This window comes from Prorops nasuta, unplaced genomic scaffold (genome assembly GCF_024137725.1).
Source record: "Prorops nasuta isolate Cenicafe-Biocafe unplaced genomic scaffold, Cenicafe_Pnas_1.2 PNAS00025, whole genome shotgun sequence".
Classification (NCBI taxonomy): domain Eukaryota; kingdom Metazoa; phylum Arthropoda; class Insecta; order Hymenoptera; family Bethylidae; genus Prorops; species Prorops nasuta.
Window position 1 is genome coordinate 3,591,785 of NW_027116822.1, and position 244,698 is coordinate 3,836,482.

The window sequence follows — 244,698 nt, forward strand, 5'->3', positions numbered from 1 at the left end:
ATGAAATTCTTACAAAATTGTTGTCATATTGATTTTTTCCATTTGCAGCGACCAAAGGGTAAAGTGTCAAGGGCTTTCATAGCCTGTAAGTTTCATTGATTTTACTGGATAAAATTGAATAAACCATGAAATTAAGTAGATATGTAAGATTACTCCCGTTTCTTCCATTATTCCCGCAAAATCTTACAACAGTATTGGTACACGCGTTACAATTGTCCAATCTGCTCCTCTATATAAAAATGATGAAAATTCAAGACGAGACATTGAAAAGGATGGAGTGAACGAAAAACGACGGGGGTTTAAAAATAAATGGAACGTGATAAGAGGATCGAAAATGGATGAGGATGTACGGGGTTCAATGGCCAGAAATTCAGAAATCTAAAATTACAGGCGCGAGGCGATAAGTCGTGGGGCCATGTGGGTCTCGTTCTTTCTTTCTTTCTTTCTTTCTTACGTGTGTAGGATCGGAACGGAGAGAGGGGTAAGAAGCTCATCCTCAGACTCGGAGGCTTGAAAGCCTGCTGTTTCTCAAAAGTCACTATCTCATCGAGCGAGCTTCGCGTGCTTCAATGACAAGCGCAGAAGGAGAGGCCTCGGAGGTTCAAGTGCATATCTAATTCTGATTTTGCGTCTAGATTTTTTCTTCCATTTCATTGGAATCCGAGCACACTGTCGTTTGGTATGCTGCATGGATTTGTGTATTTTATAAAGGGTGAAGCGAATAGAGAGAGGCAAGTAAGAACTCGAGGGGGGAGTATAACTTGCTTAAAAGAGAGCCTGTGTGTGTGTGTGTGTGTGTGCGAGAGAGATTAATCCGACTCCTACACGAGGGACACGTGTAGCCTGCATTGAATAGCACTTTCTACTATCTAACCAAAGCTATTTTTACAGTGACTCTTCCTTTGAGCGTGGTTCCTTTCGGGCGTATAAACGACGGTAACGTTAAGCCGATCGACGATCCCCGAAAGAGGACTTTTTTGTGTCGCGCCTTCCAGAAGATCTCGGCTATTTCACGCGAGTCACGTTTGCCTCGGCGAGCAACCATCACCAACGTACGATCTTATACGTACAGACTCGAGTTTTTCCCAAATCTTTCTGAACCGCTCCTCGGTGGCGGCGGCGGCGGCGGCGGCGGCGGCGACTCCTATATATATATATATATATACAGTACATAATCCATTTACTGGAAATACAGGAAATAATGCGAGATTTTTTCAGGCAGAACGAGAACGATCTATTCGTGTGAAAAAAAAAAAAAAAGAAATGATAGAACCGAGGGGCATCGTGCCGATGTAGTTTTGGTTATATATAGGCAGGGGATCTAGGGAGGTGATCGAGAAAGGGGTAACTGCGCGCACCCCTCTTATAACCTACCTGCCTCAGTGTTTTCGTCTCTCGGGTTACTAAAGACGCGGAAATTCGGAAATCGCGCGCTGCGGCTTCCTGAATGGGAGCTATAGCTGCGAGAGCTAGATGAGATCCCGATGCAGCGAGCTGGGGATTCTCGCGCGGTGTGCCCAAGCCTCTCTTAACCCCTTTCCTTTTTTTCTCCTTCTCCATCTTTTTTATTCCTTCCTCCACAGCTGCCGCGCGCGAGCAACGGCTACAAATTCAACACAGATGCAACCTGGTGTATTGTCAACATGCTTCTCTCTCTCTCTCTCTCTCTCTCTCTCCAACTCGTTCTCCGTTTAATAGACCCATACGCTCTATTCGCATTTCTTTCTCCCTTTTCTATATATATATATATATATGTGTGTGTGTGTGTGTGTGTGTGTGAAGAAAAATCTTCCTTTTTGGAGAAGAAACGATATTATTACGAATCCTGTACGTATTTATGGCAATTATCGCAAGAATGATCACGATAATCGCTCTTTCCAAATTATTGAACGATAATAATGCAGCTGGCGGAGATAATATATAATGATAATAATACATGGAAATAAAATGGAACGCGGTAAAAAGAAAAAATGGAATAATAAGGATATGGTGTATATACGGGGGTACGCTAGAGAGAGCTCGAAAAATGGCCTCCAGCGTCCAAAAGAGGGAAACCCTTTGAATCCCTGGCTGCCTGTAGGGGCGCGTAACAAAAAGAAAACGAAAGAAAAAAACAAAATTGCGCAAGATGACATCTCACGGCTTTCATCGAGCTGCCAGTCTTTTCAACTACCTGCAGCTCCTACCAGCTGTGTTTTCTCAAGAGATTTCGGATTTCGAATTTCTGGACTTTCTTATTGCGCCATTTTTCTCGCTCCCCTCTATACGAACTAAAGAAATTTATGCTTAATTTTTATAAATAAATCCTACCATTTATCTCAACATAAATTCCACATATTTATTCGCAGTTCTTTGCTCGCAGTGTCCAGAAAATAAGAAATACCGGATGATCGGATCGAGTTTGACGGTAGATCGTGCGGATACGATACGTGCGTGTACATATATATATATATATATACGTGTTCTGTCACGGTGTCACCTTCTGCCTTTGTAACGGGCCCAGGGAAAAGGGATCGTAAGACTGCATGGTTATCCTGAATCTTGTCGAAAAAGATCTCTCGTCATTGTTGCCTCGGTAATATATTGTGTTTACTTGGAAAATCAGAACCGCGATCACGTCACAATCGGAAACGTCTACTTCCTGTGTAAAACATTGAAATTAAATTCAGCTGCTCGGATCATTTTTCTTCCACTCTCTTTCGTCCCCTTTGAGTTTATCAACAATGCCACTTTATCATTTTATATCGAGCTGCGAAATAAAATTTATTGCCAAATGAAAAATGCAAATTTATACTCACCATTTACTTTGTGATTTTACTGCAGAAAAGGAATTCGTGTATATGGGACATTTTGGTTGCACGGATGATTTAATGTAATTTATTCGGTGCAGACTGGAGAGGGGGGAGGGGGAAGTACATAAAATAAAATGGCAAAAAGCGACCTTTTCCCAGGACTCTCTCCTATATATATATATATATATATACGTATAGCATATACTACCTGAGAGCCAGGTTCGGTTAAATCCAGGATCTTGTCTCTCTATTTGAATAAGATTCACCCTGTTTATAATTTTCTACAAATTCTCCCCTCTCGCGTGACCCTTTCGCGAGACTCGGAAGGTATAATACGTAAAATCGTTTCCCAAGGGGCAAAGGTTCCCTTGGCAGCTCTCCGCCACGCCGCGCCGTCCCGGTACGATGTCTGTACCCCTTCGATGTCAGTTTTAAAAACGTCAAATTAGAATTTTGTACGGACCGGCTGGCACAAATTTTCATTTTCACCTGGACCTTTCTCTTTAAATCCATCCATCCATCCCCCTCTTTCGCCATTCCCCCTTTGCTTACCCCTTTAAGCCACAACCGCAGCCTTAATTTCATTCTTCGTCATTATTATTCCTAGAGTCGAGCAATTTATTTCACGAAACAACAATCATTTCGGAGAACACGTACACATATAAACTATAATACGTACATTATTATATATATTTGGTAAAGAAGGAAAACACCCTAGTTCGGCAATCATTAACAGGGGGGATGGATGGGAACGATCCGTCTTCTCGCGTAGGTACTTGAGCTTGAAAATACCGTTGGCCGAGTGTATTTCAGAATTTAGGAGAAGAGACGCAGTTTTGAGAAGCGCGTTATTGAGGATCGAAAAAACGTTGCTGAAAAAAGTTTATCGAGAATTGAGCAAAATGACAAATGGAACTTTCGATATCGATCGGGCGGCCCTGCGCTTGATGGATGATGATGGGCGATCGTCTGTGGAAAATTCGCGACGCGAATCAGCGATGGATAAAGCTGCTTCATATATATATATATGCCCCTTGTTCCATCAGCGTCTTTCGGTACCGAGAAAAGTGCAGGCTGTATGAGGCGCGTGAACACACGCGCTTCCGCTCTCCACGCGCCTTAATACGGAGACCCTGCACAATTATCATTCTTTCAACGCATTGCAGAAAAAAAACATTGCAGATACAGTTGCGCAATAAAGCGTCAGGTTCGTCAATTTGTAGCGGGCACGCTTCGATGAGCGAACACAAACGACGCTCGCTACGGTTGCGAAGCGATAATTTTCAATGAGGAGACACGCAACTCTTCTCGAAAATTGGAATCCGAGAAGTGGAATTAAACTCAAAGTCAAATATTGATTCTTTCGAAATTGCGCGCGCGTGTTTGTATTTTGTATGGGCGTAGGTTAGACCCGTCCGTCACGCAACAACGGCGCGTCTCCCGAGTTCGGTCGGTAAAAGCGACGAAGAAGAAGAAGAAGAAGAGTGAATGGGGGGGGGGGGGGGTGGGCCGCTTTTATTAAGCGATTACTCTCATTAGCGTGCACGCGATGCGTTTTGTAGCGGCGCTTACAAACCGATCTGCCGCTCGCGATCAACCTCCGAAAAAAAGCAAAAGAAACGCGCTAGCTATTGTATACAAGCGGTTCCAGTAGTTACGTAGAGCGCGCGCGCGCGCGAGAGAGAAAGAGAGAAGAGCGAAATCCGTTCACGCGGAAAGCGATGATCGCGATCGTCCCGCGAGTTTATATTGCGCGACCATTGAGATTGCACGGAGAAAAATGGAATTTCCAGTTGTGGCTAAACGGGAACGCGATGGTCGGGGGAGAGTGCGGACAATGGGACAAACCCTTGTCATATCCTTTGGGATCCGATGTCGACGGGAGAGAAAGCGACGTGACATAAAATTAATATTATCATCGATCCTGCCCGTAATTTGCATGAATTGAATAAGAAGATGAAGCGAACCGGTGGTGCGCGCGCGGTTCGCCGTGCATCGACGATACACAACACACAGTGCCGATAGACACGGTATGCCTGCACGAGCTGAAATTTGTCCTATGCGAAAGTACGACGACGGTATGGCAGGCCTCGAGGATATATATTTACATAAACGCGCGACTCGTGTGTGTGCGCGTATGTGTGCCAGTGCAAAAAGCTTCATACTTGGACGGTTATTTCGCTGCCAAAGCAACAAGAGGACGATGATAGACCCCCTTATAGCACACATAGTGTCGACAACGTTCCTGCTCTCAATTTGACACGCTGGAACGTTTTAGGAACATCATTTTTGACACTATGTACGCTATGCGGGATTTATTTTAGGATGGTGGATCAATTAAGGGGAAAGATTCTTTCTACTGTATACAGATGGAAGAGCAAGAATCGCGAGGAAAATATAGCTTGGAAAAAGGTCATCGATCGATCGAGCTGTAAACTGATTAGGCCGTTGGCTGCAGCAGCTATCGCAACTATCCCCTTTTTTGCATCGTCAATTTTCCCTCTTGTTTATTTTGCCTCCTCTCTCTCTCTCCTCCTCCGATCCCTCGGCGACATTTGTCCATTTGCTCGTCAGCCTTTGAATTCTTACCGACCCACGACTGTCATCGATCGGGCCAAACGATGAACCAGCCATTTGGAATTCGATCAGAAATACTTACGTTCGCATGTCTCCCTCTCTTGCTTGTATTCTTCCGCTCCCCCTCCCTCCCTAAATAATCGAGTACGTAAATTTGCTCGTCGCCCAAATCATCGAATAGATGGCTTCGGTCAACGTGAAATAATATTTCGTTGGACGTGCGACGCGATACCAGCGCATTACGTCCATGTGCCATATAGAACCGTTAAATATCTCTTTCGCGACTGACACACGTCATTACCAATCTGTATTGACTTCCACCAAAGACGTGAGTAGCGTAAGAAGCTTTACGACCCAAGTGGAATGCCTAACAGAGTTTACTATAGTGCTGTCGTAATGAATGGCAATCTAAAGATCAAGTTCTTCTGCTTCTTCTCTTTCCTCTGTCCTTTTACTTTTTTTTTTACTTTTACGCAGCATTTACCTAACTCGAACCACTCGACTAAGCCTTATCGAATAATCGTCAAACGATTCATGCGTGCGTATGTTGTACAATGTACGAGATGTACGTAAATATTTCAATCATACATTAAAATTTTCGATTGCTTATATTAATTTGCTGCTCGCGTTGCTGGCAGCGACATCTCTTCCCCGTATTCAAAAGATAGGTAGACTCTTCGAAAGAGGACTGTCGATATTACAGTAAGGGATGATAACAACAACCCGACAGATCGGTAATATGGATTGTCACACATTGTTATTATTAGAGCACATTGTAGAGATGGCAGTATGTGCGGTGTGGAAAAGAGAGAAGCACACTCTATCTATAGGCGCACAAGCGCGCACACGCGGATCCTTTCAGCATTATAGCAGAAGAAGCAGGTAGGTAGCGCGTGCGCTGTTCCCAAATCCATATTAAAATGGAGGATAAGAGTCAAGTCGTAGAGCAAGAGGCTAAGAATGATGATAATCACGAAAAGAATGGAAAATCCAAGAGGTATGTGAACAATTTGGATTCGTAATAATTAATGGTATTACGTACTCGCAAAATGTCCATTTAATACTCCAAGGTATAATTAATAAACTCATGACGAATAGCCGGTACCACAACCACGACACGTATATAGTAGACAGTTCTATTTAATATGTAATCAAATTCATTGATTGCAACAATCGTCGCCATGAAAATGCAAATCTCTTTTCCAGAGGATTCTGTTTCCTTTAAACTTTCATCATTATTCCGTCCCAATCCTTTGTCCAAATTAAAATTTCAACTTGTAAACAAAAACCCCCTGACTTATAGCTCCTCTCAATGGAGAAGTATACACCTAAATTTTTCTAAAGTTTTTGGTTTGTATTTTCTCGATAGCTCAAAAAAGAGAGACCGCAAGAAGAAAAATCAGGCTGCCCACAGTACTGTTGAGAGCTACAATAATTCCAGTACCACGGAAGAGAATGATATTCCTAGTGCATGCAATATCTCAATAAAAGATATACAAATGGCCATGGAAGTATTGAACATGCAGCAAAAACCTGCTAAAACGCAGGAAGAAGCCATGCAAAAATCTTATCAATTTTGGAGTACACAGCCTGTACCAAGGATGGGTAATGATATAAAAATATCATTTCCATTGTGATAAAATATCTTATTAATAATAATGAATTATTGCAGAGGAAAATTTTTCATGCAACGAACCTATAGAGCCAGATAAAACATCGGTGAGGGAGGAGCCCTACTCCTTACCTGCTGGCTTTCAATGGGATACTCTCAACTTGGACGATCCTTTAGTATTGGGCGAGCTTTATACCCTACTGTCAGAAAATTATGTCGAAGATGACGATGCAATGTTCAGATTTGATTATCCTCCCAACTTTCTACAATGGTAAATTAGTCTATGAATACCTATATCTATTCAAAATGGCATAGTGGATCAATTACAATTTTACAGGGCTTTACAACCTCCTGGCTGGTGCAAGGAATGGCACTGTGCTGTCAGAGTGTGCAAAAGTGGTCGTCTTGTAGGATTTATTTCTGCAATACCAGCTACCTTACGCATTTACAATCAGTATGTTCAATATATATATATATACATACATTTATAGTTTATTAATTGAATTTTGTCAATTTTCTTAGCTCTCAGAAGATGGTGGAGATTAATTTTCTTTGTGTACATAAAAAATTGAGATCAAAAAGAGTAGCGCCTGTTCTGATCAGAGAAATAACAAGGAGGGTTAATCTCCAAGGTATATTTCAAGCTGTGTATACTGCTGGTGTAGTTTTACCAAAGCCCATTGCAACGTGCAGGTAAGATTTTGTTTTTATTAAACTCAACTATATTGATTGGTCATGAAGCAAATCAATGTATGAATTACGTATAGATACTGGCATCGATCCCTCAATCCAAAGAAGCTTATTGAAATAAAATTTTCGCATTTGTCTCGTAACATGACAATGCAACGCACTTTAAAGCTGTACAAACTGCCTGATAACACAAAGGTGCCTGGCTTTAGAAAAATGGTGCCTACTGATGTGCCACAAGCTCACAAACTTTTAAGCAGTGTAAGTATACTTATATTTATGAGCTTCTTCATACGGCAATCGTAATATAATAAAGTCATTAATCTATTTAATAATAGTACTTGGAGCGATTTGATCTTGCACCAATGTTTTCCGTGGAGGAATTCGAACATTGGTTTATACCAAAGAATGGTATCATTAATAGCTTTGTAGTTGAGAATGATGGTAAAATCACCGATATGGTCAGCTATTACACATTACCGAGCTCTGTGATGCACCATCAAACGCACAAGACTCTCAGGGCTGCATATAGTTTTTATAATGTTTCAACGGTTACTCCGTGGCTCGAGCTTATGAACGATGCTTTAATATCCGCGCGCAATGTAAGTTGCACGATAAATTACGTGGTTCTTGCTGTATGTCTCTCTCTCTCTCTCTCTCTCTCTCTCTCTGTTAATTTTAATTTTGTCATTCCAGCTGGGCTTTGATGTTTTCAATGCGCTAGACTTGATGGACAACAAGGAATTCCTGACGGCGTTAAAATTCGGAATGGGTGACGGCAATCTTCAATACTACCTATATAACTGGCGCTGTCCTAGCATGACACCTGGTAAAATTGGTTTGGTTCTCCAGTAGTTCGTTAGTTAAAAACTTGGAATTATCTAGGCAGAATTATCTCGCGTATGCAAACATTGCAATGAAGCGCCGGGGGATGGCAAGAATTGCGATTGGTGGTATTGCTAAGAAAAGAAAAAGCCAATCATTTATTATTGATTTCACAACAACGACATGCTCTTTCGCAAACTGTCTGAGCGAATCTGACGATATTCGAAAGGTGTCACTCTTGCCTGCTCTGCACTTGGCGCTGCGTAAAGATTGCAATTTTAAACGATGCGTCTGTATATACATATATATCTATATGTACGTGACTCTAACTGTAGATAAAATATGATACTAAATACTGCGATAATGTAAGCAAACCAACGCAGGTATGTCCTGTTCAGATTCCAAATGCACTAATTTCTTTAACATTCTCAGCTGATCACGGTGCGAGGGCTGAGGTAAAAATAAAGTCAGGTTCGTTGAAAGAAATTTTGTCTTTTTCTTGGCTCCCTCACGACACACATTATCTATATGCAAATATATTATCATAGAGTATTTTTTTATTCATAATGAACCATCTGTTACACGATCAAATTTCAGCGGTAAAATTTATAAGTTTCTTTCATCGTTTGTACCACCGTGCAAAGGTAGTACTTAACAAGAAAATCAATAGAGTTTAATGCATCTCGAGGTCCTTTTTCCCCCACTGTCGCTCCTTTACGACACACGCTCGAGGTGCGCAAGGTTTCAACGATAAAGGGAGCCCAACGACCATGGAAAGATTAGCAAGCTGTTGATATTAGTCTTTGAGACATGAACTTGGAGCAGCCTTCGAATAGTTGACGATCTACACCTGTAATTACAATGAGGCAGGTGACATTGATTCATTGGCTTTCGCCTCTCCTTTATCAATATACTTGAACAAAAAATGATGGGTGAGAAAGCACGGTCACTCGTTTGATTGCAACCAGCAGAGACTACTCGCTCGCTGAGAAAAACTCTTCAAGAACACACGGTACCATTTTAATACTGGGAAACGAGCGGTGTAACAGCTGTTAATTTTTGGAAGAAGCAAAAATTCATTAACCGAGTGAATTAATTAGACGCTATTCGGTAAGAGTATTGGGTCTCGACGATCGTGATACTCTTTCAGCAAAGGAAAAAAGCGGAAACGTCCAAACGACAAACAATAGAGTCTGATAAGAATGTCGAGGACGTAGGTGGGGAACCCAACACGCACGACATGGAATAAATACAGGCTTGAAATTGAACAGAATTCAGTTATATGTTTCTAGTGCTAGCATTCTCTGGCAAACACGAGACTCGTACACACGCAAACCAACTCACCCTCTCGCTAGCTTCGTTTTTCACAATTAGCGACGGCAAGCCTGGCGCTACTTTTACCGATCGAGGATCCTTCGGGGTGGAATTTTTCTCAAAATCCTCCCCACCCCAACTCACCGCCGCGACAAATTCCAAGAGACATTGAAACTGTCGTGATTTATTGTACTAACGGGGGGTGCGAAAGGAAGCAAGAAATTCGCCTTTGACCAACCTGATATAACAATCACATTTATTTCGGGATCTCTTTCGCACGTTAGCCGGTGATAATTAAAGCTGCCTGTGAACATTTCGTTAACACAGTGGCACTCGCGCTCCGTCTCACGTCGATACCCCTAAACATTGACACAGCACACGTACACACGCGCGCCAGAGGTTCGGCGAGCAAGCAAGCGAACAAATAAAAAGACCACATTTCATTAATTTCTCAATAAGGTTGTAACAATTGCGCGCAACACGATGTTCAAAGTGTTATCTCTTCTGACCTTGTCGCTCTTGGGTAGCAATGCCAATAGGTTCTTCTTCGGGTACTTGACTTTAATTTTTTTCAACCATAGCCATTTATCGTTGTCCACTTTTAGGAAGAGTCCAACGAGAGCTTACATTAGCAGTAGTTTGGCATTCGGGAGGACACTCTTTAATCTAATCAGTAAGTTGTCAGCATCCGCGCGTGAATGACCCAAGATTCTCTGTTTAGTGGCACCTCGGTCGTCAATCATGTTCGCAAGAGTGAATTCGACATTTATTGGAACGTGCCAAGTTTCGTCTGCCACAAATACGGCATGCGTTTCCAGGAGGTATCGTCCAAATTTGGCATTAGGCAAAACACCAACGACAGCTTTCGAGGGGACCAAATAGCGATCCTTTACGATCCTGGATCATTCCCAGCGTTGCTACAGGATAAGAGTGGTATGAAACAAGAAAGAGCAAAATAGAATTATACATAAGAAACACGCATTATTCTCTGTGGCATTTATCATGTTAATTATTTTGGCAAGAAGCTATAATGTCGCGCTATTGTTCAGGTAAACTGGTGGTGAGGAATGGCGGTGTTCCTCAAGAGGGCAATCTTACCAGACACTTGGAGGTGTTCGCCGAACACTTGATTAGCCAAATCCCTGATGAGTCATTCCAAGGCCTCGGCGTGATTGACTTTGAGAGCTGGCGGCCAATCTTTCGTCAGAACTGGGCATCCCTTCAACCGTACAAAGATCTCTCCATGAGACTCGTGAGCAAAAGATATCCCACCTGGGACAAGAAGGCCGTCGAGCATCAGGCCGCAAAAGAATTTGAAAAATCAGGCAGGATTTTTATGGAGGAGACGTTAAAATTGGCTGTGAGCCTGAGACCCGCTGCCAAATGGACTTATTACGCTTATCCTTACTGCTTCAACGAAACCCCTAATCACAGAAGCTCCAGTTGCGAGCCTAAAGCGGTTGCGGAGAACGATAGGTAATTCCCTGTTCTCCCTGCTATTGTCATTAATCATGTTGTACGTTTGTCTGTCGATGATAAGAAATTACGAAATGTTCATTATCGGCCGGTACATGCATAGTGTTAGATTACAATATTTACGATAATTTGGGTCATTGCCAGGGTTAACGACGACGACGACGACGACGACGACTACAATGACGATGATGATGACGATGATATTCTTTAAGCGAAAATAAGCATGCTCGGGGATTCTTATCTCTTATCTCGATGTACTTTGAATGGCACAGAGTTAGAAAGGTTTCCTTGCAGGATGAAGTGGCTCTTCTCATTGGAGAACTTTCTGGCACCTTCCATATACATGCGATGGGAATTGACGCCTAGACAGAGATTAGGCTTATTCGAGGGAAGGATTAAAGAGGCCGAGAGAATTTCCAGAAGCACCAGTACCGCTCCAAAGATCATCCCTTACATTTGGTACATGTACCAAGATAAACAAAGCACCTTCGTCCTTCAGGTTAGCCAAATTACCTTTCATCTGTGCAGAAATCCATCAAACTAACTTTTATAATATTAATGCGATCAGTCGGATATGGAGACCTCGATGAAAAAAATTGCCGATCTCGGAGCCGATGGCTTCATCGTATGGGGCAGCTCGATGGACGTCAACACAAAGGAGAAATGTGAAAAATTGTATAATTATCTGCTAAAAGTCCTCGGACCAGCTGCCTCGAAGATCAAGCGAGAGGCGAGCCAAAGCTCTTACGCTTACACGAGCAATGGCGACTATATTGATGCAACTTTAAACGAAGAAACACACGACGCTATAGCAAATTCCACGCTGGTATTTAGCGAGGAGAGCGGCGGTTTATCCACGGATACCGCAAGTTTTTACTCCCTTCGACTCAACCGAGTTTAGCGTAGATCTATCGGATAGCTACTTGCGTAAGAAAATTGCTTGTATATTCTTGTAATAAAAAGACAAATGCACTGGAGAAGATTTATTATTGTTAAGAGAGATTCTCGAGGAGGAGGAAGAAGAGCAGCGTATATAGAGTCGGTGGTCGTAGAAGGAAGAAAGTATCCGTGCGAGAGACGCGAGATTTATTGTAGGGTCGCGGGTTGATTAAAGGAAGAGAACTGCGAGAAGGTAGGATGATTAGCGTCGAGCAGCAGGAGGAACAACACGGTGAGCAGTAACAGCAGCCATGCGGTTTGGCAAACCTCCTCTTCGTCACCTTTGGTCTACTCCGCCCAAGGAGGAAGAAGAAGAAGGAGAAGAAGAAGAAGAGGGCTCCCCGCTCCGTCTCCGACTCCGACTCCTTATGACGAACGCACTTCGGCACTAGCGCACGACATGTTTTACTGGTCCGAGGTGTAAAGCCTGGGGCGATGTTGCTTTTTACGGTGCACCAGGTAAGCCGTGAAAAATCCCCCTCGCTCACCACCAGCCATCCTGCTGCTAGTTCTCGCTCGCGTCGCGCAGCATCGCGTCGCGTCTCCCTCCATCGCACTCTTATCCTTCTCCGTGGCTCCTTCTCGCGCGCGTGACCAGGAGTGGGGCGTTTGCTGTACACACACACACACACCGATGCAATGAACACCAAGCGTGTATGGAAGGTACCAGTAAGAGCAACGGGAGAGAGAGAGAGAGAGAGAGTGAGTGAGGGGGGAGGGCAGGAGGGTTGGTAGAAGGAACGAAACGGGAACAGAGCGGAACCGAGTGTACCGAGTAGGAAGAGGTGGAGGAGGTGGTGGAGAAGAAGGAGTGGAGGTGGTAAAGCAAGAGGAGGAGGTGGAGGAATACGAGAGATCGGCAGCACAGTTTCGTGCACAGCTCAGCTCGGCGCTTGGCTCGGCTATACCACGTATCGGATCTCTGTACTTTGGCAGAAGGTGGTCTCGGATTTTTCTCAGCTGCACGTCGTGGGCCCCGCGGCCCAGCGGCTGCTAGCTACCGAAGTGAGAACGCGGACTCTTCAGTAAGCTCCTAGCTGTTAACGGGCCCTGCTCGATCTTTATCCCTCTCTCTCTTTTTCTTTCTCCCCCACCCCCCCCCCCCCACCCCCCTCCTACATCCCTCTCTCTTTCTCTCTTTTACACACACACACACACAGAAACACGTTAACCCACCCACGCACGAAGCACACTTACACGCAAGGCAAGGGACTTATCCAGTTCGCGCTCGCCATAAGGTGAGTTTAGCTTATGTTATCCTCCTGGTGTTGCTCTTTCCGTTTCTGCTCCTGCTGCTTTTCTCCGAATACCACTCGGTTGAAAGGTCCTCCTGCAATCTCTTATTTACATTCGTAGTGCGAGTTCTCTCGTGCAGGCTCCGCCCGCAACCATTGTGCGTTTGCTATATAAACAATGAGAAAAACAGTGTTTGTTGAAAGCTATACATGTCTCCAGCTGTGTGATTGGTGTTGAACTCTCTTGCGCCATCGTATCTCTCGCATAGAGGCTTTGCAGTGATAGAGAGAATCTGGTGGGAGTCGTCTCTAGGATTACCGTGCTAGAACTTTGTGCGCTGCGCATTTTATTCGACACGCAGCTACATAGTCCTTCTTTTTCTATACTTCTACTCTGTCTCTCTCTCTCTTGTTGTTGTTGTTTTTTTGTTTGGTTTACACGCCACTCGTGGACGTTTACGCGTAATAAGTGGTTCGGCCCATCGAAAACGTTTAGCCCGCTGTGATCCTAATGCTAGAACTGGAACCCTTTTATTCTCAAGTTAATGATAGCTCTCGTTGCGACCGTGAGAATCCAACAGCTTCCAGTATAAACTGTCATATACGGTAGCTATTCGCTCGTTCTCCATTGAATTTTATTTTAAGAGAGTTTTTCCATTTTCTGTGTATATATATATATATATATATATATATATATATATATACAATCGAGTACTTTTCCTACAGATCCGAGAGGGGCCTTACAGCCGCCGGCTATTTAATTACGTCATATATGTGGCGTGATCAATCGGTGTGCAGGAAGCAAGAGGAGGAGAGGCGAAAAATTTGAGCCGACGGAGCAGAAACCGGTACACACGCGCGCGCGAGCGACACTTGGCACGGAGCATTGGTGCGGGCTTCGTGAAACCAGCATCGTCATCTCTCTTAAACGCGAGACGAGAGCCGTTATATAGGGGCCGAAAAAACACCGGGAGTATCGATATCACGTTCACTCGACAAAAAGTGTCCAGCGCGAAAGTCGCTACTTTCACCGCAGATCCACAGGAGGATCGTTATCGCGCTTATCGAGCGAAATTCGCGGTTTTACAGCATCGAGTGGGGGAGGTGAGGAGCCACGAAGAAAAGAGGTCGTTTTAAAGAGGCGAGCATTAAAAACAACAATGTCATTACATTTTAACGACCTGTTCTTGGCTCTGGCTCCCTTTTAAGCCCGCTGCTTTACAGGTATGTGGTCCGCACGGGTGCCATCACACTGTTCGACTTAAAGGAGGGCACATGCGGTAGGGTCCGGTGTGCGTAGACGCCCTTCTTCTTACGTTTCTTGACGAGAGGTGGGCAGGGGGAGATGAGATGAGATGAGAATTCCCCTTCTTTCAAGACCCAATCCTATCCGGCCAGCACCATTGAGAGCACGAGGCACGGTGCAGCTCGCGAAGAATTAGTATGGGCGAAAGAACAAAAGCAGCAAAACGTGTGTAGTGTGTGGTGGTCTTCGAGGGGTTGGGTTGGGGGAGGGGGAGAAAAAAAAAGAGCCGAGATGGCGCCACACGTCCAACGTGTTTTCGGCCCATCCTCCAGTCTCTCTCTCTCTCTCTCTCTCTCTCTCTCTCTCTCTCTCTCTCCCTATAGCGCGCGCGCGCGCGCGCTCACACACACACGCCCATCTATACCATACCTTCTTACCGTTCCGTCCTCCGCAAGCCAGTACCCAGTACCTCTTTTATCTCCTCTTCACTCCTGTGCAACACCACCACGCACACTAGATACACACCCTCGTCTCGTCGATTTCGATCGTTCCTTTTGCTCCCTTTTCCTTCCTCCTCCTTCTGGATCTCTTCTTTTCTTGTCCCCACCCCCCCCCCCCCGCCCATTAGCCCGATACTCGCGAGACTCCACGTATGGGCTGCGATAGGGGTCAAAGGTTGAACAACGCTCGCGACAAGAGCCCAGCGAACGAATCGTCCAAATTGCTGAAGACTGGAATAGAAAGTTAGGCGATTTTTGTGAGATAAAAAGGGGAGAGCGTGGAAGGAGCCGAGATAATAAGATAAGGATCGAACGCTTCATTATTTCGGACAGAGTCGCCATATCGATTTCACTCTCCGGTCTTATGGTTTTGTTTTTTCCGCTAGCAGCTCAACATCTCGAGTGTCTCGTCGACCTTCGCGAGAGCATTCGGTATTTCGAATACTAATAATCGTAACTCCCAGTAGAAGGGAATAACTGCGTAGACGGCTCGAGACCAGCGCTACCAGCCATCGCGTCCCCCCACCCCCCCCCCCCCCCCCCCCCGCTCTCATATATATATATATATATATAAACATTACATTCGTCGCACATCCATCTCGACGGAATATCGCCTCGAATAAAGAAAACAACAACATCTTGAACGCAAATTCCATAAATCCGGTACAACTCTATACACGTATATACAAAAGAAAATGATCGCATACACATATTACACATATATATAATACGCATAGGAAAAGGTTGCGAAGGTGATCAGGTTGCCGCTACGCTCTTCAGGGCCGTATGATCGATCGGTACTGACGAAACTATTTTGCCAGGAATAATGTTCGCGGCGGAGGGACGCGAGCGAGTAACGGTGGTAGAGAATATTGAAAGCAGCGAATGAAAATTATTGCGATGAGGAGAGTTTGCGAAAAACAGGTTATACGGGGGAGAGACGTTATAAATTCTTGAAGAAGGTAAACGGCAAAGGTGGCAGGCCGCGGGTGATAGTCTCTCGGGGTGTCAAGATTGAGTATCGGGAGGTAGGAATGGAACGAATCGGGTTTGGGCTTGGGCCCTTTGTGCGGGCCCGCTCGACTCGAGCCGCGTCAAATTTGCTTGAAAATCAAATTAATCTCGTGGCTGGCTCTCGGGCGAGGCGAGGCCGTACCTGTTCGGTGCCCATACCTACCTGTGCTGCGTGCCCTGTACCACTCTCTTCGTAGTCGTAGCCGTAGTAGCGTGCGCGCGCGTTTACCACCGTTCCGTTCCATTTCATTCCGGTCCATCCGTCGGGTCCACGGCGGACCGTTTCGTTCGGTCCTTGCGAAACGGAAGGGAGCGCGAGCGGTCACCATCACCGATATGCCCGGAGGCGAGAAGAGGAGGTGGTTCGAGGTGGCGCAGCAACAAAGACCTCTCCACTTCTGCAGCTCGCTTTATTCCCTTCAGGGCCGTACTTCGATCGAGCGTCCTTCGCGATATACTATATATATATATATATATACACATAAGATACACAAACCTTTCAGATATTTTCTACTCGCTCGTTGAAATCTCCGCTCCGTTGGACACGCGAGAAACCCCTGTCCCTCGTACAGCTTTGTTCTCCAAGAAGCTTCGCGACAAAAAATTCTTGTCGGCCAGCGAGTGCGTCCGTTTTTACGATATATATCGCCGTCTTTCCTTTTTCTATCCACCTCATCCTCCCCCTCCCCTACTTTCCCTCTTTCTCTCTCACGCGTGCGCCAACGTTCCTCCCTAAACGAGATTCCCGGAACAAGCTGCAAGAAAGAGCGGATCGAGGGGATCCAGTGTGAGAATAAGGAAAGAGCCTGGGCAATGGAATTGAAACGCAGCGGAGGGGAACGAAAAGTCGTTCCTCTCCCTTGGAAATGCCGCGGACCAATTGTGTCTAGACGAGATTCCTCCTCTTGTCGAGACTCGAATTCTTCAAGGCCGAACACGATCCAGGAGAATCGTCGTCATCGAGCAATTCTTTACGTGGTACTGCATGCCTGCACCCTCCTGGCATTCCTAATTCTCATTACACGCGTATTCTCTCCTCCTTCTTCTTCTTCTTATACTTATTCTTTCATGGCTATATATATCTATATATATATATACGTGAAAATATTTCTTCCCTTCGTTTCTCTTATATTCACACGGTCATTGTATATATATATATAAATGCATGGTACAGAGTAGTAGTAGTAGAGTTATCTGAAAATCTGTGTGGCAATGATCGAAAACGGAGCAAAGAGCGAGGCGAGGGACTTACGGTAAGGACATGAGGCAGGGCTGGAGAGGAAAGGAGAGGAGAGGAGAGGAGTTAACGATCTATGAATGAACACGGTCCTCTCGAAAACCCGTTTGTCCGTTAGAGCCGGCGGCGTACCCCTTTTATTTTATATAAACTCCCAATGAGCACTCGTAAGATACCGTCTTGTTTGATGAGGCCGATTACGCAAGAATTTTAAGGACAAATCCTGCTACGATTGCGTCACGGGCCATTGCGCGTTCAATTTGTTGTTTACAGTTTGAATTTAAGGGGTCATTAAACTCACCCGATAATTTTATTTGTACTTGCAGAAATCATGCGGTCTTTGTGGAGGATAGTGGGGACGATGATCCTGCTGGTTCATTCCAGGACCACGTTCGCCCATCGGGAACACAAGGTATTTTTCATAATAATAATAATAATTCGTTCCTCGGTCGTTTTACAGTGTGGATAATATTTTTATTGTTTGCATATAGGTGCACAATATCGTCCTGTATCCTGACAAGCACAGTTGGTGCAAGACTACGCCTATAAAGCAGGTAGTTGCTTGGCCCCAATGCTCGTCGCAAGAGTTGGACAACAACGTGTGCGTCGGGGCTTGTTTCTCTTACATGGTACCCCACAGCGAACCTTCTGCTCCTGGAGATCTAATAAGACCCTATTGCGACTCTTGTCAACCACTCGACAGCGTTTGGCATACGGTAAACAATTTTTTCCCAGATGGAACTCCAAAGCCTCTTATATGTTTTACTTTATTCCATCCATCCAGCGAACGTAAAAATTCATTCGAAGCTTCTTTCGTATAAAACGCTTGAATTTTTTCATACTATTTTTCTCGGATGTAAAATAGTTTTATTCGATATATTATATATCTTACAGTCTTATAAAAATAATTAATGTTAATGTCCATGTTTTTTTTTTTTTTTTTTTTTTTTTTGGCCAATTAAACGAAATTATTAATTTACATATATACATGCAACTTGTTCTCCATTTCAGGTAACACTAGACTGCAAGGACGAAGAAAACAATCCAATAACGATGCAGAAGAAAGTACAAATAATCACCAACTGTTCCTGCAGTTCCTGCATGGAAACCTCCAGGATCAAACCAGACTACAATACCTTGCTCCAGTCACTGGCAGAGGAGAGCCTCGATAAAAACGTGAACGTCATCCACGAGACGCCGGACCTCCTGCTGAATCCCAATCTAAACTCGTCGAAGAATAGCAGTGGCGGTGGGGTCGAGGCCAACGAGAGATTCCTACAGTTGATGAAGCAGTTGAAAGGGTCGGAAAAATTGGACGAATCAGCAACTAAAGCGTTGCTGGGCAAATTCGTCGAGGACATTGATTTCGACACGGTGAGGGAGTTGCTGAAGAAGGAGGGTAACCATGGTGGGGAGAAGCACGAGAAACACGAGCAGCAGCAGCAACATCATCATCACGAGCTACAACAGCAACACACCGAGCTGCAACAGCAACAACAGCAGCAGCAACAGCAGCAGCACCATCATCATCATCATCATCACAAGGAACAGCAAGAGGCCCAGCAACAGCACAACGAACGGGAGAAGCAGGAGGACGAGGAGCAACCGGATGTATTACCTCAGCAACTGCACAGAGGACCCCATCACTCGATGGTCCTTGATGCTGGCGTTAAGGAAAAAATAGACGTGGAGCCGCACTATTTGCGTCCTGCTGTTGCTGGACAAGAAATCAGCTACATTTTGGACGACAAGAGCAAAAAGAAGGACTTTTGAGAGGAGACTCCCCTTCCGAGGATTCTAAATGACTGGGGTTGCTGCTATTTTTCTGATCGTTTTCCTACTGGAAAAAGCTCATCCGATTCTTCGAATAATTGAATCGGTTTGAGGAATGGTGGCTGATGACGCGGTTGAAAGAGAAAGATTTCCGTTACTTTCCTTATCTTTCTATCCATCTATCTAGATCTATTTTTCGAGACAGTCGCCAGAAGAACTCGAGCAATCTAAGAGAGAAATCTTTCGGCAAAATCGTGCACGAGTATAAATGATTACGCGCCAACGAAAATTTGATTTCTGACGTGTTTGAGAACCAGCAGTGGATATAATTATATATATGCAGTAATGGTTGCAGGGTGGTGGGGCTAGATGAGGAGGGAAAATAGGAGAGAAAAATTCTAATATATTTAATTAATATTATTCTATTCATATACTTATTTAATGATCTTACAAATCTCAAGTGTACTACTACTTTTTGTAACTCCCGTAACACCCTGTCAGTATACGTAAGTGTCGTTATGTTCAAATAGTGCAGAATAAAGGAAATAAAAATGCAACGAAATTGACGTGGTTTTAGACTTAATCTATTGTAATCCTATCTCAATTAGTAGCGGGTAAAAGTCATTTAATCAACTTATCTGGTAGTTATCATACGCAAGTAGGTCGCTTTTTCGACTAAAAAACAATTTTTCTCCGAGATAAGCAGTTAAATTAGGGTGTATCTCGTATTTTCTATTAATTTTCCTTTTTTTAATAAGCCCTCTCTCTCTCTCTCTCTCTCTCTCTCTCTCTCTCTCTCTCTTTATCATTCTGCACTGGTGATACGTATAAACTGTTGATAGTGACGGAACGACCAACTGTGGGAAAATTTTTGCCTCCAAGTTAATGAGACTTTAAGAAACAAAGCACGTACGAGTAGCCACTTTCACTGTTAAACCATATACGCGATGAGTACTTTTGACGTATTGTAATCCACGCTACGTCACACTGGCAGTAATCTGCCGAGTCTCTGGGGCTTCACCAGAGATACTGATAAAGAGGAAGAAGAGAGTCTTGGCCAATCAGAATGCGCGATTGACAAACTGCGATACCCCGAAACTACTCACGTGGCTCTCCCGGTCATAAATCGCGCCAATCAACCTCAATCAGTTTCACTCGAAACATCGAGTCGAAAAGCGCGCTATAATTTCGTACTTGTTTAATTATGTATGTGTAGAGTGCATCCTCTTCTCTCTCGCTCTCTCTCTCTCTCTCTCTCCAAAACTTACAAACAACTAACGATTAACAAATTATTGTGCAACAATGATCAATTTGTCAATCGAATATTTATCAGTGTAATTGTGGGTGAAAGTTTTCATGGTATTCGAACGAGAAAAAAGTGCTGGAGCTAAGAAAACGGAAGAAAATAGTAGTGATTCTTCTGCTTCTCCTTCTGCTTCTATGTTAATCCGTGCAAGAAGAGTTCCAGATCCCACACGGTTTAGGAAGAAAAATAACTATGGATATCCTGGACGGTAGGTTTTTTATAATACTATATCTGGTGACTTTATTGCTTTTGTTTTCACTATCTTATTCCTCTCCTTCTCCTATTTATAAAAAAAAGTACAAACTTTACTATTTCTGACATTTAAAAATACAAGCAAACGATAATACAAGTTGAAAGGTTTGAGATGATACAAAGGAGGTTTTTAATTCGTAGAAAGTGAAAATGCCTTCAGCACATGTAGCGAAATTAAGACGGCGGCGATGGTGCGACCGAACAAAAGCTGACCCTATGATGGGTCTCATGAACTGGCTAATGATCATAGTGCACAACCCCGTATTATTAAACACAGTGGAATGTGTGTGCACAATGAACAGAAGCTAACTCACTCGACTCGAGACGTTAAAGCTAATCAAACTCCTTTTAATCTGGTATATTCTACTCCTCGCTTTATCTTACCTTATCTATTTTGCTCAAACAACCAGTTCTGGCGACACAAATGAGACGTAAAATCATCTTATATCAGATAACGATCTATCCGTGTTCGATTTAAATGTTAAATCAATAATTAGAGTTGCATAAGAAATAAGCAAGTTCATTGATGGCAGCGTGCAAGAATTCAACGAGACGATCCATGACCCCGAATATGTAGAGATAAGTTAGTGCTGCTTTACGACGCGCATGCTTTACACGCTTTGCTAATATAAGTATACACGTATTGCTGGTAATAGTTTGCCAGAGAGGCTTTTCACTCAGCGACTAAGTTCACTCAGCCACTAGTTCACTCGTCGATTAAATAGCGGCCACCGGGCTAATCGACTAAACTCAACTAAACTAGACACAATTCAACCCACTGTCTATTCATTAAAGCAACCAGAAATTCCCCTCTTGACCCTGTAAACTCCTTTCGATCATAACTCCATTGGTTTCTGTGTAGAAAAATACTGCAAATATCTGTTTTTTATTCATGGCACTAGCCTAGTGGAAAAACAGATGGACGTAACTGGTCACTATCATTTTAAGATCGAATGATCGAATGGCTATCTTGAAAATAACAGCAAGGTCAAGTTTGATTTGTTTCGCAATCAGTCTATACTAAATTCAGACCCAACAGACTGTGCGAGTGATCTTGTCTCCGGGAAAGTGCCGCTCAAAATAACGCATTGCACGCGATACTTCTAAGCCTATAACCTATAAGCCTGCAGAAAATGGAAAGCCTTTGCGTCATTCGGGCAAAAATGATTCACGCGATTATTTTTAATCAAGCTTAAAAAGTGATGGTTCTGGAGAGATCCGTTTTTCATATTCAACGAAGAATGCGCAAATTTAAGAGTTTCGTAGATAAACACTCGGTTTATCTATATTGTTTCCTTATCACTCTGCTTCTTCCAAAAGTTTACACGGTGTAAGATTCTGGCGAAGATTGGTACGAGTGGAACGTGGCTGTTGCATATACATATAGAATATCATCTATATGTACATATTATATAGTAAGAAGTCGATTAAAGGGGCGCTCGTTCAATACTCGAGGATAACTTGGTTAGAAAAAGATAGAGAGGGAGCTAGTGAAGCTGAAAGGTATAGTTATAACGTGTATAACATGGCACATTCGATAAACAACAGTACGCTATCAGGTATTCGCGTCCCTTTAGTCAGATTTACTTATTCATTTGTATAAGGAATGCATAAGTTACCTTTTTAAATTACAATGTAAGCGATAAGAAACCGCAAAACATCATTTTACAGGGACATTTGGATCGACCAAGTGAGAGAGGTTAGGGAAGCTTCAACCCGCACGGAGTCGGCGAATGTATGACTCACAACACGAATGACGACCAGCACACGCGGACCGCGGTTCGTCATAGGTCAATTCTGGTAGGGAGATTCTATATCGCGCTCCCAGGCACGCTACTACGAAATCCGGCGCCAGACGCTAAATGCTCGCTCTAATTAAAGAATTCTCTAATTAATAACAGAAATAATACTCTGTAATATTAATCTACCAGCAATAAACATTTATCAGTCTCGTATCATTTTGTAATCAAGATCTTGATAATAGGTACATTTTCATGGAAAACTCGAACATTAATCTTTTTTCGTAATAGCCGAGTTTTGTTTGTGCTCGAAGATGAATAATTTACCAGAAACAGGTGTAAAGGAGAGTAAATAATGACTGACAATCGATGTGTCGTTAATAATTTCCTAGATTACGTAACTTAACGGATAGAAACAAAATTAAAGGATAATTAAAGAGAGAGGTGTATCGTCGATAACCTTACAGTACAAAAGACGATTAGATAAAGAACAATTGAGTTATCTGGTAAAATAAAAAGTATTATAATTTATGTTTCGTGAAGGAAAGAAAAGGCGAATTAGGCTAACAAATTTGCCTACGTTTCATATTCCATGACTTCATGAATAGGTGCGATTTTTAGCTTAGGAAGCAGAATGCTTCAGAAGTGGAGTTAGGGTGAAACTTTATAATGCATAGTTTGGAAGAGAATGGGGGGAATTTAGATTTTAAAAATTGCAAGGATTAGAAATAAGAGATTGAGGGAAACGGAAGTGACAGAACAGAAAGCAAAATATTAGGAGCGAGTGCCTAAATAGATACGTCCCTGCAACGACGACGGACTATCCTCCTATACCGTTTCGTCGTTGGTTCGCGCAAGTCTTCTGCTGCTTCTGGCGTCTGCTTTGCTGCTGGCTGGCTGCTCTGCTGCCTGTTGGCAAACCATTGACTCGATTCATTCGTTCGTTCGGTGAAGACAGCCTAGTCGGGAGTTTTGAGACACGCATCAAATCAACGCCAGTTTATTGCTTATGTAAAGTCGTGATTCGTTATTCTGTCAATCAGTGAAATTGGGAAGGAAACAGTTGTGAATTGTGTAGCAGACGAGTACGTGAAGAAAGAGATAGGAAAGGAAGGAAGGAAGTAAAGCGGAAGGAAGGAAGGAGGGAAGAAAAGTGGGGAACGTTTTTCCCGCCATCTTGAATCTTGAATTGGCAAAGAAGCAAAGCACGTTGCTACAGCTGTCGCGAGAAGCATTCGTTGGAAAATATTTGCCAGGATAATTGTCATTGTTGACGAAGGAAAGGTGAAGGGTTTGCGGTGCATTGTGGATCGAGTGAAGTGTTTTGTGGAAGTTTCAGATCGGTGGTTGTAGTCACGAGGCACTAGTGCCACAGATGCACGATAATACGCCGGGTAGAACGCCCTGTGCAAAGTGACCCTCGTCCCAAGGAGCAGCTTTTATTTTCCGTTTCCTAATTTTCACGAAAAAACTAAACTGCCGTGGCAGCATGAGCAAGATGCTAGGAATAAACTATCGCACAGTGTTCTCTGTACTTAGAAGTCCCGAGGACGGTGAAGCCTTTAAGCGATTCGTCTGAATATCCCAATATAAATCGTGCCAAACGTTCAAAGAATTCGCGAGGACATTTGTGCACGAGCGCACTTGGAAATAATTTTCGCTACGTTCTGGTGAATTTTTCTCACAATACGTCCTTCCTTTTCTCTCTCTATCTCTCTTCCTCTATTCCCCTCTCTCTTTCTTCCCCGTTGTTCCTTCCGTATCACTGAGAGACAGTGCTTACTCGCGTTCCCATTGGAATCGTGTTTCCAAAAAATGATGCGTCATCCTTAAAGTGCAAAAAAGTTAAGAAGGAAAAAGGAGACTGATCGAGACAGTGTGCGAACGCAAACAAATCGTGTGAAAAGAAAGAGGATAAAAGGAGGCGTACAATCGATACAGACTTACCGACCGAGCAGAGTGATCCACCGTCGATAAAATACCGTTAAACTAGAACTCTATAGAGGGTGATATTCAAAAATCGGATTCTCGCAAACAGTGTTACCGGGTTTCACAGGTTCCAAGAGACTTTCGCTGGATATTTGCTGCCGATCCCAGTCCAGACGGCGCAAACACCGAAACCTCATTACGACCCGTAATGTATTTAAGGTCGCACGAAAAGAAAGAAAAAGGGAGGTACGAGAAAACAAGAGAGACGGCAAGAGTTGGAGGAAGGTATACTCGAGATAGCGTTTCGTCGATTGGCCTCACAGGGGAGGCTGGAACGAAGAAATCGGTGGGAAAGGTTAGGGAGGCTGGTGGAGCGGTCACGGCAAGGTGCTTGACCGAGGTTGGTCGAAGGCTGATAGCCGGCCGATCGGCCAATAGTCGCTTGGATCGCGGAATGAGCGAGGGCGAACGTGCCCTGACGACGCCTCGCATCGGTTGGCGAAAACTCACCGATCCTGGTGACTGACACGAGTTCGCTGAACCGCCGATAGGCCCTAGGCGATAGCATCGGCGCCAACTCGAACTTTATTTCGCTCCTTGGCCCCCTTCGCCGCTCTGCCCGTTAAAATCTCACCTCCCCTCCTCCATCCGCCGGTCCCCCCCTTGCCGTCCCAATTCATATCCGAGTGGAAAACGTGCAGTTGATGACAGCCAAATGTGTGAGAGCACTCGTCACTCGCGTTCCATGCTCCTGTTGAAAAGGGACCCGAAAATGGCGGGCCACCGGTGTCGGTAGCAGACGGGGTCATTGGACCTTGCACCAAACAGACACCACGAAGAACGGTAACAAGGACGCCTGCTGAAAATTCCATGTACATCGTCGACCTTAGGCTCGCTGGGTCCAGGCGCTGCTCTCTCCCTCTCCCTCTCCCTCCCTCCCTCTCTCTCTCTCTCTCTCTCTCTCTCTCTCTCTCTCTCTTTGAAAATTCATAGCAAACCTGCGTGCGTACATGTATATGATATATAAATACATATATATACATACATAGGCATAGAGAGCCGTGTAATATGCACGCGTGAATTGGACGAGTGACAACCGTCCCCTCCCCCCACCCTCCCTTCCATTCCTTCATACCACGTTCACAACCCAATTTTATTTTCCCTCGTCTCGTTCTCTTCGCTGTGAGAATCTTCATCGACCGATTGGAGCGTCACAATGCCGCCCACTCCGAGCAAGCTGAACCTGAGCTTCGCCAGGAACGCGTATAACGCGTTCGGAAGTCGCGGTTCCGCTGCGACTACCGAGCATCAGCGGGAGCAAAAAACCGAGCTCCTGGAGGGTAAGAGCCTTTGACATTTATTGTCAACACGGAGATGGAAAAAGCGCGGGAATCTTTAAAAAATGCATGTTTCCTATTTATATATGTGTGTGCATGTAGAAAGATCGAAAGAGATTGTATAAACAATGTTAAGTGCGTTCCATTCCATTCCACTTCGATCGAGTCCTTCGGCCCAAACGAGTCTTATGAAACTTAGAGAAAGTGAGACAGCTGTTCCTACACCATATCCTATCACAGATTCGCGCTCGTTTACCTACAAACCGTCCAGTTCTGCAAAAATGGCTAACACTGATTGTACGATTTTAGGTAGCAGAGGAAATGGGCTCTTACACCTGAAGAATGGCGTCGATTACATCAATCCGGGCGAGGAGGATCAAATGGAAATTTATAGGTATGCTGCACTGTTTGTTTACCTACCTGCCTGACCAGTAGTTGGTATTACCTAACTGTAATACTACTCATAATTGAAAATCTTTGCTTTCTAGTTACAAGAGGAACAGGATTTACACCCTAATTACATGGACCATGATTGTTTTAACCGGTGGTCTCTTGCGTTTGTTTTTTCATTGGGTGCCTCGTCTGATGCTGAGAGCCACTCATTCCGAGTGTCCCATGGAAGAGGCTGACACGGTACTGCTCGTTGAAAGATTTCAGGGTAAACATACGATTTATCACGTGAAGAAACTGAAAACTTTAACTGCCCAGGATGTACTGTGAGTATCTCGTATAGTATAAGTCTGTATTTTGCAAGATGTGTAACGAGAGATGTTTAAACATTTTTAGTCTCAAGCCAATCGATGGGGGACTGGAAAGTGCCATCGACAACGAGGCTTGGATGGAGAACGGAAGTGGTATAATTATGGAGAAGGAAGAACTTCCGGCTCTATCGGTGCATTTGACCGGTGGCCAATTTAAGCGTGAGAAAATATTGCTTTTGTCATTGAATCATTATACGTATCTGTTTTAACGAGAGGAATTTTCTAGAGATGCGATCCATACTTATTTTTACCTGTAAGAAATTGACTTATGTTTGGGACGTGGAGAGATCTGAATTTTTGAAGCTGCGTGGCCTCGACACTGGTGTTTTAACATCTAGTTTACATCAGATGCAAGGTTTGAGTCCTCAGGAACAATACATGAGGTATATTGCGTTCTCCTGGTCTCATCGAATAGGAGCACAATTGCCATATGTCACATTGTTGTTTTTCAGACGTAGCGTATATGGGAACAATGAAATTGTTATACCAGTCAAAAGCATATTTGCACTGCTTTGTCTCGAAGTCTTAAACCCCTTCTACGTCTTCCAATTATTCAGTTTTGCTCTTTGGGTGGCCGACGACTACTATTATTATGCAATGGTCATTCTTGGCATGTCAAGCGTTGGAATCATAATGGCAGTTTTTCAAACGCGCAAAGTAAGAAGAAAACTCTTGCCATTGTTAAAGCTCGCTGCTAGGTCAACGAATATGCTTAATGTGCGTGTATGTATTTCCTTATGCAGAATCAACTTAATTTACGTTCAACGGTTTATTCGACGGACGTAGCCACTGTGATGAGGGATCGTTCGAGCGGAAAAACGTCGGCGGTACCAGCGGAACATTTGGTACCAGGTGATATTTTGGTAATTCCATCGCACGGATGTCTAATGCCTTGCGACGCGGTACTCCTAACTGGAAACTGCATCATCAACGAATCAATGTTAACTGGCGAATCAGTTCCCGTGACAAAGACGCCAATTCCATCGATGAACGAGATCGTTTATGATACTAAGGAACATGCCAGACATACTCTGTTCTGCGGCACTCGAATCATCCAAACGAGATATTTCGGATCAGAGAAGGTAAAGCTTCTCACAGCTTTTGTTGTTACTGAAGAAACGAGTTCCTGACATATCCCCTTTCTCAACAGGTACTGGCTGTTGTGGTAAGGACTGGATTCAATACAAGCAAAGGTGGCCTCGTTAGGTCCATCATGTATCCACCTCCGGTGGATTTCAAGTTCGAGCAGGATTCTTACAAGTTTGTTATACTATTGGCCTGTATTGCCAGTATTGGAGTAATTTATACGATCGTTACGAAATTACTGAGAGGGATTCCAGGCAGACACGTGGCTCTCGAGGCTCTTGATCTCATTACGATTGTGGTACCACCAGCGTTACCTGCCGCTATGACGGTTGGTCGATTGGTAGCGCAAAGAAGATTGGAGAAGAAAAAGATTTACTGCACAAGTCCTAGGACCATCAATGTTTCCGGTTCGATAGATTGCATTTGCTTCGACAAGACCGGTACCTTGACCGAGGATGGCCTCGACATGTGGGGTGTCGTCCCAGCTTCCGACAAGAAATTTCAGCTTCCGGTAAAAGACATCGCCGGCTTACCCCTTGGCGAGCTCTTGATCGGTATGGTCACCTGCCAAGGAATAACCATAATCGACAATCAATTGGTCGGTGACCCTCTGGATTTGAAAATGTTCGAATCTACCGGTTGGAGCTTAGAGGAACCGGATGTTTCCGATACTTCCAAATTTTCCATGCTTTTCCCTACTATCGTCAGACCACCCAAAAACTCCAAGCTCGTCCAGAGGACCATGATTACCAATGATTCATCCTTCTCGCCTAGCAGACAAAACTCCATGTCTTCCGATGTCCTAGACTCCATATCTCTGAACAATTTTAACGGCAACGGCGGACTGGCTGCAGATTCTACCGCCGATCTCGCAGAACAAGCTTTAGAGATAGGAATAGTCAGACAATTTCCATTTACGTCAAGCTTACAAAGGATGAGCGTCATCACGAGGACCCTGGGAGCTAATCATTATGATCTTTATTGCAAGGGCAGTCCGGAAATGATACTGAGTCTTTCAAAGCCTGAATCCAGTGAGTATTCCTACTAATCTTCACTATATACAAACTGTATATCTCGTCTTAACAGTTCACTGTCTTCCTGCAGTTCCCGCTGATTTCTCCGCGATTCTCCAGGAATATACATCCGAAGGTTATCGAGTAATAGCCTTGGCCCACAAGTCGTTGAATCGTCTTCCATACGCCAAGGTGCAACGAATCAATAGAGAGGCAGCTGAGCAAGACTTGAATTTCCTTGCCTTCGTTGTAATGGAGAATCGATTGAAACCGGAAACTACTCCCGTCATATCAGCCCTGAACGCAGCTTCCATTAAGACGGTAATGGTAACCGGAGACAACATGTTAACTGCGCTCTCCGTAGCCAGGGACTGTGATATAGTAAAACCGGGTACTCCGGTCATTGCTGTAGCAGCGATCACACAGCAAAATCAAATCAAGCCTCAGATTTACTTCACCAAAAGTAACAGTCAATCATCCCCATTATCACCAATCTCATCACCCATCTCTCCAATCGGTCATAACGATCTCAGCGAATTGACCGAGCTAAACAGCGTCGTTAGCCTGGAAACTATCGAGAGTGGCTCGTTTACCAATAATCGTCTCGAAAACGATGTCAATTATTTGTCTGACAAGTAAGTCCGTATATATTGAAATAAAAATTGGACGAAAACCTCTATATCACAATTTTTCAGGCTCCATCACTCAAGGAACAAATATGTGTTTGCTCTGACTGGAAAGACTTGGTCCCTGGTGAAACAATATTATCCCGAGTTAATACCGAGATTGACGACGCGTGGGGCGATTTTTGCTAGAATGTCACCAGATCAGAAGCAGCAGTTGGTTCAAGAATTACAATTGCTTGGTTATTACGTTGGTAAGTAAACTAAATACAAATTTAACAAACTTTCTTCCAAAGAATAAAAACATTAAAACTCAATTGCAGCTATGATCGGTGACGGAGCCAATGATTGCGGTGCCCTGAAAGCAGCTCATACTGGAATTTCATTGTCCGACACGGAATCATCCGTAGCATCACCATTTACCAGTAGGGAGACCAACATATCGTGTCTCTTGACTGTTATTCGCGAGGGACGTGCTGCTCTAGTGACCTCATTCGGCATATTTAAATACATGGCAGCCTACTCGCTGACGCAGTTCATCTCCGTAATGATCCTTTACAGTATCGAGTCGAATTTAACGGACATCGAGTTCCTGTACATCGACCTGTTCATCATATCGATATTTGCGTTCTTCTTTGGACGGACCGAGGCATACGACGGGCCACTGGTGAAAGCGGCACCGCTCAACAGTCTCATCAGCACTACGCCCGTACTAAGTTTGGTCACGCAGATCTTCATAGTAGCGATATTTCAGTACATTAGCTTCTGGCACTTGCAGCAGAATGAGTGGTTTGTCCCGTTCACCCCAACCGACGAAGACAGCGTCGGTTGCACAGAAAATTACACGATATTCATCATCAGCTCCATGCAGTACATCATTTTGGCTGTAGCATTCTCCAAAGGTCATCCGTATAGAAAATCTCTATTCACGAATTATGGACTGTTAACGTCTTTCGTCTTCATGAGCGTGTTCTCCGTTTATCTGGCAATTTGTCCATTCCAGTGGCTGGTCAATTGGTTCGAGCTGGTTATACCTGAAAACCTCTCCTTCCGGTTCATTCTGGTAGCATATGGAATAATCAATCTGATCATTTCTCTTCTTGTGGAGAATTTCCTGATTGATTATCTGGTCTTTGGCAAACTTCGCTACAAGTGGCACGATCTCGAGAAATCCAGACGCAAATTCCTCGCGATCGAGCGAGACATGGCCCGTGATCCCAAATGGCCGCCAATATCCCAGGAGCCGTTACCCGAAGCAGCGCCCGATATCCTCATCCGTCAGAACGTCACCGAGATCAAGATTGAAAAACGCATCCCGGAAGTGTGTCACTCGAGCCTCAATGTTAATAACGTCGCCCATGTAGCAACTAATTTCGTCAACGGAAGTTCTGTGACCAATAATTATGGTGATGGTAGCAGCGGAAACTGTCATAATAATAATAACAATAATAATAACTCCAAGCATCGATTTGGTTCCGCAAGGGAAGTGACCTTGAATCCGCGATCACTGTTCAACGATCGACGTAACACGGTATCGATGCATACGGTAGTTGCGTGCTTCGAGGATCGGGATTACGCAAGTAGACAGACGAAGATCGAATTGCTGACGAAAAGGAGGCACAATTCCGAATCCGAGAATGGTGACGTCTGTCGGAACGAGAAATCATTTAAATCTCACAATATCGATCCAATCGCAACTCTGCCCAGAAATCCGGCGACGACTCTTCTTCAGCATCAGAGACTGAGAGATCTGAAGGATGTGTTTGTTAACCGGAGCGAGGAAGGCCTATCCCCACCAAAACCTAACAGTGTACTCGAGCTCGACATACTGCCATCCTGAAACTTTGCGTTTTTCATGATTTCACGCTATTTAAGTACAATTATGACGAAAACAGGCCTGAGTCATGCTAATGGATCTCCTTTCCTTCACCGTAAAGAATCTTGCACGTCGTGCCGCGTGTATTAGCTTAGTGCATGGAGTTTTAGCGCGCGAATCGAAAATGATTTGCGACTGATGGTTCGACCATCGCAAATGCGATTGTTGTTCCTTTTCTTTTTATCAACGGCTGTTAATTGTCAGCCATGGGGTTCCTTTTGACCCCACTTTTTATTCTTAGTATTTGTGAGTGTCACGCGCCCATACCTCGCCTCACCAAAGTATTACCGTTCCCCCAATTGCTTCGTAGTCGAGAAAATAAATGATTTGCGATTGGAGAAGCAACGAAGAGATGAGCCGACAAAATGACTTTTACTGGATGAATCGACTTAGGTAAACAAAAAAATATAAGAATGAAAACTTCTCATCCCTCGATGGTAGTGAGCATTTTTTCTCGTGTTCACCCCGTGGTCCAGGCTTATTTCTTGTCTGCCTTGTATTATTTGTCATCTGCCCATCAGTTACCATAGCTTACTTTATAACGATAGGATCGATAAATTAAGAAATCACTCTTAAACGTTGTCATAAGTGTAATTCTAATTGTAAGCTCTCCGAAACAAGCTCCCTTCCTCCCAATACAATTATCCTTTTTGTTGTTTCTTAATCGAATCTTCTGATTATACATATTATATATATATATATATATATATATATATTGTACATGTTCGTGTCTTCTAGTCACGATTAATGGAGGCTGGAATTGATCATTGTATAGATAGTCACGAATCGTGTGTACCAAGGGTAAGCAGATCTGTCGATGATGACAATTGAGGAAGAATAATTATTATTGATAAATGTGTACTTATACGATACTTAATCATACACGTTGATCATGTTCAATCGCGATATTTCCGTTAAACAACGGCTGGCGAATAAAATATGTTTTTGATGCACATCTAGTCAATTTCTTAAAATGTTTACTCCCACCAATCTACTTTTCACAAAGGCTGGTATGAGAATGTTTATTAAGCGTGTAAATTCATATACAAACTCGCATCGCTTTTAATTTACACATATATTTGCATCGATATAGTCCATCGAGCTCGAAAAGACCTAGGAAGATGCAATTGACGTACCCCAGCAGAACTTTATCATAATGGTAACTATAAATATCATGGTAGAAAAATGTTAGTTCCTATCCGGATTTTAATATTTACAAAAAGCGACAGAGCCACGCAAAATGGCTGGCGTTACCGTTATCTTAGCTGAACGATAAATCACATCTCTTGTGAGTTATTCACAGACTCGTGACAGAGGACTCTTGATGCTGATATTTATAGTCGTAACATCGGTGATAATGGGCATAATGAGAATGACAATGATAATAATTATAACGAATAATAATGATTAAGTATAATAATATTAATATAATAATAATAAACAATAAAAAACAGACTCGACCATTAAAATCTTGGCGCAATTCAATTGCAGTGGCTCAAGTAGTATAACGCATTCTCTGTATGTACATGTATATCATGCAGAATTAAATAACACGCGTATATTCTAGTAGAATATTGCTGAACATTTGCGTGTACAAACGCAAATCTCGCTCGTTAGCACAAGTATGCAGTCTCTATTTCCTTGTAAGGTGAGGGAAACGCTACGAATTGATAACGTAGGTTATCCAATCGACCGTTTTGGCAACACGATGATAAATACCAGGTTGACCAGGCTGAGCGCAGGAATACCCAGCAGAGACAATTCCAATGAGATACCACCTGCCAGTTTTCTCTAGCATCAACGGGCCACCGCTATCTCCCTGCCAATAAAAATTCCTCGTTATCGCGTCTTCCTTAATAGAGAGCGCCTCCTCCCTACCTCCTCCATCTCACATTTCTTCCAAGACTCACCTGGCAAGAATCCTTGCCACCACCTCTATAACCGGCACACATCATTTCATCATAGATTACAACGTTTATGCCATTGGAACGATGCCATCGTTCGCAAACTCTGTTATCTATCACAGGAACGTCGACTGACTGTAACGTCTTGGGTCTTAATCTAGATCCTGCAATAGATAAGAAGGTTGAGGGAAACTCATTGATTCTTGACGTCCATGGCGAACCGAGAAATTTATTTACCAGCCTGCAAAGCTCCCCAACCAGCAGCCCAACCATACTGACCGAGAAAATCTTCGTTTTTCTCGGGTAGACAAATTGGAGCTATGTGCGGCATATAATGAACCGGTCGGTCCAATCTCAGCACTGCCACGTCGAATCTACAAAAACAAATGGATCGCTGCGATTACTCCGTTCGTTTGTCGAATTCTCCAGAGTTTACCTATCAGCCTGTGGTGTAAATTTGAAGTACGGGTGAACACGAATTTCCCTCACACCAAACGTATAGGCTGGCAAGGTTTCGGTTGCTGAATTCACCACGTAATCGCCCAAGGTCACTTGCACTTGCCTCGCCGATGCTCTAACGAGGAAAAGGGATGCCGTGAGTTTCACATTGTTTCGTAGGAAAGAAAAATACCGATGCACGGTATACTTACTTGGCCACGCAATGACCAGCAGTAACCACGTGAAATCTATTAACAAGGGTACCACCACAACGACTCGATCCAATCCGGATGTAAGCCTAAAACGAGAACTTTGCTTTTCAAAAGTACAAGGAGGAATTACAAAATAAACAAAGGTCGCTTATACCTGCCATGGAAAACTTCCAAAACCTGCGTCATCTCCACCAACGATTCGTCTTTGAGCGGTTTGCTTGGAAACTGATATGCCACAGCCTGAAATAAACAAGCTTTTCTTGTCTTTTTCTCTATATCAACTTTTTGCGTCGTTAGGCTTATTTAATTTATCCTCATCCTCGACCATTTTTCTCACAATCTCCTGATTTAATTTTGTTAACGACAAGTGGAAGATATAACAGAATACACAGCCAACTGTTACCACATTAGACTTGGAGTAATTCAGTACTTAATTATTTACACAATGTAGTGTGTCGCACGAGTATATCACACGTCAGGCAGGATGAATTCGTGTTAATCGATGGATCTGTTTTATTAACAGGTTTGGTTAGAATTTCTGGTAAGAGGTCAACATTAAATTGGATAGGTACTGTATGCATGCACACGTCACACGAAGCGTAGAAAACGTATACAAAGAAGAAAGTGTAAAGTGCTTTTCTAGCAAAGTTTCCGTGTTAGCAGAGCGCGAGGAGAAAAAAAGGAGGAGAGAGGGGTATATATATATATATATAGAGAGAGAGAGAGAGAGAGAGAGAGAGAGAGAGAGAAAGAAAGACAAGGGGGGGGGGGAGTAGAGAAAAGAGCGACGGATAATATAGAAGAGAGAGAAAAAATCATGCTTTGCGTGCAATTGGATGATGGTGCAGTTTTTTAAGGAAGGACTTACGATCGTCATTGGATGCATCCGTGTAAGAGTCCGGTGGAATCGACTCTGACTGATCTCTAGGCGCCTCGACCAGATTATAATCAGGGCTAGTTTTAGGATCTTTTCGTTGACAACAAGCGAACATTATGCCACCGCAGCTGCCGTCCAATAGGCCAGCCGACATCCAGCACATTAGAAAAAATTCACAGCTTCGTCCGTCAGCACACAATGTATCGTCACCTTTCCATAGTGGTCTTTTTTCTTGTCGCGCTTCTGCACAAAATAGGGAAACTTTTCGTCTCTCTCTCTCTCTCTCTCTCTCTCTGATACTGCATTTCTCACACAAGCATACGTCCACACACGCGAGAGTACTCTAATCAGGACTACAATTACGCTATAGAACTAGAGGAATCGATATAACGTCTCTTTGAGAGAAATAAAAAGAAGAAATACCAATAATGTATACAGGGACCGCCATATAAAGTGGAAGAGGACGAAAGACTCCTAAAAATGCGATATTCGAAAATCGACATGTGATTGATTGTTATTATAAACAGAGACAGAGATTCGCTTATTCGTCTCTCTCTCTCTCTCTCTCTCTCTCTCTCTCTCTCTCTCTCTCTCTCTCTCTCTCTCTCTCTGTAATCACATGCCGATTGTCCTCTATCGCATTTTTAGATGCTTTTCATTCTGATCCACTTTATCCAGCGGTCTCTGTTTATATAGATATATAAATATATAAGAAATTGTGTAAAAAAGAAACAGAAACCCCGATAAACAAAGAAACTAAAGGAAAACAGGATTCTCTGAAATTACTCCAAGCCGTGAAAATGTTTTTCGAATGTATAAAGAATCCACGAGAATGGCTTCTTGCGGAAAAAGAGGAGAAAAATCGAGTTGCGGAAGTGTGACGGTGTTTCGTGGTTTTTGTAAATAGCGATTGAAATAAAGGAGGCGAAAATATACCTGTCTCAAGACGAGGATAGTCGTCGAGGGTCTGCTTCCGGTGATCTGGAAGGTAAGAACGAGGTATTACGTAATTTTCAAGGTACGTCTAGTATATATATATATATATAGAAAAGCAAAAGGCTATAAAGAAAGACTCGCGTGTACGGTACCTCTAATCTCTTCTTCCAGTTCTGGTAACTGGTTGGATTGGAAAAATGAGGGTGGGGCACCGTTGGAAGCTGCATTGGCCGTTGGGAAAAAGTCATTGTCCCTGAAAATGAGCCTTGGAGTTCTGTGAGCCATGACGGGTCTCGAGTATTCCGTAACGGGACTCCTCCACAAGGATTTGTGCTGCCTCCATGAGGAGAATTGCGATTGTGGGACGAATCTCGGACTAGGATATATCGGCTGATTGCGCGCCAGAGCGAGACCAGCCGAATTATCGAAAATGTAGCCCGAGGAGCTCGGCGGAAATCTCACGTATCGCTTCGGCCGTTTTCTCAAAGATCCTCTCGTCAATTCTTCGCTATCATCCGTACGATTGATCCTATTAGTGACGTCAAATCTACGTTGCTGCTCGTTGCCGGTGCTGCTAGCTTCGACGATGACGAGTGAGAGGCCAAGGATCAAACCGATTAGAAAGCATTGGCGGCAGGCTTCCATTGGCTCCATCGCTAATCCTGCAACAATTCCCAGCACTCTCATCAGACTCTATTAAATATACATATACACTCTTTTAATGAATTCTCCGCTCGAACGATTATTAAAGGAAAGTGTGTGAGTTTGCGTATGCATGGGAGAGTGGCGAGTACTTCCCGGTAGTCGGCAAGAATTTCGAGATGAGTCGAAATCCAGTTTGAATCACGTAACTCCGGCGCGAGACGAGTGAAAGTAAAGAGGCTCCACAACCGGAAGTGCACGCTTTGACCAGACTTTCTGTCCAACATTTCTCAACTTCTTTCAGCTTCCAATAATCCTTTCCATAAGTCATCCAATGGTTTTCTTGCATTTTACGCGCGCGCGTTTAATCTGGCTTCTATTGTCTTTTTTTCTCTTCTATAATTGCATAATATTATTTACAGTTCTTTTGCAGCTGTTGGTATAGAGAGAGAATGTTATATATATTATTTCACAGCAGTTTTGAGACTCGAAGAATTGTTTGAATAAATTATCGATCGTTGTCATATTTTTCTTTTTATTCTTATATATATATATATATATATGTATATATAATTGCAGGATTCTGTAGAGTAGTTTTAAATGTGCTGATGGGTGGGAGGGAGAAGTGGACGGGCCTTGGAACGGCCTTGTCGAGGAGCCGGATTGGTCGGTAGCGCGATCCCGCGCGAATCGCTCGCTAAACGCTTCGATGTCTTAGTAGGTCATTGGCTCGCTGGCGCCTGCTCTATACTCTTCGTACGCGAGAGTGTGTGTGCGAGTACAGAGAGAACATGTGTGAAGCCACGTTAGAAGTGAAAGTTCGGGCGTACTGGTGTCTGTGCCCAAGTTCACGTTCACGCGCCTCGCCGAGTTACCTTACGATAAATTTCTTTTTGCCGTTTGATTTTCACTCGTATCGCCGTCCGAATTGCGCAAAATCCTCAGCAACGTTTCGTGCATTATTCCTGAAGACAAGGATAAAGAGGGAAAGGGGAGGGGGGATACTTGGACTTTTTTTTAGCGATTCATTAATTTTTCGGTCGTTGTAAATTGATATTCCACAAAATCAAATTTTATGCAAGTCAAAGGATGGGGGAGATTCGTGGATGAAGATTTAATGGAGGTAAAAAAGGCGAACAGCAAAAATTGCATCGATACCACCACTGTACCAAATCCATTGAATAGCTAGATACCAATTATCATCAGTTTTAAAGACAATTCTTCAACCTTTCGGTCCAGGAGTCATTAAATTTACTGATTTCACACTGCAGTCTTACAATTTTACTATACATTGTAAATATTACAGTGTGAAATCAGTAAATTTAACGACTTTGTAGCGTAGTGTCGAAAATTTGTCTTTAAAAATCGTAATAATTTTTTATCTAGCGATCGAGGGAAATTGGTGCAGTGTTAACTATGCAATTTTCACTATTAATTTTTTTCCATGAACGAAAGGATAGGAGGGGCAGAATCGTCGATTTTCCAATGGCTAATAATTCATGAATCAACTGATAGTATTTTATACGAAAGTGAAAGGTAAAAGCATAACATTAAATCTCCAGAAATTTCAATAAATGTAAATTTATCAATGATTAAAAATACGGAAAATCATCAATTTTCATGAAAGGCTCGCAAATAAAGGACCAGTGATTCGCAAGCGAGTTGGTAGGATTTATTAGAGAAACTCGATGATGAGGGAGGAGGGAAGGGGGGGGGGGGGGCGATGTGGAAAAAATTCATGATAAATTTCTTCTCTACCGCGTGATTTTCACCGGTGAAGACACATCGGAATAGCGCAAAATCATGGAGACCGTTTGGTTGGCGGCTGGCGAGGAGGGGGATGACGCTGGAAAAGGTGGAATTTTTTCGTGGTGGAAGGGAGGGGGGTAGGAGATGGAGAAAAGAAATTATGAAAGAGGATTCGATGCTTCGTGGACTTTCACCTTCCTGCGTCTAGCCGGTTCTAGCTCGATTCGGAGATACATGCTGTAAAGCGTAGAGCAGGCCGACGAAAGTAAAGAGTTTCTTCTCTGTTTCGCGCGCGAATATACACGCACACCGAAGCGATCGCACCTTCGTTTTCCAGCTGTTCGTGAAAGCTCGGCGCTCGAGAGTACGCGATATTTTTTTTTACCATCCCGTACCACGTTCTTTAATCCGAAATTCGAACGATCCTTGTATCATCACTTTCCCTATTCCTCTGTGTTCACTTTCCCCGAAATCTACGATGGATTCCCCTAAATCGTATCGAACGCGCTCCGCTACACGGATGACAAAAATCAGTGCCCGCGGAACTCTCGTTGACGCCAGAAGAAGATATAAAAAAAAGTGGGGAGGGGAGGAAGAGATAAAAAAAAGAGTCCAGTATGCTCGAATACGAAAACCGGTTCCTCAAAGAAATCTCCGAGGTACGGCTTCTGCTTTTTCTCGTGGCCTTGAAACAGCGTATTCTCTCCGCGGTCTAATTCACCGATAGCCTTTCATGACGAACACTTTCCATTGTGTAACGAATTTTTTTTGCACGCCACTCGGTACCGCTCCGTGCCGCATACTACGCCTATGCTTCGAGTCCATTAATTAACGCTGCTCTCGTGTGCATTTCTCCCCCCTCCCTCTTTTTTTCTCTTTTAATCTCTCTCTCCCTCTCTCTCTCTGTTTCTATTCCGTCCCTCTAATTTGAAAATCCTCTACCCCCTCTCGCCTCCTATGTATCTCTCCCGTTATAATAGAAGGAACGCCACCGGCAAAGATGGCGTCCCACTCGAAAGATCCGTCCAATTCGAGTTACGTAAAAGGGGAGTGGTGCTGGTGTTTAGGCAAGACGAGCAATGGTACCGAAGCGTGCATCCTTCTTCGCTACGTGTGCTCTTTCTTCACTTCCCAGTCCCCTGGAACGAGACAAATCAATCCTTGGATGCCCCCCTCGATTCCACGATAAAATTTATTCCCACACTTCTCTCTGCTAATTTTCAACTTGACGCCTTTATACGTGTATATATGTATACAAGAGAAAAGTGCCCGTGACACTTTGCTATGGGACGATTTCACTTTCCCTTGTTTCTTGCTGTACGCAACTTGACGAAAGATCTTTCTCATTTTTTGAAATAAATCGGCTCACCAGATGACTTAATTACGCTCCGCGGTCCCGTGTAAGATCGCTCGACTTCCAAGAAAGTAACTCGATTGGAAAGATAACCTTTCCTTAAGTGGAGTATCCATAAAAAGAGCCAACTGAAAAAAGTACGCGATGATAAAATATTTCCCGAGCTTACCAATCTTCGTAGAATGGAGAGCAACTATGAGCGTGACCGAACCGTCGCATTCCAGCAAACCGTAACCAGTCCTTTTTCTCCTTTGCTCTCCCTTCGTCCTATTTTTTACGTACGCGCGAGAGCGTAATTTTAATACAAGCGCCTGCTGTAAACACTCACCAATCATCGAGACGAATCTGACACTCCTGGATTTCAATTTAGCGATTCCTGGGAATCCCTAATTTTTTATTTTGTTATTCTTGTCAAACTTGCTCTCTTCGCCTGCCTCTGCGTCTTCTTCTTCCTCCTTGAACCGAGGTAGTTTTTATCACCATAACACAGTTACAACCACCGATTGACTCCTTTGGATTCTCTCACCCTTCGTTCACCCTTCGTTCACTCTTCCCCCTCTCTCCCCATCTTTCTTAAGCACTGAATGACATACACACTGTTTTGACAAAAACTGGAAAGAAGGATGAGAGAGAGAGAGAGAGAGAGAGAGAGAGAGTCGAGCACGTTCACCAGATTAAGCCTAAATAGAAGGATCACGAGATTGACAGTCGACGAATTTTACCAACACACTCCGAACTGACGAGAGTCCTCGTTCGTTGATTAAAACACGCGACATATTTTACATTATAGATTGGATCCTTCCTCTCGAGAAATTTAAGGGAGTACAGAGGACTGGGATGAAAGGGAGGAAGGTATTGGTAGGATCCTGGCGCTCGTCGATCAAGTAGAGCCTACTCTACTCGCTTGTGCAGCATGTCTTGTGCGTCTATCCACTCGGCACGAAGAGCCACGGGCGCCTGTTACTCCAAGACCAACGGACGATGGAGTACACGTCGGTTGGCTCTCACTTTCTCCGACGCCGAGTAGTTTCATTTTGGTGTACGTAAAACTCTCTCGAGTCGTGCTACTGCCTCCCCACCAGAGATACCCGGGGCACAACGCGAGAAACCAACACCTCATCGTATCTTCTCCTCCCACCCACGACATACCTACAAACGCACGGTCTACAAAATATCACACAAGACCATTCTTCACCCCTAACCTCTTACCTCGATTAAGCGTACGACACTCTTCTCTTATTCAGCTTTTCGATTCCAACATTATCTTTATAATAATCCTTTACAGCGATATTTCTGTGTGTTGACAAATATTTTTCTGTTGTTTTATCTGTTTCCTATAATAGATAAGAAGCAACAAAATTTCAGTCAAGTGTTACAGCAAAATTGTTTAAATGATTCTTTTACGTACCTCGATTATCAAATATTTTTGTTACTTTTAATGATATTTGCTATTATTGTCACTCATTATACCCACCCTCTCTCTCCTCCGCCTTTTTTAACCGGTAAGAATCATCCATTTTCGTCCAACCGCTATCGTAAAATCATTCCATCCTGTATTCACTCGTGTCTCTTCACTATAATGATTCACCGGTTATTGCATAACCTTCGTCAAACACTTTTGTTATTTTTAGTGAGTTTTGTTATCATTGTATATCTCGGTGTCTTCCCCGTAAACTGGTAAGCACTGTTGTCACACTTTTGGTCGTCATTGTTATTCGCCATGCTTGCCCTTGGTCTCCCTCTCCCTCGGCCGGTAAGAATCATGAATTTTCGTTCAAAAGCCACGGTAACCTGCATCGTCTCCCCGGTCTCCCTCCTCAATTATGATTCACCGCCTCCTGCGCAACCTCGTGGCGCCCTCATCAAATACTTTTGTCACTTTTAGTTAGTTTTGTCATCATTGTCACTCATTTCGGCGCGCCCCCTCGCGCTCCTTCCTCGTAATATCCTGTATTTTGTAATCTTCACCGTCTTCACGTCAATTCGGTTTCGACAAACGCCCCGTACCCTTTCCACACTTATTTATTCGCCTGTCATTAATTATAACTATATCCTGAAGCATTAATTAAGTATACAGAGAAAAAGGCTTCGAACTCATTTCCACGAATCTGATTTAAACTTGTATCAGTTGTATTCCAAATATTGTTCCTCGATGGTTACCAGCGATTCGTATACTATAAACAATTAAGAAAGAGCATTATCGCGGGAAAGGAAAGCGCTAACTTCACGGTCGTTTTAGTTGGACGCACGCACATTCGTACAGGCATAAGTGTGACTCGTGGAAAAAGAGCATGAAGAAGCACAAAAGACTTTCTTAAATACTTCGTCGTTACTTCAAAAATCCCAATGTCCAATTTTGCCCTTTTGTACAGTGTGTGACAGAAAGAGAGAGAGAGAGAGACGAGAAAGAAATCTCTGTATCGTTTGTTCGAAATTGCAAAAGATCCATCCGTGAGTAAAATGTATTCACCAAGGCGGAAATGATTATTTAAGAAAATCATCGGGTGAAAGTTAATGCGCAAGAGACCAAGACAGATTTTGGCAAGCGCGTGAAATATTAAGGAGAGGTTATGTCCGTAAAGACTAGTGGTGGAGGTCACCACTTTTACGAGTGAATTGCAATGGAAGAAAAATTCTATCGCTTGTTAACTAAAATTGTATAAGTATAGGCGCATGTATGGCAGTGGAAGTGAAAAGAGAGGCGCCTGTAGCGTCACGCACAATCCGTGACAGTATTACAAGGAAGGATCGATGAAGAAAGTAAAAGTTTATGTTTGTGGGGGGAAGTGATAGCGAATGGATTTAGGTGACATTATTTGGCTTTGGAAGAAGCGAAAGCGCGTAGTAGCGTGAATAGCAGTTACACACTTGGTACATTTAACGCAAGCCTCATTTCCGGTCAAGAAGGACAATGTGGAAATTTTAAGTAGAAATCGAGGAGGATTCGCGACACAGTCCAAAGAAATCTTATTGAAATAATGCAACAATGACGTATTGCAGTTTAGTGCCAGGAAACTACTGTTTAAGATGGAAAGTGCAGTCCGTCTCTCTCAAACAAACATTTCTCTTGTATTTACCACTCGGTAAAACTGACATCGAGCAAAGAGAAAAAAACTAGGATGATGCATACACGTTGGTACTGTTTCTGTTAACTACACCTGGCAGCTGGAAAATCCTGTTTCAGTGAGTATTATGATAGGCACAGTCGCGTGATCGCGAGACTGTTTCTCAATCACACTGATTATTTATTATTAACATTATTTTACTATTATTTAATGGAAATTTGAATCAACACTTGCAGAAAGTTTTGGCGACCAAAAGTAGAAACGATTGCATCATTGAAAGCTGAGCGAAGACCGGGAAGAGGCAATTAGGAATTGTTACATGGTTCGAAGCGTTCAAGCTTTGTATACAAAAGAGCGCGATGTTTGCATATATATGTATATACACTCGTGAATCGCATAACCAACATTGTAACTGAAGCCGGTGCAATCCCCTCTTATTATATACTTATACACGATTATATTCTCTAGTGAATCACAGTTGTCAAAGCGAACGAGAAAAGACAGGGAAAGGGTCGTATGTTTATATATATGTGTATATATTCACCTATGACGTCACGTCATCCAGAAAATAAGAGAAAATTAAAATTTGAAAGAACGAGGTACATTGTACGTATGGTAGAGTTTTTCGAGCTATTGTAAAAATATCCTGGATGCGATTGTGTTACTTAGATATACGGCACTGCATGGGTGAGCTGGCATGAGCTAGAGTTTGAGTGGGGGCCGTGGTCCCGTGTATCATATATGCGTGTATCCGTCACCAAATGTGTGTGTGCGTCTCTCTCTTTATCTCTTGTCTGTCAGTTTACTTTCTCAAGAACGCACGCAACGACAGGCAACTGGCTCCTCTTACTTTCTCTCGAGTCTCGACACTCGTGACTCGGCAGCATTGGCAGAGCTAGTGAGCGAAGCAGGCGAGGCTGTCGGTGGTAATCTGGATTCTGGTACTCTCTGATTTGGTAGTGGGTACTAGATAATCTAGTACTGGCATTTCGTAGCGTTGCCGGCGCAAAAGTAGGCCCCAAATACGATCAAGTACGGTTTTACGCAGAACAACTAGCCTTTATCGAACGCTTACGCCACGCGATCCTTTACCAATCGATACTAGTACGTGCTATCTCTGCTCTAGCGCAAACTAAGGGTTTGTTTTCTATTGCCACGCTGCGAGTCGAATCAAGGCAAATATATCTTTCTTCTCGTTTCAACTTATTGCACTGGTGCAACACAGTGAAGCAATGGAAAACAAATCCTAAAAGTGTTCCTCTTTTTACTTTATTACTTGAATGAAAGAAAAACAACAATCCACTCGCGTTCCAATAATTGGCCCGTTTCGGCTCGATTGTCATCAGTCTCGACTCTTCGAATTTTCATTAGCGAAAGCGAACGAAACGCGATTATATTTATAATTAACCGTAATCATTATAGAAGCGCATCTCAAAACCAGGTAAAGTCTATTAATTCCGAAACACTTGTTAAACGTCGTCCTCTTTCTCCGTGTAACTCGCCTATCCAATTACAGTTTCAGCCTTATATATACTCCCACGTCGTTAATCCCTTTTTATGCCGAAAAGCTTTTGATCGGCCGGATCGAATTTACCGGCCAATTTATTTATAATAATTAGTCCGATAATTAGGCGAGGTGTTATAAAACAGAATAATTAAGCAGATATCGAAGATTTTAGAGGTTATAGCCCACGTCATGGTTGATTGTCACGCAGCTATGTATAATACACGAAAGAGCGCGCTATATACGGTGGCGATGAGCTACAGTACTACATTGGGTAAACGTTACTTTTTTATTTCTTTTCCGGAAACGCTGAATTTTTTCTCCAACTTCCAACAATAATCGTACAAATTCAATAATAATTATCTTAAATACTAACGTTAATCATTGATCAATCGCTTTATTCTTGTAGTCTTTATTATTCTCTACACAGATAGAAGAAAACCACCAATTTTTGTACAGTTATTGAACAATTTGTTCCTTCAGAATGCATTGCAATTTTATGCATGATAAGTTGCGTTTGTGTGCATGCGTACAGAAGGGATAACGCAAATTATCGATAAATCATTCATCTTCTTGCAGGGATTCTTTCGGTCCGCCAAAAACGATGAGGTTATAAATGGTGTTTTGGTTGATGGTGGTAGGGGTAAACTCAATCGAGTTCCCGATCGAGCAGTTCGGCCTCGGGATAAAATTGTTGTTCCTCCAAACGTCTCAGGTATTGCAAAAGTGCGTCTAAATGATTCATGCCATCAGATTTTAACATTCTCTTTCCGTAGCGACTTCCCAGGAAAAAGCGATCAGCCCTTGGAGTGATTTCCAGCAGCCGTGATGAATCCTTCGCACTCGTTTCTCCAATTTCCGATCTACCGTATCTGCTATCTGTGAGAAAGGCTAAAATCATATTCATGTGTTATTAAGTCGCACAAATTTTCATATGAATACAGGAAAATTCCGATTTAGTCCACCATAACCTCTTATCGTAATAATTAGAGGAGAAGCAGCCAACTTCATACACCGTTACCTTCTAATGAGCTAATACAACGAATGGCTCGATAAAAACTCAAGACCAAATCAATGCTCGCCGCAATACGGTCTAAGCCTAGCATAATACCGTAGTAACAACTCTATTAACAAAACTCTTCAATTTATTCAAACCATCTTCTCCTTTTATACCGGGTGGTCGTTTAGCTATGACTAAACCTATAAATTTGTATATTTTTAATAATTATAAGAATAAGTTTCCTACACTATTTGTGAATGCAGTCCTTGTCTTAGAAGCATTTAAGGATTAAAAATTGCTTAACTCCAGGCTTTATATCGATTTGACGAGCATTGTGCTGTAGCCAAATGTTATCCAAATTTATATATCAACCATATGGTGTATTATATGTACAGCGTATAAAATGCACAAGAAAGTATAAGACTCCTGCATTTGGATCGTCACTGCTGCATATCTTTGTCATTCAGATATACATAAAAAACATATGTATATTACGGTAAAGAGAGCGCGTAGGATTTAAAGGTAAATCACGCACTGTGTTAATCATACAGAAGCACATCACCCACGTAGGAAAAGATCGAGTGACAGGAACCGGAAACGGGATAATTGGGAATACGACCATTTCACCGCGTCTGGACCGCATGATTTCGTGATTAGAGAGGGACGAAAACCTACCGAGAGATAGAGAGGAAGAAGTGGAGGGAGAGGGTTTAGCAAAAGAGAGCAAACCGAAAGAGAATTGATGGAACAAAAGGTGAATAAGTCGAATAAATGTCAAAATACACTTTTTATATCACCGTTTTCCAGCGTTCGGCACGCCATTTATTTATAACGTTCCTTCGTTAAGTATAAATTTAGTTTTAACAACTCGACAAACCGGAGTCGACTTTCACGCCAAACAGTTCATAGGCCAATTTGATGTTTTACGATAAACGACTGTAGTAAGAGCAGCATTCACCGGATATATTATAATCATGTAATTGTGTTTTCAGTATCGTTTCTTCTACTGAAGAATGGGGGGGGGGGGGGGGGGGGAGAGAGAGAGAGAGAGAGAGAGAGAGAGGGAAGGAGGTCAAAGGATGGTATTTTACGTATTAAACAATTTACGACTCACAAGCACGTGGTTCCTGCCTCTTTCCGTAACGTCCATGGAGGTAAAAACCTTGCTGGGATGCAACTAAGGTGACGGTAAGACAACCGATGTACCACCACGTCAAAAATCTACTCATGCCAATACTCGTTAATCCGTTTTTATTGTAGGCTGACGTCATCCCTTAAGAACAATTGTGAGAACCGTAAGAGACCTGAGGGCGATTTGCAAATGGGGAGCGAAAGGTCGATAGGCTGAAATAATATGGATGATGTAAATATGGCGAAATGGGATGAAGAATGAGCGTTCCAGTTGATAGTACCAAAAGTAGTAACGATGAAGCAACACGTAGAAGCAACTGTGCTGTACCCTGACCCGCAAAAGGTTTATATAGCCCTCCCAACCACCCACGAAGTCACACTGCACCCCAAGCTACCATCCAATGGGCTCCCTCTCCTTCTCTCTCCCTCTCTCACCCTTTTCATCCCTTTCTCCGTCCATTGTGCCCAATCAACGTCAACCCCTCAATTTTTACCCTGAACGATATGACGACTGAAACGAGATTATCGCACTGCATCCTGTTATCGTATTTACGAGCCACGTTGCTTCGTGGTCAAATTTATCATAGTAATTATTCAGCTTCGATCCTTTTCTCTCTATTTTTCTCTATTCTTTATCATCTAAGAACTCGGATTCTCCAGAATAGGAGCTAGATTTTTTTTATTGCCAATTGGTTCAACCCTGCGATTAAACGCATCCTCATTCTCTGCGGTTGCTTTACGACCAAACGAGAAAATTACTGATCGTCTTTGGCACGAATAGCCCAGCTCGTTATAACCGTTCTAATATTTTCGCTTTGTTTATTCATATTTTCTCAGTGACGCTCTTAACTCCATTGCTAACCGTCAATGAAATCTATAAAAATCACCATTTTTTTATGGGACCTCTCTCTGGAACACCAGCTTTTCTAGAGACACTTAAGAGACTTGAGCTGCTCGTAAAGGGAAGGAGAAACACCAAAGGAATATACCGAAGATCTAAGAAAAATTCATTTCCGAAATAATCAGGTTTAGAGCACATACGGGATTAAAGTTGTTTTTCTAATTTCGTAAGGATTGATGCAAAATCCTGCTGCATTATTACTCGAACTAACCAGTTGCACTGGATAATAGAGAAGTAAGAAGAATATATCATTTGAAGTAATTCCTGCAATAAGATTGTAAATCTAATTATTTCGAGTCACCAGTGCCGTGTGCGATCTTGACGCAGAGAAGGTGAATTGGTGGAAAAATCTTGTTTTGTTCAAAGGCTCGATTCAAGTAGGAACAAAGGAAAGTGGAAAGGAGGATATGAGTTTGATATGAATATTTATGAGGAAATTGAAAAGCATTTGTAATAAATTAATAAAACAAGAGAAAATAGATGCGTAAAGAAAAATAAAGGAGTCCTTGCTAACTGGATCCTTTGAGGAGAAAGGGAGAGAGGATTGAGGGAGGGAACGAGAGAATTACAAAAATAAAAATTGAAATAGGATCTATTGCAGGGAATGGGGATTTGGAAAAACTAGTGAAAAGCCCGGTTTGATGAATGAGAAAAGTCTGAGATCGGGACAGTTTCGTTAATTTGCGACTGTCTCGTATGATTACGGGTACTTTTCCTAAAGTTAACCGGACAGCGACGATCTTATCAAGAGCTTTCACGTATAAAGTGTGCCTAGATATTTAGGGTACGATACCTACTTGGATGACGCAAGACTTTTTATACCTATTGCAGACAATAGACAATATGATATTTCATACTTCTTGGAATAATATCAAATTACTATATTTAATTGCAATTGTTATCACTTTATCAGATATCCTATCTAACGATAAAACATGGACGTTCAAATTGACATATGTTCGGAAAATTAATATATTTTATTGAATACTCATTTTCAATGAAACGTACGAGACAAAGCATTCAGTTTATTCTCCCACGCTATAGGAACTAATATATGAAATAAGAGGGGATATTTTCTAAAATTTTGAAATTAACTTTTGCTTTTCCTTGCACGCAGGAATGCAGAGTCGATTCTTGTTAGCCGATTTAACATGCATGTCTTTTTTCTCCACTTTCTCTAAACATCTATATATCGGATTTCCCCGATTTGCTACAATTCGAGACTGCAAGGGCATTCGCGTGACTGCTATGTCACTCTATTAGTAGCGCTGTTGTTGTAAAAGTTCCCCAATCAAATTTTCAATTACACTGCGTATGCGTGTATACTGCATACATTATGTGTCCATCATTTTATTCTTTTTTTCTATACGCTAGTAAAGTACTAATACAAAAACAGTGTGAAATGAGAATGTGTAGTAATGCATATGCATACTAACAGCGTTATCTATCGGTAACATTTAGCATTTTTGGGAGTACGTTTTCCTATACATATATTGCAATACAATCTCCCTACATTATGATTGTATTAGCACTTTACTAGCGTATACCTCGCTTGCTTTTTCCATTCCTCTTGCTCTACCGCTTCTGTTCTTTTTTTTTTTTTTTTTTTGAGGGGGGTAGGTTATTCATTATCCTTCAATGCGTGGTGAAATAAATTTAAGCTTTCGCAGATTAGACCACTGAAATGTATAATTAAAGAAAAAGCGTTAGCGGAAATAAGCATTGAATCTCTCTCTAGGGAGCAGATGGGAATGGGGTAGGCGCGCTTAGGAATTCCCATAATCAAAACATTACTTTTCCTACGCACGTTTCGTTAATTAAATTGCAACAGATCGACGCAATAAAAAGAAGCGAAGAAAGCCTTTAATTATGTCAAATTTGTGAATTATTAAAAAAGAACGAGGAAAAAAGAGGATAAACAGGCAATGGAAGACTCAATCTGTGCTTGCTAGGCATGTGTATTACAATATGTATGTATATAGCTTCTTTTGAATAATGCAAAGTGCTGATAAAGCTTGGGCGAAACTAAGAATTTTATAGTTTTAGCAAAGTTTTCAAGTCAGTGTGATAGGGGAGGGAGGTTAGATGAAATTAAAGAGTTGGTTATAAGGGTAAGAGAGAAGGACTTAACTTTGCAAGTGGCTTTTTTTAGTTAAATATCACCTCAGCAAAAATCAGCATTTCAGTATTCTTGCGTGTTGGAATACCTTATTGCCTCCTGTGTGTGTGGGAAATAATTATATAGTAGTAGTCTGGCCCTGTATGTGACTTTTTTTCTTCCCTTTTTTCTTTCGTCTTATTATTGTTTACTTAATTTTTTTGATTACCATATTATCACTCGTTCTTGGTCATTACTTTTATTATTTCCATTTGAAAATTTATAGGCACTCTCGGTTTCAGCCGTTATGCATGTGTTTTATGCGAAAGTTGCGTACACACAACACTTGGGATGAGTACACCATCGTTTAGCCAAACTGTAAACCATAAACACTCGCACTGACAAAACTTGCCATGTTATCATCTGACGATAAAACAGGTATTACATATGAGAGAATTTCCCTCCTCTCTCCGTACACCCCGGTCGTCATCTGCAGTTTTCGTTCATTTCACTCATTTTCATTCATTAATTACCTCGTGGTGTTTTTGAACATATGTTCGAATGATCAACCAATGATCAATAACAAAAATACTATAAGAAGAGAAGAGAGAAATTGGATCGGATTATACTGCCCACGGCCTAACCCAACCCGAGATTGAAGCCAGTCCAGTCTGGTTCAGTGACCAGTCCCGACTCCCGGACCGCTCACTACGACACATCTCTGATTTCCAATAATATTTATTGGTTAGTCTTTTACGGATAATAACGAATTAGAAAAAAATAACTTTTTCGAACAAGAAAATCCCCCCGGATGTTCCCGTAAGGTTAATAAAAGAGGTCAGTGTACGGGGAAAAGAGAACAAATGGCAACTCTATTCATAAGCAGCTTTAAAATACCGTGTAAGGGACATGTGAGTATAAAACTTATATATATAAGGAGCAAATATTAAACACAAAAGTTTCATTGGGAGGCTTTGTGCAAAGAACTATCTTTATTTGATAAGATATTTATTTTTAATATTCTGCTCCTTTTAATTGTACGAAGACTTTATTAATAGTTTAGTTATCATGTAACTTAATGGTAAATTAACAGTTTCGTTAACTACTGTAATCTATTTCTTTGTAGCAAGTTTAGTACTAACAGAATTTTTTTTTAGGCTGCAAAATTGTTTTGTACAAAATCTAAAGAACCCAAGATACCTGTTAATTTGTTAAAGGATACATATTCTAGTAATCATCAACCGAATGGTGCCATCTATGATAAGAAACCATTTAAAATGCGTTTAGAAGCTGGCAAAGTATATCCATGGTGTTTATGTGGCCAAAGCAAGAATCAACCATTATGCGATAAGACTCATCAAAATATTTTCTTAAAAATCAAACTGAGACCTATACTATTTCAAGTTGACGAAACCAAAGAGTACTGGATTTGTAACTGTAAACAGACTTCAAATAGGCCTTTTTGTGATGGAACACATAAAAGATCAGACATACAAACCAAGAAATAGAATACTGTTATTCTTTTTACTCATCTAAGAAATATTTGTATAATAATTCTTTAAATATTTGTAAAATATAAATAATTCATAATACTAAACTAGTACAATTTTTATGATGTAACATATCTGTTTCCCATTAGAAAAACTTGATAGAAAATAGAGAAAGGTAGGGTGCAAATGACTATATATTCAATCAAAATATACACTTTTTTAACATAAACTTATTGTTTAATTTCCTTTTTATTTTTAAAAAATTTATTTGGAAATACAAAATTTTTTTTGTATAATTTTTCTAAAAAATCAGGGCCAGTGTTTGTGAACAGAATTGAATGATAATATATCAGAATATACTTCATTTAATCTTATATTTATCAGATATGCTTTTATTTATGGTGTTTCTCTTTTTTTATATCGGTTTTTATAAACGTTAGAGAAAACGTGAAGTAAACTGAAGAACCGTGGGAAACTACGTGTGTGGATCATGTGGCAGTGCGGTAAGGGTGGATCGGGTAGGTGGCAAGCAGTGATAAGGTAAGAAAAGGAGGTGAGGTAAGGTTTCTAAACCCAACCCAAACGACCCAAAGGCCAAACCCCCAAAACTCCGCTGCCGACAGTGCTGACTGCATCAGACTGCATTACCATCATTGAAACGGCAATACGGCAACCTGTTGCATTTATTGTATATTCTTGTCTTCAAATAAAGAAATATATGCGGTATTCTATCATGAAAACAGCGTAAGTCTTATTTGTGGTATTCTCTGCTCATATATCTTGGATAAAGTATCGTTTAAAATTAAATCAGACAGAAAATATTTTTAGTGGCGGTCTGATACTATTATAGTTTTATATTTCCTTACAAAATTCTTACAGGCGCTCTACTCCGCAAATCTGTCCGAAAGAACAAGCCTTCGGCTCGAGGCATAATGTCACACCTAAAGATCCTGTTCAAGTATATTGTCGCTTAAGGCCAATGTCACATCCAGATGATATATCATGTATTACAATCGAGTCGAGCAACGCAATGATTGTGATACCACCAGAATCAGCAATCAATCTTCGTAATGGAAACCAAAGGACTCTATTGGCATCTTTTGATCATTTGTTTGGTACAGATGCGACTCAGATACAAGTCTTTGATGTTGTAGCTTTGCCTCTGATTCAGAATCTTCTCAAAGGAAAAAACAGTTTATTATTTACGTATGGTGTAACAGCTAGTGGAAAAACATATACGATGACTGGAGATTTGCAAAACCAAGGAATCATGCCACGTTGTCTAAATGTTATTTTCAATAGTATCTTGCAATATCAGGCAAAGCGATATGTATTTAAACCAGATAAAATGAATGGATTTGATATACAGAATGAAGAGGATGCTTTGCTTGATAGAAAAAAAGATTTACGCTGGGGTACTTCTAAATGTAAGGGAAAAAATATTAACAGAGAATATGATAAAACTGAAAGCGATACTGCTACTTCTTCTGTCTCCAGCAGTAGTCACAGTGATGCATTAATTTTAACAGTTGACCAAGATAATGCCTATGCTGTATTTATAACTTATGTAGAAGTTTATAATAATAGTGTGTATGATTTGCTAGAGGAGACTGAGATAAGACCCAAGTAAGTTGTTTTAAACAGTAAAAGAATTCATTTATATAAGACTCTTCTGCATATTATCTGTTTTAATTTTTTTAGAACTATGCAAAGTAAAATTATTCGAGAAGATAGTAATAAAAATATGTACATTCATGCTGTAACAGAAGTAGAAGTAAAAAGTTCTAAAGAGGCATTACAGATTTTCAATTATGGTCAACAAAGGAGAAGAGTTGCACATACTGCCCTCAATGCTGAATCTAGTAGATCACACAGTGTATTTACAATAAGACTAGTCCAGGCCCCTTTGGATTCTTCTGGCGAGAAAATAGTTCAAGACAAACGTGTTATTGTTATAAGTCAAATATCTTTGGTAGACCTTGCTGGAAGCGAGAGAACGAATCGTTCCAAAAATACAGGCCAAAGATTACGCGAAGCGGGGAATATTAATAACTCGTTAATGACATTACGAAAATGTCTGGAAATTTTACATGAAAATCAGACACAATCGACCAATAAGTTAGTTCCTTATCGTGATTCGAAATTAACTCATCTATTTAAAAACTATTTCGATGGAGAAGGTCAAGTTAGAATGATCGTGTGCGTTAATCCTAGGGCGGATGATTACGATGAAACCATTGTAAGTTTAGGATACATAATATTTATAGAATAATCATGAAGCAAATCATTTTTAAAACAGTTTTTTTTTTTAGCAAGTGATTAAATTTGCTGAAATCACTCAAGAAGTAAAAGTTTTGCGGCCGGTCGCTAGAAGATTAGATTTAGGATATACTCCTGGCAGAAGACAAGCTAATAATGTAAGAGAATTAAAATATTGATAAAGCTACATAGTATTAAGAAAGTTATGAATTTTATATTTAAACTATGTTTTTGCCATTGACATTTGTAGAATTTTAGAGAAGCTCAAAACAGACTAGAAAAGAATGGCTACGCCGAAGCGATGGATTTAGAATTGGATCTAAACTTGGTATATAGGTAATGTATTGGTATTACACGGTGAGTGGTGTAACGTGTTCGGTACGTTACTCCACTCACTATTTATCGCATGCTAGGCACGTGACTCCACACGCTGTATATTTGTACAGACTTTATATTATCATAAAAAAGTGGGCATACCTATCATTGATTTTCCTTTTAGTCTGGGAGGACCTTTTCCAAGTCTAGAAGTTAAAAGTGCACATGATGAGCAAACAATTACAACTTTAATGCGTTTCTTGGAACAACGAATAATCAAACAAAAATCACTCAGTGCTGATCTACAGAAAAAACGTATTACTCATTTTTTCTTCAAATAATTTATTTTATTAATTAATTTTGGCTACTACTTCTTTCATCTTTTATCACAACTAAATTTAACAAATTTTAGAATCTGAGCTACGAAATATGTTAGTTGTATTGGAAAGAGATAATATTTCCTTGAAAATAGAGAACGCTACTTTAAAAGTTTCTAGCGAAGAACAAAAGAGAAAGGTGATCTTTTTAGGACCTTTATCAGCTTGTCATTATATTTGTTTTCGCATTCTTTCATTTTATAATTAATTGTTTTTCTTTTTTTCTTTCTGTGTATAGATTAATACTCTACAAACACATGTATGCAAAGCGGAAACTCAAGTCGACATTCTAATACAGAAACTAAACGCGGCAAACGATGCAATCAGATTTTTACAGCAAGAAGTATATATTAAATAGATAAAACATGAATTCTTATATGAATATCTTAATATTTTTATTTTTTTTTAAGGTAAAAAATAAAGATGTAGTTTTAAATCAGAAGATGATGGAGAAAGAAAGGACTAAAATAAAGTATAATAATAAAATTCAGGCCAAAACCGAAAAAATGAACAAAGAATTGGAGGATAAATTAAAGCAGCAAAGAGAGAATCTCGAGGTATTTATTAATATACTTTAACGTAAATTAAAAGCTTTTTAATTTCATATAAATGTCTAGGCCAAAATGAAGAACAAAGAAGAAAAATTGAATTTGGTAAAACAAATAATATCAAGCGACGATCCTGTAGTTGTAAATGAAAATCAAGCTCCTGTGGTTGATGGAAAATTAAGTCCCTCATCAAACAATTTGCAACAAACCGAAAGTGAAACTGTGAATGACTTGGTAAGTAGTATAATGTATATGTTTATCTTATAAAGGTTTTAATTCTCGATTAATGGTTAATAAATTTTATTAATGAAAAGGTTAGCATACCTATTGTAAATCCAAGATATAGAAGATCAAAAAGTGCAGACATATGGTTGGACCATCGTCCTCAACATCTAGTTCCGTTAGGGACAATTTTTCAGCCGCACATGTCGTCAAGAAAAAGTGTTAACCAGCTTCTTGATCCTAAAGATATTACAGACAGAACTTCGAGATATTGTCTTGTATCCCAACAAGATGTTAATGGAGAACTGGAAACTAAACTTTACAAGGTTTTTATATATTTTTTAAAACTGTCAAATTTATCTAATTTTATTCTATTTGGCATTTAATTCTAGGGAGAAATTTTACCAACTAGTAGTGGAGGCGCTCAGGTAGTATTTAACGATATGGAGTGTTTAAAACAAACTTCGCCAATTCCAAAAAGAAAACATAGTGGACAAACACCACAAAAAGAAAGGCAACCCTCACCAGAGACTTCTGGTCTTTCTAAAAAACTTCGCCTTTAAGACGAACTATTTTTTGTTTATATTGTTTCACAATAATTTATAGATTTTACTGTGACGAAATTCTATTATACATTCTTTAGTTTTTCTATATATTTTATTGAATTACCTTCGTTTTTTTTCAGCTATAAGCACCAAAGATTATTATATGCTTTGTAGAAATCATACAAATTTATTATTTAGTTATTCAACGATACTGATATATGAATATTTAATTTTAATGTTAAAGCTTTCTAAGCGCTGTATGAATAGTTTATAATCATTTAGGAAGAAATAATTAAATGGTGCACATAAAAGGTTTTGTTTCTTTTCACTAATCATTTTATTTACGCTTGTGCGTCCACTTATTCGCAAAACTTTAGTTAGTACAACAACTTTGTGAACAATGCAGACGTTTAAATAATAGGAGCCTGGTTATTTTGTCAGACACAAAAATCGAATATATATATATATATTATGATACATCATTTCTATACAATGCTGCTTTGAAGCAAAAAGATAAGTATTCAAGTGACATAGTATGAAAAAGGTTCAAGTTATCAAAGACTTCTAATGATTGACAAATTATGCATCACAATTTGAGACGATTCATTTGCAGCCAAAGAAAGTCACACAGTTACATTGCTTGTCTTCCTGTTATTTTTTGCCTTTTTTAAAGACTGTAAGCATATAATATGAATTATAACGATTAATGAGCATATTATAAGTAAAAAATTGAAGCAAATGAAGACAAATTAAACTGCAATCTCTCTCTTTCTTCACAATATCTTCATATTGTAGAAAAAACAATCGTACAAAGTATTGAGACTAGATGAATACCTTAATTAGTAAAGAAGTTAGTCATTATTATATTGTAACAAGGGCTTTAACAAACTATAAAAAGTAAATCATTAGATTATTTGAAGATAGCTTCTTCCATACATATTGTGTATCTTCCTTCATCTTTATAAAATTCTTCAGTAAAAACCCACTCTAAATGTTGTCACATTTTTTTTTTCTTTTTGTTTTAATTTTTTATTGATTTGTTTATATTATCACGTGAAAAAAGTTTAATCAGATATAGTAAAACCAGCATATGAAAAGCTGTTCACGGGGTTTTTGCCTTGTGCTTTTAATTAGTGCTTTACAGTTCTTATGCAACATTACATAGGCTGAGAGGGAGAGAGAAAGAGAGAGAAATGAAATATTGTCGATTATTTTTGCATCTTAATGCGACTTGGACGGTCGGTGTTGAAAGGATGAAATCAGCGACCGCAATAAATAGATTATCGTGCGTATTTACGTGGATTGATATTTCGTAGTTATGTAGTTCTCGCAGGCAAAGAGAAAGGTGAAATTGTTACACTTCTATCATTTTTCCCTTTTCTTTATACATGAATGCTATATCACTTCTATTGGGCATAAAGACACCAATTTACGGGCATTTGTCGTACTGCAGAAAAACCGTCAACTCAAAATGGATCAATATTGAGATAACGAACTTTCAATTTTAATAAGTTTTCAGTTTTACTCTAAGTAAGCAGAGCTCTCGGTATCAAGTGGCTCCCTTTCAAAATTACATTTAACACTGATATAACTTGAAGCGGCTATGCTAATTACTTTTGCTATATCTAATTATTATTGATAATATTAGGATATTTAATCAAACTAATAAACATTTCGACTTTAGTTTAACGTTATTTACTTATGCACAGTAAACTTTAACCCAAACAGTTTTAATATACACAAATGCATCTAGTTCTATTACTATTCTCAATTTATAACATTTACATACAAGTATTTTCAGCTCTTATTGCGCAAGAATCGAAGTGTTTTTAGATTTCTAGTAAATCTCAACACGCGCACGTAAACAATACACGCGTACATTTTGCAAAGCATATAAAGTCAGTAAAGGAACACATCTTTTGACGTAAAAGATTGAGAAAAGGGAAATAATGTTTTTAGCTCATCGGATGAGATTTTAAAGCAATTAGCAAAATTTGATTAAGATAAGAGAAAAAAAGAATAGAGAAAGTAACAGCCATACAGATGAAAATTAAGATTTTAAATCTAAACGTTGCTTGTATAACTATACGCAGCAGCGATTAATCGACTTTCGGCGTGCTTAAACATTTGTGAACGATGAACTTACTCTATAGCTTTACTCATGAATTCTATGAATCGCTTGCCATACTGTTCTGGATCACAGGTTGATATGCCATCCACATTGGCACCATACTTCACCGTCTTCGCTGCCTTTGCTGCTTGTTTACGGACCCCATAATGAGTCAGAACATCTATTATTGCTAAAAAATAAATTTCTCGAGTAGGCGCACCTAAAAAAAAGTAATATAAGTTTAGTGAAATGCTCTTGCAATATAAAATAATTTTTATTTGCAGTGTTTTACCATCTTTACTGGGAATAGCGTAAATATCCAATTCAGGAATAATGGTGTCTTCATACTGGAGACTGGCTTCACGAATTAATGCTGCATGCGGAGACTCTGGTGGCGTGGCCATTCCAGTTACACCGCTCCATTCCCACAAACGACTAAAAAATGAATAATCGTGAAGCGAATAAAAGCGTACAGCTATTTTCAAAAAATTACTACGCGGAGAAAAATACTCACTCTCCGACCGGACCTCTTGATTCCAATCCACTTCCTGACTCACTATCTTCCTCGTCGTCGTGATTATCTTCGTTTTCCGCTCGTTCAGCTCGCTCTCGGTTTTCTTGTTCAGCTCGTGCACAATCGTGGAGACCCAATAATAATGAATAATCCATCAGATGTAGTCGTGTGAGAAACTGCAAATAATTATTTAACAATTAAACTAATATTTCCCCTTTTTTCACAGAAAAGCAAACGATGCCCTCAACGACAGGGTAAAAAAAACAAACTAACATCAACGTCGGCAGTTAAAGTCTCTATTAGCTTGGATTTTGCTTCCTCGCCGATATAAATTTTCATGCCCTCCTTGACAAAATCATTATCTTTATATGTGGGAAGATCCTTTTCTCTTTCCTTATCGGAAGCTTCACGATCTACTGTTGATCCTTTTAGGTCAAATTTTTTGTGCGTTGTCAAATGGTTGGAGAAAACATTTCTGATCGCAACGACGTAATGTTCAACACCATCGACTGTTAATCGATACATTCCCAAATATTGAGGTAGCAACGTTTTCCCATGACGTTCGACGATATACTGTAATGACAAGTTCATTTAAAACCACTAATCACTCAAATGCATAATAATTTCATTGTTCAAAAGAAATATAAGATTGAACAGACAAACAGCTCATTCTCAAAAATTTTTTCTTAATAAATCCGCATTATGTAGAATATTATCCTTACGGGATGATAATGCTTCAGGAAAGAGTGCATTCTCTCCACTTCCTCACTTGTAAGGGTTTTAATAATAAACAATTTATCATACGACTGATAGAATTTGGCTCCACTTTTACCTGAAGAATCATCCAATGTTGGCTGAGATCTGAAAAGAAAATGAAGTATTAATGAAAAAAAAAATCAATTATTTAGTGCAAATAACAATCTTAAAAGTGGTCATTGTTATTATTGTTATTATTATTGCTTTAATCACTTGATTATTTAAACGAGGTGCTGGTTTCCTTTCACTTTGAATTCAAGAAAAAATTCAATTAAGCATATAGTAAATAATAGAAAAAATGAAAAGCTATAACCAAATTGGCAACAATAAAATGGAATACAAACAGCAATCACAACAGCAGGGAAAGTAAAAGGTAAACAAAACAGAGTTAGTGCATAATTTAGGATAGATTTTAAATAAACCCGTTAAATATTGCTTATCAATTTAGTTGCTCGCTCGTATATTCTCTTCGCTCCCTGCACTCTTTCATTCTTTCTCTCTCTCTCTCACACCCCCCCCCCCTTTTTTTAAATGTCAGTGTTAGCCACAAAATGATGAGCAAAAGAACCAAAACAGGATATCAAATCTGGCTAACCTCAGGCGTTTTGGCTTAAAACTGTAGGTGCGCAATGGTTTATTTAGAAGAGGAGCTGGAAGGATTTGTTGGCGAAATTGCGCAAGAGCAGTACTAGGGGACGAAAATGCCGAAGAAGAGGGAGATGGAGGTGGAGCTAAAGGATGAAGTAGTGGAGAAGTTGTAGAAGAAACAGTTATTGAAGGAACAGTGGCAGATCGCTGAACCATTTGACGAGTCCTTCCGTAAGCAGCCGCCAGACCCGGCTGCCGCCGTTTTGCTCGCGAAGGATTAAATGCCCGACATCTAATAGCAAAATTTTCGCATTATTTCTAATCTTATAAGAAACTCTTCCAAATTTTTGCTTCAGCTTAAATTATATTATTTTCTAAAGACAATATATTAACTGAAATTTGTTGAAACTTCTATAATCGGAGGATCTAATCAAAAACACTGTTTATACAAAAAAACTATTTTGACATTTTTTCTTAGAATGGGAAATATTTGGATTAATTGCAATTAACAAAAATATGTGTCTACTTGTGATTCCTTTGATAATGTATCTTTACAATAAGTTTAATCCAAATAAATGCTTTTATAAAATGTGTGCTGGCTACAAATAATGAAAAAAATTAATCTACTAATGCATTCTCCTGGAATAAACTAAGATTTTGTACAATATTTAGTTTAAGATAGAATCTTAATTCAATATATATGCAAAAATTCAAAATTCTTACCTTGTCATTGACTCCTTATAATCCAAATCATCTATACCAAATCTTTCCCGCAGGTTTCGAAAGACTAATGGACAGTATTCCTTAATTTTGAAATGGGAAGGCATATTTTCCCTGTAAAAGATAATAAATAATTAAAATTACTTCATACTGGGCAGGCATTCACCTATTACTATTATTAAAGGCCAAATTGTCAAAGAGACCTTCATTGATTCTATTATTAAAGCAGTAGCTCACCTACCAATCTAACATTTAAAGGTATATTTAGATTAAGCTAAGTCTTCAAATTGTTTTAAGCTTATATTAATGAATTCTTAAAATTTATCTTTATACCAACTTGTTAAAAAGATGATTATCCACTTTTAGCTTGCTATACGCTCTGAAATCATCTGGCAATAGCATTACTGGTATGTTAACATGACTTAGTTCATTTATCTGGAAAATGAAAGAAATATATAAGTCCCATTGTAACAAAAGTATATAAACATAATAAATTATGAAGAATCTACAAGGGTTGACAATGAGAAAACAAAACAATACTAGTGCTATATTAAAACATAAAAATTAAAATGATTCAGCTATGTTAAACTGTTAAAGATAATGCATATAATAAAATGATAACTTTATGGTAATATAAGATAAATAAGATTAGTCAGATTAGTCAGGTAAAAAGTAATGGCATTGGAGAAGTAATATTATATTTTAGTAATACATCAGTATGTTATTATGGCTATTCTAGCTAATTAATACAGATTTGTTACTCACTGTATGATTGACGCCCCACATAAAAACACTCAAAAGAGGCTCATTTGCACGAAACAGTTTGACTTTTTGATGTTTGACACGGAAGTGTTTTTTTTTAAGCTTACTGAGCCCACTGGAAACTAAGGGTGCACTGGACATTTTTATTAGACTTTTCTTCTCTTTTTGTTTGTTGAAGATAATTTTATTCAATAGTTTGTATCGGTCATCCCCTTTTAGATCAACAGGCAGTATTTATATCTTCATGCCTGTAAATTTGTTTACGTTAATATTGTACGAACGACGCAATAAAATCTTTGCAAAGATAGTTGAAAATACGGCAGAAAATATAAGTATTGTAAGAACTATGAAAAGATGGGAATATTGTGGTCAGATTGGCGAAAACTTAAAGCTATGCTGTATAAGTTCCCGAACAACAAGAAAAAATTTGGCGCAATCAACCGAGCGCTCGACCAACTGACAGAAAAGGCGTAAGCTTTGTAATATCTGGCCCACCAACCTGATCTGATAAGTTATTAGCACTATAGTTACATGAATCTCTCTCTCTCTCTCTCTCTCCCCTTTATATCTTCTGCTGCACTCACTGCAACTGACTGCAACTCACTGCTGTTTTGATCCTGTTCTTTCCTATCCTGTTTTGTACTCGATGAATTTATGTAGTTTTACGTATTATTCGTGTTCGATTGCGCTACTACTCTTTACTTTTGATTCAAGATTCAATACCAAAACTTCAATTGATTGAATGGATGATAAGTATAAGTGGATGGTCAAAATCGCGGAATGCTTCCAAATCTCAAATGTTTCTCACTGTAATCAGTTTTCGGCTCTGCTATAACTCTACCTATCGTATTTTCCTCTCACTGTCTCATCGTTTAATCATTCGCACAATCTTGTTATCATTATATACACGTTTAAAACGTCAATGTGTCGTTTTCTGATTACGTCCCTTCCTTTATTTATTTAGCCTTTTCACTTTTCACACCTTTTAACACTCAATTCAATAAGAATCCTTGTCTATTTATACAAATATTATACTTCGTGCCTGCCTCGTTCTTCGAGATTACATTGGTAGTTTCGCTCTTATCCGCCAGGAGTCGCCACATGTTTAGAGAGAAAATTCTCTCTTCGTGGTACCCATCTTCCCCTGACTGAATTCCCTCATACGTTTTTTTCGTGCAGAAGGAGAAGGAGCCGGGCCACCATGGGCACCATGCTCCGCGGCCCAAGGCCCAAGTGGCCCACAAGTGGCCCAACCTAACCCGAGATTCAAGCCTGAACTGAACTCTGAAGCGCTGAAGGCGCTGAAGCCAGTCCCGTCCCGGCCCGGACAGTCCCGGACAGCTCACCACGCACATCTCCGATTTGCAATAATATTTATTGATCAGTCTTTTACGGGTAATAAATAACGAATTAGAAAAAAATAACTTTTTCGAACGATTTGATAACTCCAGATAAATTTAAAAATCCCCCCGAACGTTTCCGTAAGGTTAATAAAAGAGGTCAGTATTCGGGAAAAAAAGGACAGCTATGGCAACCCTACGTGAACGAGAAAGGGAGCGGGAAAGGGAGCGGGAAAGGGAACGTGAAAGAGAACGTGAAAGAGAACGTGAAAGGGACAGGGAGCAACGTCGTGATGGTCGTGATCGCCGGCGCTCAAGAAGTCGATCAAAAGATCGGAAAAAAGAAAGAAAGCGTTCTAGGTCTAGAGAACGTTTTCGTGAGAGAGATAGATCGCGTGAAAAAGAACGCGAAAGGTCCAGAGAGCGACGTGATACAAAAGACAAATTGAAAGATGAGAAGAAATCTAAGACCAATCCTGTGCCTTCTGTTGAGGAAGAAGGGAAGGAAGAGATGACAGTTGAACTGAAGAAGGAAGATGACGAGACTGAAGAAAAACCACAGGTTTCTGTAAAGAAGGAGCCTTTGAGCTTGGAGGAGCTTCTTAGTAAAAAGAAAGCTGAGGAAGAAGCTAGAGCAAAACCAAAATTTCTAACTAAGGAGGAGCGTGCAGCATTGGCACTTCAAAGACGTCAGCAAGAGGTTGATGCTATGAAAAAGAATCAGGAAGAACGTAAAACACTTTCGCATGGCGAAGGTACTAGCAAAGACAGAGAATGGGTCGATAGAGACAGGTATGTTCAACTTTAATTAACAAAATCTAAATCTTGCAAATTATCCTGCTAACAGTTCTTATTTGAATTTTTATAGACGCAGAGAAGCTCAACGATCTAGGGAGGAAGAAATTAAAGATAAAGATAAAGAGAAAGAGGTAGAAGCTATTAAAGAACGTTATTTGGGACTAATAAAGAAAAAACGTCGTGTTAGACGACTTAATGACAGAAAGTTTGTTTTTGACTGGGACACTTCTGAGGATACTTCTGTTGATTACAATAATATTTATAAGGAACGTCATCAAGTTCAATTTTTTGGTAGAGGTAATTTGGCAGGAATTGATATTAAGGCTCAAAAACGTGATCAAAGTAAATTCTATGGTGAGCTTTTGGAAAAACGACGCACAGAAGCTGAGAAAGAACAAGAAAAGTAAATAATCAACAGTCTTTTAAAATACTTATTATCAACTTCTAACTGTATAACTTACCAAAACCTTTTTTTTAGAATGCGATTGAAAAAAGTAAAACGAAAGGAAGAAAAGCAAAAATGGGACGATCGTCATTGGTCTGAAAAAGCATTAAATGAAATGACTGAAAGAGATTGGCGAATCTTTAGAGAAGATTACAATATTACTATAAAAGGAGGTAGAATTCCTGATCCAATTCGTTCTTGGAAAGAGTCTGGTTTTCCTAAAGAAATTCTTGATATCATTGATAAAGTTGGTTACAAGGATCTTACTCCTATACAACGTCAAGCAATTCCTATAGGATTACAAAACAGGGATATAATAGGAGTTGCTGAAACTGGATCTGGTAAAACTTTAGCTTTCCTGATACCGTTGCTTTTGTGGATCACAAGTTTACCGAAAATTGAAAGGATTGATGAAGCTGACCAGGGACCTTATAGTATAATTTTAGCACCGACTCGGTACATACTCAATTTAAGTTATAATTTTAATAGATTAATAATTATTTTCCAAAGCAAATAAAAATTAAATAATGGTATATAATTAAATTTTTACAGTGAATTAGCACAGCAAATTGAGGAAGAAACAAATAAATTTGGTCAACCTTTAGGTATCAGAACAGTGGTCGTTGTGGGTGGTCTTTCCCGTGAAGAGCAGGGATTTAGACTAAGGATGGGTTGTGAGGTATTTAATTGTGATAAGCTGCACATATGAAAAGATTTTTATATTTTTTTATTTCAGATCGTTATTGCTACACCCGGTAGATTAATAGATGTATTAGAAAACAGATATTTGGTCCTAAACCAATGTACTTATATTGTACTTGATGAAGCCGACAGAATGATAGATATGGGATTCGAACCAGGTAAACTTTTAACTGCCACTGAGATTGATCTAAAGTATTAGATGGACCAGAAAGTAATGTCGTTTTGGTATTGTCAATATTATGTAAAAAAAGGCATTGCTCTCCAGTCCATGTAATGTAAAAAATAATAATTGTTTTCTGTAATAAAATTTTAGATGTACAAAAGATCTTGGAGTACATGCCGGTGACAAATTTAAAACCAGATAACGAAGATGCCGAGAATGAAGAAAAATTACTAGCAAATTATAATACAAAGAAAAAATATAGACAAACTGTCATGTTCACAGCTACTATGCCACCGGCAGTCGAAAGACTGGCTAGGACTTATTTGAGAAGGCCAGCTGTAGTTTATATTGGTAGCGTTGGTAAACCGACTGAAAGAACGGAACAAATTGTTCATATTATGGGAGAGGCCGATAAGCGTAAGAAACTTATGGAAATTCTCAGTAGAGGGGTTGAACCTCCAGTTATCATCTTCGTCAATCAAAAGAAGGGTGCTGATGTACTTGCCAGGGGTCTGGAAAAACTTGGGGTAATGCATAATATATTTAAAGAAGATTTTTGTATTATAAATTCCTTTTTATCATTTACTATCGTTACAAACTATTGTCTAATCGTGAATTGAATTTTAATTTCAGTATAATGCTTGTACTTTGCATGGAGGTAAAGGCCAAGAACAAAGAGAATACGCTCTTGCATCGCTTAAAAGTGGTAGTAAAGATATTCTTGTGGCCACGGACGTCGCTGGCCGTGGTATAGATATCAAGGATGTCTCTATGGTTATTAATTACGATATGGCGAAAACAATTGAAGGTTGGAAATGTCTTTTATACACTCAATTTATATTTCAACAATAACAATAAATGTTTCGTAAATTACTAGTTTAATACTGGTCAGTAAATTTCAATAATAATTCAAATTGGTTTTCAGATTATACACATCGTATAGGTAGAACGGGTCGTGCAGGAAAAGCTGGTCTAGCCATTTCATTCTGCACGAAGGATGATAGTCATCTATTTTACGATCTCAAACAAACAATTCTCGCAAGTCCTATTTCCACGTGTCCTCCAGAACTTCTTAATCATCCTGATGCTCAACACAAACCTGGCACTGTAGTTACTAAGAAACGACGAGAAGAAAAAATATTCGCGTAAAGGTACTCACCACACCTTAACTTCGTTTAACTGGAATTATATTTTTAAACGATATATTACAGCGGAGATATAACAATATTACTGTAAATAATAATTTTATGCTCCAACAATTCTAATTGATACCGTTATCTTGCAGATATCACAGTTCAGTAAAATAATAAATTAAATTAAGAAAATTGTTCGTTTTTTTATTTAAAAATATCACAACTTTGATAAATTACCTATATTAATATTATGCAGTAATCAAGGTGAGGGGGCTGGTGGTGGGGTATAGTCTCCATCCACTTCACATTCCTTTTTCCAATCATTCGGAATTATTGGCTTTAAAAGTTTGATGAATTTATCCAGTGGGCAAACTCTACGACAACCTGGTATCGTAAGAGGATACGGCGCGTGCTCGGTACTATTACGCAAGAAAACCTGAAAATATTTAGTCGATAATAGTAAAATATTAATCTTGTTCAATACTTCAACAGAAAATTATGTACACAATTTTAACATTTTCTGTCACTCCTTACCTGAACATTATATCCATTTTCGTCTTCGTGAAGCTCTAACATGGCCATAATATTATAAATTGGCATTTGGCACTGCCAAATATTTAATATATCCAATAATGTTACCATTGTACTATCATGTCCGACGTACATGAACATTTTTCTCTGAGCAGGCTCTAAAGTTCCATCCCTTTGAGCTAACATATCAGTAACGATTTTCTTTAGAAAGGGTCCACCTTTTAATCTTTTCAGGAGATCGTCGTAAACATTAAGCCTCAGACTATACAAAGTTAATGGCTCCAATTTTTCGGGGTAATAATCATCAGTCCATGAAGGTAAAGCTAAATTCATTGTTTTCTGCAAGAAAAGTTAATTAGTTGCGGAAACAATTATTATGCAAACATAGACTAAAGTCATTTATGGTTGATAATTTACCTCTGCTGTTAACGTTGCGTAAAGCGAACTAACGTCGTCAGGATTAGCAATTTTCATGCCAGTCAAAGCTGTAAGCTCATCGTATAGTTCCTGATTGTCATTTTGCACTTGTTTGACTTCCGGTAATTCTAAAATCCCATCTCGTAGCATTGCGTACTTGGGGCAAGTGTCCCAGACCAGCATTAACTGTATAGCAATAGTATTGATAATTACAACGAGAATAATAATTTTTGCTGCATTATTTATTCAGCTGCAGCTATTAACATTTATATTTGTTATAGAGTACCGTATCTTCGTCTTGGGGTTGATAATACAGAGAAACTGGCTGCCAAGGAAAGTTGGCCTTAAACGATTGCTCCTCGCTTGGTTTCCACAATCCAGCAGCCTCTAATAAAGCTGACATTTTCGTTCTGTCCACAGCGGTGCACTGTAGCCAAAATTTCTCTGGACTGTATTCGGAGCCCAAAAAATGTCCATACCGTTGCCTGAGAAACACTCCTTGATCGAATTGGTTGTTTCTGCCTTGCTATAAAATTGAAAAATTGCAACATTGTTTATAGAGATCTTCTATGAACGTGAAAAGTGATATAAAAATTTAGTTAAACCATATCGCATACATTTGTAAGCTGACCCCAACCATAAGGCTCCATAGTGTAGTTAATATACGGGTCGTTGGGATAAGTGTCTTGTGGTGCTCGTTCTCCATGTCTCATCACCTGAAAACAACTTTTCTCTTTAATCTTTGTACTAAGGTCTATCGAAGGTAAATTTCTTATTGCACTCTATTACATTACTAAACTCCAATAGAGTAAAATTATTAATTTGACAATTATTCTTCCTTGAAGAATTTTCTCATATGCAAATGAATTCTCTAACTTTAATATATTTCGTCGATAAGATATGTGTGATAAGAGATAATCGCACCGTTAAACTAAATCCTGAGCGAGTAGTGAAAGTTGAAAACAATTTTAAGAATTTTTTACTCACCACTGTTACTTGTCTCAATGTGCTTTCAATTTTGTCAGGTACATATTGATCCTCGGCTTCCAAATTAAATGGTAAAATTGGAGAACCTGTAAAAATATACAAAGATTAATTTATAATTGTATAAATTTTAATAAAATCGTGTTGGTATATAATCGAAGGACGATATCGAAGTGTGCACGTGAAACGAATAAGGGGAAGGCCAACTTTGAATAAAATCATTACGAAAAATGTTTGAACGTGTTTTGCAATAGTATGAGCTCTTAAACTACTGTAATAACAAGGCTGAATATATAAATGCCAAATTGCTTCATAAATTTTGCTTCTTGAGCTTCAGAGATTAGGAGTTAACAACTCCATTGATAAGAACGTAATTAACCATTTTTCACAAACGTTTAAACTTTTCACACTGATAAAGAGAAGCTCTTATTAATTAGTAATACAAACTCTATTGCGTATATTATTTTGGACCGCGTTAACGTTTTGTAATCTTAAAATAAGTGTATTGATTAATTTTTAATTATAATGCAGAAAACGATAGATAACATTGCATCAGAATGCTTCGGTATGTGTAAGAAAATTGTTTGGATATCATTTAGAGAACATTGTTTAACGTGTAATAATAACAATAATAAACCCTAAGGAATGCGAGAATTTTTACAATAATTTATTAACGTTACCAAATACATGTGTAGCGAGGAGTAGAAAGACGGATAAACCAGTTGGTAGCAGTTTGAGAATCATTTTGTAAAAGAAACTGAAAGGATGGTATTCAGTGACGACCTGGACTTTTTTGTAAAGAACCAAACGCTACCGAGTCCGGTCGGACACTGAATTGTTTAGGCCATGTGCGAGTAGATTAGTAGATTCTTCATTTGCCCCCACCAGACTTTGTATAGATCAAAAAATTCTATCTACATCAGATTCAAATCACTCATGAAGACGTTATCGAATGAAATTCTTCTTTCAACAATTGAGAAGAACGTATAATTTCACATTCGTTACATACTATATCGTAACAATGCAATTTACATTAGAGAATAAACTGAAAGCTGGACAAAAAAATGTCTGTCGTACGGGTTCAGTAGAGTCATTAAATCAACAAGTGATTACAAGAGGAATCTAATGCAGATACTTGACAAATTCTTAAAGAATTCTCAACATCTCGCAATTGTGCAAATTTAGATTGATCTTAAATAATTATAAAGAAGTAGATAATCAATGTCTCGGTAATAGTGGCTGTTATGAGATATTATGCAATTATCGGTTGCATCAGTCTATATAACAATAATAACAATAATAATACTATAAAATATACAAGGTCATTGGAGTCTCTCTGTCAAGTTAAAAATCCTTTATTCAGAGAGTTCAAGTTCAAGAGAGAACTGATAGAATCGTATAAATTATTATGTACGTACGTTTAAACTAATAAAGGTATAATTATAAATGATTGTTCCTGCGAATGAACCGGGTTTTTACAGACGTCACAATCCGCTCTTTCCTTGATTGATGGTAATATTGCAAGTGACATTTTTTCCTGGTGCTAATATTTTCCTTCTGATAAATAAAGAGGTCACGAATCGGAAAAAGTGACCGGATGATATGGAAACCTGAGGTAGTTGATGGCTTAGTGCGATCTTTAAGTGTTACGTTAGTGGTTCTTAACTGATGTACAAAAAGCTCGTTTGTCAGTCGGCCAGTAGCGTACCTGAAAGAACACAAATACAAATCACAAACTGACAAAATGATTATACTATTTTTAACTGTTGAATGAAGACCATGAAAAAACATTTGGAGTAATGCTCCAAAATAATTCGAGAAGCCTCTTCTACAACCGATGAGAAAACTGCACATTTAAAATTTGTATCGTTTCTATATCGGACAGACATTATTATGATCATATCGATTGAATTCGTTATCAAATTGGTCTATATATATATATATATATATATACATGGAAGCGAGCAGTTTTCTCAATGAGTCCCCTCGTCACAAATAATTATTTTAAAATGCGATATCAAGCAAAATGAGTTAATTGATTTAAAAAGCGCGATTGACAAATAAACACACTATATAACATAGTTGCATAAAAGAGTTTCGAAGAATGAGTATGGGGAAAAAAGAGAGTTGAACAATGCGCATTATCAATTGTTTTTCCTCATAAAATTGCTAAGGTAACGAAATTTGTTTCAAGCTTTCCGCGAAGCCCTCGACGCTGCAAGTCGATCGTCATACTTTGTACGTCTTTGTTTTATGCTTCCGCGCCTTCCGCCAGTTTCCTGCAGCATTGTAACTCGTCGCGGTGCTTCTTCCGCGTCTGGCAGGTCGCCGAGGACACCCCGGAACCTATGCAAATAGTCCGAGTCGGAGGGAAGATCGTTCAATCGGAAAAGCGTGGAAAATCAAGCAGCCGTGGAGCAGCTAAGCGAGCCAGGCCAAACGGCGCTTTCCAAGCCCCGAAAGTACCGTCGAAAGAAGACCAAAAATAACGATAAACAACCAAACCCCAAGGTCTGCTGATCATTGCAATAATTATTATTTATTTGGTTAAACGGTGGATAGCTTAATCCCGTTCGACTTCTAAATTCAATTCTCCAAATTAAAAATCAATTCAGCCCAAGAAGATGACCAACAATTATGGTGGTGGAGAGACTCGCAAGGAGCTGCAAAAGTGCCTGACTCAGCCTCAAATTAATTCTTTAACAACGAGCACTGTCCCAGTGATTCCGAATCAGAATCCACCTACGGCGCCAATGAGGCCACGTTCCCTTTATACAGCTCACAGCTTTCACGCTCAAACGGATGATGGATATCAAGTACCGTCACATTTTTTGCCCATTCAAAATTTAGTACAGAAAAACTTACCATTTCTTAATTTGTCCAGTATCATCTTAATTGCCTCATTAGTCTGGCTTTTGATAACTCGTACACCACGTAGTATCTCGTTATTCAAGCGTTTCAGTGAATATTCCAAGTATTACGAGACACCTCCGGCAGATCAGTGGTGCAGTTTGAATAATAATGCTGGATATGCCAATTCAAATGCGGTTTGGCGTCAGCCTAGGAATCCCAAAACCATTGCTGCCCCTTATTATTCCATGGATGAAACTTGTTACGGCGAGAACTGGCGCGAGCATGACGCAGAAACTGGAGCAGGGGGTGCAGTGGCTACTCCCCATGGTACAATTTCCTTGAGACTCCATAACAGAATCAGAGTTGACATGACCATAGATCGAGCTGTTCGAGTCATTAATTTCAAGGTATCCCCAGAAACTGATATCTTCCTCTTAACATCATCGTTATCATCATCGTCGTACTTTCCTTAACTTCCAACTATCTCAATGATATCCAACACTTTATCCTTTATTGGAAGTCGTCTCTCTTCAATCTCAATTGTTCGTCAAATCTAAATTAATGACCTTTACTAGTTTATACAGAAGCACTGGTTTTTGCTTCTTGGCGCTTGAAAAATCCAGAATTATCACATTTGCGTCACTCCGGATTATAATTATTGATGATTGCGACAATTTTAGATCTTGCTTAATAGGATCGTCGTTTGTACGATAAAAGTCTTTGTTACATCGTGAAACTTTTAAAATAATACAGCGCTACAGAAGTTTTGCAGATAAGATTTTGTAAAATTCATTAATTATACGACGCTTGTCGTTGAATGAATTACGTAAAATATTAATTTTCCTCTCTTCTTGTTCTCCATTGACTTCTTTGATTTTAGAACAATATCGTATTGTCGTTAAGTGGCTCAGGATCTTCCGCTGCTTTGCTGCATCCTAACGGAAGGATTTATCAATACGGATCGCGAGTAGAAATTTTAGCCCACGATACTCATGGAAATAATAAGTTGGTTCATTCCCTATAAAGAAAAAAATATATATCTTTTATCTAAACTTTTCTTCCAGATACGCTAAAATGTGGTATAAGGGTGTAAGTTTTACTTCTGAGCAGTGTGCGCTTGTTTATTTGGTAGATACCGCTGGCACTAGGACCACTACCGATTCGTTTTCAGACATGAGCCAAGTGAGTTAGAGGTTATATTACTATCGATCAAATTGACAAAATGTAGAAATCAAGATTAAAGTGTCGTCATATTTTACAGGACTTTTCCCTGAGTGTTTTTTATTCAGGCTCTAGGCACGGCCCAGCTTGCTCGCAAGAAGCAAACGCAGCCTTGGCCGAAGCACATTATTGGCTGACGGACGAGGGTGTGGAAAATTGGATTATTAATAACGTTAGAATTTCACAAACACCAGATGGACTTGTCAGGTAAATAAGTTATGTTTTGTTTATCTAGCTTTTGTATCTAAAATAGTAAGTTTTATTTTATTAATTCTTCCACAGAATCGCTAGAAACAGCAATAAGTACCAATTACGTACTTCCCCTGGAAATGGTACTGCATCACTGACTACCCCCTTTTTACACTGTACCGCATCATTGGGTCAAACATCGCATCTTTTCGTTCGTCGTGGAGAAAGACGTATGCATTACGATGGAACCAGTTTTATTGTGCGAAATGCTGGACACAGTGCAGGATTTGATGACAACAATCAACTTAAAGTTTATTAAGAATTTTCAAAAACTGCAGGACACTTTTTTTTATTTATTTAAGCAGTCTTAATCACTTATCAGCGATTATTCTGCAATGTAATATGTTACATTATGGTTTATTACAATATATTAGGTTTGGATAGTTTAAACCATATTGCAGTTAGTCGTTTAGGTTTTTATAAATGTAGAATGGAATTTTTTAGATAACTGAGTATTGTTGTTGCTGACCGTTATTGTCGAGTTAGGACAAAGGATCTAAGGTATCAGTGGAAGCTAAAATTTAAGTATTGTGAGGTTATGAACAGATTTTCTATGAGGGTCGTCGTAGGAGGACACTGCCAAAGGACATGATCGAGATCTTGTGAATCGTGACCGCATTCACATTGTGCGTCGTTTACCATTTTTATGCGGGCGAGAGATGAGCGAAGGTTATAGTGGTCGCGCGCGATAGATATTAGCATTCAGCAAGAATAACAGCTAACGAAGCTATTACTGAAATACTCAATATGATTAGTCAATCAGGTAGCGGTTTTTTTTAAATGAACCAATCATATTGTGTATTTTGGTAGCAGTTGTGCTTCTGCTAAGTATTACTTGAAATTTGAAAGCACATTCTCGCGCGAGAACCACTTGTAGAGCCAAGCTTAGATTCCTTATTACGGTGATAATGAAATTTGTTCACACCCTCTTAAGGACTGATGCTTCTACTTGTAATTAAGTTAATTATGGTATATTATATGCCACGTAGAATATAGCATAATAAACGTAATTACGAATAAAAGTCTCAAATCTAAGGTGACACTGATAATATGAATTTCGTGGTAATGGATTTAGCGATTTTTCTACCTTGTTTTTAAAACCATTGCATGAAATTTTAAATACACTATTGTTTTTTTCAAAGTGTTGTCATGAACTTCATAGTGATTCGTAGATTTGAATTTTTCATGGTATATTCTCCACCACTTTTTCAGATGACAAGAGTAAACAGGTCTTACCTCCAAAGATTTTAGAGTTGAATTTGATGTCTGTGGAGTTGAGAATTTTTTTCTAGATTATTATTATATATTATCTAAAGTGTACACTTCTATTGCATCATAAATATTAGTTGGCTCCTTCTGGTTTTGACATTGCAGGCTACTGTAATAATGTATAAGGTTATTGGAAATTCATCAATGATTACTTTTTTAAAAATGCTACGTGGACCAGTTTTTCCATTTATAACTAAAATAGCAACGATTGAAAGGATAGTTTATTGAAGATAGAAAGATTTATACCATTCAGATCATGCTTTTACCAACAACTTTGCTAAGATCATTTGTAGATAAGCCAGCATTGTAATATATGCCTCGTTGCCATGATATAGAGTTCCAGATGCTTTACAGGACACTTGATTTTAATAAATTGAATGTACTTGAGTGATCTTTTGGGATACCAAAACAAACAAAAAGTCTAAGGTGTTTTAAGAAACATTATTTGCTAAAAATATCCAATTGACAAAATTGCCAAAATATAAAAATCAATTAAGTATAAAAACTTAACTAAATTTTCCTTATCATATATTTAATAACGTAATTAATGTACATTATTCTTTTGTGTGTTATTCCAGCTAGTCTAATGAATCAGAATCTGCCTTTAAATTTAATGGGCAAACATCATCTTCATCTGATGATTCGCTATCAAAATCAGTTGTAACATTTAATTTTTGATGTATCACGTTTGAATACCTAGTCATTAATTAAAATATTAGAATCCGAATAAGCAAGATTTCATTTGATTTTTTTAAATTATTAAAAACTCACCTTTCAGATCTTTTAGGTTCTGATGTGTTTACAGCTGCCTTCTCTTGAATTGATTTTGTTAACTCCTCTACTTTGGAATTAAGTGACTCAAAAACTGATGCATTATAAAGATTAGGAGTAGATACTCCTGATTGATCAGTTAGATCTTTTTTGTATTTCTCATATACTCTACTCAAATTATTTATAGTTGAAAACATATTATCAGGCTCTGATAAGCTCTTTATAAGTGCTGTTACAGACTGGTAATTGAGATAATGTTGCTTTTTCTTTCTATATGGCTTTTCTAAACCATGCTAAAAACAGAGAAATTTAAGAATTTTCCTTTAAAATGATAATACTTATAAAATATAAAACATACTTCCTTGTCAAATAAACAAAAGTGAAATGCACCATCAGCAATTAATTTAGAAAGTACATAACTAGCATCAACATGTTCTCCCAATCTGATATCTTGATGGAATTCTGTAATGATTTGCCATTCATCACAGTTTACTCGTATTTTGAACGTATCTATTGGCATTTTATAGTAGAATCCATATAAAATATATAACGCACATATACGTTGTTTGAAGTGGGTTGTTGACAAAACATATTGTTTGCAAATATGTAAACCTTCTTCACAAAATGCTTGCAAATCAGAAAGTGATCGGCACCAGCTAATTTTTAACAAAAATGATATTATTGTAATAATATAACCTCTTAAATGTATTTAAAGATAAAGAATTAAAATTGATTGAAGAAAAAGCATTTATATCTTACGTGAAAACTAACGAAAATTGCTTTTCTTTCCATAATTTCACAAACGTTTCAAACCTAATATCCTCGGTCAATTCAAATTGTTTGATTAATTCTTCACAGTCTTGTTTGAAACCAATAAGCGCCGCCATGATGGACTGTGCAGACGTGCAGTGTGCACCGTGTGCACTACTGTAGGTTTGTTTTTTTGCCCTGCACTGCTGCACTAGTTCAATGAGTTAGAGTGAGAAAACAATATGTTTGTCTTATTTCAATTAATTGCACTAGTTCAATAGTGCAGCGAAGAAAAACAGACCTTGTATTCAGTGGGATTTTTGAACATTGTATCAGTAAATAAGTAGATGATTGTATAAAAAAATGAGTTCATTGATATTTTCCATAATCTGGATATTTTCCAAATATTAATATCTCATTCACTTCTTGACACTTTGATTAGAAAAATTATGCAAATTCAAGACCACGTGTTACAGTATAAACTTTTTATTTAATTTTACATTATATACAAACAGCTCTTTTATTCCTTGCCTATCAATTTATTAGTTTCAGGATGCTCTAATTTTTGGTTGTTTTGTGCTGGTGATTCTTCTAAATAATAAGATGGTTTAGGTTTGATTTGTGGTGGTGGTGGTATAAATCCACCAACAACAAACCTACCTTCTTCGCATAATAAATTAAATGTTCCGATAGCCTTTTGAACAGGCATAATCTCCGAAGGATAGCCAAATTTCCTGAGTATATCCCGAATACCATTAACAACTGGCCAATCGTATTGTTTATCTAAACCAATTATCACAATTTCTGGTCTTGGATTAAGAACTGCCAAAAGCTCAAGACTAGGTTCAGTTATCTCCAACGCTGTATGGACATTCCAAGCTAATAGAGTTTCAGGAAACACTATCATAGATCCAACGACTTTCATTTGATTATTAAAATAAAATACTGGCTATAAAATGGAAAATAATTATATCATTAGTGCAATTGAAAGATCAAATTATAAAAATCTAGTTGTTTAAAAAAATAAAAAAAAAAGAAGAGAAAGTACTAAATAACAATATTATTATAATTACTGAATAGAACTTACTGTGCGTATGCCTTCTATTAAAAATTTGTTTGTACTAGTATTTAACATTGTAACAGTCATAGAATTTGGACCTTCATAAGAACCAAAATCATATCTGTATGAAGTAGTATTCAGACATCTAAAATTAAGAATATAAACATTAAATTAAACTAATTTATCATAAGTGGAATATATCATAGCTTGACAATTTTTGGCTAAATAATGAAATTATTTGTGTGACATGTGAAAATATACCTATTAAAGAGTAGCTTCTTTGCACAATGCAATGTATTGAATAAACCTCTGGTAAACATCATTTTGATGTGTTAAAAAGCATAAATTATTTCGAGTTTTAAATTAAATTACACATGTTTAGACATAAGAAATGGAACATCATTATCTACTTTTTTCTGTACTTGCCGTCGAGACACTACCGTGTCTCTTGATACGTTCCATCGGTGGTGTTGTATTGTATTAGCAGCTTGCAGCATTACCTGTACTACCGACCGATATAAGTCTCCTCAATCTTCTTTACAATCGTAACTCAAGGGGTAACGTAGATTCATAAAGAAATTTTATCGACAGTTTAGGGGTTGTTGAATGTTTTTTCTTTTTATAATAATGTTTAATGAACAAAAAAAAAATCACTGATCATAAAAAAGTAAATTAAACTCAGTGAAAATTTGGCTAGTTTTCTTAGACTACATCATTCATTGGATCCAATAAAAATTGAAGATTTGTTAAATGTTTCACCATAAACTCTATTTTTTAAATTTCTTTACACTAAAATATATAATACGATATTATTATATATATATATATATATATATATATAATAATAATACTATATGCTATACATATATTTATATGAATTTAAGTAGAAATAGGATGATTCATTTAACTTGAGACTTGTAAATATATGGAAAAAATAAACATTTTAAAAAACAATATTTCTCTAAAATGTTTTTTTTTTATAAATTTGGTAGTCTAAAAACAAATGAATTACCCTTATATATACATATTGTAATAAATACAAATTCGATTAAATAATCTAACGAATTTATAACTATTAATAATAAGTTCTGAAAGAAAGTCATGGTTTAACACAGATATAGCACGTCATTTTTATTTAACGGCAATATCGCCAAGTAAACTCTGTATAATAAATACTCGTAAGTTATTTGTACAAATATAAATTATTATCGATATATAGGAAACTATTTAATAATTCTATTGACTGCGTATTTTAACAGGTAAAAAAACTCCGATTTTGTGCAAGCTGATATTAAAAATTGACAATTTTCAGTTTTAATATATCATTTCTTCCATTACCAACTTGCAGAGTCGTGTTATAAGATCACACATTATTTTGCAACAAGTTATGTTATTTTTGATATTAACATCCATATTCTAACTTTGATTTTCTTTTGGTTTGAAGGAACTTTAATTTTTTCTTTAAAAATAAAAAAATGAATGAGTGGAATAGACACAAAATGTAATAAGAATATTACGTTTACACATTTACAGAACTTTTAATTACATTTTTGTAAGATGTTATAGAAAGAGAATAAATTTGGAAAATGTGAAAAAATGATCTTTTGTAATACGTTATATTTGTAAAATTGGCTCTCAATTTTCATTTCCCACTGTATATAAAACTAATTTGAAAATCTTTAGCTACAAAACGACGACTTGCATTATTCAGGATTAAATACAAATAGATCAGACCATTTTAAAATTACATTAGGTCGTGAGAAGAAATAAATGATGGTTTTTTTGCTAGTCTAATTTTTTACTTAAAGCACCATTTATTTCTTTATAACTAAATAATATAGATATGTAAGTGCAATAATTTTTTATCACGCGTATTTCATAAATTATATCTATCCCCTTCAAAACTTCTTCCAAGATTATTTCAGCTAATTTTCAAATCGCGTTCACATGATCGCATGGTTTTGTCGTCTATTTTTGTTAAATTAGCACACCAATCGGCAAATTTTTAATAGTAAAATTTAAGATCTTTTTTTGCACTGAACCTGCAGGATAGTTCCTTTTTTAATAGGACATAAGACACTGTTATGTAACTGCATGAGAGCTGCAGCGTACGTTCACAATCTTTTTAATTACTTTAAAAAAACATATTTGCACCTACACGCCTTATAAGTTTTTATTTCACGAAAAGCCTGCAACTCGGACTGTGAATTGTCCATTTGTGTGTGTGTCCGAAAGATTCTGTAGAAAAAGATTTGTCGTCGTTCCATCAATAATAAGAAAGAAAATTCGAATAAAAAGCAAATATGAATGAAATATTAGAAAAAAAATTAAGTCTCGATATTGAATTAAAAGTTGAATTATTTTTCGCAAAAATTAAAGTTTTAATAAAAAATCTAATAGAATCTATATACGTCAATATAAAAGTATCTCTTAAAGAGAAAGATATATTATATAGGATTAAATCGGAGAATAGCAGTATGGAGAATGAAAAATTCCGAGAATAGTTATAAAGTTTGAGAGAGAGAGAGAAAAGAGTTTGACAAAAACTCTATTTCGGCTTCAGTCTAATTATCATTCCAATGGCTATTAAAACGCCGATGATAACAAGAGCCCTCTGTAGAGTTGCCTGCTGCAGTGATCATTGGACAAGTTTTCCAGTTCGATCGAAATTTCCATTCGTATAGATTAGCGATTGATCGTTTTCTGGACCTCCATTAATTTCCAAGTTAAGCAACCTGCTCGTACTTTGCTTTATTGATATTGCTGGCCAAACAACAGGCCAGAAACACTCCGACCAATGGAAAGAAAGCTACACCCACTGCAGTTCCTGCCACCATTCCAATGTTTCTGCAGATGAAGTCGAAAATGCGGTTGTAGCAACCCTGCAGAGAATACCCAGTCAGTAACACAATGAATACTGCACTATATATGAAATCTCGCGAAAAATAATAGAAACCTCGGTATAAATCTCGCTTGGATCCGAAGTGTCGCACTCCATTTCAGGTTTGATGCAGCAGGAAGCTGGGATTTCCTTCGGTGGTATCATGCCGAGCCAATCCTGATAGCCTCTGTTTCCACAGCAGTGCAACTGAACGAGTTCAACGTATATTATAAACAAACTATAGAAGAGAATTTCCAAAAAACTGCAGCAAAGTTATTCCATTATTTCTACCGTCGATTGCATAGTGTCGATGTGGGCACTCTTCGAAGTATCGTCGCCATAAGCCGAGAGACTGTCATTGAGGGCTTGATCGAATCCTTCGTTCAAGGACGCGCGATAGGCATAAACCGAAGCACCAGCAGCCAATTCCAGCAAAGCCACCACTGCTAGGAAAGCTCCATACTGTGTTCATTCGTCAAGATTTATTATATATATATATATATATATGGTTTTTAATCGAGTGATTGGAAGTTGTTGTATTCTTTCAGATCTTTAGGAGACCTTAGGATCTCTCAGGAGAATGATAAGTAATTAATATAGATAAAGGAGAGTAAAAAATCGAGTCAAATTTTTAAATCTCTTTGAAGAAGATATCAATATACTCGCCAGATACAGCAGAGCAGGATGACCTCTGGCTGTGCAGCAGCAAGCAAGAGTCGCTGTGATCGCGAGAATCCCTCCTAAACAAGATATAGCCAGTAGGACTGATCCGATTCCTTCAATTCCAACATCTGCGTAGTCTTGAAGTTGAATTTTCATCCATATGCCAATGCACAGCATTATCATTCCAGACGCCTGTAGAAGAACGTCACACACGAGTTGTCAATACTTTTGCTTTCTTCCTTTTATTAAAAGTCTTTTACACAAGGTAGAATATTATATTGTTTTTAAGGTAAGTAAAGTTTCAATGGGCTCCTCCCCCCCCCCCCCTCCCGTCCTCTATTCCCCCAGAATGATCAATTTGTCATGTGAGTTTGCCAATTTTTTGGATAATTTTTATACCAAATGCAGAGAAAAGTTGGTAATCTTATATCGATCATTTTGTTTATTTCCAGAAACAAAAATAACATGACTTTTTCTCACATAATTAATTATTTGATACTTCAGTTCTAATTCTTCGATTATAAATCAGGATCTTATTTATTTCACATTTAAAAGATGTCTGACTGATATACAAGTCTAAATCTACTGTAGAATCCAGTTTAATATTCTGGAAATTGTAAAAGCTTGTTATAGGCACGAAAATCAAATGTTTCGACGCGTGGGGAGGGGGGAGGGGGGGGGGGTGCAACAGTTGGCTGAACCTTATTGCTTCCAACAACATCGTAAGTACAAAATGATATCTTCTTGTGGAGACTAACTTGCACACAAGTATTTGTCTCAATAAAATTTAATTACTTACCAAGAAACGTTAGTCAATACTATATGCAAAGCTAATATAGTGTAGTAAAAAATTTCTAATCAAGTAAATAGAAAATTATAATGCAAACAATTACAAAGAACCATTTCGTTGTGCCATTATTTTAAATCAGATATAAATGATTACTATTGCATATATATATATATAGTTATTATCTTCGCGTCTAGTTTTCAATGGTATATAAAAAAAGTTCTGGATTAATAAAAGTGAATGATCACTGCGATGAAGCAAAATTTTACAACCGATATGAGGCAAAAAAGGAAATTACCAATTTTACTCACCCAAAAAACAAAATTGAAGAGCATAAGTAAAGTTTTCATGCAGGCCATCGTGGCCACAGTCTCCAGACGTTTTCCCATTTTTCACGATTCACTGATAAGCAGCGATTATTGAAAATTGTTTTGTTTTTTAATGAGAAAAAAGTAGCTTTTGTCGCTGAAAGGAACAATTTTCACTGGTTGGGCAAGTGGAGCACACTTGGCGAGTAAGACAAGACTCGTTGGCTCAGTTCAGCACAGTTAGCTTGTGGCCGATCGATCCGTGTGCACTGTATATGTATACTAACGTGTTTGCGGTGCATGCGCTTTAAAGTAATACCAATTCACGACGAACGTCAAAAAGTTACCGAGTGTTTAGCCCCATCAGGTTTAATATTTATTTAATCGCAAAAAGTTAATTATGACTTTTCTAATATGAATTTTATTTTTCATTTAATCCCTTTTTTATTAACAATTTTCAAATTTAGTTTAGTTTTCCAATTTTAAAAATCGCTTACGAAGCTTTTAAGCCCCAAACCACTAGACCTACTTTTCAAGCGATTGCCATTCTTATGAAAAGTGTTGTCCAGACGTTTTAAAAATATAATATAGTAATATTATATTTATTAATATCGTATGTTTTCTTTATTAAAAGTATTAAAGTTTCATAACATGTTGCAAATTTAGTTCCTGCGCATTCAATGCCTCGAGGGACTTTAAAAATTGATGACGTAACTTGTTCGATCAAATTACTCACACGAGAAACCAGAGTATTTTCTTTCATCTTCCTGATTCTCGTTAAAAGGGATATGTCGATGAATATTGGTGGGTGAAAAAGAATAATTCGATATTTCACATAGAATGATTTCCTTCTTTAATCGTCATTGAAATACCGATATACCTTTTCGAGTTATAAGAATACAATAAATATTGGAATAAAATAATAACTTTTATTGAACAAATCACAAAGTACACAAGTGCAACAAAATCTACTTTATTGATAAATAATATTTTAGATACTGAAGCATATACATTATAATTGTGTGATCGAATAAATTTTCGTGCTTTTGGACTTTACATAAATAAGTAGGTTAATTATATATATATATATATATAGTGTATTTACAATGAGGATGATGATAACACGTGTACTGCAGTTGAGGAAGTCGTGGTTAGATTACATTTCTATCATCCATAACGAGATTATTTTGCTGGTTGGGCTCTGATAATGGCCAATCCTATTGCAGCAATTCCCCAGATCTTGCAGGATCCACCTATTTCTATCGATTTTCATTAACTATTTACATGCATGTAATTTCCTCCTATTCAATTATTAAAAGATACAATGCTAAAACGATAGAAAATATCCTCGATAACTAAGATTGTTTAAAAATCAAATTAAACAATCCAATTTAACTACTTCCAGTTGACACGACGAACCTGCTACGAACGTCCTCCTGACGATCTACCTGCACGAATATATATAATAATTGAATCCCTGAAATTGCTTCTAAAAAGTTGATTGATTAAATTAAATTAAAATATTTATAAAACGTAATCATTCTATTCTATGTAGCAATATATTTTTAGAATCGTGTACACGTTGTTCCGGGGTGTTCTCCTTCCTACTATAATTTAACAAAACATTCGACAAAATAATATTCTTTTCTTCAACAGACAGTGTTTCCCTCTTCTCACATTTTTTCCATCTTTTACCTCTCAAATTCAATGCAATCGTGTTACCATTTCCATTACGATTATCATTATTCTCCGTGCTACAACATGCAGTACTGATAGTTGTAGACTCCAAAGCCTCGTTATTATTATTATTCTCAATATCAGGCGACGAAGAATCGTGTAGTTGGAGAAAGTTAAGGCTCGAATCGTCGGCATTTGGAAGAGTCAGTCTATCCTGTCCCAAGTGCAGCTTAGAAAGGTCAATGACCGGCCAAGTATGACCTGTCTCACTAATATCTCCCGAGTCAACTTTCTTAGTCTCGGAGTCTCCGTGATCAGCGTAGACCCTCGACTCCAGATTCGCCACGTCGTTGTCCTTGCGAGATATCTTCAGATAATTGTCGTTGACAAATTCAGTGATGGAATCAATGTCCCACTCGACGAGCTCTTCACTGCTGATGGAGACTCTTTCGTTGTCCTCCTCCTCGAGGCTCTTATTGTTCTTGATGTCTCCGATGGTCTTGAAGTAGATGCTGTGGTCGTAGCTGTAACTTTCCAAACAGGAGCTGTCAAGGTTATTGTTCGATTGATAGCTAAACGTACCACAACAGTTCAACTTGGTTTCCTCCCCTCGAGATTTTCTACGATGGGTCCTACGTAAGGCGTGAAAACGTGGGTTCCAGGAGGGCTCCTCGATGACCAGTTTATTCGACGAAATGCTCCAGCTATGACCTTGAGACTCCTGCATCGTCATTCGACCCCTCGACAACCTCTGGGACCTCAACCTGTTGTATCCACGTGCATAGGCAGCCCATCTTTCGATCCTTTGAAAAACGTACTCCGTCTCCTCGCTCCACCATTCCGAGAGTCCTTTGTGAAACGTCGTTGCTGATCCTTCCACATCGGTCACAGACATTTTCACCACAATTTTTAAACTCGACCGTGTCACAGAATTCAATCTTGAGTGAAGGGGAAGACCCTCACAGCTCTTTCCCTAATTTTTCAACAGAATTTTGCACCAAACTATATTATTATATTTATCCTAACTGTGTCATGGTGCTATACCTAATGCCTATCGATGCTTTTTGAGATACTGACTAAATGCTGCTTTTTGTAGGTAGGATCACGATTTATAGGATTGGAGATGGAAGCACTGCAAATACACGGAAGCCATGCAATGCATTAACGTAATCTCTGACCGTGACCCTTTCGACGGATGTCCTTTTAAATGAGAGGTGTGCTGCAGCAATTGCGTAATATCTTTTTAATAAATTATATAATTAGAAAAATACACCTAACTATATAGTGACAATTTTGTTGTAATTTATTATACTGTGTACATTAGGGTGGCCATTAAAAAAAGAAAAAATTTTTTTCCGGTGCTTTTATTTTCTTAGGAATTATGAAAAAATAGAAATCCAATTTTTTAAGATTTTTTTGAAGCCGTTAAATGGTGCCAATATCGTTTTTAAAGTTAAAAATCCGATGTTCTTCCACTTTTTCCATGTTAGATGTAAACCAAAATTTCAATAAGCTTTTAATTTGTCAAAAATTATGAGAAAAAGAGATCCTCGAATTTATAGAATTTTTTGAAGCCGTTAAATTGTGCTAATATCGTTTTTAAAATTAAAAATTTAGATTTATTGAAAACGATTTAACGAAATTATAAATTAATATTGTGCTTTGAAAAGTCCTTTAGTTAAATTACAAGAAAATGTAATAAAAAAAACATTAATCCGGCACAATATTAATTTATAATTTTGTTAAATCGTTTTCAATAAATCTAAAATTTTAATTTTAAAAACGATATCGGCACCATTTAACGGCTTCAAAAAAAAAAAATCTAAAAAAATTTGATTCCTCTTTTTTCATCATTTTTGACAAAATAAAAGCACCGGAAAAAAATTTCTTTTTTTATGGCCACCCTATAGTGTACATATATGGCGCAGAAGAAATTTTAAATCCTCCAAAAGTATTCTTCATTGATTTATTCGAATAACTTGATTTTATGTGAATCTAAATGTGTTTTCGCACATTCATAAGTATCTTCCATTCTCTTATCGTTTTCTTTATTCAAAGTCTTCTCCTCGTTATTTGTGCAAGGAGATGGCTGTTCGGAGCATCGATATTTATTTGTGTGATTTGAGCATTCTTCGTTCTTTTCTAGAGAGCAAGGTTGACAGATGATGGGATTTTGTATTTTTGTGTGATCCAATAAAGTGACCGTTTCTTCAGGATATTTGAAGGGATTTTCATTGGTCAAACTGTGAATGCTGGTACGTTGCTGCTTCAATGCAGCGATTCTGTGATGATTTTCTAAATTGTCGTCGAGGAAAGTGTTGAAACCATCGCGTCTTTCCAAACTTTCTGGATCGTAACCAAGGCTTCTTCTGTTCAGCATCCATGGTTCTGGAACGGGAGGCAGTGGCGGTGGTTTCTCCTTCAGTGGAAAGTGCAGTTTATAGTCAGACTCTGTTGTTGTTTTGTATTCTGTCGGTTTCTCAAGCTGCACAATCAGATCTTGCAATTTTATATCGTCATCCAAGGATTTGTCGTCACTGAAACAAGTTTTTTTCTTTCTTAAACTTTAACAGATATATATATATTTGTTTATATATTATTGCGTCGAGCCAATCGCATTGGTCCGCCACGGAAAAGGGATTGACATATACTTTTAAAGTCCGCCGTGACCTTAATCGTTAATAAAGGATAATAAGCTCGTAAGAAGCATAAACGCTCGATTATGCGAAATTGCACTTGTCACAATATTTCATTGTTACAAAAGTTAAAATAATTATCAACATTTTTGTACAAGAAATATTATTCTTACTCCACGATTGCAAATGAATTGACGTTAATGAGGTTTCTACGAGGATAAGCTGGCTTGTATTGGTCCTTCAGATTAATTTGGTGAAGCATCGCTTGAGTCTCTGTGAGCCACGTGTTATTATCCGGTCCAAATCTTCGATAGTGAGCTCTGTGTAAATTTCCCTCAGGAGGTTGAAATTTCACCTGATCCCTCGGTTCTTGCATGTCGTGCAACTGCCTTAAAATGCAAACGTTCCAGTACACAATAATTCATTAATTATATAACAAATGTGAAGAGTGAGAAAAAATTGATTCCACACAGAAGCTTCCTCATATTTTCACTGTACTTTGCTCTCTATGCAAGAACCAAACCCAAAGCGTTACTAAGGGAAACAAAATATAGGGTGGTGGATTTAGGTACACACACCCTTGCTTTGAATTTTCTCAGACCTGTGAAAAGTGCTGGGCGTATAATCTTCTTCATGATAACTACCTTGTATTATTTCAATTATCTCTCTTAATTATAATCTATTGCTTGAAACAATTGATCGGAGGAGAATTCAAATTTTGCTCTAATTTAATATATTATTTTAATTATTGCTTACTCACCAATTGTGTACTTTAACTCTGTGATTATATTTTGCAGCAACATTGAACACGATGGGTTCCAATTCTTTTTCATCTTCGTCATATGGAAATACTGGCTATTAATATTTTATCAATTATTAAACAATTAATTCTGTTTTTACAAATAAATAATTTGTTCGGAACTTACATTTACTTTCCCTTTTGTCATTTTGTATGTTTCGAAAATTCAATTTATTTATTTGTCCTCCTTTTTGAAAGGTTAAAAGGCTTGTTGTCGAATGGCTGAATGGCAGAATGAATGTTGCGTTAATCGATATATCTCAATCACTTTTTCAAATGTTATTATGTACGTACGTAAGATTTTGATTAGCTGGATCGGGTTGTAAAGTGAAGTTGTTAGCTTACTGTAAGGGTGTAGCGATCGAGGTAAACCGCTATATGGGTTATTGGTGATTTGAAAAAAGAAATATTTCATGCAAATGTGAAATATGCCAGATACCTACGAAGAATTTTCAGAGAAATTTTTATTTTCAAAAAGGGGAAGATGGATGGAGGACGAGGATGAAGATGAAAACTCAAGTTGCGATACAGAAAGTTCTCTTCTTCCTGAAGAGCTACTTTCTGAAAAGAGAAGAAGTTATACAGTGAAGAACGAATTTGTCTATTTGCTCTATAATAATATACTTCCACATTTCTTCTGCGAGTAATGAAAAAAAGAAAGGATTAAAATTTAACGAGACGTAATAATTTAGATAATTGAAAGAATTTTTTATTGATTAAATTGAAGGTGGAAGGGAGAAATTGTTTTGAAGGCACCATTTCCCAAGCAAGACTCGTTGATCAGTTGCGGGGATTCTGGAGAAAATGAAGAGGAGAAGGAAAAAAGTACAAATACTAATGTCGACAAATCTGAAATTGAAAAGAACAGAAGAGTAATTGATATTCCATGGAAATTGTCATTGAAGGATGAATTAGTTACAATAAAGTTTATCAATGGTAACCAGTATTGCGGTCGAGTAAGTAGAAAAATGATGGAGGGTGATGGTACATATAAATGGGAGAATGGCTCGAGATACAAGGTATGCTTGATGCGATCAACATTTTATCCTTTTTTTTTTTTTTTTTATCCAATTATTCAATAAAAATTATCGTTTCAGGGAGAATTTCAGGAGAATCAAATTCATGGGAAAGGTTTTCTTGAGTGGAAGGACCAGAGCTACTACGAGGGTGAGTTTTTTAAGGGATTTCGTCATGGAAGAGGAACGATGGTTATCAGAGATTACAAAATTCTTTATATTGGTCAATGGCACATGGGTCACAAGCATGGTAAAGGGTAAACAGTGAAGAAATTATAGTTTTAAAAATTTATAGGATAATAAGATTGAAGTAACAGGCAATGTTAAAATGTCCTTTTTATTGTCAGATATTGTCGTTATCCTAACGAGGATTCGTACGATGGAGAATGGTTAATGGGTCAAAGACATGGATTTGGTGCAAGGATTTACAAAAGTGGCGCTCGTTATGTTGGCCATTGGGAAAATGGTCTTCGACATGGTATTGGTACCATGGCTTGGCCCAATGGGGATGTTTATCGTGGTGAATGGGACTCTGGAAGATTAAATGGGTTTCTTAACATTCTTATGCATTTTTATATAGTTATCGTATTTGTAGAAAAATGAATAATTTCGTAATTCTAATAAAATATAATTTTTATTAGTTATGGCGAATACATTTGGAATGGCTTTTTTAATAAGACACTTTGCTGGCCTCGACAAGCTTCTTATATCGGTAACTGGAAGCATGGAATGCGACATGGAAAAGGTTAAAGATTCACATTGTAAAAAATAAAAGCTTGAAATGACTCATAGAGCACTGTTATTTAGGTGCATTAAACTTTAGCTCTTTAGGAGGAGCAAAATACGTGGGAAATTGGAAATGTGATAAAAAGCATGGCTATGGAATGATAATTGGTTTGTTGTTAAAAAAAAGATTTTTTTAAAATAAGCAGTGTATTCTTGGTTAATTGAAAATCGAATTAAAACCTCAGGTAACAATGGTGAAGTAATTGAGAGTGATAATTTATTTCACAACGATAATTTACGAAAGTTTTGTCATATCGAAGAGCTCAGCTTAAAAGAAGAAAATATTGTAGAGTGTAGTAAAGAATTTTCTGATACTGTGCTAAGTCCTTCCACGTAAATATACGATTTATTTATTTTTAAACTTTAAATTGGTTTCTTCCAACTCTTTATACCTTGAAATTATGATGAATATTTAAAACAATATAGGGAATCCGCAAGCTCTATTGAAAGATCAGAAATAACTGCTGAACTTACTATGGCAAAGCCAGAGCAATTTCCTTTATTGTGGTATAACATTTATCGTTTGCTAAATCCTGAGCTCATTAAAAAGCCTCTCGTTACTTCGAGTCCATCTGGCAAATGCAATTTTTGCGACGAAAATGCATCGTGCAATTGCCTACTGTTAAATTCTAATGGTGACACAGGTTTGCATCGATTACGATCCGTTTTCAATTTTAAATAAAAACATGATAATTATAATCATTGATTACGTCTAATTATAAAGCATTATAAGCTAGACGTTTGAAAATGTTACAACACAGGAGCAGAGGTCAAAATGGATAATCCAGAGAATAAATTTGATATGGATGAACGTTTGTCTTATTCGTCCTTCAAACTGCAATTAATGAACGAACAATTTATCGCCCAACAAGAATTCGAAGAGAAAGAGCTGAAAAATTGTATAATGACACACATGTCACGTCTGAGAGAAATATATGACGTTTATGCAAGAATATTCAGTGAACATTGTAAATCCTACAATTTAGTTTTGAGTAAATTGGCTCTTTGGCAACTTTGGCGAGATTGTGGAATTAATAAAAAATTAAGTCTCGCTGAAATCGACGATTCCTTGGGTATGTGTGATTATTGATCGATTAACGATGGCGATTCTAATTATAAGTAAATAATAAATAATTCTCTTTAAAGCGCAACACCAACTTGCTTCTATCAAGAAGACACACAATCCTTTTGACAAAATTCAAATTTGGCAATTTTTGTATGCTCTCTTAGAAGTGTCTTGGCATCTTTATACAAAAGTTGATAAAAGTGGCGTGGAAAACGTGAGAGGTAAACTTGCAGGTGGCTTACAGAAATTTTTAGAGGACCATATTTTCCCAAATGCTGGAAATCACATTGGTAATTGATACAAAAAAGTATATGAGGTGAAAAGTAAGCAATAATAATATTAATACCAATGTTTTTTGAATTAGGCACCTTATGTAAGAGTTATGACGTACTTCCTCTTTATTCTGTCTATCAATTGTACTGTAAAACAGGAAAACCATTAATTGCCAAAAATTTCCTGAAGAGGTTGTGCTCTAAAGAAGGTATGACGTTAGTCTTTGTAATATTTAACAGAAAAATTATTAGACTAATTAATATATATTGTTATATTAGGTGGACAATTATCAAAAATATTTCATCAACCGTCTTTTATTGTAACTTCGGAACGCTTTGCAAATGGAATTAACTGTGTTACTGTAGGAGATAGACTTACTTACATTCCGAAGGAAAACAATTTTTTACCTCAAAGTCCAAAAATTGAAGCTTTTGAAAGTCCATTAGGTATCAGTAGTTCAATGATATTTATCTACATTAATATATCTACATTGTATTTTTATTTAAATTAAATAATTTCTTTAGCTACTGATTTATTTGCCTTTCAAGAATTAGGAGCTACGAAATTAATAGAAATTATAGCTAATATCTGTCCTCTTATAAAATGTAATGAAACAGATTTAATTATTAATATGGATTATGAGGTATAGTATTTCAAATTTAATAAAAGTTGAATTTTTCCTTTAAGTTTTAAAATGAAACACTAATTTATGTTTACAAATAGCTAACATTTCTTGAATTTTACGAAATTTTATTGGAAGCTGCCAAACAGTTGCTTGTTATAAAAAAGAATACTGAAAGAAAATTGGAGAAGGCTACATCTATAGTGGAAGAAATAGTTTTGCAGAAAAATGATTAAGAAAGAGATTTAAAAGTTAGTGCTAACTCAGTAAAGAAAGCTGAAGAAAAATGAAAAGTGAATTAAATACTTACTAGGAGGAAATGATATAAAAGGAAATACACACATCTATAAGATTATAATAAGCTATATAGTTTATTTTATAGGTAGAATGTACTGTTTCTACAAGGTGTAAGTTCATAATTAATGTAGTGTACCCTCAAAGTGTAAATTGTATAATATAATAGGTACTAAGTACAAAGAGTCGATCCGGAATCACATACATTTTATCAGTGGTCTGTTTTACAAAACGTTATCAATGGACTAGAATGTATGTATCATATTAGCATTGCTTCACCTCAAAATAATACATATTATACAGCTTAACGTTATTTTTACCACTTCATTTTTTTTTTTGAAGCAGCCTTTAGCACATGTATGAATTTCTTTACAACATAATTTTACAAAATCAGGCAAGAGTTCGCAATATATATTTAATTTTCTTTTTCTATGCACATATAAATGCCCAAAGTAAGATAGAAACTGCATAAATGAAGAAAAAAGTATAGATACTTTTGCAATGACTTATTCTTACCAATTTAACAACAATTACATTTTTTGTTTTTTGGGGGGTATGTACACTGTATATATATTTACCGAATAATACAATTTTCTACAAGAAAAGCATTAGCTGTAATAGTTCTTAGAGGGCAGCAAAGCTTCAGTATTTTTATACATTTCTTCAAATCAATCATTATTAGTTAGAGGATATAATCTGCACTAATTTTTGTTTGCAAATTATTGTACGTAGTTACTGAGCTTTTAAGTACTTATCCTAATTTAATTCAAGTACGTATTCCCCATTGTAAGAAGAAAAAGTTCATAAAATGTTCTATTTTTTAAAAGCTTATATAATACTTTTGTCCCTCAACAGTTTTCCAACCTAAGGTTGGACTTTAATTTGTATAATTGACGCTCTAAAGTACATGAAAGTACATGGTATTTCTTTTATTGCTGATAGTAAGGAAAAACTACTTTAATATACATAAAATTTGAAGAACCATAGTATACAATTAACATTGAAAATAAGGTAAGAATAGATAGTGTTACGCTTGCATTTTATAAAACAACTTTTAAATTTGTTCTATAATATATAGTATAAAAGCAAAGTACTGAATAAATTTATTTACTTTCTCATATTTAAAAACTTCACCTAAACAGTTTTTCATCTTAACGAATTCAGTACAACGTTAATATTTATTAACTTTTGCTTTGTTCAAATTTTTTCTCAAGTTCTATTATATTATAAATAGTTACACAAGAGTATTATATAATACAAAAATTTCCAATTTATTCAATTCACGAATAAATATTACGTCTATTCTTCATAAAAACGTTACAGAACAGAGAGAAAAACTTAAATTTTTTTTACATGGCACGTATTTTTGGCATTTCTAACAAAAGAATACACAAAAATTGTTACTCAAGTAGTATACATTTTGTTTAGTCATCATTAAGTATAATAACTTAAAAAATACTTATATCCCTCTGTCTCTGTTATAAAACAGCACCATATATAAATTAAAAGATATATATTACTGTATTTATACATATAACAAGAAATGCAAAGAGTTATATAATACTCAAAGTATCCTTTCTCTGTTATATTGTTGCTAATTATAAATTTAATAATATAAATCAGTTAGGATTCATCCTTTGTTTCAAAATTTAAACTTGAGTATTGAAGGGAAAAACGCGTAGACTAAAGTAATTTATTAAATAAGTAAATGTCATCAGAAAAGTCAAAATGCAATTAGGTAAAATATTTATAAGTTATTAAATGGATTTATGCAGTTGAAAATACATATATACATTTAATTAATATATAATATTGAGAGATATTGTGATTATTAAACTGAGTAAATTTAATTTTTGTTTGTTACTTATCGAAATTAAAATTGAGCAATTCAGCATATTTTATACAATAATAAATTCAAACAAAAGATTTAGTAAATATATAATAATTAGACTACTAACAAATTTTAATTTGCATGAATAATGCTGCATTAGATAGTTAAAGGTATTTTGTTTTTTACTTTTTGACCAAATTTGAGACATTGTGATATAATTTTTTAAGTAACATACTTCAAAAATAAAAGTCAACTCTCATGTCATTTTGTAAAAGATATCTAAAATCGGGGTGAGTATCAAAGGATTAGTATATATGTAGCTATTAAGAGGTAATTAAAGATGATATTTTTTCATGGATAAGCATTAATGCACCTTATCATTCTGCTTTGAGATTGTGTTTATAGCTATTTACACTAATGACAAAAATTGTCACCTGTCTAAAGTAATAAAAATTACAAGAATATGACAATATCTGACAAATGTACAAGACTCTTTTTGCACCTTAGCTTTAAGTATAGACTCCCATCAAATCTAGCAGTCTGCGACACACTCCTGTCCGATAAAATATATGTACATTAAATAGAAACAAGTATGTATGATTATTATTATTACAAAAAATTCAACTTCCAAACATAACACAATGATTATGAAAAATAGTCCACAAGAATTGAACTTATGGCTCTGATAAATATTACGATTATTCTCTAAATTTAAGTTGTATATATATATATATATGTATATATACAATAAAGAAAGTACTTATTTACAAAAAGAAATATGCAAAAAACATTTTTAAGAAAATCTACAAACAGTTAGGATACAGATTTTCCATCCTGATTTCTTGACACTACATTCCTTGATCATTATATAAATGCAGAAGGATCAAGGAAATAATATTTTTATACTGCATTTTCAGTATTTGTATCATTACTCTGTAGAATTCCAATAATATACAATGTTGCTTTTACGATAGGTAGAACGATGATAGCCATTTTGCATAAATATTATTTTCATTGTAGTATTATACAATACTACAGAATTATTCATATCATTATTCATGATTATAATTCATTGTATATTACTTTGTTTATCACCAAATCTCATTAAAAACATTTGACAAAAAAGAATATAAGTTTCATATATAGCCCTTCAGTAAATTTTAATTTTAAGTCCGTGAGAAATGTTTTCTAACGCATTATCCTTAACAGTTTTTTTAGTTTATAAATCAACAAATTTTATCAATAATCGTTAAGCATTACTTTATTACTCTAATTAGGATAATTAAAGCTGCTAATCACATCAGCATTAGTTAACAGGTAATAAAACGCATTGTAATATATTACCTACTTTGCCGTTTGTTATTATTTTTAATTTTGTAACAAAGCATTTTACTAGCTTCAAGACCCCAATACTTTTAGAAAGATTTTTAATCTTTAATTTATCTATTAATATTATACAAATAATAATACATCGATTTACGATATTTAGAAATGAATAAATCAAAACGAATAATGGAATAAAAAGGCAAACAAAAATGTTCAATTATCCTCTCTGTGAATTGTTTTTTTTTTGTTTTTTTTTCAAAACAAATAACCAGATAAGATTGTAGGACATTGCCTTTATACGTCAAAAAGCAATGGTTCAATATCGGTGACAGGTCCAAAAGTTAGTTTATTCGATCAAGGCTGCCAGTTAAAGGTCAAATTAACTCATATCAAACTGATAATTTATAAAGTTAATGATTTTAAGAGTAAAACAATTGTACAATTTTTATATATTGCCCTTAACCCTTAGAAAACTGGACTGTTAAAAATGGTAAAACTTAGCGGTACCCACATAAACGGCTTCAGAAGTTTTATCACCGTAACTAAAACAAAGGCTAATATTATACCTCAGGATATGAGCCGCCATTAAATGTTATAACGATCGTACAAAAATTGATCAGAAATTTGTTAAGGATTAAAAGTTCCTTATTTTTAAGCTTTTTATCAATTAACGAATTGTATCGTTAATGCAAGACCGATAGGAAAAATAATCACCCGATAGTTCTTTTCTATTGTTCAAGAGTTAAACACAAAAAGGGTATAGGAATATTATTTTTAAAATCATCCACTGTGTACAAAATTTACGGTTTGACATGAATTAACCAGACATTTTGTGTATATATACTGGATGTATCAGCTATGATGTTCTTATTTTTAACCACATATTCTTGAGGATAAATTAAGTGGAAAAGTTCTATACTATAACATCAGTAAAAGCATCATTGCTGAGATAAATCAATTTGAAAGCGATAAATCAGGGCTTTAATTCAATGGAAATATTACTTTACCGTCACTTTCGTTGACAGTTCTCTTCCGAAAAATAAAAGAAGCTCGTACTTCTCCACCATTCCGTATTACCATACACACACACACGCACGCACGCAACTATGCTTATTACTGATTTTTTCAACTATAATTAAAATGACAATCAGCATCTTCCCCCTATCACTTTACCATCACTGCCGCCAAAATATCTTTATAGTCTGGTCTCATCTTAAGAAAAAAATTTCTATTAGCAAAACAAACACTTTAACACTATATCATGATTGTTCAATTCTGTTAATTCGAGACCAATCACGACGCGTATTAATTTTAAGAAGCGCTACCGTAATGGTAAACTGTCTAAATATGCATAATGCTTAATTGTTTACTGAATTTAGAATGCTGATCGCTGATTGATTATAAAAATGCAGATAATCAATTAGCAATCGCTATTTTAAATCCAAAACGGCTCCAGTCTTAAAATCATCCAGACTGGAAGTGTTTATTACATAGCTTACTCAGTAATCGCACCTGATTGGCGCAGCCAAATCTCCAACCAATCAGATTCGATTATGTCACTTTTGGATGAGCACGTTGCTCGTCAAAAGTGACAGTTCAGTTTCCGAATCTACACGTGGTGGTTGTCGGTGAATCGCGCGCCTCTGTTTTTTTTTTCGTCGTAATCGCCGACCAGTTAATTATTCGGGATTAAAAATAGTTTTATACTTTATTTCAATCACACAAGTGTAGTTTCATTATTGTGATAATATAATTTTACTCCAAAGAGCAAATACTTCAAGAATTGAACAATTTTTTTTTTATACCAATGCATAAAGTTAGTTAATGTGACAGAAAGATTCATTTGTGTAACGAATAGTTTAGTACGTAATGAACTATTCGTTATTATATCGATGAATTTATTTGTTATATTAACGAAATTTATCCATTGTTATAACGAAAAATTGTTCATTGATTGAGGATACTTTTCTCACTGCAAGTTTAATTAAATTAATGTAACAGTGAAGCGCATAGTGTAATTGAAATAAAAGTATGCAAGAAAGAATTCGTTTAAAATTCGAAATAAACTTGTCAAAAAAGACAGTGCGCAGCACGAGTGATGTGGCAGTGCAGTGCTTTGGAGTATGCAGCGGCCAAGGGCAACAGCCTCAAGGACTCTCATAGCCTGTGAGTATTATTGTATCTTTTTTGACAGCTAGAATAAATGTAAACATTACTTAAATATATTTTAATTTAATAACATTTTTTCTTTTTTCCCTCTTTGTTACAGTAGGTGATCTCACTTTGAGATAAAAGTGCGCGTCGCGAAATTAAATTGATTTAAATACCCGAGTCGCGTATGTAGTATTGTTTAAAAAATTCGCGTCGCGTCGTAATAATTTAAAATACAATTATCGCGAGTGCCACATCGTCGTCATCATCAACATATCCAGCAGGCTGCGCTAAGCAGATGGATCATCGTAGGATTTTCGCCGAATGAGTGAGTCCCACGGGTAAAACTGTGGATTTTTTTTATTAAGCAAAGGATGACCGAGAGAACCTACCGGTAGGTTCCAATCGGTCCTTCTTCGGTTAAAACCATTTCTTCATTTATTCTTGTGTTTTCAGGTTTAGATTTCCGATATAGGTAGGCTTTTTAGCTTTGCGTATTAAGTAGGCGTTATAGCTTTCGGTGATAGGCAGGCTTTCTTGTTCAGGTTCCTTTTTCCTCAGTTTTCTTACCCTTCCCATCCCTTCCAGGGAGTAAGAGCAAACATGCTCAGGAACGGAGTTACGCGCAACGAGTTTTGTTCCTTTTTGGTTTTTTCTTTTTAAATATACAAATTATTTGTATATTTAAAAAGAATAAAGCAAAAAGGAAGAAACATAGCCTCTGCTCCGTTCAAGACCATTGCAATATCCTACGCGAGGTGCCCCTATTTTAGCAAAAAGCAATGGATCTAGAGGAGGGAAGGTACCTCGAAAAATTTACCTTCATCTAAAAATATTAGTATCTTTATAACTCCTTCATATCAATTTTCAATTTAAGAATAGTTTGATCCTAAAGCATTTCAATATGCTGATAATTAATAATCGACGTATTTGCGTGCATGTGTGTGTGCGCGTACGACAATGCGGAACAGTGAAGAAATACGAGCTTGTTTTGTTTCTCGAAAGAGAACTGTCAACAAAAGTGAGAGTAAAGTAATTTTTCCATTGAATCAAAGCCCTGATTTATCGATTTCAAATTGATTTATCTCAGCAATGATGCTTTTACTGATGTTATAATATAGGACATTTCTACTTAGTTTATCCCCAAGTATATGTGGTTAAAATGAAAATCATCATTGCTGATACATACATATAGGGTCCACAATTTAAAATACTCTAAATCATGTATGTAAGACAACGATTTTCTCTATATATCTGCCGAAAATATCAAAATTAAATTTTACATAAGACCTCTCTGAATTCAAATATTATAATGTTTCGAAAACCCCAATTGAAAAATTTAATCTTTCATAGCTATACAAAAATAAACATCTTTCTATTTATATACTCTAGGGTAGTTTAAGTGGTGGAACTTATTTATATAGTTACATAAATAATGATTCAATAAATGTTAAGTACTATTTGTACGTACTTCAATTTATCAAGTCACATATTAAGATCAAAGAAACGATAGTACCTCGACATCTTATACTAAACTTTTTAACGCTTTATTATTTTTAATACGTATATAGGGCATTCTACACCAAATCACAGAATCCGCGAGCACGATAATTTTGTATTTTCTTATGAAAATGTTTTGCAATCTTCAAAAATTTATAACTCTCTTAAGGAAATATTGAAAATATCTCAAAATTGACACACGAGTATCTGTCAATAAGTCGTAAAAAAAAAAGTAAATAAGAAAATTAAAATTTGTCTGGTCTGCGGACTCAGTGATCTGACATGAAGTACCTTATATCTTGTTCTAAATCGTCTCACATTGAGTGGGTCAAATAATAAACGCAGTAATTTCTTCTTCTCTATCAAATATACGATAAAAAGGATGGTCAAGATTCATAAATCAGCCGTTGATAATGCGGAAATATCTCCCAAGTCGGCAGGTGCAAGCCAAATTCTAATGCCACAAGTACTGCAAACTCTGAATTAATTAAATCTTTACGATTTAAACGAAACACATTTTCAGTCCTCTGCAAAGAATTTATCTTTTTTTATTAACTATGCAATTTAAATTATTACCAAATTGAACGAATAACGCTAATTGAAAATAAGAGATTACCTCAATAAGTGATTTAAGTACATCTCCTTTAACATCGTTAAGTTTTGCTGCCAAAAGTAAACAAGCGCCAGCACACAATTTCCGTGTTTGCTTTGTAACAATATTCCTTAGAATTAATTTTTCAAAATAAACATAAGCCATCGCAACAGTCAGCAAATCAACGCCATACTCTGTTTTAGCAATTTTTCGCATTTCGCGTTTTAAACTAAATATGAAATAAATAGATATATGTTATGTATTTTGATAAAAAGATAAATGAATAATAACTACATCTTATTACAAACCTTCGTAATTTACTAAGTGTCAGCTGAATGTGTGGAAACTTTTCTTTGAATTTATCATTTAGTTCCTTTTTTAGATCAGATGGTCGTACATAATCAATTACCGATGCCTAAAAAAAATATAATTATAAATCTTACCAATATGCTTCTTTAAAGAACATTAAAATATTACTAGTACTCTTACCATGTATGAAGTAAATGTAAGCAATGTACGGTGTTTTCCAGCAATAAGTTCAGGGTCATCTAATAAATTTGGATTATATTGCGTTGACTCGTCCCACTCATGCGCTATAAACATTTAAAAGATTACATTTATAACTTGAAAGTATTTAAATATTTTTAAGCTCTGTCGTATACTAACGTTTTGTATCTGCAGTATAAGACAATGGTGGAGATTCTGGAGTTAAATGCGGAGTACGATGGTTTGTTGTATCATACGAAAGACACCTAAAACAATTTTTGTGCATAAAAAAATTTAATCATTTATCCACGTCCTATGTTAATAACAAAACAAACCTGTTGATACATACTAATTAATGTAATCGCGAAATCAAAATACATTTAAAAGACTCTTTTCATTTCTAAAATAATAATATGAAGGTCTAAAGTAGTTTGCAGTTGTTGGATACAATTATTTGTGTCTTATCTGTGTAAGAGCAAGCATGCAAAAATGATTGTGAAATAATAATCATAAATTACACAGAATATACAAGATTTACGTTTAAATGTTAATTTCTGAGTATTAAATTACTCAACTACTTGTTGCAAGTAAACTCTTAACGAGATTAATTGAAATGTTTACATTAAACATTGCGATATAGTATAATTCAGAAGAAACAGCGGACTTAAATATCTTGTTTAACTGTTTTAAAAATAGATCAAGAAGCATTTAGGCCGACCGTGTATGGTGAACCAATGCGTATAGACTTCCCTAATAAAAATCACCTATTACGATTACATTTAACGTGCGCAACTAGAAATTAATCATACTCCACCAGTTATCTAGTTTTTAGCTGTTTCTAAATAGTGTACTACATTAATTTTTACCATTTTCTGTGCTCCATATTCCATGTAATAGTTTTTGTCCTGTAAAAAGATGATTGACAAGCATGGTTATAGAAGATGTACATGAGGCGATAATTACGACGTGATAGTTTATTTTACAAATGTATTATACTATGAAGAAAAATTATTTTTCTATAAATATACAAATTACTCAACTTTTAAACAATTTTTCTTGGATAAATGTAAAGACTTTTGTTCAAATATTGCAAAAAGAAATGCATGCATGAGTGATTTTATATTTGTATCGGCGATTCAACCATACAAAGCATGATTTAAATATAAAACTGTTCTTTTGTATGTTTGATATCTCAAATACCTTGCTACTGTATGATGTTTATTAGGCATAACATGCATCAGTTCTATAGCTTCATTATCATAGTTTTGTAGCTTTCTATCTTTTTGAAATTGTCTGGATGGTATAAGTAGCTGCCCATAAGAAATTTCCTATAAGCAAAAGAACAATTTGGAGTTTTAAAAATTTCATTTTAGTGTATAAAAAAGGTTGTTCCTTAACGGTTACATGCGTGTGTATGGTCGTTGAGCCATTACTATGTCTTTTGATTAAACTTTCAAAAAGAAGACTACCTGTCCATCCTTCGCTCTTTCTATTCCTAATAGTCCAAATGGGTCAATATTATCATTAATTGCTGATAAAGGCCTTTGGGTAATAGTGTTTTTTCTTCTTCCAGTATCCTTTCTTAATTCAGACCTATGAAAAAAATGTTTTTATTTACAGAATCATTGAAAGTATTATATGGAATTTTAATGCAATTATAAATTTTTTATTTACCAACTAGAACGTTGCTTCTTACTGTATGGGAGAGCAGAGAATACCAAAAATGGCACTCGTTTATTAGATACCATTACAAGTCTATCATCACCAAATTTATGATTATTAACTGGATGCTGCATTAAACGTAATTCTTTTGTAATCTCTGGTATTACACCACTGTTAGTACAGTTAGATGGTGTATTATTTGGTGCTTTTATCTTTGACTTAGATGACTGTGTCTTGGAACGAAGTGATCCAATACTTTCATTGCTGCTGTTATACTGATGCTTTATATCTTCAGATAAGGTAGAAGTTTGATGACATATTCTCTTTTTATACTGCAAAGATCCTACCCTTCTTTCAGGTAGTGAATAGTCACTGCCAGTGGTTCCCGTCCTAGAAAATCATGAAGTTTTTTTAAACTACAAATAAATACATTTTTTGATCGAATAGAAGTAATGAAGGAGAATGCCACAAAATTAAGTTATATTGCTTCAAAATTATGAATGCAATGGTATCAATATTATCTTAATTAAAAACGTTAAGCTTGAGCTATATGATCCTGACTTTATGATTCATTTATTTTTAAATTGATAGGTTCATATTCTCAATACATATCAGAATGAGATTAATATCTTTGTCATATCTATGTTTATTCAATATCAATTCTCGATTGGACTTTTTATTAATATATATAATCTTCAATCTACTATTGATATAGCTATTAGGTTACTGTAAGCTTAATATAGATACATTAGCTGCTATATAACAGAAATTATATAACATGCAGAACTCCTAGTATAATTTTATTAACATAATTAAATTATAACATAAGACCTTTTTATACAATGTATTTTCTTCAGCTAGTCATCAATATATTTCAAGTAATATCTATGTACTTAGTGATTGTGAACTATAAGAGTTTTATACACGATAAATTGATTTAATAAAAACTATTAGTCTATATATTTGTGTCCTAGATAGATTATAAAATATGACCTAGTAATATGTTGAATTAGAGATAACAATGTGTTATAATTACAGCTTTCATGTGATAAATGATACAAAAATAATAACAAGTTTTTACAACAAAATAATATTAGTTTTTTCATAATAAATGTAGAAAAAAGGATACCCTAATCTACAATATAATTTATATTATTTGAGTCATAATCAATGAAAGTTTACTGTTACCGTTCTCTAAAAGAACCATGGCTTCCACAGAATTGATGGGGATAAGTTCTTTCCTGCTCCAAGAATGCATTGGCATTAGCTTTGGCAGGTGTGAGTAAGCCATCAGAATCAGAGCTAAGAGAATTGTGCTCGATGACTCTGTGCACAGGCTGAGGGGAACTGACTTGTCTGACTGGGATATTCTCCTCCATCTGGACTTCGGCAACCTCCTCAATGGAAGTCTCCAGGTCTGTTTGACGGTCATCATTTTGCTGGGGCTGGCTATGGTTTAGGTTGCTGTTACGTATAGCTCCATTTCGTGATAGTAGAGCAAGTTTTGTGTCGCGATGGCTGCCATCCAAGGAGATGTTTGAGAGAAATGTAAGGGCGGCCAACCTTCTACGTGAGTGATTCTTTTTGAGGGCCGCTGCCATTCCACGATTGAGCTTCCAATAAAGCCGGTGTCGCTCTGCTAAAAAATAAGCCACCGGGATGCGTAACTGACGACGACACTTTGACCGAATGTAGACAAGTACTAGGATCACAATTCATTTTCAGTGCTAACGCACTTAGTCCTGGCACTGTGTAAAAACATGCCCGTGCTACGCACCAACAACCACGAATCGATGTCACTTGTCATCATACTGTTTACTTTCATAAGAATCAAAACAAAGCCTCTCTAAGTACGTTGTCAGTTTTGCTGAACGAGCTTTCCTATTACCTTACTACGCAACACCCACCAAGTGCCACCAACACCAACATCAGTCGCCACTCGCCAAGCCCGAAATCCCAATCCCCATCCTCCTCTTCTTCACTTTCGAACAACTACTCTCAGTAGTCTCAGTACTCTCCTTTCCCTCCTTTCTACCCATTCATACGCATGCGTTTATTTTCATCCAAAAATATAGGTTAGGTTAGGTTAGACCATTGTTACCTCAAATACCTTACCAATTTTTAAATATTGTAGCTAAGTTATCTGTCATCATTACCATCAACTTTGAAATTTTAGTGTATTAATTTTTATCATCAGTAGATAGAATTATTTGAAATATAAAATTGACTTACAAATATTTAATATGCTTTTACAAATCTTTAGCTAAAAGTCAAATATATTATTTACAGTTAATCATTAAATTTTAAAATCGGTAAGCCATAACCTTACATTTTCAATAATCTTAAAAGTCACAAGACACGTAGTTCTAGAGATCTCTATTTATAGTAATTGATTAGTAGAAATTATATAATTCTTCATATATTATGATGTCGTTTTATTCTTTTCAGAACATCCAGCGTTTATTCAGGTTTTTTTAGAATTGCATCATTTTTGCTAATATGCCTCGAACAAGAGTTACTGATCTTATTGGGGTGTTGAAAGGAGCACAAACAGTCACAAATGCTATTGTTAAGCATCAAGAAGAAGTAGTTAAACATGCATTTACACACTCTAGTTTAAAAACTGGTACACAAGAGTGCTTAAAAAACCTTGAAAAAAAGATTAAAAATATAAATCTTAACCAGGCTCCTGTAAGTTTTAAGTATGTTATTTTAAAATTAACATAATAAAACTATCAATAGGTTATGTACTGTGAGAAATTGAGCAATCATTACTTACAATAGTCAATTTTTAGGAAAATATTTTAGCAGATTTAAGAGATGCTATTGATCGAGCATCTGTAGTTCAAACAGGATTTTTTCAGTATTTAGAAGCCGTAGCTAATCTGGTTAAGAATTCAAGCAAACAACCGAATCTTCCAAGAGAACAGCTGGAAATTCATAATTTATCTAAGGATGCAAAAAAAATTACTGAAGTTCAGGTGGAGTCTTTTCCTAATTCTATCAGACAAGACTCATTTAACAGAAATGGACAAAAACAAGAAGGCTTTTCTCAGAAAAAATATACGACAGTTAAAGAAAAAATAGCAAAACTTGCCACACAACATAAAGAAATTCCTACTATTGAGCTTTCAGAAAAAGATAAAGCAATTTTGAGACAATTAGAAATAGAACATGAGAAAAAAATGAAAGAAGAGATAAAGATTATCCCAAAGTCTAATAAGAAAATTCAATCAAAAGATATTACAAGATCATCTATTCAGAAAAACAAGGAGAAACCTATCAAGCTGATAGCAAAGCCAAAACAGACTGTAAGCTTTTTCTCTATTTATTAAATAAATGTTTATATACTAAGAAGAAACAATTAGGTAATTATGTTTAGCTTTCACCTTCAGCAAGGGAACGTAAAGTACCATCAACTAGGATTCAAAGAATGGTCAGTTTTGGTACTTTAGGAATAGGACTTGGTGTAGGAACAGTTGCTGAATATACAAGAAGGACCTTAGGATTAAAAGATAAAAGTGTTGGAACCACCTTAGATTCTATTTTCCTTACAAAAGCTAATGCTGAAAGAATTGTTTCCACTTTATGCAAAGTTAGAGGCAAGCAGAATAAAGCTCTATGTTAAAATTGATCTTTAAAATTATGAATGTAAAAATTTGTAGGTGCTGCATTGAAAATTGGGCAAATACTTAGTATTCAAGATAATACTGTTATTAGCCCAGAATTGCAAAAAGCTTTTGAAAGAGTTAGGCAAAGTGCTGATTTTATGCCTACATGGCAAGTTCAGGTATAATAGAAAAACTGAACACATTATTTTTATGAAATTTATCAACAAAATTGTTTTAATTTCAGAAAGTTTTAATTAATGAATTTGGACATGAATGGAGAAATAAACTGGCTACTTTTGAAGAAAAACCATTTGCAGCTGCTTCAATAGGTTTCTACGTCTAGATTTATTTATTTGTTCCATATATATAATTTATATTTATTAAATTAATATTTTAGGGCAAGTGCATCATGCTACGCTGCTGAATGGTCACAGTGTAGCTATGAAAATCCAGTATCCAGGTGTAGCAGAAGGAATTCAAAGTGACATAGAAAATTTAGTTGGCATAATGAAGGCAAACATTGTTTATCATTTGAGCGCTATTAAACATTCTTATACATTTAAAATATCAGTTTAATCCAATTTTAGGTGTGGAACATGTTTCCAGATGGAATGTTTATTGATAATTTAGTAGAAGTTGCTAAACGCGAATTAGCTTGGGAAGTTGATTATATTCGGGAAGCTGAATGTTCAAAAACTTATAAGGAATTTATTAAACCTTACAGTGATTATTATATACCTTCAGTTATAGGTATAAGAATAGTTAGTGCAATATAAATATTGCAAAGTAAAATTTTCATTTTAATTAAATATTTTTCTTTAAGATGAGCTTTCAACAAAACAGATTTTTACTACAGAATTAGTTGAAGGAATACCAGTTGATAAATGCATTGAATATGATTTAGAAACTAGAGAACACATTGCTAAATTAATTATGCGCCTTTGTTTAAAAGAATTGTTTGTATTCCGTTATATGCAAACTGATCCAAACTGGTCAAACTTTTTTTACAATCCCATGACCAAACAGGTACTAAAAGAAAACTTTATGGCACATTGTGTTAAAATGTTTGTCTTCGTTAAAAATCTTTAATTTGTAGTTAATTTTGTTGGACTTTGGAGCATGCAGAACTTATTCCAAGGAGTTTATGGATAAATACATTGAAGTAATCAACGCAGCTAGTGACAGAAACCGAAATAAAGTACTTAACATGTCTCGAGAAATGGGATTTTTAACAGGATATGAATCTAAAGTAAGAATATATATTAAATACAAATGAATGCAAAGTATAACAATTTATTTTTGATATAATATGTTCTTTAGATCATGGAAGATGCCCATGTAGATACAGTTATGATTTTAGGGCAAGTTTTTGACAATAATCACCAATATTTTGATTTTGGAGGACAAGATGTAACAAAAAGGTATTTTTGTTAAATAATTGTTTATATTCAATTTATCAGGTTTTATTTAATTCCTTCTGCTTTATAGAGTTCAAGCACTTGTGCCTACAATAATAAATCACAGACTCTGTCCTCCACCAGAGGAAATTTACAGTCTACATAGAAAGTTATCAGGAGTATTTTTGTTATGTGCTAAATTAAACGTTAAAGTTAACTGTAGAGATATGTTCCAAGAGGTTTATAGGAATTACAAATTTGATTAATAGCTTTAATTACAAAAAAAAAAAATATTTTTCTAAACTTATAATATTATTTTAAAGATATCTTAATTGTGTAAATAAAATAAGTAGTTTCAAACTGACCTAATTGTTTATAAATAATTTATCTCATATATACTTATGTTAAATATACAAAATGTGTTTTATCTTATTTTTGTCAGCGAATTAAACAAATAATGATTTTTGAAAATATATTCCAAACAAAAATTTTATGGAGGGACAAAATAGGATCAAAACACACCCCAACTTTAACTCCTTTGAGTCCTTTACGGCTACGTTCATTTATGACAGTTTATTTACTGCCAGTACCGAAAACCTATATTTTACGTGACATACATTGTAGAGTTTTAGTACTCGCAGCTAATAAACGAACGCAGCCTACATAATTCTTGCTTTTTTGTAAGTGGCTGGAAAATGGAGTGAGGGGTGGAAGTCCGGCCGGAACGGAACTACCCCACTCTTACATTACTAGTATGTATGTAGATTTTTGTCGCCTGATTTCTCTGACACCACTATTGTTTGACAGAGTTTGACTATTTACAAGAAATATTTTTTTAAAGTGTGAAGTATTTATATATTTTACAAAAATGTCTAATACTTTTTTATATTTTGCTTATGGAAGCAATTTATTAACAAAAAGAATTCATTTATCTAATCCAACTGCTATAAAAAAAAACATTGGATTTATAAAAGTAATTTCCATAATACTGAAAATCTTTATAAATTTATTATTAATTAAATTGTATATATAAGAGTAATAATTTAGAATTTTAGGTTGGATTTTAATTATTATTCAAGACGATGGCGTGGTGCAAGTGCAACAATTGTTCCTACAAAAGATTATACCGTCTGGGGGGTTGTTTGGGAGCTAGACATATGTAATCTTGAGACTTTGGATGGACAAGAAGGTGTTGCAGATAAAATTTATTTTCCCTTTTATGTTGATGTGCAAATTCCAGAAGGCTCAATATTAAATTGCAGAGTGTATCAGCAATGTAATATTCCTACTGAATTTATAAAATTGAAGCAACTACCTCAAGAAAGAAAACCTTCACCTTTTTATTTGTATGTGAAATCTGAAAAGGATTTATTGTTTTATATTATATTTGATTTGAGTTTTGTTAAATCCTGCTTTTTAATTATAATTTTCAATGTATAAAGAGACACAATGATATCAGGAGCTCAGGAAAATGATCTGCCACTGGAATACATCAAATTCCTTAATTTGATACCAAACAACAGTTATGATGGGGAATATGATGTAAAGTAAGTTGATTTTTTTTTTTTTTATTAAATTATTTAATATTCTAATTTATATAAAAGCAATGGTAAAGTAAAAATAAGTGTTTATTATTTTATATTTCTGGTGCTTCTTGCTATGCAACTTTCATACTACTAATTCTTAAATTTCCATCATAGCCTTCCTCTAAGAGAAGTTTAACATCTTTTACAGCCTTATTCTTTAAGGATTTCTGAATATCTTCATCATTCATTACAAATTCAAGGGCAGACTCTGGCGAAAGGTTTTCTAAGGCTTTGCGGGGTATACCTATTTTTTTAATCAAGTTGCCATTGACCTATAATGATATACAAAAATTTTATTTAAATAAGAAATTTAATTAACACTAGTTTTTAAACTGTAGAACAAAAACAAAATAAATCCTTACATTGACCCAAAGTTTCATCATATATTCCCAATCAACCTCAGGCCATTTTTGTTCCAGTACATCCTTATCTAAATTTACTTCTTTGCTAATCTGCAAATTTGGTATTGAACAAAAACCTGCCCATAATTCTGAGGCAAAATTGGGAGTAACTGGTGCTAACATTATTATCTGTGTTGCCAGTGCACGTTCAAACTGAATACTTTTTGTCATACATTCTAAAGAAACTCTCCTTAAACTGCAATAAAAAATATAGGAATATTGTAAGAAGATATTTATAGCTATCCAAAGCAATCAATATAAAAAAATTAATTTTTGAATATTTCATTTAACCGTTCGGCTGCTGACGTATTTTTTCGGACATATGCCAAAACTGCGGTACTAATTGCGTGTGTATGGGAAAATATGTTAAACACTTTTCATACAATAAACTCACTTGTATTGCATTACAACAACAAAAATTAAAAAATACCAATTGTTTACAGAAACTTCGCATTTACAAGAAGAGCGCGATAGCGCTCCTCAGCAGTCAAACGGTTAATACCATGTGTTTTTGCAAATTTGGCTGAATCTATTAGGAGTCATCTTGTTTTTGGAAGACTCTTATTTTCATTATTTAAACATTTTTATATTCATAAATGAGTTTTGTTATGAATAAGTTGATATTATGACAATATATAAAAAAACAGACTTTTGGTTCTGGAATGTCTAGAAAATGTATTTTTTTTTTAAATCCAATCTCAATTCCAAGGGTCTATTTTCTCTCTCTCTAGAAGCCACAGATATTTACAATTTTTTAGAAATCATCTTTTTCGTTTATTTTTCGCCACTTTAAATGGCTAAATTTTAAAAAATAATTTGTTTTTTTTTGTTAATTAATATATATTTTACCTATTTGTTAATCCTTGCATTTTTGATATGGATACACTCCAATGTTGTGTTTTTAGTATATGATATGTTATTACTTTTAAAAAAAAATTTCTTGAATCATAAAGATGATCTTCATCATCAATATATTTTTTATCCACAGGCTTCTTTTTAAGTTCTTCAATGGTCATATTAATTCTCTGATCCATAAGTGTCTTCAATGTGAGCCAAAGCCTATTTTGCCAATTTTTAATTCCAGGAATATCTTTGATAATACAAATACATTCAAAATTACACACAACAATATTTTTGTTTATAATGCAAATAAAACAGTACCTTCTTCAGACCACTTTCTATGCGATATAGGAGCAACATTAGCCAATAATAAAAGTCTAGTCATATCAGATCCATACTTTTCTAAAAGTTGTACAGGATCAATGCCATTATGCTTAGATTTTGACATTTTTTCCCAATGTTCACTGACTGAATCTCCTGTCATTTTATCTATTAACTGCCCATTCTTTTCTTCGATCTCTTCTTTTGTTAAATATTGACCACTCTTAGTTTTATATGTTTTGCCCATTACCATTCCTTGCACGAGAAGTTGCTTGAATGGCTCCCGTGTTGGTACTAGTCTTTCATCGTGTAAAAAATGATTTATGAATCTTGCATAATATAAATGAAGTACACCTACAAAATAATTTAAATTACAAAAATAACTTTTTTTTAAGAAAATTACTTAACAGAATTATTACCATGCTCCTTTCCACCTATGTATAAATCAACAGGTAAGCTCTCCTTAGCTTTCTCCAATGAAAACATTTCATTCTTATTTTTTGGATCAATAAATCTAGCATAATACCAGGAGCTGTCTACAAATGTATCCATTGTATCAGATTCTCTAGTGGCAGGACCTCCACACTCAGGGCAAGTAGTTTCCAACCATTCTGTTGCATTTAGTAAGGACTTTTGTGAAGAAGTACTTTCTATGTGTGGCAATAACACAGGAATCTGATCAGCAGGAACAGGTTTAGCACCACACTTTTGACAGTGCACAATTGGGATAGGTGTTCCCCAATATCTCTGTCTAGAAATTAACCAGTCTTTCAGCCTTGAGCTTATCAAATATCCTCCAATTTTCCATTTTTGTGCTTTTGATAGAATCTCTATTCTTTTATTTTCAAGCTCTATGTTTGACTTCAAATTACTTCTACGATAGGGTATTCCAATTTTTTCGCAAAACTCATAATCACTCATCTCTGTACATGGAATCCCCAGGTAAGTATCCCTAAAAATTGGGAATTTTACATCCTCAGTAATGTATATAGGTAACTCTTCTCCATTAAATGGATTGAGAGCTTTCAAATTAAAAATTTTCATATTATTGTCTATAAATTTTGAATCTACTAATTTACATAATATATTATTTGGTGATATCGCGATGAACTGAGCATTTTCTACATATTCTGGTTTATCAGTCCAGAAATTAATTGTTTTAGGTAGTGACAAGTCATTAGATATTAAGTGAAAGTCAAAACTGGTGCCATTGCATTCTCCAATCCAATTTTTTTGAAGCTTTATTATATCTTTCCATTCTTTTAAAATCGGATCTGAAAGTCCATCATACAAAGATCTAAAATTCACATCAAATGTAATTCAATTTACAAGATAATTTTAAACAATATATAACTAAAATAATTTTTTACTTTGCATATGCTGTAGTTCTGATAAACCATTGTTTTAAAAGTTTTTTTTCAACTTTTGCACCTGATCTCCAGGACCTATTATTTAGATCAACCTGTTCTTCAGCTAACACAGTCTTATCAATAGGGTCCCAATTTACAAATTCTTCTTTTTGATAAATCAAGCCTTTTTCATAAAGTCTGAGAAACAACTGTTGAGTCCATTTATAATATTCTGAATCACATGTAGCAAATTCTCTGTCCCAATCAAATTTACAATTAAGTTTGTTCAACTGTACTTTCATATTTTTAATATTTTCTGTTGTCCATTCTGCAGGATCAACATTCTTTTCAATTGCTGCATTTTCGGCAGGTAAGCCAAAGGCATCCCATCCCATGGGATGTATTACATTGTAACCTAATTAAAAATTGAACAAATATTGACTTGAAAAGTATTGTTTTTAAATCTTATTAACAAACCTCTTAATCTGTGAAAGCGTGCAACAGAATCACTGATACTGTATACTCTTACGTGACCTAAATGCAGTGCACCAGAAGGATATGGGAACATTGACAGAACATAATATTTGCCCCTGGTATTTTTTATGCTTGGCTCTTGTAAATTAATCTTATCTCTCCAATAGTTTTCTATCTTAATTTTTAACTCCGATGAAAGCGCAGAGCTCTAGAAATTAGATATTCTTCTATTTAAAAACAACTTTAGGTTAAAGAACAAAATTGTAACCTTAAAAATTTGTGTACCCATGAATTAATACCCGTGGAAGCGTATCTGTCAACAATTGTTGTACAAAACGACTTAAACTTTAGTTTCCTTAGCTCTTTAGATGAAATTAATATCATTTGCTTCATAATTGCAAATATTGTTACTCTCTCATAATAAAACAGAGAAAATATTGCCCGACACGTAATAACAATAAAATGTGTTCGGAAACGGTTTGCATTTCCCGCAAAATATTTTCTGCCATCTGTATAACTACGTAAAGGAATTTAACTTTAATATTTAATACAATTAAAATGTTTTATTTATTTAGTATACTTCTTAATAAATCAATGATTCTTTTATAATAAACATTCAAACTAATTGCTATTCAAGAAAAGTTTATTTTCTAAAATCATTTCTGAACTCAAATATTAGTAGTCAATTGATGTACTAAATTTTGTTCCTTTTCCGATATACGGCTGCACAAACAGGTTAGTTGTTACGATGATCATGTTTTAATCAAATTGTAAAATTGACATCTCACTTTATAACTGATGTAAGATATTGGAAAATGAGCATACAAGATTTGATTTTGAATAATTTTAAGATATAAGTAATGAAATCATGTAGAAAATCTTTCCTAAGATTTTCTATAAGAGACGTGTAATAAAGGTTATGTTGACCAGCAATATTTTGTTCTAGTATAAATTGCACTAATAGTAATATTTATAACAATGATTTATTATAATAGTTGCTTAAAGTATTTTGGACGATAATATTCAAGGATTAAAAACATTTTGTCTTTATGAAGATAAAATGACAGTTTTGTATACTCCAACAAAGTTTTCTTTTTATTTACAGAAAATTTCTCATAACAAAAATGGGTAAAAGAAATAATATGATTCCGAATGGCCACTTTCACAAAGACTGGCAAAGATTTGTGAAATGCTGGTTCAACCAACCAGCCCGAAAATACAGGCGCAAAACAAATCGTGTAAAGAAAGCAAGAGCTGTAGCCCCACGGTAATATTTTTCATGTTTGAATACTATTTTTATTTTGTTGAATAATATTATTTGACTAATGTTGATTTTTTCATAAATAGACCAGTAAACAAACTAAGACCAATAGTCCACTGTCCTACCTTTCGTTATCACACTAAAGTAAGAGCAGGTAGAGGTTTTACTCTTCAAGAGCTGAAAGCTTCTGGATTTAATAAAAAGTTTGCAAAGTCAATTGGAATTGCAGTAGATCCTCGTAGAAGGAATAAATCTGTAGAATCTTTGCAAACAAATGTACAGAGATTGAAAGAGTATAAATCTAAGCTTATACTCTTCCCAGTTAATGAAAAGAAGGTATGTTAGCCAATTTGATATTTTGAAAAAATGAAATAAGATAATATTATTGGTTTCATTAATGTAATATTATTTCAGGCCAAGAAGGGAGATTCATCCCCTGAGGAGATTGCTTTGGCAACACAAATTTTGGGTGAAGTAATGCCTGTTAGGCATCAAGCGCCAGCAAAGGCGAAGGCACGCGCTATTACAGAAGAAGAAAAGAAATTCTCAGCCTACATTACTCTACGTAAAGCAAGAGCTGATACTAGACTTGTAGGTATCAGGGCGAAACGTGTTAAAGATGCAGCTGAGAATCCAGAAGATGTAACAAAGGTTGCAAAAGAAACAAAGAAAGTTAACAAGAAGTAATCTTATCACCAATGATGTTATAAAGTTTTTTAAAAATTGTCCATGCTTGAGAATACAAACTTTCTTGACACTTTTTTGCTGTACATTCTTTACCATTTATAAACACACATCTCTTATGAGTGGTGGGGTGAAAGAAATGATATACCAATGACACTCGCTTTATTGCGTTTTTATTCATGACTTTTGTATAAATATTTTAATTTCGTACATTATAAATGTATATATATATAAAAAATAACAGGTATATAGAATTAAATATAAAATATTGTTTGCTCAAAATCATTTCTATTTTCGAAGAAATGGACAGAATTAAGGGTTTTCGTGCAGCAACTCGTTGAATGCTCAGAATCATGTAAAGTATTATTCACCTATAGACGTGTAGTAATAAAAGTTTAAATAGTTTAAAAAAATATAGTATATATTCTTCTAGGAGGCGAATTATATAAATTATATAACAAATGTATTCAAGTTAAAAATTGAAACCTACCATTTTTTATGGCCGAGATTTGCGACACTAATAGTTCATTAAACCTTAGAAACACGTTGACATAATAGCAGTGTCAATGAGTTTTTATTTAATTCTAAAATATTAACTCCATAATAATTCAATCTTAAATGATGTGCATTCAATGCCATGCTTTTTCAACTGTAACGGTTAAATCTCGAGGACATTTTTAAATTCGAAGTACCAAGGAAGAGATTGTTTAGTGGTCTTTAAGGAAGATTTTCTAAAACTTTTAGTCTTTTTCAACTAATATATATATATATATATATCTATATATGATGGAAATACGAGTTATGAAGTCGCACTGAGATGTTCATTGGAGGCCTAGAGCATCGTAAGAATGCGAAAGCAAACAGCGCATATTCCGGAAATTTGTTTTCATATAATCGTAGCAAAAAATGTCTTAGATTTTTAGAAAAGCTTCCTCCAAAGCCTGTTAAAAATGTTTCTACATAATACTTGGCTAAACTCGAAAATTCGTTCTATAGATTTAATCGTTAAATTTTAAGAAACAGGTATCCATTGCGCATTAATTAACATTAAAATATCGCTCAGCAAGTAAATATTTTAAAGTTAAATGGAAGCTCTGATATCACTGTATTATACTATGTTTATATAAAAATTTGAATCCATTATATCTGTGTCTGAGATTCAACGAGTTGAATATTAAACAGCGTTCAACTACAACTGTATAAAATTTAGTTTATATTTTAAAAAATTTTATTGTTACATATCTATGAGTAAACAATGTTTTCATATGATTCCGAGTATCTAACAAATTCTGCTCGGATGTTTTCAATTTTAGTAATCTTCAATTATCGTAAATTAAAACGACCGTTATCGTTTCCCATTTTCCTTTTTTCTTTTTTTTGTGCTGGTCAACAAACCTTCCGACATCGGAGGAGTATCTAACTCGTTATTTAAGCTTTCTTTAGCTTGTGATTTTCCATTTACTTTTGGCTCGGATATTTTTCTCTTTTTTGCTCTAAAATATTTAAAAGTCAATGCAAATGATGTTTAACAATATTAATGATATCAATGACGTTTGATTTATTTCAATGATAAATATACGTATAAATTTCTAACTTACGGTTTAATGGAAAATCCAATCTGGGCAGTCAATTTATTATATGCCGTCCTGGAATCTTTCGCGAGGGAGACATTTGCCCTATACTCCATAATGGCATCAGCAATTTTCTGCCAATTCCAAGCATCTTTCAAATGCTGTGGATGCACAGTGTGTAGCAAAGTTAAAAGTAAGTATACAAACTTCTGCTTGACTTCCTTGCCAGCTTCGTTATTGCTCGATGTTTCAGTTTTGTGAGCAATTAATAATTCCTTGAAACAATTTACCGAATTATGGCACAATTGCTTTTCCACTTTCTTTCGGATTTTCATGTGCGTTTCGTCCGTTTGAATCAGTCTACTATTTCTATAAAAAATTGTTAGGAACTCTAATGCTTGGCCTCTTCTAAATGATCTAATGCTACTATCAAAAGCAAAATTGACCTGAAATTGAAAAACATTATTTTATAAAACAATAAAAATAATTGCTATAATCTCATTACATATAAGCAAGTATAGTTTAATAACCAGTAAAGGAGCTAACTCCCAATTTCCAACCCAACAAAGTTGCAGCAGGTTTTTGAAAAGAGAAGCAGGAAGGATACAGTCTCTTTTTTTGAAGAAATTCGTCAAATTCTCTCCCATAACATTAACTAAAGTTTCATTGGACAAATTGGTTTGCTGCGAGCAGCGTATGAGGAAAATACAACATTCGGCAAGTTTGTCTCCCATTTCTTGACAAATAAAAGCGGAACGTTCTCCTTTTTCAATCACAATTTTTAACGTGTTTATTAACAGTTCATCGTCAACGCCTTCCACGTTATTGAATTTTTTTATACCAGCTAGTTTCTTTAAACAAGCTCTGACTCTGTTTTCTAATGGATTTTGGTGATGATCCTTGATACAGAATTCCAGCAGTGCAAATAATGAAACTAATATATCAAAGACAATAGCCATGGGTGGTGACGATTCCAAGTAACTTTCAAGCAAGTCGATCACTCTAACCCTAAAATGAGTAAGGGCTTGTGAAGATTTTTCTTGTTTCTTGGAACGATTTTGTCTATTTTCTTTAAGAATTCTAAAAGCAGCAGCCAAGGATTCATCAAGTCTTTTGCCTTCTACTTCGTCAATCTGGTCAATGTCAATATCCTCATCGTCTGTTTGAAAAGAAGCTTCACCCAAGGCTTGTTGAACCGCCATTCGTAGGCGATCGTTCACAGTTTCATCTTCCTCAAAATCCGTTTGATTATTTTCAGAATCTGAATCGCTATCATCCTCACTAACTTCCGACGTTTCCACTCCATTCTCCGCAATATCATTTTCGCTTTCATCACTTTCCTCATCCTCATCCATCGATTCTGGCTCGTCACTTTTTATTGATAGAGGATTCTTGTCTGTCTTTACATCCAAAATCTGAAAATCAAAGTTTTCTAAGTCTTAATTCTATATGATTCAAAATTCTTTGCAGTTTTAACAACGATGCGTTACCTCTAAGATTTGGTAAATAGCAGCGTTAGTCAAATGAGAGCAAACATGAGGAAAAACACAATTCACTAAGGATCTGAGCAAGTGACTAGTTCTGGAAAGCAAGGATAATAAAAGATCCACGACGACTTCTGCCCATTTAGGTTCCTCTTTCTCTTTATCCTCTACTTTACTTTTTGATTCATTATCTTTGTTCTTTTTTTGTATATTTTTGGTTACACGCTGGTAACAACTTTCCAATTCATTAATCGAGGTTATCGCCATTTCAGTATCAGAGAAAAGTTGCAGTCCCATGTGAAGACTCATTGTATGAAAAATTGGTATAGCTTGGGTATTCTTTTTAGTTTTCTCCAAAGCTTCTATAAGGCATATCACCTTTTTCCAAGCTTCCGTGGCTTCATTAGACAAAGGTGTCCTCAACTTCAAATCGTCAGACGATATTTCTGCTCTTAAATAATGTACTAGTTCACTCAACAAATTTCTAAGATCGCTTAATTTCGGTAATTTATGATCCAACGCTCTATAAAAGCATTCTTTTATGTGAGCTGTGTGTTAATTAAATTATTATTAATATTTGTATTAAATTATAATCAATTGATTTTGATTAGTAAATACTTACGCGCTAATTCCACTCCTATGTTAGAAACATCGCATATTCCGCATTTAAATAAAAATTTCAGTTGGCTCAACCTCCATTCACGATCTGACAAAATGTTAGGATGAGTCAACAATCTGCAAGGATGATTTAATTATTTAATTAACTTTACTTCTGTTCGATTTGTTCTATAAAAATAATTATATACTTTGTAAGTAATTGAGCTGCATAAGTTCTCTCTGCATTCGTCCAAGGTTCTGGATTTCCTCCCTTCAATTTTGGTTCAGAATTTTCAATAATGTTACAGTAAATTTTGGACAATTTCTTTACACATTCCATATTTAAGCTACTTGTGATTCTTTGTACAACTTTTGTACCAGTTCGCCTTTCGATCATTAAATCTCCTGGATCAAGCATCAATTTTTTAAGAACAGCAATTTTATATTTTGGCTTTATATCATCACTATTTATAACAGATACCAATATAGTTAAAAATTCCTTAAAACCATGAAGAATCTCATCAGTATGTTTTTTTCTACAATATAAAAATTTTTTTAACATATATGCCAAAAAATTTGGAGATAATAATTGAGGTAGGATTGCTTTCTTTGTTATATTTGGAAGCAACAATTTCAAAATTTCTATAGCTAAGTATTCATCGGTTCTTGATGGTTTCTTAAATCTAATGTCCATGCCAGTCCAAAATTCATTTACAAGCTCAGCTTTTATTAGCTTCTCACAAAATAGTTTAAATACTGGATGCTGATAAGATTTGATTCTGGGCAAATCCTTTTTGAAAATAATAAAAATATATTAAAATACAATATTTTAAAATTGAAAAGCTTGATATTACTACAAAATTTTAAATACTTACTGTTAGCACCCCCAAAACATATTCCATAGATTCTGTAGAAATTAGGTCATCAGTACCTATTTTATTAAGAATAAAATTATGATTGACTAAAGAGGGAAACTTTTCTTCCATAAATAGTAGCAAATAGAAAGTATCTAAAGTTTGTTCTTTCCATGGTTTTCCTATTTCTTTTTCAATCACAGAGAATACAGATATTGACAGTGATTTACCATCAGTGTTATTCAGAAAATCAATTAAAAAACTAGTAGAAACAGAAGATAAATAGCTACGTTGATTTCCTGCATTAATAAGATAATCTATAATCCTTAGCTGTAAGTCAACTGTACATTTTCCTACAATCTTGGAACGAATCAATGCTCCACATACTAAAATACGTCCTAAATATATATCTGCATTCTCCTGTAACAAGTTTAATTTTGTGAAATGATATATTACATTTGAACTGTGAAAAAAAGAAATAGATAATAGTGCTAGTGGATCTTACACTCTTAGGATTGCTATTTACAGGATGCAGCTCTTCATCCATAATGGTTAATATCTTTTCCACAGGAAACATAGGATATAAAGTCAAAAATCCAGTTAACGTAACATAATGTCCTTTTTTAGAGAATAGCTTTGATGATCCCAAACTACGAATTATCCTAGTTAAAGCATATTTCAATTCTTTATTTAACTCTGCTTCAGCCTGTTAAATTCAACAGTCAAATAACATTCAAATGTAAGATTACATAGAATAATATCATCTTAGAAAAGAGCTAAGTTTTTTTAAGGTTACCTCATTATTAATATCTGGAATAGTAAGTTGATTTAAATGCCGAATTAATGAAATTCCAGCATCGAATCTTGCGGTCTCTTTCTCATGAGATAATTTAGAAAAACAGTCGAGTACCGAAATCTCCATTTTTCCTACTTTTTTCAAATTTTCACTATATAAAACACCATTCCCATTTACATGTGCTTTCACTGCTTTCATGCTGTGTATTAACTGTATAGCGGCGTGGCGTGTGCCGTGGATTCAACGATTCATTCCATTCTATTCCTTATTCCAAATTCCATTATTTCCATTCCTCATTTGCGGACGCCGCATGGTGCGATGCGATGGAATGGGTCGATGGGTGACGGCCGACGGGTTCCCTTGCCCCTGGCCGCTGGCGCCCCTGGTTAGAAGTGGTGAAATTCGTCCCCCTCCGGCTCCCAACACTCATTAAACTTTACGTTATGTTGATAAGATAATGATTGAGGGGGAAGAGAGGGGCGAAATTCCCATGTATCTGACGTACGACGAATCGCAATTCTGCATTCCATTTCCATCGTTTCTATTCACAATCACAAATCCACATCCATCCATATCCAATTCTGGATCAAAGCCATAACATGGGAGGTCTTAAAACAACATATAAAATACGCACACAAGCTTTGCCAAATTATTTGTGTATGGTTAGTGCGTTTGTGTCCTTTCCGTCGTTTTCATCTTTTCCTTAATCCAATCGAAACAGACAGAATAGACTCCCAGATCTCCTATCTCCAACTCCAAGTATATAGTTTGTTCCAAAGTTCCAATTCCAAATTTCTAATATTGTGCCTTATTTACTAACGCAAATAAAGCAACATGGCCACCGCCATCTTGCACTTCACGAAAAATTACACAAATAAAATAAAAAACACAATTGATTTAAAAATTTTCGGATCGTTTGATACTTCCTTCCTTAATTTTTCACTTAAACATAAGAGTAAACAGAGGAAAACGTTTTAGAGAAGGGGAAAGGAAGACGCTTCGAAATTGCTTTGTTCACCTTTCTCATAATTCTGCAAACACAAATTTCTCTGTCGTCATTCGACGTCGCAGTGTACAATTTTATAAAATTAATATTTCAAGGGCGTATTCTAACCTTAAAATCATTTTGTGCTTATCTGGTTAGCCGGTAATGTAAAATAGAGTGTATGCCGGATAGGTTTCGTTGGTTTTTAGGGGTAGAGGGGGGAGCACCAGTAAAAAGTGCCATCTTTAGAAGAGTAATTCGTTCGACCCGCGCGGTCCCGGTCAATTTCGTGCATCCAATATGGCTGGACGAGGTGGTTACGACGATCCGAGGCAAGTATAAAGCGTGTTTTACGTCTTCCTTAGGTATAACGGATTAAACAGGAAACGAGTGTCGATCCGATACTGTTAGGTGAACATAGTTTCATTGAAATAACTTCGATGATTGTAAATGTCGTTTTAAGGTTAAGTGAATTAGTGTCGCAGCACCTTGCAGGCGTGATGCTTCGAACACGCGGCTTTATTTTGGCCGGTTGGCCTAACAAACTTGGTTCTTCTATCATTCAACAACAAAACAAATCCAACACCTCGACATTTGACTTGACCACCTGCAGTATTAATATCAACCTCCCTCTATATTAAATTCATTTTACCGCTATTAATTTTCATTATACCAGAACTCATTTATTCAGACAGATAAATCACAGAGAAAATTGTGACATAATAGCAGTCTGATAAACAATTGACAGTCTAATGTTCTTAGTTCTAAGATCTACTGCAGTTATGTTATTCAAATGATTGTCTTAGTTGAATTCAGTATTGTAGACCTGGTTATTTACAATGCATTTTATCAATATCATGTCCATTTAGATTCATTTAATTAGTTTTATTGGTTTGTAGAGAAGTTTTGGGTCAAATTATGATACTGTAGCAATGTGAAAAATCAACATTTGTATTCCTGTCAATTACAACTGCATTAATCCAGTTAACAAAATATAAGACTAATTTTTGATACTTAGAGAATTTTCTGTCTCATCTTTATAAAGTTATTAGATTTTATGAAAATCCTCATTAGTGATCGTTTTCCTATCATCTTTAAGCTTCCTATAAACAATGCTTTTATTTATTTCTTATTTTTACAGAGATTATGGTGGTTCATACCGTAGTAATAGTAGAAAACCATTACCAACGGAACCACCCTACACTGCTTACGTAGGAAACTTACCAAATGGAATTGTTCAAATGGATGTTGACCAGATCTTTAAAAAGTATCATGTGAAATCTATTCGATTGGTGAAAGATAAAGAAACTGATAGGTTTGTTCTTAACATACAATTAATACCTCTTAATTGGTTTAATTACAAAATTAAATATTCATTGGTTATATCTTTACAGGTTTAAAGGATTTTGTTATGTGGAATTTGAAGATATTAGCGATTTAGAGTCAGCTTTAGAATTGGATGGATCAGTAGAAGTAGATGGACAAGTAATCAAAGTTGATGTGGCTGAGGGAAAACGAAATGACCGGGGAGGTGGTTTTGATAGGAGAGGAAGAACAGGAGGTGGAGGAGGTGCTGGAGGTGGTGGAGGATTCAGGGGGAGAGATGGTGGTCGTAGTGGATATGGAGGAGATAATTTTGGTAGTCAACCTATTAATTTAAATAATTGTCATGGGCATAACATGTTTCAATTTTATTAAGCATAACATAATCATAATTTCATCTTTTTAGACCTTTCTTTCTTATTTTTTTGTTTCACTAGATTAATAACACAAAAATTATTAGTGCTCCAGATTAGTGTGGTTAAAATTCTTTGCAGAAGTTTAGTTTTTAACATATTTTTTTCAGGAGCGTATAATGATAGAGGACCACAAGATCGTGGTAGACAAGGAAGTAGTTGGGATTCCCGGGGTGATTCACGGGGTAATCGCGGAAATTATGGACAATTCAACGATGATAGCGGAAGTGGTGGTCGAGACTGGTCTCGCAGTGGTGGAGGTGGGGTTGGGGCCAGATCCTATGGCAGATTACCCCCCCGAGGAGGACCCGATCGAAAATATGACGATTCGTATCAAAAAGACCCACCAGCACCGCCACCAGGTTCGTCCATAGCTCGCATGTATAGTTATATTGTTATGAAATAAACGATCCTAAAATGCCGATTGATAAATTTGATTGAAATTTTACAGACACAACTGGAAGGAAACGTCTTGTTCTAGCGAAAAGAACTATTCAAGATCCTGTTAATGCAATAGCAGAATCCAGCAAATCGAGTTCTATTTATGGTGGAGCGAAGCCACGAGAAGAAAAACTAAAAACCGAGGAAAAATAAATGACAGCATTGATTAAGAAACGTTCTTTTCCAACAAAATTTGGAAACATGTCTAAGATCCCTATATTTTTTAAATCACTACGGGGAAAGTCTCCTCTGATAAAGTGAAAATTACACACAATAACAATTTTTATTTACACCCTCGAGAGGGGAGTCTTCCCCAAAGAAGCCGTTGATTATAAAGAGTAAAGAAGGAAAGAAAGTATGAATGGTTGAAAAAAAGAAAAGCTAAGAGATTCATCGTTCTCTAACATTTTATTCGTGTTTTTATGGAATCGATTTTGTTCTTTTTTCGAATTCCCTTGTAAATTTTGCTTATTTTATCAACGAGGAAATAGAGTTTAAAATTTAGGTTTCATTGCAATAGGTGCGTGTACGTGGCCGGAAAACATAACGTAGTATTTATACTAAAATCATGTCCAATTAATCATCTTTGTCGAAAGGTATAAATAAGCACGTATGGTTTATCCTTTTATTAATAGTTACTGTCTTTACCGAGGGTAAATGTACAAATTATCGGAAGTAAAGTAAACGAGAATAAAACAAAAGGCTTACCACGCAAGTGCGTGTCACCTTCCTGCAGCCTGCGTCTTTTTAGATTATACTCGACAAAGAAAAACTGCAGCTCCCTCGAGTGAGTACAAATATCATAAACGATTCTGGATGATACTGCTGTTGATCACAGTTTACGGTTTTAAGAGCAATTGTGGGAAATAAACTTATACGACACTTCACACAAGCTACGCGGGACCGCCCCTCCCGTAGTGGAGAACGGCCAGTCACGCAAATTTCGAAAGTTAATGTCATTGATGGGAACATGCGGAATTATTATGCATTAATATTGTGTAACGGATTAATTAACTATTATGCTAACAAATAACTGTCTGTTGAATGACAAAATATCGTCGGCGACGAAATAGTGAATACAAACTTGAAATAATGATAAATATGTAAAACTATGCTTGTATATGATACTATTTCCTGAATAAAGTAGCTGTTTGCCTCGTATAATTTTCGTATCAAATATATCATTAGAATTTTGAGTAAAATAGAAGTTTTTCGCAAAACTACATTCTAAAGTCAAAATTATTGCTAACTTATTATATACAATTCGACATTGAAGAAACATCTCTCTTCTTTTAACTATAAAAAATTGTTCAAACTATAATCTTATAGTTAACGTTATTATTTCAACAATTGCAAATGTTTCTTCTGATGCATATGTTACATTGGTGGCATTTAGCAGAGACAACTGTTAAGAGAGCGACGTGTGTTATACTGACTCTGTTACTCTCTTAAAGTAGTAAGTGTTTAAAAATAATTGTTCAATAACTATACAACTGTTTTCTCTGCTGAATGTTACTATCAGTGAACGCTTTCCGTCATGAAAGATAAAAATAAATTTTACCATGTTACGGGGTAAAATTGAAAACTTACAAAATTGTTCAAAATTTCATATTTTAAATTAATGGGAAAGGTAAGAAAGATCAATTTTTTCTATTGTTTAATATCATTTAGTAATAGCTTTTACCCAGTCTGAGAAACATTAAATTTTTTCAGACCTATTGTGGACAAAATTTTACGTTTCCGCTTAACAAGTGCTATTGTATTTTTCTTTTTTTTTTTTTAATTATAACGCTTGTATTTATAGAAGTAAATAAGAAAGTTATATATATATATCGTATTTTGTCAGTAAGTCAAACAAATCAAAAGTATGCTTTTTTTTTAGATGTTTTATTAACAGGATCTCTTCTCATATCGATATTGCAGTGCAAAATACGATAAACGTTGAAATGATACGGCGTTATTCAATGAATGATTTGCATTTTAATTTTTTCGAAAATAGAAAGAACAGTTCCCGACGATAACTAAAATACTAAATAAATTTAAAATTAGTCTTCAAGTAGCGTCGTATGCCGTATCATATACATACATTTTCATTCTGTAATGTCGGTATGAGGGATCCCGTTAAATCACAAAATTTCTTGCCACGCCTTAATTTTCCATAATTGAGTTACCCCCTACTAGTTTTAATTAATACTGCAGTCATTTCCGGCAGTAAATTCGAATTGAAATCAAGGCTACATCAAAAGGACATTCATTTCATTTGACAGATTTGTGACAATGCTTTTCATTTGTTAAAAGAATCTTTTTCCACCAATCCCATGCAAGATGCGTATATTTGTACTAGTATAGTAAATATAGTAATGTAAAGTTGTAGGAGTTGGGGCCAAGAAAATATATAACCTTCCTTCCAACTCAACAATTTTTCTTTTTGCTTCTTCGTCTTCACTCCTCGTTACTTCTGTCAATAGTAGCGTCTATTAGATCGAGTCAGCCTTCCTTATTAATTCCCAATCCCATCTAATTAATTCCTACGTATTGGTTAGATTTAAAAGTGTCATTTTGTGAATTCTTTGTGAATTTCAACAATTTTACAAGCAAAATGTCCAATGAAAACGTAAAAGCTGTAAGTCAGTAGTTAATCCATTGTTTTGCTCGTTAATAATGCATTCTTAAACTTATTCTCTCAAAATTTAATAATTATTTTTGCCTTGATCATTTGAATTTATTCTCAGTAATAATGAAAGATAAGAAAACTTTTTAATTTCCTGTATCACTTTGTAGTTTGCCAGTTTAGAAACTCCTGGCTATGTAGGATTTGCTAATTTACCAAATCAAGTGCACAGAAAATCAGTAAAGAAGGGATTTGAGTTTACCTTGATGGTTGTTGGGGAATCAGGACTTGGAAAATCTACTTTAGTTAACAGTCTTTTTTTAACTGAATTGTACCCAGAAAGAATAATTCCTGATGCTGTTGGTAAGATTAATAGTTATTTTATTAAATTTCTAAATGAAGATGTTCTTATAATTGTTCAAAACTTTTAGAGAAAACAAATCAAACAGTTAAGCTAGATGCTTCCACAGTGGAGATTGAAGAGAGGGGTGTTAAATTAAGGCTAACTGTAGTTGATACTCCTGGATATGGCGATGCCATTGATAATACAGATAGCTTTCAAGCAATTATTCAGTATATCGATGATCAATTTGAAAGATTTCTTCGTGATGAAAGTGGTTTAAACAGAAGAAATATTGTGGATAATAGAATACATTGCTGTTTCTACTTTATTTCTCCTTTTGGTCATGGGTATTTAATTATATTTCTTGAAACAATAAATTATTCATTTAACTTTCTAAAATTTAATATATCAATTATAACAATTATTACAATTACTTATAATTCTTTATAATATATTAATTTTGTTTTTCTTCAAAGCCTCAAGCCATTGGATATTGAATTCATGAAGCAGCTTCATAATAAAGTAAATATTGTACCAGTGATAGCCAAGGCTGATGTACTTACTAAAAAGGAAGTTTTGCGCTTAAAACAACGCATTATGGAGGAAATAGAAAATAATGGAATAAAAATTTACCCTCTTCCTGATTGTGATAGTGATGAGGATGAAGATTATAAAGAACAAGTTAGACAACTGAAGGAAGCTGTACCATTTGCAGTTTGTGGTTCCAACACTTTATTAGAAGTTAAAGGAAGGAAAGTACGTGGTAGGCTTTATCCATGGGGAGTTGTTGAAGTTGAGAATCCTGATCATTGTGATTTTATCAAGCTCAGAACTATGTTAATGTAAGTTTACAAGTACAATATACTGCTTCTTAAAATTTTACCAGCTTTTCCAAATTTAAATTTTTTTCAGCACCCATATGCAAGATTTGCAAGAAGTTACTCAAGAAGTTCATTATGAGAATTATCGTAGTGAAAGATTGGCAAAAGGAGCTCCAGTTCCTCCACGACGCCAAACGTAAGAAAATATTAATTTTACATAGATAATTTATAAATGTTTCTAATTACAATTTATATTTAAAATTTTAGAATTGTAGAGTCTGAGAAAAATAATGCTGTTTCTGAAAAAGATCGTATATTGCAAGAAAAAGAAGCTGAATTACGTCGCATGCAGGAGCTTTTAGCTGTGATGCAAGCGCAAATGCAGCAACAGCAGCCTTAGAAAACGAAACCTATTAACGCATCAGCGAAACATCCGAGATTTTTGCCTTTAGGTGCCAAAATCATTAAAATCCATCACATGTGGATTACAGGTACAAATTTATTTGATCTATATTTACTACCAAGAAAAATAACAGATTTCTACAAACTGCTCTAAAATTGAACTGAAAATAAGCTTAGACTGTACATACTAACTATTTTTCATATAAGAAATCAAAAAGAGTTACTCCAGTCCAAAAGATATCAGATAAAGTGCCTTGGAATGTTTCACTTACCATAAAGCAAACTTTTTTACTATACAGTTTTTTATAAATTTTTTAAATAAATAATTCCTATAAACAAAGAAATTAACCAGTATACAAAGCTAATGAGTATATTCATTATTTTGCCATATTACAAATAGTATTCACTATTGAAAATGTATTAAACATAATCTAATTTAGACTCAAAATATTTATGTAACTATTTTTTGAATTTCACTCATAAAGATATTAGCATACATCGAATCTCAGAATACTGAAGTAATAAGAAAATAAAATGATACAGGATATAACTTGAAATAAACTATAATGGAAGACTGTTTCTTAACAAGAAATTAATTACTAAAGCATCTCCTTTTTACTGTGATAGGAACAGCAATTTAGAAAGTTTTATTTTTACATAACTTATGTATATTTTTCAAAGAATTCTAATATTAACATTGCCTATCTTAAAAATTAACTCAAGTGCCATGCCAAGGAAGTAATGGAACAAATCTGAATTTTCAAACTTTAGCTACTTATTAAAAATGGAAAACCACTACTTCAGTCATTTTTGCTCAAAGCAGTCATTCCTTTTTTCAAATAACCTTTTTACTATGATATAGTCAGTGGCTGATATTAGAGCTCTAATACCAAAGCTGTATTATGGAAATGACACATTAATGTGTAATCGAAATTTTCATGCAATGATATTTACTAAGTGTCAATTAACATAACTTTATTTTAAAGTATTGTACTTATTTTTAAGAATTTATACATTATGGACATAAGCTCTCTTTCCCTCTTTTATGTATATCTTACGTATTCTCGTCAAATGCGTTGATAACTTTTATAATATGTTTTATACAAATATATCTATTAAGATTACCACAAAGCCTTTATTATCTATGCATGTACATGTCAATCGCAAAAGAAAATGCTGCAAAACCTGCAGCTCCCACTATTCCTGCTTTTATACCAGCTAAAATAGAATATAAAATTAGAAATTTATATAAAATATATATATTTGTATTATGCTATATTAAAAATACCTCTAAGTCCAATTAAGCCACCGGTTACAGCCCCAGCATAGGTTCCATTTTTCCAGTCGGATTTCCCTCTATGCTAAAATAACAGTTTGATTAACTTTACATATTTATATATAATGAGTGTTTCACTTCATTGGTCAAAGAACATGGGCATACAAATTCATTTAGTTTTGTAACTATAATAGATGTCACTATTTTGCATAAAACCTTTCTGAATTTAAATAGATAGTACCTTTAAAGAGGTTCTATATATATAATAAAAATTGATATCTCTTATATTTTCAAGGATGAATAAATTTTTAAATCCCTGCTCTGGAATGAATTAAGTGAAATACATATCCTGCACAAAAGATAATTAAAACAGTTAAAAATATAGCTATACTTACTGATTCTATAGTACATTCAATAGCAGCAAACATACAGCCAATAACAGCAAAATTTTTTGCATAACTCATAGTTGTTGTTTTCATTTCTCTAAATACCTCTCTTGCAGTTTGTTGTTTTTCTATGGCAGCTACATTTGGATTAACACTGGCAGTAAACAATCCTATAGCAGCTCCTAATCCATATCCTAAAATTTTGCATTAATTAGAATCAACTTAAAACAGGTTTTATTATTTACGAATTCTAATAGCAATAAGAAATATAATTACCTAAAACACAGCTCATTATGCTCTTGAAAGCACAGCTTTCCATTATTCTTTCCACAGTTTTTTCTTCATTAGTTTTAATTACGACGGGCCCAACTAATCTAGGAATAACAATATTTTCCCTGTAACGTTGCTGATTTGAAATAAGTTGCACCGCTATTTTATCCAGGGTAACATCGTTTATAAATATCCTCCTCTCACTTTCATTAGTAGGAGGTATGGGAGTTTTATTAAGCTCAGAGCTAAAATATTTCATATCACCACCAAAGTTCCGAAGAACGTAACCTCAAAATTGCATGACATAACCTAACAAATAAAACCTGATTGCAACGACTGAGACGGTTCAGACGGTCGTATTCACAGTCATTCCTCCAACTCGACTCGAGTTTCAATACTATAGTTTACGTAACATATACTGTAGTATTTTAGCCTGAGTCGAGTTCGAGTCAAGGTGGAGGAATACGACCATGAGGCCGGTACGAGATGAAAAAATTTAGGGCTAAAAAGGCTAGAAATCTCCGAATTTGAAGACAAAAAAGCAGTTTTTATGTTCGGGAGCTCGAAATGAAGACACTCTGAAGTAAAACTAGATAAATTATATGATATAATAGGTGCTTTCCTTTTACACCAAAATTCAGTTAAATCTCAGTTATGTGACTCAGTTGAGTACAGTTTATGTTACTTAAATTGTATACAAATGAGTCGATCAGACTCACTTTAGGAGTTAAAGGAAAGCAACTAATCACCTTCACATAGAGTTGGTGTTTATCTAGGATGATTACTGTCAATTACTGTCTTTTTGTCTTCAAATTCGAAGGTTTCTAGCCCTGAATTTTTCCATCTCGCATTGGCCCTCAGTGGAGAAAATAAGAGTTAATCTGATTCAAATTAATTTGTTATTTTTTTTTGTGTACTGGGCTTTTAGGAATGAATTTCTATTTATTGTCCCACACATTCAATTTCATTTAAATTATGTCCACCGGTGTCCGGTGTTGAAGGTGAGGAGTATACAATATACAACTGTATAAACCCAGTAGATACACACATAGGTTGGTACATACTACTGTATACGTATGTATGTACATTGTACAATATCCATACTAATTACTACGGCCATTCCTGGCAAAGCTTTTGGTAATGATACTATTCTACATTATATTTATTGTACACTATGCTATAACTACCACATCGCTACGGAGAAGCTTTTAGACCTTAGAGGTTAATACATACAGAGTAGTATGTATTGTATGACAGTAGTGTGAGACGTGAGCCGTGAGTTATTCAATCGGAAGCCCTAGCTAAGTGCTACCCCCGCATCAGTCATTGAACAATGCACACAATCGACAATATCATTCTGATTTAAGTAAAGCCAGTTAATAGTCTCGAGGTTGTCATTAGTATTCTTTTTTTGTCTGCGCGTGCGCATAATGATAGTGGAATTGTAATGGAATTGGAAACCGATATTTAATATCGCCTTCTGACAGGCGCACACATCAGTTTAGTCATTTAAAACTGTTTGTTCTCCTGCTTCTCCTGCTTGCTGCTACCCTTGTCAGACTATTGTGTGTTTAAATTTCTGTTAATCATTTAATCCTTAGCTCCAAAATAGAAATGTTCCAAAAGTGTTAATATATTAAATATTCAAAAAATATTTTTAAAACACTGTTACATCTAAGGCTGAAACAAATACAATTTTAATAAGGAAAATTGTCTTTTTCAACAAATGTTTATCTGTTCCTGGAAGAAGGAAGCTTTGCCTTTACTATAAAGTTGTCATTATTAGAAAATTGGTTATGGATAATATTTGTATCCATAAGAGCATTACAAGCCCTATTAAGAATCTGCTACACTCTCAGCGCATAAAAGAGTAAGGAAATTCATAAATTATATATTCTTGTTTCATAAATATTTATTCACTGTTCTTACTTAATCCAGTACTACAAGAATGATTTGTATTTTTTGCTATCAAGAATAATTTTAAGCATCCTAGTATAAAATTTTGCACAAAGCTTTATTTATTTGCTAAATATACTACTAATTTTATCTTAAGATTTTAATTTTTATAATATTTTATATGATCATTTAAAGTCTTGCTTTTATTGATCAAAACTGTAGTAGATATCTTCTTTCTTCAATTTTTTTAATTTACTAATAAATAGTGAGGTTTGAGCTGCATGCAATGGTTAATTAGAAGCATGTAAGTCAATCATCCTGCTGTTTTGCTTATTGATGGATTGAATACTTCATCTCACTGGTATGTTATCAGCTGCCCTTGGTTACATGAAAATCTACTATCTTTATGTAGTTTTGGAATGGTTGGATCAACTAAATTATATAAAATTCACCAACAAGTATGTTAAACATTTTAAGAATATTTATTTTAAAATCATTAAATTTAGAATAAAAACTTGTTTTGTCAATGTTTAAAATGCTTTCACTCGAATATGAAAATTATAAAGCTTAGCTTAGATATATATACCTATTTATAAATGAATTGGTGCATCCTTAGCAATTAAAGATAATTCTACTTTATCACTAGTAGCTGCACACATGAGCAACTGCTTATAAGGTATAAAGTATTTAGTTTATCTTATTTTATATTATATAAGTAAGTTACTTACATAACAACTGATTGAAAAATTTTTGTTTATACTTGCAATTTTTCTCTTTTTACTAAAAAAGTAATGGTTTTTTATTATTATTCATTTGTTAGTATAATTTTATATTTATTAAAACCTGTGAAGCTATAGCATTTTCCTTATTGTTTTAGAATAAAATGGATGAACCCAAGAGCAACTACAAACCAAGCATATGTTCCAACAACTGTAGAACATATAGCTAACGTAATAACTCATGGTATTTGGATTATACCATCAATTTGGGGAAGTTTGGAGCTTTTAAAACGGTCAAAAACATGGACCCAGTTTGTATCAGCTTCTGTTTATGGGACATCCTTGATTCTGGTTTTTGCAGTTTCTACCTTTTTTCATACTGTGCATTATTGCAATCACAATAGGTAATTTAAAAAAAAAAGAAAAATTCATGAGAAAACCTATATATAAGAAACCTATATAAGAAACAGACTTACAAAGATTATAGTGAAATCTTACATTTCTATTATATAACAAAAAACTATTGCAGGCCACTGAAGGATACTCTACACAGATGCGACAGAGCAATGATTTATATTTTCATTGCTGCTAGTTATTTTCCATGGTTAAATATTGACTTGCTAACTAATGATGAATTACTAAGTACATTTCGTTATACTATATGGATTATGGCCCTTATGGGTATTGTATATCAACAAATATTCCATGAAAGGTACAAATTGCTGGAGACTATTTTTTATTTGATTATGGGATTAGGACCAAGTATAGCTATTGTCAATGCTGTAAGTAACACCCTAAACTTAATTTAACAGGAAAATAGAAAAATTTAATTAAAAATCAATCAATGACTAATCATTTATTACAGCACAATTATTACAATATCACAGAGCTAAAAGCTGGAGGAGCGGTTTACATTTTGGGAATAATTTTTTTCAAATCAGACGGTAGAATCCCGTTTGCCCATGCAATTTGGCATCTTTTTGTAGCTGCTGCTGCAGCATTTCATTATTATGCTATTTTAAATTATGTGTTCTCCAATGATGATTCAATTTTCAAAGACTCCCCAGTCCATAACCTGCATGAAACTCATTTGGAACTTTAGCCTTCCAAAAGTAAACAAAATTTTTATGTCAAAAGACATCTCTGATGCTAGATTGATACTGCTCAATGTATTCTTCCAGGAACTTCACTTTTTAGAAGAATTTAAAACCTTGAACTGTAGAATTTTTCTACAACTACAATTTTTGATGTTTTTAGTTAGCTAAATAATCGAACAATTTTATGCAATATGTAAATAATAATAAGCATTACAAATATGTACCTGAAAAACAAATGTAGCTTAAGAAAAGTGATAGGATCAAGCATCTAATAACATGAGGTAGCAATTACTCTTCTAGAATAATTGTACCTACATGGGGAAAGTTTTATCATACTTTTTTTATTTTGACTGGTTTTTAGAAAAAATGTTTGTTTTCATTTTATTCAGGTACTAATCGTAGTGCCAAAAATCAAAGAAATTTTACGATTATTTCTCTAAAATACCGTACGAATCATGACAAAAGCGAGAGTACAAAATTTTATTTTATAAGTAACGTATATACAGAAAATTTGTCAATCTGTGTGATTTGAATATATTTTACCATGTTATAAGATTAGAAATTATATGATTCTAAAGGAAATTTTACGTACTCGTGTTTTCATTAGAATCAATGAAGTGATATGTGTTAAGAGTACATAATGTTCTTTTTTTGACTTGATATTATACTCCTATTAATGCCAAAAGTGATAAGAGATAGCACAGAATAGTATACTAATAGAATAGTTAACTAATAATAATGACAGAAATTTTGAATGGACCAAAGTGAGAGTGCTATTCTTGGTTTTAGTGATTGATTATTCATACCAATGAAATTACTGGATATGTAAAATAAAATGTGATAATCAACAGTTTTAGTATTAAACTGTTTTTTTCTGATTAATATTAGTTTTTCCCTATTTTATTTTATTTTTAATAATTAAACTTATTAAATCACTTTCACATCATTTTATGATTCCTTTTAACAGGAAGAAAGAGTTATAATATATTTATACTTAGCTATTTAAAAAGTTTGCAAGGCCATTCTAGCGATTTTAGCGGTCACTGACTTGTAAGGTTTCCGTTGGTTTCCATGGTAATTTTGACAAACAGTCAGCAGCTATCGTAATTTCGTGATTGTACTCAGTCTATTCAGTCAGCAAACCAGGGATACACATACTGTCGTCACATCGGCTTTGTCAATTCTTGTTAAGCGTCAGCATTGGTGCGCAGTTTCTAATGAAAACTCAACATGCTTGAATAATGCAAATACAAAAAATTCGTATATTTAAAATTTGTTTGTTAATTAAGAACTTGATCTAAATTGCATAGATCATATGTTTCCGTACTTCATAAAATATAAATTACAAAAGATAAATCGTAATGCTCAATTAAATTTTTAAATTAGTAGCATGGAAAATAATACTATATCTTTATCAAATGACGTTTTAAAAAAATTACCACCATGGCTGATGGAAATGACCGAGTACGTATAATAATTTTATTGCTTTATTTATGTTGTAACATTCATTTTTTTTTCTCATTTTTTAGAAATATTAAAAAGTTAAATCCGAATGACGATTTCGTCTCTCTGCAACTGGAAGACTTAACTTCCAAAGAGAAAGGGAACGATTATTTAATACCTGCCAGGACACATTCTTTTAAGGAGCATAGCAAAGAGTAAACATAGCAATATCTGTTATTTTAAACAGAAATGTGTTTAATATGGTTAATTTTTTACTTTAAGAGAAACGTCGCTGGACCAAACAAATTACTTGAGATTAACTAATTTAAAAGATTTCAATGGAGAAATTGTATTGCAAACAAGCAATAGTAAATCTCTTCCTTCCTCGCCGACCACTGACGAATGTCAAGACAAAATTAAGGAAACTTCTAATCGAGCCTTATCTGCTATTGCACAGAGAGAAAAATTAGATATTACTAATAGTGACTTTAGCTTCTTAGATGAGTACATAGAGAAACAAAAGAACAAAAAAGATTTAAATGTCAGAAAAAAGGATAGTGAGAAATGGACCAATTTTGATCTCTTTCCTAAAGAGACAGGTTTCTCCAAGTATTTAGATACAGATGAGGAGAAATCTGCCTATCAAAGTTTGCCAAAAGAACAAAATTTAAGTGAGCTGGAAAGTGATGTACAACAGAGAAAGGATAGAATTGCATTAAACAAAAATTCGGCCGAAACTTATACTCCATCTTTTAACTCTTCAAAAATACAATCATTAAAACCAGCTGTTAATATACCAAGAGGTTTTTATATCAATTTAAGTTTTAATTTGTAAAGAGATTGATTAATGTGACTATTAAATTAACAAAAATATTTTAATAGGTTTGATAAAGAGGAAAACGGATTACTTATCAGGGATGGCATCCATTAATGTTGCGAAAAATGACGTAAGGAAAACACCGCTAAAAGATAGAGTGAAAATAGTGCATACTCCAAGTAAAAAAGTAAATAAATACTCAGTGCAAGATAACGAATTTAATAATGCAGATCTTGAAAAAAATATGGATGTATCTTATATTCAGGAGTCCTATAATGAGGAGAGATATTTCCAAGGTAGGTAAATTAAAAATGAAACAAATGAAGCAGAAAATTGTCAAAAACCTTGAAGAAATCCATTTCACACTTTTTCCTTTTTAATCCTCAAGATTTTGAGTCGTCAGGTCAGTGCAATAGCTTGCACTTAAGTTTGTATTTAATTATTTTCTAATATCTATTGGTTGCAGAACAATTTTTTGAGAATTTTATTGTACCAGAATTGCCATCTGGAAAAAAATTAGTAATTGAAATACTCAGTACCTGGGGAGACAGAGAATATGTTGGACTAAATGGAATTGAAATCTTTTCCAATTGTGGAGAAATAATAGCTGTTAATGAGGTAGATGCTATTTAAAATATTTTGTTTGCTTCCTTTATAATAGTAGTTATAATTTTTTGTTGTATATAATTTTTATAGATATATGTGGATGAGAAAGATTTTGATACTTTAAATGAGCAGTCAGTAAGCAATTTAATAAATGGAAAGAATAAAACAACAGATGATGCAAATTTATGGCTAGCTCTATATCATGGGGAGAAACGTATTTATATGATTTTTAAAGAGCTTATGACAATAGCAATGATAAGGATATGGGTAATTTTTTTATTTTATGTTTTAATTCTTTTTCAATAAGCTAAAAATGTAAAAACTGTTTAAAGTTTGGATTTTAGAACTACAACAAATCTAGAATACATTCCTACAGAGGTGCCAAAGATATTATTATTAAATTAGATGACACTGTTATATTTTATGGTGAAATTGCTAGAGCTTCCGGCGATACCTGTGGATCAATTAATTCCTTTGGTGATGTAAGCTATGTCAATTGATTTTAATTTAATGTCCTATTAATACCAAATTACTTACAGACAATTTTATTTACTATTGATGAGGACATTTTAGAACTTATATATCAAAATGATGCAGTTTTTTTGGAGTCACATGAAGAAAATATTAGATATGCACATGAAGAAATCAACAGGCCTAAAACAGCTACCACTGATTGCAATGTAAGACTATTGTTAAGCATTATTATTTGATTACTTTTCTAACATTTTATAATATTCCATTATCAATAGAAATTACAAGATAGAGAAGGTTGCTCAAATGATCAAAAATCAATTTATCACAGTGACTTAAATGCTGTTTTATTAGCATGCAAAGAAATTCAATTAATTTTAGTTTCCAATTGGGGATCTCCAAATCTCATTGGTAAATAATATTTTGTTTTGTGTTTGCCTACTGTCTCTCCCCCTTTCTCTCTCTTTCTTTCTTCTTATTTTCGGATTATTTAACTTTAGGCTTTACTGGGTTAAATTTGCTAGATGATCAAGGCTTACCAATAGCATTAACAAATATTAACTTAAGTTGTAATACAGAGAGTACAAATTTAATGGCTATAATAGACGATAATAATATCACAACTGATATGAATCACATGTGGATGACTAGCTACTCAGAAAAAGATGCAGTTATTATAAATATTACTTTTCCCTCTGAGGTTTATTTAACAGGAATGAGAATTTGGAACTATAATAGTTCATTGGACCTTTCCTATTGTGGGATAAAAGGCTTGCTGGTTAAATTAGATACAAAAATTGTATTTGCCGACGATTTTGAAGGATTCCTGTTGAGAAGAGCACCAGGAAATTGTCATTATGATTTTGTTCAAGATATTAGTTTTATCAATAAACCACAATGGTCTTTATCTAACAGTTTACCTAACAATTTGGATTCTATGGATAGTATCCAAAATATTCCTAATAATTTAGACTATGAATCCTGTACAAATCCTCAAGGATTTGTTTATCAGATTATAATATTTTCGACGTGGGGTGATTCTTATTACGTTGGATTAAATGGTATAAAAATATTTAATCATTTTAATCAAGAAATTAAATTAACTGCTGATAGTAAGTACTAATTGATATTTATTTTAAGTTTACTTTATCATCTGTTTATTTCCATTGTACAACTTTGGTTATTTTGAAGATATTGCAGCTTATCCAGAAAGTGTTAATGTAATAGAAGGTATTGATAATGATATTCGTACACCTGACAAACTTGTTGATGGAATAAATGATGCCAAGGATGGTCAGCATTCATGGCTGGCACCAATTTTACCCTGTCATGTAGGGGAAAACTTTTAAATTTCTTTATATTCAAATAATTGTTTAATTATTCTGTTTAAACTTTTATTTGTTTTACAGACAAATCGCATTTATCTTGTCTTCAATGAGCCTGTGACTGTATCAATGATACAAATTTGGAATTACACAAAAACTGTTCGAAGAAGAGTCAAAGAATTTGGGGTAAGAAAATTACATAGTTAATTTAACAGTTACAGATTTCAAATTACAAAAATTTTAGATATTAGTAGACGATCTGCTGATTTACAATGGAGTTTTGGATAAAAATAGCCCCTACAAGCTAATTACATTTTTTGATAAAAAACTTACAAATGCAGCTGATAATTTATCTACTGGGCAAGATGTTAATATTGATTTAAAAAGAACTACCTCTGGATCAAATTCTCGACCAGACCCATCGTTAAGACCCCATACGTCTCTTGTGAAAAATTAATGTCTCTCCTCTTTGTAATAAAAAGTAGCTTAAACGAAACATTGTAGATTTGCTTCTTTATAACGGCTTCTCTAAGCTCTGACTGTGGCCTTTCATTATTGTTTAAAAGGAATGATGATTTATCTTCCAACATCGCTTTTTCTTTATTCAATGTTTTAATGATTTTTCCCAAGTGTTCAGCTCCTTCGTCCAAATCCTTATTTTTTATCAGTAACGTTTGAATTTCGGAAATTTGTTCTTGAACCACTTTATTCGTTTGGTCCCGTAATGTTTGTTTCACTACCAATTCTAGAGCAATTAGATTTTTTTCTTTAATGACATCTTCATACTTTTCATCCAAAAGTCCGCATTTACACGAGGCAAGCGTTTTGTTCAATTGGCAATTTTTTATATAGGCGCGCGAAGTAGAGCGCTCAGCGGCACTCAGCGCTGGTGTCTTTTCAAAGCGGTTCCTAAAAGCATCGAAAAATTAAGGGAAAGCCATAGCGATTATTTTACAGACTTACTAAAACATATACTATATACTACCATTTTTTCATGACCAAATTCTAAACATCAGTAATCAGTATATCTGACACTGGCTGACACTGCGGAAAATAGGCAGCTTTTAGACGTCTGTTTACAATTTAACAACATTAGGGAGATCAGCTGAGTTTGACGTAAAGTTACTTTTCTGAATGCAAAGTCAATAAAAGGAGGGACGAATGTCAAACCTTTTAAGCAGTATCACATGCTAACATAGCAATCAAATGGCTTGCTTTGAAATCTTTAATAATTAACTATTCTCTCTTTAAAGTAGATAAATAATGATTATAATGAGGCACATTTCTAAGATTTTCTAAACATGTAGCCTCTTTTATTTTTATTGTGATTACCAATGTCATGGAGGGTGAAGGAATGGATATTATCAAAAAGGAGTTAGGAGTGCCTGCCAAATACATAAGAGAGAAGGATGGCAGGATCTGTCTTACTGTTAACAGACATTGGATCACTAATTTTATGACAGCTGGCCCTATTTCTTTTATTAGTCATGACAAACTGACAGAGGATGAAATTGCTGCCCAACCATCTAACGATATACTTGGACCAGATTGGTTGAAGATCTATGCTAAGGTATGATACAAGTTATTCCTTGTGTGACTATTTGATAATAGTATATTTTTTTCAAAGGTTTATAAGAAAAAGCACAAAGCTGCTATTCCATTACCAAGAGGAAGGCATAATATTGGTACCAAATCACAAACAGAACTCTCATTTACTCAACTATTGCATTATGTTTCTGAAACTAATTATAAAAATTTATGGAAAGAGGTTCACAAGAAATATTACAATTCTTGGAATTCTGTAGAACAAAGAGAACAATTTACTGTTTCTGCAAATGCTAATGATATTACTATAATACATGAAGTAATAACAAGAATGTATAGCTGTCCAATAATTCAAGTTAAAGATGGAGCAACAGTGTCAATTTCTCATAATACCAAAAATGAATCTCATTGTAACTTACTTCCAGTGTTATTTGCAATTGAAACAAACTCAGCATTTATTATATTTCATGAACAAACAGCAAAATATTCCCTCAGAGAGTAAGATTGCAAAAGATATTAGATTAATTAATAAAAAACTATAAGTAACTTAATTTAATAAAATGAATGTTTTTAGGTGCGTAACATATAGTCCAGCAGCATTAAACACAAGTCATGGGAAGCCGCTTTTCCTAATTTATCAGTTACTACGACTTTCTAGAGATTTGCATGATTTAGGGTTAGTGTTAGGGGAAATTAACCTCAGTGATATTCTCCTTATGGATAATTTTACAATCCAGGTAATAGACATAATTTGTAATAATTTATTAAATATTATCTTTGAAAAATATAATAAGTAATTGTAAATTAAAAGGATATATATATTTCACTAACATTCCAGATATTACCAAAGTTAAGTGACAATATTTATTTAAAACCTGAATCAGAACTTATTAATTTAGATTCTAAGGAAATAAACAAAGATGCTTTTAAAAAGTATGACCCAGTAAAGAAATTTTTGATAAAAGGGCCAGATTTTGGTAAAAATAAGAGTATTGAAAGACTTTGTGAGATGTGGGTGCAAAACTACATCAGCAATTATGATTATTTAACAGCACTGAATAATCTAGCTGGTAGAAAATTTGGTGATCCAAGCTGTCATCATGTAATGCCCTGGGTGACGGATTTTATGTCAAGATGTGGAGGAAACTGGAGAGACTTAACAAAATCGAAATTTCGTTTGAATAAGGGCGACAGGCAATTAGATTTAACGTATAATTCTCAATCAGTGGAAGTAGGACATCACGTTTCAGATGTTTTATCTGAAATAACTTACTATGTTTATCTTTCACGTCGTTACGACAAATCCGTCCTGTGCAAGCACGTTCGTCCTCTTTGGGTTCCAGGAGAATATCCAGCCTCCATTCAGAGATTGCATGAATGGAGTCCTGATGAATGCATTCCACAATTTTTCACTGATCCTAGTGTTTTTAAGGTAATAAATGTAGACCAAGGATTTAAATGAATTTTTATAAATCTTTCATTATTTGATCTTGATCAATTTATTTGTAATTATTCATCCCAGTCTATCCACGAAGATTTGCCAGATTTAGAAGTGCCTGCTTGGGCCACTTCTCCAGAAGATTTTATTGAAAAGCATAGAGAAGCTTTGGAGGGCCTTTATGTCTCAGAAAGATTGCATCATTGGATTGATTTAACATTTGGATACAAGTATTGATCAATAAAACCTTACACACAAAAAATAAATAATTTGAATACTGGAAAAATTATAAATGTTGCTTAATTACAGATTATCCGGGTCAGCAGCAATAAAATCAAAGAATGTATGCTTGCAGCTTGTAGATAATCATACAAATTTAATGGGCTCTGGAGTTGTTCAGCTTTTTACACAGCCTCACCCTCAAAAAATTGTTCCATCCCCATATTGGAATAAAGTAGCACCACGTCTTAAAGCTTCATTGATTAATAACAGAACAAGTAATTGCACTGTTTTATAGTGAGATTTGTTATATATAAAAAGGGATGATTCATAAAATCAATTTTACAGAAAGTGAAAATTTAGGTGGTAAAATCAGCGATGATGACGAACACAGCTCAGACTTTGAAGAAGAAGAGTTATCAGTTCCAGCATCCAGCGCATCAAGATCCTCCCCCTTAGCTTTAAGTAGACTGTTGAGTCGTTCGAGAGGGTCTTTGCTCTCAACTGAAGATAACAAAACCGATAAATCTAATAGTCAAACGATCACCTTGCCAAAAGACTACAATCCTGTTGCATCTCTAATACAAGTAGAGACTATGCATACTTTCATAAACAAGGTGACTCATCAAGTCTACAAACCTGTCACAGTTTCACACGACCAACTAACAAATTACAAGCAAATTGTTGCTTGCAGTAGAATCAAAGAACAGCAGATTCTAGGCTGCCTAATAGTAGAGATCTTTCTCTCTAGCAAATTTCGAGCAACCTGGAACACAGAGACCATATCATTTGCTCAAAGACTAAATACATGCCTAAGCACGTTAAGGCTTAATCTAGACAGTTTGCCGAAATGTGTACGAAATGCTGTAGTCTTGTTACTTCAAATCGATGCTATACCAAAAAGCTTTAATTTAGACAACAGCGATATTTATGATTCTCCCTTTCGTTATCCGACTGTAACTTTCATGGGCTTACCACCACCATCTGCACATCAATTCCTCCAACCAATTCTCTCAGGAAGTTTATTCCCCTCTTCAAAATACTGCCAGTACCTGTTCAATGTAGCAGAGATGCTGCAAGAGTACAATTCTTTAACAAGAGAAGTGAATGTGGTCCTACCTGATGAAGATGATGAGCCCTCTAAAACTAAAATAAAATTCCTATGTAAGATTAGCGAATGTAAAGTCAAAGCTTTTGCTAGAGAGATAGACAAATTATTACCAAGAATTGACTTTACCAGAGAACCAATTGTACAGTTGATTATACCGCACATCAAACAAATAATGGATGAACCGTTTAGCGCTGTGCTTGCTGCTTGGCATCTTTTTGATCCAGTTGCGAGGTAATAATAATAATTAATAAATGTTCATTAATAAATCAAACTTTATTATTTAAGACTTGTTGACTTTTAGAATCCTGGGACCAAAGGAAGCAGCGAATACATTCCTTGTGCCAATTATGAGACTTTATGAGAATGGATCTGTAATGGACAATTTAATATGTACAGACATACTTTCAATAAGGACCATTGCAAAATTTAAAACCATGAGATTGTATCACAGAAGTTTTTTACTAAAACTCATGGTGAGATTGGGACTTCGAAGGTTCCTCGAGAATTTTATCACTCCTCTTGTGGAAGCTGTTGGGGGATATCGAGACTATATACAAGGATCAACATGTGCAAAGAATCACAGAACAGGAAATCTGAAGTAATTAAACTAAATTATTCCTTTCTATATCAATCTGATCGTTTTATTTTGTTTAAAAAATTCAAACATTTATTTAGGAACTGCGATTTGAGCACTGTATCGGCGAATGGAGAAGGAATTTTATCTCCCCTTGATGAAGACTCTTCGGCTGATTCGGAGCACGTCTCCTCATCTTCAGGCCCAATTGTGGTTGATTATCGGCATGCCCCAACGGATAACGAAGTAGAAGAAGTTTTCATTATGGAATCTGAAGAAAATAATTGGTCTTCTTTAGCCATAAATACACCATACAACCTTGACCTCCAAATAGATTTGAATCTTAATCTTAATGAAGATATAACAGAGGAAAACACCTCGCCATTGGGCGTAATAAAATCTCCAACGATTCCAATACCAAAGAATTCAAATTCTGGTTCTAAATCTATAATTGAATTCAGCAGTATCGGATGCCATGTTGGTAGCAAAACTTCTAGTGAGGGCATTCCATTTACTGAAGGGTCTGTAAATATTAATCCAAACAGCAATACATCAGACCTTAGTGCAGAAATCGAAGAAAACGTTTCTCAGGCTAGAACTGAAAATCCTGAAATAATTCAGGAAGAACCTAATCAAATGGATAATTACAGAAGAAGTGCGGCCAATGAATGTACTGTTTCTGAAATGAGCGCTGAATCAATTATTTGGTTGTCTCATCGACTAGGACCTGTTCTGACTGCTAGACACTTATCTAGAAATTTGTTCAGAATGTTAACACTTTGCTATGTAGGTAAAGAAAATTTAACTGTGGCTGATGAAGAGCTCAAACATGACTTGGGTTGGAATAAAATTATCTTGTGGGGTGATTCTAATGCTGTGAAGGTTTTGGAGTGTTTAACAGCTATTGCTGGTTTGTACTTGATAATAATTATTAGTAAGTTCTCAAATCTCTTTACTTAATATTTCTTATGAACTTCTAGGCTTGTATGGAGAACAGATTATTTTGCTTCAATATTTTGCAAATTTAGCAGAGTTATTATCTTTATGCAAAAGGAAATTGACTCAGAATTTGGAAGGAGGGTTAATTTCTTGTCTGGCGTTGTTTAATCATGTTACAACATGTCTGAGTGACGCTACACTAATGGATGCTCTTGTTGAATCCATAATTAAGTCAATTTTGCACCCAACTATCAGAATCTTAGCCACTACAAGATTTAATTTTCCAAATGGGGTGGTAGCTAGAATGGCTTTGGCAGAAAAGTATCTTGAAGCAATTTTCATGCTGAGCCTTAGACTGGGAAGTGTCGTTACAAAGAATCAACTAGCAGTTCCTATACAGAGATTTTTTTTAATATTTGATAAAGTTTTTAATTTTCACAATGCAGAGGAAACAACAGAAGATGTCAAAAGCGAGAAGGATAAAACAACAGAGATAAGCGGTACTCAAATAAATTCTGAAATTGCTGATTCTTATTCACCACCCATGGTAGATAGGATTGATTTAAGTTCTCAAAAGAATAAAGCTTATGAAGAGTTGCAGGCTGTTTTTACTGCTGAATTTGCACATAAGGCATATATGCTATTTTATAGAAACATTAGTAATGAAGCAATGGATTACGTCTTAAAAAATCATCGACACGTCAGAGAACTTTGCAAAAAGAGCGAACAAGAATTGAAAATTGTTTACCCAGTCGTTGGTAAATTTCTAAATATTTTTTTTATTTGTTTAATTCGATCAATGGTTTATTCAATTGCATTTCAGAAGCTGATGGAGCAAACTTTTCTAGCTTTGAATATGATTCTAAGGAATGCATGGAGGTTGGGGATAAGCTAAGCAGCAGCTTTGGGAATATTGCTGTAGTAGGGAATAGATTTGAAATTCCAAAAGGAGATTCGAAATCTCAAAATTCAGAAATTGTAGGCTTAGCTAAACGAGAGGCTGTTTTCTCTAATTATGCTGGTAGGCAGTTGAGAGGGAATTGGTTGGCATATTGGGAACATGAAATAGGAAGACCTGATAAAGATACGGCTTTGAACATTAAGCAGATTAAATTGCAAAGTTTTCTGGGCCACACAAATAGTGTAAGATGCATGTGTGTACTAGATAATGAAAATAGCTTTATCAGTGGAAGCCGAGACAAGACTGTAAAGCTGTGGAGTCTAAGGAGCCAGGTGAATGATTAATATTTTAATAAATTATACAATCAGATTTTCATCAATGTTATTTTTCTTTTTCAGGGGGATGGGAGTACAGCATCTTCCTGCCAATACACATATACTGGTCATAAAAAATCAATTTTAGCTCTCACATTTTTAGAATCATTAAGGTATGCTGTAACTTGTGATGGGGTAATTCACTATTGGGATCCTTTTATGGGATCTTTGCTTGGTACTTCAGAAAATAGCCGTTCAGCTCCTGTGAATACTTTAACCGCCAGCCCATCTCATTATACTACTTTGCTAGTTGCAACAACTGATATTACATTGAGAGTAATTGATTGCAGAACATTTCAACATGTTAATGAAATGAAGGTAATAACATTAATCTTGATTAATTGTTTTGAATATACACCTATAAAGATTGATTTATTTATTAAATATTGACTATAAGACGATTGTCCATGAAATTTTAGGTATCGGCTAATCCTTCTGGTTTAATAAGGTGTATTGCAATTGCACCTAGTGGACATTGGATAGCTTTGGGTCAAGCATCTGGATTTTTAACTGTTTTAGATATTAGAACTGGACTGGTAATAGCATCTTGGAAAGGCCACGAATGTGAGGTAAATAAAAAAGGCCCTTGAAATACATTAGCGCGAAAAATATTAGAATAAATATTGATTGTTTTAGATTTTGCAATTGGAAGCTGTTAATGATACAACTGTAATTAGCTCATCTTTAGATCAAACAATTGCTGCTTGGAGTGCAATAGATGGAAAATTAAAATTTCACATGAAGTATGATGCAATTTTGGAAAAATTTATAATAAATAATTATTAAACAATTACATTAAGTAACTAGAAAAAAGTTTTAAGTTTATTTGGAATTTTAGGGGAGCAACTGAGCCGGTTCACTGTATGGCACCATACGAGCAAGAATTAATAATTGGAACCACGGCGAATAGAATAGGGGTTTACACAGCAGTGGATTCAACGGCTTCATTTTCATCTTCGAAGCTTAGATCTGACGCTTTTAAAGGAGTTTTGACTACTATGGAAATTCTTCCATTAAATAGGCTTTTACTTTTGGGGGCTGATAACGGTGGAATCACATTACTTTGTTAGATCAAAGTTGCTCATGAAAAAATACTGAATGAAACTCAACAAATATAGTAATAAAGATGATTTATTTATATAGTATGTTTGTTCTTGCTTCAAGAACTTTAACAGCAGTTTTGGGCTCCATTTTATAAACCCCAACATCGGCCAGAACTTCTTTCACGGTTTCTTCATCGCTAGTTTTTAAGGTTTCCAGCAATAACATCGCTGAACCTACTAAAATATTTAACAAAACACAAGCTTCTTTCATTCTGAAAAAATAAAATTATAGATTTTAAAAAAATTTTCAATATTATCTTTCTATTAATCTATTTTTCAATTTATTAATTTCCTTACAGAGGAAAGTGTAATTCCGGTTTTTTAACATAAAGACCAAAAAGAGGAAACAGATTTCTAAAAATATCATATTGTAGTTGCTCAGCACCACCAGTATTAAAGTGATTTGATAAGACAACTTCCTCAAGGAGAAACTGAAAATTAAATATTCATTTACAATGATAAATGGAAAAAAAGCACTTAATTTTTACCTTATCCAATATAGTAGCCAAATGCTTCCAAGCTTGATTAAATAAGGGCATTGCAAGTACTGTGTGTAAAGTTTGAAGACGTGCAGCCAATTCTTGGAACATTGGACATCCATTCGAATTTACTGACAGAGAAGCAATTTCTTTTCTTGATTGCATAGCAAACCATCTAAAAGTCAAATTAAGGAGATCGATAACTTCGTTATCATATTATTAATTAAATAACAGAAAAAAACCCTACTTATCAGTTCTATATGGTCGAGTTTTTGATCTTACATCCAAGGCTACTGAATTACTAATTTCTATTATCAATTCTTTTTCCAGTCTTCTTAGAAGTGCGACTGATTCGTCAAAAACTGATCCCTCAACTTCTCCTATACTTTCAACTGCATTGTCTCCTTTATTTACAGCTGTTTCAACAGCTTTATATTGCTTTTTGTAAAACTGAAGTTGTAGAAAGTGCTAAAAAAAATCAGAGAAAAATTAATTTAATTATCAAAGCTATCAAAATCAATTTATTAATTACCCACCACTGTCACACCCCACTCCTCCAATACATTAGCGACATAATGGAAAGAGTTTAAAATAAGAGGTAAATGTGAACTTAAAGGATCTTCATATTCTTCATGTAAAATTTGGAGTAATCTAACTCTCCAATCATCAATTAACTCTAGTTGCAATTCCAGAAACTGCAATCTGAATTCATTAATTATTGTCACAGGATGTTTTAATGGACCACACAAAACTTAATGAAACATACCTATGCCCAGGCTGAGGTAAATGTTTGTATCTATCAGAAATTGTTGTTAGCAAAGTAAGAAAAGCATCTGTACATTCAGTTACTTTCATATCACCTGATTCTATTCCAGAACTGATGTTAAATCGTTCCCAAGCTGTATTTGAATTTAAAATTGCATCCATTTTCTCTGTAGCATCTAATTAAAGTAATAATTCATTCTAAATGCCTATTAAAGATAATATGTGTGAATAAATAGATTCAACTTACACTTCTTTTCCATATTAATCCATTTAACAAAAGTAGTAGCTTGTGTGAGAATAAAAACTGTTGCTGGCTGATTTTGTGGGTACAGTAATGTTTCTCTTAATTCTCTTTCAAAACCTAGAGCTTCGTCAACCAAATGAGCGAAAAGCGCATCATCGTATTGTACAATTGATAATTCTGAGTACAATTTTTCTACAGCTAATTGTACCAGGGCTCGCATAAATTCAACCTGTAATAAAAAGTTTATAATATTTGGATAAATAAATTAATATCTTCTATGTTAATATAATTACTTTTAAGTTAACATCTTTAAATCCAACAGAATTTGCAACAGGTTGCACATGTTTTTGTACCCATGGAACATGATCTTTAATCCATGTCAATATCTGGGTAAAAAACCACTCAGGTTTATCTTGACGATTTGTTAATTTAGAACCTGTAAAATGATATATAAATCTTAGCCTGAGAGGTTTTACTAAAAGAGATATTGGCAAGCTCACTGGTGCGAAATCTGTTAAAAGAGCAGATGTTACCACAGGTTTCAAACTTTGCTCCCTACATTAACTTATTAAGGTTAACTTAGCTGTTCTTTTTCTTAAATAATTATAATAATTTCTAAGGATACGGTAATTGTAAGTGCAGAAGATATTCAGTAAGTATTTTGAATTTTGTCATTGATTCTGGTAAAACTGCTGTTATAACGTTAACATTAGCACTAATAAATGGCCATTTTAGTACTTTCAAGATATCATTATATTCCCTGAAAAAAAAGTAGAAACGATCATTATTTATGTATAAACATTAGTAGATGCAGTTTATTATTGAAATACTTGCACTGATAATTTTTCTTTTATCAAATTATGCCAAAAATGCAGAGTTTCTTTGACATAATTTATAAGATGATTACAAACAGATGTCTGTAATTGACAGCTTATATCAGTAAGACTCATATAACTTGTAATAACTGATTCATGATCCTCTAATGATAATGAAGCTTCTATTTCATCACTGAAATAATTGTTACGTGAAAATTATTGGAAGAAATATTTCAATTATCATTACATACCTAATTTCTTCTATACATTTTATAAAGTTTAAATATGAAAGAGCTTTTTCCAGTTCAGCAATCTTATCCATAATATTCTTAAGTTTTTGGTTTTTTTCATTTTCTGCCAAAGTCATTTCAATTTCATTGTGTAAGGTTGCAGCAGCTTCACATAGTAATACTATTTCAGCACTAATATCCTCAACATTCTGGATAACTGATTTGACTTTTGATGGAGCCTCTGATGAAGCCATTGACAGCTAAAAAAAATATGCTTGTATAAATTATTAAGTAATAAAGCATATTATTTGGAGTAAATATCTTACACTTTTCTCAATAGCTTCTCTCTCTGCCCTTAAACACTTGTGAAGATTATGTATTTTGACTAGACCTTTTAAATCAGAGCCTAATTCTACATTGAACTTTTCTATTATTCTCTGCTTTATGTCCATGTTAATAATAAATAAGATCCTTTTCAATTTATAAATAATTCCTTTGTGATACCATTATATTTTATATTTGTATATTTTTCCGTGTTACATCAACTGCCATTGACAGAGGGACAGAAATAATAAGTCCAAGTGCTTAATATATAAAATCAACGTAATGTCATATGTAATGCTGATTATTTAAGGTTAGGGAGGTAGTGACTAGTGATTACTCTAATCTGAAGTATTTGAACTGGTCTCTACTGAGTACTGGTCTCTGCACAGTATTTTTCACAATCGTGATTGACGAAGAGGAATTAAAGTAAAGGTTGAAGTTTGCTAGAATGTGGATAAACGAAGTCACTGATCTGATTAAGATCATTAAAATATTTTTCAATGAATACCTATATTTTTGTCGCATAGACTTTAAGCTTATTTCGAGTGCTTTAAATCCCACTTCAATCCAAGGGTTCTCGAGACATTTGCATTTTTCGTTAAACCACGCTTTCCACCTTTTCTGTTCTAATGAAGATAATTCATATTTTTTAAATAGATACTTATAGTTTGTATTACACTGTTGTACATAACTTTCTATCTCGAGTATTTTAGATTTATCTGTTCTGTTTTGAATTTCAAAATCCATTCACAAGGAGCTACTAATGATATGTATAATATTATTAAGTTTATTCTTTTTCGCTATACTACAGATTACAGAACTAACGCAAATAGTTTAAATAAGATAAGCATGCTTTCTCATTTAACTTATTATATTGTGCACTAATGCAGCAGTCTAGCGAATATAAACAATCCTTTTATTAAACAACAAAAGGCGATGCGATTTTAGGAGAAATTTGATTCACATGACCGCTTTTCCTTAAAGTAACGAGTAACGAAACAACCTCGTCAATGCATACCGGCCTGTATGAACATTATGGACAGTTATTATTTAATAAATATATGAAACGTCAAATGAGCTTTTATTCATATAAACAGAACTTACGCTTATTTACTCTGACATTTATAAACAGAGCTTGAACTCAAGCTCACTTTCTTATTGGGGGCAGTGAACTGTGAAGCCAGAGTCTTAACTCTTAGGTAGGGTGAGGATCACCAAGTTTGAATTAAGAGGTACAATGGTGTATGTAGTTCCCGTTGTGCATAAGCTTATATGATTTTAACCAGGTTAACCTAATAAGTCGGGCTCGGTAATCCTCACTCTTATAAGAAATGCAATATACAAGTTTTACGGAAATTTACATCTAGGCAGAATCTGTTTAAAGTTAGCGCTTCACTAGAAGAAACAACTGGAATTCAACTCTAAAGATTTCCATTGGTAGAGTTAACTTCAGCCCGATTCAGGCTGATTTTGAAATTGATTTTAAAATCCGAAGGAAAAGTCAAGGGAGTGAAGGGTCTTTTGAGTTTGAATAACGTCTATGAATACGATCAGCAGGCCCAATGCCAAAAAGCTTTAATATTAAGTTGAGCATGCTATATTTATCGTTTTCTTTCTATTGAAAATTCAATACAGACTATGTAACTTAAACTATACACAAATGAGTCGCTGACTCACTTCAAGTATAAAAGGAAAGCTTCTATTTTTACATACTATATAGCATAATCAAAAATGACACTTGAAACGGATCTAAAACAAGGCGAAGGTTCACGAAAAACCTGTTTTTTACTTAAACATATTAGTCGGTTATAATTACCCACAAAAAACACCGTGGGTCTACCATTTATTTTATACTTCCGTTAAAGCCTAATGTAATTACAATTTCATATTTGAATGCTAACTTGTGCAAAATAACGCTGTAAATTAACATTATATGTTTTAACAACATTTCCTTAAAAAATATTATTAAACGTAAATTTTTTAATTCATAAACTTAACTATACACATAATTTTTACTAAAAAAGAATTTTTTTTACTGTTCTTGCTTAATTCGAAAATAACTTATTACAATAATACAATTGAAACATTACAAACCATGATTAGAATTTAACATATTTAGAATAATTGAAGAAATAATTCACTCGTTCGTGTGGATTTATATCATAAGGAGATACAATCAATAACTTTTACGCATTACTGATAGATAACAGTTTTTTAAGTTTAATTATCAGTTGCTCATTATATGCTACAAAGTCCAATGGTGACGCAGATATAATAGATGTCCTTAATCTTGCCTCATCCTGGAAATAGTTTACTGTATTAAAAGAAATGAAGAATTTACGAAATAGATTAAAATATGCCAGCAATATAAACCTACACTGAATCGTTCCATTTTCACCCGTAATTTAAAAAGATATGTTTTGAATGTAGCATTCGCAAATTTTTCAAGGTAAGCATCGTTATCAGTTTCTTGAAGTTCTCCTAAATCATTTGACGATAGACCTACTAATTTTTCGGCCTCTTCATTAAATCCTGTAACCCATTGACTTCCCGTCGAATCCGATATACTCATCTGAAATGTTATTTCGACAAATAATTTTACTTGTATTAAGTGAACATGTATATTGAATTTAATTATGGATTATACAATCGTACTCACGTTTAATATTATTCGGTACTTATAATTAGGAAACTCTTTACAACACTTCTCACATCTATACATGTCATTGGATTGGTCAACTAACTAAAATATAAAAATAAATAAAAATATTTTTTAAGCAAAACTTAATAGTTACAACAAATGCTATTCTGTAATAAAAAAAGACATTATTTTATTAACTTACTTTTTTCATGCATGCCTCAGTAGGACATGCTTTGTAAAGACAATTCTCAACCCGAATCATATTAACAGTTGCTATAACATTGTAGTAATCTGTACGAGTAAGACCCAATTGCAAATCTTTTGCTTCTTTAAAAGTAATACATTGACTATATGAAGCACCTCCAGCAGTAACATTTGACAAAGATTTTATCTCTTTATTATGGCCAGTAGAATTAAACCACCCTCTTAATCTAAAAAAAGTAATTTATAGAGATGCCAAAATGATATAAATTTATTGCAGTAATTTAGAATTTATCACCCTTATTATACCTATGAGCTTCTGGTATATCAGGATCAAGTTGAATAATAGAAGAAAACAATAGGCTAATAGTTTTTCCTCCATTATATTCTCTAACAGCAGCTCCTTTAATAGCTACCACTGGATTATTCGACCCATCAAAATCTAGTGCCTGAGATCTCCACAAAGTCAAACATATCTATGGTAGTTTAGTCAAGTTTGAATACTTTAATTAATTCCTTGGGGAAACTATTTGCTTTCATTTTTTATAAATTATTGTGAAACTTACCATTGTGTTGCTTTCATCAACTAACTGAATATCTCTTTTTTCTAAAGTCTTACCAGTGCTTTTTTGTAGTATTGTCTGTATTTCACCAACAGATTTTACAACCCCTAATATATCTACAATTAAAACAAAAAACAACTTTATCCAGCATTCTTTTACACACAATTGTGTTTATTCAAACTAAATAATTTATTTTAGCATTTTGAACATACCAATTAAGGTTTTGTCACTTTTTTCACCTACTGAACTTATAGGCTCAAAATTAAATTGAATCTTTGGAATATCTTCACTCTCCTCCTGGCAAGGTATAATCTCTGAGTCATTATTCAAGGCCATTTCATATTCATTGTTCAAATTGCAGAACTGCTTATTTGCTGATTTTATAGAACACTTAGAAATGTAATAAACTTTTCCCACCTAAATTTTTTATGTAAACAATTGTTAATTGTCAGATCATATCATGAATAGTAATTTGGATATTCATTAGAATTCTACCTCAATCATATCAAAAAATTTGTCACATTGATCTCTAAATGCAGTACACCGTATTTCACCACTTTCATCTAATAAATCCATGCTGAACAGCTTGCCTTCACCCCTCGCGTTAGACCATGTTCTTATATTTGATTTATTAGTCACTCGTGCTTTAATTACCCACCTAGAAAAATTTGATTACTTACAGTGTTAAATTTATAAAACTTTACTGTAAAACTATACAAGTTATAAAGTACTACATACTTATTTTGATAAGGGCTTAAGGCAGCAATTGGTACTGTACACATATTACCTGGTTTTAAGTGATCAAGACCAGCTATCACATCAGTATTTGCTATTAGAAAATGAAGTATTATTTAAATAGATATGAATACATTAGGTAAATGTATGTATACATAGAATTTTTATATTACTGTGGACTTTTTTAAGTGGTAAGGTAGGATCAGGCTTTTCCCCTGCAATTCTTTTTTCACCCCTATTTTCAGATGAAGAACCATTGTCATTATTTGTAGGGTTACCTATTTTATATCCTACTTCGTCACCAGGAACTTTTATATCAAGGCTTAAGATAACCATGACACGTCTATAACAAACATTTATAAAAGTTTATAAAAAAAAACAATACAAAAGTCAATTATTTGAAAACTTCCAAAGAAGAATATCTAGAAATAAAGGATCCATTGTTTTTCAATAAGGAAAACTTACTTTTCACTTCCACTGTTATTTACCGTACTTATAGCGTATCTGTTCACTTGACAGATTGAAAATTCAGTTAAAATATTTTCAGTAATTAACTCGTTTAACTGAGTAGCCAACATAGTAAACGAGTTAATTCTCTTTCCATCAGATAATAGTAGCCTATAACGCTCAGTGCTGTTTGGCCCACCAAGTCTTTTATGGCCCTATAGATAAAAGGTGTAAATAATTTAATTGTTTCTCAAAGATTTAATTTGACTACCATCATATCATCAAATTACTGCACTATTTATTACAATTGCTTACCAGCATTTGAAGAATTGGTTGAGCAATATCCACTCCATTCATTATTTCCTAGAGGTTTGAGATAATTATTATTGTACATAAAGAAAAGTACATAAAAAAATAATAGACTTACATCTAAAGCTCCTTCCGATAAAGAATACATTTTACAAATTTACAGAAATAATCTGTATTCTATTGTAAATCTATTATTTCAATAAATTTGGGAGTTATAAGTAGCGGCAGAGATTGTGGAACCGGGCCTTAATGTTTACTAGGTTTAGTAGACACAAAGTAAGATTTTGGCGCCAAATGCTAAATTAGAAGTAACAAATAACAGGACAGGACTGCGCTCTGCTGCGCTTTCTCAAAAGTGCTCAACCCAGCTCAATGCTCAACCGCCTCAAGTGCCTCAACCTCAAGGCTCAAGCAACTAAAGCAAGGATTTTTGAAAATACAAAACTTTGATTGGCAGACTGTCAGTTTTTCAGATTTTTGTTTGTTAGGTTGAATACTTGGAGAGGGCTTGCCTGCGACGGCTGCGCCCCCTGCTTTTCCAATTTGACACCGGCCCTTAAATAAATGTCACGCGGAATCAGCGACCAGCGACAAAGGTACTATTTCACTTGTCGCTCGTCGCTAGCGACAAATGGTCACGTGGGATAAAGTATACACTTTCTGCGACACTGAAATAAAGTTGAATTTATCCAACTTTTCAGCGACATCGCTAGTATCGCCCGTATCGCCTGTATCGCTGCTCTGTATACTATGTATTCAACGGAACGGAACAGGCGGATCGTGTGAATTTTAAATTTGAAAAATGGATGGAAATTCAAATTGAAAATACATTTGTCACAATTATAGCAAGCCGATACATATGAAGCTAAAATAATATAATGAATAATTATTGTAATTAATATATAAAAAACGTTGAATATAATTAACCCAAAAAACAGGCTTTGCTTGTAAAATAATACGGCATATATACAGAGTGAAGCTGTTATACCGCCCTAGAATATAGATGCGGAAAGACGAGTATCTCTTTAATTATAAAAGATATTCAATTTGTGCATAGGACATTCTCGAATCCTCTTGTTATTTGCTTTCGCAAAGGTCATATAAAAAAATTGAATATCTCTTATAGTTAAAAAGATATGCATCTTTTTCTACTAATGTTTTGGGGCGGTTTAAGTTCCTCACCCTGTACAGATTTCTTACTAAAAACAGAATCTTAAATTGTAACATTTTTATTACAAAATAAATTCAATTAAGTTTTATTATGAGTAACATGTAGCAACAATGAATTTTACTAATAAAATTATCAAACTAAGGATAATTATAACTTTACTAATGTAAATTATTATTTTCTGATATATGAACTATATAATTTTCATCCTCTCATGCTATATAGGAAAATGAAGGAAATATTTTCATAACAAGGATTTAAGAAAACACATTCATTTCAAATATATATGAAACCTTTATTAATTCCTCATTCAATATATGTGCATACCTCATAACTTTTGATTATTATTTGAATATTCACAATTTTTTTATACATGCAAATTAAATTCAAATGTCATACACCATAACACGACACCACAGTCATTACCCCTAAGAAACCATTATGCGATTGCTGCTAGCGATTACCCGTTTCCTTCGTTCCTACATTCAGAACCCGCCTCAGAATATGTCGCTGCTAGCGACGAGCGACAAGCGACAAGTGAAAACATAGGAGAGATAAACTGCATATTCTGTCGCTAGTGTAGTGCAGTTTGAAAAATCCGAGTCTTTTAGTGTCAGTCGTGAAGTGCTCGTCGCGTAGTGCGGTTCTCCTGCGTAGTGTTCGTTAAAAAGAAATCGCGTAGCGCACAGCTGCTTCAAAAATCCGAGTCTGTAGTGTCAGTCGTGAACTGCTAGTCGCGTAGTGCGGTTGTCCCGGTAGTGTACGTTTAAAAGAAATCGCGTAGCGCACTGCTATTTTAAAAATCCGAGTCTGTAGTGTCAGTCGTGAACTGCTCGTCGCGTAGTGCGGTTTTCCTGCGTAGTGTACGTTAAAAAGAAATCGCGTAGCCCACTGCTGATTTAAAAATCCGAGTCTGTAGTGTCAGTCGTGAACTGCTCGTCGCGTAGTGCGGTTGTCCCAGTAGTGTACGTTAAAAAGTAATCGCGTAGCGCACTGCTACTTTAAAAATCCAAGTCTCGAAGTGTCAGTTGTGAAGTGCTCGTCGCGTAGTGCGGTTCTCTCGCGTAGTGTTCGTTAAAAAGAAATCGCGTAGCGCACAGCTGCTTCAAAAATCCGAGTCTGTCGTGTCAGTCGTGAACTGCTCGTCGCGTAGTGCGGTTGTCCCGGTAGTGTACGTTAAAAAGAAATCGCGTAGCGCACTGCTACTTTAAAAATCCAAGTCTCGAAGTGTCAGTTGTGTAGTGCTCGTCGCGTAATGCGGTTCTCTCGCGTAGTGTTCGTTAAAAAGAAATCGCGTAGCGCAATGCTACTTTAAAAATCCGAGTCTGTAGTGTCAGTCGTGAACTGCTCGTCGCGTAGTGCGGTTGTCCCGGTAGTGTACGTTAAAAAGAAATCGCGTAGCGCACTGCTACTTTAAAAATCCAAGTCTCGATGTGTCAGTTGTGTAGTGCTCGTCGCGTAGTGCGGTTCTCTCGCGTAGTGTTCGTTAAAAAGAAATCGCGTAGCGCACAGCTGCTTCAAAAATCCGAGTCTGTAGTGTCAGTCGTGAACTGCTCGTCGCGTAGTGCGGTTCTCCCGCGTAGTGTACGTTTAAAAGAAATCCCGTAGCGCACTGCTACTTTAAAAATCCGAGTCTGTAGTGTCAGTCGTGAACTGCTCGTCGCGTAGTGCGGTTGTCCCGGTAGTGTACGTTAAAAAGAAATCGCGTAACGCACTGTTACTTTAAAAATCCGAGTCTGTAGTGTCAGTAGTGAACTGCTCGTCGCGTAGTTCGGTTGTCCCAGTAGTGTACGTTAAAAAGAAATCGCGTCGCGTAGTGCCTTTTGAATAATCCGAGTTTCGTAGTGTCAGTCGATAAGTGTTTGTCGCGGAGTGCGGTTGTCCCGCATAGGACACGTTAAAAAAAATCGCGTCGCGCACTGCTGATTTAAAAATCAGAATCTGTAGTGATAGTCGTGAACTGCTCGTCGCGTAGTGCGGTTCTTCCGCGTAGTGTTCGTTAAAAAGAAATCGCGTAGCGCACTGCTACTTCAAAAATCCGAGTCTGTAGTGTCAGTCGTGAACTGCTCATCGCGTAGTGCGGTTGTCCCGGTAGTGTTCGTTAAAAAGAAATCGCGTAGCGCACTGCTGATTTAAAAATCCGAGTCTGTAGTGTCAGTTGTGAAGTGCTCGTCGCGTAGTGCGGTTCTTCTGGGTAGTGTTCGTTAAAAAGAAATCGCGTAGCGCACAGCTGCTTCAAAAATCCGAGTCTGTAGTGTCAGTCGTGAACTGCTCGTCGCGTAGTGCGGTTTTCCTGCGTAGTGTACGTTAAAAAGAAATCGCGTAGCGCACTGCTACTTTAAAAATCCGAGTCTGTAGTGTCAGTCGTGAACTGCTCGTCGCGTAGTGCGGTTTTCCTGCGTAGTGTACGTTAAAAAGAAATCGCGTAGCGCACTGCTACTTTAAAAATCCGAGTCTGTAGTGTCAGTCGTGAACTGCTCGTCGCGTAGTGCGGTTCTCCCGCGTAGTGTACGTTTAAAAGAAATCCCGTAGCGCACTGCTACTTTAAAAATCCGAGTCTGTAGTGTCAGTCGTGAACTGCTCGTCGCGTAGTGCGGTTGTCCCGGTAGTGTACGTTAAAAAGAAATCGCGTAACGCACTGTTACTTTAAAAATCCGAGTCTGTAGTGTCAGTAGTGAACTGCTCGTCGCGTAGTTCGGTTGTCCCGGTAGTGTACGTTAAAAAGAAATCGCGTCGCGTAGTGCCTTTTGAATAATCCGAGTTTCGTAGTGTCAGTCGATAAGTGTTTGTCGCGGAGTGCGGTTGTCCCGCATAGGACACGTTAAAAAAAATCGCGTCGCGCACTGCTGATTTAAAAATCAGAATCTGTAGTGATAGTCGTGAACTGCTCGTCGCGTAGTGCGGTTCTTCCGCGTAGTGTTCGTTAAAAAGAAATCGCGTAGCGCACTGCTACTTCAAAAATCCGAGTCTGTAGTGTCAGTCGTGAACCGCTCATCGCGTAGTGCGGTTGTCCCGGTAGTGTTCGTTAAAAAGAAATCGCGTAGCGCACTGCTGATTTAAAAATCCGAGTCTGTAGTGTCAGTTGTGAAGTGCTCGTCGCGTAGTGCGGTTCTTCTGCGTAGTGTACGTTAAAAAGAAATCACGTAGCGCACTGCTGTTTTATAAATTAGAATTTGTAGTGACAGTCGTGAACTGCTTGTCGCGTAGTGCGGCTATCCCGGTAGTGTACGTTAAAAAGAAATCGCGTCGCGTAGTGCCTTTTGAATAATCCGAGTCTCGTAGTGTCAGTCGTGAGCTGCTCGTCGCGTAGTGCGGTTGTCGCGAGAAGTGTACCTTAAAAAGAATTCGCGCAGTGCCGTTTAAAGATCATTTTTTCGCGAGTGCATAACGTCAGCGTCCTCATCTCCATCGTCATCATAAACGCCATTATCATCGCCATCAACATCACCATTCCCATCTTCGGTATTATCGCAGAATATGTATGAATTATGACTGGGAATTCGCTGAATGAGTGAGTCCCACGGGTAAAACCGTGGAAATTTTTTTTATTAACTAAAGAATGACCAAAAACCTATCAGTAGGTTACAGTTGGCCATTCTTCGGTTAAAATCATTTCTTGTTTTGTTTTTAATGTTTTTCAGATCCTCCGTATCGTCTATTTCTATTTTGCGCTTATTTTCTGTTTTTCATTAGGTTTAGATTGGCGTTATATGTAGGCTCTTTAGCTTTGTGAATTAGATAGTCATTATAGTTTTCGGTATTAGGTAGAGTATCATTTTCAGGTTTCTTAATTCCTTTTAAAATAAAGGGAATCACCTCAACTTCATTTTCCACGGAGATTCTATCTTTCCACACGTCCAGTTCAACTAATAAAGGCACATCTTAATTGAATTAACGTTCACTCTCTCGAGAGAAAGATGCATCTCAATTAATAACTAGAATCAAATACCATTTTCCCTTTTTTTTTAAAATCGTATGTTTTTGGTAGAATCTTCGTATTAAATACCATTTTTGCCAGTTCTTGAAATTCCAAATTATAAAATGAAATATGGAAATATTTTGTTTGAAAAACCTTCCATATTTCAGGTTAAATACTCGTTTTTTCAAATTTTATTAACATTTCTTATTTTCAGGTGGAGTGGAAGCGGACTATTCCTAGTGGCAAAACAGTCCAATATCGATATATATTCGATATGGAATTCATACCAACCCTGTACCCTTTTCTCCATCAGTTGGAGAAAGACAAACCATTATTTGGAGTCAAACCGTCATCAGAGGAGGACGTACTGACAAATATCCTAATTATTTTTCTACTTTTCATACTTGCTTAATTTTTTTAAGTTTTAAGAGGGACAAGTATAGGGCAAGGCTGTCAACGAGTAAGGCTTAATTACCTGTCCGTTTACTTAAGTCCACATTTATTTAAATAATTTCAAGGATAGATAAATTTAATCTTATTATTTTCATTCATTGTTAATTCAAGTACAGGTGTTTATTGAGAAGTGGACTCTCGAGTGTCAACTGGCTCGGGCTGATCCTCCTTCAGCGACTATCAACCCTTACTTACTTTGTCCTTGTGGACTCTCGACGTTGGCTCATTAAGTTCACCTAATAGGGGTCCATCTTTATTGATGTGTAAATCGTTTCCTCGACGTAGTAGTTCTTCGTGTGACAACTCGGATCCACACCAAGGGACAAAGAAAGTAAGGGTAATTAGTCACTGAGGAGAGTATCAGTCATGATCTGGTTGACCTTTGTGTGAATTAACATTCACGCTCGAGAGGAGGAAGCTTTTCAATTAACCGTTGGAAAGAAGTAACAATTTCGTTAGCTTCTGTTTTCATTCACTTTTTGTAGCATGCTTTATTAATTTATATCTTTGTCTGTCTTTGAAATTCCTAATTAGAATCTGAAATGTGGGAATATTTTCCTTGAAAATCCTTCCACATTTCGGGTTGAATTCTCGTTTTTTTCCAAATTTATTCTAATTTTTTTGTTTGTTTCAGGTCGAGCGCTAGAGGACCATGGATAGTGACCCCGTATCCAATAACGACATAAACCCTATAACGAATCGACACCAATCATGCGCCATTACCATCCTGGGTTGGAGTGAGTCAAACCATCATTTGGAATCGAGCCGTCGTTGGAGGAAGACGTACAGGCAAATACATTCTTTTCTTATTTCTCATACTTGTTTAATTTATTTTATGTTTTAGGAAGGACGCTTATAGGACAAGGCTACCAAGGAGTAGGAAGTAAACACTCTCCGTTTACTTAAGTCCACATTTATTTAAATAATTTCAAGGATAGATAAATTTAATCTTATTATTTTCATTCATTGTTAATTCAAGTACAGGTGTTTATTGAGAAGTGGACTCTCGAGTGTCAACTGGCTCGGGCTGATCCTCCTTCAGTGACTATCAACTCTTACTTACTTTGTCCTTGTGGACTCTCGATGTTGGCTCATTAAGTTCACCTAATAGGGGTCCATCTTTATTGATGTGTAAATCGTTTCCTCGACGTAGTAGTTCTTCGTGTGACAACTCGGATCCACACCAAGGGACAAAGAATGTAAGGGTAATTAGTCACTGAGGAGAGTATCAGTCAAGATCTGGTTGACCTTTGTGTGAATTAACATTCACGCTCGAGAGGAGGAAGCTTCTCAACTAACCGCTGGAAAGATGTAACAATTTCGTTAGCTTCTCTGTTCATTCACTTTTTGTAGCATGCTTCATTAATTTATATCTTTGTCTGTCCTTGAAATTCCCAATTAGAATCTGAAATGTGGAAATATTTTCCTTGAAAATCCTTCCACATTTCGGGTTGAATACTCGTTTTTTCAATTTTATTTTTGTTTTCTTTCTGTTTCAGTTGGAGCGGGAGAGAGCCATGGATAGTGACCGCATTTTCCCAATATCGACATAAATCCAACACTAATCATGCGCCATTGCCATCCTGGGTTGGACCAAGTCAAACCCTCACTTGGAATCGGGACATCATCGGGAGAGGACGTACTGGCAAATAATTTATTTTTTTATTTCTCATACTTGTTTAATTTATTTTATGTTTTAGGAAGGACTCTTGTAGGACAAGGCTGTCAACGAGTAGGGCTTAATTACCAGTCCGTTTACTTAAGTCCACATTTATTTAAATAATTTCAAGGATAGATAAATTTAATCTTATTATTTTCATTCATTGTTAATTCAAGTACAGGTGTTTATTGAGAAGTGGACTCTCGAGTGTCAACTGGCTCGGGCTGATCCTCCTTCAGCGACTATCAACCCTTACTTACTTTGTCCTTGTGGACTCTCGACGTTGGCTCATTAAGTTCACCTAATAGGGGTCCATCTTTATTGATGTGTAAATCGTTTCCTCGACGTAGTAGTTCTTCGTGTGACAACTCGGATCCACACCAAGGGACAAAGAAAGTAAGGGTAATTAGTCACTGAGGAGAGTATCAGTCATGATCTGGTTGACCTTTGTGTGAATTAACATTCACGCTCGAGAGGAGGAAGCTTTTCAATTAACCGCTGGAAAGAAGTAACAATTTCGTTAGCTTCTGTTTTCATTCACTTTTTGTAGCATGCTTTATTAATTTATATCTTTGTCTGTCTTTGAAATTCCTAATTAGAATCTGAAATGTGGGAATATTTTCCTTGAAAATCCTTCCACATTTCGGGTTGAATTCTCGTTTTTTTCCAAATTTATTCTAATTTTTTTGTTTGTTTCAGGTCGAGCGCTAGAGGACCATGGATAGTGACCCCGTATCCAATAACGATATAAACCCTATAACGAATCGACACCAATCATGCGCCATTGCCATCCTGGGTTGGAGTGAGTCAAACCATCATTCGGAATCGAGCCGTCGTTGGAGGAAGACGTACAGGCAAATACATTCTTTTCTTATTTTTCATACTTGTTTAATTTATTTTATGTTTTAGGAAGGACGCTTATAGGACAAGGCTACCAAGGAGTAGGAAGTAAACACTCTCCGTTTACTTAAGTCCACATTTATTTAAATAATTTCAAGGATAGGCAAATTTACTTTTATTACTTTCATTCATTGTTAATTCAAGTACAGGTGTTTATTGAGAAGTGGACTCTCGAGTGTCAACTGGCTCGGGCTGATCCTCCTTCAGTGACTATCAACTCTTACTTACTTTGTCCTTGTGGACTCTCGATGTTGGCTCATTAAGTTCACCTAATAGGGGTCCATCTTTATTGATGTGTAAATCGTTTCCTCGACGTAGTAGTTCTTCGTGTGACAACTCGGATCCACACCAAGGGACAAAGAAACTAAAGGTTATTAGTCACTGAGGAGAGTATCAGCCGTGATCTGGTCGACCTTTGTGTGAATTAACATTCACGCTCGAGAGGAGGAAGCTTCTCAACTAACCGCTGGAAATATGTAACAATTTCGTTAGCTTCTCTGTTCATTCACTTTTTGTAGCATGCTTCATTAATTTATATCTTTGTCTGTCCTTGAAATTCCCAATTAGAATCTGAAATGTGGAAATATTTTCCTTGAAAATCCTTCCCATTTCGGGTTGAATACTCGTTTTTTCAATTTTATTTTTGTTTTCTTTCTGTTTCAGTTGGAGCGGGAGAGAGCCATGGATAGTGACCGCATTTTCCCAATATCGACATAAATCCAACACTAATCATGCGCCATTGCCATCCTGGGTTGGACCAAGTCAAACCCTCACTTGGAATCGGGACATCATCGGGAGAGGACGTACTGGCAAATAATTTATTTTTTTATTTCTCATACTTGTTTAATTTATTTTATGTTTTAGGAAGGACTCTTGTAGGACAAGGCTGTCAACGAGTAGGGCTTAATTACCAGTCCGTTTACTTAAGTCCACATTTATTTAAATAATTTCAAGGATAGATAAATTTAATCTTATTATTTTCATTCATTGTTAATTCAAGTACAGGTGTTTATTGAGAAGTGGACTCTCGAGTGTCAACTGGCTCGGGCTGATCCTCCTTCAGCGACTATCAACCCTTACTTACTTTGTCCTTGTGGACTCTCGACGTTGGCTCATTAAGTTCACCTAATAGGGGTCCATCTTTATTGATGTGTAAATCGTTTCCTCGACGTAGTAGTTCTTCGTGTGACAACTCGGATCCACACCAAGGGACAAAGAATGTAAGGGTAATTAGTCACTGAGGAGAGTATCAGTCAAGATCTGGTTGACCTTTGTGTGAATTAACATTCACGCTCGAGAGGAGGAAGCTTCTCAACTAACCGCTGGAAAGAAGTAACAATTTAGTTAGTTTCTCTATTCATTCACTTTTTTTAGCATGCTTTATTAATTTATATCTTTGTCTGTCTTTGAAATTCCTAATTAGAATCTGAAATGTGGAAATATTTTCTTTGAAAATCCTTCCACATTTCGGGTTAAATACTCGTTTTTTCAAGTATATTTTTGTTTTCTTTTTGTTTCAGGTGAGGCGGCGCCGCCTCCCTCCCCGACGGTGTGCCACCTTGTCGTGGTGGGGGGGCTCACTTCTACAAGATCCCTTCCGATTAGTAAATGATTCGAATTAATTTTCTGATCTTTGGGAATCTTGTGGAAGTGCCAAGAGCACACCACACCTTAACGGGAATCCATATACCAACATTACAGGGCGAAAACTATTTCGCATGCAGCGTCGTCATTTGTTGACGGATTGTAAAGTTATTACAGGTTTTTGGAAATGCCAGAAGCTTATCTACTAAGTTACGTTAGGAAAATTAAAAAAAAATGAAAAAAATTTTTTGTTTAAATAAATATATTAACATTATTGAGAAACAACATTTAAATCGCAAAATCCCCCAACGTACTTTACTAGATAATGTTCATACGTTTCCAAAAAGTCCACAAAAATGCAAATCTGTCAAGAAATGACGATGCTGCATGCAAAATAAATAATTGAAGAATTTCGTGTTGGCGACTTCCCGAACACGAAATTCTTCCATTATTTATTTTGCATGCAGCATCGTCATTTCTTGACAGATTTGCATTTTTGTGGACTTTTTGGAAACGTATGAACATTATCTAGTAAAGTACGTTGGGGGATTTTGCGATTTAAATGTTGTTTCTCAATAATGTTAATATATTTATTTAAACAAAAAATTTTTTTCATTTTTTTTTAATTTTCCTAACGTAACTTATTAGATAAGCTTCTGGCATTTCCAAAAACCTGTAATAACTTTACAATCCGTCAACAAATGACGACGCTGCATGCGAAATAGTTTTCGCCCTGTAATGTCGGTATATGGATTCCCGTTAATTATACTATAGTTTTCTTTCCCGGGTTGAATTATATTATTTAATTCATTACTACACTATCTGATGCCTGAGCTACATATGATTTAATTTCCCATTGTGTATATACGAGATAAGCGAGGATGAGTTATACATAGGCGCGCGTATTAGTACTACATAGTAAGAGCGCTGGTGTCTTTTTAAAGCAGTTCCTAAATGCATCGAAACATTAGAAAAAGCCATACCTGGCATTGGTTGTATCCCGCAAGGACAGAAACTGTAGCGTAGGATCCCGCAGGGAACAGAAACTGTAGCGTAGTATCCTAAGGATACTATGCTATAGGAAAATTATACTACGGTAGTATAATTATACTACACTTGGCAACGCTGCGCGGAATATACATTAGCTGTGTTTTATTTAGCAAAAAGTTGCTACACTTTTTACACTTTGTGCACTTTTTAAGGTGTCAACTTATACAATGGACAAAGACAGAAATACGGAAAGTGTAGAAAAGTGTTAAAAGTGTAGCTAAATAAAACACAGCTATTACTACATAATTATTTAACATAAAATATAGCATAATTAATTTAATTGAGACTTGTAAGCCCTGTAAAGCCTATGGCACACTATGCTGGAGTTCGTGCTAGAATGCTTGCTAGATTTGTGAGGACCAATGAGATTATTATATTTAATTCACAACTGAATCATCATTGGTCTTCACAATTCTAGCAAGCATTCTAGCACGAAATCCAGCATAGTGTGCCGTAGGCTTAAGACCGGGCCTAAGTCCTAAATTCCCTAAAGTGTATACTGGTAACTGGTGTATACTAGTACTACATAGTACATACATACATATCGTACATATGTATATATAATTTGTGTGACATATGATATATAGGCTGCGTTCGTTTATTAACTGCGAGTACTAAAATTCTACAATGTATGTCACGTAAAATATAGGTTTTCAGTACTGGCAGGACTGGCAGTACATAAACGAACGCAGCCATAGTCTTTATGATAAATGCAAGCAGTAAAGTTGTAAGCAAGAGAAAAACAGACCTTTATATTATATATTATTATTTATACCTTGACCCCGACTATTAATATTGATGTTACTAAACTAGTATTCTACGACCGTACTTTTGATTAATATAAAAATTATTCAACATGGTCCGCAGCAATGACAAGTAAGTTAATATATATGTCATTACCTTCAGAGTTTGAGGTTATTTCTGAAGGCTTGTTATTTGTTAAAATTATGTTTTTAAAGATATCTTATTCAATCAATCGTTTTTATTTAACAGTGTTGTTAATCGTTTATTTAAATTATTAATTTTATTTTTTGAACTTCCAGAGATAGACATCATAGAAGAAGATCTAGGTCAAGATCACGGTCTAGATCTGCTACTCCCGAAAAAAAGAGACGTCGATCAAGAAGCAGAGACAGAGATAGGGACAGGGAAAAGAGAAGCCACAAAGATAGGAGAAGCCGATCAAGAGATAGAGATAGGGATAGAAGTGATAGAAGAGATCGTTCAGAAAGAGATAGAGATCGTGATAGAAAACGGTACAAATTTATTTTTACCATGATTTCCAGAAGTAAAATCCTTGATAGATATTAATTAATATAGTAATATTTATGCTTTTTGGTACACCAGTGGAGACAGTAAAGAAAAACGTCTTACAGGCTCAAAGTCTTCACGCTCTACAAAAGAGAGATCAAATAGATCCAGATCAAGAGATCGGAAGGAAAAGGAGAAGGGTGATAGTGAAGAATTACCCTTTGACCATACTAAATTGGATAAGGTAATTTGAAATATATCCATTACTTTAGTACATTATTGAAGTATTATGATAGAAATAATTTTATTTGTTAAAATAGGAAGAGGAGCAGAAACGTTTAGAGCTGGAAATGCAAAAAAGGAGAGAGAGAATAGAAAGGTGGCGTGCAGAGAGAAAAAAGAAAGAGCTAGAAGCTACTAAAAAAGATGGAAAGACTTCTATTTTAGCAAATCTTCAACTGCCTATGAAGAAGTGGTCTCTGGAAGATGATAGTGATGAAGAAACTCCATTGCCTCCTAAAGATGAGAAGGAGGAAGGAGATAACAAAGAAGATGTAGAGGATGCCAAGGAAGAGAAAAAGGAAGAAGAGGAAGAGGTAGATCCACTCGATGCTTTTATGGCAGAGGTAAGTTCATTATAATATGATATATTATATAATATACATTTTACTATTGATTGGTTGAAGGTTCAAGAAGAAGTAAGAAAGGTTAATAAATTGGATGGTAAAACGCCAAAAAATGTTAACAATGGCACTGGTCCTGGAAATCAACAAAGTGGTGGTGTTGTGATTGTCACTGGGGTAGCAAAGAAAAAAGTACAAAAGCAAAAGGGAGAATTGATAGAACAAAATCAGGACGGTCTCGAATATTCCAGTGAAGAGGAGGGTGAAAATCTTCATGAAACTGCTGCTGGTATTGCAAATAAACAAAAACGTGAATTGGCTAAAGTAGACCATGCAACCACGGAATATCAACCATTTAGAAAAGCATTTTATGTGGAAGTTCCCGAAATAGGTAATTGATTCTTGTAGCTACATTAAGAGACAGGGTAGAATCTCGACGGCAAGTACATATAATATATATACGCTATCGAGGAACTACCTAATTTTATGTTCAGTTTTTAAAAATTAATCATCGCATAAAATGCATTTTTCGCAGCAAGGATGACGCCGGAAGAAGTGGATGCCTACAAAGAAGAGTTGGAAGGGATTCGCGTGAAAGGAAAAGGCTGCCCGAAGCCAATCAAATCGTGGGCACAATGTGGTGTAACGAAGAAAGAATTGGAAGTATTGAAGAAATTGAAATATGAAAAGCCTACACCGATTCAGTGTCAGGCAATACCAGCAATCATGTCAGGCCGTGATTTAATAGGAATCGCAAAGACTGGTAGTGGAAAAACATTGGCTTTCTTATTACCGATGTTCCGACATATACTTGATCAGCCTCCGTTGGCAGACGGTGACGGACCAATAGCATTGATCATGACGCCCACCCGTGAACTTTGTATGCAAATCGGAAGAGACTCAAAGAAATTTACAAAGTCTCTAGGACTGTCACATGTATGCGTTTACGGTGGAACCGGTATATCTGAGCAAATTGCTGAATTGAAACGGGGAGCTGAAATTATCGTCTGCACGCCTGGAAGAATGATAGACATGCTGGCGGCGAACAGTGGTAGGGTAACAAATTTGCGCAGAGTGACTTATGTTGTACTTGACGAAGCTGACAGAATGTTCGACATGGGTTTTGAACCCCAAGTTATGCGAATAATGGAAAATGTTCGCCCTGATAGGGAGACGGTCCTGTTCAGCGCTACATTCCCACGGCAAATGGAAGCACTTGCCAGAAGAATATTGACCAGGCCAGTAGAGGTTCAAGTAGGTGGTCGATCCGTCGTCTGCAAAGATGTAGAGCAACACGTTGTAGTATTGGAAGAGGACCAGAAATTTTACAAGCTCCTTGAAATCCTGGGACATTATCAAGATAAGGGCTCGACCATTATTTTCGTGGATAAACAAGAAAATGCAGATACACTGTTAAAGGATCTCATGAAAGCTTCGTACTCGTGTATGTCGCTTCATGGTGGTATAGATCAATGCGATAGAGATTCGACAATTTTAGATTTTAAAGCTGGTAGAACGAAATTATTAATCGCTACGTCAGTGGCTGCACGTGGATTAGACGTTAAGCATCTAGTGCTTGTAATTAATTACGATTGCCCGAACCATTACGAGGATTATGTGCACAGGTGTGGCAGAACTGGTAGAGCTGGTAACAAAGGATACGCATACACCTTTATCACTAGTGAACAAGAGCGTTACGCTGGAGACATTATTCGTGCTCATGAATTAGCTGGTGTACCTGTTCCAGAAGCTCTGCGGCAGTTGTGGGAGGCTTATAAAGCTCGTCAAGCAGCTGATGGCAAGAAGGTACATACCGGTGGAGGTTTCAGCGGCAAAGGATTTAAATTCGATGAATCCGAAGCTGCACTGGCGAACGAAAAGAAGAAATTCCAGAAGGCAGCCCTCGGACTACAAGACTCTGATGACGAGGACATTGAAAATGATATCGATCAGCAGATCGAAAGCATGTTGGCACCAAAGAGAACTGTTCGTGAAATTGCTAGGCCAACCGCGGCCAATGTCTCAGTATCTGGCCAACCAGTTGCTAGTACTACGGATAAATTAGAATTGGCTAGAAGACTGGCATCTAAAATTAATATCGCAAAGAACCTTGGGGCGGAAGCTAAGGGAGCGACTCAACAAGCAGCGGAAGCTATTCTTAAGGGTGCTGGTCCAACTAATCTAATCACGGTAAAATTCATCATTTTTGTTTTATTCTCAATGGTAACTGGATTTATCTTTGATTATAATTCTCTTGCAGGCTAAGACTGTTGCGGAACAACTGGCAGCGAAACTTAATACAAAACTGAATTATCAACCGCGAGAAGAAGATTTGGTCGAGAGCGATGCAGAGGCTGGCGAACAAACGTTTCGGAAATACGAAGAGGAGCTGGAGATTAACGACTTCCCACAGCAAGCAAGATGGAGAGTCACGAGTAAAGAAGCTTTGGCTCAAATTTCTGAATATTCTGAAGCTGGTTTGACTGTGAGAGGAACGTATATTGCACCTGGCAAAGCACCACCCGAGGGAGAAAGGAAATTATATTTGGCGATTGAATCCACCAGTGAATTAGCTGTTAGTAAAGCAAAAGCTGAGGTATCCCGTCTCATCAAGGAAGAGCTTATCAAGCTACAAGCGTCAGGAGCTCACAATGTTACTCGTGGACGTTATAAAGTTCTTTAATCAATCTTTACACTTTAAAATTTTCTTTTAATCAACTTGATGTCATCTGACAAATATTGAATCTTTTATTACATTGAAACGACTATATAAAAGATTTTGTTAAACTATACAATAATAGCGTATGCTTAATGAATAAAGGAGCTCTGTGTGTATGTATATGTATGTCTGTGTGTGTAAGGAAGTGGGTATTGTCAAAAGTATTTTGCCAGTAAATGTAGTAAATAAGGATGAAAGACATGTAGCAATCGCATTAGTTCATTATACTTTAAGCAACAACTGTATAAAATATGAAAAACAAGGTTTTAAATGTCCAATATTTATGTATATTAATTGTGGTTAGTAATTTCAGTTTTAAGCTCCTTTAATTAAAGTTAACCGCTAATAGTGCATATGATTTTTGCAATGAGAATATTTTTAAATGTTTTTATGTTATAAAATGAGCACAAATACTATTTGTCCACATACTATAAAGGAAAGCTTATAGTATATAACACATGGCATATTTTATGTATTGCGTATTCTTTTACAGTCCTTTAAAGAGATAAAGACAATTTTAACACATTGCTTTTATTATGTGCGTACAAAAATTTATTATCTTACTATGCTACATTTATTTAAGTAAAAAAAAAAATATTTCCGACTTCATCGAATCTATTGTAGTCATTGGAAGAATCACAGGCACTAGTTTGGTGTTGTCACTAATACTATTGCTATTAAAAAGTAATAAAACAACTTCAAAAATACACCAATTGAAATTAAAAATATAAGAAAACAATCAAGTACAACGTAAGGTCACAGTCGAAATTCCTAATATTAATTAAAAACTAATAGGTAATCAAAATATAGTAACAAGAAATAATTCTTTTCTTTTTAAGATTTACAAAACATAAGCAATGAAGTTGAAAATTGTCACCAGGCAGACAATTAACGGGATCCCTCACGCGTGCTTTACCGACAGTACAAGTCAATAAACAATTCGTTTAATAAAAGTAAAATACGATGCAAATTGCAAAAACGGGCTTCTTTATGACAAGGTGCCAATTATAACGAGTCAATCGAGCTTAAAAAAACTCAAATCGGATGAAGAATAACGCTGTACCACTGTCCCGCGTTCTTGAAGTAGAAATAACCAAAAGTAACCTCTCTTCAAGAACGTGGCACAATGGTACAGGGTTATTTTTCAACTAATTTGAGTGTTTTTAAGTTCGTTTGACTCGTTAGGACTGGCACATTGTCCTACAAACCCACGATTGTTCAATACACTTTGCATTTGAATTATATTAACTTAATTGTTTATTGACTTGTACTGTCGGTAAAGCACGCGTGAGGGATCCCGTTAATGACTGACGATTGGTAGTAGTATAATATGTATTTAGATTGAACGATGTTTTGACTATTGTCGGTAAGATAGAAACTTACAATTGCTAAAGAGAAAGCGGAATGATGGTAATGAAGATTGCCTAATGAGTCATCAATCTTTAAGTCATATCATCATTTTAGGTGGTTAATCTTCCATATAACACGAAACAATCTTGAATTCAACCAAATAATTTGTAGTTTCTTTTTAATTAAATAAAACTAATTAACCACTAAGTACATTAAATAAAGGGCTTTTATTTACTTTAAATAATAAACACTAAATTAAGATCCAGGGTTTTAAAACATAATTTTGTTTATTACAAGATTTTACATTATCTCTGGTACCAGTGGCATCACAGAGTTTATATTTGTACTACGTACACATAAACTTTCTTTAATAATAATACAATCGATTAAATTAGATCGAACGTAAAACATAGGCTCCCCCTTCCTTTTGTACACTATTAATGATCTCACTTTTAAAAGATACAAATGAATTGTAATCCAATTTTATGAAATTGTTGAAAATTTGTATAATGCATTCTGGTAATGCTTTTATAATATTTACATTCTTTTTCACAATTTGATGGACTATCCTTAAAACTTATATTTAGATACATAAGTCAATTGATACATAGAATCTCGCTCAGTTGGAAGCTTTAACTGCGAGAGAAGGATAGAGAGAGAGAGAGAGAGAGAGAGAGAGAGAGAGAGAGAGAGAGAGAGAGAGAGAGAGAACGCGTACAATATAAAAAGTACAATATGCACACTCTGCGTGTTAAATAAAAAACGTCAGCTATCTTACATAATGAAAATCATCGACTATTCTCGCCTATTATTATTCCTGGACATATTTCTTTTAATTAAAAATCATTACTGAAATGGTTTTGTTTTCACGCATATACAAATTCGTCTATCTTACAATGATAATACAATTATAAATGTATCTACACATATGCGTGCGCTATGTATGAGTCATGACAGATGAGAGACTCGTTTAATAAATAAGAAATTTGTTTATTTTAATATTAATACACATTAATCTTCGTCCGATGCTTTCTGATATACCGCCCCAAATTTGCTCATATACTTACGTACAAAATCTTTTGCTTTATGCTTCACATTTTCATTGCACTGCAATTCGTCCACGCTTTTACAGTGTTTCAATTCTTTTGCAAGTACAAAATGTGTTAACTACAAAGAATAAAAGGTAGCAATAATAAATATATACTAATGGAGATGCAATAAAAAAGAATTATTTATCATATCTTATAATTTGTTCACTTTACCTTTCTAGCTAAATGTTTAAAGTCTTCCGTGTTCGTAATTCTACCTTGTTTGCAGTCATTTTTTCTATAAGGATTCAAAAAATGAACCATCACATTGGCCATGTTTATTCTAAAAGTGTCCTTGATCTTCCTTTCGGATATTAAAGCAGCATCATTAATATTCTGTAATTTACTGACAGTGTGTCTAGAATGTGACTTTGATTTGTTACTCCTTCGATGCTTTCTGGGCTTTTCAACATGTTCCTTCACTTTTGTCTTTTCCCTCTGGCGGCGTAGCTTATCCCTCATTTCCTTGTACTTCTTGTGATCTACGCGGTCTTCCTCTCTCCGTGGCTATAAATATATCGTCAAAAAATTGGATTAATACATTAACCAAACAATTTTATTACATAAATTATATATATGAAATCTTGCAAAAGAACCTACACTAATAATTCTCTCCTGAACAAGCCCATCTCTCCTTTTCCTCTCAGATTTGCCGGAATTGAATTTAACAGTAGCAGTGGCAACAGCAGCTACAATTGCATTTTCACAAGTATTTAAATCTACCTCCATGTCTTCGTTCTTCGGTTCCTCGAGATTTTCATCATCAACATCGTCCTCATCCTCGTTGGAAGAACTGGATTCGTCGCTGGATTCCGAAGTGGAAGATGAATCTGGTTGAACACCAATATGATCTGGTGGCGGTGGTAGCCACTGAGAGATTCTTTCTTTCACATGATAATAGTACGTTCTCCCTCTTGCATCTCTCGCACTCTTCCATTTGGGTGGAAGATCGATCGGTGGAATTTCCGGTTGCGGCGATTCTTCCTGCACTCCTACCTTCTCCACGTAACTTTGGAGAATCGGAGGAGTTCCAACTGGAACCAAATTGTTCGGCAATTGAGCTTCGGTAAATGGTTGATGATGGCGCGGTTGTGGTAACAGTGGATATGAAGTGCTGTTGGTTTGACTGAAACCGGATGTCTGATTAAGGGAATAGACGACTGATTGGATGCCGGGTGGAATGGTCGAAACTAATGCTGGTGATATTTCTGATGAAAGTGAAGGTGGTAAAACATGCGGGCTTTGGGGTATGATGCTAGACTGTGTATGACCTTGAGGTCCTCCAACGTAGACTGGTGTACACTGCTGAGAAACCTCTGCTCCATCTAAAATTCAATTCAATTTAGTTTTGATTCAACAATAAAATATATTAGCTATTGTTAACACATCCGCTGTAAAGCTGAAAATGCAATGACCTCATTTTTATATCACGTGCATTAATATCAGTACGCATGAAACTTGATTCCTTAATTTTTGCATATCGACTCGTGTATTAATATTTGTACGTGTGTATCCAAATGGTACACATCTCAAGTAGTACTATAAGTATTATGATTCTGCCGTACAGATGAACATTAGCGCGCGTACCATTTCCGATACACGTAACAGCGAACGTGTTAATTGCTAATGCAATGAGAAAGAAAAATTACCTTGCGTAGGATAGTGTTGCCACTGTCCAAGATTAGGATTGAAAAATAATGGATAACCTGTTTGAGGGTCAACCATGGCAGTGGTATGGGGATCTATACCAAGAGCAAGGCATCTGGCTTCATGTTCCTGCCAGGATCCCTGTTGCTGACGTCTCTGCCTCTCCTCTTCCTCCTTTGCAACTTTCAGAGCAAATAACTGTCTCCTTTCATATTTCGACATTCGTGGAATAGGAACTAACGCACTTCTCTCCTCCAATCTCTTATCTTTTACCTTATGCTCGGAATCCGGAGACTCTCTACCTCCTCTCCTTCTCTCAATTCTTTTGTCCTCCGGCCTGTTAAACCTCTCAGGCCTTTGCCTATCGTAAGAAGAAGATCCTCTCTTCTCATCCTTCTCTAATTCTTCTCTATATCCTCTATCAGCTTCCCTTTCGTGTTCCTTCATCTGCTCGATCCTTTCTTTCTTCGGTATTCTAAACACCTCCTTGAGATTCGACCATTCTGCTAACAAGGTCAATGCCATCTCTGGAATCAGACTGTTTTCGCTCTCCTTCTTTACTTCCTTCTCACTCTCTAAATTTTCAGGAATGTTCAAGCTCTTTTTCTCTTTCTCCTCCTCATCCTCTTCTTCCTCATTACATACTTTTCCTTTGGATTCCTCATCTTCTGGGGAGTCACCAGCTGGTGAAAGATAGAGCCTATTCGCCCACTTTTCAACCACCCCATAGATCTTACTGTCCATCAACATAGTTTTGTTGGGAATTGGCAGTGTGTTCAAAGTTCTAAGGACCTCCAGTCTGAATTGCTGTGCCTCCTCGGACTCATCCGTTGCTATGTCCATCACGTAGCTCCAAATAAGCCTCAAACCATGGTAATCAAGGAACAATCTCCTGCATGGCTGCTCACCAGTCTGTATCAACTTTAGTAAACGAGTCCTGTGCTCCATCTCCCTACTACGAACCATTAAACGACTCAAAGTTAACGTGTGAACCCTGTTCTTCAAGCCATTGACACAGAGCTTGTCGATTTCTTCCTCAAGGTCCTCGTCCTCCATGTAATCAGATATCTTCTTCTCTTCCTTCTTCTTTCTGCTCTCCTTCTCTCGCTTCTCCTTCTTCTCTATTTTCTCCTTCTCCTCCTCGGGAGTGTCACCGATCCATCCTCGACAATTCAATGCCTCGCAGAAACATTTCTGTGCCTCCTTACCATATCTTTGAAAATGATAATCGAACGTGATCTCCTCGCCAGCAGCTATGAACTTTTTATTGAAGAAACCTATCCTGAGTTCCCCATTAACGGTCCACTTCTGGGTTTCTGCATTGGGATCACAACTGTGATTGATAAATCTCGATACGTTGCCCTTCATGGTCGCATCTATGATTTGATCCGATTTCAAGGCCATAAAATAATAGTGCCTGTTCTTATCCTTGGAGTATTCTTTAGCTCTGCGTCTAAAGTCCTTGGGATCAACAACCTCGCCAACGTATTCCATAATGAACTCTCCAGCAAATAGATCCACAATTGCTCTAAGACCGAATCCCTTCTTCTCCGTTCTAAAAACTTCGCATTTGGCATAATCGCAGTTCTGAAACCGACGATTCGTGCATCTACTGCCAACCACGCAACGAGGACCACATTCTATCATGAGCAATCGGTTAAGACAGTCCTCTCCACAGCCCAATTCGCCTCGCTCGATTTCCTCCTCGGTCAGGAAGCAATCGCAAACCATCCTCTTGGTTTCCTTATTCGTGAATCTGTCAGTAAGATAAAGATTTTCTTTTAAATGTTCGAATTGGCTTAGTCTCTCCTCCATTTCCCTATCCCTCATCTCAGGTACCATAGGAAGTGAAATTTTTGCTCCAATTATTTTGGGAAACGTTGTAACAGTGGATGATACACTTTTCGAGCTTTCCACGTTCTCCTCGGTTCTTGATTGAAAGCTTCCAGCTTCTGTGCCGTTTACGCTTGAGGATGTCGATATCAGACTGCGTGTAATTGATTCTGTTGGTGGAAAGGAAAAATTCGAAACTGGGCCTGGAACGAATCCAGACGAACCTCCCATTTCCAATTCGCTAGATCTTCGCCACCTAGACTTGACTTTAACTGGTTTAGAGGAGTCAGAGTCATAACCAGTAGTACTGGTAGTTATTAACTGTGCTGGTGAATTCAAAGGAGTCGATATTTTGTTTCCACTGTTTTCCTTGTCAGATTGTGTCTCAGATTGATTGTCCTGACTTATCCTTGTGTCTGTGATTACCGGGGTGTTCACCTTCTCTCGTTCCTGAGCCATCTTTGGTGCCTCTATCGCAGGTTTCGTTACCAAACCCCGTCCGCGAGGCCTAATAAATGCATAATCACGTAAAGTATTCAACTTGCGTTAATAAATTATTTTGTGTATGTTTAACACTTTATCTACTACTCTTAAATTATCTTGCTAACTATTTCGTGATACAAAGAACAATTTTAATTAATGAGTGGAAAAGGTATGAATCCATGTGTAAATTTGTAACTTGTTTTTAATTAACTAGCAATTGATAAACGTTTATTGGTAAAGAGCCAATTAATTAACCAGTGGTAGACAAAGTATTAATAAAAGAAAAATATTAAATGTTCACATATAAATACCTTTGCTTCATTAACCCAATAGACCGAATTCTGCTACTCCTACGGACACCAGAACTATTCGAGCCACTTTCGGACCCGGTAGTGTCCGTGCTTCCACTTCTACTTCTAAATTCACCCTTCTTCTCGCTCTCATTTGTCTGATTGCTGCTTCCTTTCACTTCAGCTTCAGGAGCTTTGTTGGAATTCGTTGACAACAAAGTGTCATTACTATTCTCGCTGCTACTGGAAACTTTATTATCGTCGCCGTCAGGTTTACTTTCAATTTCGTTAAAGCCAAATATCTCTTCGATTACTTGAAGCTGCTCGCAATTTTTTTCGGTAGAGCTCTTCTTATCTCGTATGGTTTTGGATTTTAGCAGAAGGCGATTAGGATAACTTTTTTCATCCTGAAAACCTTTTGCTTTACTTTCCTCTGATTTTGAAAGATTATTATGCTTAGAACCTTCTTCGACATCAGTGACACTGGCAGTTTTAGGATTGGATTGATGCAACTGTTCCATTTTATCCAGAATAGAACAATTGCTCTCATCATCTTGGCTCAAAGGTGTCCTATCCATACTTGCTATTGCAGCAGAGTGAATCGGTGATTCAACATTTTCTGTGCTGGATAAGTCGTTCACCAATTTCTCTATTTCCTTAGAATTGTTAACATTGGACAAAGTGTTTTCTAATTTTAACTGTTGTTCTTCCTTCTCGCTTATCTGCTGTTTTACTTTAAAGGATTTCCCTAAATTATTTTCCTCCAATGAGTCGATGGATGAGACTGAATCCTCTCTCATAGAATTTAGCTTAGCTTGTCTTGATTTATCCTTACGTTTCTCATTCGTTTTCTCTTTTTTTGGTTTCTTTTCACTTGATTTCCTATTGAGATGGGTTTTTAGGGAATTGAGCGACTCTTCTTTTGATTGTGGAACTGTATTCACAATGGATGTACTCTCTTTGTACAATGCTGCAATTGCACTTTCTGGCTCAGTTACATGCAAGGTACTCACACCTTCCTCGATGATATGATAGTGATTAGTAGCCAAACTATCAGAATTGTCTGTCATTACCATAGATTCAGTTCCATCATCATTTTGTATCACAGTAAACTCCATAAAATTTTTTCCATCTGTATTGCTATCATTCATCAATAAAACCTGCTCTACCATAATGTTACTACCTTGTTCTTGAGAGTAATTATTTCCTACAGCATCTTCTTCTACCTCCATTTCTTCACAAATAATAGTTTCCTCTATTACATCTTCAGACCATACTTCAACTTCATTAGAGGCAGATCCTCTTGATGATTCGCTGTTTGGATTAGAGTTACCTACGACTACTTGTCTAACATCTTCTGTACTAATTTTATTTGGATGATTAACAGAATTTTCTAAGCCATCCTGGCTGTCGCTCTCTCCTATCTCTCTTTTATATGTTAATGGATTAGATATCGCATTGTCGTTTGCTACCTCTGCATTATTAACAAAGCTCCTGTGTTTCTTAAATTTCCTTTGGGAACTATCCTTCTTCTTTGAGGCCATCTGACCTTGGTCATCCCCACCAGTCCTAGTCTCATCAGGGCTGTTGGAAGAGGATGATTGGGAAATATCTCCATTTATTTTTCTATCCTCCTGCTGCTTTTTTGCTATCTGTCTGCTGGATTTCCTAACAGCTACATACTTCGGAGACGTCTTGGCTGATGCTTTTCCTTCAGTTTTACGCTTACGTGCCATTTTAATTCCATGTATATTTTTACTCTGAAATAATTGTTAAAATTCCAGAATCTGGTAAAGCAATAACCTCACATGATATACTGTTATTTATCTGCTAATAAATACTCTTCATACATTGACTGATATTTGTTTTAGATTGCAATAAAAAATATGAGCAAGTGGACTCCAAAAATAAAGAATTCTAAATTAGTAAAAAAAATAAAGACGTTTCAATTTTTAGACCTAGACAAACATATTGTGGTAATTGTTATGTTAATCAAATTGATATAAAATTGAGATAAATGAGAGTACTCACAGGAGTCCGTCATCTGAAATTGCAAAAGATGCGTGAAGTGAACCTGAATGAAGGTGTATGCTGTTCAACTTCAGTCTTCAGAATCAGTGCGTGTGAATGCGTGCATTTGCTTCTCTATTTTCTGTCTGTTCAATAATTGGTCAGCTTGGAAGTTGGAACTCGGTTGTTCAGTGATGCCAGAATTGGCGCTTTTCCAGTCAAATAGTTGAGTGGAGAGGGATACAAATACGTACCACAAATGCACATCTATATGAGATATGTAATTGTGTTTTGGCTGTAAAAACGCCAATTCTGGCAGCTATCTGGCTCCGCTTCGTTCATTATCGTTCATTTCCCTTTATCATATTAAATGAAAATAACTGTTATACTTACAAGTCGTTAAAAAAACAAGAACTTCTTCTTAAATAATCTCTTTAATTATCTTCTTTTCCTTATTATTAAAAAGCTCAGTAGATCTTCTATTTTTATTCGAAATACGTAATAGGACAATAATAATTATATTCATGAAAACTTAAACTTATATGCACTTGGAAAATGAAGAATTTATAAAATGTATATTTTACATTTGCTGCACTTCATGAAAGCTTCGTTAAACGCTTAAGTATATGAAATATGTTTCATAAAAACTGGATTTAGGGCTCTAACTCTAAACCGATGAGCGCAGGCCTAATCTAGGCTTAAACTGCTAAAGGCTAAACCTCTGGTTAAAGTGGTATAGTTGACGTTACGTGAACTAGCCCTTAAGATTCGAAAAGCTACGGATAAATGAAGAACACAGACAGTATATATCTCCTTTCCCACCCCCACTTTACTTTATCGCTCTCTTTTTCTCTCCCTGTTTTCCTCTTTCTCATAGACTCGTGTACTCGCATATACATACATACATATGCAGTTGTTTGGTTTTTACCTAAAATTAAAGTTTACTTTTTACCTTGTGATCTGCTCAAATCTGCTGGTCGCTTGCTGAGTCTGATAATACAGTCTACTATAGCCAGATATGCTAGCTAAAATTTTGTCCAGTTAGACAGTTAAAGACAGTAATATAAGTATACAACTTTTTTACCCAACAAATCGAAGCTAGGACCGGAGTATCAGCAGATATCAGTTGTGATTCGTTAACCTTGTCAGTATTATTTCACGAAGCGAATAATTTGTTTTTTTTTTTTCATATAATTTTCGGTTTAATGAACTAAAAAGCAATGCGTTTGCCGAGGATAAGTTTGTGCTTTCTCGTTGTGCTTTGCACATTACTGATAGAAATAAATGCACAAGATGATCAAGTTCCTTTAACCAAGCTTGGAGCAAAAACTGGGCCCACATTGAAATTTTTTTATTGGTAAACTAATAATCTTATTAAATTTGTAAATTATATGTTAAGAACTTGCTATATTTTCCTCAGTTATTCTTGTGGTTATAAAAAAGCCTATGAGGAATATGCTGGGATTCTCCATGAGAGATATCCTCAGCTTCAAATTGATGGAGAAAATTATAATCCACCAGGATATAACATGCTTATAGCAAAATGTTTGGTAATTAAAACATTGCTGTTAATTTTCTAAATTGAATTTGAATTTGAACATTTTTTTTATAGAGTTTAGTAAAAATATTATTGATGATCATGATTGTATGCGGCATTAATGTATTTCAATGGCTGGGCCAGCCACAGCCATATTTCTGGCAATGGTGTATTGAAAATCGTATATATGCCTGTATAATGATTTTCTTTTTATCCAATGCAATCGAGGGTAATTTAATTTCATCTGGAGCTTTTGAGATTCATTTTAATGGTATGGACATTTTTAATATTTCTTTGTGAAATGAGTTGCTTCATATTTTTATTGATGGAAAAATTGTAGATGTTCCAGTATGGTCAAAACTTGAAACTGGTAGAAAACCTCAATTACCAGAGCTGATTCAAATAATAGAGACACATTTAAAAATGGTTTATCCTGAAACAGATTTTGAAAATATTAATTTTAATAAATAATAAAATTAACTTTCTCCAAGGATACAAACGTATAAGATATAAAAATCTGCCTATTAAAATCAGGTAGATGTTCTTACAATATGTGAGGGATTATAAAATATGATGATATGAATGTTTAATATAAGAATAAGGAAAAAAACTGAGGAAAAAAATGGTATAGAACCAAAAATAAATTCTTTAAATAGTTATTATACTTCATACAAACAAATGTATAACTCATGCAAAATATTTCCTGCCTTCAATAGGAAATCATTGTTACCTATTTATAATACACAATGATGTAATTATGAATTACCAGTATTTATCATGTTTAAGTAATTTTAATGTTTATTATGCTCTCACTTCATGGTTATTTTTTTTAGCTATTTAAATTTTTCCATACTTTTATTCTCTTCTTTAGAACATAGATTTTTAATGTTTAAATATCAAAGGTTCAATTTTAAAATAAAGAAAATTATGTATGATACATGGATATATACTATATATACATATACATACTTTTTAATATACTATAATTATAAAATATAAAATGAAAGAAAGCTGCATTTAAAATGTTTATTCTTGTTTTATCTTTCATATCACTGTTATTAAAAGAATCCTGAAATGATGTCTATATTTTTCATTTGTATATAACAAGATTTATTGCATAGGGAGCTTGGAGATAACACGTGCTACATGTATCAAAAAATAAATAAATGTTTATAACCTATATACAAAATAATTTTATTTCTATTGTGTATGAATATTTTTATTTGAATTAGTCAAGCCAGATTGAATTAAAAAAAAAATAAACATTTCTCAATGCTATCAATTATAATTTACAGTGATAACTTCACAGAATCGATAGAAACAGAATTCAAACTGAACGTTTCCGAACGTAAGCTCCTACAATCTAGAATATAAAATTTTTAAAGATATTGATAATATTACAAATATAATTATTAGTCTTTGTACAAATATATAGAGTACCATTAAGTGTATTTAATTCAGAAAGACTGAATCTAAGTATTGCGATTGTTATGATAAAATATACCACATAACCTCTTATCGTAATGGCGCATCAATGTAATTGCGGAGCAACACATAACGAAGAAGAATTGGGAATTCAGTACAATTTGTATCAGAAGATAGATATTGATAACATAGAGTGTTTAAATGAGTATGAAGAAAATTCTGGAAAAACTGTTTTTAAAGTGTGGGAAGAAAGATTATCCACTGATAAGGTATTGTGCCTATCAAAATATCTGCTTTTAGTAGAACAAAAAATGCATTGATTTATGGTGATTTATAAAACTTGTTTGCTGTTTTCAGTTTGTAGAAAGCGATGCTGATGATGAGATTCTTTTTAATATACCGTAAGTAATCAGATATTGTATTATTTTTATACTAATCATAAGAGAGACAATATAATAAAAAAAATACTCTTATATAGTTTTACAGGAAATATAAAATTAAAGGGATTAATTATAATTGGCGGTGAGGGGTATACTCATCCTAATAAAGTAAGACTGTAAGTACAAAAATTTTGAAAACGAGAAGTAAATACCATATATGACAAAGTAGTAAATTTTAGAGAAAACTTTTGCAGGTTTAAGAATCGACCTTATATGACATTTGATGATGTGGCAATAGAAGCAGATCAGGAATTGGAGCTATACAAAGATAGTAGTAATGGTGTACATGAGTATCCACTAAAGTAATTTGCTACAAAATGATATCTTTATAGTAAAATAATATACTTGGCTTGTTAAGATGCTTAGTTTTTTTACATGAATTAATTTATTATCAGGGCAGTAAAGTTTCCTTCCGTCAATCACCTTTCACTTCATTTTACTGGTAATGGAGGAGCTGAGAGAACTAAGATTTATTATATTGGGATGAAAGGAGAATGGTCACCAGCTCACCAACATGGAGTAACGATCTGTACTTACGAGGCGCGTCCACTTGCTTCGGATCACCCGAATGAATTTGATAATATGCACAGAGAAATAAGCTGATCATCTGCAACCTATATTTTATACTTACCCATAAAATTTAACAATAATATATAAGAAATAAATGGAAAGTTTCTATATCATGGCTTTACATATTCAATTGAATTTATTTTAAAAATTATATATTTACAGTAGAACACAAATATATTTTTTAACTAATATTAAATAATAGCAAAGAACCACCAAAAATAAATTCCCATTTAGGCACCAATTTCAACTGATTAAAATATGTGTTAATTTTTTTGTTTTCGATATATAGCTTGCGCAACTTTAAGGTAATTACTGGGATTTGATTGTTTGGCTGCTAGGAGAACATCAGTATTTAGACCTTGACCTTAAATGAAGGATCTATTTATTCTTCTGTCCAGTTAATATAAGAAGAATTTACTTAATAATTAATTTCTTAGATCTGGTTTACTAAATGTTATGCAATCTGCTTATCTCCAGCATTTCTACAAGATCTGATAAAGCCTTCAAAGAATTATCTTTGGAACGCGATATAGAATTACTTGAAATTCCGAAGAAAAAATTCGGCCGTAAGGCACGTGATATTCCAAAGAAAACTTATATTTTCAGTCTGAAAGGTTTTGCATAAAGAAATATGAATTTTAATAATGAATAAAAAATAAAGCCACAAAAATATGCACCTGGAATCTGAAAAGTGCATATTATAAAAATGGTACACAAGATAAACGAATATGAGTTTTCATAAACAAAGTTATATTAGACAAAGCCTAATCAGACCGATGTAACAAAATATAGAGATTTTTTTGCGTGTATCTAAAGAGACGATCGATTTATCAGTCAAGAAGTACAATTAAGATAAAGAAATATAAAACTTTTTTGAAAAAGTTATACTAGAAGAAACGGAGGAAGACGCTGTAGAAAATTATAAAGATTCTCTTTCGTGTATGTCGTTGAAGAGAGAAATGTGTTTGCCAAGCAGGAAGGTATAATAATCAAAAGGGATAAGTTTTGCGGTGTTTGCGGCGCGTTGTTGAGTAATTTCTGAAGGGGCTGCTCGGGCTGGTGGTGGAGTGGCAAAGCGTGACCGAGACCGACAGTGCGGAGAGTCGTGTCGGCTGCCGGGTCGGGAAATCGCTGAAGAGGAGGCCCCCCCTCAACCATTCCCCACCACAATTTTCCGGGCAGAAGTTACTGGCTGCTAGCTGGCTATTCGCTATCTGCTAAGTTGGCCGCGCGCGTTGCGCTGCAATCTACAACACACATGGCACACGCGAGTGCGGCTTCCAACGGGACTAAGGAAAACGGGAGGACTTCCGGTTTTCAGGATGAAGAACTGGAAGGGAAGCAGCAGATACCTCCACCGGATGGTGGCTGGGGTTGGTTCGTCGTTTTTGCATCCTTCATGATCCACATTGTCAGTGAGTACGGCTTTTTCATTATTATCATTATTGTCACTACTATGTCGCTTCTTTTTCATATTCAAGTAGTGCGATAAACTTTCGTCACACGTATTCTCCCTCTTTCCGTCATACAAGCCAGTCTCACACGTCCGACACTATTGTCCGATCCGTGATGGGTTTGTTGAAACAAGTGTCCAATGGTCTAATATAGACTCCTCCTATAATTTTATTTATTCATGATAACAATTGAAAATAGTGAATTTAATATTAAACAATCAGACTTAACTTCCGAATACTCTAGCTATAATAATGTTAAAAGATCGAGATAAATCGATTCCATATGATAAGGAACATTGCGCGGGGTGTGTACTGTGTATACCTTTTTATGTTTTTGAAAAATATCGAGTTTTGTTGTTTGGAAAATTGGAAGATGGCGCGAGTGTGCTTTACGATTCGGTTTTCTTAAAATCATTTACATTCCGCCAAGCAATGAACTTTCTGCCAAAATTAGATTGATCAATAGTTTAATCTCGTTAAATGTGTTTGAAATGAATTAATCAAAAGTGTGATGAAAAAAACTGTGTGAGTTTCGTGTATTTATGTTGTAAACTGAGAGACTATACATGGTTATAATCTCGTGAGAAGAATATTTTTTTCTTAGCATTATCATGAAATTATCTGAAAGACGGATTTCGAATGGCGCTTGAAATTTTTCAGGGAAAACGACTAAGGAATTTATTGGCAGAAATACTGACAGTATATAACAGAGCAGAAGGTCATTGAATGGAAAGGCGATCTGAATAATCACACAAATCCCATGAAATTGTACTTATCGCTACGACCAGTTTATCAATCTCAATTATTTCACGCCCTATTCTGTTCTGTTTTGCTTTGCACAGCTACATATTTTTAGAGGAAACTCGATATATTCACGCGTGCTTATTTGTTCGAGGTTAAAAAGCAGACTACAGAATAATATTTACAAATTTTACATATTTATTAATTCATGCAAAACTTTCTTTGTTTGGTTACGATTTGATTTGTAAATTGGCCAGCTTTTACGATAAAGAAGCTAAAGCTGCTGCCAAAAGTCAACGCTGGCCAGTGACTTCACGTGTTTGTTTTTAACTGTACCACGCGAAGCGTAAAAAGAAACAAGAGACGCACGCATCACTATACAGAGAAATCCTTCTTATTTTCTCTCGAATTAATTACATTTGATTAACCAAATTGCATTCTTTTATGATTCCTACTCAAAATCAACGATTTCGCTGAATTACCATTCCTTTTCTTTGTTTTGTTTCTGGATTTCACCGTTTCTAGTGATTTTCCAGCTCCCATTATACGTCTGATATTCATTATAATACATATATTGTTAACTCAACCATTGTTTTGTTAACATTATCACATTTAGTATTTACTTTTGTATTGAACAAAAGGGTAAGATAGAATAATTTAAATGTTAGTTAGACAATTTCTTTGTATTTTTACTTTCACACTGAAATAAATGATTACCATGAATCACTTGCAGGAATTAGGGGGCATTCGGCATCTTTTTCACTCTTTCTTGAATTTTATTTCTTCTCCTTTGTCTCGTATAAAAACGGAATGTTACGGATTTAGTGCAATATTTTAGCGCTACTCGTGTGTACAATTAATAACCATTTAGTTGCCGTTCTTTCGATTTAAAATATTCCACATATAAACTTAGTAATACTGATAAACAATTAAATGTTATTTATTCAAATTTCATCGATTTTTGTGTTCCAGCAGATAGCACTTCAAGATAAATTTTTGTCGCTCTCATAATGATCTTAACACTAATCGTATGGGCAATTCATAAACGTCTGTTTTTACACTTAAAAATAGTAATTATTGAACCGGTGAATGATTGAGTGTTAAATAATTAATTACAAAGAATTTGGAAATTATTTATATTTTCCGTAAGTCTTCAATTAAGTGTAAGTAACAGTTTTTTTTTATTAAAAGTTGAAGTTTATTGTAACTGTAATTATAATTTGTTACTAATCTGATTAAATTGTTACAGTTCTTAGATGAATATATTTACAAGATAAAATTGTGATGGAAGTTGACATTACAAGCTAGTGGACATTGAGAAAATTTTGATTATATGCTGATATGTGCGTGGATTTGTCATTTTTGGCACTAGGTCTTTTTCTTACTACTGTTGTCTACTACTGAATTACTTGTATACAATTGCATCTGGCAATTATGAACGTTGGAATAGGATAGTTCAAAATTCTGAGTCGCGTGGCGCTGCATGTTGCTGGAAATAGATTCGGTTTTCACCGGTGTCGACGACAAACACGGAAGGCAGAATCTGGGAGACATTTGAGGTCGGATAAGCTGATTCACTAGCTAACAAAGGGATCAAAGTACACTTGTTCTCGATCAAATCCCACCACCACTCTCTTCTTTCCCTTCTTCAACATTCTTTCACGACTGAACAAGACGTAGACATTTTTTATTCTTTTCTCTACCAAACAAGTACAGTTTTTTTTTGCAAACGATCGAAGCCCTTGATACTTGAGAAAGGAATTAAATTTTTTATGAAATACAAAAATATATCAGCTCTAATAAAACCTATCAAGATAGGAAGAAATAATTATACAATCATTTTTTAGGCACTGCTCCTTGTATTGTTTGATTTTTGTTTTAGACTTACTTGAAATTAAGCTTAAAAATAAATAAGGGATATAAGAGAATTCCACGTTTTTTACAATTCAGTTTGATTTGAAAGGGACCAAGTCAATTTTGATGTTTCAATAGAGGATAAAAATCTCATTATTTAAGAACATTGAATCTCATCAAATAACAGTGTTATTAAAGGCTAAATTTATTTAGCATACGTATCTCAGGCGTTTGTGTATGCGACAGAGTAGGCCATACAGCCAGCATCACATTCCACCCTTTCTCCTTGCGAAACAAGAAGACGATACCTGCACGTGCGAGAGGATTAACAATTACAGTAATTATCAGTATAGTAACCCAGCCAGACAGGTTTACTTCATATTTATATAAGGTTTACAGCAATTCAAATAATTATTTGTAGTAAAGTTGCTATCCTTATGAGTGTACAGGTGGGCGCAAAGTTTGAAGTTAAAAATACTGAAAATAATAATCGAAACATTTACTCATAATTGGGAATATCAATGAGAAAAATAAATTTCGCATCGTTTACAGCAAATTTGCATCATAATATCAACAAACGCAATGTCCACAAAATCTTGCAAACGTTCCATAAATTTTGTGTAGCAAAATTTAGATAAATATGAAGTAAATTTTACTACATTTCTTGTAGTAAAATGTAGACAAATTTGAAGTAAATTTTACTATATTTTGTGTATTAAAGTGTAGATAAATTTGATATAAACTTGCTACATTTCGTGTAGCAAAATGTTCGTACAATTTACTGCAACCTAACTCTACATGTGTTATAGGTAAATTGCTATGAAATTTACAACTTAATTTTACGACAAATTTACTTAAAATTTATTTAAATACTATAAAATAATATTACAAAAATAAAGTATGTTAAAATATTATAAAATATTAATTATTTTTTTAATCGCTTAAAGTATGGGCAGAATCGTTTTCATCAGGAAACAGTTCCTTTTCCTCGTCTGCACGCTTCCGTTTTTGCCCTTTTTTATTAGTACCTCTTGCATTCCTCGCTATTTGTTTATATGATCTCAATGCTTCTTGGAAATTTGACTTGAATACATCCCTATTAAATTTATCAAGTGTTTTAATCTTTTTGGCAGCATCTGTGGAAATAATAATAAAGGATTTTTTGCTACGATTGCGCATCATATTGATAAAAATTGAATAATTTTTCCTACAAAATACTACTATTGAAATAATAAATATATATGTATTACAAAAAGAAAATACTTACCGATTGCTTATATTCCTAGGGTTCCCTAATAAAACTGCTCACTAGTACGAATAGAACTTATCACTTTTCACTTCATCGACCGATGAACACCAAAGCGAGACTAAACAAGTTGAAGAAATTGTAACTCATCAGAGTAATAATTTTTCTGAGTTATTACGCATGACAGTTGCAGTTTTTTAAATTAAGTTTTTGTAAAATTTTCATCTACTTTTGAAAATATAGAAAACTTACAAAATTGAAGTAATATTTAGTAGAATTTTATAATATAACTTTTGGTATTGAAATTTACATCATGATCTATAATCACGTTTAAAGCAAATATTTGTTTCATAATATCATGTTTTATTTACATGTATTTTATACAACAATATTGACTCAAGATGAAGAAAAATAAACTTGTTATAAAGAGATTACATTTTTACATATTAGATTTACAACATATTTTAGATATGCCTTGTATTAATATTGTCTCTACTTTAAGAGTAATACTTATTTGATGCAATAAGTGGTAAATAGGTTGATTCAACAAAATCATGCAAATATCGTAATTATGTTTTTCATCAGATTTGCTACACATTAAGCACCAACATTCTGTGTCAAATTGATGATTGTCGAAGCAGCAAAATTTATGCAAAATTTAGCAAAGTAATTTACAATCATGTATATTAAATACATTTTGCTCATAAAGAAACAGCAACTTTACTCAAATATGAGTTCAATTTATTTGTTTCAAATAAGTTTTCATTAATTTGCTGTAATGTTTGAATAAAATAAATTCATCATGTCATGTCCGTTATATGCGAACTGCTGGGGATGTAAGATTTAGCAAATTATTTTACAATAAACGTCTTAAATACATTTCGCACATAACGAAACAGCAACTTTACTAAAATATGAGTTCATTTTATTTATTTCAAATAAGTTTTCATCAATTTGCTGTATAGTTTGAATAAAATAAGTCTATCACGTCATGATCATCATGTACGTCTTGCTGGGAAGAAAGAGAAAAAAGTAAACAGCCAGTTATCTTCAAAATTCTTATAAAAATCAAATTATTCATTATCTTCTAGCAGTTAAAAAATGTATATCTATTATACTAGGGCCCATTTTTATAGAAAATTAATATTTAACTCTAAAATATTTATAGTTATAATTCAATGAAAGTAACAAAATTCTCGCTCGCGCGAATGAATATTTATTTTATTTTTAAGTATAGCAAGAGTTAGTGTTACGGGCAAGTATGTGGCTTGGAAATTTTTTTAATACTGATATCTCCATTTGCCATTTTACTACTTAGCCCCTTTGTTATTTCCACTACTCAATTATCATTATGTATACAAATGTTTCCGTGAATCACCGTAGCTGTAAGGGCCAGAATTGATTATAAATATGTTTATAACAATAAGCTGCATTTATCTCACCAATTAGCTTCCTGCTCAAACCCACTTTTGCGTGCCGGGTATAAAATGTTTCAACTGCAAATCAGGATTTGTTTCTGTTTACATCGAGTGTTATCGAAGATCTCGTTTATTAGCTTTACCAGAGGTCATAGCATGAAATCTGTACACCGAAGACCAAATAAGCGAAAGATTTGACTCTCTAACAATATTTTTTTATTTTCAAAATTACCAATGAGAATCATTGTTTTCTACTGAGCATCGATGACGACCACGCTTGACGAAAAACATGTGAAGAAATACCAGTGTAATCATTTATAATGTGAAGATAAATAGAGACGTAGGTAATATAAATAACTGTCAAAACGTAATTACATTTTTTTCTCATAAAATGTCTATGTACTCGGTAAAAAAAAGATTTTAATGCAATTTATTCCATCCTCGACATTTTTTTAGCTCCAGCAGATAACTTTTCCAGTTAGGCCCGTTTTCTTGAAAATTATCTTTGATGATTCATTTTGAAAATTGTAAAACTTAACACTTACATTTATTAAATACAACGTATGACTTAATTGTTTACTTACAGTTTATATAGAGAACAAAGAAGCATTGTGTAGTGGTTCACTGACAGTGCTGTTCACATATATACGCACGTGCGAAAAGATGGCACTGCCTTGTAGTATGTATAAATGCCTAACACATAATTAGTGTACTAATAATAATAATCATATTGTATGACGTGACAATGATGCAATCGCAGAGAATATTCTCAATCAAACGTTATTCAATAATATACTCGGAATTCGATAAAAAGTACCTATAAAATTGTGAGATGGCCCAATATGGCGACCATAATCAAAAACAATTGCGAAACACATATGCTATCATCAACACTTGTTCCATTAAAATTAGAACAGATAACGAAATACATTGACGCGATATGAAAGTATTTATAGACACCTTAAATACGCTGATCCGACTATATTTACATATTTATTACTTTATTTTTAGATGGATTTAATTAAGGTTAAAGAGATCAGCCGAAACACGTGAAAATTGTTAATTGCCCTGGTCCACGCACACTCGTTGTTTTTACAATTCATTTACATTTAACAAACAGTATACACGTTTACCTCAAATAATAACAAACTATAACCATTGTTCATCGCTTAACAGTAATTCTAAATATTTAAAATAATAATTTCCATTTATATATTTATAGACTATGATAATTAACTTTTTATTTATATTTTAGCCGATGGGATGACATACTCTTTTGGGGTCTTTTATCTGGAGTTATTATATTATTTCGAGGAAGGAAAGGGGGCTACAGCTTGGATAGCATCGATTCTCGTCGGGGTGACCTTATGCTCAGGTGAAAATTTATAAACTAACCTCACTTAAGAGATGAAACCGATAATTTCTGCAAGTTTAACCTAGAAACTTTAATCGCCTATGTATTGCACCATCAATAATTGCTTTTTTAATTTTTAAGGTCCCATTTCCGGCTCTTTTGTAAATAAATATGGCTGCAGAGCAGTTACAATTGCAGGAGCCATTTTGGCCAGTGGCTGTCTACTAATCAGTGTTTGGGCCCAAAGCATTTGGGCTTTGTATTTCACAATTGGAATTGGAACAGGTATAACATTATTTGCTCAATTCTTAACTAAGAACAGGGCAATATTATCTCTTATATTTCTAACAGTTCCAACTAACCTATATTATTCTTTGGTATCTATGAGACTCTTTTACTCAATGCTTACTTAATCTTTTAGGTCTTGGTTTTGGTCTTATTTATTTGCCAGCGATAGTAAGCGTGACGTGTTATTTTGAAAAGTACAGATCCTTGGCAACTGGAATAGCTGTATGTGGCTCTGGCTTGGGGACCTTGATATTTGCACCTTTCATAGAGTACTTGATAGCTATATATGGATGGAGAGGAGCTATCATGGTTTGCGCAGGAATCGTCTTAAACTGCATAGTATTCGGTGCTCTTTTCCGTCCACTCGAACCAGAAACTCTTAAGAAGGATCTGGTCAAAGTACAAGATAAAAATTGATCATTCTCTACATAAAAATATATATTTTTGTTTGAAATTTTAAAAATGATTTTATTATATTTCAGGAAACGAGTAAAACACCAGCGTTAGAGCATAATACTATTTTTAAGAAAAAGACTGAAAGGCCAAACAGTGTGAAGAGCTTGAATCACGAATATACAACAGTGGTATATTGTAATGACGGGTCAAGCGGCCGAATGAAAATGGCTCTTAGCCAGCCGGCGTTAATTACCAAAATGGGAAATCATCATGGTGATTCTAACAGGGCATTTGGAAGTGGAGGAGTCATGAGTAGGCAGGATGTGCTTTATCAAGGAAGCCTGGAGAGCATCCGTAATTATTCGTTAGTTCCAAGCGAAATATTTATATATTTATTTCACGAAAATAGACTATTCTTTGAAACATTATTGTAATCATTCTTAGAAATTCTCAAATATTGGAAAATCATGAAGATCCGGAAGTTCGCATACGTTCCTCTATGAGGAGTTTGCAGAACGTTCATATTCACAAGAAATCTGAATCGGAGCAGTGCGTTGAGGAAAAGTCAGCTAATGTATTCAAAGAAATGCTGGATTTATCTCTAATGAAAGATCCAGTTTTTCTATTATTTACTTTATCAAATTTCTGTACCAGTATTGGCTTTAATATACCATATGTGTATTTGTTGGTAGGTTGATAAAAGTGTGAATAATTTTTTATTTATCTCCAATTTTGTTAAATATGTATTTTAAATTTCCAGGCCCAAGCAGAAGAGAGAGGGATAGAAAAATCGGTAGCTAGCTACTTACTGGCTGTAATTGGAGTAGCCAATACAGGTAAATTTAGCACAGATTCCAATTGATTGTTTTATTCAATTATCTTTATTGGTAATATATTATAAGAAGGTTAAGTTATTATTGCGAATATGTATTTTTTAGTTGGCCGAATAGCCTTAGGTTACATGTCTGATAAGCCTTGGGTAAATCGTCTATTGGTGTACAATATGTGCTTAACAGTTTGTGGAATCTCCACTGCCTTTAGTACGTTGTGCGGATCTTTCGGTACCTTTGCTTTTTACTGTACCGTGTACGGATTCACCGCTGGTGCCTATGTCGGTCTCACTTCTGTCATTCTTGTCGATTTACTTGGCTTAAAACGCCTTACAAATGCCTTTGGATTACTTTTACTCTTCCAAGGCTTCGCTTCTTTACTTGGACCACCTATTGCAGGTAATGAAATTACCATTGTTATTTCATTCCATTAATTTACAAATATAGAGGTGATTTTTCATTTTGTTAAATTTTGTTTAAAAACTTATTTATGTTTAATCTTTTCTTCAGGATGGTTATACGACGCTCTTCAATCCTACGATCCCGGATTTTACACCGCTGGATTAATGATAGCAATAAGTGGACTCATGTTATTCTTCATAAACCCCATTCAAAGGAGAGCGAAAAGAAAATTCGAAGAGAATGAAAAGAAATGTATGGTGAATGGTTCTCAAAGCGCATAATGTCGAATCTTCATACATTTATAATTTTGTACTGCAGATATAAATCGACTTTATTTTTTACAAATATTGTTTTAATTTTCCCGCCCAAAAATGTTACCTCCTCCTTACCTACTTTACCGACAGATGTTATAACCGTGTAATAAGAGTAAGTTTACTTTACCTACGAAAGTCCAGCTTTGCTATTGGTTGGATTTACACATCAGCGCATGTCATTTCTTAGGAACGCCTTACAGCGCGCTCCTGATATCCGGTATATTCAACAAAGAGACTTTCCAATCTTTGTATGTTCGATCAAGGAAAACGCAATGCTCGTGAATGCCTGCGAATTGGGTTACGTTGTGGGGTTACGGAAGAAGTAGAATCGGTGATCAACATGTGATACCTAAAGGGAATAAAAGTGCCAAGCTAGGAAAACTACGAGATTCGCTGAGTGCATCCTGATAAATTAGAAGAAGTTACGAACAAATACGAGAGTGAATTTTATTTAGGAAAAGTGGGATAGTGTAGTTGATGGTGTATCCATGGAATAATCCGAGGACCGTCATGTTGTGTCAACGTAACCCGCGGCAGCACTGACGCCTCCTCTTCTTAATTAACCAAACAAAATGGACACCAAGATAACGATTGACGAAACTCTCATTTAATTCCATGAATTTTCCAGGAAAATGGAAGCAACTCGACAGTGAGTCTTATTGTTCTGATTAAATTATATATCGACCGTATGAATTATCGATATCCCCCATCCCCCCGTACTCGCCGCGCGCGCGCTACCAAACTACTACCACCCCTCCCCTTACCCCCTCCTTCCACCTAATGTTTGCACGTACTACTACTACTAACCATACACGAGACTTCAATTCTTCCAATATTGGAATACTAGTCCAAATGACCAAAGCTCAATTTCAATAATATTTTAAATTGAAAGCTCACTAGTCTCTGCGAAAAGGATTTCGCTCCTCGGGTAGTTTGCGTTAACTATAACAAATACCTTTCGCGGACTCCCAAAAAGCGAGCCATCACCTGCTATTTCTCCTGAAAATTTCTCCTTCATTTTTACGAAAGCGTCCGATAAATGAACACATTACGCTGTATTGCATATGTTTAAATACATATATATACATATACTGCGTCATTTCTTCGCTATTAGCGACAAGTCTCCCTAACACTGGCATTGTTATCATTATTATTCCCGGACTTCTTCAGCCTCTGCAATTTCACGCTTTTTAAACTGTCACCCACGTTCATCCGGGTTTACAGTTTACCTCTTGCCTCCCTCCCCATCCTATCCCTTCCAGTACAAGTTTTTCATTAAAAAATGCCGGCTAGCCGGCTACCATTCGTCTCAAAACCTGCCTTCGAGATGATCGATCCCTCCGCGAAACCCCTCTAATATGTTCCTCAAATCCCGGATCACGGAACTTTCCATGAAAAGACGAATGAGAAATACGAACGAGGCTCGGGAAAAATTGTCGATAGATCGAAAATGAGCGCGTTAAATCGGTTGGATGGAATTTGGTTAAATTGAAGCATCGACGATGGAAAGATTGTGAGGTTAGGCGAGAAGGGTGTTGAAGAAAAATAGTAGGTAAGTTCGGTGGGTATTTATTGGGGTCACGTGAGGGGAAGGAGGAATGAAATTGGTGAAAATTTTTCGGAAAAAAGGTTGATCCTTCATTGCGTAGGAGGGGTGGGGGTCGGAGGGGAAAAAGAAGTACGCAAGTACAGATTCGAGTCGATAGCAACAAGGCGCGATTGGCTAATCGAATATCCTACACTGCAATCCTGCTTTGTAAGGTAAAATCTGATTGGTTCTCTTTCTGGTATAATTCGGTCTCCGCCTTGCTACCGCCAATTGCTCTGTCGGTCTTTACCGCAAATGCCGAATACTTTATGTACCTGCTATAGCGTGATTCGTTGGCGTCCATTCTTTTTCTCTCTTCCACTTCCGCGTCCTCTATCCTCATCTCTTCTCTCCCCACCTGTCCGTCCCCCACCACTCCACTCTTTCGCGACTCTTCTCTGTCATTTTCCCCTTCCTCCGTCACCTCTTTGTCTTTTCTTCCGCTCCCTTCCCCCTGCCCCATCCCTCGTGCCCCTTATCGTAAAACCACCACCTTCCCCCTCTATTCTACTTCCTTTCCTCCTCTCCCCTTCTCCTTTTTCTCTTCCACTCTTCTTCATCCTATACCTTTAAATTCCACTAACATTATAGTACTCTCCTACATAGTATATATATATATATATATATATATATATATATGCCCTCTCGAAACACACACAACTGCGCGCGTATGTGATTTATATTCCTAGAAAATTGAATTTCATCAATCCTGTTTTCGCGAGAAGATTCCACGATGAATTGAACGATTTGTGGAAAATTTGAACATCCAATTGAAATTAATTCAAGGGAAAAATTAAATCTGCTGATTTGGCGGATTATATTTCGCATGGACTTGAAATAAAAATGTAAATAATACCAAGAAAATTGTTTAGCTAGATAGTTGTTTTATAAATACTTCAAGTAGTTTTATAAATACTTCAAGTAGTTTTATAAATACTTCAAGTAGTTTTCATAAATTCCCTAACGGTTTTGACGAATCTTTTTTTTTTCGGGCTGCACTGGTGAAAATACGTTTCCAAGTTTAACGCGGATTATGAAGGCCCCACTCGTTACCTTCTAATTTTAGAATCTCTATCAGTCGAATCCGATCCGGACAACGGACAACAGTTTTATTCTAGGATCTGAAAACAAGTTCACGATTGCTCTCGGCCACTAACGATTTTACGTGGGGTCAACGCACTCACAGATACCAGTTACGTTATTAATACTTGAAATAATAGTCAATGACGCTCCAGTTCAATCAACCGTAAGCCGAAAATGTCGCCATCATTACTAGAATTTCAATAAGTTTCTCTTTTGCGACTTTGAGAAAAAATTACTCGTCAGAACGGTGGAGAAATTTTAATTGTTTTCACGAAAACTGTCAATTTTTTAATTGAGCAATTTCGATTTCATCGTGCACAATTTCGATCCGAGCCTTATTTGATTCGATTTGCTCTCCTCGCTACGCATTGTATTCTCTCAGCCCTGTTAATTCTATTTTGTGAAATTAAATTTCGTTTCGAGTTTGAATTAATATCGAAGCTCGTTTAATTCTTCCAAGAAAACGTCGGTTTGTATTGGAGAGGGATAAAGTGGAAAGGGGAAGGGGTATATTTTTCGTGGAATGCTCTCATATCCGTCAATTGTATTTTCTAGAATTAAATTTCGTTCCGTGCTTGAGTTAATGTTAGAGAGAGCTCTCGCTTAATTCGTCCAAAAATACGTTGGAGTTTCGTTCTATAAAGGAGAGAGGAGTGAATGGGGAAGGGAGGGGTTAAGGGGTTACGAAGGGAGATTACTAATTATCCAGATAGGAATCTGGAAAAAGGTGAAGCCGGGTTCCCGCAGGAAAATCCATGGCCCAGGATTAAAGCGACACCAGCCCCGTTTCTTCCCATACAAGCAAGAAAAATAATTTGCTTTCCATTCTCAACGCTCCACCATTCTAAGAAGCTTTTACCATGATGTCGAAGGAAAAATATATCTTTACTGAAACTCGACTATTTTACTCGAGAAACAATGCCGAGTTCGATCCAAGACAAAAAAAACATTTCTGTCCCTCTTTACAAGTACCGTATTCCTTTCTTTTGGTCTCTTCCTGATCATAATAAAAATTTAGTTTTTTTTCCCAACCAAAACCTCTTTTTATTTTCTAGAAAGAAAACTAAACATGTATACGAGCATATATGAGTGTATTAAAACAACAACAATAGAAGAATATTTTTGTGAAACGCTCGTATTGCCAGGTGTTTCAAATTGGTATGCGTGTGAATAAGATATACCTTGGTATTTTTAAAGGTTCCATGAAGCTTCGTGAAGCGTCCAGCACACATTTTTCTCCAATTAAAACATTTCATTGTATCTCTTTGACGAAGAGTGCACTCGAAAATCTGTTTGTTTTTCGTTCAGTTTATTCAAAGGCGACCATTGCATGCTAAAGTGTACTTGTATAACTGAGCAAATAATAGCGATGCAGAAAGCTAAAATAACCTATTATTCTTGCTACTCCGTTATACCCCTCGATAAGACGAATGAGAGTTGGATTGATTATTAGGTGGAAATTCGGGATGTGTTAAAAAAATAGAAGGGAAAGTTTTTGAGAAAAAAGTAGATTTGCCTTGAAATATAAAGAGGGAGAATAGAGTTTTGTAGGTTTAGTGTGAGGGGTTAATAAGAATTGCTGATTGTAACGGTATGAGGTTCGTTGAACAGACTGGTTCGAGTGTGTTGATATTGAAGTGTAACTATTGGCGCTGCAGATGCCTCAGTCGGTTAGGCAGAGCAGGCGCAAGAAATCCCCAGTTGGATCGGTCGGTCTGTTGGGTGCTTAAGGTAAGGTAGGCAAAAGAGGAGTAATCCTTCTCTCTCATTCTTTCTTACTCGTTCTGCCCCTTCTCTCTCTCTCTCTCTATGAGTGAGCTAGTGTTGGAGGGGGGAGGGGAGCTCAGTCAGCGTTCGGGTCTCCATGGGCAAGCTCGTTGCTGCTGCTGGGCAGTGAAAATTGCGCAAAAGAGGGTGATTTTCCCCTCGTGCTGCTTCAGGACGCGCTCGGATCAAGACTAGAGTCGTCGGCGACCTCGCCGACCTCGCCGGATGTCCAGGACGACGCCGACACCGAGCGTCGCTTTCACTCAATATCGAGCGTCGTCCGATTCTCTTCTCTCTCTCTCAGAAGCCAAACGGAAATCTCGCGATAATGGCGTACCAGGCCCCCTGTTTTTTCCCTCCGACCCTCTCGCCATTAGGCAATCCACACCCGCCGGCCTACCAAAACCTATAATTCTCCCACTCCCAATATTTACTCTCTCAAATCATACAGTCAACTGTATACTTCTTTCTTTATATACATATATAGATATATATATCTCTCTTCTTTCTTTTTATCATTTTCATCGCCAAGCCTTCTCCACCTCCTACGTCTACCACCTCCTTTTCTTACTCATCATTAAATATCCTTTCCTCCCGCTAAGATTTTCCACCTTTTCGTCATTATTTTCCTCTAGATAATTCTTGCATTTCCCCCCCCCCCCCTCCTCCCCCCTTCCTCTCAAGTGGCCTCGATTTTATTTTACCACTTACGTGCGTGCGTTCTTTTCTTCCTCATTTTACCAAATTGTGCCGGATCAACGACAATTTTTCCATTCGATAATTCATTTTCGGAGATTATTAACTGGACTTCCTTGAGAAACACGTACCGCTGTCGATGCTTCTTTTACATTGGTTTGTACTTATTCGCTTTTTAAAGTCTCTGTCGCATCTTTGGCAATTTTTATGATATAGTTTTTTTCTATTTTCCTTTTTTCAGAGATCGTTATGGAACTTTGCTTAATTTCAGTGAATAAAATTTAATTGGTCCACTTGATCTTTTAAGGTTCTTTGCTATTCGAATAGAAATTTAATTTTGTTGTTCTAATAAAGTAAGGTTTTGAGGTTATGTCATTGATTGGCTTGTGATAAATGCTTTTTATGAATTATTGATGTGGTATTTAGAATGGTAGGTTTTTATGTATCTTTAGACTTAGACCTACTCAATTGTTCTGAGGAATGTGACATATTCTGAAGGGGAGAAGTTATGACGATTATGAGAAATCAAGTCATAAGCGTATAGCTTTTCCCCTTTAGCGTGTGGCACTTACAGCAAGTGGTTTGTATTGTAAAATAAGATAATGTTATTTAATTGTTTTGTCATTACTCAAGAAATGGGATAAATACAACTTCATTTGGATATTTTTTTTTTCTTTTGCAGACAAGTTATAAGCAAATTGATAATGGGCACGTTACTTGCTATAGAAGAGATTGTGGAATATCCTCTTGAGCCTGAAGTGGAGGCGAAGAGTCCTGTGGCGTAGACATGGACTCGTACGATCTCTTTGGTGAAGATGTCAGTGGCTCGATGCTGGATGCTCTTCCTGACCTCGGTGGGAACGATCATTTTGACCCTGCCGGCGCACCTAACTCTGTGGTAGTATCCAGAGATGGTACAAATCCTGGTCCGAATGGAGGAGGAAGTTACATCAACCAATCATATAACATTTCTCAAGAATCTCCACTGCAAAAATTAAGCTCGTTCGGGGGCACTGAATTCGGAAATTCCAATCAATTGCAAAATCCCTCGCAACGCACCATGTTTAATCAAAATCTAGGAACGTTTGATGGAGGAGCGCCTCAGCGTGCAATGGTGCCTGGAGCTTTTCAAAATCAGGCACGTAGCATGACGCCACAGCACAGGGGTCCACATCCTGGCAGTGGAGGTCAGTATCCAAGCTACAACGACAACATGTACTCGATGGAGCAGCAACATTCTATGGCAAGAGCCAATATGAATATCGATCCTAGTATGCAAGGTTGGGCAGGTGGTGGAGGTGCATATCCCCAAATGCAGAGGCATTATAACCAAATGGCACCCCAGCCCACGGCGTACAGACAGCACATGCCACCACAGTATTCTCATCAGCAAGACCAGGGTGCAGTGATGAACCAGAAGATGCAGCAACAGCAGCAGCATTTTGGACCCCAGCAAGGAATGATGGGAAGTATGGGGGTACCGCACCAGGCTATGCAAACTGGAGCTCAAAGCAGTGTATATCCACACATGGTTGGACAGCAGCAGCATTATCAGCAGAGCAACCCTGTGACAATGTATCAGACCAACACAGGATATCCAGGCTTTGCTTCTGCAATGCACCAGCAGCAACAGCAGCAGCAAGCTCAACAGCCACCACAACGAATGCCACATCATCATCCCACTCATCCGACCCACCAAACGCATCCTCCGCACCCTCAGCAGTATCCACAGCATGCTCAGCATCCAAATCCTCAGCAGCAGCAGCCGATGGACCCTCAATATCCACATCATCCTTCGTCCATGTACAATCAACCACCACAGCACACAGGACCAACAGGCCAGTTTGCCACTGCCAAACACGCCACCAGTCCGCAGTATAGGGCCAGCTTTCCCCAGCTGTCGCCACAAATGTCTCCGAGACCACAGATGTCTCCGAGACCACCGGCCGTCCAGCAGCAAATGTCTCCAAGGCCTATCATGTCTCCAGCGAAGCCCAGTACGTTGTCACCCCATCCGCATGTGCAGCTTCCCCATCAGCAACCGAATCAGCCTAATGCGGTGTCACCTTGTCCACCGAGTTCGATGCAGATGAATCAGCCCGTTTCCAATCAGCAGACGACTCTGCAAGCACTCGAGCAAATGGTCATGCCTGGAGTGAATGTATCAAATCCGAACGTTTCTCAGCAGGACTATAATCAGTACCAGGTACGACCACCAATGCCCCAACCGGCGAACGTCATGCCTCAAGTTACAGCACAAAACTCAATGCCGATCCAGGGCCCTAGGATGCCGATGCCTAATCAATGGCAGCATCAGCAGCAGCAACCACCACCCCAGCAGCAACCACCACCCCAGCAGCCGACGCAACCACCCCCACAGCCTCCACAGTCTCAACCACCTCCTCAGCAGCCAGCACCTCCACCTCCTGCTCAACAGCAGATGAGGCCTATGGTGGAAGAAAGGATGATGGAACCTCAGCAAGCAGTACTACCCGAACAAAATACGCAAATGTTTAATGTTCCACCTACGGAACCTGTTCACGTGGTCGATACTTCCATGAGGGAGCCAGAGAGTGTCGTTCTTCCATCTCCGATCGAGTCCGTTAAGGAAGAGACACCTGAACAATCTGTACAGAAGCCAGAAGTTTGTCAGGAAGCTCCAAGCAATATAAATCTTGAACATCTCTCTGCTCCTCCTACCCAGATTGAGACAGTGCAGCAGCTACCAGCATCAAGTACCAGTGGGAATTCGGAGACTGTTCAGCCAGCCCAATTATCAACCGTGCTGCCTGTTGTGGAAAATAAACCAGAAATTAGTCATGAACAGAATTTGGATTTGCATACTCAGCAACCGATCAGCACAACTCCAATTCAATCTGTTCAAACACTGAGTCCACAAATGCCTCAGGTTCCTCCACAAATGCAGCAGGTTCCTCAAGTACAGACTCAGATATCACAGCAGATATTAACTACCCAGGTTGCTCCTCAAGTTGCTCCTCAGGTTGCTCAAGTTCCTCAGCAACCAGTACAACAAATGCACATGGCCCAGCAACCTATTGCTACATCTCAACCAGCTCAGGTTCCACCAGCTCAGCCTATGCAATCTCCGCAGCCTTCTCAAATCAGTCAACCACAGACACAACCACAGACTCAATCTCAAGATCAATCTCAATTGAGTCAACCGGCTCAACCTTCAACACCTCAGCAACAGCCTCAGCAATTACAAGGCATTACCAATGGCCAGCAGCCAGTTTCTCAGACTCAATTGAATTCTCAGGGGCAGTTAAACTCGCATGCATTGATTTCTCAGCCCCAAATCAATTCTCAAGGTCAAATAAACTCGCAGACTCCAATATCAGCACCAACTCAAATCAACTCCCAGTCACAGCAGCCAGCTGTGGTGCAGGCACCACAGCCTCAGCAGCAACAAATTGCTCAGCCTGTTACACCAACCGTCCAGCCAGCTTCACAGGCCACTCCTTGCCTTCCCCAGCCAATTCAGCAGCAGCCACAACCATGCATCAATCCTCAGGTACCAATTATTTCCCAAACTCCAATTATACAACCTCAAATTCCTACTCACCAATCTCCTATACAAACTTCTATCCAAGGCCAAGCTCCTGTCCAAGGTCAAACTGGTCAAATCCAGAGTCCAAATAGTCTACCACCTCAGCAAATTCCAACTGTGAGCCAGACTAGCGCTGCTGTACTTCCAACTCATCAGACACCAGTTACAGTATCGAACAGTCAGCCCCACACGGTGCCACCGTCGAATTTTGGAGAATACACAAATATTCAGAAGAACAATATGTATTCCAATGAGATGATAGTGACTCCAGGCCAACAGTATCACAGTGGAGGTGAAATTGTTACTGGAAGCACTGTGCCTAACATGTATACAACGCCTTCAAGCGGCTTCAATTCCGGTTGTGGTCCAGTAACGCATCACCAGGAACGAGCGGCGCTTCAACAACAGTTGCAAGAACTCTATTGCATGCCACCAGGTTCGGAAAATCAAGAAAAAATTGTAGCACTCCAAGAGAAGCTTCAGGTCCTTCAACAACATGAAACCAATGATCAATGTAATGGTGGTTCACAATGTATTCTACAAACTCCAATGTTCACGGCAGCGTCAGCAGTGGTTGACAGTCCTCAGGTATCAAGCACGACCGGTCGAGGTCGGGGAAAAGGTCCAAGGACGAAGAAGAGTAGAAAGAAAGCAGATAAGGAGGCAGCGACTCCTACTGTAACCTCTCAGCCCAGTAGTCAACCTGAGCAACCTTTATCTGACAATCAGGTAACTCCTGGGGACAGCAGTAACATCGTTGATTCGGTTGCCGACTCTGAGGATATAAAGCCTTCGTCGGGAGACATTGAAGAGGAATGGAACAAGAGTAGAAAGTCGAGGCCACCGAGAAAACCACGGAAACCGAAAGAGCCGAAGGAATCAAAAGAGGCAAAGCCGAAAAAAGAGCCTAAACCTCCTAAAGAAGCGAAACCTCCTAAAGTTGCTAAGGAGAGGAAGAAGAAGGACAAGGAATCTTCGAAAAGTAGAAAAAAGAAGGCTGCTATTGAATCCGATAAAGATGAAGCTGGACAGGATAACGATGACGTAGTTACAGATTCTGCTGCGATTAAAGATTCTGACAAAACGGAGCCTTCGATTCAAGGTGACCAAGAACAAGTAGACTCGTCGACGAATGAACCACTGGGGGATACCAAGGATGAGAATGATGAAAAGGCAGAAGGGGAGGATGGTTCAGGAGAAAAGAAAGAAACCACTGAATCAGCCACTACTGAAACTGCGACTCCCAGCAAGAAGAAAGCCCCTGCCAGGAAGCGATCATCCACTGGAAAAAGTTCCGGAAAATCACCTAGAAGTTCAAAGTACGATTGAATTAAAAACTTATTTTTATTACATTGATAACGTTTGAATGTCATGTTTAATGTTGCTCTGTCTTATTTTCAACAGGAAAAGGAAAAGTCGCATTGCACCCGATTCCGATGGAGAGGAGTTAGCCGCGACACCTCCGCCATCTCCAGAGGCTGGGGATGATTTGAACAAAAGACGTTCAGCTAGAAACACTCATCGAAAGAAATACGTGGACGATGTAATGCTGAGATTCTCTGACGATGAAGTGCCCATGCAGGACTCTCAGACGAAGAAAACAGATGGGTCAGGTGCATCAAAACCTGTGGCTGTTAAAAAAGATGGCAACGAAGGAGGTGAAATTGGCCCGAATAAACCGAATTTTGTATATATTGTATGTATTTAATTAATTATATGAATAGTCAGATGGTCGATTGCTTGCCAAGCTTCAGAATACTTTAGACTTAACATCCTTATATTATTTTGCAGAATACGACGGACGAAGACTCTATGGTTGTGCAACATATTCTGTGCTCGCGAATGGGTAAGAGGGAGATTAAAGTTCCTATAGAACCAGAGCAGAAACCTGAAAAGGAAACCGATACAGCTGTAAAGGATGAGAACAAGGAGGATGAAAAGAGCGAAGAGGCGAAGAAAATTGAGACTACTGAAGAGGATAATGAGAAAAAAGAGAAGGAAGAGAAGGACATAAAGGAAGAAGAGGAAAATGACGAAGACAAAGAAGACAGAGAAGACAAAGAAAAGACTGAAGATGAAGCAGCTACTGAAAAAGCCAAAAGTGAGAAAGATGAGGAAGCTCCGGTTGAGAAGCCACCAGAGCCTCCAGTTGAAGTAAGAACTGAAACTGTAGAAGTAGAAGAATACTTTGTAAAATATAGAAACTTTTCATACCTGCACTGTGAATGGAGAACCGAGGAAGAGTTATACAAAGGAGACAAGAGGATTCAAGCAAAATTGAAAAGATTCAAGCAAAGACAACAACAAAATATGAATATATTTGAGAATACCGAGGATGATCCGTTTAATCCGGACTTTGTGGAGGTCGATAGAGTCTTGGATGAAGCCACTCATACAGATCCGACTACTGGAGATACCATTAAACATTATTTAGTTAAATGGAGATCCCTTCAGTATGAAGACTCTACTTGGGAATTAGGGGAGGATGTCGATTTGGAAAAGATTTCCTTGTTCCAAAAATTTAACAAGCTTCCACCTAAAGATCAATGGAAGCCAAAAAAGAAACCGACTGCTGCTGCTTGGGTAAAATTGGAGGAGTCGCCTGTTTACAAAAATAATAATATCTTAAGGCCATACCAGCTGGAAGGCCTTAACTGGCTTCTATTCTCTTGGTACAATGGGCACAATTGCATATTGGCTGACGAAATGGGTCTAGGTAAAACTATTCAGTCATTAACCTTCGTTGATGCTGTTTACAAGTACGGAATTCGTGGTCCTTTTCTAATCATTGCACCATTATCGACTATCCCCAATTGGCAACGAGAATTCGAAAGCTGGACAGATATGAACGTAGTGGTATATCATGGATCAGCTGCCAGCAGAACTATGCTTCAGGAATACGAAGTTTACTACAAAAATGAAAAGAGCCAACAAATCAAGGACCTTATTAAGTTTAACGTCCTTATAACAACGTTTGAAATAATTATTACTGACTTCAACGAATTGAAAGGTTACAATTGGAGACTATGTGTGATAGACGAAGCTCATAGGCTAAAAAATAGAAATTGCAAATTGTTGGAAGGTTTGCGTCAATTAAACTTGGAGCATAGAGTTTTGTTATCTGGTACTCCTTTACAGAACAATGTCAATGAACTATTCTCCTTATTAAATTTCCTGGAACCTACCCAATTCTCGAGTAGTGAAGCTTTCTTAAAGGAGTTTGGCAATTTGAGTAGCGAGGGCGAAGTACAAAAACTTCAACTTTTGCTGAAGCCAATGATGTTACGACGTTTGAAGGAGGATGTAGAAAAATCCTTGGCACCCAAAGAGGAAACAGTAGTGGAAGTAGAGTTGACAAATATCCAAAAGAAATATTACAGAGGTATTCTCGAGAGAAATTTCTCTTTTCTTGCAAAAGGAACAACATCTGCCAACATTCCTAATCTCATGAACACGATGATGGAACTTAGAAAATGCTGCATTCACCCATTCTTGTTGAATGGAGCGGAGGATCAAATCCAATTGGACTACAAAACTGGAGAGAAAGAAGATTCTGAAGCATACTATCATGCTTTGGTGAACAGTTCAGGAAAAATGGTTCTCATTGATAAATTATTACCAAAATTGAAAGCTAGTGGTCACAGAGTTTTGATATTCAGTCAGATGGTAAGGTGTTTGGACTTATTAGAGGATTACTTGCTGTACAAGAAATATCCATATGAAAGAATTGATGGCAGAATTCGTGGCAACATGAGACAAGCAGCTATTGATAGGTACAGCAAACCAGACTCTGATAGATTCGTTTTCTTACTGTGCACCAAAGCTGGTGGCCTTGGTATAAATTTGACAGCAGCTGACACCGTTATTATATACGACAGTGACTGGAATCCTCAGAATGATCTTCAAGCACAGGCTAGATGCCATCGAATTGGCCAGCAAAAGATGGTCAAAGTTTACCGGCTCCTCTGTCGCAATACTTATGAAAGGGAAATGTTTGATAAAGCATCCTTGAAGCTTGGCCTTGATAAGGCAATCCTACAATCAATGAATACTAGCCAAGGTGGGAAGGATCCTAGCAACAAACAATTGACTAAAAAAGAAATCGAAGATCTGCTGAAGAAAGGTGCCTATGGTGCTATTATGGATGATGATAATGCTGGTGACAAATTCTGTGAGGAAGACATCGAACAAATTCTGGAGCGAAGAACTCAAATTATTACAATTGAAGCTGAGAAAGGTTCAACCTTCTCTAAGGCCAGTTTCGCTTGTTCTTCCAACAGATCAGACATCAATGTCGATGATCCAGATTTCTGGAAGAAATGGGCTAAGAAGGCGGAGATCGACACGACTGAGAAAAAGGAGGAGGATGAATTGGTCATCTCTGAACCTAGAAGGAGAACACAGATCAAACGATATGGCCATGACGAATCAGTTGTTGATATGTCAGAGCTTGATAGTTCTGATGACAACAGCGATGACGAATCTACTGGACTTACAGGTAGAGGTACGTGCATGTGCATGTATCGCACAGTTTTCTTTAGTTTGATTTTCTTCACTTCTCATAATTTCCCAATCACGTTTCATTTACTCGAGATTTATATATTTCTTCCTACTAATCATATTCTGATTAACTTGTTTTGTCAATTTCATTGCTGCTCGTACTTTCGCCATCTTTGAGCACCAGTTACAATCTCAATTAAAGATTTCTTAATGTTGTTATAATATATTGTTTAATATATGGGCACAAACTCATAATTTTCCATGGGAATTCTGCAATACATTCATCCACCTTTATCAGACTTCATTACATCGTTCTGTTTTGCAAACTATTGTACCATTTTTATAGTTCAAATAGTTTTAAAAGTTGATAAATTTTTAATCGATCCACTCTGTAAATAATTTTAATCCCGATGAATTTTTTAAGAAGTTTCGCGTAAACTTTTCCATAAATTAATTTTTTTTTCTAGGTAAAAAACGAAGAGATAAATTTGGCAAAAAGACAAGAAAGTTCTACGATGAGTACGTTCCACGAGAAGGCGAGGTTGTTTATGGCAGTTGGGCAAGAAGCGAGTGTTTCAAGGTTGAACGTGGGTTATTGACCTTCGGATGGGGTAGATGGGAGGAGATCCTGCAACACAGTCAATTTAGACGTGGATGGCGAGAAATCGACGTCGAGGATTGCGCCCGGGTGATTTTGCTGTACTGCTTAAGATATTATCGTGGAGACGAAAAGATTCGTAGCTTCATCTGGGACCTGATCACTCCTGTGGAGAACGGAGAAAAAGTGAAAAACGTCTCAGTAAATACAAGTAGCAGGAATAGTAGGCAAAAAAAGAAAAGTGGTCGTGTCAGGGAAGGCAGGGAAACCAGAGGGTCTATGATAAACGGAGGACCAAGCGACCCCAATCATTGGAGCAACCAGGAGAAATACGACGGAGACATCTTTCTCGAGAGTAATTATAGGAAACACCTCAGCCGTCATGCTAACAAGTAAGAATTGTGTTTACAATCATATAAAATGTTATTCTAATAAATAACAGCTAATGTATGCATTATGGTTCGTCTTGGCTCAAAAAATATGTACAAAAGTTAGAGGATAGGTGATGGTATATATTTACTGAACAGTTTTTATAATTTTTAGGGTGTTGCTTCGTGTTCGAATGCTGTATTACATCAAACACGAGATAATCGGTGACCTAGTTCAACATATTTCCGATGGCGTTCACGTGAGGTTAGTGCTAGCACTTGCATCATCCGTCATTAATCAATTCTCGTTATTCTTTACCCAAAAATCTCTCATGTGCACTTACATACGTGCTTAAACAGCTTCATAGTTGCATGTGCAATGTATTTGTTTACTCTGGGAGCTGTGTCCTCATGCCAGGAATGCTCATAGAGCCATTAAAGTCGTTCATTTTAAAAAAGAGATCAAAGTCCAGCCTCTGCAGTTCAATATGAGAAAATTAAAGTGATCCGATTAAGTGGATTGATCGTAATTCTTGCCAAGAGCTGTATTGCGTGTCTTTTTAAAAATGAATGGCTGCGCATATGTTGACCCTTGTAGAAGAAAGAATGTCAAATTACCCTTGCTATTAACAAATTACACCCATACTCCCTTGACACTCGATTGCTAGACTGCACAACTTAAGAAAAAAAGCTGATCCAAGGCAGGAAAAATCGCAACTCTGGTAAGAATCGTTCCGGATTTCGGTGCACTGTAAAAGAAGGGGGCAAGGACAACGAGAGATTTGGGCAAATCGTAGTCTTATATTTAATTAGCCCTTTACTTTATCTTTAAGTTCAGTTTACTGACGAATATAATTTCACCGAGACTTACTAAGATTATGAATTATGACAAAGTTACGAACCTGACTTCTGCTCATGCTTGGGTCCTGATATAATTTGCAAGCTCCTTTAGTCAAGGACTTTGATCTTATTCTAAGTTCTCCGAAGGGTGCAACGGTCTGTAGCTTACTGGATCAAAAATAAGAAACAAAAGGGGTAAAAGAAAATGAGGAATATGTTTTCGTTGCTCTTCTTTTGTATAATGCGATAACGAAGGTTGCCAGATGTTTCTCATAAGTAGTGAGCCTGGTCATGGAGCATTCTTGTTTGCTCGTCAGCGAAAATTTCGTAAGCTTATCAAGACCCAACTATGAGCGCACAGTCAAAGGATTCTGGTATAAGGAAAAAACTGACTGATTGGCAAAACTCTGAAATTGGCAAAAATTTTGAAAATAAAACCGGCCTGCAGTGCGTTGCGGATAAATCCTCCGCAGTTGACGGAACGACCGGCGAAATGGTGGGACTCGACGGCAGACAAATCCTTAATAGTTGGCTGCTACAAACACGGCTACGAGAATTACGACCAGATGAGGACTGATCCCGCGCTTTCTTTCATTTCAAGCTGTCCTCCCCCTTCCCAGATCATCCAAAACAAGTGAGTATTCGAATTATTCTCCTTTACATTTTCTACATATCTGTTTCACTCTCTCTTTCTTTCTCCCTCCATTTTAGCTTTTTTTTATCCTTTTTTTCATTTTCGCGCGCTCTCTCCCTCCCTCCCTCCTTCCCCCCCCTCTCTCTCTCTCTCTCTCTCTCTCTCTCTCTCTCTCTCTCTCTCTCTCTCTCTCTCTCTCTTTCCTGTTAATCTCAGTCGTCTTCAAAACGAGCCTCTCTGCTTCTAGCATTTTAATCCTTAAAGCTTTGTCTATTAATACAAAATGAGTTAATGTCAGGTGTATACAAAAGCAGATTAATCAATGTTACATTTACATTGTAAGACCTTGGAAACTTTTTCTTACCAATTTATAATGCAATCAAACGATGTAATGATTGTCAATTAGATACTCCTGATATTTCTCATTTATTAAGCTTTACCATAATATGCACACACAGTCGCTTGCACGCTTCTTTCTCGACATAATTTACAAATGGCATAATTGTTTAACGAACTATATGCTTTAGTCCTGTTAGCTTTGTTTCCAGTCAAAGAGGATAACGAATCATTCCTTGGATATATCAGTAATTAGCTTCTTACAAGCTAATTGCATAGTCACTTGATCTAGCTCGTCAATCACTCTACGTATAAACTATTAATTATTGCACATATAAAAATGAAAAATAAGCGAGGTAATCATTATTAGAACTTAGATTAAATCTCTTATTGGGTTTTATCAAGGATTTTTTACTCTACGAAATTTAAATAAATATAATTATTACTTTCATTTTTCAGATCGTAATTTAGTTGATTATTTTTATTTGGAAACTTATGTACTTTGCATTCAATTTAACAATGTATTATTTATAACGTAAACAATGAATTACATTTGAATGAATACTATTGTATCATTGTATGTACATAGGGTTGGCAGATGTAATTTTATTTCTTGTAAATGAAAATTTTTGAAATTTATAGTAAAATTGGTTTTCTAGCAGTAGCAGCAGGGATGACAACAGTTTAGAAAACGAATTGGAAGACGGGGAATCTTCAGGGATGACAAAGGATGGCAAGGATAGCAGGGAGACACCAGCTGATTCACCGGCTATTTCAAGTAAAGCTGACACTCCGATCCCTGAGGCGAGCAGTAGTCACGATGGAGCTGATTTACTGGCCGAGGACGAAAAGACTTGGCCATCCGTAGTAGACTTAAATACTAGATTGAGACGAGTGATCTCGTCCTATCAGCGAACTGGTAAAAAGGACGAAATCAAAACTGTGCCTAAAGGAAAAACTGGCTTGGAGGTTGACTCACCTATTAATCATGCTGCTACAATCAATGAACCGCCCCTTAATATGCAAGGGTGGGATCTTCAGCAATTAGCTATGTATTTGCTAGTAAGTAGTCTTCTCTAACCACTTGTCTATTTTATTGATCAATTCATATGTTTTGATTACTCTATCAAATTTAGTTAGAGATTTTCTAATAAGTACTTTTCCCTGCTGAATTTCCAGAAAATGGAGAGAAGGGAAAAAATGGAGGCCATGGTGAAGGAGAGGGAGAGAACAAGAATCGAAGAACAAAAAGCGAAATGGACACGTCGGGAAGAAAGCGAATTCCTCAGAGTTGTCTCGACCTATGGTGTAAATTACGATAGGAAGAAGGCTCAGTACGATTGGACGAAATTTAAGAGTATAGCTAGATTTGATAAAAAGACAGATAATGATTTAACTGATTACTACATGTCATTTAGAGCTATGTGCAAAAAAGCATGCAACGCTAAGCTTACGGATGACGATGGTACGTGCATAAATAATTATTTTTCTTATACTGTTATTTAACTTAATGCTTTTTGAAGCATGAAAGAATTTTAATTACTTAATTTAAATGTTATTTTTATGAGCTGATTGGCTTTCACGTTTTGCAGGTTACGCAGACATAACAATGGAGCATTTAAGTCCTGCCAAAGCCAGACAAATACTGGATAGAGTAGATTTATTGAGTAAAATTCGAGAAGAAATTCTATCCCATCCTCATCTAGAAGAACGTCTTTCTCTGTGTCAGCCTTCTGGAGACACCCCAGACTGGTGGATACCAGGCAAACATGACAAAGAGTTGTTGTTGGGTGCAGCCAAGCATGGTCTGGGTCGTACGGATATCACAATTTTAAATGACCCTGATTTCTCATTCCATAAAATGCTTGGAAAAAGCTATAGCGCAATGCAAGCCAAATTGCTGGAAAAATCAGAAAAAGCTGTGAAAATCGAGAATCGGGAGGATATACTAAAATTTGACAAAGATGAGATTTTGGTAAAACTAGAGAAAGGTGAAGGGACGCTAAAAATCGAGAAAGTCGGTGCCAAGAAGGATTTATCTGTTGATAAAAGACCAGAAAATGCAGAGCTCGAAAAAAGTCAGGTTGAATTAACTATAGTCAAAGCTGAGACAAAAGTGGAAGAAAAGCCTGTTAGTAGTTCCTTGACTATTACAAGTATTCCGCCAACTTTGTCCATAGAAAAGGAAGCTGAAGTGATGGTTAAGGCGGAGGAAAAGCCTGAAACAGCATCAGAAGAATCTGATAATAAAGAAGAAATGGAAGTAGATCAAGAGAAAGTTGAGGAAAATAAGGAAAGGGAAGAATCTCCAAAAGTCTCTGAAGAGCTAGTGGAGGAAACAGAAAGTCCTATCAAATCTGTTGAAGAAAAGATAGAAACAGAAATAACTGAAATAGCAGCGGAGAAAGAAGTTGATAAAGAAAAACTTGCAGAGCCTGAAGATGGTGAAAAAATAACTGAAGCTGAAACGTTGAATGAGAATAAAGAGGATGAATCTAAAGAAAAGGAAGTAGCAGAGGAATCGGAACCACAGAAGGAAGAAGATAAAGAAATGGAGAAGGAACAGGAGACTGAGAAGAGTGAAAGTGCAGAAAAGCCAGAAACAGCAGTAGAAAGTACTGAAGAGGCTGATAAAGTCGATGAAGAAAAGCCTATGAATACTGATCAAGATAAAATTATTGTAAAGGAAGAAGCTGAGGCAGTTGAAGAGAAAGAAAGGCCTACTGAGAAAGAAAAAGTTGCTGAAAAAGAAATTGCTAAAGTCGTTAAATTAGAGGACAAATGCAGCGTACAGGCAGCAGAGCTCAAGGCCATGTTTCCAGATCTTGAAGTGATTCAGCCCTTATCACGTTTAACACAAATCGATACTTTCGTTCTTCGAGATAAACCTGCTGATGTTAATGAGCCAACGGTTGTGCAGCTTTTAGCGCATGGTTGCAATAACGCAAACTTCAAATGGCCAAAAGAGCATGCGGTAGAAGCTAGACTAATGCACATAGTTCATGCGATAGAGCACAAAGAATGGCCAGTGTCTGTAAACTTCACAGCTGGCGAGGAACAAGAAATACCTGTGAACGAAAAAGAATGCTCCGAAGTTATTACGATAACAACCGATCATGGTGTCTCTCGTTCATTAAGTACCAGCAATAATTCCTCGGCTGCGAAAAAGAGGAAAAGGCACATCGCTATTGATGTAGAAACAGAAAGAGCGAAACTTCATGCACTTTTGAACAGTAGCCATATGGCATCTCAACCACCAACTGCACTCAGTAAGCCATCCGTGCTTTCTGGCTCCAATTGGGAGATCAATGAAGAGTCCCAATCTGAGGATTCCAGGAGATCCACCCCTGCTCAACCTCCTCCTGCTCACCAGCAAACCAGGGGACAAAATATTCCATTTGATCTAAAATACACTGTCCCTGGAAAAACCACTATTATTCCTGGAACTTCCAGTACTTTAACACCTATTGACTTATCTGCCAGGTATATAATTATAAACAAATCTAATTGTTAAATAACTTAAACATATTGCAGGGAATGTAAACTGATAGTTTCATTTGGTTTCAGTTATCCAAAACCTAGCTCGGATAATAATAAGGACATGATGAATGAAGTACAAGACTTTTCCATGCCGAATAAAAATAAACAAGTTAGCAGTAACAAAGGAAAATTAGATAGTATGTTAGATAGACTAATGAAAAGAAAGAATTGCGTAAGTTAAATTTTTATTAACTGTTATGTGATAAAATTATATTTTTGGAATAATTAATAATATGATCGAATGTTTTTAGCCTGTGGACGAGCCGGTAGTGGGTAAGGAAAAGAAGCGCAGAAAACTAGACGAGATTGTGCTGGGTTTGAGTGCAGCGAAAGAGCAACAAAGTAGCCACTTCCCAGAGCACAGCAAAAAAAATACGATCACACCGAATGTGACAGTGACACCCACATCAGCTCCGATAGGTCTTCCCAATCCTCCTTCAAACACTCAAAAGCCTTTCTCGATAACAGTAACGTCGATTCCATCATCGCGAGCATCCACGTCAACGCCAAATCTGCCACCACCACCATCCATGCACTCTCATAAGGACAGTTTTTCAGCCTTGATAGCTCAAGCAGAACAGCAAAACCGAGAACTGAAGAAACAACAACATCAACAACAGCAGCAGCATCAGCAACAGTCGTTTAATTCGGCCCACTCTTCATCTAGCAGTCACAGAAAGAGTTACGAAGCTATGATAGCTGATATCAATAAAGTTGCTGAATACTCCTCGAAAATAGGATCCTACTCACATGAAGCAAAAGTGAACAAATGGCTGGCAGAACAAACTGCAATGTCGGAACAATTAAGTGCAGAATATTTGTCAGCTCCACGAAGGAGAAGGCCTAGAGTAGACCCTTCTTTACTAGATTGGAAAAAATTAACCGGAGAAGAAAATGTAGCTGTAATTAATAGAATGACAGGAAAGAAGGTAACAGGTAGCAAGGCCCCCCAATTAAAGCGTTTGGGCCAGTGGCTTATGGAAAATCCAATGTTCGATGTCGATCCTAAATGGGCTGAATTGGTAAAAGAACGTGGAAATCTACCACACGATTTACAAAAGAGACTCCCAGGCTCTGAGAGACCTAGTAGCAGTAATAGCAGTAGCAACAGCAGCAACGTTAACAAAGGAAAGAGTCCTGGAAGACCTCCAATGATGCCAAGTCCAACCAATCAGCAGTCGGCTAATCAGGCTAATTTGGCAGCTACATCTATGGCATCTGGTCTCAATTTTCCTTCCTTAGGCAACCTGAATAATTCCTTACTGTCCAGTCTATCTCTTGGTAATTTTGATCCTAAAAACAATCCACTCCTGATGCCTTTTGGAGGTCTACCAAATCTTGGAGCCCTCAGTGGGCTCAGCAATCTTGGAAATCTCAGCAATATGAGCTTAACCAACTCTCTATTCGCTAATTTGGCTGGATTAGGATTACCCTCTCTAGCAGGAATGGAGGCAGCTTTAGGTGCAACAGCAACCAGTACAGCATCTGACACAAATCCAGTCAGCTCTGTAACTAGTAAAAGTACGAGTTCGATTAGTTCGAGTAACGCGAACAAGAGTCGAAACAAAATGGATCCACCTACCAGTAAATCTTCTTCTGGAGCCTCGACGTCCTCGTCTTCGACCTTACCGACATCAACGCCATTCGCAAATCCCTTCTTCTTCCCCAATCCTGGTCTTCTCTATACACCACTCGGTCTTGGTGGTTTGAATCCGTTTTCCATGCAGCCTGGAGGAGTTTCGTCGACCTACGAGAGTTTAGCACAGTGTGGTTTACTAAATCCACCAACCTCTACGGCCTCCAGTACCAGAAAACCTTCCTCTTCGTCCACAAACAGTAGCAGACAGAGGGATGCCGTTTCGGACGTTACGAAGAGGAAAGAATCCGAAAAGAAGCAATCTAGATTCTCTATGGATCCTAGTCTGGCTCTACAGCAATACACAGAAATGGCTGCTCTCCATAACGAGGAAAGAAGAAGAACTGAGGAGAAGAGGGAATCTATGGAAAGGGTAGAGGTTTCTGATCTGTCGGAAAAGAAAGAGAGAAAGAGCAAGGAGCAGGAGATGAAAGAAGCTCTAGAACAGTTGAGTAGAACCAGCGCGGAACTATTAACTCGAAATTTGGAGGAAAAGGTTGAGAAAGTGGAGAAAAGAGTGAGAAGTCCGGAAAAACTAGAGACGACTTCGATCTCGCCAGCTTTGGAAGTGACCTTGGAGCCAGTTGTTAAAAAGCAGAAATTAGAGCAGAGAGAAGAGATTCCTGCGAAAGTAGAAGTAACGGTGTCTCCGATCATGCCAGCTGAAGTGGAAACACCGGCTATGATAGCAGCGCCATCCACGCCAGCATCGACAACATCGACTATGGAAACAAAAAGCAAGGAAACAGAAGAGGTGTGTGGATCCTCGGAGAACTCATCCCCAACGAAAAAGGAGGAACCGTCGTCAACACCACCAGCAGAGTCCTCGCCAACTCAGACATCACCTTCGAAGTCAGAGAATAAAGTGGAGACTGAGGAGGACGGGAAGAGTACGAAGGCAAAGAAACCGAAAGGCAAACGGATGATCGAACCTCCAGCGGAACGCAAGAATCTTCGATCGAGCGCGGGTAGACAGGCTCGAGCCGCTGCTGAGAGGCAGGCTAGGCTCGAGGGAGAGCAGTCCGAGCAACAAGAGACTCCTAGTGAATGAGTTGGACACTCCAGAAGTGCGAAGCGTAAACGAATCTTTTCCATGCGAGTTGCAAAACCGTGAATAGTATTCGGTGACCACGAACGGTGACCCATCCCGAACATGAATCCGCAATCCATGCTCGGCTTCGTCCTGGTCCGACCCTGAGCGAGATCAGTCGAGTTGGCCGAGACTCGGGACGATAGTATTTTCTCAATACATTGTGTGGTGACAAACGTTTCAATCGCGTAGACCTATTACGAAGTATAATTCTTTAAACCCCCCCCCCCCCCCTCCCTTCCTTACACACGTTTTTCCTCCTTTTCAATCTAATTTTATCTTTATCTTTCTCCTTCTCTTTTCTATCTTTTGTCCTGCTTGGTTAAATACAATATACGTTTCTCGATCTTATTGATTTTTACCAGGGACTGTTCTTTTTATAACGGTTGCCTCTGTGTTACGAGCTCTCTGTTTTAACGACAGAGGTGGGGGGCGAGCCAGGCATAACATGAAAACAAAAAAATATAATCGTTAGCCAAGTAAATTTAGATGTAACTTAATTAAACGAAATGCAGGAGAATATGTAAATACTATTATACATTATGCCTAGAGGAACCTAAGCCGTGTACTTGGATGATGAAGTGTATATAACGCAGTGTACTTTTAATTATAATTAGGTGATACAATAAACAGCTTTTTTTGTTGTTTGCAAATATGCCAAGAAAACGGAACTCTTTCGTTATCTCTGTGTAACACAAAACACACGAAACATACTATATAAATGAAGGATTACAAGGAACTGTAAAACAATCACTGGGAAGTTTTTGTCAGACGTTAAGAGATAATCAAAACGCAGAAAAATATAAATAATGTCTTTTATTGTAATTTAAGTTTATAATGATATTAAATTATTTGAAAAATAGCATCGTTCATTGGATCATGAAATTTCACTTCCGGGACTTATCACAAGATTTGATTGACAAGTGAGGAAGTTTCTCAGAGATCCGTCGGCTGCGGAGCGATTCTCAAATAGGATTTGCCCGAGGGCAGATTGACTACTTTAAATTTAGGAAATTGAGCTTTAGCTTCGTTGATCGAGACTGTTGGCTGAATTACTACGTTGTCCCCTTTCTGAAACAATTAGTAATCAATTAAAATTAAAACGAATCTAACATATAACTTAATAAGATATTTATAAGAAAAAATTATGTCAAAATGGAAATTAGCTGGATAATATAAATTAAGAGATTGTGATAAAATTTACCTTCCAATCAACTGGAGTAGCCACTTTATGTTTCTCAGTGAGTTGTAGAGATTCGATTACACGAATTATTTCACTGTAATTTACGAAGAGAAATCATTTAGTATTGCCTTTTTTAAACGTTAAATAACTATTGTTTATTTTAAGCATACTCAAAATTTCTTCCAGTATTGGCTGGATACAGGATAGAAAGACGCATTTTTTTTGTAGGGTCCACTATAAAAACTGCTCGAGCTGTCAAAGGGATTCCATGACTGTCCTTCTCATCAGGATCCAGCATTCCAAGTGCAGTTGCCAATTCTCTGCTACAGTCGTCTATAATCGGATAAGGAAAATCGTCCTGATCATTCATTCCTGCATAAACTTTGATATCCTGCATTGATAAGACATAATCAAAATTTAGTAAACAATTAATTTTAAAGTAGGATGAAATTTAAAACTATACCTCGATCCATTTCCGATGAGAATCAACTGTGTTACACGAGAGGGCGATAACTTTCACCCCTAATCGGCGGAATTCTGGCATTAACTTTACCACTCTGGCCAATTCTGTGGTACAAACCGGCGTAAAATCACTTGGATGTGAAAACAAAATTCCCCATCTAAGAAATTTTATAAAAATGAATTCAATATTCAGGAAAATAAACACTTCTGACTTATTTTATTGAATATAATCTAACGTCGGCAATCAATTGTTAGTAAATTAAAGTTTCATTGTAGCAAGATGATTTTTGATAAAGACAGGATGGATAAAAAAAATAATTGATTTTTCTTTCTTTAACTTTAAAAAAATAATGCTACTGTGCTCGTAGAAACTTAATTAACAGTCTATTCCATAACTATGGTAAAACTCTGTGGTAAATCCACGCTTCCTCAATATTTTAAACTTTTAAAGTGCTAAACATTATTTTTAATGGAAAATCGAGTAATAATAAAAAATACAGGAACTATGTTACTAAAAACGAAGTTAGAGTCAGACCCACCAAAATGCAATTTTATTACTTACAATAAATATCATTGTTAATGCTGTTCAAGGTAATAACGAATCCATATCCCTTTTAATTTTATTTATTATCGTATCTAACTTCTGTTTTGCGCATGCGAGATGCATGAATGCATCATGCTATCAACGAAATAGTAGAACCTTTAAACTTTATTTCATAGCTTTCGAATGTGCTTTCAAATAAGTTAAAAAATCAACAATTTTTAATACTGTAAAATGAGTATATATGGGAAATCAAAAAAATATGATAAGGGTGAGCTATTTGTTATATCATTATAATCGTGCATGATGCAAATAAAGCGAATAAAGTTTTATCTTACGAGTTTCCCAGCCATTCGTGAAATTTAATTTGACCCAGCTGTGTCTGCGCTGTAAAATTGGGAAAAGGTTCGCCTAACAACACCATGACTATTACTTGACAGCTGATTAATTGATATTGAAAAGTTCTGTAATGTTTCTTTAAACTAGAATGGAAATTGTCACTTGTGGAGGAGAGGATACTTCCGTTTTCCAGATTTCGTACCTTGGGAACAGTTGAACAGGAACTCTCTCGGTAAAGTTCGGCCAGCTTCGGGCGGTTTCGGCTCGACCAGAGCTTTTAGTTTTAACATGTGTGTAATACTGTAGGCCTTATAGGTTTACATATTTATATACATATGTGGGTAATATTCAATTTGTCAAGAGTGGTCATGTTATTATTAAATTGTAACAAAATAATAATAAAAAATATATAGCATATTTGTTTCTATTGTTAATGCAATAATTAATCCTGTTGAAGGTAATATTGGAATAAATTATATTTATCTTCATTAATTAAATATTTGTTTGCTTACTGGCAGATTGGAAGTCAAAATGTAAATATTGTAAATTATATGTGACACACAGATTTACTATTACAAACAAGACTTGTTTTTTTTTTTAAGATAACAAGTATTCCTGTTTCCACACCTTAAAAATATACATATGTATATAATTATTGCATGTTATGTTTAGTGAAATTATAAGGTTTTAAGAGTGATTAACTCAGGAAATGTCACAGTTTTAATTTTGAGTATGCTATATACTATATGCACTTGCTTATTTCAATTAGAAATGATTTAATTTATGATTGTTTTTCTCTTACTGATTTTTTCTTTTAGATATCCAATTGAAGTACAAAAACTAAATATGTATAAACTACCCTTACCTATGACCCATGGGATAAAATATACTGCTAATGTGTTTAAGGCTATTAAGAGAGGATTAAACTTAAATACACATCAGTTGCCAAAACAACCTGTACCAGACTTGCAAGATACTGTAGAAAAATATCTAAGGTAATTTTCTGAAGGTTTTAAACCTTAAAGGGTGAATAAGGATCTGGTGACCATACTTCTTATATATACAGCAAGGACTAAGCATATTTTGAATTTTAAATAAAGGTTTTAAAACTCTTTGTTTATACAAGTAATAAAAAAAGAAATAAAACAGAATTATCAATTTTGAAATTTTTATATAATAATGTTGTTTTACTACCACTATTTTGCAGATCAGTGAAACCTTTGTTGGACGATTATGAGTATTGCCAGACTGAAGCAGTTGTTGAAAAGTTTATGCAGAATGAAGCTCCAATATTGCATAAGAAGCTATTAGAGAAATTTAAAAATACTGATAATTGGGTAGGATTTAAAAAAATATGGTCCTTGCATCAGAATTAATTTCATTTCACACAGACACATACATTTCAGATGACAGAATGGTGGATAAATAAAGCTTACTTGGGATATCGTAATCCTGTGATAGTTCACTCCAGCCCTGGTACCATTGGACCACAAATGAACTTTCGAGAGCCATATTCTTTCATTACAAATGCAGCACGAATAGTGATTGCAATTTCTGAATATGATAAATTAGTCAAAAGGTGAGAAACAGAACAAATTTTATTCATTTAAACTAAGAAAACATATTTTTTAAAGTGGAAAAATTAAACAAGAATTTGTTCGAAATGAACCATTGGATATGCAGCCTTATGGAATGTTTCTTGGCAGTCATCGTCAGCCTGCTCCAATCTGTGATAAGTTGTTGCACAATAATGATGCCAAACATATCATAATAATATGCAATAATAATGTAAATTAATATACAAAAACAAGTTAATAGAAATTATTTTTATCTACCAGAAACTTTTATTTGTAGTTCTACAAATTAAACATCATAGATGAATCAGGAATAATGCCAGAAAATAGTTTAAAAGCTTCTCTTAAAGACATTATTGATCGATCCCAAATCGAAGGAGATCCTGTTGGAATTTTAACAGGAAATCACAGAGATGTTTGGGCTGAAGACTATAATATTCTCATAAGTAAGTATTTTTTCCATACTTTAAAATAGTTTTCACTAATTAGTCAGTTTTTCAGGTCTTGGAAATAATAAAAATAATATTAAAGATATTGAAACTTCACTGTTTGCTTTATGTTTGGACAAAAATATGCCACAGGAAGCATTTAATTGTAAAAATGTTTCATCTGTAAGGGCTGTGCAATGCTTAACTGGATATTCCACAGATGTAAATGCTGCTAATCGGTGGCATGATAAAACAGTACAAGTTAGTTAAAAAACAAAGCAGGAAATTGTAAATGTGAACAAATAATTTTAATGATAAAATATTTTTTAGTATATTATTTCTGAGGATGGATGCGTCGGAATGTTGTATGAACACAGCCCATGTGAAGGTGGACCAATTGCAATACTGCAGGATTATGTTTTAAAGTACCTGTAAGTGTAGTTATGCATAAATTACTAAAAAGAAAAAATAATATATTAATTTTTGTAATATTACAGAGCTCGGAGAGAAAATGCAGCCCGGAAAGAATTAGATAAATCTTTTCCTAGAGCAACTTTATTAAAGTTCGAATTGAATGAAAGAATAAGAGAATCTATTAGCCAAGCGTCTTGTGCTGTTAATGAGTGAGTTTTCATTCTGTTATTTATTAAATTTGAGTGTGTAATACAACATGTGAAAACTAATTTAATTAAATTTGCAGACTTTCAGAAGATACTGATATGGTATGTTTCAAGTTTAAAGATTTCGGGTTTGAAATGATAAAGAGTTTGAAGTTAAGTCCAGACAGTTTCATACAAATGGCAATGAATACTGCATTTTACAAAGTTCAGGGGAAGCCTCCAGCTCATTACGAAACTGCATCTTTAAGAAGATTCCATAATGCAAGAACTGAATGTATTAGATCCACCAGTACTGATTCAGTATATTTTGCAAAACTTCTTATTTCAAATGATTCTACTCAGGCTAAGAAACAAGCTATGCTCAAAGCTATTGATACTCATAAGAAGATTGTTTCTGAGGTAAATGTATATAGTCATCTCAAGAAAGTCAAAGAAATTATATCATTCTTATTTTCAGGCTGTCATAGGGCAAGGAGTCGACAGACACTTATTTGGTTTGAAGATGATAGCTTTAGAAGAAGGAATACAACTTCCAGAATTTTATAAAGACGCTGGATATACGAGAAGTACACATTTTACTTTGACATCTAGCCAAGTAGCATATAAAACGGAGTCATTCATGTGTTATGGCCCAGTGGCGCCAGATGGTTATGGATGTTGCTATAATCCAAGACTTCAAGATATTTTCTTTGCGTGCTCGTCGTTCAATTCCTGTCCAACTACTAATACAGAAGATTTTGCCAATGCCCTACAGGAAACTCTCAGAGAAATGTTGGAGCTGGCCAAATCTTAATTCTGCGTATAAATATATTATTCAAAAGATCAAAGGATTTCTCTAATAAATGACTTGTTATATATGAAATGTATAAAAATGTAATAATTTTATAATTTTTTATAAGTGCAAACCTTGTTTGCAAAAAAATAAAAGGGGTTTTGTACAAATTTTATATAAATTAAAACTCTTCATGTGAAGAAACTGGCATTCTTTCTGGTGGGAATCCCCAAAAAAATGTTGGGATCCCTTTGACTTCCCTTTCTCTAGCTGCAAAAGCCGAATAAGATGAAATACAATTTCCAATAAAATAATTAGCTCTACCTAGAATAGCTAAATCTAAATGGGGAGAAACTGGATCCTCTTGTCTATAAACTTTTACCTGAAATAAGATGGAATAATTAAATTATACCTATGGCAGACTATATTAAAATAAATGAATTGTTAAAAATTTTACCTCCATTCTGGATAATGCTTTGGTTAATTCATCAATCAAATAATCACTATCAGAAGCCACAAATACTGATTTCACGTTTTTTGCATTTCGGATTGTTCTTTTAAGCTGTCTGACAATTAAATCAAAAGGCGGTAAACACATTGAAGTGGTTGCTCTTCCTCTCTCATTCCTATAACCCAAACACTGTGGAGCTGAGAATAAGTTAGGAGTGCTTGAAATAAATTCGCAAGCTCTCTTCCAGTCTACTCCATTTCTCAAGTGAATCCCAATAAATTCTCCTCTAGGTAATATTTCTTTAATAAAAGTCTTTGCATTTTTTATTACGTCATCATTCCATTCAAGGCATTTGTGCAATTGCTTATTTTCTAGCTGAACAGGAAAGCTAGCTGGAGCCCCTGTAAATGCTAGCACTGGCCATTCAGAAGGCGGATATTTTCCAATCCACTGCTTTGTCATATCTGTATGATAAACATCATAATGAAGCGGTCCATAAAATTCAGAATTAACAAAGTCAACATTAAATGTATCCCAAAATGGACCAAATGGATTTCCATCCTTAGCATTACAAGAATCGCCTTTTCCTCTTGGTGAATAACAAAAAGCTGCAAAGAAATAAGTATTGTTTTTTAGTTTGCAACTGACATTTTTATACTTCTTAACTTACATGTTCTATTCTTAGGTGGCCAAGTTAATGGTGCAAGGTTTATCATAAAATCTTCCATAATCATAACTTTATGACATTTTGCAAGTTGAGAAATATTAAAATAATTATTAAAAGGAACTTGTATCTAAAAAAACAACGAATACCGATTAGTAACGTTTTGCAGTACACAAGAATCTATTATTCTTTTTACCAACCGATTTAGTTTCTCCTGTGCGATACTCTACCCATGGAGGAAGAACTAATGTACGATTTATAGCTTTGGCAAATCCTAAAGAACCAAGGAAATGATCAGCTTGATTCCCAAAACGACCTAAAAATTTATTTCGTAATTTTCCTTATTTTGAGCAAACACTAATTTTTCTGAAAATGTATAAAAGAGAGGTTAGAAATATTTACCCATACAAGGACAATATAAAATGTATCCATTTATATCAATGTCAATATTTTTATTGTGAGTTTTACATATTACACTTAACAATATAACAAATAATAATTGGTACATTATTGATAAAGCTGTACGGCCCATTGTTAATTTCTCCAATTGTACACAAATCGCTTTATCACCTTGGATACAATCATGGAATATAAAAAACCGTGTCGTGCGGATCGTGCCGCAACTGCAGGCGGAGCACTCAACACGTATCAAATTAGTTTCAATTTCTCTCGTACCACGGCGTCAGCTGCTGAAGCTTTTTTGTGTTCGAAAGTGCTGCCATTTTCCTTATTTCGCCGCGCTTTAAAGTCCCGTGTTAATGGACTTTAATGCTTTTAATTGGGAATGTCCCTTATTCTTTCTGTTGAGCCACACAAATACAAAATCGCTCGTACAAAAAATTTCAACTTCCTCGTGTGCAGGTATAGAGACCGTGTACACTAGCACAATGACAGTGAGATAAGAATGTATATTGGTGTATATGCATACTATCAGCGCAAACTATCGGTCAATTTTCGCAGTTTTTGAGTATATTTTTGAGTGTAATTTATTTATACGTATACAGTTATACATTGACACTTCGCTATGATTGTGTTGGTGTGCACGGTCTCTATACTTATGTAGATATTTACGTATGGATATATGTATATGCTGTGACGCATTCATTTTCATACAGGCAAGTGTGTGTGGGTTGTGTTATGTGCTGGTGTGTGCCCCTCTTCTATATGATGCACATTGCGCGTATTACACACAACACACACCTTTGTCGCTCTTGGTCATGTGTGATGCCTTTGCGTACACAAGAATCGGAAATTTGGTGAAGAATTTTGACAATGAGCATGACCTCTTATTTGTTACTTTATGACGTGGTGGCCATTTGGTCATGGCAATAGTGTATATGTATAGTATATAAATATATGTATACGCGCGTATAGCAGCATGATGTAGCACATAGGATTAGATTTTAGGTGTGTGTTAGATGTATCAAAATATATATCATATGACACACCTGCTTTCGGCACAATCGACAAAGTGACAATAATTTCTTGAAAGAGTCCGGTAAATCGACACCATTCTCCTTTCCCCCTCCCTCAATTATTTTCTTAATTAGCATTTCCAATTGGAAAGTCCGCTATATTCCCATTCTCGGCTTACATATAATAACGTCGATAATTGTATCTCTCTGGAATTTATGAATTATATTGTCAAGGTATTACGATGGTGTATAACAAGGTATGACGTGCAAATTTAAACTTTTTGCAAATTTGGAGCACTGAACATGATAAGCTTGTGGCGTGTTACGTCTTGGATATACTAAATCATTCAGTATCCAAATCATGGCAAGGATTATAAATCGTACGATCTTATACGTGCAATATGTTTAATTAGCTATTATTTATCGTGATAATTACGTAAGAAATTGTTGTAGCCTACGATTGAAACACGGATTAATAAAGTGACATAGTATCCATTGCATTGAGTATATAAAGGTTAAGGGATACAAAGATTGCTCTTTATTTTCTCTTGCAGTTGTGTCACTTTTAGCAGCTGTATCAACATTTTTATGTAATATAGAGAGAATTTTTTTTTTTTTTGAATGTTTTAAAACGTTTTAAGTCGTAGGACAATGAGGTTAGGTATAGTCTTCGAAATTCTCGTAGGCTGATATCAACTGAGTTTTGTGAGATTTTTCAAACAATCTTTTGCTCGTTATGTTTTGACAGATACCTTACAACTAGTAGGCAATGATCGATTATCAGCGAAGAAAACTACAGTCTAATTGGATGCAACAGATTGTCGAAAAAATCCATTGTTGACGGATATCTTAATAAGCTGAACGAATGAAGCATCAGTGACAGTTGCACACACCGGGTGATGCCAGATGGTGATGCTGGTGCTTAGCTTGTATCGAGTAATCAAGACAGAGAGATGGCAGACAATAATCATGGTCTTGCTGGTGTGATTGGCGTGCTGAATAATAATAATGCTAATAGGGCTAGAAACAATAATAATCAAAATCCACTGTTCAGTGTTAGAGACAGATTGTTTCATGCAATGTTTATTAAGGCTGCCCTGGCATACGCTCGTACTTTTCCACGGCCAGTCAGGAGATTCATAGAATTTTTAATTTTATTAAAAGTAAGACTGTCGAATGCCTAATAAGACTTTCTCCATTATTCATAATCAACATGGTATTTTCTGTTTCAGGCAATTTTGGCATTTTTTGTACTGGCGTACATCCACATAGTTTTTTCTCGTTCTCCTACAAATTGCTTGGAGCATATACGAGATGAATGGCCACGAGATGGCATACTTAGAGTTGAAATTCTTAGAAATCCAGACGAAGACTATAATATAGAAAAGAGCTATGCCAAAGAGGACAAGCTGAGACAAGAGAAGGTCGACGAGCTAGCTAATAATTTTAGAGTATTGACGAGAGACGGGTAAGAGAAAATTGTTTGACAATGGTACGAATTAAAACTAATTTTAAGCTGAAACGATTTTAAACAGATTTATCAATATCGAACCTTCTGCTGTCGACGACGATCATGAAACCCCAAGGAGTCCCGAGGATAGTACCGTTCACAATATGACTCTTGCTCAAAATGGAATGGGGTTTAATGGCGCTACCGAGTCTGAGAAGGATGGTCATCCTCCTCTGAGGCTGCCTAATACAACAATAAGTCCGTCCTTAACGGCCGGTTTCTGGGAGGGCTCGGAGAAGTCAGGTAGCCTGGACATATCATCGGAAAAAACGGAGAAGGATAATTTCAAGGAGGAGAATGGAAATAAGCGTGATAAAGATAAAGTGGTAAAGTCTCCGAATGATTCCTCAGATGTTGATAAATTGGCAAGAGCAGGTAAATATTGAGAAGTAGATGACAACTGATTTGATGCAATTTATTTCTTTCGGGCGCTTTTTGCGAGCTTCTATCAGTTTTTCCAGAGGATGGTTATATCGTGGAGTATTCTTTGGAATACGGCTTTCTGAGGCTTTCGCCGGCAGCCAGACAGAGGTTGAACATTCCTGTGAAGATAGTCACCTTGGATCCTACGAGCGATAAATGCTTCGGAGATGCATTTTCAAGACTGATATTGGATGAATTTTTGGGCTACGACGATCTGTTAATGGCTAGTATCAAGACACTGGCCGAGCACGAGGATAATAAAGGATTCTTGAGGTATATAGATGGATTTATAATTTAATTTCTATGTATTCATTCACCAAAGTGGTTTATATTCGTGCATTAATCAACTATGGCGGCTTTGCAATTGTAGAAATGTGGTAACTGGCGAGCATTATCGATTCGTCAGTATGTGGATGGCCAGAACATCGTACGTCGCTGCATTTTTCATCATGATCGTCTTTGTAAGTGTAATACTTGTGAAAAAAGGCTTGATATTGTTTAATCGGAGCGAAGATATGTTTAAAGAGCGAGAGCGAAGCTCTGTGCTCTCCGCGCGTATCCTGGATAGGGTTTTTATCTGAAATCCAGGAAGGATGGTTTTGCACGTAGCCCACCCACACGATGTCCAAGCGTATGTAAAACGATATGGCAATCAATTCAAGCTAACCACCCGCTGAGGTAATATGCGCGTAGTCTTCCAATTCCCATGCGTCCCCCCCCCCCCTCCCTATCCCTTTGCAGTTGAACCTTCGGTATAAATCAACGTTATTAGGGGCATCGTGTTCGTCGTTGCGGTGATCTCTCAGCAACCAGCAATTTTCTATCAAATTGTCAACTGTGTACGCGCCAGTTGCTATTTCTCTTTTTTATGTTGTAGGCATTCTTTCATCCCGCTTCATTAGAAATTTCTATGCTCTCCATGAAACTCTGAGTTTTCATCTGACACTGAAAAACGAGTCGCTCTCCGATAATGCTCGTTGGTTGGAAGAGTCTGGGCAATTTTAAAGAATTTTCCGAGGATTCGGTATAGAAAGTGGAAAAATGATGGAATTCACACACTATCGGATAGAGAAAAGCGCGTGCTTCCAATTACTTTACAAGCACACATTTATCACCCTGCTCAACTATAGACTGTGATTGATAATGAAAATTTAATTTTTTCAACCATGTAATATTCCTACTACGAGTGGATCTTTAGGAATTTTAACGAATGTATAGGGAAAAAGATTGTTAGTGGATCTCAGTTGAAAATTTTCCCATCCAAAAGTCTTTTACCGATTATTGAAAATCTGCAGATATGTTCTTCTTTCTCTAACGAGAGTCATATACTCCTTCAGCTAATGGCTGTGCGCCACCTTTTGTCAAACTTTGAAAGCTCCATCAGCAGATGGACTATAATGGGAAGATAATTATACGAGCCTTCATTGGTTTCTCTGCCCAGTCCACGTGGTTTACATGACGGAAACCCGAATAAATATGCTTAAGGTGTAGACTTAAAGACAAAGAATCACACTTTATCTTCCAATTATAGAAAATACTATTGTGTAATTGAATAGGAGAGCTTGTGTGCATTTGGTACGTACGAAGATTATCAGAACTCGGAGAGACGAGCGATCGTTTCCTATGTGGAATTATCCGTATCATCGAATGGTATTGGCGAGTCCATTAATTGATTGACATAGTATACACGCGGTAACTATTATTCGCTTCGTGCATTTTAATATAAACGCAACGAAGTAGAATATACATTAATGCACATGTACATGCTACCCCAGTGTTATTCATAGCTATGTTTTATCATTTTCGATGGACGTTCTCACTTTAATGTTTCGCGCTGAAACGCGCACGTAAGGATTAAACATGGTTACTTGGAAATGAGAAAAAGTAGTTGGTTACGCGGTCGATGAACGATCCGAATCGGGATTAACGATTCTCGACTGGGCGAGAAAAGATATCGATAAGAGATGAGAGGGTAGGAGAGTAACATCGAAGGACTGACTAATTTTAATTGATGTGGAAAAGCGAGATGTCTGCTGGAGAGTCGGATGGAGGAATATTGTTGGTGGGCGTCGCTTACGGTCCCGTGTCGCGACACGTGACCGCGTCGGCACCCTGGAGGGTCGCGCGGTCGTCAGTGGCGCCGCCGGGGCGCCACCTGGAAGCCTAACCTCACCCTCCTACCCCTCCACTGCAAAAAAGGGATCCAGTCACGTGTACGAGACTGTCGTCGCGCCCGCACGTACCCCGCGGCGGCCTGCTGCACCATATAACGCGCGCGCGCACACACACAAACTCTCGTGTACATTTTTTCCATTTGCATGTGTGCTGCCTGCCTACGCGAAATTCGACGCTTCGTTACAATATGACACCGGTTGTCCTTCCTGGGCCCCGGTACACGTCTCTCCTCCTATCTCAATTTTTCTTCCTCCACTTGCGTGTCATCCCCTGTCTGTTTTTCTTCCTCTGCCTTTTCCACTTGTTCTTCTTCTTTTCTTGATCCTCATCTGCACGTACACACACACACACACACACACACACACACACACACACACACACACATACACACGCGCCAAATTGCTGCTATATCGATGGTATAGCAAAGTTTCTTGCCGCCAAACTGCACATCCGGGAGGAAAATTCGCGCAGGACAAACCGGACTGTAAGCTCCGATTTCGTTAGGAGGGCCGCTTGTCGCTTGTCGTCGCGGATAATGGATTATCCTCTTCTGGGTGCCAGGTGCTGCTGCTTCAATTTGAATCAGTCGCGCAATTCAATTGCATCGCTCATCCAACCGGATAACCGACTATACGACGCCTCTAGAAGCGCGCGCGCGCGCGCGCGCGCGAATCTCCAATCACCTCCGACGAAATTACTCGAAACGAAATATTAACAAGACGCGCTCGCTCGCGCGTTATCCTCCCAATCCTTTTTGTTCAATCAATTACACCATTATCATATTTTTACCGCACTCTTACTAATTCTGTGTTTTTTTCTTTCTCTCTCTCTTATTTTTCAGACCGTTTCGATATCGATGCTTCTGCGTTACTCGCATCACCAGATTTTCGTCTTCATCGGTAAGTGAATCTTTGTAAGTGCTGCATTTCCATCGCGCGCTCGATACACCCCAACACCCTGCGCCATTCGTTCAATCGAGGCCTGGAATAACAATAAGGAACTCGGTGCCTTGAGAGAGCGAGGGAAAGGACTCGTCGAGGATACAACCTTTTCTTCCTTTTACCGAGAGAAAAGAGAGTTGCTGAAAGCGAGCGAGCGAGCGAGCGAGTATTTACGAGAAATAATATCTCGTATTTAAGAGGGCTTCAGCTCTTTCATTTTCTACTCTCTCTCTCTCTCTCTCTCTCTCTCCCTCTTAATATATACATTCTTCAAACTGTGGAAAATGTTTCTGATACTTGGAATGATGTTACTTTTAGCACGAATGGTAATGCATTGGTAACTGAGACACAGCGCGGAGACATCGAACGTCTGAGAAGGAAATTAGAGGGAATTAAAGTTTATCAAGACGAATTGCAGCTCTTCTTGCTAGAGAGCGGAAAATTGTTACGACACCAGAGGCGCTGAGGTTGCCTTGAGATAGAGAGTCTTGTTTGATGGAGTACGAGTCGTCGGTTTATCGGTTCGGTCAGAGATGGAGATACTGTAGAGAGAGAGAGAGAGAGAGAGAGATAGTGTTGTCGAGAGCGGTTTATGACGTAACCCCTCCCCCCCTTCCCTCCCAGCATATATCGCCCCCTCCCATTAAATCATGTTCTCCATCGCTACGTCTCCGTTTCTTGGCTGAAGAACGCGACGACAGATAACTGGAGAGATCTGGTTTGGAGGAGCAAAGAAACCTCGGAGAGCCGGTAGATCGAGTGAACGCCAGTGCTGCGAGTCAAATAGCTCATTATACTATATACGTATATATATATATGTATATATATATATAGATAGAAAGCAATAAAAGTACAGGAGATATCGAGGAAGAGTTCTGGAGTAACGCTGCTGTACGCGCTTGCGTGTGTGTGCGCGCGTGTTTCGCGATGGAAGGAAGATGGTTGACCCTGTTGCTGCTCGTCACTCTTCTGCTGATCCTTCTGATAAAAGTCGTAGCCATCATCCACCACCAATACACGTATTGGAGCAAACGCGGTGTACCAACGGAGACCAACTGTCCTCTGTTCGGTAGCACCTGGAGATTCATCTTCCAAATAACGACCCCCGCGAAACACGTAAATAATTTGTACTACTCTTATCCGGGACGAAGATGCATCGGTGGGATGGACTTTGCAATGCCTATCCTGATCATCAGGGATCCCGAGCTGATCAAGGACATCGCGGTGAAGAACTTTGACAACTGTCCGAATCACAGGACATTCGTCGACGAGGAGATGGACCCGATTTTCGGGAAGAATGTATTCTCCTTGAAAGACGAGCGTTGGAAGGAGATGAGGAACACCTTGACGCCATCGTTCACCGCCAGCAAGATGAGGATCATGTTCGACTTGGTGTCCAACTGTGCCAAAGGATTCGTCGATTATCTCGTCGATTGTCCTCCAGGCTTGCTGGAGCAACTGGACACGAAGGATGCGTTCACTAGGTACACGAATGACGTTATAGCCACAGCGGCGTTTGGCATAACGGTAAACTCCATGAAGAATCGCGAGAATGAGTTCTACGTGAATGGCAAGGACGTGGCGTCTTTCACGGGAATCGCTCGCCTCGCAAAGTTTATACTGATGCGTTCAATGCCAAGACTCACGAGGTTCTTCGGCCTGACCTTCTTGTCTGCGAGCGCCACGAGATTCCTCAAGAATGTCTTGACGGAGACCGTGAGGACCAGGGAGCAACGGGGCATAGTCAGGCCGGATATGATACAGCTTCTGATGCAAGCTAGGGAGAAGGATGGCAGTGGCTACCAGATGACCATGGACGACATAATAGCTCAGGGATTCATCTTCTTTCTAGCTGGCTTCGACACATCCTCCAGCTTCATGTGCTTCATGGCCCTCGAGTTGGCCTTCAATCGGGATATTCAGGAGAGGCTGCGTCTCGAGGTGGACCAACTGATAGAGTCCAAGGGCAGCCTCACCTACGAGGACATGTGCCAAATGACTTACATGGATATGGTGATATCGGAGACCCTGAGGAAGTATCCGCCTCTCCTCATCATCGACAGAGAGTGCTCCAGGCCCTTTGAGATTCCAGCCTCCGGAGACGAGGGAGCCATCGTCGTGGAGAAGGGTACCGTCTGCGTCTTCCCAGCCTACAGTCTGCAAAATGATCCGAAATACTTTCCTCATCCGGACAAGTTCGATCCCGAACGTTTCAACGAGAGGAACAAGGAGAATATCACTCCCTACTTCTACATGCCCTTTGGAATTGGCCCAAGGAAGTGCATAGGCAATCGTTTTGCCCTGATGGAGATCAAACTGATAATGGCCTACCTCCTGCAAAGATTCGTCCTTAAGACCAACCAGAAGAGCGGGACGATGCCCGTGACTTTTAGCAAAAAGCAGTTCAACCTGATTCCCGAAGGAGGATTCTGGCTCACTCTGGAGAAGAGAGTCTGATCGTGCATCCATGTCACGATTACCATCACGATCCTTTTTATGCCATATCAGTTTCACCTGACTGATATGCCACCCCCCCCCCCCTCCTCCTTCTCCGCTGTTGGTCACTACGCAATGGAAAAACGCAACAAAGAAGAATCATCCTGTTTTCTCAGACTTTGTTTCTCTAAACACACGTGCATGCTTTATCTGTAAATAATAAATTGCTAATGGTACATATGTGTGTGTGTATATATATAATTATCGAGAACCAGTGTTATAGAGCTTCAATTATCCATCATTTTCTGCTTGTCATCTCTCTTAGCGTTGCTATATATATATACATATACGCATATAGAAGTAGCACGCAACGCGCCTTCCTCCAGTCGATTCAATGAGGGACGATCTAGCGAATAAATTGGCGTTTGGAGAGAGAGAGAGAGAGAGAGAGAGAGAGAGAGAGAGAGAGAGAGAGAGAGAGAGAGAGTATTTTTCTATTATTTTCCTTGCAACAGCGCGTTCACTTGATTTCCGGAGCATCGCGACGCGTACGTACAAGCGGAAGGGGCTCAAAGGGGATTATCAGGGTAATGAAGAGGGCGGAGGGGAGGGGGGGGGGGGGAGAGTGCAATGGATTCGAGAGTATCGAACGACGCGGGACACGGTTAAATGCTTCATAACGAGGGTAATCTCGGCTAATGAGTATTTACGAATGTGCTGCGAATCCCCCCCCCCCCCTCTCTCTCCCTCTAGTCACTCACCAGTACCAACGCATTCACCAATGACTGAGGAAGAGAGTGAGCCTCTTCCCTTCCCCCCTCCCCTCCCCCGGGTCGTCTCGCCCTGCCGCAAGTGCATCAAGTGCTAATTGCAATAATAGACTCTTTAGTTTTCTATATATACTCTTTTTCGCAACGTACCACGCACACATATGTGTATGTATGTACATAGCCATATTGCGCGCAGGCTGCGCGCGCGTCCTCGGTTCGAAATGACGTTTTACGCAGTGAATAATTGCACGAGTGGTGCGGAGAGCTCAGCTGCACTCGTCGATGAGTCAACGGCTGCAGTACATTTTACGATTGCTCTAAAGCGAATTAAATCCGCTCCCTTCCTGGCTTGGTCGAACGATCACTTCCTTCCCTCCCCTCACGATCGGATCGAATTACAATTGCAGAGCTTCGCGCCAATTCCAGCGGAATATTAATTGAACGGAAAGAATTGATTTTTCTAACACACGCGCGTCCCTTCCCCCCCCCCCCCCCCCCCCCCACTTATCTTATCTCCTCGAGAGCTTTCCCACTTTATTTCTCTCGATGATCTACAGCCGGCGCGCAGTTTCATCGATCGAGCAATCGATCGATCGTTTCTAACGATTCTCCGTGGAGTGCTCGTCTCCCTCTCCCCACTTCTCACTTTGTAATTCGTGAGTCAGAGAGCGAATCTACGCGGAAAGGGCGCGAAACGTTGGCAAACGCTTCTCGCGCGCGCTTCTCTTTTCAATCCAAGCAACTAAAAGTCCCGGGAACGTATCGATTACGCGCGTTCCTACTATCTGGACGTAGTCAGTCGCGCAGATGGTGACCTGCTTTAAAGCTCCAATCTCTCTCTCTCTCTCTCTCTCTCTCTCTTTCTCTACCTGGTAAATAACGTTGTCCTTGTCGTTTTTACCGAACATCATACTCTTACGATAGACTTATCTAATCTATTTTATTGTTGTACGACAATAATAATAATCTCCAGAGGCCTATCGACATTCTGGAATACCCTCCGAGGCTTAGAATTTCGATGTATTTTAACACGACGCTCTTGATATTTTTCTGCGATAATAAATAAAACGCGATTAGTCGAGGACTGTTGATTCATCAACATTGATTCGACCGAGATTGAACGATTATTCAGAGTCGAGGAGATTTTGTGAAAATCCTAACAACAATCGAGTTATCCACGTATTTAATCGAGCGAAGTTGAAGGATACGAGTTACGGTTGAAGAAATCAACTGTACTGACCATCGCGTTGCACATTCTTACAATGCGATAATAAAAGTAGCATGGATATCTGGAGAGGCTAAAGAAAAAGAGATCTCGAAGAAGAAAAAATTCGTCGAATGGTTCTTCATTAACGTGGAGGAGCAAAGATCGATTGAATTATCAACACTGATCCAATCGGGGTCCGAGGACCATCCATACTCGCTTCTCGATACGCCCATATGTATACAAGCACGCAAAAATCGTATATATACATATATATATATATATATATATATACAAAATTGAATAATAATGATAAAAAAAAGTGTATAATCCAAAAAGAACGAGAGAGGGAAAAATCTGGTCATTGATCCGACAATAAAAAAGAGGATTGAATTAATAAAGCGTTATAGTATAGCTTTAATTGGGTACAACGCAGGAATATTGGAAATGTGATTATTCTAGTTTTGCGTGAAAAATGAAATAAAAATTGGCGGTGCACGTGCAACGGTACATAATGTGTGTGTGGATATATATATATATATATACACGTAGGAGAGTCAAGGAATATATATGACCATGCGCGATAAAGCTTTGGAGGAAAAGGTTAACAAGCCCCGAAGGAACGAGCGGAGCTCTCCCGCTGTTTTCCTATGGAAATTTTCGTTAGGAGCTATTAACCCTAACAAAATAATTGCCACGCGCGACGCTTCATTTGTTCGAATTTTAAGCCCGAGGCGTTCTCGCAAAGAGCACGCTGCGTGTAAAACACCATTTACATATAGCGTAAGAATGCTGCACGGTTGAAAAGCTGCTGCGGGTATAGGTTTATTGAAAAGGGGGGGGGGGGGTGCTAAAATAATGCTCCGCAGCTATAAAAAACGATCTAGAGTGTTCCATGGTGGGAGAGGGGTGGTCTCTCTCTCTCTCGAGTCAAAGTTGAAAACTCGGCTCGGCTCGGCTCGATGGTAGATATTTAAATGCGGAATGGCGGAGAAAAGTTTCCAAATGAATTCTTATCGCGCTAGGTATACGCTTTGATGGCTGCGTATCCAACGAGCGATACGCCTCGTGATTCCTCGACGGTCCTCCACTCTCTCCTATAATAAACTTTCCTCTCTCTCTCTCTCTCTGTCGGAGAGCACTCGCGAGACGCACCCGCGTTGCTCCATAAATATTAAATTCAATTCTCGCCACTCGCCCTCCAATCATCGAACTCTGCACGAATTAGCCACTTTTCGCCAGCCTCTTTCAAATTTCACTGTGTCACGCGCTACTAGTTATTCATTGAATATGAATATTGAAGTAGCGAAGAGGAGGAGGAGGATGAGGAGGAGAAAAGAGAGAGGAAAAAAGAAGAAGAAGAAAAAAAAGAGCTGGAGAGAGTTTGGCCCGCTTTCCAGAGTTTCTTGAGGAAATTTGTCGCGAGGCTCTTGGCAATTTTCTCCTATGAATTTTACATTTTTAGTTATCTGCTCCTTCTCCCTAAACTCTCTCCATTACCTCCCCTCTTTAATAAAACAAAAAATCATACAACACTCACTCATCTACCGGATGATCTTGTTTTTTTTTCAGTAGACCTCCTGCAGATGTTGGAATTCAACGTGACCGTCTCCTTCCCAGCTGCGGCACTCCTCACAGTGATCCTCGCGCTCGTTGGTGAGTAGTTGAAAATCTCCTTGTGAAACGGTCGGATTCGTGGGTGGGTGGGTGGGGAGGGGGGAAGGAGCTTGCGGTGGAATTATCGAGGGAAGAAATTCAGGAGAGCTAAGCTGCTCTCCTTCGAGAGAGAGAGAGAGAGAGAGAGAGAGAGGGAGAGCACGACGTTGTTTTTGGCTCACTTGCAAGCCTGATTGGCCTGGACGGTTAACCCAGGATTCTGCATAAATTTCTGATGAAGGCGCAACAGTTGGGTAAGCCGCGCGCCCCCGAGTCCATTTAGTACCACTCTCTATCTCTCTCCCTCTCCCTCTCCTTTTCGTACCATCACGATGGAGTCGTCTCAGCTGATGTGCACTGGAATCGACCTACGCCACCAAAAATTCTCTCTCTCTCTCTCTCCCTCCAATTATTTTTCCCCCCAACACGATACTACAGGTTTATCCTAATGGTTCTTGTATTCCCCGTGTAAAAAACTGTATGAGAAAAAGTAAGTGGAAAATTATTGTAAAGTGAAAAGCAAGTGTGTGATTTATGAAATAAAAGAGAAAGACGAGGAAAATGATATTGAAGAGATTGGATAAGATTTTGTGGAAAAGTAATTGAATATTGTGAGGAGAATTAAATGTAATTCGGCATTGATGTTTCAGAGTGTTAAATTATTGGCATGTTTTTGGATTTGTGCACACTTGTTCCCCCCTCCTCGAAGAATTGGGCCAGGGAATCGTCGAAGAAGAATCGGTCTGTGCTGCGGAGGAAGTTGGTATTCGTAGTAATGGCTTCCGTTTCCGGCGTTGCTTCCTCCCTTGGCTGCATGCTACCACTGGCTATATACACGCGTTGACTCACCGAATTATATACATATATATATATGTGTGTATGTAAAGGCGATAGCGATGACTGTTAGAGATCAATGACCCAGTGAAAAAGGGAGCTGGTGAGGAAGGATTTGCTTGAAAATGATTCTGCTATTTTCACTGGAAGGACGCGCAACGCAGGACGATTTTGCATAATGGAACATCGAGGAGGAGGAGGAGGAGGAGGAGGAGGAGGGGGAAGGATGTGTCAGTGGGGCGCCGAGCTGGCCATCAGTGACGCATGATAACACGCCCAACGCGCCGTAAACACATTTTCAATGACTGTCGAAACGCGTTACTCATCTCTCCAACACTCGCGCTCTCTCTCTCTCTCTCTCTTATCTACACTGGGCACCGTGTCACAACTCTCAACGATTCCTCGGCAACGAAAAATGGAGCAGGAAAATTCGGGCGAAACAGAGAGCGAGGATGACTGGTCGACTGGAAACACGTGGAATAATCGGATTACGCACAGGTGGAAAGAAGAAGAAGGAGGGAATTATATGCTGAAAAGTCGATCGATCGATTCAATGGGACTTTTCATCGTTTGCCCCAACAATGAGATAATTTCCAGAGAGAGAGAGAGAGAGAGAGAGAGAGAGAGAGAAGAAATTTCGTTGCACAGGACGCGCGCGAATTCCTGTCGATGCTTATTTACATTGAAATCAATCGAAAATGATCACAGAAATAGCTGGGAGTATTGTGACAAAGCAGCAGCGCACAGTTTCGATTGCAATACTTTCGCTATTCGCGCAGCTACTAATACCGTAATTGGCTTTTTGTCGGATGAAAAGAGGGACGCTGCTGGAGAAGGTTGAGTTTTTCCATCCTCCCTCTCTCTCTCTCTGCAGATAATTACCTTTGAAAATTATTAACCAAGCGTTTATATGATACATGTACGATGAGCGAATCACCCTTGGAAACATTTGTAATTTAATCGTATATACCGTTGTTGAAAATGTTGTCCCTATAAAAATTCTTTGATACCTCGCGTGCTCCCGCGTTATTTCCTTCCTCAAATCACGTGTTTGAAATATTCTTTTTTGGCTTGACTTTAAAACTTGTCTACGCCATGCGTGTGATAGAGAGAGAGAGAGATAATGGAATCGTTTAAATGCATATACTAAGCCAGAGCATTATACCCATCTCGATCCTACTGGAAACTGTTCTGTCAAATATCGCTGTCATTATTCCTCGCTAAAATCCCATGGGCAAATCCCCGACATAAAGTCTACGATGCGGAATACCAATTGAAATTGCGCCAACTTTCACGGGCTCGATATTTTTTCATAGGATTTTCATTTTTGAAATCGATACAAACACACACACGTATATAGAAGAGTTTGTTAAATGATATATAATTTTAAATGGAGCGAATCGATCGGTTTTTTCGAGTAGCTTTTGTGAAAAATGATTCGCTTTTCGACTGGTTTCGGGTGGTTAAATGATACACACACACACACACACACACACACACACACACACACATATATATATATAGTTGTGGATGAAACGCGGCGCTCGCGCCATGTGCAGTGTTTGATCTTCCGGAATGGCTCGGTTAATTTCCGGACGTCCGCCTAACGACCGGTTCACGAATCATAACTAATTCGCGGTCAGGTTGGATATGGACGCTACGTGTGTTTGTAACGTGCAGATAGAGAGAGAGAGAGAGAGGAGAGAGCCTTGAACGCAGCTGTGGGATAATATTCTCGCTGGAAATTCACCTCGTTCCACAACGATCCATCCACTTTATACTCTATAGGATTATTCTTAAAAATTCTTTCCTCCCCCAAGCTGGCATAAAAATAGCAATTAAATCCTATATCCGATGGAGCGACTCGCGACGACGCGACACCGAAGCATCCATTATATAATTCTTTATAATTATCATTATCATTGTTATCCATCGCGAGTTCCCCTTTACCAGTCGATTTAACAAACTCGTCTGATCAATTATACATTCATATTCCTCAATTTCTCTATGTAATTCTCGATGCGCGCTATTTTCTGTACAATTATTTCTATCGCACCTTATCAATATTCTAAATCCTTGTGATTTCTCCGACTGTTTAATTTATTTCACAAGAATAATTTCGCGGTCTTATTAGAGAGCTGCATGATGGTGGCCGATGTGCGCGAACACGCGCCACTGGTCTTATTATCAAATAAAATAGAAAATGGTTACATAGGCGGGCGAGAATTCAGGCCAGATGCGTAGGAAATTTGCGGGGCGATCGTTCGCTCTGCCTCACTGGTCTCTCTCTCTCTCTCTCTCTCTCTCTCGTAGTTACACGGAATGCCATCGTCGATTCGCTGCCGCGGCCGTAGCGAGCCAGCTCTAATTTCGCGTTAAACGCCAAATTTACGAAAACCGTTTGCCCGCAATGTAAACACGCGGACCGTGTGCTGCGCGTTAATAACCCTTCTGCCTTATATATGTGTAGAAAATGAAAAATCTATATAATAATGCGTGGGAAAAGGGACAAGAGTAACAAATGTCCAAGGGACGATAGAAATTTGCAAAGGATCCTCTCTCACATATATCGTTAGGAGGACGTATAGATGGTGCGTGCGTTTGTTGAGGCATATAAAAGGAGGGAGGGAGGATGCGTCGATATGTTCGTACACGTCGATGTTTACGCATGATCGATTAACAGCCGGTGGTGGAGACATGCGCTCGTGAAACTGGCAAACTCGCGCGCCTTGTATATCCTCGTCTATACATAGATAGATAGGTCTGTATATGCATCCCCCCGAGCCCTGCAGAGCTCTTCCGCGTCGTATCCGCACTCGGCAATAATTATCACCTTATTGCCGTCCGCGCCCTCGGCCCCTCGCCCACCCGAAACAACCCCTCTCCTCGACTCGACGCTAGCTCGTGTGCGCGCTCCAATATACATGCCTATATGTGGCTCCCTTCTCTCTCGCTACACAGCAATGTTTATACACGCAGGCTATGCCCGCGAATAACTTGCTAATTAGTCTAATTAATTGCGCGAGCTAAAGCGAGAATTTTTTTATCCTCGAGGCGCTCGAAAGAAAAGCCGTGCAGAGCGATCGAGAGAAAAATTTGTAGATGGCGTTGCGCGCGATTGAATGTTAAAGAGGGGAGGGGAGGAGTATTTCTCACAAACGCTCATCCAAAGTACGTGCTATTTTCTAGCAAGATCGATCCTCTAGCTTCCGTGCCAAAGGGGGAGAGGGTGGTTCGCGAGATCGCCAAAACGGGGAATTTCTATGAAATAAACTTAAGAGCGTAGGACCATTAGTCACCACCCCTCCCCCTTCCCTCATTTCCAACAACGCACCGTTAAATATCGTGCAATGGAGAAGACCCCTCGTGTACCGCGTCTAGAGACGAGAAAAAATGAACCTTTCACTTTGCCTCATTGATCGTACACGCTTTTCTGCTGTATTTAGCACGTACATATGTTTAATTAATGACGTACACCGCGTTTGGAGGATATTCCGTAATCTCGCACAGGACTTTCTTTCTTTATACATAATTTACTAAAAGTTTCATTTGTCTCATGTACCTATATATATATATATACACGCGTAGATAAGAATCGATAGATTTTTGTAAAAGTTTTACAAGGTTGGATATATGTTTTGTGTTGCAGGAATGGAGACGATCATGTCGGAATTTTTCAACGACAGTACTACTGCCTTTTACATCATTCTGATCGTTTGGATCGCCGACCAATACGACGCCATTTGTTGCTACACCCCGGTGACCAAGAAACACTGGCTCAGGTCAGTCCAAGCTGCAGTAATAAATGCTCCTCGTGTCGCGCAGAGCGTTTAATCGAAATTGCAGGAGCGTTAGCGCGAGACTCTCACGAGGAAACCGCGCCTGCCTGCCTTCCTTCCTTCCTTCTCTCCTACGAGATAACTCGAGCTTATAATTAAAGCCGGATGAGCCGTGAAAACCATGCCTCTCTCGCCCCTTGCGCCGTTTCGCCATTTCGCCGTTTCTCGCCAGATACATCTCGCTCTGCGAGCTAGGAACCAATCGTCTGTGTAAATGAGGTGAGGGAGGGGGTACAGCGAGGGCCAAGAATGACGCCACTGAAAAATTAACTTGCCTCCGGAGGGAGAGTAGTGGTATGTACGTAGCATCATCGTTGGTGCAAACAGAATCAATAAGGATCTCAGAGGGAAAAAGAGAGTCGTGTGTGCGTGCTTCTTCTCTCTCTCTCTCTGACTGCCTGGCTAACTAGCACAAAGGATATTTTGCGTAGAGGAATACTTTGATGCTTTCAATTTTATTCCGGCATATGCAAAGCCTTATATTATAGCCAGCACAGTAAGCAGCCCCTCCTTTCTTCTCGAGGGAATAAAAAGGAGAGAATCGCGAAAGATAAAACGGCCAAGAGAGTCCAACCCACCTCCCCCTCTTCTACCATCCTGCTTCCTGCACTCCTGCCGCTTAGCGCACCTTAATCCTTTTTAATTAAACCTTTTCGCCCTCTCTCTCACTCTCCGTCAGTCCGATCGCTCCTAGCCTCGCTGGCAACTCGCACACCTTCAGAAATCGTCCTTTGAAAATGGACGAAAAACTTGAAAGAAGAGAGGGAGAGAAAGCGCCTGGTGAAAATTAAATCTTTCTTCGTGCTGTATCGTGCATGGAAGAAAGTTTTTCCGGTCATTCTGCTACCAGGGGTGATTGTATAGGGTGTATATACATACGTGCATGTGTGTTTTATATGCGGTTAGGCAGAGGCTGTAGGAAGGTAGGTGGGGAGAGAGGGAAGGGCAAGCGGGCGAGCGACCCTTTTAAATCGACGAATAAATGGATGAAAGTCTTTCCCCTGGCGCATGGTCGTATGGTCGCGAGGTTGTGCGAGGCCGCTCTCTCTCTCTCGCAGACCAATCCCATGATTACGTTCATCTCCTCTTCATTTTCAACCAAGTCAAATTTCACGGGGATCATAAGCTTTGAAAAAGTGGAAGGCGCGCGCGCGCGCGTCCGAACCCAAAAGCGGATTAGAAATTTCTGCTATTTTTGCAGTAGACCTCGGCTGCACATACGCGCGAGGTCTCGCTGCATAAAACGTAACAGAAATAACTCGTTAATGGCTAATAAAAGCCATGTCTTTCTTCTTCTTGCCTACGTGAAAAATTGTAATGATAAAAATGGGCTGGATTATAAAGAATGGGGGGGGGGGGGAGGATAATGAGGGAGCTCGTCGAGGCTTCTCTAAAGAGATAATTAATCCAGCTAATTTTTTTTTCGCAGGTCTACCATACAAAAAATACTTTTGTAGAGAAACAAAGCTTTGTCTGGATGCGCGCGGTATGCTCTTTCTCTATATACACGTATATATATATATATATATATATATATATAAAAAGAAGGAAATTCTTGAATCCCCTCTACCTAACGCCTGCTACACACTCGTCCGGGATTAATATTTTCCTTCATTTTCTTCTTCTTCATCTCTCTCTCTCTCTCTCTCTCTCTCTCTCTCTCTCTCTCTCTGCAAATGAAGATTGATTCGACACTGGATGCTCGGCCGCGCGTGCATTTACACTGTTCCTTCTTGGCCAATGAGTTTGAACGATAGAAATATTTGTGGAGAGGGAGGGAGAGAGACTGGATGGGCGAAGAATTTCAATGATGGCGGGGGGTTGCTGGCTATCCAGAGTCAGAGGAATAGATGTAGGCATGAGAAGCTGCTGTGCGCGGGAGAGTTTCCGTTATAGGTCAGATGGCAACTCGGCAAGTGGGCTCGAGAGCAAAGGATATGCCGGTGTGCAATTGGTATCTCTGAGGATCCGAGAGTGGGCTGAGGCAATCCTGTATTTTACACAATAGACTAGAGTATCCGGGGTAGATTTGCCGCCGGCAAATTTCCACTGCTCAAAGTTCAATGATTGCACCACTCCCAACCTGATATGTCTCTCTCTCTCTCTCACTCTCTCCGGATCGATGCAAACTTATGCGCCAGTTGTGCAGATTTCTTTTCAATATCTCTGGAGCTCCGAAAGAGAAACATTGCCAATCTTCATAAATAACTATTTCGCCTCTTCTCGACGTATCTCTCTGCCAGCTTTCTCAGAGAGAAGCCATCCTGTGCACGCACGCACGCAATCCCTAATGGATTATTTGCAAATTTCTTCCCGGAGATTAAGGACCGAGGGAGTGCTGCAGTAGAAAATTGCCCACAAATATTTGCAATGTGTTATAGATAAGAAAGAATGAGATTTCTGGATCGTAAGGATTAATAACGACGACTCGACAGACGGGGGTTGGAAAAGAAAATTATATTTCAATACGACCAAGGTTCAGAATGAAATATACGTATCAATCCACGATTCGCATCGAGATCAATTAAACGAGAATATTTCGTTGGAAAGTTGGGGTGTTAAAAATTGTTGCTATATAAAAATTACACGGTATAGTATTCTACGGTATATATATATATATATATATATATATAAGCGCAGTGCACATACGTGGAGACACACGGTGAGGCGTGTGTCTCTCGATACGAAGGAACAAGGGAGAAAAGCTATCTAGTTTATTCCATTTCCGTTCCGGTGGTCGCTGGAAATGGCGACAGGATCCTCTCCTCCTGCAGGACACGAGGCAGCCACTACAGGGGAGTAGGGAGAAAAATCTGCTTATATTCCAGAAGCTGTTGCTCGCAGCTGTCAATCAATTGGAATCTCTCTCCGGTCCTCCTCTACCCGAGGGACTGGAGCGACGAAAAAGAGTCTTGGCTCGGTGCGCCTCGCCGCGCCGCGCAGAGCCGCACGTGCGCGTCGCTTACCGAGAATTCCTATACATGTAGGTTAATTGTTGAAAATGGCGGGAAAAATTGGGTAATTTTCTTGCGGGACATTGTTGCGTTATCATCGCTTGGGCAAACGGAGCGGAGGTGTGGAGGAGGGACGTGTGTGTGCATGCTGTTGGATCGTTTGAAATTGGTCGAGTACGATGGAGGTATATAGGGAACGGGGGGTGTTAGGACGCGACGACGAGTGACGCGGCGCGACGCCACGCGTCGGTAGACCAGGCGCCGCAAGTGGTACGCGTCCAGTGCTTACAATCAACTGGGCTTGTCCGCAAATAACACCGGAGGGATGATTATCATTGAATAAGCTCCGTAATTGGGCCTATTGAGCAATTATATAAATAAGACGCGCGGCTATATATGTGGCCAGTCGTTGCGTCGCCAGCTCTCCCTCTCTATCTCTCTCTCTCTCTCTCTCGAGAGAGAGAGAGAGAGGGCTGTTATTTCAACGTCGCCCCTCGGTGTGGAGCCCTCTCTGCCCTCTCACGGGGTTCCGCTCGCGTCACCGTCGCCGTCGCCTCCCGGGGATCCCTCCGACATTGCTCGGAGAGAGAGAGAGAGAGAGAGAGTTAGTTGCCTCGTGGAAAATTACATTGCAAACACAACTCATACCTATGGAGTAGGAGGACTCTGTCCGTGTCCACCTCTTATCTCAAATTTCCCAAATTTCTCTATTGGTATATGTATATATATATATATATAATGGAAAGAGTCGATATGTGCCTTTAATCAACAAGTTTTCCTTTTCTCTCTCTTATATATATATATATATGGCAGCAGACAAGAGGCGCCATTGAAAGGACGCGACGTGCTGCTATGCCACTTCCGGTCGATACGCTCGATCGACCCGACGATTTTCTAAATTCCTTCGATTGCACATTTCCAAGAATTTCTTTGTTAAATGAGAGTGTCCGTAGGGAGGGGGGGGGGGGGGTGTGGGAGGACACTGCTAAATTTATATGTATATATAGAATAGAGATCGATCGATCGGATACTTGGAAGCGCGATAATGGAGGCAACTAATTGGTGGAGGAGAATGAATGGGCAAGTAAGACTCTTGGCGGAAGTGGTTGGTAAAGTAAAGTGTTGATATAATAGCACAAGTAGAAGTAGAAGCAAAAGGAGAGGAGATGGAGGGATGGTGGTAACAAGGGGTTCTCGCGTGACACCCTGCTCGCTCGCGCACGCTGCGAGGGTAGAAAGGTGTTCGATCGATATTTCCTCGCCGAAACGAAAAGCATCCGCTTATTTAAACCATGACAAGCCGTGTGATTAATCGCAAAGAGCGGATAGAAAATTGGTCCCCGACAGATAATTAACCAGCATAATTAATCCTCGTCTTCGCTCCCGACCACCCGGTGCTGAATACTAAACGCGGACTCTCTCTCTCTCTTTTTCCGCAGCAGAGCAAAATGTCACCCACACACACACACACACACACACATATATATTCTATCCCTCGAATAATCGTCAATAAGGGTAGAATTGTCTCGAGAAAAGGAAAAACGGTACGTTTACAGAGGGCTGGAGGAACTAAAAATTTCTTTAGCATTCGAGGCTATAATTGCGAAAGATATTTCTGGCGAGTATATCCGTTTTGGCGTGAGAGAGTTTCCCCCTTCTCCGTCGCCCGCGCGCGTGCTGCGCTTTTACTCGAGGAAGAAAATTAGCTCGGTAGCGAGAAAAAAACTCTGCTTGAAAAAGGGAAAAAGTCGCGCGAGTCTCTTTTTGATATTCAAATATTTTTCCTCGCTGCTTTCGGCATTAACCCGAGCTTCTTGACGTTGTCGGCGGCGGCGGCGGCGGCGGCGGCGGCAGCGGCGGCGGCAGCGGCGAGGAAAGGAAATCCTCAATTACGAACTGCCGGTTCTTTGATGCCAAGCAACATCCCTGCGCCTTTCACCCGCGCCCGAGCGCACAAGCCTCCCCCCACCTCACTCTCTTACCATCCTTCAACCGACTCCACTCGATACACACCAGTTGATCGCAAACATCGCAATTTTATCACTATCGAAAAAATACTCGAAATTTTACCTCTGAACAATTTTTTTTTCAAATATATAGCCGGTTCTTCTAATATCAGATATCGTATCGTTATATGGATCGATCGCATGATTAATTATACACGATAGTTGGGGATGTATAAATTGTGTCGAGAGTCACAAATTTGAGAAATTAAACAACTGCATGGAGAAAAAAACGGGGAATAGAATAGAGTGTGTTTTAGAATGATGAAAAATACTGTAACATTGATCTTTGACAAATGTTTTGCCAAATAAGGGCCGCTAGGATATAGCCAACGCGCGACCATTAGAGACCTGCATCGATTAATAATGAATCTTGTCACATTTGCTGGATAAAGTGTGAAGAAGAAAATCTCTGAGAAATTAAAGCAGAGTGTTGCGAAAGAAAGGAAGAAGAGAAATAAAATTCTCTCCGTGTAACGGCCAGATCGATCGTAATCAATTAGTCGAAGGAATTTTCTGCGGCTTTCAATAATTTGTTGGAAGAAAATTGATGGGTTAATTTTAGGAATTAATGTACAATATGTTGGATGAGAATGATCGATGGCAGTAAATATAAGTACGATTGGAAATATCCGCGACTAATCGTGTTGCCAGCGTGTTTGTTTCGAGCCGAACCCAGCTAGCATCAATCTTCCACAAGGACGTGTTCGGCACTTAGTGCCTCTTCTCTATATACCGTTGCCTCGATTATACGCGCATACATGTTTAATGACAACAAGAAGAAGAAGAAGAAGAAGAAGAAGAAGAAAAATAATGGAGCAAAAGATATTCCTTCTGTGCCTGGCGGGAAAGAAGAAGAATAAAGGGAAAAGGGGGGAGAAAAATTGAAAGATTTTTCAACGAGAGGAAGAAATGACGCGCTTGCTAGCGGATCAACGTTTGAGGGAGAAAAAAGAGGAGGGGGTGGGACGTGGGCAGAGCAGGCTGCGGAGTTTCGTCGAATGAGTCGGTGGAGAATAGCGGAGGGTGTGCGAGTAGGTGGAAACGGATCATCTCTGCAAGTTAATTTGTAACTTGAGCATTCCGTCAGAGGGCGAGGGGGGAGGGGTTGGATTCTAGAGGTATATATATGTCTGGGCCGGGGCTCGGGCTTGTTTGTTGCGCTAATGCCTAATTAGCGGAGTGGTATCGCGTCTCGTGACGAAACCAACCGTCTCTCTCTCTCCCTTCGGCATCTGAAAACATCTCTGGATGGAAACGGTAGAGGAGGAGTCTCGAGAAGGAACAACCTCTTCCGCACGGATTGTCTCGCTCACCTCCTGGCTCCCCTAATTGCTCGGAGACATCGATTCCTCGGGACACACCAAGGCTTCCATCTTCGAACATTCTTGTTGTTCGTTAAGATTTTATGGACGGGGGGGGTGCAAAAGGATCGGAGAACGATGCGCGCTGGCGACGTCGACGCTGCATCAGTATGCAAATAGTTTGCCAGTGACGCGAGGAGAAAATGGTTATGGTCCGAGAAGGAGCAGTGAGCGAACGAGAGCAGCTATGCAAGTGGCGCCCGGATGTGTCACGGGATCGTTTAATGCCACACTTCCGCGTCTCTCTCTCTCTCTCTCTCTCTCTCTCACCCTACAGCTTTGAAAATACGCGCTGCGCTTATACTTTCTTTGCATGCCTGGGACTTGGCCAAATTGCCCGTAAATCACCTTGTTAAGAGAGTATTTATATTTTCCATGGGAAGCCTATAACGCGTGTTTTTATAATTGAGAAGAAGCGGGAGAGTTAAAACTTCGAGGGGGTGGGCGGGGGGATGCGTGCAATTAGCAAGAATCTAAGGTGGTGTCAAGCCTCTGCTATCCCTGCCCTGCTATACATACATGTATACGAATGATTTTCGACAATTTCTCTCGGAGAGTTTAGGGATCTCAAGATTATTAAGCCAGCCCTCTAAAGGTGATATCGGCGTGGGGGGGGGGGGGGGGAGGGGGGGGAGGGCAGTCACTCGGTTCTCTCCTTCGCTCGCTCGCACCTTCCTGCCTTCCATCCATCCGTCCTTTTCCGACGCGTTTCCTCCTCGCTTGCTCCGTACGCTCGACGCGCTACGAGGCAAAGTTCCTTTGGACCGGAGAACGCGATCAAGTGCCGGGAGAGAGAGAGAGAGAGAGAGAGAGAGGGAGGGGAAGCCAGTTAGCGCGCACCGTCTTTAATTGGAAGAATCCGATTACTGCACACTCCTTCCTCGGGAAAGCCTCGTGTCCCAATACCCCCTTCACACACACACACACATATATACAAGGTACATGACTTTTCCACTTGGTTTATCCTCAAGAATATGTGCAGGTTGAGATAAAAAACATCATTGCTCGTACGTACTGTGCTGTATAGCATACGCATATAGTAATAATAATAATGAGGAAGGGGGATGCCAGTGGAGAAAATTTTAGTATTTTCCAAAGTGTCTATACATGTGGTGGATAATAAAGAATAGAAGGAAGGCAACATTAGTCGAGTTACGAGGATTTCCTCTTAAGTTGACCCACCGTGGTTAAACACCGCAGGCCTTTTTTTCACGGGCTTCTTCTCTCTCCCTCTCTCTCCCTTTCCATTTTCACCGAGGTAAATCGAGCTTTCGGACATAAACAGCTGGAAGTGGAGGCGGCTCGGGGCCAGCAGCTCGGCCATCGACTCGACACGTTCGACGCATTAACTCTCGCACCGGGATGCCGGCGTCGCCATCGCCATCTCTCTCTCTCTCTCTGCCCCTTTTCTCTCCCAAATAGGCCCGTGTGCCATCGTAAAGCTTTCGTAATCGATAAAACCTTGACGAGCGGAGCAACGTGAAAAACAACAAACTGGTTAGTTTTAGGAGAGAGAGAGAGAGAGGGAGAGCCATTTGGCAGCAGCCATGGCCCTGCACGCGCAATCGATATATGTACATGTACAAGAGAGAATTTTATGAGAGATTTAAATCTACGATTGGAGCACGAAAACACTACCTATTAATTGATTCTTTTCCATGGCTTTGGACAATAGTGCCCGCCCTTTTCAATGATTATGGTATATGTATATATACATGTGGCACCACTGACAGAAAGTATGTCTTTTCTTCATCCACTCGTTCTTCACACAAGAGCTTCTCTCTCTCTCTTATCCCTCTGTTTATACCACACTGCACAGTCAGCATAGTTTCCTTTCATCGGTTTTTCAGCAGCTGGAAAATTAGTCGTCGCGCGCTGCGACCTTTCCGACATTCCAAGTGGCGATAAAGAAGAAGGTGAGAGAGGCTGAAGAGAGACAGGAGGACATATACGTATACGGGAATGGTCCGACGCGCGCGCTCGTCCACTCTGGCCTCCGTAATCCGACGCACTCTCCTGGAATAATCATTTCTAGCTGCGTTCCCCATATTCCTCTCCGAGGCTACCACTGTTCTTCTCTCTCTCTCTCTCTCTCTCTCTCTCTCTATATATATATATATATAGGACGCGGGTCAAAGGTCGTGGAGCACGTAAAGTGGCTGCGCGAGGATAAAGTTAAGACGATCGCGCGCGATGCGAATCTACGTGGCGCGCACGCACGCACACAGGTATACCACGTATCACCTCGCGCTCTCGTTGAAAGTTGAGAATGGGATGAAGCGAGGCAGTGGCAAGCAACATCATCCATGCGGCAAAGGCGGCTTATATGTACGGTACATCATCACAGCGCCACCCTCGCTCTCTCCGCGACTCATCGTCCCTAGGAATCGCATGATTAATGATCCTACGGTTCTTGCCAAATCATTTTATCATCCGGATTATAGCCGTATTCCGCGCGTATATAAGAGAAATCTTCCTCTGTGCGCTTATACATTTCTACAATGGTATTATATGTATATGTGTGTATGATGTGCGAGAGATGAATTTTTCAGGCCGAGAGTCGACTCCTTGTGGTGGAGAAGAGTGTGCGGGCGTATATATTAGGATGGGGGTAGGAGGAGGAGGAGGAGGAGGGGGGGGGGGGGGGTTACCGTTGGAAAGGTCTGACATTTTTTCACATCGCGTTCTTGCGTTCGTTTCGAAATTGCCTGCCGGCTCCCTTGCACCAATGGACGCTGCTTTCCTCGGCCTGCTTTTCCATCCAGTTTTTCCGGACATGTCCATTATAACCGTAAACCCCTTTACGTATTTATCTTGAAACTCTCCGCGGCTGCTCCAGCACTTTGCCGTGTTTGCGCCGATATTATTTCATTTTCCGCAAGTCCGAGTCGCGGAGAGAGACGGGGGTCATCTCCCTTGGGTCGCAATGGACACGTAACGCAAAAGGGGGCAAATAAAGATTCCCCCTTCTCCTCTCTCTCTCTCTCTATACCAGACCCGAGACGACGACGACCCAGCCTCGTAATTAGATAAAAACTGAAGCTTTCTTGCGACGACCAACCTTAACCAACTGATCTCTTCTTCTTCATTTTTTTTATCCTATTATTTCTACCTCCCCCTCTCAATTTTCGAGCCAGCAAACTTTGCGAAAACCTCCGTCACAAATTACGATACGTCTCTTTCACTCCCTACTATACATGTACACATGTATACGGAGATTGCTTTCTCTCCCCCATCTCCTATACGTATACATATACAACATGTATATAATATTGTACACCATCGAGCATTCATCGAATTAGAAACATACGGTCAAATTTTTCCTCTAGCAAGATTTATGCGATGAAATTTTCCTCTTATTCGTGTGGGACGAAGAGGGGGGGGGGGAGGCCACCGATCAACGGAGAGAGAGAGAGAGAGAGAGAGAGAGAGAGAGAGAGAGAGAAGGGGATAAAATCTGTTTACCGGTTGGAGATAAGGGGAAAAATCCGTTTTCGACGAATGCACGAGGCTTATAACGAGAAAGGGAGGAAAAGGAGATGAGACACGAATGTGTCCGGCTAGAGAGGGCTGAGAGGGAGTCGCGCGCGGTGCATAAGAACCTGTAAATACATCATCCAGATTTACCATTTGATTCCGCCTGGCTCCGGCAATCTGTGCATGCTAGCCGCTTACCACGTGTTACACTCCCACGCCCATCTTTTCCTTCCTCTTCTCTCTCTCTCTCTCTCTCTCTCACTGTGCCCGCACATTCGATTTTTATACGGACTCCTCTCAGCCACCAGTATCGATATCTTCTAATACCCTTTCGCGCAGATAGATACTCTCTCTCTCTCTCCTATAACCAAGGATTTCCCATGTACCCTTGTGTATGTACGCACACATATATATGTAGACAACGTAGAAAAATCGTAGCTTGTTTATTTGTCGATCCTGGATGCTGCGATTGAAAAACAAAAGCAGCCGATCATATTTTTCCAGCACTCGACGTGCCTCGCTGAACGATGTACTCTCTCTCTCTCTCTCTCTCTCTCTCTCCCTCTCTTCGTCAATTATTTCCAAAGATCGAGAGTACGGATAAATATAGAGATAATCTTTAATTATCCGAGTGAGCTTTTTCTTCTTCTTTTTTGATAGTAGCCTTTAATTCTACTCCAGGGCTTTTTCTTCTATTTGAGGACGGGGGGTGGGGTGCTACTCTATTCATTAGGCCCCTTCCCCCTCTACTATATATACGCCATATAGCTCCAGTCCTCCCACCTCGTTTTGCTCTTTCCACCCGAGAAGCCAGTGGGGGGGATTGTTTGCACTTGGGAGCCCGATCCAAGCCACGTTCTTATATAGTTGACCGGGGTCCGCCGCCCGTGCCCCGCGGGACCCGAGAGCGCCCCGTCGATCCGAAGCTCGGATTGCTTTTATGCCCCAGATTGATTGACAATATACTTACACGTTAGGCGAGCGGACCATATATAGTTATGAAGACGACGCGCCGTGTTGGCTCTCCTATAGGAGAAACCGCTGGGAAACCATCCCCTCCCTCTCCTCCTCCTCCTCCTCCTCCTC

General features: G+C 37.1%; 41 protein-coding genes and 2 long non-coding RNA genes across 90 annotated transcripts; 25 read left to right on the forward strand and 18 right to left on the reverse strand.

The window, feature by feature from the left end:
* The first annotated feature begins 6,214 nt into the window (after window positions 1-6,214).
* Nmt (N-myristoyl transferase) lies at window positions 6,215-8,979 on the forward strand. Its single transcript, XM_066741310.1, has 8 exons — window positions 6,215-6,366; window positions 6,739-6,974; window positions 7,042-7,252; window positions 7,319-7,435; window positions 7,504-7,674; window positions 7,749-7,929; window positions 8,007-8,270; window positions 8,365-8,979. The coding sequence occupies exons 1-8, from the start codon at window positions 6,290-6,292 to the stop codon at window positions 8,521-8,523; spliced, it is 1,416 nt and encodes a 471-aa protein (XP_066597407.1). The 5' UTR covers window positions 6,215-6,289; the 3' UTR covers window positions 8,524-8,979.
* LOC136782122 (hyaluronidase-like) lies at window positions 8,365-12,254 on the forward strand. Of its 2 annotated transcripts, none has more exons than XM_066741312.1 (5): window positions 8,365-8,497; window positions 10,529-10,740; window positions 10,857-11,283; window positions 11,578-11,782; window positions 11,852-12,254. In XM_066741312.1, the coding sequence occupies exons 2-5, from the start codon at window positions 10,614-10,616 to the stop codon at window positions 12,182-12,184; spliced, it is 1,092 nt and encodes a 363-aa protein (XP_066597409.1). In that variant the 5' UTR covers window positions 8,365-8,497; window positions 10,529-10,613; the 3' UTR covers window positions 12,185-12,254. The 2 variants fall into 2 exon arrangements, with proteins under 2 accessions (XP_066597409.1, XP_066597408.1); XM_066741311.1 differs by lacking the exon at window positions 8,365-8,497 and adding an exon at window positions 9,806-10,358.
* A 798-nt stretch (window positions 12,255-13,052) lies between these two features.
* LOC136782321 (uncharacterized) lies at window positions 13,053-19,773 on the forward strand. The gene is made up of 4 exons (XM_066741678.1): window positions 13,053-13,227; window positions 17,781-17,866; window positions 17,946-18,170; window positions 18,466-19,773. Exons 2-4 carry the CDS (start codon window positions 17,786-17,788, stop codon window positions 19,225-19,227), a joined length of 1,068 nt encoding a protein of 355 aa, XP_066597775.1. The 5' UTR covers window positions 13,053-13,227; window positions 17,781-17,785; the 3' UTR covers window positions 19,228-19,773.
* A 163-nt stretch (window positions 19,774-19,936) lies between these two features.
* Window positions 19,937-32,084, forward strand: anne (anne boleyn). 2 transcript variants are annotated; one of them, XM_066741676.1, is made up of 11 exons: window positions 19,937-20,741; window positions 26,100-26,184; window positions 26,279-26,506; window positions 26,577-26,710; window positions 26,778-26,934; window positions 27,004-27,208; window positions 27,295-27,633; window positions 27,702-28,668; window positions 28,742-29,285; window positions 29,346-29,527; window positions 29,597-32,084. In XM_066741676.1, the coding sequence occupies exons 1-11, from the start codon at window positions 20,726-20,728 to the stop codon at window positions 31,111-31,113; spliced, it is 4,374 nt and encodes a 1,457-aa protein (XP_066597773.1). In that variant the 5' UTR covers window positions 19,937-20,725; the 3' UTR covers window positions 31,114-32,084. The 2 variants fall into 2 exon arrangements, with proteins under 2 accessions (XP_066597773.1, XP_066597772.1); XM_066741675.1 differs by lacking the exon at window positions 19,937-20,741 and adding an exon at window positions 23,412-25,793.
* A 183-nt stretch (window positions 32,085-32,267) lies between these two features.
* On the reverse strand, window positions 32,268-40,037 carry LOC136782057 (proclotting enzyme-like). The gene is made up of 11 exons (XM_066741206.1): window positions 39,984-40,037; window positions 39,431-39,647; window positions 35,669-36,178; window positions 35,517-35,561; window positions 34,572-34,823; window positions 33,858-33,943; window positions 33,704-33,789; window positions 33,490-33,627; window positions 33,291-33,427; window positions 33,060-33,217; window positions 32,268-32,968 (listed from the first exon to the last, which is right to left on the reverse strand). Exons 1-11 carry the CDS (start codon window positions 40,035-40,037, stop codon window positions 32,810-32,812), a joined length of 1,842 nt encoding a protein of 613 aa, XP_066597303.1. The 3' UTR covers window positions 32,268-32,809.
* Window positions 40,038-44,105: 4,068 nt separating this feature from the next.
* RYa (RYamide) lies at window positions 44,106-46,267 on the reverse strand. Its single transcript, XM_066741320.1, has 3 exons — window positions 46,243-46,267; window positions 45,945-46,174; window positions 44,106-44,721 (listed from the first exon to the last, which is right to left on the reverse strand). Exons 2-3 carry the CDS (start codon window positions 46,099-46,101, stop codon window positions 44,480-44,482), a joined length of 399 nt encoding a protein of 132 aa, XP_066597417.1. The 5' UTR covers window positions 46,102-46,174; window positions 46,243-46,267; the 3' UTR covers window positions 44,106-44,479.
* Window positions 46,268-50,471: 4,204 nt separating this feature from the next.
* On the forward strand, window positions 50,472-54,838 carry LOC136782146 (kinesin-like protein KIF23). The gene is made up of 12 exons (XM_066741348.1): window positions 50,472-51,194; window positions 51,330-52,076; window positions 52,152-52,689; window positions 52,763-52,867; window positions 52,960-53,045; window positions 53,209-53,339; window positions 53,437-53,540; window positions 53,640-53,744; window positions 53,812-53,958; window positions 54,019-54,183; window positions 54,264-54,497; window positions 54,564-54,838. The coding sequence occupies exons 1-12, from the start codon at window positions 51,169-51,171 to the stop codon at window positions 54,732-54,734; spliced, it is 2,559 nt and encodes an 852-aa protein (XP_066597445.1). The 5' UTR covers window positions 50,472-51,168; the 3' UTR covers window positions 54,735-54,838.
* A 197-nt stretch (window positions 54,839-55,035) lies between these two features.
* Window positions 55,036-61,128, reverse strand: PIP4K (phosphatidylinositol 5-phosphate 4-kinase). Of its 3 annotated transcripts, none has more exons than XM_066741359.1 (10): window positions 60,771-61,128; window positions 60,170-60,414; window positions 59,742-59,839; window positions 59,408-59,518; window positions 58,692-58,976; window positions 58,063-58,201; window positions 57,614-57,913; window positions 57,341-57,516; window positions 57,119-57,261; window positions 55,036-57,046 (listed from the first exon to the last, which is right to left on the reverse strand). In XM_066741359.1, the coding sequence occupies exons 2-10, from the start codon at window positions 60,305-60,307 to the stop codon at window positions 56,859-56,861; spliced, it is 1,578 nt and encodes a 525-aa protein (XP_066597456.1). In that variant the 5' UTR covers window positions 60,308-60,414; window positions 60,771-61,128; the 3' UTR covers window positions 55,036-56,858. The 3 variants fall into 3 exon arrangements, with proteins under 3 accessions (XP_066597456.1, XP_066597455.1, XP_066597457.1); XM_066741358.1 differs by having other exon boundaries at window positions 60,666-61,128; XM_066741360.1 differs by lacking the exon at window positions 58,692-58,976 and having other exon boundaries at window positions 55,040-57,046; window positions 60,666-61,121.
* A 224-nt stretch (window positions 61,129-61,352) lies between these two features.
* LOC136782147 (probable ATP-dependent RNA helicase DDX23) lies at window positions 61,353-64,940 on the forward strand. Its single transcript, XM_066741349.1, has 8 exons — window positions 61,353-62,298; window positions 62,375-62,707; window positions 62,783-63,205; window positions 63,302-63,428; window positions 63,486-63,609; window positions 63,765-64,141; window positions 64,248-64,422; window positions 64,540-64,940. Exons 1-8 carry the CDS (start codon window positions 61,694-61,696, stop codon window positions 64,761-64,763), a joined length of 2,388 nt encoding a protein of 795 aa, XP_066597446.1. The 5' UTR covers window positions 61,353-61,693; the 3' UTR covers window positions 64,764-64,940.
* On the reverse strand, window positions 64,671-67,498 carry LOC136782154 (prostatic acid phosphatase-like). Its single transcript, XM_066741364.1, has 8 exons — window positions 67,360-67,498; window positions 66,683-66,768; window positions 66,313-66,411; window positions 65,982-66,221; window positions 65,696-65,881; window positions 65,282-65,617; window positions 64,985-65,183; window positions 64,671-64,793 (listed from the first exon to the last, which is right to left on the reverse strand). The coding sequence occupies exons 1-7, from the start codon at window positions 67,421-67,423 to the stop codon at window positions 65,007-65,009; spliced, it is 1,188 nt and encodes a 395-aa protein (XP_066597461.1). The 5' UTR covers window positions 67,424-67,498; the 3' UTR covers window positions 64,671-64,793; window positions 64,985-65,006.
* An 877-nt stretch (window positions 67,499-68,375) lies between these two features.
* On the forward strand, window positions 68,376-72,565 carry fest (wurstfest). 3 transcript variants are annotated; one of them, XM_066741363.1, is made up of 6 exons: window positions 68,376-69,495; window positions 69,634-69,939; window positions 70,413-70,537; window positions 70,597-70,714; window positions 70,794-70,960; window positions 71,036-72,565. In XM_066741363.1, the coding sequence occupies exons 1-6, from the start codon at window positions 69,304-69,306 to the stop codon at window positions 71,259-71,261; spliced, it is 1,134 nt and encodes a 377-aa protein (XP_066597460.1). In that variant the 5' UTR covers window positions 68,376-69,303; the 3' UTR covers window positions 71,262-72,565. The 3 variants fall into 3 exon arrangements, with proteins under 3 accessions (XP_066597460.1, XP_066597459.1, XP_066597458.1); XM_066741362.1 differs by having other exon boundaries at window positions 68,376-69,190; window positions 69,295-69,939; XM_066741361.1 differs by having other exon boundaries at window positions 68,376-69,939.
* Window positions 69,823-71,154, reverse strand: LOC136782166 (uncharacterized). The gene is made up of 3 exons (XR_010824077.1): window positions 71,072-71,154; window positions 70,633-70,997; window positions 69,823-70,550 (listed from the first exon to the last, which is right to left on the reverse strand). It is a non-coding gene; the product is annotated as an uncharacterized lncRNA (long non-coding RNA).
* A 221-nt stretch (window positions 72,566-72,786) lies between the features above and the next one.
* Pbp45 (proximal sequence element A Pbp45) lies at window positions 72,787-74,135 on the reverse strand. Its single transcript, XM_066741368.1, has 5 exons — window positions 74,094-74,135; window positions 73,802-73,998; window positions 73,401-73,698; window positions 73,043-73,335; window positions 72,787-72,967 (listed from the first exon to the last, which is right to left on the reverse strand). The coding sequence occupies exons 1-5, from the start codon at window positions 74,118-74,120 to the stop codon at window positions 72,850-72,852; spliced, it is 933 nt and encodes a 310-aa protein (XP_066597465.1). The 5' UTR covers window positions 74,121-74,135; the 3' UTR covers window positions 72,787-72,849.
* Window positions 74,136-74,207: 72 nt separating this feature from the next.
* LOC136782163 (NADH dehydrogenase [ubiquinone] 1 alpha subcomplex assembly factor 3) lies at window positions 74,208-75,308 on the reverse strand. 2 transcript variants are annotated; one of them, XM_066741380.1, is made up of 4 exons: window positions 75,114-75,308; window positions 74,880-74,997; window positions 74,306-74,741; window positions 74,208-74,224 (listed from the first exon to the last, which is right to left on the reverse strand). In XM_066741380.1, the coding sequence occupies exons 1-3, from the start codon at window positions 75,173-75,175 to the stop codon at window positions 74,313-74,315; spliced, it is 609 nt and encodes a 202-aa protein (XP_066597477.1). In that variant the 5' UTR covers window positions 75,176-75,308; the 3' UTR covers window positions 74,208-74,224; window positions 74,306-74,312. The 2 variants fall into 2 exon arrangements, with proteins under 2 accessions (XP_066597477.1, XP_066597473.1); XM_066741376.1 differs by lacking the exon at window positions 74,208-74,224 and having other exon boundaries at window positions 74,274-74,741.
* A 410-nt stretch (window positions 75,309-75,718) lies between these two features.
* Window positions 75,719-79,745, reverse strand: LOC136782161 (tetraspanin-7-like). The gene is made up of 5 exons (XM_066741373.1): window positions 79,495-79,745; window positions 78,400-78,588; window positions 78,025-78,195; window positions 77,809-77,940; window positions 75,719-77,734 (listed from the first exon to the last, which is right to left on the reverse strand). Exons 1-5 carry the CDS (start codon window positions 79,570-79,572, stop codon window positions 77,579-77,581), a joined length of 726 nt encoding a protein of 241 aa, XP_066597470.1. The 5' UTR covers window positions 79,573-79,745; the 3' UTR covers window positions 75,719-77,578.
* A 641-nt stretch (window positions 79,746-80,386) lies between these two features.
* On the reverse strand, window positions 80,387-82,244 carry LOC136782156 (protein hook homolog). The gene has a single exon (XM_066741367.1). It carries the CDS (start codon window positions 82,061-82,063, stop codon window positions 81,029-81,031), a length of 1,035 nt encoding a protein of 344 aa, XP_066597464.1. The 5' UTR covers window positions 82,064-82,244; the 3' UTR covers window positions 80,387-81,028.
* Window positions 82,245-83,134: 890 nt separating this feature from the next.
* On the reverse strand, window positions 83,135-84,751 carry LOC136782058 (uncharacterized). Its single transcript, XM_066741207.1, has 4 exons — window positions 84,731-84,751; window positions 84,565-84,659; window positions 83,978-84,193; window positions 83,135-83,705 (listed from the first exon to the last, which is right to left on the reverse strand). The coding sequence occupies exons 1-4, from the start codon at window positions 84,749-84,751 to the stop codon at window positions 83,135-83,137; spliced, it is 903 nt and encodes a 300-aa protein (XP_066597304.1).
* Window positions 84,752-85,518: 767 nt separating this feature from the next.
* On the forward strand, window positions 85,519-88,606 carry LOC136782150 (radial spoke head 10 homolog B-like). The gene is made up of 13 exons (XM_066741354.1): window positions 85,519-85,622; window positions 85,701-85,876; window positions 85,967-86,167; window positions 86,261-86,364; window positions 86,427-86,513; window positions 86,591-86,738; window positions 86,832-87,049; window positions 87,167-87,478; window positions 87,552-87,761; window positions 87,836-87,952; window positions 88,023-88,190; window positions 88,269-88,387; window positions 88,468-88,606. The coding sequence occupies exons 1-13, from the start codon at window positions 85,572-85,574 to the stop codon at window positions 88,600-88,602; spliced, it is 2,046 nt and encodes a 681-aa protein (XP_066597451.1). The 5' UTR covers window positions 85,519-85,571; the 3' UTR covers window positions 88,603-88,606.
* A 107-nt stretch (window positions 88,607-88,713) lies between these two features.
* Window positions 88,714-100,158, reverse strand: LOC136782151 (CDK5 and ABL1 enzyme substrate 2). Of its 2 annotated transcripts, XM_066741356.1 has the most exons (10): window positions 99,397-100,158; window positions 98,221-98,598; window positions 98,016-98,139; window positions 97,747-97,874; window positions 97,413-97,451; window positions 96,727-96,812; window positions 96,550-96,653; window positions 96,369-96,475; window positions 96,085-96,289; window positions 88,714-95,995 (listed from the first exon to the last, which is right to left on the reverse strand). In XM_066741356.1, exons 1-10 carry the CDS (start codon window positions 99,807-99,809, stop codon window positions 95,855-95,857), a joined length of 1,725 nt encoding a protein of 574 aa, XP_066597453.1. In that variant the 5' UTR covers window positions 99,810-100,158; the 3' UTR covers window positions 88,714-95,854. The 2 variants fall into 2 exon arrangements, with proteins under 2 accessions (XP_066597453.1, XP_066597454.1); XM_066741357.1 differs by lacking the exon at window positions 97,413-97,451.
* A 186-nt stretch (window positions 100,159-100,344) lies between these two features.
* Window positions 100,345-103,670, forward strand: Coq8 (ubiquinone biosynthesis protein COQ8, mitochondrial). Its single transcript, XM_066741353.1, has 12 exons — window positions 100,345-100,520; window positions 100,657-100,899; window positions 101,004-101,519; window positions 101,591-101,810; window positions 101,874-101,998; window positions 102,064-102,148; window positions 102,217-102,332; window positions 102,407-102,569; window positions 102,643-102,845; window positions 102,916-103,068; window positions 103,140-103,240; window positions 103,308-103,670. Exons 2-12 carry the CDS (start codon window positions 100,708-100,710, stop codon window positions 103,480-103,482), a joined length of 2,049 nt encoding a protein of 682 aa, XP_066597450.1. The 5' UTR covers window positions 100,345-100,520; window positions 100,657-100,707; the 3' UTR covers window positions 103,483-103,670.
* Window positions 103,671-103,931: 261 nt separating this feature from the next.
* Window positions 103,932-105,176, forward strand: LOC136782165 (gamma-glutamylcyclotransferase-like). Of its 2 annotated transcripts, none has more exons than XM_066741384.1 (4): window positions 103,932-104,189; window positions 104,264-104,562; window positions 104,659-104,763; window positions 104,917-105,176. In XM_066741384.1, exons 1-4 carry the CDS (start codon window positions 104,085-104,087, stop codon window positions 104,936-104,938), a joined length of 531 nt encoding a protein of 176 aa, XP_066597481.1. In that variant the 5' UTR covers window positions 103,932-104,084; the 3' UTR covers window positions 104,939-105,176. The 2 variants fall into 2 exon arrangements, with proteins under 2 accessions (XP_066597481.1, XP_066597482.1); XM_066741385.1 differs by having other exon boundaries at window positions 104,951-105,176.
* On the reverse strand, window positions 104,827-108,708 carry LeuRS-m (Leucyl-tRNA synthetase, mitochondrial). The gene is made up of 8 exons (XM_066741346.1): window positions 108,473-108,708; window positions 108,191-108,395; window positions 107,735-108,128; window positions 106,784-107,661; window positions 106,365-106,718; window positions 106,053-106,293; window positions 105,165-105,399; window positions 104,827-105,074 (listed from the first exon to the last, which is right to left on the reverse strand). Exons 1-8 carry the CDS (start codon window positions 108,578-108,580, stop codon window positions 104,874-104,876), a joined length of 2,616 nt encoding a protein of 871 aa, XP_066597443.1. The 5' UTR covers window positions 108,581-108,708; the 3' UTR covers window positions 104,827-104,873.
* A 96-nt stretch (window positions 108,709-108,804) lies between these two features.
* On the forward strand, window positions 108,805-110,208 carry RpL13 (ribosomal protein L13). Of its 2 annotated transcripts, none has more exons than XM_066741375.1 (4): window positions 108,805-108,922; window positions 109,293-109,454; window positions 109,535-109,784; window positions 109,863-110,208. In XM_066741375.1, exons 2-4 carry the CDS (start codon window positions 109,312-109,314, stop codon window positions 110,133-110,135), a joined length of 666 nt encoding a protein of 221 aa, XP_066597472.1. In that variant the 5' UTR covers window positions 108,805-108,922; window positions 109,293-109,311; the 3' UTR covers window positions 110,136-110,208. The 2 variants fall into 2 exon arrangements, with proteins under 2 accessions (XP_066597472.1, XP_066597471.1); XM_066741374.1 differs by having other exon boundaries at window positions 108,917-108,987.
* Window positions 110,209-110,352: 144 nt separating this feature from the next.
* Mybbp1A (MYB binding protein 1a) lies at window positions 110,353-115,883 on the reverse strand. The gene is made up of 9 exons (XM_066741342.1): window positions 115,435-115,883; window positions 115,144-115,344; window positions 114,660-115,058; window positions 113,994-114,574; window positions 113,810-113,922; window positions 113,194-113,735; window positions 112,234-113,118; window positions 111,731-112,149; window positions 110,353-111,625 (listed from the first exon to the last, which is right to left on the reverse strand). The coding sequence occupies exons 1-9, from the start codon at window positions 115,630-115,632 to the stop codon at window positions 111,478-111,480; spliced, it is 3,486 nt and encodes a 1,161-aa protein (XP_066597439.1). The 5' UTR covers window positions 115,633-115,883; the 3' UTR covers window positions 110,353-111,477.
* A 145-nt stretch (window positions 115,884-116,028) lies between these two features.
* Window positions 116,029-119,760, forward strand: LOC136782159 (eukaryotic translation initiation factor 4H-like). Of its 2 annotated transcripts, none has more exons than XM_066741372.1 (5): window positions 116,029-116,096; window positions 117,561-117,734; window positions 117,814-118,058; window positions 118,266-118,517; window positions 118,607-119,760. In XM_066741372.1, exons 2-5 carry the CDS (start codon window positions 117,661-117,663, stop codon window positions 118,747-118,749), a joined length of 714 nt encoding a protein of 237 aa, XP_066597469.1. In that variant the 5' UTR covers window positions 116,029-116,096; window positions 117,561-117,660; the 3' UTR covers window positions 118,750-119,760. The 2 variants fall into 2 exon arrangements, with proteins under 2 accessions (XP_066597469.1, XP_066597468.1); XM_066741371.1 differs by lacking the exon at window positions 116,029-116,096 and adding an exon at window positions 116,109-116,751.
* A 680-nt stretch (window positions 119,761-120,440) lies between these two features.
* Window positions 120,441-123,897, forward strand: Sep1 (Septin 1). Its single transcript, XM_066741366.1, has 6 exons — window positions 120,441-121,219; window positions 121,378-121,570; window positions 121,639-121,897; window positions 122,027-122,392; window positions 122,463-122,567; window positions 122,639-123,897. Exons 1-6 carry the CDS (start codon window positions 121,196-121,198, stop codon window positions 122,769-122,771), a joined length of 1,080 nt encoding a protein of 359 aa, XP_066597463.1. The 5' UTR covers window positions 120,441-121,195; the 3' UTR covers window positions 122,772-123,897.
* LOC136782164 (mitochondrial import inner membrane translocase subunit Tim22) lies at window positions 123,855-126,011 on the reverse strand. 3 transcript variants are annotated; one of them, XM_066741381.1, is made up of 5 exons: window positions 125,939-126,011; window positions 124,712-125,014; window positions 124,445-124,629; window positions 124,062-124,134; window positions 123,855-123,991 (listed from the first exon to the last, which is right to left on the reverse strand). In XM_066741381.1, exons 2-5 carry the CDS (start codon window positions 124,962-124,964, stop codon window positions 123,912-123,914), a joined length of 591 nt encoding a protein of 196 aa, XP_066597478.1. In that variant the 5' UTR covers window positions 124,965-125,014; window positions 125,939-126,011; the 3' UTR covers window positions 123,855-123,911. The 3 variants fall into 3 exon arrangements, with proteins under 3 accessions (XP_066597478.1, XP_066597479.1, XP_066597480.1); XM_066741382.1 differs by lacking the exon at window positions 125,939-126,011 and adding an exon at window positions 125,893-125,909; XM_066741383.1 differs by lacking the exons at window positions 123,855-123,991; window positions 124,062-124,134; window positions 125,939-126,011 and adding an exon at window positions 124,183-124,370 and having other exon boundaries at window positions 124,712-125,117.
* Window positions 126,012-126,436: 425 nt separating this feature from the next.
* On the forward strand, window positions 126,437-129,247 carry LOC136782158 (monocyte to macrophage differentiation factor 2). Of its 2 annotated transcripts, XM_066741369.1 has the most exons (6): window positions 126,437-126,575; window positions 126,868-127,059; window positions 127,248-127,277; window positions 127,479-127,724; window positions 127,850-128,102; window positions 128,186-129,247. In XM_066741369.1, the coding sequence occupies exons 2-6, from the start codon at window positions 126,965-126,967 to the stop codon at window positions 128,420-128,422; spliced, it is 861 nt and encodes a 286-aa protein (XP_066597466.1). In that variant the 5' UTR covers window positions 126,437-126,575; window positions 126,868-126,964; the 3' UTR covers window positions 128,423-129,247. The 2 variants fall into 2 exon arrangements, with proteins under 2 accessions (XP_066597466.1, XP_066597467.1); XM_066741370.1 differs by lacking the exons at window positions 126,868-127,059; window positions 127,248-127,277 and having other exon boundaries at window positions 126,442-126,575; window positions 128,186-129,242.
* Window positions 129,248-129,447: 200 nt separating this feature from the next.
* On the forward strand, window positions 129,448-133,917 carry LOC136782144 (protein KATNIP homolog). Its single transcript, XM_066741345.1, has 13 exons — window positions 129,448-129,881; window positions 129,947-130,075; window positions 130,143-130,663; window positions 130,743-130,973; window positions 131,144-131,295; window positions 131,374-131,550; window positions 131,628-131,765; window positions 131,823-131,963; window positions 132,033-132,165; window positions 132,255-132,866; window positions 132,946-133,085; window positions 133,164-133,265; window positions 133,324-133,917. The coding sequence occupies exons 1-13, from the start codon at window positions 129,808-129,810 to the stop codon at window positions 133,534-133,536; spliced, it is 2,763 nt and encodes a 920-aa protein (XP_066597442.1). The 5' UTR covers window positions 129,448-129,807; the 3' UTR covers window positions 133,537-133,917.
* A 196-nt stretch (window positions 133,918-134,113) lies between these two features.
* Window positions 134,114-141,250, forward strand: Wdr81 (WD repeat domain 81). Of its 2 annotated transcripts, none has more exons than XM_066741340.1 (15): window positions 134,114-134,649; window positions 134,707-135,122; window positions 135,199-135,361; window positions 135,463-136,056; window positions 136,147-136,292; window positions 136,372-136,559; window positions 136,630-137,623; window positions 137,694-137,990; window positions 138,068-138,876; window positions 138,947-139,663; window positions 139,729-140,138; window positions 140,205-140,498; window positions 140,600-140,749; window positions 140,817-140,923; window positions 141,019-141,250. In XM_066741340.1, exons 1-15 carry the CDS (start codon window positions 134,419-134,421, stop codon window positions 141,248-141,250), a joined length of 5,748 nt encoding a protein of 1,915 aa, XP_066597437.1. In that variant the 5' UTR covers window positions 134,114-134,418. The 2 variants fall into 2 exon arrangements, with proteins under 2 accessions (XP_066597437.1, XP_066597438.1); XM_066741341.1 differs by having other exon boundaries at window positions 139,732-140,138.
* A 43-nt stretch (window positions 141,251-141,293) lies between these two features.
* On the reverse strand, window positions 141,294-149,430 carry RpA-70 (replication protein A 70). 3 transcript variants are annotated; one of them, XM_066741351.1, is made up of 14 exons: window positions 145,245-145,581; window positions 144,649-145,162; window positions 144,143-144,583; window positions 143,838-144,076; window positions 143,606-143,779; window positions 143,397-143,531; window positions 143,065-143,326; window positions 142,775-143,000; window positions 142,529-142,703; window positions 142,299-142,464; window positions 142,010-142,230; window positions 141,772-141,937; window positions 141,581-141,714; window positions 141,294-141,495 (listed from the first exon to the last, which is right to left on the reverse strand). In XM_066741351.1, exons 3-14 carry the CDS (start codon window positions 144,266-144,268, stop codon window positions 141,312-141,314), a joined length of 2,208 nt encoding a protein of 735 aa, XP_066597448.1. In that variant the 5' UTR covers window positions 144,269-144,583; window positions 144,649-145,162; window positions 145,245-145,581; the 3' UTR covers window positions 141,294-141,311. The 3 variants fall into 3 exon arrangements, with proteins under 3 accessions (XP_066597448.1, XP_066597447.1, XP_066597449.1); XM_066741352.1 differs by lacking the exons at window positions 141,294-141,495; window positions 141,581-141,714; window positions 141,772-141,937; ... (6 more) ...; window positions 143,606-143,779; window positions 143,838-144,076 and adding exons at window positions 146,518-146,712; window positions 146,800-146,883; window positions 146,984-147,212; ... (7 more) ...; window positions 149,043-149,090; window positions 149,155-149,430 and having other exon boundaries at window positions 144,268-145,162; window positions 145,245-146,440; XM_066741350.1 differs by having other exon boundaries at window positions 144,143-145,162.
* Window positions 149,431-159,939: 10,509 nt separating this feature from the next.
* On the forward strand, window positions 159,940-164,834 carry Prp5 (pre-mRNA processing factor 5). 2 transcript variants are annotated; one of them, XM_066741343.1, is made up of 7 exons: window positions 159,940-160,646; window positions 160,814-161,026; window positions 161,118-161,265; window positions 161,342-161,647; window positions 161,708-162,035; window positions 162,180-163,834; window positions 163,905-164,834. In XM_066741343.1, exons 1-7 carry the CDS (start codon window positions 160,627-160,629, stop codon window positions 164,325-164,327), a joined length of 3,093 nt encoding a protein of 1,030 aa, XP_066597440.1. In that variant the 5' UTR covers window positions 159,940-160,626; the 3' UTR covers window positions 164,328-164,834. The 2 variants fall into 2 exon arrangements, with proteins under 2 accessions (XP_066597440.1, XP_066597441.1); XM_066741344.1 differs by having other exon boundaries at window positions 161,147-161,265.
* A 1,146-nt stretch (window positions 164,835-165,980) lies between these two features.
* Set2 (SET domain containing 2) lies at window positions 165,981-173,194 on the reverse strand. Of its 2 annotated transcripts, XM_066741495.1 has the most exons (7): window positions 173,086-173,194; window positions 171,076-172,814; window positions 168,451-170,789; window positions 168,073-168,126; window positions 167,402-167,835; window positions 166,976-167,308; window positions 165,981-166,880 (listed from the first exon to the last, which is right to left on the reverse strand). In XM_066741495.1, the coding sequence occupies exons 2-7, from the start codon at window positions 172,788-172,790 to the stop codon at window positions 166,725-166,727; spliced, it is 5,031 nt and encodes a 1,676-aa protein (XP_066597592.1). In that variant the 5' UTR covers window positions 172,791-172,814; window positions 173,086-173,194; the 3' UTR covers window positions 165,981-166,724. The 2 variants fall into 2 exon arrangements, with proteins under 2 accessions (XP_066597592.1, XP_066597591.1); XM_066741494.1 differs by having other exon boundaries at window positions 167,402-168,126.
* A 739-nt stretch (window positions 173,195-173,933) lies between these two features.
* SelT (selenoprotein T) lies at window positions 173,934-175,438 on the forward strand. The gene is made up of 4 exons (XM_066741338.1): window positions 173,934-174,421; window positions 174,485-174,614; window positions 174,677-174,872; window positions 174,942-175,438. Exons 1-4 carry the CDS (start codon window positions 174,285-174,287, stop codon window positions 175,070-175,072), a joined length of 594 nt encoding a protein of 197 aa, XP_066597435.1. The 5' UTR covers window positions 173,934-174,284; the 3' UTR covers window positions 175,073-175,438.
* A 458-nt stretch (window positions 175,439-175,896) lies between these two features.
* Window positions 175,897-177,262, forward strand: LOC136782138 (PITH domain-containing protein GA19395). 2 transcript variants are annotated; one of them, XM_066741337.1, is made up of 6 exons: window positions 175,897-175,949; window positions 176,037-176,295; window positions 176,384-176,427; window positions 176,505-176,582; window positions 176,661-176,768; window positions 176,862-177,262. In XM_066741337.1, exons 2-6 carry the CDS (start codon window positions 176,125-176,127, stop codon window positions 177,067-177,069), a joined length of 609 nt encoding a protein of 202 aa, XP_066597434.1. In that variant the 5' UTR covers window positions 175,897-175,949; window positions 176,037-176,124; the 3' UTR covers window positions 177,070-177,262. The 2 variants fall into 2 exon arrangements, with proteins under 2 accessions (XP_066597434.1, XP_066597433.1); XM_066741336.1 differs by having other exon boundaries at window positions 175,924-176,295.
* Window positions 177,263-177,840: 578 nt separating this feature from the next.
* On the forward strand, window positions 177,841-187,353 carry Mct1 (Monocarboxylate transporter 1). Of its 6 annotated transcripts, none has more exons than XM_066741334.1 (10): window positions 183,593-184,093; window positions 184,761-184,924; window positions 185,005-185,124; window positions 185,245-185,388; window positions 185,525-185,790; window positions 185,874-186,151; window positions 186,232-186,475; window positions 186,548-186,623; window positions 186,726-187,016; window positions 187,128-187,353. In XM_066741334.1, exons 3-10 carry the CDS (start codon window positions 185,013-185,015, stop codon window positions 187,298-187,300), a joined length of 1,584 nt encoding a protein of 527 aa, XP_066597431.1. In that variant the 5' UTR covers window positions 183,593-184,093; window positions 184,761-184,924; window positions 185,005-185,012; the 3' UTR covers window positions 187,301-187,353. The 6 variants fall into 6 exon arrangements, with proteins under 6 accessions (XP_066597427.1, XP_066597431.1, XP_066597432.1 ...); XM_066741333.1 differs by lacking the exon at window positions 183,593-184,093 and adding an exon at window positions 184,500-184,695; XM_066741330.1 differs by lacking the exons at window positions 183,593-184,093; window positions 184,761-184,924 and adding an exon at window positions 177,841-178,451.
* On the forward strand, window positions 178,875-180,611 carry LOC136782140 (uncharacterized). The gene is made up of 3 exons (XR_010824076.1): window positions 178,875-179,015; window positions 180,207-180,394; window positions 180,481-180,611. It is a non-coding gene; the product is annotated as an uncharacterized lncRNA (long non-coding RNA).
* Window positions 187,354-187,527: 174 nt separating the features above from the next.
* Window positions 187,528-210,233, forward strand: kis (kismet). Of its 8 annotated transcripts, XM_066741163.1 has the most exons (13): window positions 187,529-187,982; window positions 193,150-194,673; window positions 194,746-197,354; window positions 197,440-197,731; window positions 197,827-200,539; window positions 201,003-201,525; window positions 201,677-201,766; window positions 202,790-202,975; window positions 203,971-204,373; window positions 204,491-204,776; window positions 204,904-206,794; window positions 206,879-207,023; window positions 207,103-210,233. In XM_066741163.1, exons 2-13 carry the CDS (start codon window positions 193,255-193,257, stop codon window positions 209,536-209,538), a joined length of 12,993 nt encoding a protein of 4,330 aa, XP_066597260.1. In that variant the 5' UTR covers window positions 187,529-187,982; window positions 193,150-193,254; the 3' UTR covers window positions 209,539-210,233. The 8 variants fall into 8 exon arrangements, with proteins under 8 accessions (XP_066597258.1, XP_066597260.1, XP_066597254.1 ...); XM_066741161.1 differs by having other exon boundaries at window positions 187,528-187,982; window positions 193,150-197,354; window positions 203,974-204,373; XM_066741157.1 differs by having other exon boundaries at window positions 193,150-197,354.
* A 145-nt stretch (window positions 210,234-210,378) lies between these two features.
* On the reverse strand, window positions 210,379-212,318 carry Prx6a (Peroxiredoxin 6a). The gene is made up of 5 exons (XM_066741187.1): window positions 212,102-212,318; window positions 211,224-211,380; window positions 210,931-211,151; window positions 210,782-210,854; window positions 210,379-210,648 (listed from the first exon to the last, which is right to left on the reverse strand). The coding sequence occupies exons 1-5, from the start codon at window positions 212,185-212,187 to the stop codon at window positions 210,514-210,516; spliced, it is 672 nt and encodes a 223-aa protein (XP_066597284.1). The 5' UTR covers window positions 212,188-212,318; the 3' UTR covers window positions 210,379-210,513.
* On the forward strand, window positions 211,416-215,665 carry LOC136782035 (carnitine O-acetyltransferase-like). 7 transcript variants are annotated; one of them, XM_066741169.1, is made up of 12 exons: window positions 211,416-212,168; window positions 212,250-212,334; window positions 212,921-213,097; window positions 213,310-213,439; window positions 213,509-213,681; window positions 213,737-213,890; window positions 213,957-214,122; window positions 214,178-214,365; window positions 214,435-214,535; window positions 214,602-214,727; window positions 214,805-215,123; window positions 215,182-215,665. In XM_066741169.1, the coding sequence occupies exons 3-12, from the start codon at window positions 212,949-212,951 to the stop codon at window positions 215,515-215,517; spliced, it is 1,842 nt and encodes a 613-aa protein (XP_066597266.1). In that variant the 5' UTR covers window positions 211,416-212,168; window positions 212,250-212,334; window positions 212,921-212,948; the 3' UTR covers window positions 215,518-215,665. The 7 variants fall into 7 exon arrangements, with proteins under 7 accessions (XP_066597266.1, XP_066597264.1, XP_066597263.1 ...); XM_066741167.1 differs by lacking the exons at window positions 211,416-212,168; window positions 212,250-212,334 and adding exons at window positions 212,392-212,559; window positions 212,705-212,832; XM_066741166.1 differs by lacking the exons at window positions 211,416-212,168; window positions 212,250-212,334 and adding an exon at window positions 212,392-212,559.
* Window positions 215,535-217,145, reverse strand: O-fut1 (O-fucosyltransferase 1). The gene is made up of 5 exons (XM_066741186.1): window positions 217,014-217,145; window positions 216,812-216,927; window positions 216,618-216,741; window positions 215,954-216,555; window positions 215,535-215,878 (listed from the first exon to the last, which is right to left on the reverse strand). Exons 1-5 carry the CDS (start codon window positions 217,141-217,143, stop codon window positions 215,678-215,680), a joined length of 1,173 nt encoding a protein of 390 aa, XP_066597283.1. The 5' UTR covers window positions 217,144-217,145; the 3' UTR covers window positions 215,535-215,677.
* Window positions 217,146-217,331: 186 nt separating this feature from the next.
* LOC136782037 (membralin-like) lies at window positions 217,332-233,824 on the forward strand. 10 transcript variants are annotated; one of them, XM_066741178.1, is made up of 9 exons: window positions 217,332-217,472; window positions 218,775-219,189; window positions 219,259-219,494; window positions 219,562-219,911; window positions 219,989-220,232; window positions 220,330-220,420; window positions 222,976-223,033; window positions 229,058-229,141; window positions 233,625-233,824. In XM_066741178.1, the coding sequence occupies exons 2-9, from the start codon at window positions 218,980-218,982 to the stop codon at window positions 233,807-233,809; spliced, it is 1,458 nt and encodes a 485-aa protein (XP_066597275.1). In that variant the 5' UTR covers window positions 217,332-217,472; window positions 218,775-218,979; the 3' UTR covers window positions 233,810-233,824. The 10 variants fall into 10 exon arrangements, with proteins under 10 accessions (XP_066597275.1, XP_066597278.1, XP_066597272.1 ...); XM_066741181.1 differs by lacking the exon at window positions 217,332-217,472 and adding an exon at window positions 217,936-218,018; XM_066741175.1 differs by lacking the exon at window positions 217,332-217,472 and adding an exon at window positions 218,031-218,283.
* On the forward strand, window positions 223,795-225,751 carry LOC136782036 (cytochrome P450 9e2-like). The gene has a single exon (XM_066741174.1). It carries the CDS (start codon window positions 224,003-224,005, stop codon window positions 225,530-225,532), a length of 1,530 nt encoding a protein of 509 aa, XP_066597271.1. The 5' UTR covers window positions 223,795-224,002; the 3' UTR covers window positions 225,533-225,751.
* Window positions 233,825-244,698: the final 10,874 nt, after the last annotated feature.

Coding starts and splice junctions, on each gene's coding strand:
- LOC136782165 (XM_066741384.1), top strand. CDS start 104,085: ATGTCTAATACTTTTTTATATTTTGCTTATGGAAGCAATTTATTAACA. Junction 104,563..104,658: donor AAACCTTCACCTTTTTATTT/GTATGTGAAATC, acceptor CAATGTATAAAG/AGACACAATGATATCAGGAG. Junction 104,764..104,916: donor GATGGGGAATATGATGTAAA/GTAAGTTGATTT, acceptor TTTCCATCATAG/CCTTCCTCTAAGAGAAGTTT.
- LOC136782150 (XM_066741354.1), top strand. CDS start 85,572: ATGATGGAGGGTGATGGTACATATAAATGGGAGAATGGCTCGAGATAC. Junction 86,168..86,260: donor GACTCTGGAAGATTAAATGG/GTTTCTTAACAT, acceptor AATTTTTATTAG/TTATGGCGAATACATTTGGA. Junction 86,739..86,831: donor ACTGTGCTAAGTCCTTCCAC/GTAAATATACGA, acceptor AAAACAATATAG/GGAATCCGCAAGCTCTATTG.
- LOC136782163 (XM_066741380.1), bottom strand. CDS start 75,175: ATGATGTTTACCAGAGGTTTATTCAATACATTGCATTGTGCAAAGAAG. Junction 74,998..75,113: donor AAGAAGCTACTCTTTAATAG/GTATATTTTCAC, acceptor TCTTAATTTTAG/ATGTCTGAATACTACTTCAT. Junction 74,742..74,879: donor TAATAGAAGGCATACGCACA/GTAAGTTCTATT, acceptor TCCATTTTATAG/CCAGTATTTTATTTTAATAA.
- RpL13 (XM_066741375.1), top strand. CDS start 109,312: ATGGGTAAAAGAAATAATATGATTCCGAATGGCCACTTTCACAAAGAC. Junction 109,455..109,534: donor GCAAGAGCTGTAGCCCCACG/GTAATATTTTTC, acceptor TTTCATAAATAG/ACCAGTAAACAAACTAAGAC. Junction 109,785..109,862: donor TCCCAGTTAATGAAAAGAAG/GTATGTTAGCCA, acceptor ATATTATTTCAG/GCCAAGAAGGGAGATTCATC.
- anne (XM_066741675.1), top strand. CDS start 25,670: ATGCCGCCCACTCCGAGCAAGCTGAACCTGAGCTTCGCCAGGAACGCG. Junction 26,935..27,003: donor CCTCAGGAACAATACATGAG/GTATATTGCGTT, acceptor GTTGTTTTTCAG/ACGTAGCGTATATGGGAACA. Junction 28,669..28,741: donor TCTTTCAAAGCCTGAATCCA/GTGAGTATTCCT, acceptor GTCTTCCTGCAG/TTCCCGCTGATTTCTCCGCG.
- fest (XM_066741361.1), top strand. CDS start 69,304: ATGACCAACAATTATGGTGGTGGAGAGACTCGCAAGGAGCTGCAAAAG. Junction 70,538..70,596: donor GATACTCATGGAAATAATAA/GTTGGTTCATTC, acceptor CTTTTCTTCCAG/ATACGCTAAAATGTGGTATA. Junction 70,715..70,793: donor CGTTTTCAGACATGAGCCAA/GTGAGTTAGAGG, acceptor CATATTTTACAG/GACTTTTCCCTGAGTGTTTT.
- LOC136782156 (XM_066741367.1), bottom strand. CDS start 82,063: ATGTCTGTGACCGATGTGGAAGGATCAGCAACGACGTTTCACAAAGGA.
- LOC136782321 (XM_066741678.1), top strand. CDS start 17,786: ATGCGGTCTTTGTGGAGGATAGTGGGGACGATGATCCTGCTGGTTCAT. Junction 17,867..17,945: donor TCGCCCATCGGGAACACAAG/GTATTTTTCATA, acceptor GTTTGCATATAG/GTGCACAATATCGTCCTGTA. Junction 18,171..18,465: donor TCGACAGCGTTTGGCATACG/GTAAACAATTTT, acceptor TCTCCATTTCAG/GTAACACTAGACTGCAAGGA.
- LOC136782057 (XM_066741206.1), bottom strand. CDS start 40,037: ATGTCGCGTGTTTTAATCAACGAACGAGGACTCTCGTCAGTTCGGAGT. Junction 33,790..33,857: donor TTGGAAGTTTTCCATGGCAG/GTATAAGCGACC, acceptor TTCTCGTTTTAG/GCTTACATCCGGATTGGATC. Junction 33,428..33,489: donor TTTACACCACAGGCTGATAG/GTAAACTCTGGA, acceptor TTGTTTTTGTAG/ATTCGACGTGGCAGTGCTGA.
- LOC136782161 (XM_066741373.1), bottom strand. CDS start 79,572: ATGGGAAAACGTCTGGAGACTGTGGCCACGATGGCCTGCATGAAAACT. Junction 78,196..78,399: donor ATCCTGCTCTGCTGTATCTG/GCGAGTATATTG, acceptor GAATGAACACAG/TATGGAGCTTTCCTAGCAGT. Junction 77,735..77,808: donor CAAGCGAGATTTATACCGAG/GTTTCTATTATT, acceptor TATTCTCTGCAG/GGTTGCTACAACCGCATTTT.
- LOC136782122 (XM_066741311.1), top strand. CDS start 10,291: ATGTTCAAAGTGTTATCTCTTCTGACCTTGTCGCTCTTGGGTAGCAAT. Junction 10,741..10,856: donor GTTGCTACAGGATAAGAGTG/GTATGAAACAAG, acceptor GCTATTGTTCAG/GTAAACTGGTGGTGAGGAAT. Junction 11,783..11,851: donor AAAGCACCTTCGTCCTTCAG/GTTAGCCAAATT, acceptor TAATGCGATCAG/TCGGATATGGAGACCTCGAT.
- kis (XM_066741157.1), top strand. CDS start 193,255: ATGGACTCGTACGATCTCTTTGGTGAAGATGTCAGTGGCTCGATGCTG. Junction 201,767..202,789: donor TCCGATGGCGTTCACGTGAG/GTTAGTGCTAGC, acceptor ACCGGCCTGCAG/TGCGTTGCGGATAAATCCTC. Junction 204,374..204,490: donor AATTAGCTATGTATTTGCTA/GTAAGTAGTCTT, acceptor CTGAATTTCCAG/AAAATGGAGAGAAGGGAAAA.
- RYa (XM_066741320.1), bottom strand. CDS start 46,101: ATGACGTCAGCCTACAATAAAAACGGATTAACGAGTATTGGCATGAGT. Junction 44,722..45,944: donor GAGGCAGGAACCACGTGCTT/GTGAGTCGTAAA, acceptor ATATGATTTTAG/CCTTTCTCACAGATAGCAGA.
- Mybbp1A (XM_066741342.1), bottom strand. CDS start 115,632: ATGAAAGCAGTGAAAGCACATGTAAATGGGAATGGTGTTTTATATAGT. Junction 114,575..114,659: donor ATGTTTTGGGGGTGCTAACA/GTAAGTATTTAA, acceptor ATTTTCAAAAAG/GATTTGCCCAGAATCAAATC. Junction 113,923..113,993: donor GCAGCTCAATTACTTACAAA/GTATATAATTAT, acceptor TCATCCTTGCAG/ATTGTTGACTCATCCTAACA.
- LOC136782144 (XM_066741345.1), top strand. CDS start 129,808: ATGGAAAATAATACTATATCTTTATCAAATGACGTTTTAAAAAAATTA. Junction 131,551..131,627: donor TAGCAATGATAAGGATATGG/GTAATTTTTTTA, acceptor TTTGGATTTTAG/AACTACAACAAATCTAGAAT. Junction 131,766..131,822: donor CAATTAATTCCTTTGGTGAT/GTAAGCTATGTC, acceptor AATTACTTACAG/ACAATTTTATTTACTATTGA.
- LOC136782154 (XM_066741364.1), bottom strand. CDS start 67,423: ATGATTCTCAAACTGCTACCAACTGGTTTATCCGTCTTTCTACTCCTC. Junction 66,412..66,682: donor CATTGAGACAAGTAACAGTG/GTGAGTAAAAAA, acceptor AGTTGTTTTCAG/GTGATGAGACATGGAGAACG. Junction 65,882..65,981: donor AACCCCAAGACGAAGATACG/GTACTCTATAAC, acceptor ATTGCTATACAG/TTAATGCTGGTCTGGGACAC.
- LOC136782147 (XM_066741349.1), top strand. CDS start 61,694: ATGGCAACCCTACGTGAACGAGAAAGGGAGCGGGAAAGGGAGCGGGAA. Junction 62,708..62,782: donor GCTGAGAAAGAACAAGAAAA/GTAAATAATCAA, acceptor CCTTTTTTTTAG/AATGCGATTGAAAAAAGTAA. Junction 63,610..63,764: donor AGATATGGGATTCGAACCAG/GTAAACTTTTAA, acceptor ATAAAATTTTAG/ATGTACAAAAGATCTTGGAG.
- LOC136782158 (XM_066741369.1), top strand. CDS start 126,965: ATGTTATCAGCTGCCCTTGGTTACATGAAAATCTACTATCTTTATGTA. Junction 127,278..127,478: donor CATGAGCAACTGCTTATAAG/GTATAAAGTATT, acceptor TTATTGTTTTAG/AATAAAATGGATGAACCCAA. Junction 128,103..128,185: donor GTATAGCTATTGTCAATGCT/GTAAGTAACACC, acceptor CATTTATTACAG/CACAATTATTACAATATCAC.
- Prx6a (XM_066741187.1), bottom strand. CDS start 212,187: ATGGTGTTGTTAGGCGAACCTTTTCCCAATTTTACAGCGCAGACACAG. Junction 211,381..212,101: donor CACGAATGGCTGGGAAACTC/GTAAGATAAAAC, acceptor AAAATTTCTTAG/ATGGGGAATTTTGTTTTCAC. Junction 211,152..211,223: donor CTCATCGGAAATGGATCGAG/GTATAGTTTTAA, acceptor TTATCAATGCAG/GATATCAAAGTTTATGCAGG.
- LOC136782036 (XM_066741174.1), top strand. CDS start 224,003: ATGGAAGGAAGATGGTTGACCCTGTTGCTGCTCGTCACTCTTCTGCTG.
- Mct1 (XM_066741330.1), top strand. CDS start 178,295: ATGGCACACGCGAGTGCGGCTTCCAACGGGACTAAGGAAAACGGGAGG. Junction 178,452..185,004: donor CTTCATGATCCACATTGTCA/GTGAGTACGGCT, acceptor TTTATATTTTAG/CCGATGGGATGACATACTCT. Junction 185,389..185,524: donor CACAATTGGAATTGGAACAG/GTATAACATTAT, acceptor TTAATCTTTTAG/GTCTTGGTTTTGGTCTTATT.
- LOC136782035 (XM_066741169.1), top strand. CDS start 212,949: ATGTATAAACTACCCTTACCTATGACCCATGGGATAAAATATACTGCT. Junction 214,366..214,434: donor GGCATGATAAAACAGTACAA/GTTAGTTAAAAA, acceptor AATATTTTTTAG/TATATTATTTCTGAGGATGG. Junction 214,728..214,804: donor GCGTCTTGTGCTGTTAATGA/GTGAGTTTTCAT, acceptor TTAAATTTGCAG/ACTTTCAGAAGATACTGATA.
- LOC136782146 (XM_066741348.1), top strand. CDS start 51,169: ATGCGGTATTCTATCATGAAAACAGC. Junction 52,868..52,959: donor GCAGAAGACAAGCTAATAAT/GTAAGAGAATTA, acceptor TGACATTTGTAG/AATTTTAGAGAAGCTCAAAA. Junction 54,498..54,563: donor TGGAAACTAAACTTTACAAG/GTTTTTATATAT, acceptor ATTTAATTCTAG/GGAGAAATTTTACCAACTAG.
- O-fut1 (XM_066741186.1), bottom strand. CDS start 217,143: ATGGGCCGTACAGCTTTATCAATAATGTACCAATTATTATTTGTTATA. Junction 216,928..217,013: donor TTTATATTGTCCTTGTATGG/GTAAATATTTCT, acceptor ATAAATTTTTAG/GTCGTTTTGGGAATCAAGCT. Junction 215,879..215,953: donor AAGCATTATCCAGAATGGAG/GTAAAATTTTTA, acceptor ATCTTATTTCAG/GTAAAAGTTTATAGACAAGA.
- LOC136782138 (XM_066741337.1), top strand. CDS start 176,125: ATGGCGCATCAATGTAATTGCGGAGCAACACATAACGAAGAAGAATTG. Junction 176,296..176,383: donor AAAGATTATCCACTGATAAG/GTATTGTGCCTA, acceptor TGCTGTTTTCAG/TTTGTAGAAAGCGATGCTGA. Junction 176,428..176,504: donor GAGATTCTTTTTAATATACC/GTAAGTAATCAG, acceptor ACTCTTATATAG/TTTTACAGGAAATATAAAAT.
- Sep1 (XM_066741366.1), top strand. CDS start 121,196: ATGTCCAATGAAAACGTAAAAGCT. Junction 122,393..122,462: donor AAGCTCAGAACTATGTTAAT/GTAAGTTTACAA, acceptor AATTTTTTTCAG/CACCCATATGCAAGATTTGC. Junction 122,568..122,638: donor GTTCCTCCACGACGCCAAAC/GTAAGAAAATAT, acceptor TTAAAATTTTAG/AATTGTAGAGTCTGAGAAAA.
- Pbp45 (XM_066741368.1), bottom strand. CDS start 74,120: ATGTTCAAAAATCCCACTGAATACAAG. Junction 73,999..74,093: donor AAAATCCCACTGAATACAAG/GTCTGTTTTTCT, acceptor GAACTAGTGCAG/CAGTGCAGGGCAAAAAAACA. Junction 72,968..73,042: donor GAACCTAAAAGATCTGAAAG/GTGAGTTTTTAA, acceptor ATTAATGACTAG/GTATTCAAACGTGATACATC.
- Prp5 (XM_066741343.1), top strand. CDS start 160,627: ATGGTCCGCAGCAATGACAA. Junction 161,648..161,707: donor TCGATGCTTTTATGGCAGAG/GTAAGTTCATTA, acceptor GATTGGTTGAAG/GTTCAAGAAGAAGTAAGAAA. Junction 162,036..162,179: donor TGTGGAAGTTCCCGAAATAG/GTAATTGATTCT, acceptor CATTTTTCGCAG/CAAGGATGACGCCGGAAGAA.
- LOC136782058 (XM_066741207.1), bottom strand. CDS start 84,751: ATGACAAAAGGGAAAGTAAAT. Junction 84,660..84,730: donor TGACAAAAGGGAAAGTAAAT/GTAAGTTCCGAA, acceptor AAATATTAATAG/CCAGTATTTCCATATGACGA. Junction 84,194..84,564: donor AGAGTTAAAGTACACAATTG/GTGAGTAAGCAA, acceptor TTGCATTTTAAG/GCAGTTGCACGACATGCAAG.
- LOC136782037 (XM_066741178.1), top strand. CDS start 218,980: ATGGCAGACAATAATCATGGTCTTGCTGGTGTGATTGGCGTGCTGAAT. Junction 219,912..219,988: donor TGATAAATTGGCAAGAGCAG/GTAAATATTGAG, acceptor AGCTTCTATCAG/TTTTTCCAGAGGATGGTTAT. Junction 223,034..229,057: donor CCAGATTTTCGTCTTCATCG/GTAAGTGAATCT, acceptor TTTTTTTTTCAG/TAGACCTCCTGCAGATGTTG.
- LeuRS-m (XM_066741346.1), bottom strand. CDS start 108,580: ATGAAGCAAATGATATTAATTTCATCTAAAGAGCTAAGGAAACTAAAG. Junction 107,662..107,734: donor AGAACTACAGCATATGCAAA/GTAAAAAATTAT, acceptor TGTGAATTTTAG/ATCTTTGTATGATGGACTTT. Junction 106,294..106,364: donor TAGAAAGTGGTCTGAAGAAG/GTACTGTTTTAT, acceptor GTATTATCAAAG/ATATTCCTGGAATTAAAAAT.
- LOC136782159 (XM_066741371.1), top strand. CDS start 116,720: ATGGCTGGACGAGGTGGTTACGACGATCCGAG. Junction 116,752..117,560: donor GGTGGTTACGACGATCCGAG/GCAAGTATAAAG, acceptor TTATTTTTACAG/AGATTATGGTGGTTCATACC. Junction 117,735..117,813: donor AAAGATAAAGAAACTGATAG/GTTTGTTCTTAA, acceptor ATATCTTTACAG/GTTTAAAGGATTTTGTTATG.
- Set2 (XM_066741494.1), bottom strand. CDS start 172,790: ATGGCACGTAAGCGTAAAACTGAAGGAAAAGCATCAGCCAAGACGTCT. Junction 170,790..171,075: donor ATTGGGTTAATGAAGCAAAG/GTATTTATATGT, acceptor TGCATTTATTAG/GCCTCGCGGACGGGGTTTGG. Junction 166,881..166,975: donor TTAAACATTTAGCTAGAAAG/GTAAAGTGAACA, acceptor TATTCTTTGTAG/TTAACACATTTTGTACTTGC.
- RpA-70 (XM_066741351.1), bottom strand. CDS start 144,268: ATGGACATAAAGCAGAGAATAATAGAAAAGTTCAATGTAGAATTAGGC. Junction 143,780..143,837: donor AAATGTATAGAAGAAATTAG/GTATGTAATGAT, acceptor CAATTATTTCAG/TGATGAAATAGAAGCTTCAT. Junction 143,001..143,064: donor TTAAAGATGTTAACTTAAAA/GTAATTATATTA, acceptor TTTTTATTACAG/GTTGAATTTATGCGAGCCCT.
- LOC136782151 (XM_066741356.1), bottom strand. CDS start 99,809: ATGGCAGCGGCCCTCAAAAAGAATCACTCACGTAGAAGGTTGGCCGCC. Junction 96,476..96,549: donor TTACATTTACTTCATACATG/GTAAGAGTACTA, acceptor TATTTTTTTTAG/GCATCGGTAATTGATTATGT. Junction 95,996..96,084: donor TACTTAAATCACTTATTGAG/GTAATCTCTTAT, acceptor AATTCTTTGCAG/AGGACTGAAAATGTGTTTCG.
- PIP4K (XM_066741359.1), bottom strand. CDS start 60,307: ATGTCCAGTGCACCCTTAGTTTCCAGTGGGCTCAGTAAGCTTAAAAAA. Junction 59,519..59,741: donor GATAATCATCTTTTTAACAA/GTTGGTATAAAG, acceptor TATCTTTTACAG/GGAAAATATGCCTTCCCATT. Junction 58,977..59,407: donor TATAAGGAGTCAATGACAAG/GTAAGAATTTTG, acceptor TTTTGCTATTAG/ATGTCGGGCATTTAATCCTT.
- Nmt (XM_066741310.1), top strand. CDS start 6,290: ATGGAGGATAAGAGTCAAGTCGTAGAGCAAGAGGCTAAGAATGATGAT. Junction 7,253..7,318: donor CCTCCCAACTTTCTACAATG/GTAAATTAGTCT, acceptor ACAATTTTACAG/GGCTTTACAACCTCCTGGCT. Junction 7,675..7,748: donor AAGCCCATTGCAACGTGCAG/GTAAGATTTTGT, acceptor AATTACGTATAG/ATACTGGCATCGATCCCTCA.
- Wdr81 (XM_066741340.1), top strand. CDS start 134,419: ATGGAGGGTGAAGGAATGGATATTATCAAAAAGGAGTTAGGAGTGCCT. Junction 138,877..138,946: donor GTGTTTAACAGCTATTGCTG/GTTTGTACTTGA, acceptor ATGAACTTCTAG/GCTTGTATGGAGAACAGATT. Junction 139,664..139,728: donor AATTGTTTACCCAGTCGTTG/GTAAATTTCTAA, acceptor ATTGCATTTCAG/AAGCTGATGGAGCAAACTTT.
- SelT (XM_066741338.1), top strand. CDS start 174,285: ATGCGTTTGCCGAGGATAAGTTTGTGCTTTCTCGTTGTGCTTTGCACA. Junction 174,615..174,676: donor TGCTTATAGCAAAATGTTTG/GTAATTAAAACA, acceptor TTTTTTTTATAG/AGTTTAGTAAAAATATTATT. Junction 174,873..174,941: donor TTTTGAGATTCATTTTAATG/GTATGGACATTT, acceptor GAAAAATTGTAG/ATGTTCCAGTATGGTCAAAA.
- Coq8 (XM_066741353.1), top strand. CDS start 100,708: ATGCCTCGAACAAGAGTTACTGATCTTATTGGGGTGTTGAAAGGAGCA. Junction 103,069..103,139: donor TAACAGGATATGAATCTAAA/GTAAGAATATAT, acceptor TATGTTCTTTAG/ATCATGGAAGATGCCCATGT. Junction 103,241..103,307: donor GGACAAGATGTAACAAAAAG/GTATTTTTGTTA, acceptor TCTGCTTTATAG/AGTTCAAGCACTTGTGCCTA.
- LOC136782164 (XM_066741381.1), bottom strand. CDS start 124,964: ATGAAATATTTTAGCTCTGAGCTTAATAAAACTCCCATACCTCCTACT. Junction 124,135..124,444: donor TTGAATGTACTATAGAATCA/GTAAGTATAGCT, acceptor CTGTTATTTTAG/CATAGAGGGAAATCCGACTG. Junction 123,992..124,061: donor TGGCTTAATTGGACTTAGAG/GTATTTTTAATA, acceptor ATTCTATTTTAG/CTGGTATAAAAGCAGGAATA.